The sequence below is a fragment of the Pungitius pungitius genome, chromosome 15 (assembly GCF_949316345.1).
Source record: "Pungitius pungitius chromosome 15, fPunPun2.1, whole genome shotgun sequence".
NCBI classification, from domain to species: Eukaryota; Metazoa; Chordata; class Actinopteri; order Perciformes; family Gasterosteidae; genus Pungitius; species Pungitius pungitius.
Genome location: NC_084914.1, coordinates 17,676,939 through 17,950,995, shown reverse-complemented (window position 1 = coordinate 17,950,995; position 274,057 = coordinate 17,676,939). Strand labels below are relative to the sequence as shown.

At 45.2% G+C, this 274,057-nt stretch overlaps 12 protein-coding genes and 1 non-coding gene across 20 annotated transcripts; 8 read left to right on the top strand and 5 right to left on the bottom strand.

Moving 5' to 3' along the window:
- Positions 1-1,963: 1,963 nt before the first annotated feature.
- Positions 1,964-22,707, bottom strand: rab2a (RAB2A, member RAS oncogene family). The gene is made up of 8 exons (XM_037458526.2): positions 22,483-22,707; positions 16,601-16,672; positions 16,232-16,299; positions 14,312-14,394; positions 13,209-13,301; positions 12,083-12,194; positions 6,357-6,425; positions 1,964-3,958 (listed from the first exon to the last, which is right to left on the bottom strand). The coding sequence occupies exons 1-8, from the start codon at positions 22,526-22,528 to the stop codon at positions 3,863-3,865; spliced, it is 639 nt and encodes a 212-aa protein (XP_037314423.1). The 5' UTR covers positions 22,529-22,707; the 3' UTR covers positions 1,964-3,862.
- A 3,884-nt stretch (positions 22,708-26,591) lies between these two features.
- Positions 26,592-53,557, top strand: ca8 (carbonic anhydrase VIII). 2 transcript variants are annotated; one of them, XM_037458509.2, is made up of 9 exons: positions 26,592-26,946; positions 35,050-35,235; positions 36,406-36,530; positions 37,938-38,033; positions 39,537-39,599; positions 39,723-39,771; positions 41,340-41,452; positions 44,463-44,657; positions 53,346-53,557. In XM_037458509.2, the coding sequence occupies exons 1-8, from the start codon at positions 26,874-26,876 to the stop codon at positions 44,595-44,597; spliced, it is 840 nt and encodes a 279-aa protein (XP_037314406.1). In that variant the 5' UTR covers positions 26,592-26,873; the 3' UTR covers positions 44,598-44,657; positions 53,346-53,557. The 2 variants fall into 2 exon arrangements, with proteins under 2 accessions (XP_037314406.1, XP_037314405.1); XM_037458508.2 differs by having other exon boundaries at positions 35,044-35,235.
- A 21,894-nt stretch (positions 53,558-75,451) lies between these two features.
- tox (thymocyte selection-associated high mobility group box) lies at positions 75,452-109,273 on the top strand. 2 transcript variants are annotated; one of them, XM_037458474.2, is made up of 10 exons: positions 75,452-76,022; positions 88,943-89,008; positions 91,590-91,700; positions 96,311-96,538; positions 103,382-103,627; positions 104,921-105,154; positions 105,282-105,362; positions 105,469-105,969; positions 107,951-108,111; positions 108,252-109,273. In XM_037458474.2, the coding sequence occupies exons 1-10, from the start codon at positions 75,918-75,920 to the stop codon at positions 108,289-108,291; spliced, it is 1,773 nt and encodes a 590-aa protein (XP_037314371.2). In that variant the 5' UTR covers positions 75,452-75,917; the 3' UTR covers positions 108,292-109,273. The 2 variants fall into 2 exon arrangements, with proteins under 2 accessions (XP_037314371.2, XP_037314372.2); XM_037458475.2 differs by having other exon boundaries at positions 108,255-109,272.
- A 6,431-nt stretch (positions 109,274-115,704) lies between these two features.
- Positions 115,705-118,618, bottom strand: cryz (crystallin, zeta (quinone reductase)). Of its 2 annotated transcripts, none has more exons than XM_037458495.2 (8): positions 118,451-118,618; positions 117,662-117,814; positions 117,388-117,551; positions 116,964-117,015; positions 116,720-116,869; positions 116,499-116,600; positions 116,034-116,129; positions 115,705-115,964 (listed from the first exon to the last, which is right to left on the bottom strand). In XM_037458495.2, exons 1-8 carry the CDS (start codon positions 118,559-118,561, stop codon positions 115,803-115,805), a joined length of 990 nt encoding a protein of 329 aa, XP_037314392.2. In that variant the 5' UTR covers positions 118,562-118,618; the 3' UTR covers positions 115,705-115,802. The 2 variants fall into 2 exon arrangements, with proteins under 2 accessions (XP_037314392.2, XP_037314393.2); XM_037458496.2 differs by lacking the exon at positions 118,451-118,618 and adding an exon at positions 118,199-118,313.
- On the top strand, positions 118,567-125,423 carry dars2 (aspartyl-tRNA synthetase 2, mitochondrial). 2 transcript variants are annotated; one of them, XM_062557683.1, is made up of 17 exons: positions 118,567-119,956; positions 120,155-120,254; positions 120,602-120,668; positions 120,752-120,853; positions 121,202-121,297; positions 121,391-121,514; positions 121,873-121,919; positions 122,020-122,126; positions 122,200-122,269; positions 122,613-122,792; positions 122,952-123,059; positions 123,182-123,244; positions 123,414-123,566; positions 123,647-123,865; positions 123,949-124,059; positions 124,136-124,296; positions 124,870-124,978. In XM_062557683.1, exons 1-16 carry the CDS (start codon positions 119,782-119,784, stop codon positions 124,256-124,258), a joined length of 1,845 nt encoding a protein of 614 aa, XP_062413667.1. In that variant the 5' UTR covers positions 118,567-119,781; the 3' UTR covers positions 124,259-124,296; positions 124,870-124,978. The 2 variants fall into 2 exon arrangements, with proteins under 2 accessions (XP_062413667.1, XP_037314370.2); XM_037458473.2 differs by having other exon boundaries at positions 118,571-119,956; positions 124,136-124,211; positions 124,870-125,423.
- Positions 125,424-128,548: 3,125 nt separating this feature from the next.
- Positions 128,549-131,861, top strand: bpnt2 (3'(2'), 5'-bisphosphate nucleotidase 2). Its single transcript, XM_037458492.2, has 8 exons — positions 128,549-129,111; positions 129,437-129,509; positions 129,757-129,903; positions 129,986-130,145; positions 130,288-130,383; positions 130,525-130,686; positions 130,899-131,033; positions 131,441-131,861. The coding sequence occupies exons 1-8, from the start codon at positions 128,993-128,995 to the stop codon at positions 131,581-131,583; spliced, it is 1,035 nt and encodes a 344-aa protein (XP_037314389.2). The 5' UTR covers positions 128,549-128,992; the 3' UTR covers positions 131,584-131,861.
- A 526-nt stretch (positions 131,862-132,387) lies between these two features.
- Positions 132,388-134,358, bottom strand: ankrd45 (ankyrin repeat domain 45). Its single transcript, XM_037458527.2, is given in 4 exon segments — positions 132,388-132,707; positions 133,316-133,701; positions 133,786-133,953; positions 134,040-134,358. Coding segments are annotated over 3 exon segments (636 nt in total). The 5' UTR covers positions 134,272-134,358; the 3' UTR covers positions 132,388-132,707; positions 133,316-133,465.
- A 236-nt stretch (positions 134,359-134,594) lies between these two features.
- On the top strand, positions 134,595-134,666 carry trnaq-cug (transfer RNA glutamine (anticodon CUG)). The gene has a single exon. It is a non-coding gene; the product is annotated as a tRNA-Gln (tRNA).
- A 6,756-nt stretch (positions 134,667-141,422) lies between these two features.
- trnau1apb (tRNA selenocysteine 1 associated protein 1b) lies at positions 141,423-146,278 on the top strand. Of its 2 annotated transcripts, none has more exons than XM_037458494.2 (9): positions 141,423-141,804; positions 142,378-142,475; positions 142,645-142,744; positions 143,533-143,585; positions 143,851-143,979; positions 144,381-144,497; positions 144,570-144,861; positions 145,232-145,274; positions 145,472-146,278. In XM_037458494.2, exons 1-9 carry the CDS (start codon positions 141,769-141,771, stop codon positions 145,606-145,608), a joined length of 1,005 nt encoding a protein of 334 aa, XP_037314391.1. In that variant the 5' UTR covers positions 141,423-141,768; the 3' UTR covers positions 145,609-146,278. The 2 variants fall into 2 exon arrangements, with proteins under 2 accessions (XP_037314391.1, XP_037314390.1); XM_037458493.2 differs by having other exon boundaries at positions 145,229-145,274.
- A 771-nt stretch (positions 146,279-147,049) lies between these two features.
- On the bottom strand, positions 147,050-151,388 carry fitm1l (fat storage inducing transmembrane protein 1, like). 2 transcript variants are annotated; one of them, XM_037458507.2, is made up of 3 exons: positions 151,124-151,388; positions 150,395-150,573; positions 147,050-148,309 (listed from the first exon to the last, which is right to left on the bottom strand). In XM_037458507.2, the coding sequence occupies exons 2-3, from the start codon at positions 150,571-150,573 to the stop codon at positions 147,631-147,633; spliced, it is 858 nt and encodes a 285-aa protein (XP_037314404.1). In that variant the 5' UTR covers positions 151,124-151,388; the 3' UTR covers positions 147,050-147,630. The 2 variants fall into 2 exon arrangements, with proteins under 2 accessions (XP_037314404.1, XP_062413531.1); XM_062557547.1 differs by having other exon boundaries at positions 151,189-151,388.
- Positions 151,389-158,448: 7,060 nt separating this feature from the next.
- Positions 158,449-171,049, top strand: LOC119209915 (myosin-7-like). The gene is made up of 37 exons (XM_062557954.1): positions 158,449-159,548; positions 159,832-159,975; positions 160,475-160,631; positions 160,723-160,750; positions 160,853-160,979; positions 161,501-161,593; positions 161,713-161,776; positions 161,882-161,980; positions 162,094-162,197; positions 162,404-162,542; positions 162,625-162,743; positions 162,890-163,039; positions 163,157-163,327; positions 163,416-163,730; positions 163,840-163,893; positions 164,006-164,211; positions 164,300-164,423; positions 164,523-164,659; positions 164,753-165,008; positions 165,094-165,336; positions 165,408-165,584; positions 165,666-165,811; positions 165,902-165,992; positions 166,077-166,466; positions 166,840-166,966; positions 167,050-167,168; positions 167,255-167,451; positions 167,797-167,980; positions 168,097-168,262; positions 168,346-168,470; positions 168,543-168,851; positions 168,930-169,133; positions 169,498-169,794; positions 169,880-169,984; positions 170,077-170,172; positions 170,250-170,384; positions 170,517-171,049. Exons 1-37 carry the CDS (start codon positions 159,348-159,350, stop codon positions 170,535-170,537), a joined length of 5,820 nt encoding a protein of 1,939 aa, XP_062413938.1. The 5' UTR covers positions 158,449-159,347; the 3' UTR covers positions 170,538-171,049.
- A 3,171-nt stretch (positions 171,050-174,220) lies between these two features.
- LOC119209914 (myosin-7) lies at positions 174,221-187,042 on the top strand. 2 transcript variants are annotated; one of them, XM_037459553.2, is made up of 39 exons: positions 174,221-174,235; positions 174,330-174,367; positions 174,527-174,743; positions 174,886-175,029; positions 175,116-175,272; positions 175,351-175,378; positions 175,923-176,028; positions 176,103-176,195; positions 176,403-176,466; positions 176,553-176,651; positions 176,733-176,836; positions 177,619-177,757; positions 177,839-177,957; positions 178,329-178,478; positions 178,630-178,800; positions 178,889-179,198; positions 179,309-179,388; positions 179,507-179,712; positions 179,964-180,087; positions 180,487-180,623; positions 180,733-180,988; positions 181,133-181,375; positions 181,459-181,635; positions 181,742-181,887; positions 182,004-182,094; positions 182,182-182,571; positions 182,668-182,794; positions 182,925-183,043; positions 183,125-183,321; positions 183,560-183,743; positions 183,870-184,035; positions 184,137-184,261; positions 184,346-184,654; positions 184,742-184,945; positions 185,036-185,332; positions 185,623-185,727; positions 185,818-185,913; positions 186,161-186,295; positions 186,913-187,041. In XM_037459553.2, exons 3-39 carry the CDS (start codon positions 174,543-174,545, stop codon positions 186,931-186,933), a joined length of 5,820 nt encoding a protein of 1,939 aa, XP_037315450.2. In that variant the 5' UTR covers positions 174,221-174,235; positions 174,330-174,367; positions 174,527-174,542; the 3' UTR covers positions 186,934-187,041. The 2 variants fall into 2 exon arrangements, with proteins under 2 accessions (XP_037315450.2, XP_062413937.1); XM_062557953.1 differs by having other exon boundaries at positions 185,623-185,913; positions 186,913-187,042.
- A 6,612-nt stretch (positions 187,043-193,654) lies between these two features.
- Positions 193,655-273,549, bottom strand: LOC119209932 (microtubule-associated protein 4-like). The gene is made up of 17 exons (XM_037459582.2): positions 273,407-273,549; positions 268,037-268,097; positions 257,457-257,656; positions 241,785-241,862; positions 240,558-240,797; positions 232,366-233,634; positions 209,280-209,587; positions 208,219-208,410; positions 206,750-206,855; positions 205,087-205,146; positions 204,461-204,702; positions 204,046-204,105; positions 196,356-196,448; positions 194,972-195,053; positions 194,774-194,883; positions 194,450-194,639; positions 193,655-193,701 (listed from the first exon to the last, which is right to left on the bottom strand). The coding sequence occupies exons 3-17, from the start codon at positions 257,644-257,646 to the stop codon at positions 193,697-193,699; spliced, it is 3,225 nt and encodes a 1,074-aa protein (XP_037315479.2). The 5' UTR covers positions 257,647-257,656; positions 268,037-268,097; positions 273,407-273,549; the 3' UTR covers positions 193,655-193,696.
- Positions 273,550-274,057: the final 508 nt, after the last annotated feature.

The following is a 274,057-nucleotide window of genomic DNA, read 5'->3' as shown; positions in this document are numbered from 1 at the left end:
GACCCCCAAACGCGTCTTCAATTCTAACTAACTGGAAGATCACCAAGCAGGGAACTTCTTTTGAACTCGTGTGAACTTATGTGCTGATCATGACCTTCAAGAGTTGGCATATGCCTCTTATATATATATCTCATATTTTTTTAAAGCATATTATTGAAAAATCTATATAATCTATACTTTTTTGTACCATAGAATTCATCTGGTATTCAAACTAAAGCTGAAGAATGCTAAATGTGAAGGCTGTTGGTCCTTTTGCAGCAGAGGATCCACTTGTTATGCCAACAAAAATGTCTGTCATAGTTGATTGTTTTGATTTTACACAAATTAGAGGACAGGCAAACTTTTTGTTGTACACATGAGTGTTTTCATCAAAGGGACTGTTCACCTGCCCCCCCTAAACATACAGTATCTTGTGGGGATTAGTTACATGTGGGAACTATCTTCTGTGTTAACAAAGTCCAAGTTGTCTCACAGCGACCAAATTTATATATAAAAACCCCCAAAGCTGTGTGGGTGTGGAGTCAGGGGGGGGGCGGGGGGGGGCCTGGCCTAGCCCACCCCCCCCTGATCTGTACTCTCACCATGTTGAGTCCAATTTCAGAATTAAAACACGTTGCTTGTGGAGAATCCGCCACAGTTGATTATAATATAGTCGACGACGTACCACTGTCTCTGCTAATGATACACGTTTTATTCCGATGGACTGGGATGAAGACTCAGGTGGCCTAAAATGTCTTCTACTAAATCCAGTGTGCAGTAGTACTTGAGAGCGGTCTTGGTCTCGGGGATACTTTGTGATGTCCCGTCTGCAGATCACTGAACTTTATATGAAACTTCGGATTGATCAATCCATATGATGAGCTGGGCCTAGATAGCCTCTGGTCTGGGTCAGGTCTCGGTCTAGATACCCTCAATCTACTTACAGGTTGACGAGTGAACAAATTTGACCTATTAGGTGTCACTTCATCTGCAAGGGTTCCCCCCGTGGACCATGGACGTGTGTACAAGCGCCATTCCACGAAGTGGCCGAGATACTTCAGTGGGTCGACCCTGCAGCGTTGGAATGGGATGTTCCACATGGGAGATGTGGAGCGGCACGTAACCATCGGGCCACATGCCTGGGGATCATTGGCTAGTCAATGGTGGAACATCTCCTTCCAATAGGATACTGCTTAAACATACTTACTGGAAGCGTGGTCTTTACATCCGGGCTGGAGGAGTTCTTTCGTAGTGCTCTTCAGTGTTTTACAGGAAATATCTTGGATGTAATCTATTGAGCTTTACCAGTTTACCAGAGCCATCTTTAATTTGATGAATTATGTGATGCGCTGGGAACCACAAGGTTGGTGGTTTGAATCCCGGCTGCCCCATGTGCCATGTCAAAGTGTCCCTGAGCAAGACACCTGACCCCCCCAACTGCTCCCCAGGCAAAATGTAGACTATGGGTTATAACGCAATACAAGTCACTTTGGATAAAAGCGTCAGCTAAATAACATTTAAAGTAATGAATTACACATTTCCTGCCACGACAAGTCAAAAAGTTCCAATTTGCTGCATATCAAGTTCCATCAGTCAATTGAGCTGTGATCAAACCTTCCACAAACATAGTCTCGAAGCAATAATATTAATGGTCATTAAAGAATTCATCCAGCATTGAGTGGATCAGTAGGAAACCAAAACGTGGGATCTTCAAGGAAAAAGGAATTTCATGTGTGCATTTATTTGCAGACTTTCCTGCACGTAAACCTTCCATGACTCCATACGTTCTGCTGACCTTCATTGGGGAATACAATGGGACTGCTGAAGGTCGAATGGCACCGATCCAAGAGCACACGACTCCCTCTGCTCATTTTAATGGATCAATCAGATAGTGGGATTGAAGTCAGGATGGACATGGCCAGGTGAGGGTTTTCTTTTTGTAAAACACTTTTTTGCATTGACACACAACCATCAGAATGGCACATTTAGAGTTTAGAATGTTTTATTATAGTTTATTGTGATAGCATTTTCATTTTTTCATTTTTTTATGTTTTGTTTTTTCCAAAGAACAAACAGCAAATAACATCAAAGAGAAGGAGGGAGGAGGGGGGGCGGGGCAGGAAGAGGGATAGAGGAGGGCCACATGGATAAAAGATAGCTAGTTCCATCCATAGACAGCTCCATGGATGCTTCAGGTTTGGCTTGATCCTTCCCCTCTGGGTGCACACACACACACACACACACACACACACTCTACATTTTGTCATCTGAATGAAATGGAATAAATGTCAAAATATATCCAAGCGCTAAAAGAACAGTAAGAGAGGGACATACTGCTCCCGACGGCTATGTTAGATCAACAGACATAAATGTGTGTGTGTGTGTGATGGTGGGGGGCATCGTCCTTCCACATGCCCCTATTCATACGCACAAACGTGTTCCTATGACCTCTCCTTCTCGTCAGCTAGCTAGCTAGCTACACAGCGCCAGGAGAAGGGCAGCTGTCCAAATCTCTCAGGGGCTGCAGTTAAGGCAGGCAGCTGATTTCAGGACACATTACAGGGGCCGACGAGATTCTTCTGATGACACACAGGTAAACAATCATTTGGCATTAAAAAATAGAATAGAGTTAATGTTACCACAGAGAGAGGGGAAGGGGGGAGGATGGACAAATAAGTAAGCGAAGTAGCAAAATAATGAGCCAAACACTGAAATGGTGCCGATTACAACCAAAAAAAGAACAAGAGCAAAGCACTGCATCGCTCCAAGTGGCGTTAGATATCTGACGGCAGAGTCTTCACTCGCTTGGAAAAGGGAGACGCAGCGTGCCCCCCCCCCCCCAGAGCACCCGCTAACAGCTCCGTCATCATCCAATACTCAACATTTAAAAAAAAAAATGCAACGGGGCGCCTTCGGGTTTAAATGAGTTGTTAAAATGGTAAAGAAATGATGAGTCGACAACAAGCCCCCCCCACTACGCCCCCCCCCCCCAAAAAGCTACAGAAATCTAAAGAGCCATATATACACAGAAACGTGCCCGATAAATATAGTTAAGAGTCTTGATTTCAATTCTACTTTCCTCTTTACTTCAACTTCATAATGGCAGCTCGCTGCTCTTCTTTCCTTTCATCCCCAGTTTGCTCTTTTATTCTCCCTCACTCCAAATGTTTTTAAGCCACAACCAGTTTGTAGTGTTCATTAAATACAAATCATATATGCAAGTCAACGAAAGAAGGACACAGAGAGAGAGAGAGAGAGAGAAAAGGGAAAGGAGGCCCCATGTAACGTCATGATGTGGCCAGACGATGCAGAGAGAGATGAGTGCTTCCTCAGCTACACACAGCATGAAGACACATGTGGAAACAGGCCCTGCTATCCACGTGCTGCGTCATCGTCTACAGAGCATGTACAGGTGTGTACAGGTGTGTGTGTGTGTGGGGGGCGGGGGGGGCCCACACACACTCAGCTTGTTCAGAGGGTGTTTCATCTCTACACAGAACCTGTTGGTGAAGGTACAGGAACATCCTCAACCCTTTAGAGGGGTGTGGCAACCAAACTGCTGGGATCAAATCCTTCCCAGTCGGCCATGTTTAAATAAGGAGATAAAAATCTAGTCATCTTGACCCGGTCCTAGTAAGACCGTGCAAAGTCAGGTTGTTTTGGGGGGCACACAGCCCTCCCCCCAACACCCTTAGATATGCCCAAGGGACCAAGCAAAGACATGGCTAAAAGACGAAGAGAGAAAAACCGTCAGAGGGAGGGATGGCTAAACAAATGGAGCAAAGAGAGAGAGAGAGATGAACAAACTGCCAGTGAGCCTGAACAGTTCTGTAGAAACACAAGAGTTGGGCAGGGAGAGGAGGAGGGGGTGTGTGTCGGGGCTTTAGCAGCAGCCGCCTCCAGCCTGTTGGCCTCCCTGGCTGCCGGGAAGCGTGGAGTTGGTGGTAGGGTGCTGGGGTCCAATCTTGATACCATTAGCCTGTTTGGAGACAGAGACAATGAGGTTCATGGAGGGTTAAGGAAAACAAACGAACAAACAAGCACATCATCAAGAAAACATCTCAAGAGTGATGAAATGTCTGCTGCAATACCCCACAGGCCGATCGCTGAGACAACAGATCACACATCAGCTCTCTGAAGCTATGGAGCCAACCTGTCCATGTGTGACCTCCTCTGACTGCAAGATGGGCCACGACTGTTGGTCAAGGCCAGTTTAATTCAATCAAAATAAGGGTTCACATGCAGAAAACCTTGGGGCGTGGTCACACACACACACACACACACACACACACACACACACACACACACACACACACACACACACACACACACACACACACACACACACACACACACACACACACACACACACACACACACACACACACACTTTGTCCACTGACCAACAGCACCGTGCTCACAGGGCTTACGTTAGAGGTCCAAAATAGATGACAGCTTTCATCTAGAACCAGCAGTCAAGCCACAGAACACCGATCTTCAACAGCACATGTAGATAACGTTTTTCAGGCCAAGTCTCCCAAACTGATGGCGAGATGGAGCAGGGACCCGCAGTCTACAGACTTTGGTTCGCCATCTTTGATTTTTGAGCTTCACGCAGTGGACGTGAACATTAACGTGATCTGATTGGCTAGTTCCTGTGCTGTCGTATTTGCATGAAAGGTGCTGTGAATGAACTGGTGCCCAGCTTGAGAGCTCCTGCAGCTCAATGTGTGTATTGCATACTGAAAGATAACGTCTTCTCCATCAATTTATCCGTTGTCTGCAATGTTGGATTCACGTTAACGTGTATTCAAAGACATTTCAATTGGTTGAAAAAGTTCCACGGACCCCCTGTTGAGGACCTGTGGTCTAGTCCATCTCAACGTAATGATCAACAAATGTCAGCGAGCAGGCGGAGGCCTTGCAACCTTCTTCGCTCGCTAGCGTGAATACCCTGTTTGATCACATGACTCAAGCTTGAAGGCCCTCTGCTAACTAGCATGATGACGACGATACATACGATCTGCCGAGGGCTCTTTATTTGACAGGAAGGGCAGGGTGTGTCCAGGCCGGGGTCCCGTGGACAGATTATGGGGGCGGGAGGACGTAGTGACTATCGCCTGTTTGGGCTTCTCTCCTCCACAGCGTCGTGTCACGGCTGCGTGGGAGAACGTGAAGCAGCGCACCACATCGACTCCTGTGAGATGAAATGGCGGCGCTCGTCTTTGAAGGAGCATCAATAACTATAGCTAAATATAGTGGGCCGATATTGATCCGCAGCAGCCGGCCTGTTCCTTCTACTGCAGGCCTCGGAGGAGCAGCTCGCACAGCGACAACACGGCTCGGTGCATGATGTGTGCTCCTATCAGATCACAGACGGAGCAACAGGTGCTGAAGCAGAGCACAATGGAAGGGGAAACACCAGCAGCACTCAAGGACACGAGGAGAGCAGGCAATGGAAATGAAAAGCCCTTCTAAAAGAAGAGGGAGCGACAGAGAAAGAGGCAGGTGGGTGGTAGAGACACGGCTCTTTCATCTCCGTGTATCCGTGTGTGGCTGCAGCACCCCCCCCAGCCCTCCTCCTCTGTATATATTTAACTCCCTCTCCTCCCCTCTTAAACTCAGTAGCAGTGGTGCCTCTGGGAAACTGTATGCCTTTAAATCACATTTATTGAGCTTAGGCCGTGTGTGTGTGTGTGTGTCTTCTCACAGTGACTGCCAACATTTCTAGTGGGGCTTCCCTCTCCCCCCCAGCCAGTCAGCTGATGTGGTTTGGCCAGCCTTCCTGTCTCACTGTTACTAATAACAAAAGCTCTGGCTGGCTGGCTCCAGTCCTGACCGACTACTGGCTGGCTAGAGGGCCTCAAGTTCACCGCTCTCCATGCAGAGGGAAGTCTGGAGATGTTCCGTGTGAAGAGAGTTTTCGGGACCGCTGGGATGTGAACGTCGTGTGACTAACACTTGCTGACAAGTGCATACTTGCTGCATGGATAACTGTTCCGCTGAGAGAAGATAACCATCTGGTTGACTGGATTGTGAGCTTGCTGACTGGCTGGATACGACGCTTGCAGGCTGGCTGACTGGCTGGGTGTTTGTTTTCTTGCTGAATGACTGAGACGTTGTGGGATGTGAAGAATTTATGACCTGGCAGGACGCCAAGAGGCAGACAGAGACACAGAGAGAGCGCGCTTGGCTGGAGTCAAAAGAAGAACAGAAGAAGTTTGGGGGTTTATTCCCCTCCCCTCTCTTTTTGATGAGTGAGTGAGCAGGGCAAACCCCACACACTGCTGGAAAACTACAGGAGGAGAACAAAGACAGGAGGGTGGAGAAGACTTAAACTTACAGGTTAAAGGAAGAGTGGAAAATGAGTGTCTTACCTCATTGTTGATATCAAACACTCCCTCCTGGATCTTCTCATAGATCTCCTTGGCTGTGTTGATGAAGGCCTGAGATAGAGACCAGAAGTGAGAGGATGCGATTCAATTGGATGTCCACTCCTAAAACACAACTTTGATTCTCTTGTTAAGCAGGAAGCTGTTGTTTTCTAGATGTTGGTTGAATGTTTGAACAGATTTGTCAAATATTCTGTTTGGTGTGGGTGTTAAATGCTGCTCACACATTTCATGTTTTAGAGTGGACCATAAATGGAAACTCACAATGACCCGACGCAGATATTACAATGCAAAATGTTGGGTGTCTGCGAGGCTCACGACTTGCACTCAGATGTGAGATATTTCTAAAGAGACAAATCACGTTGCCTCTTAAAAGAGTTAGTGTCACCATTCCAAAAGGACACATGTGCTCTATTATTCTGAGAGGGAAATGAGACGAGCGGTTTGAAAATCACGCCTGCATTTAGAATAGAACTGGAGACTGGCTGTAGTTAGCGTAGCATATATTTAATTACTATTGCAGCTTATCAGCCGCTATCCCAAATCAATCCACTAGGGGGGTCGCACCGTGTGAGTGAGCTTGCCACATAAATGGCGGTGCACCGTGGCGGCTCGCCCAAAGAGGGACACACAAGAGATGTTTTATTATATTAAAAATACATTTTACAAATAGTCTATATTTGTGTTTTTAAAACATGGAATATACCCGGTAATATTTGTAAGTTAAGATATCTGCACAAAATGTGCTTTTCCTGCACGTCCTTTACACCTGTCTGTCATGTCTGGGCTCGGCCCAAATGAGGCGGGTCATAGAAGCAGTTTAGCCAATCGATTAAAAGATAAAGGGACATATCATTTAGCCAATCAGAGTCCTAAAATAGGTTCAGCTTTGGGATTCACCCAGGCTGCGCTCTTAGGGCGAGTCACACGAAGCGCCGTTTCATCAACATAAGAGCCACCACGAGCAGTTTTCTTCCAAGAAGACCTGACCCGACCCGACCTCGGTACATTCTCCAACGAAGAACAACTTTGACAGGGAAATTGGAGGTAAAACAGCTGGTCCCAGATCAGCCTGACCTCACAACCGGACAACGGGCCGGCGTGATAGCGAAGGTAGCTAGCTAGTTAGCTACATGCTAACGTTTAGCGTCCGATGCTCACTTTTTAAATCAATGGGGACATGAAGCACTAGAAATAGAGATAACGATAAAGGAACACTGGACACACGCCGTATCAGGGAAAGTTAACATTGCATTTTATATCACACACACACTAAATGTATGGAAGTAAATCTGTCATTGGGGGTTGAAATAAAAAGGTGATTGAATTTCTAGCATTGAAATTATGTACCTGAATGTTTTTCAACATTAAAATCCTGCAAAAAATTCAACCTAAAAAAAAAAAAAAAGTTAAAATATTCAGCCGCAAAAAAAATCATGGTTACAATATTCAGCCCCAAAAATTTCAGCCGTGAGACCCCAACAAACGGGACACTAAGGAAGAGCAATCGATTCTAGATTCAAGATCAGGAGCGTGCGTCAAGCTCAAGGAGCGAGCACCCAAAACACCTTGGGCTTCGGATTGTAACCATGTCCAATAATAACGGGGCTTTAACTCTTCTTCATGCCATCAGTGAGGCAACGTATGAAGAAATACATAAGAACATATAATGTTCACCCTGAACCAAAACGTTTGCTCGCCACTGACGACATACAACTTTATTACAACTATACAAATCAGCAGAGCATCCTTTTGGCTACCAAAAACCACACAATCCGCTCGCACAATTCATTGTCAGTGTTATTCTTTCATACATTCCTTCAAAAAAAAAAAAAAAAAGGACGACACGCCTGGTTTTGATTAAAGTGGAAGTCAGGGTGTCCCCTGAGGAGCAGCTGTAGCAGCACGTTAAAAGTGCGGTCAAATTAAAGTGCTTGTGTTGTTTCTCTAAGAGGGCAGTTTTGTTGGAACTTAAAAAACCAAACACCATCTACAGGACTTTGAGAGCTTTAAGGAGCAGATTTGCCTCCTTGTGTGGACAGCTGCTGCCTGAGGAAGATCTGAGCAGTACACATAAAAAGACACCACGCAATTTGTTTCTTTCCATACACACACCTCACATACAGACAGGATCAGAGACGTTAAATAAAGTGGAAATAAACTTCCTTCAGCTGCTCGCCTGTGATTTCGCTGCATTTGTCTCCGGGGACAGGTCTAGGTGTCTCAGGGGGACAAACCGGGAAGTAGCTAGAATGAACTTGTTGGAACACAGCCACAGACTGCAGCTTTGTGAGGCTGAGCAAAAGTGTGCGTCTTCAGAAGAGCCATTAAAAGAATTGGAAATAAGTCCTGAAATAATCCGTCAGAGTCTGAAAATAGGCAGAGGAGCCCAAGAGGGCTCCCTGGTGCCCGCGGCCCTGTTCACGCCTGTCCTCCTTCCTCCAACAGATCTCATGTCCCTTGTTCCTCCACTTTTTTCACAGGGATGTGGATGTTAACAGGGAAGCAAAAGAAAGGAAGAAAACTGAGGAAGGACGTTGCAGTTGACGAAAACGGATCTTAAAAAAAAAAAAAAAAACTAACTAGAGTAAATCTATGCTAACTTTTGTTAACGAGACGAAAAAGTTGGTGGTGACGAAGTCACAATACTTTTTAAATTTTTTTTTATTTGTATGCACCTAACGTACGGATCCTGTATGGCGGTTATTAAAGTGTCATGATGACATCATCCACGAACCCACACCGCTCGGTCACTGTGGGGCAGCCGTGGTTCTTGTTACCGATACGGACCGCTACGACTATTTTACGCTTCGGTGCGTGTGCGCTTCCTTGGTTTAGCTCAGCTAGCTGTTAGCGGGCTAAAGCCGCGGATCTTCAGAGAGCGATGTGCGTGGAGATGAAGACCCGTTTAACAGCTCGGGGCTGGTCGGCCAGCACAGATGTTCATGCGGACCTGGCTGCTCCGTTTCTGGTGACTGTAGCCAGCGATTTGAGACACGCGCACTTCAACCAGTTCACACGCCACACCTTGAGAAGACGTGTTAAACCGCCTCGGCCACCGTACGTTTGTTACTAAGCAACAAAGAACGCGTGAGCACGTGTGACCGGTGGAGGACAGACACAAGGGAAAAAACCAAATGGAATGAAACCAAAAAATAAAGAGAAAAAGAGCGAAAAGACTGTTCAATAAAAAGTGGGGGTCCAGTTGAGAATGGCTGGTTCATGATCCAGCCCAAAAAAGAATGTATTGCACCGATTGTAGGACGTTAAGGGGTCTCTCTTGTTGGGACAAGCAATTTCACAGTGGAAACATTAAAGGACCATGAGGTTTCCGTTGGACATGTCAAAAGCCACACAAAGACAACAAAGAGTTGGGTTTAGGTCCCTGGTTCTCATGAAGTCGGCGGAGCTTTACACCCTTTGTTAAATTTGTTAAATATCCTTGCAAATAAATGCTTTGCTAACAAAATCCTATAATAATCTGCTATGCCAAATCCTTTCATGTAATGATTTTTCACATGTCATTCATATTGGCTCACACAAAAACTTCATCCACCTGTTTCTGGCCCCTCGGTCAAATTTTAGAACCCATTGTGGCCCGCGAGTCGAAAAGTTTGCCCCCCCCCCCACTGCAATAGACCATCCTATCTAATGAACAACCTAAGTACTGTAAGCCAGACTGTTATGCACTTATAGACACAACACAAGGGGTCCCTGGGCCTGAGAAGGGAAGCAAAGGAGTTTATTATTGCTATTAAATGTGACTAAAACTAACATGCATTTTCATCTAAAAGACCTACATCAAAATTAGCTGCAAAAATGAACACTGGAACATTTGGGACTACAGCAGGGAACATAACATGTATAGATCACTTTAGTTTACCAATACACAGATGTAGCGTGTGTTCTAACCAAATCATGTCTGTATCCGCTGCAATTTCATTGAAATAATTAAAACCTTTGAACTGTAACACAGTGCATGGCCTAAATGCTTAAAAATATGACGACATGTGAAAAACTCCACGTAGATGGTCAAAAGCCCCTTAAGAATTAGGATATGAATGTAAACCTAACATGTAAATGTTGAATATTAAAATGGCATGAACAAAAATACAGAGCTTCCAAGAACTTTAAGATCCTTAGTCGATGATTAGAATCTCAACTATTGGGTGAACTGTACATACAGGGGAATTTATTAAGAAAATGTTGAAATGTGCTAGATTTTGAAAATTCAATGCATTAAGTATACTTTGGCCATCCCAGTACAAGTGGGATAGTCACGGGTAAAAAGGAGCAAAACGAATGGAAATGATAAACAGGGGAAATAAATGAACGGTCTCAAGGAAAGGAGGAGAGATGACAGGATGCTTATAGGAAGCTGTGTAAGGCGCATCCCAGCGGCCTGCTGTCCACCCACAGACCCTGACGATAAGCCTGGCCCACCGATTGGCTGCTGGGTGTCGCTGAGGGGCAGGTTATGAATATGTATGAACTATAACTGGTTGATATACTGCTAGGAGAGAGAACAGTACACGAGGGGGGAGGAAGAAATGAATGGAAGAGGTGCATAAGGACGTAAAGGAGAAAAGGAGAGGAAGAAGGATGGGAGGGAGGTAAAGAGCAAATAATGGACGTGGAGGGATGGAGCCATGAGAGATGAAGGGAAGAGCAGTATCGGGAGGATTTAGAGGACACTAATGAGACATATTAATCACACACACACACACACACACACACACACACACCACCCCCCACCACCCCCAGCTGGCGTGCTGAGCGGCCTAGGATGGGATTATTTATGTGATTGGATAAGTGAGAAAAGCGTCCCTGAGGAACGACGCCACGCATTCATTACACAAAACAACACCTGTGGGCGGAGCTCAGGAAGAAGGGGCGGAGCCAGCTGCTAACCGCGCTTTGAGACGCTGACGTGACAAGGACTTTGGCCACTGGGGGGATTTGGCGTAAACAAAATGAAAGCATGGATCCATCCTGCCTCCCATCAAGGGTCCAGGCTGCTGGTGATGTGATGGTGGGGGGGGGGGGGGACATTTTCTTGGCACAATTAGTACCCATTGAGCATCGTTATGGTTTCTTGAATATGACAATGAGTTCACTGTACTCAAAGTCACCACATCTCACTCCAATAGAGCTCCTTTGGGATGTGGTGCAACGGGAGACTCACATCACAGACGTGCAGCCGACGGATCTGAATCAACTGATTGGTGCTATTGTGTCAACATGGACCAACATCTGTGAGGAATGTTTCCAACTGTTTTTCAAAGTACAACACCAAGAATTAAGGCAGTTCTGAAGGCAAAAGGGGGTCTGACCATTTACTGTCAAGATGCGCCTGATAAAGTAGCTGGTGAGTGTATATATACATACAAGTTTGACGACGTGCTTGTGACAAAACATTATCACAGCCCCATAAAGGTGATTTACACATCCCAACATATTCAGCAATACATCACCAGTGGAGGAAGTTGATGCTTAAAGTGTTCCCAACAGACGTGCAGCACTAATCACAGTGAAACAGCAGAAAATGGGTGTTAAATGTTTAGCTCCGTCCACTTGAGCGAGCGGAGTAGATGAAGCGAAGAGGCTTATTTAAAACCTTTTTAGTCAATGTTATAATAAAATAAATTCTCTCTCTCTCTATATATGTATATACAGTATATTAGTTGTAGTGTGTACGTGTGTATCATTACCTCCTCGACATTAGATGCAGTCTTGGCAGAGGTCTCCATGAAGATGAGGCCGTGTTCTCTGGCAAACGCCTCGCCCTCCTCTTTCTTCACCTCTCTCCTCGACTCCAGGTCACTGAAAACACACAGAAAGGCGCTAACATGAGGACATGACACACAAGAGGAAACCAATACTGACCTAGGACATTGGTACACCCTCTGAAGAACCTCTTAGAGCATGTGTTTGTGTCACCGGTTGCCACGGTGTGTTCCACTGAAATGTGGTGATATAAATGGGGACTTTTTCGGTCAGGAATTAAGCTACGATGTGTCCATGATGGCGGATCGTTGGTGACAGCAGCCAGCAATGACTCAGCGTTGTTGCTTTGCACTTGGTGGTACCAGGACCTTTGTGTGAGGTCTGATGTGGAGGGGAACTTCCTCATTGACATTCAACAAGGAATCTCTTTACCAGAGTAGAATTAGTTCCCGTAATTCTAACAAAAGCAGATTTTACACACAATACTAATGCAACCTCAGGTGCGTGCTTATGCATTGCTGGTTACCATGGTGATTGGGGCACCAGGGCAAATTGAGACTGGATTTTGTATAAAACTACCCTGCAGGCAAAGAGATATTTCTATCAGAGCCTCTGGCCAACGCCTTGATATCCTTCCTGATTGTGGTGCTGAAAATGTGACCGTGAGGCCGCATGAAAATGTGGCGCTGTTGCTCCTCTTACATATGTATTGGACATTTAGAAGTGGCGTGTGCAGGGGTGTGTCACCATGGTGATTGAGGCACCTGGGCGGAGAAGAGGACTAATTAAGAAAGGTCAGAAAATGGTACCGTCTGCTTTCTTAACAAATGTGTTGTCAGAGTTAACATCGATTGTGATTGAGCAGTTGGGTGGAGTTCAGTTGGTGTAAGCCCACTGGATTCCACAGACACAGGTGTGCAACCAAAATGTCCTACGTTTGTTTTGAAATGGTGGATGAGGAGCAAACAAGTTATGAAAATAGTGATTTGGATTCATCAATCTGTGCTGAGTGCAAAGGTAGGACCAGTAAAACAAACCACTGTACCACGGCACAGCGCTTTAAACCAGACACACAGCCAGCGGTCCAGCCTCGTGGAGCATGCCACTCACCTCTTGTTGCCAATGAGCATGATGACCATATTGGAGTTGGAATGTTGGCGAGCGTCCTCTAACCAGGTTGTCAAGTGGTTGAAGGTGTCCCTTCTGTTAAAGTGAGCACATAGCACACACTGAACAAAGACAAAACTCTAGCTTTACAGTAAACACTGATATCAGATCTTACTCTCCCTTTGTGGGGAATGTTGTCGCCAGTTGTTCTAGTTTACTGCCGTCAAGTCCAAGGCATCGTGGCCCTTGTCCCTCTAGTGGCCCTTAAAAGGTTGTAATATCCACTGTGCCCCACAAAAGGATACCTATAGCAAAATGAACCAAAGCAGCAGGTCCAATAACTCGGTCAGCCGTTAAAAAACCCTCAAGATTGCAATAGCCCTGCATTTTTAGTTTATTAAATTAGCCTTATCTGGTGGGGAGCTTTTGATCTGAACAAAAAGGTCACAGGGTCATGACTATCATTAAGAATCAACCCCTGAGGCCCATGACAATCTATAACAAATTTCATGTCAACCTGGCCAGTAGACCATGATGTGATATACTTTGCTGTGGACAGTTGCGTTGAATAGAAACTGGCTGCAGCTCTTGTGAAAGGAGAGCAGCTGAGACCCAAGTCGCCCTCTGCGGGATCAGACTGCTCTCCAATGGAGATGCTCCCAGCATGGATTACAATGTCCTTCTGGGATGGGAACACAGTTTGGACCAGACAAAGGGGATCCTCAGACTTCACTGTGCCTCAACTACGGGTTGGATTTCCATCAAGATATTCACACATTAGTGGAAAAAAACATTCAGAGCTTTTCCTCTCACTCCATCGTCAGGTCTTCCTTGTTGACCTGTTAAACTTTTGGGTTTATGATCAAATACCCACAGAATGGATGAAATTCATGCAAGTCTTAGCATGCTAACACACTAAAGCAAGATGTTGAACCTGCTCAGCACTAGATATTAGCACCAGTATTGCTAGCATGTCCTCTTATACTATTTGGAGACCTGCCATGGTGAGGAAAGGGCTGATAGAATGAGGCATCAAAATACTCGTTCAAACACCCAAGTTCACAATGATCCTGAATGCACCCCGGCTGCAGTGTGTATTGTGATACCTTGTGATGTCATAGACTAGCAGAGCCCCTGCCGCTCCTCTGTAGTAAGACCTGGTGATGGACCGGAACGACTCCTGACCAGCCTGCAGAAATACATACATATATTAATAAACAGAAATTGAAACGTGAATAATTGAAATGACCACAGATGACTGCTGATCCCTCGCTTTCTAAAAGAGCCCCTCCCCCCACCAGCCCTGCTTATGTAGTCTAGTCCCGGTCCTGTCCTGTGCCGGCCCGGATTCTGTAGCAGTGTCGGGCTCCAGTTTATCAGTCAGCTGGGGGAGGACAGGACAGAGCAGAGCCTGTAACTGGATACAATGGACGACTCTCTCTCCCTCTCATCGTCACAAACTCTCTTTCTCTCTGCTTGCGTGTCTGACCCTACTGGCTTCCATATTTACCAACAACATGGAAGGTCACACAGGCTGTGATGTCATGCGAAACAAACGTTTTGCTTTATAAACATATCATCAGTTGCCCCTCCCCCCCATGTCACCTTGTTGCCCCAATCACCCTTCCAGTTATTACCTCTCATAGTCTGGCCTCCACCCTCTCCCTTGCATCACTCATCTTCTCACCATGAATCGCTCCCCTTTCCATCGCCCCTTTCACCAGCTCTCGCTCCTCCTCCCCCCAACCCCCGCCCCACCTCTCTATTCATCCTCTTTCTCCATCCCGTGTACAGTAACAATGTTGTCTGTGTTTCGCCCCGACCGAGCAGAAAACAAAACACGACTATCACAGCAGCTGCAGCGCTGCCTTGCTCTGACCTCATCTGAAAAACCAGACAGCCAGTCAGCAACACGACCAGTCGGTCAACCACTTAGCAGGTAACTAGCTCGACCAGTCAGTGAACCGGCCAACCAGTCGGTAATGCTATTAGGGAATAAATGATGAATAAGGGTGAAGGAGAGGGAACGCTGTGTCTGGCTGCCATCTGTTCTACACACTACACACACACACACTACTGCCACACACACACACACACACAGAAATAGGAGACAGGCTATCATTACATTTTATAGGGCTCATGTGTTCACGCTGCTTTCTCCCTACTGTCCACTAGGGGCGACTCCTCTGGTTTATAGCAATCTATCTAGAAAATGTGTCTAGTTCTCTTTAATAATATTCCCTCATTAAAAACTTGTGTTGATAATCTGGCACTCAAGTCTTCAGTACAGCATGACGTTTATTTGGTAAATTATTGTTTATTTAGAGTCAAATAGGACCATAAATAAACAGGATGCTTAAGGGCGGGGCTACAGGCTGATTGTCAGGTCACTGCTGCTACCAGAGACGTGTACCATGTCTCTACGCCACTCCTCTGCAGTCTGCATAGGATGACGTCTGTTCAGCAGTTGCAGAACGAAACCATTATGACACAATCTAATCAGGGACAACGTGACACATGGCCACCAAGGTGTAGCCAAACTAGCTGAAGGACTGACAACCTGCAGCGGTCTGTTCTGTCAGCTCTGAGAAGCAGGACTGGTCACTGCTGTGGCCGTGCCGACTGTACTTGCACGAAGCGCCACCTCCATCTGCTGGTCCACTGGTTAACTGCATGGACAGGAAGCCAGAGTACATGGACTTGCTAATGCTACGCTGGTACCTCACAGATGGATGTCATATGTTATATGATATGGATATTGTTGCTTGGCATTAGTTTATTTGAAGCTGAACCTCTCATTGAAGCATGAACACAATATTGAAGAGCGTAGTTCATTAGAAGATTAATCAGAATTCTGTCTGGGTCAACTATAAATAACAAAAATAAGCATCACAACAGAATCACAGTTGAAGATAAAGCTGTGACTTCAGAGTAGACTGTTTAGTTACAGTTTAAGATGTGCACAAGTTTCTCTAACCTGCTGCCACAATGTGGCACGCTTCCTTTAAGAGTTAAACAAATATTACCGTATCCCAGATTTGCAGTTTGATCTGTTTGCCATCTATAGTGATCATCCTCGCTCCAAACTCCACACCTGGACGGACACACACACACACACACAGAAATTAGTACAATTGAGTACTGACAAATTAACCTTTAATTTATTCATTTAGTTCTATTAGCATTATTAGTTCAGAGAAAAAAAAGATATTGATGAACAGTGACAGGAGAAACTCTGTAAAGTAGCTGCACATTCCACCCGGTCACTCAGCTTTTATTGGACATTGACTACGCTATAATACCTTAATCAGTAAGGGCCTTTTTTAACCTTGATTCAATGCTGGTGATTAACAAGCACATTGCCAGTGATGAGTGTAGAGGACAGGCGCTCTTACCGATGGTGAGATCGTGGACTGGCTGAAACCTCTTGTCTGTGAACTGTAGTAGTAGACACGACTTCCCCACGCCTGAGAACAACAAACAAGTACAATTTTAAAAAAGGGCAGGACTACTGATTCTATGGTGTCACATACACACGCATGAACACACAAATCCCATTTCACACAGAAAGAAACACCACACAGGCACCCGACATCCTTATGAAGTGCAACGCGACGCTCTTGTGTTCATAGGTGACAGCGCTCTGCAAGAGACACACCCAGCGTACACAGCACGTCTCCAGCCTAGCGTCGGCCCACCTGTTAGCCAGCTAGCCCGCCGCCTGTGTGTGTGACAGATGCTTCACTGAAGATCTGTGCAGAGATGTTTTACAGACTGTACAGGCCTTCGGTGAGGAGCCGTTACTACCGTGACTCACGCTTGAAAAACAAACACTGGGAGCATTAGAAACACATGGAACAGGTTTGATGGAGCAGCAGATGCACCACAGCAACCAGATTAAGAACAGATCAATTATAAAATCAGAAAATGTCCTTTTGTACATGTCATAAAGCACGGCAACGCCTAGAATTTTGGGATATTATTCATGAGTCCACTGCATATTGTTACATGTATCACTCCAAACTAAACGTTTAGAGATGAATCAAATCTTACACCTGAAAAGGAGAGTCCATCTTAACATAATGCTTAAATGTCCATATTTAGATTTAAATTGGGTGTAATTTTTCCTGCTTGCATTTGCTGTGAAAAGATCATTCCAAATGTACTAAGAATGAATGAGAAGCAAACAGCTGTTGATCTGTACATTAAGTCTTTCTAGAAGTCACAAATAGTGGCTTTGGCCCATTGACAGAAAATGAATCAGCAACCATTCTGATAACACTGACTGGTTTGTGTTCTGATGCCAAAAGTTAGTGCTTTTCTCTGTTAGGAAATATCCATGGTTATAATTAAATAATTAAAAAACAAAACAATTGATGGTTGAAATTGATAATTAGTTGCAGGGCGAGCTGTGAGAGGTTTGGGTCAGGGAGCAGCAAAAAGTTGTCAACGGGGCACAGAGGGGGGAGAAGAGAAGGCCACAAGGGGGGTGGTTGAGACATTCAAGACGGTGACCGAGAGGGACTCTGTAGTCCTCCTCAGTGGTTTCCCAGGGTTACCATCGGCAGGCAGCAGAGTGTTGCTAGGCAGGCGGCCTTGGCTGATATTGATAGGAGACGGATGGGAAAGATCAGCAGGAGGACAGCCACACGCAGCGAAACAATTGTGTTGTTGTTGTTTGGACCGCCATCACACTGCTCCGTGTTTGTATGGAGAGACTTTAAGGCGTTTAGCTTTTATTTGATACATATTCAATACGCTCAAGTCAGAAGACAACTGACCGGTCCAGTGTAGCACATACTGCTGATCTATACATCGAGTTCATCACGCATGTCAACTGGTGATTATAGACAGTTAAACATTAACCAGCACAGCGTGGAATAATGATGGTTATTAATATTTATTAAAGTTTGCAGGTCTTTTACTTTTCTAGTCTCAGTCGCTGATAATGTTACATTGTAAATAACCAGTCTTTAAATAAACAAGAGACAGCATGTATTGGAATCATGTGACCTGGTTAAGTGGAAATCCAGATGAACACAAATCGATATTATGGTTTGAAACAGTGGGAAGGGCTCCCACCTTACAGTGAGTGGAGCTGTGGGGTCACAGCTTCTCCATGAGGTAAAATACCCTCATAGAGGAAACCTGTGAGAAAGCTTTGAGCATGAAAAAAGAAACCACAGCTCTGTCCTTCACACAACGATTCCTGATCATGCAGCTCCAGAGAGCTGGCTTTAGTGGTTGTCACAGCAACAAGCCTTTGTTAAATCAGCTAAAAAGCAGGCTCATACGTCTGGCATTTCCGTTGTAATTACTGTTTTTGGGGGACAACGTGTTCATAACCCAATTTCAAAATGCCTAAGTTAAAATGGCAAGGTTTAGTAGGTCCCCGACGGAGCTTTGCGTGAAATTCTTTGATCATGAGCCAAAGCATCGATGTTTAACAGCACGGTTAAGGCGGCGCCTTGGGGAACTTAAATGCCGATTGAGAATGTGTTGAGATGTTTCAGATGAATGAAAATGAATAACGCCTACAACTAACAGAGGGGATCAATGCCCACTATGGGGTGTGTGGTGGTGGCCATTTGGTGAAGCGCTGCACTTGTTACCAGAGAGCGATTATTCCACGTACTGTACTTTCAGGACGAGGCGGTCATGCTGGATAGTGTAAAAACACAATGTATTCTTTCGTATTAATAGAACGAGGCATCATGAAGCTAATTTGGGCTCCAGGTGGTTGTGCCTTGTGAAACCCCTCCCGAGTTCCCCCCGGACACTGATCTGTAGGACAGCTAGTTGAGGTTAGCAGTTAGCCGCCTGTGGGAGCACGGTTTGGTTTGGCTAAAAACATCAAGTTCAAGCTTTATTGAGTGAATGAAAAAAATATTTTGGACAATTTTATTGTGATATGTTCAAATGTAATCTTGTAAAATGTAGTTCTGGCAAGAATCTGGAATAAAGCATTTGTTTGATTGAGACATTTTCACAGCAATATGAAAGACTATAGAGGGAAATGATGAGCCGTCTTCTCCAGCTGCTTCCTGTTGGTTTATTAGCGTGGTATCACACAGTTTACACTGCTATTGAGTTCTGGTCTGCAAACGTGGCAGTCAATCAATCTCTGACCTGCCCGATGAGTCATCCATGTGTGACCTGACCTACCCAGTCTTAGAGATGGATTGATAGCGGGGTTAGGGGGTCTACGAGGTCGGCCGTGTAATAATAATGTTCTCTCACTCGTTCAAAAACAAGGGACACTACCAGGCTTTCAGACAAATCTAACTTCAATGTATTCACTGCTGAACATGCTCTTCTTCTCTGGTTTGTGTTGAATAAGGTCTAATAACGTGTACAGAGACTATAATTCTCTTTCGTTCATATTTCAGAAAAGGATCAATGACACATTGAGAGTCAGTGCCTCTATTTTTTTTTTTTTTTAAATCAAAGATGCACTTTAGGCTGCTTTTGTAACTCAAAAGATAAAGCGCTCTGAAAACTAGGAACAAGAATAACTAACGTGCAACAGAAAAGTCTGAGTGGCTTGCCAGACAAGCAGGGCCCAAAAAGATCGCTTAGTAATAAACTGCTGTGTCAGGCTGTTAGCCAAGAAGGTTGTCCCCCCCAAACAATGTGCGCCACCCGTGAGAACCTGAGTCCACTGTGGTCCTGCCTCTCAGAGCGCTGTGGTTGTCACAAGCCACCTGGATGGGTCAAATGGTGGCTCTTGATGGAGGAAAGCACTAATGCCATCCTCCCCCCCCCCCCCCCCCTGGTTACAACCGTGTATCAGAAGTTCACAAACAGACACACCCAACAGACCAAATAAAGCCTGGCTGTGCAAGGTAACGACCGGGCCTCCACCCCAACCCATACGATTTAAACACAATTGATGAACCTCAACATTGATCAACATTTCTGTAGTCGCAGCTCTAAAAAAGTAAGATGCTAACGAGTGACACCAGGTCATAAAATAAAATTGAGAAAAATCACGTTTTTAATGATAATGCTAAAACTATTTCTTGCAAGTAAATTAATACATAAACTATAAGACACATTTCTTCTAATGTTTCGTATTATTTTACTCAAGCAAACAATATTAGTAAAAGGTTCAACAATTGCTAAGAAAAAATACAAAGGCAGAACTTTATTTTCAACTGTTCTAGAGACTCAACGTAAAAAGAAATATTCATATTCAACATATTTTACCACCTGCTTATTTAGGTTGTTGTCAGCCCAGCAAAAAACTTCAGAAAAACTCCTTCCGAAGATCTTTCTCATTCTAACAGACTAAATTGTGCGGCTTGTATTTAAAATAACCAATTCTCTTCAAACCATCAGATCAATGTTCAACAGAATTTAACAAAGAAAAAATATTGCCATCTCTCTTTAAATTGCTTGTGCTTTTTCAACATCTGGATCTACTCCTTCATTCTACCCCAGTGTATGTTGACACACCTCTTGGTCCAATGCGAGTCATGGTACGGTCCGAATAAAGTAAGTAATAAAGTAATACCAAAGGCACGCAGGACAAAACATTACATTTAGAATATTCAAACTACATACACCAACCAACCCCATCTATATATAAATATACCATTATCAGATCCCCATCCCAAATCTGAACTACACCTTATAATTTACATTGGGAATAACAAGTGACTAAGCCAACTGTGTAGGTGCAAGGTTTGGAAGCCTTTGTGATCTCTGACGAGGTCCTGAAAGCACCATCGGCATCACACAGTAATAATGGAAACGCTATTATAAGTTAGTGGAAGACAAAAGCTGAAAGGGCAGGGAATATTCCATCTTCTCCAAGGGGACCTATGAACTCATAGCTATACTTGGACATACATAAGGTCTGTACTGTAAAGTATTTGTGTTGTTTAGTGGAACGGCTACAGGAGAGATTGTCTGGCAACCAATAGTGACAATAAGGTGCAGGTTGAACACTGCAGACAAAACAAAACTGTACAGACAGAGGCATCTATTGGAGATGCACAACATAACACACACAAGAGCAGGCAATTGAACACATCAGCTGTGCAGAAGAAACTGTTACCAAACATTAGTGGCCTGGCACTACCAAAACAGACATTTCCCCCGAGGTTACTTTATCAAACGATGTTTAGATACGATTAGATTTAGAAAATACCTGTGAGACGCAAACCTGTTGTCGCAATGATCATTTGTACCCTCTCATGTTGCATTTTGAAACCCCGACCAAATGGGTCCAACACGCAGGGTATGCATGGACTGTGCAGGGTACTCCTTGTGTGACGTGCATGTAATCGAGCTAAGCTGCATCTCTCTTCAGCACTCACTGACAACAGCAGGATAAAAAACAGGTTTCACAATAACTTCTGGCCCACCACCGGGATCTTCTACGACAAGTCAAGACGTTGAATGCATCGTTACTTTACTTTCACTATAACTGTCTTGGTTTGAACGTTGTCAGCAAGTGCAGGAAAAATAATATTCCATAATAACCAAATGGTCTTGACAGGAAACACCTGTTTGGACCGTGACTGTATAAGTCTTTTGTTTGGCTTCTTGTACTGAATAATCCGAATACATTTCTCCGTCTACCTGAGAGGTGCAGTTCTCTTTTATTTAAACACTCGGGCAGCATCACTACAATAGAGCACTATTACAAATGCACCTGCTGACATTCTGCACGCCATCGGAGCAGGACGCCCAGTTAACCTCAGCATTTGGTCAGAAATAACGAGAGTACTCTACGCCATTTTAGGGAATAGAATAGGCTTCAGCTGGACGTGTTGGCCTTCTGTCACAAGAAGCAAAGTTCATGTAAACGTGGCATTCAATGCTGCATCCACGGTGAAGATAAATTACTGTAATGATTAGCATGTTCAGCTGATTAAATGAACTGCTAAATGCCGTGCCGGTGTTTGCTAATATTTTAAGTGGAACCGCTAATACTAGCTAGGCTGGTAGCTAAGCTAGCAAGCAGTGGCTAACACCCCCACCCTCGAAGCAAACGGACAATAGGCCCAACTCTGTCAACAACTACTACGTGAAAGTAGTTTGGGGAAATATTGGGATGAAGTGTCAGTCTCTTCCTTCGCGTCATTGTCAGGGCGCAGACAATATTACATAAAATGTGTTTCCACGGAAGACGAGGGGCTGTCATCCCCTCCCTGGCGTCTCTGCTTTTACCACGTCATTGGACTATCCAACACTGCGGAAATACACCACCAGCTAGGCGTTAGCTGCCTGCTAACTACCAGCCTAGCTGGCACTTCCTGCGGCTTACCCGTGTCTCCAATGATGATGTATTTGAAGAGGTACGCATACGCCATGGCCCCTGGTTTATGCAGTCGGCTGTCTCGCGTGTTACACCCTCGTAAACCAACCGTGAACCGTGTGAAAAGGCAGCTGGCAGCTTGTTAGCCCGTGTTTCTCTGTCGGTGTTGAGGAGGGAACAATAAACAGCCCGAGCCTCGGCTCTACGTCACACGGTCCGCCCTCGCCACGCTACACTGTGATGTGTTCAGGCGCCCTCGGAAAACTCAATATATAGTTTTTAATGCTTGGGTGGGCACTTCGTTCTTTATTCAAGTATTTTAATTATTAGTATTTGAATAGAAGTCAGCAAGTCTGGGCTTTTCACACCTAAGTCAACAGGTGTAAGTATTTTCTTAGAAACTTCTCCCAAATTGTTATACATTTGTTAAAAACAACACTTGCCCCTTTGCTTACACAAAGGAATCCCGCAACTCGCATTTAATGGACAATGCTGATACAGCGGGTGAAATAAGTATTGAACACGTCACCATTTTCCTCAGTAAATATGTTTCCAAAGGAGCTATTGACCTGAAATTATCACCAGATGTTGGTAACAACCCAAGTAATACATACATACAACGAAACCAAAACAAAGAAGTTCAGAAATTAAGTTGTGTGTAATAATGTGAAATGACACAGGGAAAAAGTATTGAACACACTTACTGATATTTATTCAATACTTTGTACAAAAGCCTTTGATGGTAATGACAGCTTCAAGACGTCTCCTGTATAGAGAAACTAGTCACATGCATTGCTCTGTGGTTTTGGCCCATTCTTCCACACAAACAGTCTTCAGATCTTGAAGGTTCCGTGGGCCTCTTCCATGAATCTTGGTCTTCAGTTCTTTCCATCGATTTTCAATGGGATTTAAGTCCAGTGATTGGCTGGGCCATTCTAGCAGCTTTGTTTTCTTTCTTTGAAAGCAGTTGAGAGTTTCCTTGGCTGTGTGTTTGGGATCATTGTCTTTCTGAAATGTCCACCCTCGTTTCATCTTCATCATCCTGCTAGATGGCAGCAGATTTCTATCAAGAATGTCTCTGTAAATTTGCCCATTCATCCTTCCTTCAATTCACTGGCTTTTCCCAATGTTGATGATACCGTGCTTGTGCTGGTCGTCCTCATATGGGTATGGAGTCCCACAGCGGGCTCTGTCTGAGACTTACAGCTGATCCGTAATAGCTGATTAGTGCAGTCTGACAGGACCTGAAGGTATTCAGGTCTTACAGGGGACATTTCAGAACCTCTTTTCCTTGTCTCCACCCCCCCCCCCCCTCCTACCCAGGTGCTCCGTTGCCGTGGATATAACAGCTGATTAGTGGAGTCACATGGCGCAGCAATGCTTTCTGTCAACAGACATCTCTCCTTTCCTTACCCTCTTCCTCCATCCCTCATTCCAGTTTTCTCCCCCCCCCCATCCCATAATTTCAAAACAAACCCCCCCATGGAGGAAATTCTTACTGTAATGTTTGATGAGGCCCATCAATTAATAACTTCTTAGTTTGAATAACAGATATTCTGTCTCTCAACCCACCTCATTGATTATCTGAACCTTAACCATGAAGCACAGAATGAAGCTGTTTCTTAAAAATACGTATTGCTCTTTTAAATACTAGTACATTGCCATTTCACGCATTGATCCTGAATCTAAAGTGCTTCAATAATTCAGAAGTGGACACTTTCTTGAATGAGCAACCATTGCTTTACGTCAACTGGGATACGTCGCATAAATTATAAGTTATGCAAATTATTTTTTATCTTGTGAATGTGTTGAGACAACAACCATGATAAAAGGTATAAAAACGGAGAAAAAAATAATGGTACTAAGTATACAGTGTCAAGTTATTGCAACATAGGAAGCAAACAAACAAAAAGAGAAACAAATACACAAGCGGAGTGAGCTGCAGTGACTCACTACTTCCTGCAGGGGGAAGCAACGGGATGTATTTTAGAGATAACTTTCTTGTCTGTGTGTTCTTCATCTGTGTTTATTCTTAGTATTTAGCAGCTTGGGACAGTACATAGTAATAAACGTATACTACTTTCCTCCCAAGAAAAAACTCAAATAGAAACACTTTAGTATTGTGAGAAAATATCATCATACAGGAGACCATTACTCAACTCAGTGGGGTGGTGGTGGTGCATGGAGTAGTGTGATGCGCTGGGAGCTGCAAGGTTGGTGGTTCAAATTCCACCTGCCCCATGTGCCATGTCAAAGTGTTCCTGAACAAGACACCTAACTCCTAATTGCTCCCCAGGCTAAAATGTAACGCGTGTGTTATAATGCAATGGAAGTCAGCAAAATGACATGTAATGTAAAGTGTGTCAGTGTATCCATGAAAACAACAAACCACAAAAGCATATAATTAAGAACACGCAATTACAAAAAACAATTACTCTGGAAATATCAATATTTAGTTTTGCACTTCTTCCTCTTGTGGCTAAAATGATCCTCTCGTAAACAAATGACTGTTGCAAACCTTTTTTCCACCTGTTCTTTGCCATAAAAAGCAGACAAAGAGAGATTTAGGTAAGATCTGGAAAATGGATCAACACAAACATTCTTCTGTATTTATCTCACTATGCTTACCAAAGGAATACGGTTTGAAGAGTATTGCAACAGTTTTGTATATGCTGAAGACAATTTTATTTTATAATAGAGCTCAGATGAGGCTACACATTTAATACACCCCGACGGCAAGTCAAATCAGCTCGCTGCCATCTTACATGTGGAGTTGATGAGGTAACTGATTTAAAGATCAGGGACACATGCTGGTCATTACAGTAGAACAAATGTTGCACAATGTGTGAACAGCAAAAAAAACATCCTCTCCGTTTATAAAAATTGAAAAAAAATCTTTCAGGGACCTCTCTGGTTGGAGAAAATAAGGAATTGCCTTCTTGGATGCTTGTATGGTAGATTAGACATGATGAAGCGGCAAAACTGTTTCGCAATGTATCCGTGCAAAGTTTGCGGACATTTTGCATGCACACCAGTCTACTTTTTGATTCACCTCATTCGTATATTTAATAATTCATTCAACTTGGTGGCACAAATTAGGCAACGCGGAGCCACCCGTCAACTGTGGCCGACTGTGGCTGAGTAGTGGAGCCGGGATTCGGACCCTGGAGACTATGGCAACGACACTTGAGCACATGTTGCTGCATTGGACTGTGTATGAATGGTCCGATAGCCCTGATGGATCAGTGGCTGCAGGTCCATCCCTCATCCCCCGTCTCTGTAGAGATGAACTGCAGTGGAGCTCCTGCTGCGCTTCCACATTGAGGACACAGAGGAGCTCGGCTGCTTTTAGATGACTGCGAGGACAATTTCGTGATGAGGAATGTAGGGCAATTAACATCAGTAGCCCAGAGGACATGGATTAATGAGAGAGAAAGGAATGAAGCAAGGAGACAGAAAGGGGAACACAACCTATTTATCCTTTTTGACTTTTCACACATACTTCTGGACAAAGACAATTAGGTTTTGTCCAGACTTGTTCTTTTTAATGCACCCTGGTATGACCTCAAGTGTGATAGTGTCCAAATCCAACCCTCTTTGTACAGCATCAGGGGTTCTGACCACCGAGCGTCACAAGAACACCAACCAAAGCGGCAACGTGGTGGCTTTAATGCCTTCAGAGTGTCAGAGAGTTTCTGGGTCCATCTTGAAGTCATCAAGGTTGGAGAACAGTTTACTCGCCCCCACCTACTGTTTTTCTGCCAGTTTCCTCAACCCTTGCTGTTTCCTACACCCAAGGGTGGGTCTGTGCATGGCCTCCAACCCAAACACCAGCATGACCTTCCTGCCAGAGTGCCAGCACACACACATGGCAGGCTACCCAAAACAGCAGAAAGGTCAACAGAATTATCATACAAGTCGAGCTGCCGATCATAGAAGGGAGAATCAAAAAGGTGAATACTAGAGGGGGGAGATGGTGGTTATTTGGGCAAGCACACCTGCAGTCTGCAGGGTAAAAGAGAGAGAAAGGAGTTAAGACAGAGCGAGGGGTGGAGAGATGGCAGCAGAGCAAAGTGAGAGAGAGAGAGGGAGAGAGAGGGAGGGAGGGAGGAGGAGCAACAGAATAAAGAGAAACACAGAGAGGCAGACAGCTCCACACACATCAGTCAGTAGGTGTGAGAACACAAGAGCCAGAGACATAAAGGCACACAAATAGAAGAAAGAAAATAATCCAATGACAATAAGAAGAAAGTGAAAAGTCAAGGGAGTTGTTGCTCAGTTGGGAACCGACCCAGCCAGCTGCACAGTCTGCAGATTGTCTCGGACAAAACCACTGTGACAGGGCGTCTACTGGGAGGACGGACTGGTTTGAAGCCACAGGGAGCAGACTGCCCAGCGCCATGGCCGACAGCGTGAACGAGGAGTCGGATTATAACCCGGGGAAAGATGAGCTGGACTGGGGCTACGAGGAAGGTAGGCCACGCGGCTCCTCATCAGCATATGGAAGGAGGCTGGGATGTATGGAGCGTTGTGTCTCTACCAATGTAGTCTTTACTTACTGTTCTTTCTTTAAGCATCTTGCCCCTTTCTTAAAGATCAATCAAATACGTTTTTAGTCATGAAAACCTGCTGTGCTGTTTTTGTGCTTGCTGTGATGTTCAATTGACATAAAAACAACCGGATTAGTTTGGGATAACTATTGTAACGTCCGGGCGTGGTGGAATACTTAACACGCTGAGACGAATAGTTGCCGGGCAGAGATCCTTTTATTAGCGAAACACCACAGCGTCCGACACAGTAACTCCAGCTCACTCAGTCAACACTCCCAACAACACAACAACCGGAACTACGTCATGCTCCCCCGGACAGACCCTCCCATGTCCCGTCTGATTGGCCGGAGCGCCGAGAGTGACGCTACCTGACCGAGTCCCCAACAGGGTCGCTACATTACCCTCCCCTTACAAAGGTCCTTGCCCCCAAGGAACTGCTGAAGAATGGAACCATGCACCTACAATCGAACACAGGACAGAACAAAACAGAACACCGCTTTTTTTTTTTTTTTTTTTTTTTGCAGAAGAATACAGCCACCTCTAAGACCCAAGGTGTATGCTAGCCCTAATTTCCCCTCCCTAAATTCCGCTGTCTCCGAACCGGACCGGAGGCCTTCTCTGTCTTTGCGGCCTCGCCGCCGGGGGGGTCGTGCCCCCTGAACCCGTGGCGATGTCAGGCCCCACCTCACCCCCCAGGAGTCCGTGTCTATCTGTGGGTGGCGACAGGGCCAAGCCGGCTGGAAACTCGGGCCCAACAGCTTCTCCCGTTGTCCCCGAGGCACCTGGCGGGGGCTGCCCCAGGGGAACACCCCGTGAGGACGTCCCTCGGGCACTTGTTGGCAGCGGGGAGGCGACCCCTCTGTACGGGGCGAGCCGGTCCCTATGCAGCACTACTCTCCTGCCTTTGGGCGGTAGCTGCACCCGGTACACAACCTCACCCACCCGCTCCAACACTGTGCAGGGCCCCGCCCATTGACTGTCCAGCTTCGGGCACCGGCCCTTTTTTCGTTGGGGGTTGTAGACCCAGACCAGCTCTCCAGCGCGAAAATGCTTTCCTCTTGTTCTCATGTCATAGTTGCGTTTCTGTCTCACGCCAGCACTCTGCTGCTGCTTACGGGAAAAAACATGAGCTGAATCGAGCCGGTCTTGTAGCCTCCTGGCATATTCTGAGCCTGAGGGGGGCTCTGAGGATTCCGGGGGGCGCCCAAAAGCCATTTCTGCCGGTGTGCGGAGCTCTCTTCCCAGCATCAGCAGGGCGGGAGTACAGGAGGAGGTCTCTTGGACTGCAGAGCGACAAGCCATGAGCACCAGTGGCAAATGCCTGTCCCAGTCTCGCTGGTGTTGTGACGTGAGGATGGCTAGCTGTTGGCCCATAGTGCGATGGAACCTTTCCACAAGTCCATCACTCTGTGGCCGCAGGGGGGAGGTGCGTGTTTTGTGCATGCCCAGCCGTTCACACATGGTGGCAAACACCCGCGACTCGAAGTTCCTTCCCTGGTCGCTGTGTATGGTCTCCGGCACGCCAAACCGGCTGAACATGCCACCCACAAGGGCCTCAACAACCGTCTCTGCTTCTTGGTCTGGTAAAGCGTACGCCTCTGGCCACTTTGTGAAATAGTCTATTGCGGTGAGCACATACCGGTTTCCTCCGTCTGAGCGTGGCAGCGGACCAACCACATCCACAGCCACCCTCTCCATTGGGCCCCCCACGGGGAACTGCTGCAGCGGGGCGTGGGAGCGACTTGAGGGCCCCTTTCGTGCCGTACAGGGGTCACAGCGGCGACAGAAGTCTTCCACGTCCCTTCGGCACTGTCCCCAGTAGAATCCCTGCCGAAGACGCCGCAGTGTCTTTGAGACTCCAAAATGTCCCGCCCCTGCAGCTCCATGCATGGCTTCCAGCACCGAACCCCGCAGGACCTTGGGAACCACCATCTGCCACCTTTCCTCCCCCGTTGCTGGCTCCTTCCATGCCCGTTGGAGAACGCCCTGGCTCAGGCGTAGAGACTCAAACTGTGACCATAACCCTTTGGTTGCCCTGGAGAACACTGCCACCTCCTCCCAGGGGGGGCGCCGCTGTGCCTCCACCCACTGCACTGCCGGTTGTAGGTCCACGTCATGCCTCTGGTGTCGCCTCCATTCTGACAGTTCCACCGTCTGACGATCCTGGATCACAACCTCCTCCAACCGCCGCACGGACGGACCGACTCCCTCCTCCTCTTGCAGTTCCCGCTCGCGGGTCTCTCTCCGGTCGCAGTAGAGGCACCCTCCTGCGGCACAAGGCCGTCGTGAGAGTGCATCGGCATTAGTGTGACGTGTCCCAGCCCGGTGCACCACCTTGAAATTAAACGCTTGGAGCTCCTCCAACCACCTGGCCACCTGCCCCTCTGGCTCCTTGAATGACATGAGCCATTGTAGGGCAGAGTGGTCTGTCCTCACCGTAAAGTTCAGGCCACTTAGGTAGTACTTGAAATGCCGGATTGACAGCACCACCGCCAAGAGCTCCCTGCGGGTGACGCAGTATCTTCGCTCGGCTTTGTTGAACGCCCGGCTGAAGTAAGCCACCACTCGCTCGCCTTCGGGGAAAGGTTGAGAGAGTACTCCGCCGATGCCTGATCCGCTAGCATCCGTGTCCAGCGTGAAGGGCAAGCTGGGGTCGGCTGGGGCTAGCACCGGGGCCTCTACTAGGGCGTACCGCAGGTTGTTGAATGCCGCCTGGCATTTCTCCGTCCAGGAAAACTCTTGGTCCTTTTGCAGCAGATGGAACAGGGGTGCAGCAGTGCCAGCAAACCCCCGCACAAACCTCCTGTAGTATGAGGCCAGGCCAAGAAAGCTCTTCAACTGTTTCTGGTTGGTGGGGGTGGGCCAATCTGCGACGGCCTGCACCTTCTCTCGCATGGTGCCAATGCCTTCGCCACCTACACGGTGCCCCAAAAAAGACACCTCCCTCTGCATGAAATGGCACTTCTCCGGATGCAGTTTCAGGCCTGCCGCTCTTATTTTTTCCAGCACCAACCGCAGCGACGCCAGGGCTTGTTCAAATGTTTTACCATGGACCAGAATGTCATCCAGGTAGACCAGGCACTGCTGCCGGGGGATCCCCGCCAGTACTTTGTCCATCAGTCTTACAAAAGTGGCAGGGGCATTACAAAGTCCAAAACTGAGAACCTTAAACTGCCACAGCCCCCGCCCAGTGCAGAAAGCAGTCTTGGGACGGGCCTCCGGGGCCAGTGGCACCTGGTAATATCCGCTGCGGAGGTCCAAGGACGAAAACCACGACGACCCGGAGACCAGGTCTAGGGACTCGTCAATGCGGGGCAGCGGATAAGAATCCTTCTTGGTCACCCCATTTACTGGCCTGTAGTCCGCACAGAGTCGCCATCCTTTTGTCTTCTTGGGGACCATGACCACTGCTGCTGCCCAGGGACTGTCGGACGGCTCGATGACACCTGCCTGGAGCATGTTGGTGACCGCGTCATCACAAGCCTGTTGACGAGCCATCGGCAGGCGGCGGGGGCGGCACTTGATGGGACGCGCGTCCCCTGTGTCAATCTCATGCTGCACTAGGTGAGTTTGCCCTACTTCATCCTCGCTCTTGGCGAAACTGCCTTGGAAGTCCAGGAGAAGGTGCCACAGCTGCTCCTGCTGCTGCGGCTGCAGGCCGACACAGTTCTTTCTCCACACCTCCTTTATCGCTGCTGGCGCCTCCACTGCACGGCTCATGGTGTGGACGTCCGGGAGAAAGACCCTAGATGACTCGCGTGGGCAGGCGGGGGGGATAGCGTTGCAGGGGACCGTCACCACCGTACTCGCCGCTGGTGTTGGAGGCCCGGGGGGTAGGGACGGGTTGGGGGTGGAGAGCAAGGTGACGGAAGGCCCTCCCTGGAGACTCACTGTGCCTTGCTGTAGATCTAGATGGCAGCCCGTGGCCCTCAAGAAGTCCAAACCCAGAATGCATGGGTCCTGAACTGCAGCTATCCACACCGGGTGGCACACCGTCACCCCTCCCACCGATAAAGACAGCAGACCTCTGCCCTTCATGGGTGCCAGCTCTCCGGTAACAGTGCGAAGTCGCACTGAGGTGGGGTCAAGATGAGTCCAGTCTGTGATCATGTCTGGTCTTACCAGAGTTACTGTCGAACCGGTGTCCACCAGTGCCAAGCAGGGCAGTCCTTCCACGGTAACCGGCACATAGAACGAGTCACCTTCCCCAGTGCGCCCCACCGCCACGACGGGCTCCATGCTGGCGTTGTCATCTCCTGTTGCCGAGGCTCGTGGCGCTGTGGTCGGGGTTACGGCCGGGGTCCGCGTATCCCCTTCTATGCGGACCCCGGGCCGTTTCCCTGGTACTTGTTTGGTTTGGGGCACTCTCTGGCCAAATGCCCTGGTTGCCCGCACCCCCAGCAGACTCTGGGTCGCGGCCGGTGTGATTGTTGTAGTGACACAGCCCTGATCAGTTCAGTCACTTCCGTAACCCACGATGGTTTCTCTGCCTCTGGAGGGACCGCCATCGCCGCCCTGGCCATAGGTGCTCCCTCACTATGGTAGCCTCCAGGCGCTGCACCCCACACATTCTCTCTCTCCGCAGCCAACTCGAAAGCCGCTTGCAATGACTGTGGGTGCTGCAGCTGGACCTGGACACGCAGCTCTGTGGGAACAATTGCCCTGATGAACTGGTCCCGCGCCAGCTCGCTCTGCACTTCAGGGGGCATGTGGGCATAAGCCCTCCGTGACAAACTTTCCACATCGTTTGCCAACGCCCGCAGCGGCTCTCCCGGTCTTCTGCAGCGATTGTTTAGTTCATTCCGCAGGAGTTCGGGTTGCAAACATTGTCCAAAACGCCTCTGGAGCGACCCTACCAGCGCTGGGTAACGACGTCTGTCTTCTGGGCTCAGCAGCAGCAGGCATGACAGCGCATCCCCCGTGAGACACAACGCCAGCTGAAGTGCCTTAGTCTCATTGGACCATTCCCCTGCATGCGACAGCAATTCAAATTGAGCCAGGAAAGCCTCCCATGGCGTCCTACCGTCGTATTTCGGTGTTTTTACCGTAGGGACTGCCGAGCGATGGGCGCCGCCATTGTAGTTTGACGCTACATTCCCCGGAGAAACCGCGGGAAAATCCGCCGCGGGACTAATGCCAGCGTCCCTAGCCATCCTCACTGCAGACTCTCTCAAACAAGCCCTCGCGCCCCTAGTAGCTCCGTCGAAACTTCTGGCCATGTCTTTCGACCACCCGCTAGCTCCCTCCTCCGCTTCTTTCCTCTCTTCCTTTACCGTAACGTAGCCGCTCGTCCCGCCGACACGATCCATGCCCACAGCAGGCTAACCGCTAGCTTTCCACCGGGTTCAACGATATCGTCCGTACGAAGACACTTCTGACACCAATGTAACGTCCGGGCGTGGTGGAATACTTAACACGCTGAGACGAATAGTTGCCGGGCAGAGATCCTTTTATTAGCGAAACACCACAGCGTCCGACACAGTAACTCCAGCTCACTCAGTCAACACTCCCAACAACACAACAACCGGAACTACGTCATGCTCCCCCGGACAGACCCTCCCATGTCCCGTCTGATTGGCCGGAGCGCCGAGAGTGACGCTACCTGACCGAGTCCCCAACAGGGTCGCTACACTATTAAAAGGTTATTTGAGGAATAATCGATTATCCTAAGGATACCCTTTGCGCCCACAAAGGGTTTGAAACCACTTGATCTGTGATGGGACTTAGGTTTCCTTGGACCCAATTCCCACGATGGAAGTTCATCGCGTGTTTTATGGAGTTGTGAAGTGGGATTGGCGGTTCGAGGCGTACTTGTTTGGAATGAGGCACTGCTTTGTGTACTGCAATTCCCAACAGCCATGGCGATGGTTACTGATTTGGTCATTCGGTCATCCAAAATTGAATCCAAAACAGACAGATTGCCTCGTGCAGGCCCGTTGCTAAATGGTAAATCTGAACACCTCCTTGAGACCTAACATCGAGCAACGGAAAGCTAATGCCAGACCTTGACCTCCTTGCTAGAGTTCTGCAAATGGAGGGTTACCATCTCACAGGTTTCCAATACTGGGCGTCCGCCCACCATTGGTGTCAACCATGATGGAAAAAGCCAGTCACTGAAGTTGGACTTAAACTAAAGGCATATTTGCCTCCATCTCAGCACAGAGCCCCTGTTTCCTCGGGGACCTCAGCATGCAGCACCATAAAGCCCCCAGGGTATAACAGACTTCCTGTAGATACTGGTTAAGGAGAGAAAGCTTTGCTCACTCTACATTTACCCAAGCTTGTACTGACCAAGAGCCACATGTTCAAGCCGTGGAAATGCTCCCCATGTCAGTCACTGTACGTTGTGGGACCTTTCCCTGGTGGGCGGGGGGCTTCTGAAATGTGTAAAGTGGTGGGGCTCCCCTTAAACGAACTATCGGGTCAGTCATACAAGATCAAAGTGAAACGAGACACTTTGTCCAGTTGTGTAAAGCCTTGCTGGAGCTGATTTATGTTTTCCACACAAGTACATGTGAAAGTTCAAAACGATGAGTTCATTTAAATTGTGTTGGTTCACTCTGTCTTCTTTCTACCTTTGCACTCACTGAGCATCGAGGGATGCACTGTGATACTGAGCTGTGACATTCTCATTGTGAGTATACCGAATGATACGCACCGCTTTGTAGGCATGAGATAGAAAATGATGTATGTATGGCTTGCAAATATCACATGGGTGTTCCTGTGGACATGAATGGTTTGGCTTAAATTAAGTCATGCTTGTTATATTGTTTAATGTGTGGATTTTAAGGTTTATAAAACCTGAGCTCGAATGCAGTTGGCAAAGCGTGAATACATGAAGAACCTCCAAGTATCGCAGCTTGAGCTTGAGTTTATTTGCTTTTATTTGGCAACATTAAATTCGTTTTTTTTAGTTATGCAGATATCTTATAACAAGATGCTGGAAAGCACATTAACTGATTGACAACTAGGCAACCAGTAACCAATATTATGCGGTTTAACAATGATCCATCCCAAGCGGAACTCATTTCTGAAGCTCTAAACGCGCACACAGAAGGTTGCACAGCCCCTTAGTGTGTACCCTCACTGCTTCCAGTACATTGTTGCCATGGTGTAGTCGCTGAGGACAGAGGGAATGTGATGGGTCCCCTCGGCCCTCTGTGCTGTGGAGAGACCTTTCTGCTGTGTCCGATGCAGCAGAGAGGACTGCTGTGAGAAGCCGAGTGCATTCCTGGGTTTGCTGGTGCGCTGGGCTTCCTGCAACATGCTACGCACCGCCAAAAACATCTGCTGCTAAACACACATCAGGTTCCTCACACTTGTCAATGTTGTCACTGGGCCGTTAGAGTGTTTGCAGTCAGTGAAAGGCTGAAGGGGATCTAGGCCAGTGGGGACCTCATGGAGGACTTTCTCTACTCAGCTGTGCGTCTCTGTCAGCGCAACAGATCCGAAGCTGATGGCAATATTTCATGTCTCATAACCCAAGGCAGTTTTCACCCGCTATTTAAAAAGATATTGCAATAACTAAATATGTCGTATGATGGACCTATTGGGTGGGGCTGGGTGGCGGTAGATCGCCATGACTTGGCTCCCCTGCTTTAAAACGTTTCCTCAAAGTCCACTTAACTGTTTTTTGGTGGATATTCTGGGGTCATTTAACTGTATTTACTTTGTCATAAGCAGCCATGCATGCGAACATTTCTAATACAACTTTTAAAAGTTACATTTTTGACTTTTTTTGATATTTTGTGAGTAGAACTTTATTCTTTCATCGAACAACAAAAAAAAAGTCCGCCCCTTTGCAACACTATTCTCAACTATTCTAAACATAGTTATTTTTCCTCAGTGAAATCATACGAACAATTTCTGTGTGTACTTAAGGCTGCATTAAAGCTCTGTGATAAGTTTAACACAATAACTAATTAAATATATAAAAATACAAATCCCTGATATTTTTCTGATAATACTCTTATTGATGAGCCAGATGGATCTGATGCATGTAATGTGTTTTCATTCATAGGTGTAGAATGGGGGCTCCATTTCCCATCAGCTAATGGCGAGTACCAATCTCCCATTAACTTGAACTCCAGGGAGGCCGAGTATGACCCGTCCCTGCTGGACGTGGGTTTGTCCCCTAACTACGTGGTGTGTCGAGAATGTGAAGTCATCAACGACGGACACACCGTCCGCATCATCCTCAAGACCAAGTCAGGTAACTCCCACCGGCGCCATGACAACACAGCACTGCTTATTGTTTCAGAAGGGAGGAGAAAGATTGGCTTTTGCCGTCAGTTATTGTGGGACACTGTAATCATACATCATACATCCTGCCCGATCATCACTGTGTGATGACCCAGAAGTGAAAAAGTAATGGGTTTACATTTAAAGGTTTTTAAAAGGGGAGGCACACATGGTCATGCAGTTGTGTGAAAAAGAGTTGACCCCCTTCCTGTTTATTTATTTGCATATTTGTCACACCAACAGATTTTAAAATTAGACAAAAATAACACACGTAAATACCAAAGGATTTATGATTAAATAATTAAGACGGGTAAAAACCTACCTAAACCTTCTTAAGTAATTGCATCCATCCTCCATAGATAAATCATGAATAAACTGTGAGTAACCAATTGTTTTTGAAAGATGCGTTGGATTTCCCTAACAACAACCAGGCCTCATTACAAGAAACCACTTGAATAATACTAAGGATCAAATATCTCAGATTGCTAAGGCTTTGGGACTAAAGCAAACCACAGCAAACATGGCATGCATGGGAGAGGTCCAAGAAGAAATTCACTAATTCCCTAAGCAACATCTGGGGAAACACTATTTCCTAAAAATCATCATCATACATCAACAGTCACACTCAAATCTGTTGGGCAAAGTGGGTCAGAATTCCTCCACAGCGATGTGAAACTCTCCCTGACACTGACATTGCAGTTGTTATGAGGGTTATGTTGACAATTACATTTTTTAATAGGACCAGGTAGGATTGGATGGCTTATTTCCCTCAATAAATGTAATTATCATTTAAAATTGAATTAAAATGTATTTGACAATTTAAACATTTAAGAAACCGGGACAGGGTCAAGTGTGTGTCCATAGCACTGAACATAATATACCATTTACAACTGTGTCAAAGTTGGTTTCCTCTTGCAGTGTATCCTAATTGTCATGAATTCCACTCGTGGTTTTCTCCAGACCTGACAATGAAAGTTGCTCACGCGTGAGCCATCAGCTTCCTTCTCATCTCTTGCAAAGTTGCACATTAGCAGTAACGAGGAAGGTGTAAGGATCAAGAGGGACAACTTCTGATCGCTTTGATTTGACTTCTACTTCCTGTGTGTGCCACAATGCCCTGCGTTTCCTGTGCCGTTGTCAGTGGTTTCTGGCGGTCCGTTGCCTAGTGATCATGAATATGAGCTTCACGAGGTTCGTTTCCACTGGGGCAAGGAGAACCAGAGAGGATCAGAGCACACTGTCAACTTCAAGGCTTTCCCTATGGAGGTAGTGCAAAGACACACACACACACACACACACTAAAGTAAGAGCATGGCCCTTGAGTGGGCATGAGTGGACATTTTGAAAGCAGACCAAATGACGCTTAGAGACTAAAGATATATGATCTCATTGCATTTACATTTGTCCTTCAGATAACACCACGGCTCGTCCTTGAGCACAGAACCCATAAATCTTCTCTAAAAAGTCACACTTCTGACATCTCAAGGCTGCTAGATGCTACTGTTTTCCACAGAATGAAATATATGTCTTCATATTTGTCTAGGCCCGAGACAAATATTGAGACCTATATTTAAACCTGGAACCTTTAGCTTGGGGTTATTCTCATCCATGTGTGTGTGTAAACTTTAAACACGTAGCTATTTCTTGCGGAACCACAGCGGACAGCGTGAGGCTGCAGTTTAATGGCAGTTCATGACATCAAACCTGAGTTTTTAACTTAGCTGTACTCTGTCACACCACATGTCCTGGCACTGACCTCTGGCATTTAGTGAGAAAGGTCTGAAGGGAAAATACGGTAAAGCCAATAGTGCAACATCAGCACACTCATTTGCTGTGATGATGAAAATAAGTGAGTCCATTTGGTGACTTGTGACGTTATTTTGTGCTGTTGCTCCACTGCATGTTTACATGTTCCAAATAACCATTGATGTACATACAGTGTTGTAGTAGCCTAATAGCATACCATTAAAGGAAAAAGTCCTTATTGGTTGTTACTTTGAACACAGCCAGGACTTTATAATGACCCAACTCCAACCATTCTGCTAGTCCAAACAATCACACGAGCACCAGAATGCACCTTTAGCTAAAAATGCAATTATTCCCCCTGCATGACCTACTTTTGTTAAAAATGACCACTGCTTCCGAAAAAAATGTAAACTTTTTTCAAAGCAAAATGAAACAATATATTTGTGGGTCCAGTAGAATTTCTTATGGCGGGCCACAGACACTTTTAATCTTATAAAGTCACCAACCTTACCAGTAAAAAAGGTTAGGTTTGCTTCAAATGTAACTTTCATTGTTGGTCAATGATGACATTTTGTAGCATTTAAATGACTTTATTCTGTATTTAAAGAGCCAGACAGCTTGACCTGTTTTTGCAAAACACAAGTAGTGTTCACCGGGAAAGGTGTGTCAGCTTAGAGATATCTGAGCTTTCTAATATTATTTTTGTTGAGTTCAGAGGCAGCTTTCAGACTTATTAAGTATAGATCTGTGGTCTGTGTGTTTGAGGGTAAAATTTTGCAAATATTTCTCCACGATCATATTAACCTAAGAGCCCACATAAGAGCCCATGTAGGATGGTCTCTCACTTCCCACTGCTCCATACACCTGTTTACAATAATGGCCTCTCAAAAAACGGTTGTTTTCTGTTGTTATTGTGCCCATCTTTAGCTCCATCTGATTCACTGGAACAGCACTCTGTTCAATACTTTGGAGGATGCTCTTGGAAAGAAGAACGGAGTCCTCACCATTGCTCTTTTCGTGCAGGTAAATCATCCACAGCCAGAACCGGTAGGCTGGCATGTAGTGGCCAGGTAAGGGGTCGGTTTTAAAACAGTTCAACACTTTAACAGAGCCAATTTAATAGAGTTCAAAACCAATATTTGAAAAAATAAAAGCACTACATTTGTTTTCTAAAATTTATATATATATATATATATATACAGTATATGCATTTAGAGTAACAGTCAAAAATTTGGAAACACCTCCTCATTATATTGAATGAGGTGTGTCCACACTTTGACTGGTACTATCTATACATACATATATATAGTTTTTTGACCAAGATACAGGTAATGGTTACTAATACATAGTAAATGTTTCTAATAATGTGTGTGAGAATGTATGTGTTAGTGTCCCAGGAAGAGCTATTTACTTCTATCTATTGTTATTATAACATCACAGGCTTTAGCTTTCGCAGGCTGACTAGCATAAACCTGATGATGGCGTGAACCTGCTAGCATGGTGCTACCACTAGCAGCACGCTGAGCTACTTGACCTTAACACGCATCACGGCGCACGCCCCTGTCCACACCATAAGCTAACAACATGCTAGTCAACTAAAGAAACATCCGAGAACCCTTAAGCTGAGCCAACAATGAAGGTAGACACAGGTGGCAACCAACAATATCTTAAGCTACTTACTCATTTTCATTTGAGGATGTCGAGTTTGTATTGAAGTAGGCTAATAAAAGCAAAAGCATTTATTGGGTTTCAAAAAGGAGAGATTATATATTTTCTTGCTGGACTTTTGCACGGAATACGTAAGTTATAAGTCAGTGTATTGTTAACAGAACTTGTAGTATAACTAACTGTAACTGTTCAATTCAACAGTTGAAATCAAATGAATTGTTGAAATGAACAATTATGATAATTTCAATACATATATATATATATATATATGTATATATATATATGTATATGTATATGTATGTATGTATCATCTTATGTAAAAGTATATGTTCACACCAAAAGTTAAGCGAATTTTCGCTACGCTTTACTCTGATGAGTTTACTCGCCTGACTATTTGTAGTTAATTTGCATCATTCAGGCCATGGAAATAACCATTATTTCTGCTTTGTACTTTGTTCACGCCACCCGTTGAAAATCTGCGTTGTTCACGATTATGCACGTCCATATAATAAATAATCCGTACCTTCTCTGCTAGGAAAATCAACGTGGAACTTTTGCTCTATTAAACCCGGAAAGACCAAAGCCCCTTTGAGAGAGATCTGGGTCACACCAGCCCAGTAAAACGATTCCATCCAGAAATGTCCTTCTGCTTTCACTGCAGACACCCCTGACCTGGGGTTGGCATAGATCCTGTTTTTGACTCACCTGAAATGTTTACTTCCTGTTATTTCCTATGTAGATATGGCATATACAAACTATGATCCTATTCAAACTCGGTTGACGTCTTTGAGGCTGTTACTGATAATTAACATCCACCAACCACCCACTGAAACCTGTAATGCTTTGTGTTTTTATCAGATCGGTAAGGAGCATCTGGGTCTAAAGGCCATCACTGAAGTTTTGCAGGACCTGCAGTACAAGGTGGGATGCTATCCTAAAATGCAGATTTGGGGCCATCTATTACACCAGATGAACAACCCTACGGTTAAGCATGCATTATGCATTAATACAACACTTTCTGTTGTGTTGCTTTGACACCATCAGGGAAAAAGCAAGATAATCCCCTGCTTCAACCCCAACACTCTGTTACCTGGTGAGTAGAATACTATTGATTGTTTCAAAGCATTGTGAATATATGTACATACCTTTTATGTTATATCGCTACAGTTGACTTAAACTGGCCGCCTGCCGGGTCTTATCCCCTCATCATTTCATCCATTCATAATGACACTTTCTACAATGTTGGAAAATCAGTTGCACTTTTACAGGTCACAGATTCTGACTTGGAATAGAACAAGGAGAGAGAGAGGGGCAGAGCACTTGTCCTAGAGATGAAAATGCACCTCTGTCCAATCCTTAGGGATGGTACTTTAAAATGATGAAAGGTAGATAAGTGTTGGAGCAAGGACTCATTGTTCCTCCCTTTGCTGTGAGAACCCTCAGCAAATATTACATTTGGCAGTGTTTACACGTAGGTTTAAAAGGTGTTTGCCATGTTTGGCCTGTTTGAATACACCACCAGGCAAAAGAGACAATCCAAGGGAGATTGAAAATCCAACATGTAAAAGAGATTTATGATTTTCTAAGTGCTAATTCGACACATAAATGGTTTGATCATCCTAATGCCTCACTGGAGAACGTCTCCGGTTACGTATGTAACCGTAGTTCCCTGAAGGGAACGAGACGCTGCGTAAAAACGCTGTGGGAACGCCTCTGCGTGACCGCGTCATGAAGCACGTGTGAAATCTAACCAATGGCGAGCTGGTACGTCATAGGCAAGCCGGGAGTATGGCAAAGTTTACGCAGCGTCTCGTTCCCTTCAGGGAACTACGGTTACTTTCGTAACCGGAGACGTTCCCTCTCAGGGAACTCGAGCTGCGTATAAACCACCACCTCGGGGTGGAGTCCAGTCCCCGGGCCTCGGCCCCTGTCTCGACAGGGCGTCTGCCCCCACATGGCCAGAGCCCGCAGGCAACGCCGAGTGACCTTGATCAGACGGCGCTGATTTCCCCTCAGGGAGAACCCCTTCGCCCTGAGCCACCAAAAGCGAACCTCAGGAACTTCCTGTGTCGTGGGAGGATGGGAATATGAAAGTAAGCGTCCTGGAGATCTACCGTGATAAACCAGTCCTCGGACCTGATCTGTGCCGCGATCTGTTTGAGAGTGAGCATCTTGAAGCTCAACTCCGCAACAGCGCGGTTCAAACGGCGGAGATCTAGTATCGGACGCAAACCCCCATCCTCCTTTGGAACGGTGAAGTAGCGGCTGTAATATCTGTCTGGAGGAAGAACTCGTTCTGAGGCTCCCCCGCAGCAGGGTCTGTACTTCTCGCTCCGATATCCGAGCCTGCTGGGGGTCTACCAAAGTGGTAGTACCCTGCGACATCGAGGCAGCCGCCACCTGAACTGGGTGGGGTAGCCTTCGTCGATTGTGCGCAGGACCCATTGAGATACATTTGGGCGGGCTCGCCACTCTCCCAAAAAGTCTCTCAGGGGCACCGGCCCCTCCCCTCCCGTGCCTCCGTTAGATTTCACACGTGCTTCATGATGCGGTCACGCAAAGGCGTTCCCATAGCGTTTTTACGCTATGGGCACAAACCTGCTTTCACCAAGAGATTTTTGAAGCATTTTATTTGACATCAGCTGTTTTATCTGCCTCCAGATCCTTTACTAAGAGACTACTGGGTGTACGAAGGATCACTGACCACACCACCTTGTAGTGAAAGTGTGACCTGGATCCTCTACCGCTACCCTCTCACCATCTCACAATCACAGGTAAAAGATACACACAAAACATGGATACAAATCAAATCAAAGTCTGTTTCCAGGTCCTAAGGAATAGAGTTATATACATTTGTAAACTTGTATGCATTAAGCATTTTGTAGTTCCAGGTGGAGCTGTGTGGAATCTGACGACTGTTTTGAGTCAAAAAGAAGTGAGCTAATTAGCACTTACTCCTTACTTGTTTGAGGCAGCCGCTCATCCCTGCTGGAGCTGAGCCGCTTCCACCCGGCTGGGGTAATACACTCTAGTGCCGCTTCAATTAAATTCAAAAGTGGAGCACTCTTTTGGGATCTAATGTTGAGTGTTTTAATCAACCTGCTTTGTACTGTTCAAATGGTTACTCATGACTGCACCCTGTCTTCAATCCCTACTTAATACAAAAATTAAAAGGGACAAACCATCCGGCAGAACCAATAGATTCTGTTCAAATCAGACTTTTTGAGTATTGAGTCCTTTTTCCATTGAGTATATTTCAGCGTCCAGCCACTGTCCTCTGCTTGGAGGATCACTTTTCAGCCCGCTCCTTGTGATGGCTTTTTTACTTGCTAAATCAGAGGTAGTTCCTTCTTTTGATGTCGCCGGGTATCAGCCCTAGGTACACAATTCGTGTAGCGATGAGACTGCGTAACATTGTCCCCAAATGAGTTGGGTTATATGCATCAGTCAGCACCTCCATCACTTCATTTCCTGCTGCTGATAGTTCTTTTATTTTATGTCTCAGTTGTGATGATCTGTACAGGCCTTCCTTTTAAGTTCATCAAACCTTTCCCCCTCTAAGTGTACATTCAGTTGTTATTCCTCCAGTATAACCTTGGAGGACTGAGTGGGACAGATCAGAAGTTTGCTGCCTCCTTTCAATTAGTATTTTTTGACTTCCAAATGTTTTGGTCAGTATAATCTTTTCCACCTACACAGACACAGAAGCGGAAGCCTCTCCATCCACCACCAATCAATGAGCGTGTCACATTGGCTTAAATTCCTCCTTTGCCTGACTTCCATGGTTCTCTTCGGGGATGATGATAGTTACTCCTCTGACCTTTATTTCAGCATTTCATCCTGCCCTCTGGCATGCTGACCCTTTGAAATGCCAACAGGCAAATGACTTCCTGCTGTCCTCCAGCCTCAGGCTATGTCCATTCAAATGTTCCAATCAGGCAGCATTATCAGCATCATCAGTCTTTACCGAGATTTGAACCCTGTGACCTCTAAATATGAAGTAATTCATTCATTCAAGTTCATTGTCAGAGGTGAGAAGCTCAACTATTCTGATAATGATTTAAAGGACATCACTTTAGATTCTCAATAAGGCATAACTATTTCAGCAAGAAGGAACCAAGACATTTGTATGATGTCCCAAACGCCCTAAAACCCTAAAGCCTAGTTTATGGTTTAAGGACACGCACACGCGAGAGCCCCTTGCGTTGACCAATTTTTCTAGACTCAAAAGCTTCGCGAGCCTCACGCAGCCCGCAAGGCTGTGATTGGTCTGCGAACTACATCCTTTCCAGTCTCACATTTCGAAAGAAATGCATTGAAAAGCAGCAGTGTCGATGCACGGGGACAAAAAAGTCTCTGATAAATAAATAAACAAACCAACGACTTCCACACACAAAGACATCACTCTCTAGGTCGTCTTCAACAAAACACGTTACTCCACCTGGTGGTCTGGAGGTGAATTTGCTCTGCAACACGCTCAAGCCTTTTAGAACCACGAATTGAAACGAGTCCGTCGGCACTACATATCATTTCATATCATTCCATATTTAACCTATTTTCATGTTCAATCGGAGCACCTGCAGCTGAATGCACATGAACAACAGCTAAAGTATTTTACAATTGCGGGTCCTGTTTACCTACACTACACACCTCCAAATGTGCAGTTATCATTGACTGCATTCAAGTTGCTATGCCTACAAGGCTATAAATCTTGCTTTTGTCAGCCAACAGCCCGTCAGCACAGGAACTGGTGTTTGTCTTGGCCAGCCACTCTTCAGTACATGCGTGTAAAAGCGATAGTATCGGCGCCGGTTTCACGTAAACGGGAAGTCAGATTGTGGATCCATTCTGTCACAGTTCTTTGGTGTGTGTAAGAGAACAAGAGGAGATGCTGTTTTTTGTTGCTCAGCCGTCTGCCACGCTTTCTTTAGGCAAACATCAAGAGCAGAAATCACCCGAAATAATCGACCGACAACACTGTTTCACAGATCTCCTTCCCACACCGTGACAATATCATTAAAGGACATTTATCCAAATGGATTCCAGTCTTCTAATTTGACCCCAGGAGGTCCTTTTTAATAGCCTGAGTAAACCCATATATTTATGTCATACGGAGCACCCTACCGTACGCATCCTGATAGGCCTCATTATTGTTACAGAAGAAAGTGCCATCCAGCACCTGACATGCTGGACCACCAACGTATTTCTTCGGTTTTGTGATAGCCCCTTGGTCGAAGAGTGAGATAAATGCGGTTTTCCATTCAATGAATTGTACTGCTTAACCACTGAGGAAGTACTGCTCTGGAAGAGGGAGCCTGTTTCTAATCAAGTCTATGTTGTCTTGAAAGACCTGAGCAAGAGAGGAAATGTCTGTATGAGAGGGAGTTGGGCTTGTGGTTCCAGGCTCATTTCTTCTTGTTGTAAGGGCAGTCAGCAGCTTCCTGTTCCATTTCCTTATTGTACACCTTAAGTTTGTGTTGAGCCGTCTGCACTTCCTTCTCTGCATGCAAGGAGGGCCAAGGCAGACTCACACTTGGTCTCCCACTTGAACTGCAAAACCAGTCGTTTTTATTTGTATTGATTCATTACAGAAATTCTTAAAAAACGTTAAAAAGTTTGTTTTTTCCAGCATTTGGAGGTTTGTTGTCATGCCACATGTCATGACACAAACGACAACCTCTGGAAGACGAGTGCGGAAAGTCTTCCATCTTACTAAACCCTCCTAGTACAGGCCTAGGCCACGTAGAGTGTGACCTCTCAAAGCAAATCTTTCCTCATCTGCAGATCGAGGAGTTTCGGAGACTGCGATCCCATGTCAAAGGGGCGGAGCTACTTGAAGGAAACGATGGGATGTTGGGAGATAACTTCCGTCCCACCCAGCCGCTCAGTGACCGGACGGTTCGTGCAGCCTTCCAATGACTCTTGCTTCCCACTGCCAACTAGGAAGAAATGTGTCCCCCACAGATACAAGCCCAGAAGGTAACGGTGTCACAGCCAGTTCCACTCCGTCCTGTTTTCAACCTGCAGTTTGAATGTACCAATGAATGTCAGCTCAACAAACGCTCTGCTGCGTGGTTTACACTCATTTTTTAATACAAAACACTTGTTTGCAGCTGTAATTTAGCACCTAAATGATCACAATCTTAGTGTATAAAATAAATTGATAAATTAACCAATACACTGTTCTCGATCATTTTAGTTTGCTGCGCACATTTACTCTCAAGGGAAAGTCTTTTAATGGAACTAGGAATTCTGTCCCTGATGTAACTGGGTCCTCTGAAACCACAGTGGAGTGGGCCAAGCCCTGGAAGAACTAACCCGGTTTGATTACTAATCTGGGGCAAGTCTATATAGACTTTTTGGTGTCCCTGGATTCTTAATTTAGCTGCACTGCATCAGGAAGACTCAGAGGGTGTAAGGACAATAGAAAGAGAAAAAAGAGGACTTTCTGAGTTTCTTAACTTTACCGGATAGTACAGCTTATGGTTATTTATATACGTCAGCAGTAGGACCTGCAACAAAATGCTGTTGTTCTAATTGTGCGTTACAATCAGTCAGGTACACAAGGAACATAGTATATATACATATATATATATATATATATATATATATATATATATATATATATATATATATATATATATATATATATAAACATATACATTTATATTCAGTGTTGTGCCTGAACGCATTCATTGAATGATAGTATACACATATACATATATATAGTATATATACATACATATAAATACACATATATACACACATATATACAGGGGTGAAATTTGTTTTTATTTCTTGGTGGTACTATGATACAGGTTTAATGCGCGCGCAAAAATTTCACTTAGCCTAATTATTTATTATTTATTTGTTTGTTTATTTACTATATTATAGTCTACTTATCATGCATTCACTAGGACCTCTTATCACTCTAGTATCACTCTTTAACCCACCTGTATCTGTTTTGGATTATGAATAAATTGCAAACACTTAATTTCAACATTTATTTATTTATTTTTTAGCTGAATAGTTAGAACAGAACAGTGGAACAGAACAGAAAAGGTAAAACACTTAAAATAAATTCCAAAGAGGCTTGAAGTAGCTGTCCTCATCTGCTTGACCACAAGCCATGCCTTGGGTTGAATGAGCAGCTCTCCTTCCTTTGCCAAGCCAAGTCTTCACATAAGGAAGGGCATCCCACTCCTTACATGGAGGTCCCACTGTGTTTATGAAGAGGAGGTTTGCTGCATTTTTAGTTGCTAGTTTGTTTCTGTAATCTGTTATAATGGTTTTCATTGTGCTGAACCCCCTCTCACAGTCTGCATTACTTGCCGACAGTGTGTCCACAGCAATGACCATTTTCCTCAACCTGTTGGGAACGCTTCTTCCTCCACTTGCCTTGAATTCAATGAACCCAAGGTGTGCCTCCTTTTCGTTCAGGTGAAAAGCATTACACAGATCCCTTACCTCTTCTTCACCATACCGAGGGTTGTCATGGTCCCATTTGTCAGGATTAAGAACCTCCATTTTACCGATAAGGCTATTGTAGGCCTATTTTCTAGTGGCTTTGACACTGGCCTGTGCCCTGTTTGCTGTGGTGGTGAAGAGTGTCTTTCATACTCTCTGCTACTGCTTTGATTAGTTTTACGGAGTCAATGATGGGGGACTTGCCAACACCTAACTTTTCTCCCTTGAACTGTGAACTTAGTTCAAATATTTTGAAGTTTGAACTATGAACTGAACTAGTTCATTTTAACACATTGTGAAATTAAAAAAATGACAAAGGACAATTTCAGCTAAGCGATAGTGGCGACAACAGCGCAACTTGTGCGAGACGGCGATATTAGGAAAGTATGACGTGGTTACCTCTCCATGGCAACGCTTCTGATAGCGTAAGCGTGTCACCTGTCACATTACAGCTTTCATATTGAATTTAGCTTGTCTAGGCAGTCCACATAGTTTGGAGCTGAGGAAGGAACCACAGGTAGTTACAAACATCACATCATTTGTTTAGAAAAAGCTTTAAAAATGGCTTGGACTGAGAAAGGAAGGAATAAAGAGGAAGGGCTGATGGGCCAAATTAGGTCTCTCAAAAAAAAGGTTGTCAGTTTTGGTGTTGTTGAGAGTGACCTTAGTAAAGCCCAAAAACATGCCGCTGAACATGACCTGCGTATATCTCAGCTAACTCTAAGTAAGGACTTAGATTGGGCCAAAGAACAACGGCATATTGATCAACAAAAGGGGGAGTTTGAGAAAAATGTATCTCACGTGAATTGTTCGATCGACCTCGGAGAACATCACAAAGTTTAAGAATTAAATACAACGTGGAAAATTCGCTCCGGAAGCAGAGGGAAGAGGAATTGCAGACGCTCAAGGACACAGTCTCGAAGAATGCCAACAAGGACTTCGATGGATTGAAAGCACAGTTCGAAAAGTTGGCCGAATATAAATCTTTTGCTGTCAAAAAAATTGAAGAACAGAGCCTGAAGAATGTTGCAAAATGTTGCAGGCAGACACCATTAGATTGAATGATGTATTGAGCAGTGTGAAACAACAGCTTGCTAAAAAAAAAAACATGTGAAAAAATAACAAAGGAACTCTCAATAAAAAACACAAAAGGGAAAGCTGATGAGAGATGAATAAATGAACTGACATGAAAAGTCAAAATGCCAACTATTTAATGTTGAATAAGAAGCTTCACGTAGAAGTGAGTAGCCGGCAAGAAAATCTGGCAAAGCAGACAACGGAATTAGAAAAACATGAAAACGAGGCAATGAAGCAGACAGACCACATTAGGAAAATGAAGGAGGATCAGAATTGCTTCATTGACCAGATATTGACATTAAAAACTAAGCTGAAAATGCTCACCGAGGACATTAAATCCAGAGAACAGGAGATTGGGAATGTCAGGCGTTTGCTTGCTGATTTGGAGAAAAGGCATAAACTGGAAACGATCCATAATGAGGCCATAACAAAAGAGAGAAATCTTGGCCAGCAAAACTTATTCAAGGCTGAGGTGGAACTCCTTCAAAACCGCAAAGAAACTCAGTCTGCAGGAGAAGGTCAAAACCTTGAATTTTGAGGCTGACGGTAGGAATAAACAGCTTACCAAGGCTAACCTAGCTTGCAATGACTTGAAAGAAATGCTGGAAAAAAAATCTTGCAGCTTGCAGAAGCAAAGGACTTGAACGGATCCCAGGCCCACCTGCTGGCAGCCGCCAGACTGAACGAGGTCCCGGCTGAAATCGCAAAGTTAGAAAAAAAGATTTTGCACTTCGAAAATGAAAAAGAACAACTACAAATCAATCAACGTTCTGCAGTCTAGCTCCACCCTTTAGTACCAAACAACTGTGCCAGGTACCCCAACGGAAGGGTACCCAAAAAGTGGTACGGTACGGTCCGGATTTTTGGTACTTTTCTCAACTTTTGGCAGTGGAGACACAAATAAAAGGGTACCGACCCGACCCGTACCGTACCGCTCGGTGGAAACGCGCCATTACTTTCAGAAAAACATTCTTGGACAAAAGGATGCCGAGATCGAGTACCTGAAGTGCAGGTTGGCACGCAGGCCGGATGACGCCATACTGAAGTTCCAGCAGTGTCAGTGGGACAACAGACAACTAAAAAAACAGTTGCAGGGAACACAGGGAGAAATCCTGGCGTTCGAGTCTGACTACAAGACAGTGAGCAATGAGAACAAGGAGCTGACAATGTCCCTGAGGAAGCTCAAGTGTGAGTTTGGAGAAAAGCGTTTACCTTGCCCCCCATTTCCACAAGCAATCAGCACCGCACTGAAGACAAATCCAAGGATGAGCGCAGGAAGCAGTATGGCGCCAAACCCATCATGTGTTTGCCACCCATTTCCACAATAGCCCAGTCATCCACTCAGGACCAAGTGACTAGAACCCCCAAACTTGCACATTTGTCCCCCACTGAAGACCAATCCAAGGTTGCTTGCAGGCCTGTGTCAAGGTAAACTCGCTTCCTACTCAATGCAAAGTCTAAGCATGGATGTGAAAAGGATCTGAAGAACCTCCCCGTTCCAGTCCTCTCCAAAGCCACGCTATGCACACCCCGACCCAGGCCACCACCAGCCCCATCGTCACCCCGACCCAGGCCACCACCAGCCACATGCCAAGCCCCATCGTCACCCCGACCCAGGCTACCACCAACCCCATGCCAAGCCCCATCGTCACCCCGACCCAGGCTACCACCAACCCCATGCCAAGCCCCATCGTCACCCCGACCCAGGCCACCCGCACGGTCTTAAATTTGTCATTCCCAAGGAACAGCAAGGTGGCTCGGTTGGGTTCTGGGTTCACATTCATGAGCCTCATTGAGTGGCTTTGCATGTTCTCCGCATGGCATGTCCGTTAGGATTTTCTCCAGGTGTTTTATTGAAAAGCCTTAAGACACACAGTGTCAATAATAGGCAAACTGTGGCTCACAAGAACAAGCAGAGGCCTTCTTCCCTTCCATACTAATGCTTTCTAGTAATTTAAACCTTGGGATTGTGTTTTTCACAATCAGTGCATGCCAAAGAAAATGTTAATCTGTACTTCAATCCCCCTTGTTGAGCATATGTTAATTTAACATATGCTCATCATAAGACAGTTGATCAGGGGGTTTGTGGTTTCCTGCAGCAACGTTCACCACCAATTGTTGCTGTGTATTTTAACCTGTGTTTTACTTTGGTACTTACTACTAAATAAAGTAAACTACCTATCATCTGTGTTTTCTACAGATCTATTAGTTGATGTAAAATGTTCTCTATAATCTGCTTGTTTGTGTAACAAAACTGTTGTTGTAAATTTTACATTCTAGCAAAGTAAACCGAAGTGCATAATCCAATTATATCCCAGATAAATATTTGTACTCAGGATTCATTTAACCCTAACCCAAGTAATGTTTGAAACGGCCCGCATTATTATGTCCTTAAAGCAAATTGTTAACGACAGAGTGTTCTATAATTATGAAGTTTTAAGAAAAATATTAAATGTGTTGAAATCACGTCTTTGCGTAGACCAAATTTCGCCGACCAGTTCATTGATTAATTATGAAAATCTTAATAATATCGTCTCTTTCAACCGTAAGTTACAACATGACACAATATCAAGAAATGTACGTTTTTCTAGCACCTTGACGTTTCATGCACATTTTGGCCTGTTAAAAGACGTTGAAATGAGGTTCACACCGATTTCAACCAAATTTCAATGTTGAAATGACGTTTTGTGGTCACTAGCTAAGCTAGCTATAAGAGTTGCTGGCACAACATTCTCCACCCGGTGGAATTCTGACTTCAAGATGATCAAATGTGTGTAGTTTTGTGTTTAAAATAACATGAACAAATAAACAACAGTGTCTGAAATACACATTTTCTAAAGCTTAGTTTAGATTCAGTCTTTAGAAGAAAAACTAATTTTCTTTAAAAACATTTATTAATCGCCATTAATCAAGATGAATGAATTTCAAAATGTGCGATTAATCAGTTCAACTTTTTTCTATTGACGGTGTAAAGATCACATGTCTGCCTCTGTTCCACGGCAGCTGGAGGAGTGAAACATTTGGTTGTGTATGTTCTTGTACTGGAATGCTGTGTTTGGAACATTTATCGGCGGCCTAAAAAAGTAAAAGTAAGGACGGGTATGGGGTATTATTAGTATTATCACTATTATTATTATTCTTGCATCGGCCGGTGTATATAAATCAGCTGGGGGGAAGTGACGCTAGAGGGGTTTTTTTGTTCGGTTTTTGATCGGGACACGGACGACGTGGCAGTCAGCCCGGGAGGCTCCTGGCCGGCGTATCGCGGCGATTGCCTTGCGTGGCGGTCCACGGAGTATCGTGGCGACGTTCTGTCAACTTGGTCAATTCAATTTGCAGCATTTCAATGTGTGTCCTTGTTTGATCCCTTTCCATTTCCAGTTCTCTTTCCAATTGAATGGACACTTCTTCCTTTATCTGCAACCGTACAGGCTGCATCTTAATAATGGATGTTGGATTCTCAACATTACTCTGGGAATTTGGAGGCTTGGTTCTGGCCTTTTTCAGCTGTGCTTTCAGGCTACACATCTCTTTGTGTAAATCTCCATTCTTTGCCTTGCTGTCCTCCATCCGAGCTCTTACTTGTTCCTCCAGTGAACGTAGGTAAAAGTTCATTGGAAGATCAATCACCTTGGAATTGAATTCCATTTTCTCCGACATGATCTCCTTTTGTGACGCAGGTTGGATACCAGGTTCGATGTAATGATTTCTGATAATCCCTCAAATATGAAAGTGTAAAATTATCTTTTTTTGTGACCAAATGGACACTGAAATACTTTGAGTAAAACCAAGACGTGTCTACTGACATTTAGTTGTCCAAGTAAAACACGTAGTAATAAATGAGTTGTTGGCGCTGTATGCGTCCATCTTTTTATTATTATTTTCACACACCGCGCACGTCCGTGACGTCATCAACTCGCGACGGCCAATCCAAGATGATACACTCTCTTTGAGGGGAGAGATCCTGAATTCAATTACTTTACGCTTATGGCTAAAAATCCCATGCGAGTTAAACCATAGACGGACAGAGGCTTCTGCGTGTACAGTCCAATATCCCTTTTATTTAGACAATCCCCTTTTAAAAACACATCAAAAGAATTTATGCCAACAGTGATTGACCGGGGGCAACAATAATAACACTGCACATGGGTAAAAAAGGACTAAAATAACCCCCACTGCAAACTAGTAGCACCGCGAATTATGTTGTGCACACACAAATAATATCAAGGATCCTGGTTAATATACACAGCACACACACACTAGAAGTGGGGAAGGGGGAAGCAACGGTCATCAAAAGGCACAATATCAGTGGGTTACTTTTAGAAATAGAGGACAAGATGGAGACACTAGAGCATGATGCTAAAATAAAACTATTGCAGTTCAGCCTGCAATATACAAAACAGCAATTACACAGTACATAATGTGCTGGCAAGCCCAACTTGATACCTCCTAGGCCCAAGGCACCTGTGCAGCAAGTAGGCCTCTAGGCCCACCAGGTCAGATCTGACATTCTACCATAGGAAACAAAACATTATATTAATCCCACATGGCATACAGGATGTCGATTAAAATCACACAAAACACATTGTCAGGTGGGGGCATTGATAAGTGTAAGCGTCCTGTAACCTACCTCCTTAGTTGGTTAGCCCCCACACACACTGTGCAGACAGAGCAACCCAGACTTCAACACATGGACAAGGAGAACAAACTGATCGCCCTTATATGGAGAGGCTCTCCTTGATTAGGCTTCCTGCTCTGGGCTGAGGCTCCCAGGTCCCAAGGTCCTACCCCTCACACTTGATTTATTTCTTATATTATGACCCATTGACACAATGCTTTGGCATTATGTCTCAGTATTGCACTTCCAAAATGTTTAGAAACTTGCAAGAGACTGCCTGAGGGCTTACCCGTCACGGACCAGACGGACCAGAGAATAAAGGAGTTCTTAGCTGCCAGGGTGCATTAAATATATCCATTAAGAGCAGGTCAAGATTATAAAACCATCGAAAACACCTGAGCTGACGGCAACAGAGCCCATATTTAAGGAACAGAGCAATGAGAATAACAGGAAGCCTTTGGGAAAAGAGGGAAAACAGGTATTTTGAAGTAAGCAGTGTTTTACGAGGAGGGAGGAAGTGTGGCGCTGTGGTGAAGGGGATGCAAGAATGTCTTAGGGATAGAGAGGGGGAAGGAGAGACAACAGAGGAGTATTGTAGACAGTGTAAACGGATACTTACCTGGTCCAACCAGCACTAACCCACCTGTGACAAGTGAATAAGAGAGGACGGAGACGTGCAGAGGAGGGGGCGCCTGTGAATTGCCTCTCAGGCCCATTCATGTGAATGTAAAAATACAACCGACTAGCATGGGCTAGCATATGAGATATGAGCATATCTTGTTTTAGAAATAAAGGAACCTTTCCTGTAAGTGTCTTTGTCCATCTGGCCGGTTTGAGCTAAATGCTGATAGCAAAGTCAAAATGCTAAGTGGCTCACCATCTTCAACAGTGTGTTAGCATGCTTAGCAATACATACACATTTCAGTCTTTAGCTTAAGGATCTTAAAAATGTTGTTCTATGATGTGACTAAAGGTGTTTGCAAGTGGCTGAATGAGACAAATTACTGACTTGTTTGCCTTAAAGTCACGTGACCTTGGTGTACAAGGTTTAAAGCCTAACGTCAGCTTTCAACTTCTGCTGATTGTTTCCACACTAAAGAGTTAAAGTCAAGATAAACTTGCTGAACCAAAATCATTGACATTGTTTAGGCACACAAATTAATCCACAACTTTCCAAGGACCCATTGGCTTTTGTATAGGGAACCAATGCAATGCTAACTTCAAGAATAACGGGATTGACCTTTATTGACATCCTAACTCCCATTTACTTTAAATTAATTAATTTTCTGGCGAGTTATTTTATTTTTTCTGCCACAAAGAACGACACAGGTCTTTAACATTATTTCCAAGTCAGGGGACCCACTGTGCACGAGTGACTTGATGCTGCAGATGGAAATATCATCAATTGATAGACAGGTTAGGAACACGTTTCAGTCTGAAGTAAGAAAGTGTCAGTCAGCACATCTGGTTTCTTTTGATCTGATTCATATTTTTTGTCACTTCAGGGGAGCAGGAAGACCAGGAAGGCAAATAAATGGAGCCCGAAGGTGGACAAAGAAACTATTGATCTGCCTAGCATGTGCTTCTGCGAATGGTTGTCCTTTTTTCTTTAACATTCAAGAGTCAGTAGGGAAGAAGTATTTTCGTGTTAATCAGTTACCGTACAATAGTAAGAAGAAATACAAATAAAATTAAATTAACAGCAAAGTAAAGCAAACTGACAAAGCAAAGTAAAACTAAATTGAAAAGCACAGCAACAAAAATAAAATTGGATATGAAGCACACACTCAAACACACACACACACACACACACACATGCTCATCACACTTGTGAGATATTTGATTTAATAGATATAAGTTTCCACATGTACAGTTAGTGCAGTATAGTATTTCAGAACTGTAGTTTGGTTGAAAGGTTGAACTTATCTGCATCATTCTCACAGTGTGTGTGTGTGTGTGTGTGTCTCCTGTATCACTGCACCTGCGTGTGTCCTGTGAGGTGACGTGGTGTGGATAGATCACGTCCTTATCCCCGAATCTTCTACGTGTTGTTAGAGCCATTCTGTGACATCTGCCCTCAAGGAGACCACTTCCACATGAGAAGGACGCAGCAGAGCAGGCTAGTTGTGATCGTCAGCCAGGTGTGAATGAATGAATCCACCCAGTAGGACTTCTTTCTGGCACCTAACTGCACCTCCTCCTCCAGCAGGTACTCACACTACAAGGGATTCAGAAAGAAACAGGGACAAAGAACACACTTATCAGCCTCTGTTTGTCTCGTGCAGTATTTAAAGGCACATACTGAGCTTAAATAAACTGTGACACCTGATGACTGTTACTGTAAAGCAACAATAAACTATAACATTGACTTACTAAAAAACCTGAATGTTGTTGTTTTTTCCACTTGTGAAGGAATGGAAATAGAATCAAATTATTCCCTCCCTGATATACCCTGTAACTCTATTACTATAAAAAAGACTCATCAAAATGTGTCTTCGTAAATGAAATTCCTCAACGCATCCTGACAGGAGGGAACATGACGGGTCATAAACACATGACCTGCCCTCTGCAGCTCGGGCGAGATTCTAAAAGCATCATTGAATGTCACTTCTGACCCTCCCTCCTGTTTAACAATCATAGGAAAACTTTCTAGACTGAAACAGCTGCAGCTATTACAAGCAAAGCCTTCATGGGCCCTTATAGCCACTGGGTGTCCAGATGGCATCCAGTATGAAATACATCCAAAGAGAGAAGGAAGTAATGCTTCATTTATACAGGTACATGCATACACGTGCGTTTAGGTCAAACACGTTAACAGTTGCTACTTTAACCAGAGGCTTCAGTCATCCTTTGTATCAGTGTGATGGATGAGGGCAGCCTGCCTGATGATCCATGTGTAACCATGCTGCCCCCTGCTGTTACACAGAGGCACTGGCACAGCTGGATCATCACACATCAAACTGCACACATTTTATTTGTATTAAAAATAAAATAAGTCATTTGCAAGTGCCATTATAATAAAAATAAATTAATAATATATCATGAATGTGAAGGGTTTTGTGAATGTCTGATGTTGTGAGCAGTCACAGTGCAGCTCCTCTGGGCACCAGCAGGGGGCTCTGTGGGGGCGTGAATGTGCAAAGAGGAGGGACATGAATCCTTGAAGCCAGAAGCCTTTGATCAGGGACAATTATCAGCGCCACAAACGAGGCTTCAGCGCTCTTCCTTTCCCTGTGACAGCTCCACTAGAAGAACCAGCAGCAGCACGGAGTCCTCGCTGCACTGTTAAAGGAATTCTTCAGTGAAATACTAACACACAACCTTTTTATTAGTTCACATGGAGGTTCTTGTCCTTCTCACTGGTCTGAGGTCAAAGGGCATCGCCAGTCAAAAGTGATCAAACCAAGCACACACACACACACACACAGCCGAGTTTTACACTGTACAACTCTTTCATTTTCTATTGCTTATTTGATCTGGAATATGTCGTAGAGAAATATTGAAGATCAAACTAACGATTTAAGGGGAAATGTGTTATAATTGGTATTTCTATGATGACAATTAAATCAACAAAGTTCTGAACACACATGGGCCAAAGGAGGGGTTTTGGATCAGTACTGGCTGTTTAGGGCATCACGCATCTCAACTCATATGAACCCCAAATGAAGGTAGCTCACCCTTACGTGGACATTGACGTTCTAAACCTCTTCTGCACATTTGAGTATTAATACCATGTATCGCTGAAAGTGAGCTTTTTTAAGTGATTTTCCAAATAAAATCCTGTGCCAACATGAACATGACCTTCACAGACATGGATCATCTAAATATACCCACCAGCCCCTTTGTCAGGAGCATCAGGAGGCCATTGCATCACAGTGAACTCCTGTTCTAGAAAGCAGTGTGAGATGATATGAGCTCTGTGACGTCATCCTTCTAGAAGTAGCCATCAGAAGAAGGTAGTCAAGGTGGTCATAAAGGGATGGACATGGTCAGCAGCAGCACTCAGGTAGTGTTGGGTGTGTAAGCAGAAGAGCACACCTGGTGGTGGGAATTATTATACAAGTGATCATGTAGTGATAGAATTGTTGTTTGTGTGTTACTAGATATTCTTTTTTTAATATTTGTGAAAAACATTCTGCCTCGACACCGGTGTGAAATGATCAAACAGGACATTTCACGTTTGCAAAGAGGAGACAGATCGACACACAGACAAGTCATGTGACAGGCCTACTCAAAGGTTTTCATCTTCGGAGCAGGAATGGTAAACATGGGAAAGGGGGGGGTGGGGGGGGGGGGGCTCTGGGCAGTCGACCTTGGATGTAGACGATCATCCTTGCCACCACAACATTATAAACATGGGGATTATCAGATGACCCAGAACACCATGTGCCTCTAAGAGTGTCGTAGTAAGGTACAACATTAATGCAGGTTTTCAAACAATTAGCATGTTATATCTAATAGTTAAAATGTGATGAACTGTCATTATTCAAGTGTACTAGCTATTAGATGCATGCTATGTTATTACATGGAGAAGCTTTAGGCCAAGATGTGATCATTGAATGTACTGCAGTATTAACTGAATAGGGATTGGTCATCAGAGGGAGCCAGGAGAGAGTCATGTGATGCCTTCACGAGGGGGGAGGAGCTGGGCTTCACTGTGCAGCCAATCCCATTGGATTGCACACAAAGGACAGTGGGAGTGTTTGAGATGCTGTTGCCTTTCTATGGTCTCCAACACTCTGACCTCTGACATCAACAAGGCACGTTGGTCCACACAGACCAGGTGGACCCAATGGCCATGTATCCGACGCACCTAAATGAACGAGATGACAACTTAGCAGAATAAATGATTACAATACATGTCCAACAAGAATTACCCAAATTGATCAAATCAAACATGCAACACGCAACATGGTCTACAAATATTGCAGCAATGTGATGAGAAAAATAAGACTCATCATATGTGGCAGTACGTGAAAACCCAGTGATGCTTTGCTGGTTTCATGCTGGACTGAGACATTTGTTCATTTCCATAGTAACGGATGCATGAAGGAGGGAGACTGGAGAAGGGCAAGTGTACGGCTGGTGTGAAAAATGGAAACTTATATCTATTAAATCATATATCTCACAAGTGTGATGAGCATGTGTGTGTGTGTGTGTGTGTGTGTGTGTGGCGCACATATTGTGGTTTGAATTCCCCTGCTGTTTGTCTACTCGACCACCTGTCTGACCCTCTCCCACTATTGACCTCTTCCTGTGTGTGTGTGTGTGTGTGTGTCCAGTGTGCCCTTGGCCTGGATCACATTAGCACAGGCATCGTTAACTCTTAAATGACTACAGCACAGTCCCACTCGATAGTGAAGGATGAGGAAAAAAGAGGAAGGGGAGGTGGAGATGAAGCCTGGGTGGGAGAAGAAGTGACGCGTGGAGGACTTAACTGTTCCCACGAGATGCTGACACTCACAAGAGATCATTCCCCCTAATCAGGCCCATACAGAGATCTCACATTGTATTGAATTTACAGATAATAACTGATTATTTGATTAGAAATCACCTACAAGCACACAAGCGGAGCAGCTTAGTCATCATCTGCAGATACGTCATAAGCACTCTGCTTCCGCACTTATTTGAGTTTCATTTCATATTAAAAATGCTGTGGGCCCAGTGCGAGAGAACTGTTTTTTCTACATAAACGGGAATGTCCTGGCAGTGGCACAGCTTTGGTTTTATGTAATATTTCGTTGTATTAATGTTTAAGTGGAGATTCAGTCGGTCAGTCTTAAACTGCTTATCCAGGGTCGGGTCAAGTGGAGATTTACAAGAACTATTTTAACTGCTGCTGTAGAGAGAATGCTTAAATGTTTGCGTAAAGAAAAGTGGGAAATACACTACTATTTAATTATTGAATTAAAATTAAATTATTGAATTTCACCTTCGCAGAAAATCATGCAATTAGTTGTGATTAAAACATTTTAATCACACACCCAACGGCAAATTTATTAGGGACACCTAATAAAGTTGAACCCCCCCTTAGTGTTAAGGGACAGTCCTTGAGGGTGGTCACACCACGATGAATCAAAAGAGTCACCTGGCTAGAATTTAAAGATCAAAAAGTATTTAATAACTAAACAAAGTGAAAAGGAATACAATTACAAAGTGAAATACAATGTGAATAGTGAAACATTCTCTGACCAAGTCAAAGGTGACTCATCAAAGCGGCTGCAGGAGAACTCTAACAGTTGTTCCCCCAGTTTGGTCCTTTGAAAACTCCGGTGGGGGGGGGGGATCCAGATGTGAATATGCTGCAGTAAACATGAGTTTATGGTCTCAATATCTAGTTTAATCCTTCTTAAAAGCAGCATGTTGTTCATTTAGAAAATTATGATCCATTTAAAGTCAAATAGATCATAAGGCAGGGAATGCCCATGGGCTGGTCGATTGACAGGTCGCAGAGAGACGTATCCAGCATCCCCTCCTCCTCATTCCAAATTGAATAATTTCTGTTCATTGTCTGCAAAATAAAATAACGTGGCAACCGAGCTCAAGTCCTCAAAGGATGAATCCATCCGTTTCTGATGTACGATCTATGTTTTAATCACATTTTGAGATGCAAGTACTGAGTTGGCATATCCTCAGCTTTCAAGTTTCGATAATGAACTTGGCTTTATGCTGCTTTATTTCAACGTATCCCCATACAAAGGTTCTGTTGTGTATTGATATTAAGTTTGTTCTCTCCGAGCATCCTTACTGTAAACTGTTAACCTGCACTGAATGCTGGGTATTCTTTGTGCTTTGCAACATTCATTAAAATATACACGTTACCTTCCACATGGTCCGTGTTCCATCTTTACCTTGGTTATATTAGAGTGTGCTATACAACAGGTTCCCATGATCCTTTGGGTCTAGCAACACATGTCAATTTCATTTACTTGTGTACAATCTTTATAAAACAAACATTAAGGCATCTAAAACCTGGTTTGTAAAACATGGGAAAACATTGTAGTTTTCATTGAAACAAGTAGAGATTATTACGACGTCTGTTACAGATCAACATTGACTTGTTGTGTCACACGTTTGTTGCTACGTTTGACCCATCCATCAGTCCGGCTTCCCTGTGTAGCATTTTGCAGGCATTATACTTCCTCATTTAGGATTAGATTGGATTTCATAGGTATAAAAAAAGAGCAGGCCAATATTTACTCTCTTTCAGCTCCGTGTTTGGTCTCCACCTATTTTACTGAGAGGAATACTTGTCTGCAGCCACCTGCTGTCGTCCCATAATAAAAAAAAGAGGAATTCCAAATATAGCCACTTAAAGATTATTTTAATGTGACTTGACCTTTGACACAGGTCATTTTAGCCATCGACCGACCAAGCAAGGAACATCTGTCAGTCTGCCTTTTTGTCTGTGTGTCCTTATTTATCTGAACAAACGCGTATCCCATCTACTTCACACTTTGTGGACGTGTCCCCGGGGAGTTACACGATAAACATCAACACCCTTTGAATAAAAAGCAAGCACACCTCTGTGTACCACGGTGCTGAGCTTGGTCCGACGTGGGTTTGACCGGCTGCGCTGATTGACTGAAGTTCACTGATGCCGCCGGTTGCTGGATACATTAACGCTACGTCCAAAAGCAAGACCCGTGCAATCTGCCCCCCCCCCCCCCCCACTGGGGCAAACAGCACCTTCCCCCAAGCAGCCATACTGGGACATGTGGCATGTTAGGCATACTATGGACTTTGGAACCTGGTGGAGAATAATATGTATTTTAGATATGAATCTTCATCATGTCATTTCCAATGAACCTGCAAAATGTTATAAGTACAGTTTTCTTATTTCTCCAAAAGGAAATTACAACTTGCTTGAAAAATGAAATGAAAATGTAAGATATCAGTTCTTCCCTGGTGGGTCTAGCGAACAGAGAGGGAGTCTGTAGTGTGCGTGTGTGTCCATCCATTCCTGGGGTGCAGTGGAGCATCCTGGGAGCTGATAGGAGCTGAAGTGTAATTGTGTCAGAGCAGAGAGCCAGAAAATACAGAGAGACAGACAGATAGATAGAGACAGGGAGAGAGGGACAGAGAGAGAGAGAGAGAGGGGGGGGGGGACAGAGTTCCTCCCATCACCCTGAACTTAGCTAAATGTCATCCATCAAGGCATTTGACTATTTTCTAGTTCAGTCTGCTGCACACAGAATGCTGCACAGGATTTCTGCCTGACTCACCCACCGGCCGCCCCCCTGCTTCACATGTCCCATTATCAAGGCTGCACCTGCTGCCCAGAACAGGCTCATTCCGAGCTGTACCTTTGTTTGATGAAAAGATGAATGAAACAAAAAAAAAAGACATGACCGTAAAAGAAGCTTTGTGAAATTGCTCCAGCATCGAGGGAGTGCTGCCGTGTGATTGGCCTTTAGATCCCACTAACTAATAGGCATAGTTGAGGCTCAGATGTGCAACAGGGACACCTCTTACCCAGAAAGGATGGGTGGAGATACACGTTCTTAAGACACTAATCACATTAGTGTGAGCACTTCAGGACATTTCTCTGGCAGCTTCACAACTTCTCACATTGATGTTGATTCAATTGCACATTTTGAAGCTGCCATCAGCGTGGCCTCATTACTGGAACAATTAAAAAAGTGATGTTGGAGATGACTGGAGTAACACTTCACACAGACAAACTGCAGCTGCTGAAGTTCCATGAATCAGGGAGACGGAGAAGAATGCTAATGCTGCTTATGTGTCTGCTGTAAATAGGCATGTGAGCTATGTGTGTAGACCAAACAGATGACCGGGTGCCGCTGTCAAGAAATATCATGGTCTCACCCACAAGCATACGTTTTCGGGTTATCCTAAGTAAAGGGGACTCGAGTTGGATTTATACATTTTTAAATATCCCTTTTTTAAGCCCTTTTGGTAACCATTTCCACCACCCGAAAAAAAAACTGCATGAATACTGTGTTTAAATTGTAATTTGGACGCATGGGTCCTTCTGCATGATATGTAGCACAGTGAAGATCAGAGAAAAGAAGATTCATGTTCTCATAAATCTGATCCGGAGCCCTGAACCTTACTGGGGTTTTCTTTCAACTGCATGAGCATTTCCTGATTTTAAATAACACATGCAAGCTCACATTCGTGCTGTAGGGTCATTATATAATCCCATCAGCCTGCATCGATCTCCTCATGTCTGAGGAAATTGAAAACACTAGAATGAAAGAGGGAGGAGAGAGAGAGAGAATCACCATCTTTTCTCTGCATTTCTCTCTGCAGATGACAAGATTCTCAGCACACATATACTCTCTCGGTGTATTTCAACAAAAGAAAGAACAGTGTTTGATGTCAAATATCACACATAAGACATAAGACATAATGGTTGTGGTGATTAAGATATGCACGGAATGACTGACTATTTTTAAACATGTGAATTTGAAATGGATCAAATTAGTAAACCTCTGACCAAAGCATAAGTGACAGCTTGATGATGCTCATTTATCCACAGTGACGGTAATAATAGGAATTTTAATAGCTCAATATAAAAACCAGACACCAGAAAAAGGGATAATTGCTTTTAATTCAGACAAATTTAGCAAGGCGTGGTGGTTTAGGGCGGTGCCATGGGGAGACGCTGTGAGGCTAAATGACGCCTAGCATCCGTCCCACAGAGAGTCAACCTGCTGAGGGCAAGGTGGTGTTCCACACCACCCAGAGGTCAGACATTAAGGAATGCACACAGATATAAACACACACTGTTTGGGAAGTATGGTGAGAAGGATGAAAAGTAAACTCATTATCATTAAACGTTGTATTCCAAATAGGGGCTATGTTATTATTCATTGGTAGGTGCTACTCCACTAGCACCTGTTACCGAATCAACACAGTTCAGTCACAGAAAGCTGTATTTGAACTATTTAAATGGAGCTTAGCCAGGCCGCACATGCTAGCTAGCTGGCTGAATAAAGGAAACACTAGAACTAAACGCATTACTTAGTAAAAAGGGTGCAATAAGGATGATGGCCTCAAATGATACCAAACCACAACGTCATGGTGGAAACCATGTTGAGAGCCCCGTGGAGGCAATCCCTCAATCATATACCTGTCATTTCACAACAAGGTGTAATAGTTTATTTTATATTTAATAATGGTGACCACTATCTATAGTTGATTTATATTTATGTCTAATTTATTTCATAATCAGACGGATTGGGACGGAAATCGACTGCGGGGCGTCATGGCAGCTCGGCGCCCGTCAGGTTTGCAGCAGGGAAAATGTCCATTTGGTTTCTGTCAGTAAAGCCCTCGACCTACACAAAGGCTTCTGAGAATAAACACTCCCAGAGAGGACATTGGTACAGTTTGTTTTAGTGTGCTGTGGTTCAGTCAGGTGTGACTTGAGGCTAGCTGGCTGCAAATGTGTGAACAAGGAACCTCAAGCAGCAGCATGTGCATGAATGTGTCAGCCCGGTGAGGCGGGGGACTTAAAATCTAATAAAAAAATATAAGATAAATTTATAAAAAGGGTACCAGCAACGCCACCTAGTTGCGGAGTCTAGGTCTCCATAAAAAACGGTTCTTTGTTCATCGAAGGAAGAACAGCATGGGTTACAAGACTTAAAAACGTGGTTTAAAAGGAGGATTTTATTATAACTAAAAGTCCATAAATAACTACAATTGTAAAAAGTCCAGCTGGAACAAAGCGCTAAAAACAAGGTTTAAAATTCAACCAGCCGCTGATCCGTCCGGTCCTTTCTCTGAGTTTCCGGTTGCCAGTGAGGTGCCCAATCCGTCTCGTCCTTGTATGCACCCTGCCTGCTCGTCCGCTGCCTTGTCGTCCTCCACTGCTTCACTCCACTGTGGCTTCTCCTTCCTGTGGCTTCTCCTTCCCGTGGCCTCTCTGCTCGTGGTCTCTCTGCTCGTGGTCTCTCTGCTCGTGGTCTCTCTACCAGGTCTCATGCCGTGCTTGGTGTCCTTATAGCAGCTGGGGTGATTGGAGAGGGGAGGTCCTTTCTCCTAGTGAAATATGGTTGGCCAGGGCTCTGTAGTTGATTAGTCCCTCCAGGTGCATGTAGTTGACTAAACATTGGTTTTATAAGTAAAAATGTAATAAAACAAACCATGCTAAAATGTTATAAAAACAAAACATGCTAAAATGTTATAAAAACAAAACATGCTAAAATGTAATAAAACAAAACATGCTAAAATGTTATAAAAACAAAACATGCTAAAATGTTTATAAAAACATGCCATACATAAAACCAAAACCATGCTGAAATATAACCAATAATTAAACCACAATGTCCCCCTGGTGACAAATGCATGTGGCTATCAGTGAGTATTTTACTGCACAAAAAGTCTCACTCACCATACAAGGAAATGCAACCCGCACAGCTTCTGGTTTGTCATGTGGGCGTCATACCTGCACACAAACAGAGGCATAGAGATGCCTCTCTATGGCGACTGGGTGTGTCTTCTTTCCACATTTGAATAATTCAGATATGAAAGCTGTGATGGTTCACCTCAGGACTAAAAGGTTCAATTGGTTTTATTCAGAGAGCTTAAAATGCTGAATTTTCTTTATTTGCAAAAACATTGCGGATTTGCAAAGAAGCTTCCCAAACACTTATTATTTACTCATTTTAGCAAGTTGTTGGCTTAGTTTTTGATGTAACGTATTGTGGGACCAAGATAAGCCTATTGAGCTTGTTAAGAGGCACAGATGAGGGATTTTTCAAAAAAAACATTTTTTAACTATGATAATTGATTTAAAAAAATAATCTTTTTTTTAAACTAAAGTTTCACTTGATGAATCAATTATTTTTGTAAATTACATTCCATGTCCTTTAGCTGACGCTTTTATTGAAAGCAACTTTCAAACAAAAGGAAACAAACTCAAAAGAACAAGAAAGTGCAATTTCATCAAATGAGCCGATTTACAACTTGTTTTAGATAAGAGTCATTATAAGTACAGTTTAAGGTCTACAGTTTGTTAGTGTTGTAGTGGAGTCTTTAGTCTGAAGATGTAAAGACTCTCTGTGGTCCTGATGTCATCAGAGAGCTCTTTCCACCATTTAGGAGCAGAACAGCAAAGAGTCGTGATCTAGTCAAGTGTTTTGCTCTCAGTGATGGAGGAACAAGCAGCTTGGCAGATGCGGAGCGGAGTGTGCGGGTTGGGATGGAGGGTTTAACCATGTCCTGGATGGAGACTGGACCCCATCCATTCACAGCATGCTACGTTAGCACCAATGTTTTGAACTGGATGTGGGCAGCCACTGGTAACCAGTGAAGAGAGGGGGGAGTGGAGTAGTATGAGAGAATTAAGGAAGGTTAAAGACCAGTCGAGCTGCTGCATTCTGGATGAGCTGCATAGGTGGAATGGCCGCCTTCTGAGTGAGAAAGGGTCGTATTCTCCTGATGTTGTAGGGGGTGTAAATGATGGAATGGCGGGGCTAAAACTACAGAGATGAGACCCATGTTGTGAAAGCATGGTGGAATAAGTCAAATATTAACACCAGCATTGATGTTCTCAATCAAGCCATTGAGTTTAAACTCTTAAAGTGTGCAGCACCTCTTTAAGGACTTTGTGCCATCAGGGCGACCTTACAGGTCACAGCAGGGTTGGCGGTCCAAACCCTGGCTGCTCCATGTCCCATGTCGAGATGTCCCAACCCTCCCTGCCACGGCAGCACATGGCACCCACTGGGTGGAATGGGTTCAATGCACTGAACGTCGCTTTAGATAAAAGTGTGATGTGATGTAATGTAATAAATCACTTCTAGAGACACCCCCAATGCTCTCTTAATGCATAGTATGTTGTTAGTCAACTACCAGGACTTTTGAGTGCTAGATGCATACTATATCCCAGAAGCCTCAGTTGACATCACCAGAAACTGGATTTAGCTGCATTGTGTAGCAGAACCATCTCCCCTTTCCTACAGATTTCTATCTCGTACCCAATGAAACATAAAGTCTTAGTGGCCAGCAAAGAGCAAAGTGAGAATCATGATTAGAAATATGACTGCAACATATAGCACCCTAACAAACAATGAAATGGTTAAAAAACCCTGTTTTATTTACAATGTTATTCTTCTCTCAAGTTCTGCGTTTCTCACATTCATCTGCACACCATATCTTTACTTTGCCTACTATGGCATTTAAGTGCATTTGAATTGATTTGAGAGAGAAAGAGAGGGAGGGAGCCGAGAGGATAGGGGGATGGGAGAATGTTTCCATGACAACTGCCATAATAATCATCCTAATGATTGATGTGCTGCGCTCCATTTCTCCCCGTTTGGACTCCCTCTCTGTTTTTCTCTTTTTGTTTCAGTCTGCCTGTCTGTCGCTCTGTGTTTCCTGTGAGTTCCTTGTTTTATGTGTGTGCCATTACAGGAGCTGCTCCACAAAAACAGAACTCTTCATTTACATCTTGTTTTTTTGAAAAGGACTGTTTTTTCTCCGATTTTCTCTTAGAATGGGTAACTGAATATTGACGAGAGAAGAAGAATGGAGGGGAGGTTTTGGTTTTCAAAGTGACCATTGCAGGGAGACACGAGATCCCTGTCACATCATCACTTCAGCCTAAAAAATAAATAGTCATCCAATCCCTGAGACGTGTTTACTTAATTAACCATTCTTCATCCTCCTGGACCTTGCATAACCACCCAACCCTCTGAAAATATGCAGCTGTAGGCCCTCACAGTGTCTGATATTAGTGATATACCAGCCTCAGTCAGGCCTCCCAACCAGTACCAGTTTCACTCTGCTGGGGTCCTGTGTCCAACAAGACAAAAAGATGAGAACAATGCAGATGTAGTTCTCTTCAATGCACAGTATTTTTGGCCATAAATAAGCCTAGCAAACTGAAAAGGACCCTAAAAACAACTTTTGAAATCTTGAATAGTGCTGACAGCTTAAGACAAATAAATAAATGAAAGAGAAGAAATGTTGCCTTCCTCCTCATTAGATTTCCCAATTTGGAGTCAAAAGAAAGCCATTTTGGAGCGCTGCTGCCCTGACCCACAATGGCTCCATGGATCTCCTCAGTCAGGGATTCGGTGGTGTCAGAACAATAATTCTGTGCCAAAGAGGCAAGGCGACTAACTATACGACAACTTGGGTAGCAACCACTTCCCTTTAGACGGCCGAGCGCACACTCTGTCCTTCACTCGCTGCCAGTTCTTGGCTTACAAAGCCCCCGGTGCCCCTCTTTCCCCTCTCAAGTCCACCACGCAGACTCCACTGTCCCACCAACAGGGCCTCACTTTGCCCCAGGAATTTGACTTTGGTGCATTGGTGCAATAAGAATAAAATAAGTGGGCTGGTGGTCGATCGGATCAGCAAGTCTGAGACCACGAGGCTGAGGCTCGGAAAGCACAGGTAACTGCTGGGAATCAAAGCAGGCCGTGGCAGAAGTTTCATGTGTGAAGTGGCAATCGGGTGAGGAGTGGACGGAGAACTGGGGTGAATAAACTGTGGGGCTTGATGAATGAATAGGTTGCATTTGCGCAGGTTAATTGGCAGCAGGAGGGAAAGTAAAAGGCACCTGAGGCAGACACACACCGGCATACAATCGGGGAACCAATGGGAAACTCAATAAAGGGAAAACAGGCACGAAGATAGAGAGGCACAGCAGGGACCATGACACAAAGTGTCTCTCTTGAGGAAAATATTATCTATCATAGTCCTGTCTGGTACACAAAAAATGTGTTCAATTAGTAACAGGATGCCCTTCCGCCTGTTCAATAAGGTTGTGGAAAGCACCTGGAAAGTCCGCAGAGAGGAGCGCAGTTTGTGAGCAGCCCCAGGTCTCCTTCTTAGGCAGCAAAGAGAGCACTGCTTTCTGACAGCAAACATGAAGTTTGGCTCTGCTTATCCTCACCACAACCTGTCAACAGCGCGTCCGTGAAGCCAGCTATGCAGACACTAGGGCCGGGCGGTATACCTATTCAGACGGTATACCGGTATGAGTTTCACTTAGCGTCATACCGGTGTAAAGCCTTAACAAACTCTTTGGCAGGCAGCAGAATTTAAAACCTTACTGCCATGCTGGGTGGTGCTCCCCGCTGCCACAACAAGAAGTAACTCCATCGCTACGTAAAAACACGGAAAAGAGCGATGAAGGAGGAACAACAAGAAACCAGAGACAACACGCTAACAAGCTAACACGCTAATAAGCTAACCAAGAGAGCAGGCCGGCGAGTGATGAACAGCTGTTCAAGTTTACATCTGTGTAAAGGACCGCCAGGACCAGCAAACCATTTGTGCCCCACATCTCCACATTTTCGGGTGCTTGACTCTGAAGGACACCCCCTGAGTCTAAGTCCAGGAATGTGAACACCTGCTTCGGTCTGGATGCAAAGGAGCGCTTATCGTGTCCTACCTGCTCACCGACAGCAGGCAGAACCTCCTCCACGGTGACGCTACTATCCGGAGGGACGATCCTCACTCCCTGATGGAGGGGGCGTCTCGGAGGACGCCATTCCTCCCGAAAACACCTCGATCACTCAACAGCACTCAGTGAAACAGTTACCGAGACATACCTGATCATGCATATGGGACAGATGATGAAGAAAAACAGTCTGAACCCGAAGGTCAGGGACATAAACCAATTCAAACTCACAAATGCACTACCGCATGCTCACACTCACCGGAAACAGAAAGGAGTGGAGAAGGGAGAGGAGGATAAATGGAGAGGAGACTAACGTTTAGGAGGAGAGCAGAGGAGAGGATAGATGATTATTCAATATGAAGGGATGTGGCCTGTTTAGGAGCTTGGATCAATCTTTCTGTGTCATTGCATTAGACCACTCAGGCGTTGTGTGTTTGTGTGTGAGTGTGTGGTCCTGTTTCACTGGACTTGTGGGGACATCAGTTTGACTACACAGCCACATTGTGGGGACTAATATTTATTGGGGGGGACAAAATCAGGGCAATTATATGCCTCCAAAAACATTCAGGTTAGGGTCCGGTTAGGTTTAGTCTGGTAGTGGTTAGAGTAAGTCTCCAGGAAATGGATGCAAGTCAATGTAATGTCCCCAATAGCTCCGCTGCGTGTGTGTGTGTGTGTGTGTGTGTGTGTACAGTGTCATTATAGATAGCCTTGTACTCTACTACAAACTCTAAATGTTGAAAGGGATTACTTTAAAGGCCAGTCTAGGTCAGTATTAGTAGCTTTATGACTGGGAAATGGAATCAAATCAAGGGCATTAACGTCTTTTGTGTCAAAGTGAACAATAGCTTGGATTTTATTTGCTTTTTAAGGTTGAGCCCAACATTTTCAACATGAGAAGAGTTTTGAATTTTATTTGCTAATTAAATCATTTGACTTTTTAGGTGTTTAATTACTGAATCATCTCTTTAAACTGGAATGACAGTTAACAGGTAAACTATTACGAATGCATCCCTGAATGTTCACACATTGTGATGTACAAGATGGCAACATGTGGCAATGGGCGATGGTGGTGCACGGAGTAGTGCAGTGCGCTGGGGTCTGCAAGGTTGGTGGTTCAAATCCCAGCTGCCCCATGTGCCATGTCGAAGTGTCCCTGAGCAAGAAACCTGACCCCTAATTGCTCCCCGGGAAAAAATGTAATGCATGTGTTATAATGCAATGTAAGTCGCTTTGGATAAAAGCGTCAGCTAAATAACATGTAATGTAATGTAACATGAGGGCTAACTTCATTTAGCACGACGCCCCTCGCATGCTTCTTTGTCATGTGGGATTTACTAGGCCTGCTTCATGAAGCATGAAGGTTTGTGGCCAAAGTAAATCTGATTTGATGGTTCAATTGAAATCAAAGGGGTTTATTCTAGAAATATAAACCAAACTAAACTAAACCCAGTGCACACAGAGTGAATCACAATCAAAAATATTCACTGGAATTGTCTCCACGCGGTTAAATTATACAGTTCAGTCTCTCAAATTCTCCTTTGTTCTTTGTCCTTTGTTTGTATGTTTGCGTTATTCTGTCATTTAGTCCATACGTCATCAACATATTGAGTACAAGGATTGTGTGATACTCCATGACACATGAACACATTCAGTTCACCTGTCCAAACGGGGTAAAACTCATCTCTTCCTCTCCTTAGTTAACAAGTAGTGACCCTGCTAGTTTAACCCTCTCTTTTTTGGATTCAAATCCAAATAGGCTTTAGTGCCATGGAAGTCTAACATGTGAAACTACACAACCACAGTGCATGAATATTGTCTTATATTCATAAGTTATGTTTGTCTGTGTGCATTCCTCGGTCCCTGTATATATATATATATATGTATGTTAATGTTAACATATAATGTATGTTATATTTCATTTCTAATTTCTAACGGTACAAGCGTCATTCGTGCTCTGGTTGGGGTTTGATGTGTCTGAAATAAGGCAGTCGGTCTCAGCACCAAGTGACATAGGGGGCCTCCTTTCTCACCTCCATGCTCCTGTTTGGTGGCTCACGAATGGACCAAAGGAAAACTAAAGCCACAAAATGTATTTTGCATATCAATTAGTCATTATGAGGTAGCTTGAGTTTTCTTTCTAGCATGCTTCAGGTGAAAGGAGAATCCAAAAACAGCCCCAAACTGACTCACTCCTAGATGGATTAATAGTGAGTGAAGGCCAACAGGTACACAACAGGTACACTTTATGAAAACGTCTCTCACCGCTCACACAGTGTCATTCATCCCGTCGTAAACTCACTAACTAAACATACACATCTTTGCCAAAATCTTTTCTTCTTAAAACAATTCCGCAAACAAAGCAAATTCATTTGAGCATGAAGGCCAATCCCCCAAAATACTGTGAAGCCCTTTTTTACATGCATAACCATTTTAGAAAGGAGGAATATGAAGGCTCCATTTGGAGAATCACTCACATACTCACACACTCCCCGTTAGGAGTTATCTGCATATGTGGCATGACAAGATCTTCTGTCATCTTTTTGAGGATAAAACAGTCAACTCAACAGTGTGAAGGACAATATCCGATAAGTTATAGATTTCTTTGAACTAGAGTCTAATGGATCTTGATAAGAACAAAGGCCACAGAGACTTCACTCACGACCCAAACACTAATGCCTAAATAAACGCATTAAGGCGTAGTTGTTTGATCTTTTAAGCTCAATTAAATGTCCACATCTGCAATGGATGTACGATGCGTACTGCATGCAGTGGGTACCAGTGTGGTAGTTTCCGGGATATTCACGGAGCTTTACAGAACCTCTAAAGGAGCGCAGTTCAGTCACAGTCACGTCATTTTTCATTCGGATCACGTTCAAATGCTCCAGTTCAAGCTGCAACTCACTTCCTGTTGTACAAGTCTGTTACTAGAGGGGAACCTCTATCCCTGTCTGTTGAGATGAAAAGGCCAAATGACAACCTGTATGTCATATGATTTACAGTGAATACTCTGGGGAATTAAGCAACTGACTTATGAAGACTGCTCGAATCCTGACAGATGCAATTGTGTTATTAAAACCTTGACAAGTCTCCTTACGTCGGAGGTTTCACATTGGTCACCATCAGTCACAAGATGTTTAAAACATACTACCAAGATCCTGAGGGATTGGGACACCGTATCATCAGTATTACATCCCAGTTCTTAAGCACTCTACGCTGTCAAACATACTGTTCACATATTTGTATAGGTAGATGTTTAACTTAAACCAAGAATAGGAGCACTCAGGTACTGGTGCATGTGATACTTGGACTGTAAAAATAGTCAGAGGAGAAATGAACATCTTTTCCACTCGGTGAGAGAAATACACTTAACTTCAAAAATGTGGTGAATACTATCTGTACATTAATTTCTCTGCATATTATGTGTGTGGGTGTTGTACAGCAGCATAATAAATGAATAGCCCAGTATGAAATAATGATGAGATTGGGTGTAAAACAGTGACAGCATGGAAAAAAAGGCCTGAATGATGCATCAACCGTCCAGTAAAAATGTTCAAATGAAATCAGTGGACTCGGTATTCATCAAATATGAGACTGTCAGATCAGAGGATCTGTGTGTGTGTGTGTGTTAAATAAAAAGCAGAGTTGAGAGGGGACTCTATTTGTTTGTACAGGGGTCATAAAGGTTCCTACTGAATGTGCCTGTGTGTTTTTTAAGTAGGACGCTCCCTTCCTCTTCCTGTTCAGAACCTCCCACCTGTTGTCCTTTCTCCTACTTTCACAAACTGAATTGCTGACGTGTTAGTGGAGGAGAGGTGTGCAGGAACAGGGTTGAACTCACTAAAGGTGCAGTGCAAAGCATGTGGGGGATCTATTGGAAGTGTGTTGCTACAAGGACTCCATGTTTGTGTTCACACATTCAGCATGTAAAAGCTGTACATTTGAAACAAAGCTTATGTAAGGTGAGTGTTCACTTGCATCCTGTTTCCACTGGAGCCCAGCGGACGAGCTGATGGGAGCCTTGCAGCTCCTCGTCTCCTGTGGTCTCCACGGTGACGATGGAAACAGTAAGTCTCCTGTAAGGTATGGATAACCAAGTTCTCATTTGATTAGAATCCAGAGGTGGGGAGGAGGGTACAGTGTCAGTGACATTTGAGATGTAAGTACTGCACATCAGAGCTCATTAAAAAGGATCTTCAGCACCAATGTAACCAACCTGGAACATGAGCTCCCTGTTCAACTCTCTTCTCATTATTGACTGGGAGGGAAAGCAGTTGTGGGAGTAGTGATAACGGCCAACGTGAAAAGGAGTTTATTCATAGATCTTTCTGGTGTTGCTTCCTTACCACCACTGAGGCATCCGGCGCCAGAGCCGATGGCGCTGCGGTTGCGTTGGTCGGCTTACAGAAGAACAAAGAAATCACCCGTCAAATTGTGTGGATGTGCTATAGTGGCCTTGCTTCTGTGTAAGACAAAGACTTTAGGTTTGTAGCCCGGCTACATGAACATCAGGTACTTGAACAGAAGAAACGTCATGGTGTGCTGCATTCATTTGGTTCTTTCTTTACGATGGAGGACAGGATGGAGGTCAACATGGACCAAACCATGAAGGTGCCTGTGATCCATCGTCCTGCAGCCGAGGAGGATCCAGCAGACGGGTCTACAGAGTGCTGAACACATGGCATGTGCTGCTGATGGCCTCCACCTGGAGCGTCCCAACCATTCCAAAAGCTTTACGGATCAAAACTGTCGGTTCTACTCAAACGGAGTGCAAAGTGTTACTTCACATTCATTGAGTGGATTCTATAGGTTGTTTTTTATAGTACGCTTCTCTTCAGGCACATTTACAATCTGTGGATAAATGTTGCATCAGAGAAGTCTACATTGTGCTCCGCAATGACTGAACATTTAATAAAGGTAGAGAAACACTGGCAATGATGTCAGCTGTTGGCCATTTAACCACAGGACGACCTATGGACGATCCCATCTGGTACCCCACAGACGGGAGCAGCGATATGTCAATGACCCGTTGTGTTTGAAGGTGGAGTGCTGCTCATTAACATCGTCAGGTAGACAAAGAGGCTTCTCCACCTCCGATGCACACACACAGAACGGAAGAAGGTAGTAAACTCTGAGAAAGCATTTGGATTTTCGCTGGCAGTCGATGACCAGTGGAACGGTTATTTGGAACATTAGTGGATGGACGCGTAACACACATTTACAGAGTACGCCATCTTCTTTTTGCCATTCATTTGAGAAGGTGAGTAAACTGTTAAGTTGGTGGTTGTGGTCACCAAGCTAACTGAAAGCTCTTTGCACCAGAACTTTCTGCTCACCTCCAAACTTTGTTCAACTTTTTGCTCCCTTTAAAGATCCAAGAGATGAAATCAACGCATGTTTGGTGTCGTTTTGCCCTTCCTCCTCTGCCTCACTGGAGCGCTGTGGAAACTGAAGGCCTGCACCGGGTTGCTGTGCAGTGAATCCTTCATGAAATGCTCTTTCAAACCATCAGAGACGTTGGAAAGCAAATGAAAGGAAATCAGAGAAATGTGCGCGATAGAGAGAGAGAGAGAGAGAGAGAGAGAGAGAGAGAGTGTGTGTGTGTGTGTGTGTGGGGGTTTTTGTTCTTCACGTACATGCATATGGTGCAGCACGGGTATGGTGTGTTTATGGTGCAGTTGTGCGATTGCATCTGGTTTTATGTCTGTGTGTGTGTTACTGTGTGTGCATGTGTCACTGTCTACACAGAGTATTTAAGTGTATATGTGTTTAATGAGTTTAGTGCATACAAGCGTGTGGTTCGGAGGGCGTGTACTGTGTGTGTGCGTTTGTGTGTGTGTAGTTTTATTGAGAGGAACCGTGTGTGGGGGAGGAGAATGTGAAACTGAATTATGTCTTTTTCAGTGGGGAGGGGTGCATATATATGTGGGTATGTGGGGGATGGGCAGAACACCCACTGTATGTATGTTCACTAAGTATGTGTGGGCTGGCGTGTGTGTGTGTGTGTGTGTGTTAGGCAGATTGAAAAACAACACCTTTCTGTGTGCGTATAAAGTGTGTATGTGCATTTTGATGCATGTGTGTGTGTGTGTTCAGATCGTATATGTGAGTGTGTAATTGCTGGTACTTCATGTGTTTGAGTGGATTTCATACATGTAATATGCATGTGTGAGCATCTGCTGAAGTGTACTGATTGTGTGTGAGATGTGTGTGTGTGTGTGTTTGTGTGTCTGGAACCCCATCTCTTTGTTTATGTGCTTTTGTTTCTATGGATTTATTTGCGGGTAATGGAAATGTGTTGTTCTTGCAGATCTTTGCTTATCGAGTATTGAATAGTCTCTATTTGTCAAACACACACACAAGCACTGTTTCATCTGAAAAAACAACAGTTTTCACACGTTTTTTATTTTGTAGGGGAATGAAATTCCCCTAGTAAGCTAACATGGATCTATGCTGCATGTGTTGGTGTTTCCATGGGTGTGGCTATGCGCCACAGCCAGAACAGCAGAAATCGCCGTCAGGGTCATTATCACTGTCAGTGGATGATTTTTATTTCATCTTTGTATTCCTCATGCAGATCCATAACATGGAAGGGTCTCACCAACATGCGCTGTGGGTCGATAGATTTCCGTCCTTTGTCCAGCTGTGTGTCGGCGGTTTTCGAAGCGTGTTGAAGTGTGACTGCAGTGACCCTGGAGTAAACCGGCCTTCGTTACTGGACACGTAAATGGTCCACACGGGGTGGGGCCGAGGGGGGCTGATGACTCGTTTGCCACACAAGACACTCTGCATGTGACACGTCCCAAAACGACACCATAGGGAGGACCAAGTCATTCAAAGGGCACAGCCACTGACCACCGCCTGCTGCCCGTTAAATGGACGCGATCCATCCATTCCAAGAAGCCTTTTCCTCATCCAGGGAGAGAGAAGTGACTTTCTTTTTCCCATCAGGACCAGCCCCAGGGAGCCAGTAACACAGGTTACAAAATATCAAGCCTGCCTATAGTAGAAATAGCATTCCCTATGTTATTGTGTATCAACAGACCCAAAGTGAACTTTTTAAGTGGACTACTACAGTTACTATTGGTGGACTACAGTAACAATTGATCAAATGACCTGTGATCGCTATGTTCTTGTTACAGGTGTCATCAAATAATGCCGGATCTTTCCCCAGAGTACGTGGTCTGAGCCTATGATGTCACTGCGCATCACTATAGGAATCTGCATCCGGTGGGCATGGTGACTGGCCGAGACACAGACCAGTGTCGTATGGGGACAAATGGTGTGTTGTCACCCACTTTGTCACAAGTTGCTTTGAATGTATAAACTGTATATCTCAAATATACATACACTATATACACAGAAAGAGAGAGAGAGAGAGAGGGAGAAGAGGCTGGCCAATCACCTAGAGTGGCCACTGCAGGCCCAGCAGGACACCGCTTTAGCTGCAAATCTAAGAATCCGATGTGAATTTACAGGTGGATAAAAACGGAGCATCTCTAGCACTTTAGTGCTCTGGGCCGACTACAGCTCCCAAAATAAAGGATGGCCTCTCACGACCCTGGGCCCCGCACGAGGAGCTGTCAACAGGCATCAACACGTGGCTCAACAACGGGAATCCGACTGTATAGTGTGGTACCGTGTTAGTTCAACATTAGCTCAGAGGTACTTTAGGCTCACTATAGTCTTCTTTTACTCTACTTTTAGCGGCCATTTCGTTGAACCCATTAGAATTTTGGTTGATTTGCTGATGCTGTACTTATTTTTTTGAGCATTACTTTTCGGAGTGGGTTCTATGCAATGTTAGCACTACGGACAGCAGACACGTGAATAAATTACACAACTATTCTTTCTTTTCAATCCCTATCGTATAAAACACTCTCTTGGTCACTTCAGTGTGGCTGGATCTCTCCACTCTAGATGGTGCACCTTCTGCGGCTCAGCTCGTTTTGGATCTTATTTGTCAAGGTGGACCAATGCACAGTCGGTCGATTACTATCAAAATAAAATCGCTCAGGGCTCTGCAACAGTACTTGCTACACAATATACCACTAAAATTTATATTATAGGTAGTGTAATGATTCGTTGCCATTTTGAATACATGTTTTGAAGTATGCGTTATCCCTATAAGTGTTTTGTTTTATAGTTGTCTTCTCGGGGCTGTGCACTTTTATTTTGTAACAGAATGCGTTTCCGGCTCGTCACAGCGTACTCGTGCTAGCTTGGTGGTGGAGCGCCTCTTTGTACTACTGGGTTAGGGTTAGCAGCAGAGGCGGAGGAACATTCATCAGAGTCCCAGACAGGGACAGACAGGGTCCAACAGCGTCCCCCTGTCCGAACCAAACTCATAGCAGTCAAAAACCAACGAAGGGACGTTTCCCAAAGTGCACCATTCAACGCTGAAGAAGAAGTGTGTTCACCGGGAAGTTTGCTACTGGCGGCATCGGTCGGTGGCGGCGCGCGGAGGAGAGCATCGGTCCAAACTTCCCTCACTCCATGAGCTCCCTCACGCTTTATTCTGCCGACTCATCTCCCTGAAACCGGCGTTTCTTCTCCAGCAGAAGCTTCTGTTATTTTTACCCGCCTAAAAAGCATCCAACTTTGTAGAAGGGTCCAGGTTTTAGACATTCCCCGAGGAACTAGAAGAAAGGACCGACGGACGGAGCGGGACGTGGATGTATCTTCAGCCATGGATGTAACCGTTTACCCGCCTCCTCATCAGCCTCTGGCCGCGTCGGACCACACCAGGTTGGGACAACTCTCGTACCCGGACCCGTCCTACGGGACCAACAAGGTAAGGAAGGGCAGAAGATGCGCTCTGGTTGTCCATCCTTCTGGACCCGCCAGTCACGTGTTCATGACCTGCTGTTCTAGGAACATTTAGACTTACACACACGTCCCAGTGTGTCTTCTGAGCACATCGGCTCGCGGGCGGTTCGTCGCCAGTGATGTAATAATGACACCCTTAATTAACGCTGAATCAGCTGTCATTGAAAGGTAATTAAGTTTATAAATGCACTGAATCGCAAGCAGAACAATATAGCTGAATGATTATGGCGGGGAAACACGCACTGCTTTATTTGGTATGCATCAAATAGTTCAAACTAAGACGGCTACAATCATTGCAATTGAATGACGCTGATGTTTGGGGCAGCGCTGTGGTCTTTCTCCCTCCAGAGCAAGGTCAAAGGTCAGGGTCCGATTTGCGAGAGGAACGTGGAGCTAAGAGGGATCCAGTGTGTTTGAGACCCCTCTGAGGCAGAGTGGATGAAATGATATCCATCCACCAGTGTGTGTGTGTAAAGGAGTGAGGCACACTGGAGGCACTGGGACCTGCTCATTTGACTGTGATTAATTGCTTAATTGTGGAACTAGTTGCACTGATGAGCGCAGCTATTAGAGAAAAGGATTTAGTTATTATTTCTAACCACTCACAACAACAACACTTTGGAACACATTCATTTTGTTCTTTTTTTCCCCCAGAATTAAAATGAGTCACATGGAATTTCTATATATTTGTCTCTCTATTCAATTTTATGATATATTTTCTTAGCAACATCTGAAAAGGTGTGTTGCACACAGCAAGGCGGAGGTTTGTTCAAGCAGCAGGAATAAAAACCCAAGCAGCATCATGTAATATCACCATCACTATCGTATAAAACACTCCAGGAGCCAATCTGGACTCGTGCTTGTAACTTGTGATTCTGCTCTGTCATGGAGTATGTTGGACTGAGTAATGCTGTACAATTTAATGATTGATGGTTGTCTGATGCTTGTCAGACATGAATTAACCGCTGCCCCCCCTCCAATCCAAGGCGGCGTCCCGACGAGTGGCTCCGATCATTTAGAAGTGAAACGCTGCTAGTGGCACCGCTCGGCCCACTTTGGTTCCATGTGAAGCTCTTTAGGGGGGAAATGTGAACTAATCAACACCATGAAAGTCTCAAGTTGATGGCTCAAAACAAAGACAATATTTGCTTTGCATAGCAGGTTTTATGTCCCATTTAATGAGGCCAAGTTAGGAGTTATTGGTTGATCTTCAATGTCAAAGGTTATAAAGGTATATAAAGATATATCTATATCTTTACTTCATACATTTGAAAATATTGTTAGCAGCCTTAAAGCTATATACTTTCACCATGTTTTTATTAATAAAATTTTGTATAAATCAGCTTATGAATTATATATGAACAACCCCCCCCGTAAAACCTTTGTAATAAAAAGGAACGAAACTGGAGCTTTTGTTGTGTGTGAGTGAAGCTGCTGATTTGTGGCTCAGTCTGAGAACCATTTTAAAGAGATGTTTCTTCAAATCACACATATTTTGGATAAACAAACTAATAGTTATAAATTCCCCGTTTGGAAGTTCCATTAGAATAATCCTTTTATTCTATCAAAAGTTATCTTTTATGTTTTTCTTTTTTTGAATTATTTGCCAACTTCTACCCCCACCACCCCTGTGACCCAGGGCAAACACTGAATTAGACCCAATGGTGAAATAAACTCACAGACCTACACGTAGTCGGAGTGTAGACACCTAAAGATGTGGTGTCTCTCCATGAGTACTAACAGTCCACAATGTTATTAAGTGGAAGGTTATTTGTGCATACATCATGCCGCTCTGAATTTGAGCTCTACACGGGAGTATCTTCCAGTTTCAGAGCCTACTGTGACCTCTGACCTGTAGGTTGGGCATGAACGAAATATCGCGTGTATGTCTGTATGAGATTATAGTGATCTATACTATGCGTCTTTTCCCTACTACTCGCCGTGCCGTGTGCCAATCTGCTGATTGTAGAAGTGGTTTCTCCTCAGTGAGTATTTCTGTTTCATAGAGGGATGTGGAGAGAGCTGTGTGGTGGGGTTGGGGGTAGGGATTGAAAAGAGAGGGAGCGAGAACAGGGTGGTTGGGGGTAGGGATGTTGTAAATGAGAGAGAGAGAAAGAGAGAGAGAGAGAGAGAGTAGTGGGGGTGGGGCCCCAAAGGTTTGTACTATATTTCTCTGTTGATTCACGGCTGTGTTGGTCTGACTATAAAGATCATGTTACTGTGTGTGTGTGTGTGTGGGAGGGGGGGGGGGGGGGGGGGGCAGAATAGAGAATATAAAAGGAGAAGGAGAGAGAGAGAGAGACTTACAGCAGAGAAAAGAGGGAGAGAGACAGGAAGTCAGAGAGGAATAAAGCTAGCAAAGAAGAAACAAAATGAGAGAAGAGAATGGGGAGAGACTGGGTGTGTGTGTGTGTGAAACAGGAAGTAAAGCAGGTCCTCCAGATGTGTTAATGTGAAGGTGTCATATCAGGGGTGCACTCCCTTTTCCATTTTAATTAAATTCTGCTAAATGTCCAAAATTTCCACTCTGACGGCTACCGTGCGTGATGCATCAACACCTCAGTTTGCAATGATATATGATTTAGACCATCCCAGGACCATCCAGCGTGGTGGAGCAGTAGTAGACACTTTGCTCTTGCTTCCAGGAGCGCAGTCCATACGAAGCTAAGCCAAGGCCACATGAAACAACTAGGTCTTGAGGAGCTGCAGCATTCCTCCGTGCACGACTGAAAGCTGTACTGAACATTCACATGATACCCAACTCCAGCTCTCCTCTTCCCTGACGGCTGTGCAGCAATAAATACCATCATCATTTTTGAAATATTTAATTGAAGGTTTAAGAGAAACATTGTGTTTGTTGATCAAAAGCATTACAATAACATTCATAACCATAGATAACGTAATGGTCTGGAAAAAAACATTTAAAAGCATCCTTTATAGTGCGTGTGCGATTCTTATAGTAATTGCCATTTCAATCAGGAGAGACTCATTTAATATTAAAACAATAATTTATTACACAAGCATAAAATATGAATTGTGCAAAGTCTTTGGCGATTGGACTCCATCATGAAGTACTATCAGCAACAACGTGATTGGCTCCAGGAAACAGTGTGTAGAATCTGATTGGTTACTAAAATGTGCACGCCCCCCAATCAGAAGCAATTACAAGGGAGGCAAACAGAGTCAGACTGATTGTCTTCCTGACTGAACCTGCGCTTAAGCTACATTAAGTATAATTACCATTATATAATAATTAAGATCCCCTCACAAAAGTTGTTTATAAATGTCCCAAGCAGTGCTCCGCCTGCAGTCGCCGTGATGTGGTGAAAGATGTGTACATGGTGGTTGTCACGGTTACTAGTGAACTGCCCAGCATTTGAAGTAAAGTCTGTATGGAAAACTCTCCTAGAACATAATGAGGTTTAGTCTTTCAGTCTGAAGATGCTGGTGGACGCCGTGACTACATGCTATATAAACTACCAACTATGTCTACAGTTTATCCCCAAACTGTAGAAACTGTGTTTCTGTAAATCTTTTTCTTTTCTCTAGTGAATACCTTGCGTTCACCTACAGCATAATCAAAGTGTCACTGCAGAGATGCTTCCTATAGTCACAATGACGGGATGAACGGAAGAAGCGAGTGCGAGAGCGATAGTTCTCCTAGTGAGTTGCCGCAAATGCAAATAGGAGACATTTGTTTGCTGCAAGAGTTGTTCAACCATCAGAAAAGTTACAATGTCATGAAGTTAAAACATTGTGTAGAATCAACCAAGTGTTTTTGTGGTGGAAGACTTGTGAATATGTTACTACAGAATAAAAAACGAGTGAAATAAAGCAAGAAGAGGAGACACTGAATGTGTATTAGAGGAAAGGCAGGGTTAAAGAGAGGGAGGCAGAGAGAGAGAGAGAGAGAGAGAGAGAGAGACAGACTAATGTAAACATGATGATTGTGAAAGCTCGGTGAGGTATTTCTAAAGCAAATACAGAGGACGAGAGAACAGGGAGGAACAAAGAAGGCCTCAGTGTGGAACAGGAGACTGTAGACCGATGCAAAGCAGTATATAGAGGATAGAAATACACTCTCCGGGTCATGAATTAGAAGACAAAGGGACAAAGTAATACTTTGTCTTTCCTATGCGGTTACATATCCATCTTCTGTCATACATTGTCTTCAAATCGTGCAAATCATTGTATTAGTTAATCGGGTGCATTGGGGTTTACATCCACTTCTCTGCTTCACTGTATCATCCTCGTTTTAAACAATATTCTAAGGGAGCAGGTTTCAGCAATACAGCATGGCGCAATCATGTCAGGGGAGCGCTTTTGTGTCGCCTCTCGTATTGTACCGTACCACATCGCACTGCAACATATCGTTTCGCACTACATCATATTATTCCGCTGTACCGTACCTCATCGCTTCGCGTAGTACCGTACCTCATCACCGCGTCATATACTGTCGGCGAGGTTGGAGATGAACCAGCGCATATTGTGTTTTAGCGTGAGACGCAAAACCGTGTGAGTCACATGGGGAAACTGAGAGAGATTGCAGCTTGACAACAACTTTCCTAACAGTCAAACATCAGCAAATGCAACACAAGACAAAGCAGACGTCCTCTTTAACACGGACGTTTCCTCTTTTTGAGACCAAAAAATGCGTAAAATAATAAATACTTATCTAAAGTATTTTCAGATCTCACTCCTGGCATATTTTCTTTCAACAAGCTGGGGACGGTTGGCATCAGCTCCTGCACGAGATGACTCTGTGAGTGACGGCTGCCTGTTGCATGTGAGCTGGTAGCCCCGCCCACCCAGCCAATGCGTGCACAGGACAGGGAGCGGAACACTGAGTGCGCTCTGAGTGCGCTTTTTTTACAAAATACCGGTACAAAAAATAGAACCGTACTGTTTTAAAGGTACCTTTCTAGTACCGGTACACCGTCCAACCCTAATTGCGTCGTACCGTACCACATCGCATCCCTCCGTACAGTACCATATCGCATCGCGTCGTACCGTACCTCAACGCGTCGTACCGTACCTCAACGCGTCGTACCGTACCTCATCGCATCGCGTCGTACCGTACCTCAACGCGTCGTACCGTACCTCAACGCGTCGTACCGTACCTCATCGCATCGCGTCGTACCGTACCTCAACGCGTCGTACCGCACCTCACCGCATCGCGTAGTACCGTACCTCATCGCATCGCGTCGTACCGTACCTCAACGCGTCGTACCGTACCTCAACGCGTCGTACCGTACCTCATCGCATCGCGTCGTACCGTACCTCAACGCGTCGTACCGTACCTCAACGCGTCGTACCGTACCTCATCGCGTCGTACCGTACCTAAACGCGTCGTACCGTACCTCACCGCATCGCGTAGTACCGTACCTCATCGCATCGCGTCGTACCGTACCTCATGGCATCGTACCAGACCACATCGCATTGCGTACTATTGTATCGCACTGCGTCGCATCGTACCTCATCGCATCGTACCTCATCACACTGCGTCATCGCATTGCATCATATTGTATTGCACTGCGTTATTTGGGATTTCTGTATATGCAATTGTGTTCAAATGGCAGTAATAAGACTATTAGGCAGTAGTCTACAGATTCAAATTTACAAATATTTCTTTAACCAAAACATAAATCAGACTTTATTTATTTGTAGTTTCTTGTGTTTAGCAATATGTTCAGCAATGTCAAACAGCTTGACCATTTTGCAGAATGCTTTCCACAGCTTCCACAGTTGGCTCTCTGTTGTTGAGGGTGATTACTCCATGCTTCTGTGTAAACAAAGAACAAAACCCAGTTGTCACGGTTTGGCCTCTCTTCCTGTTTTAGTTTGAAGTTTCATGTCTCTTGTGTTCCTGGGTTAACTTCACTTCCTGCCTTGTCTTGTGATTGCGTGATTGTCTCCACCTGTGTCCAATCACCTGCACCTCCCTTGTGTATTTAAGCCCTGTGTGCCTGTTGTCCCGTGTCGCGTCATTGTCTAAATGTACCTCGTCGTTGGAGCACGTCTTTGGTTTGTTTAAAGAATAAAGAGCACTTTGACTAGAAAAACTCTGCGCTTGAGTCCTCCCTGCACCTGCTCCAGCTGCATTCGTGACACCAGTCAACTGCAGTCTCAATTAAGTGTATTTTACCCAAATAGAGGATTGACTGTTAAACACAAGATGGCAGTAACTTACGAGGAAAGGGGAAACATCTCTCACTAACTGCACTCTGTCCAACGTTAGTTAGCAAGCTTTCATAGCAAGTTAAATAGCTAATCAGAGCAAGCTGATTAACAATAGCTAACTGAATAAAATTAAAATAATAAATAAAAATAATTATTACTTAGTTACCGCTCACTGCAGGCAATTGTATGTTGTCGTCTGGGGACAAAAGGACGCGTACTTCTTAATGCTTTCGCTGTCCTTGATAAAGTCAGCAGAACAATTTGCGATGCTGGTTGACAACAACGTTGGCAGTTCGTTGTCGCCAAGTTTGAGTTCCTCGAGAGCCCTGCAAAAATTGCTGGTGGTTCATTGGTGGTTTTCCTCCACCCAAAGCTAATCTTTCTTCGATTTTTCGATGGTCGATGGGTGCATGGATTTGTCTTTTGAACCTGATATGGTGACAAACACTGGATTTGCTCTCCGCCCACTCACAGGTCTGATCAGGGAGCGCTACATTTCTTTTAAGAATGTTTGATTCTTCCTGCACACGCACTTGAGCGGGTTATAAAGGCTACGATGTTTTTTACAAGTTAACTAAATTTAAATTACTGTTGAATTATGGGGGCATTTTTGGCCCCCGTCCTCATGATATCGGGGCCAAAATTATATTTCATGGGGGCAATTTTGCCCTTTGCCCATGTCTATTTCCGACGTTGAGCGGATCGTATCATACGCATCGTATCATACCTCATTCTATTGTTCCGCATCGTATCGCACCCCACCGCATTGAATTGTATTGCATCTCATCTAACCGCATGGCACCGTTTTGTACTTCATCGTACTTCATTGTACCGTATGGCTATAGTTTTATTTTTGTATCACATATTCCCATTGCCCCTTCCACCAGCTTTCTAAGTAGCCACAGTGTCGGCATCTCCTCTAATTATCTATCAGAACATAACCAGTCGATCTGTCTGTCCGTCTGTCCCTGTTGGCCATCACTCCTGCTACTGAACCCCTCGCCAGACCCCTCCCTCCCACCGCTCTTACATCCCCTGGAGCCCGCTGATGCTTGGGTGACTTTCAGCACTGTTGCTTGTGTTTTCAGTGTGTCTGAAAGCATCTCAGTTGGTCGGATCATGGAGACGGAGTGATGGGGAACTTCTGGTTGGTGGAGGGTTGCCAAATGGAACAGATGGGCGGAGATAGAGCGCCGCCAGAAGAGACTAATTATCAGGATTTAGTTTCCAAAACAAACATATTGCAATCAAATCACATACTGCAATCATTGCTGCATTGTTCTCTGTGTGTTTGAGTGTGTGAATGTGAGTGCTGTGTAATAACTTGGATGAATTAAGTTGTGTTGGATCCATTCTTGAGGATTTTTCTTCATCTTTTGTTCACAATCGTACAACCATTACTATGGTGGTGTGCTAATTACTGTGGATAGATTAAAAAAAACAAAAAACATGTTGATGCGTAAACCCGTGTCCCTTCAGACCGTGAGTCCTTGCAGTTTGGTAAACTTGACCAGTAGTGTCATCTTCAACTGTTCTGCTGTATAATGCTCCTCTTTACTTGATGAATGCCACCTCTTCACAAGAACATGCATTTTTATGATATTTTAGCATTGGCATGAATCCTAAACGTTCTGTGGGAACTCCCAGTCAGAAAAGCGTTTCCAGAGGTAAAACTTCTCAATGCGGAGCTTCTAATCCTGCTGCCAGAAATCTGCAGTCAAAATGTCGTTTAGCAGCAGTCAACAGTTGTATTAGGCCCGATGACTGATTATTGGCATATTGATATAGGCAATCAATACACCAATAATCAGTCCTAATGCTATTGTGACAGATATGAAGACAAATGGTATAACATGAAGTTAAATATTGTTTAATAGCAGGGTATTGTAGTCCTTACAGTTGGTAAAATAGCTTTGAAACACCCGAACCCTCAGACGTCACAATTGGGTGTAACACCAAGAATGCTTTCTGAAAATGTGCCCAGTTCTCCCCATAGTTACCACATATCAGGCTTTCAATCTGGAGCCCAGGCATGAATATGACGCTTTATACTCTTTTGCTCATGTTTTTATCCCGTGGGGTGAATACATGCTGTTTTCCTGGTTGACACTAGAGGCATCGTTGCTATATGCAAAATGTGTTTGATTCAATGGATGAAAATCGACAGAGGGTTACAACGCTTACGTATGAGACTGGGGACTGGGATTTAGTAGACATAGAATAAATCAATGCCACTTAAATGCTTCATATTGTGAAAATAAACAAATATTTGCTAGTCATGGTTGCGTCGGATTTAAATAAAGAAATACTTAATATGATGATAATAATAAGAATATTCATCTGTAGGACTTTTTCTTTTAGGAAAGGGACATTTTTGAGTTCCTTTTTAAATCTGAGAAAAAGTCAAAGTAGTCTATGTTGAGGCTATTCATTGAGGTGTCCAAGACTGTCATTATTTAAAAGATACTTTTAGTTTTAAAGGCTTTAACCCCTGAACATATTGCAATATTGGGCAGATAGGTTACTTGTTGCTTCATAGTAAATGCAACTTTATGGCAGTGTTTTTTAGAGCAACAACTTTAAAGGGATGCAAAAGGGTTGGATTTCTGGAAGACTTATGCACACACCGTGTAGACTTTTATTCAGTTCAGCCAATAAAACCTGGTTTACATTGCTGTCATGGCGACAGAGATTAGACAGATAAATAATTGCCGAGCTGAACCACCACAGCTGTGTGAGCCAACGTCTTTCTCTCTCTCACACACAGTCACCCATTAGCTCCCCTCCTTCTCCATCCACCTCTCACTGGAGTCTCCTGATGGAGTTTAGAGTCAACTGAACCCCATTCAGTCCATCCAGATAGTTTCACATGGCGCAGTGACAAACCTTCACCCACAGATAGCCCTGCAGCCTCATTTGAAACTTTGAAACAACGCATCATATTATGTCTAAGTCACATTCATTATTTAAAGCCAGCGAGGTCATACAGGTTCTGGGTGTGCAAACAAGGCCTCATCTACCACTAGATGATCCTTTGGTGAATTTAGGAGAAATACGTGAATAAACAAAGTAGTAATAAGTAGCACACCTGAATGTGTACCTAAGAGGTTTTCTCTACACTAGAAGACGTCTAATCTCAACACTAACAAGTGATGGTCTTCCATAGATGTTCTGATCGAATACTGAGTAACTTTGCGTATACTTTTAAAATGACTTCTATCTGCTGCAACAGGACATTAGCAGAATATTTAAGATGTGGAATCATCTCTCTGCACTGCTTTCCCCATCTCTTATCAGCTACATTTCATTTCTTCCAACCTCTCCTTCTGCCTCTTCCTCACGCTGCTGCATTTTTTACCCCCATACACTGTAATTCTCCCTTTTCCTTTGTCCTTGTCTGTCATCCTAATAGTCTCTCTCCCCTCTTCCTCCCCCCTTCCTCCGACCCTGACCCACTTAGCTGGCTGCTTGTTATTCAAACCATTGCTTTAACCACACAAACACGAACGCACACACACACACACACACACTCTCACACACTCACATACAAGCAGCCGAGATGAGAGAGTAAGAGACAGAGGCATGGAGGGGGGAGGGGGTGGGAGAGAGGCTAATTTAGTTTGACTACAGACCATCTACCTAGAGGCTGCATTTCTCTGGATTTTATTTTTTTTGGAACTAACGCTCACTTCCATCACCGGCGAATCTGCTCTCCTTTTCCTTGAAAAAAATCAATTCATCCTTTAGTCAATAAAATGTTGAAAGCAAATATTCCACAATATGCTTTAGTGTTAAAGACTAAAGTGCACATGATGCGCCATCTGTCCCTTAGACGATCTTATAATTCTGTGACATAAGTTTACATGGTGGTAAAATACCTCTGTGGAACAAAAGCTGCTAGAAGAAGACAGGTACGCATCACACATGCTTTATATGGTGGAATATAGATCTGTTATTGTGTTTACAGTGACCTGCTATATTTGTTTTACTATTTAACCACATTACATCTGAATGTAAATCAGATTCAAAGAAATCTGCACTGCAGAGTGTAGGTGACAATGAGATTTTAATCACACACACAATGCTCAATATGCGTCATTTTTCTGCCCTCCACAGACCTATAGTCCTTTGATTAAAAACATCTTCATGACATGTCAAAAACAAAGGAGACCTGCTTATGTGGCAATCCAGGACGAGTCCAAAGTTTGGACACACCCTCCCATTGAATTGAAAGAGAAAATGTGTCCGTCCAGACCTTTTTACAACATCAGGCAGACTGAAGCATGGCATGCTGGTCAGATGAGGCCAGGGGCAGGTGGTCCCCTGGGCCCCGCCTCATGAGGTCCTGTAGGTAAAACAGCAGCTCAGGAGGGGCAGGTGTGACGTCCCCATCCACCAGCTGATCTCCAAACAGGAATCGACACTAACTTTGAGTATTGGCATCAAGGTTCATGTTGAAGTGGAGGCTGCCCTCAGTCACCTTATATTTTCAAGAACAAGGACACTGTTGTGAATCGTGTTGTTTGGCTGTCTGCAAAGAAATATCATCCATGCACTCAATACTTATTTTAGTACTTGTTTCCCTTCATGTTAAAAAGTGCAAACAGGGGCCAAGAACTAACCACTAATTACTCGTTGAATCACTATTTCCCCAAAACAGTTGCCACTGGTTAGAGTTAAACTGGTTACTCTGATGTTGATTCTAAAAGGCTTTGTGTTAGATTCAGCATATTGTGTGTGTCTCGTTTTCTGTTCCCGCATGTGTGTGTGTGTGTATGTGTGTGTGTGTGTGTGTGTGGGGGGGGGGGGGGGGGGGGGGGATAACAGGGATTATGAAAAGTTGAATGAATGAAGCCCCTTTGACCTTGAGGTCAGGTCACCATGTCTGCTCTTCTCGTCCTGTCCTCTGTTCAGTGCCTCTTGTCCTCTGCTCCTTATAGTTCTGTTACTGTTCTCACTGCTTCATATGTGTGTCTTGCATAAGCCACGCTGTGTGTGTGTGTCTGTGTGTGTGTGTGTGTGTGTGTGTGTGTGTGTGTGTGTGTGTTATGCCTGTCACAAGCTTTCTGTTGACTCTGTAAACCTACACCTCATTTGCATAATACCCAACAGCTGGCGAATTGATAGGGCAGTTACACCTGTCTGTCCACCTGTCCACCTGTGTTTGTGTGTGTGTGTGTGTGTGTGTGTGTGCTTTGCTTCCACCCACCTGTTCAAACGTTCTTCTGTTCTTCAACCGAGACACCGGTAATGAACCCATGACTTATTTGAGTATGTTGTTGTTTTGTTGGACGTAGGCTTTGACCAGTAAAAGTGCTGCAGGAACCCGGACGTGACTCCGCCCCTCACTCTGCACTTCCTGTTCCCCTGTCGATGGCTTTTTGGTTACATAAATAAGGAGGTTAAAACAAGTTCAAGAGATTTAAAAGATTTGTATTGTGTTGTAAAATACGTCAGGAAATATTCCTGTTGCCAATTTAGGACCTTTTAATTGTCCTAAAAAAGGAAGTTGCTGACTAGTGGCAAACTACAAAATGTAATTACTAAAACATTTTACTGCCTTTAGCTTAGTAAAGGGCCAGTCATGTGACCCATGTTTTCGTTGTCGGCAAGTTTGAATTATTTCACTAGTTTTCTGATTTCATGATCAACAATTTATGGAGGAATTCAGGAAATAATACTACTACTACTACTAATAATAATAATTATAATGCATGTCAGCATCTGTAACCTGAATTATTAGTTCTTATACATACCGACATATTTTGTGCCGTGGTGTATTTTCCATTTAGTTCATTAATCAACTGTCTCTGTAATGAGCCCAAGGAAGTGTCTCTAAAGGGCCCTCATAGACCTAACAATCACCCGTGTGTTTGTCCCCGTTGGGCCCGGTCCTCACCTAACAGATCCCTCCTTGAGTCACACAGGGAAGGGAAATGACAGTCCTTCCCTCCCTGGGAAATGAAGGGAGCTGCTGGTCACTGGTTTCTCTTTCATTTTTCCTCTCCCTGCGGACATTGAGTTTCTCTGAACCTCAGTGCTGATTTGCACCACAGAGCCATTGGCTCTTTGGATTGGAATCTTGGATTGTGAGTCGCTCAATCACAAGAATAGCTCCAGCATCACCTCTGCTTTGTGCATAGAGTAATGTAACAGGGGAAGGCCACCACGCTGACTGCTTTTAGCCACCGGTGGTATCAGCAGCTGTCTCCTGGGTCCTCTGACATGGACTGCTGTCTGTGGATGAGGGAAGAGATAAGGGAGCTCACAGGAGCAGGGCCGATAAGAGAGGGAAATGAGGATATAAAAGTCCATACTGCATGCTAATCGGATTCATTGTATGCATTGTATTATTCTGATGGTGCCCATCACACTGTAAGACTCTTTAGCTTTAACATACATGCTGACCCTTGTAGTAACCCTGATAGAAGCACCTGCTTACATCATTTAAGGCATACATGACTTGGTCACAATCCACCTATGTTTATCCTGGCAGCTGAGCTTCTGTACCATCACTGTATCTCAGGAGCAGGAGCTGGAGCTCCACCAGCCACTAGCAGGGCATTCTACGGCGTGCAGACAGTGGACTTATCTTGTCTGTCCCCTAATCACTCACCTACATCTCTTCTTATTGTCTCCTTTCTGGCTGGTTCTCTGTTCGTAGTTTATTGACATTGTTTCTATTGTGTTTTTTGTTTTCTCCAGCTGGACAGGGACACCATGTTCCTGGGTATGCCGGAGCAAGGCCTTGACTATGCCTCAACCAATCAGGTTAGTGTGTGTGTGTGTGTGTGTGTGTGTGTGTCCTATTAACTAAAAACATGTTTGAGTGCAACACTCATCTTCAAACTAAAACAAATATATGCCAGATGTGCACTAAGTGAATATTCATTTAATTATCAAGCAATCATCACATTCAATCACGCATGTCAAATCCATTTTCACTCTTGGTTGCTTTTACAGCTTAAGTAAAGGGCATCAATATTGTCCACCAGCTAATAGTCCATCGTGGCTTAATGCTTTCCCAATATCTGTTAGGATCCAGCTATTAATTATGCCAAGGCACTGGAGTAGAAGCAGTGATGCTCCATCTTCATCCTACCGTCACAGGCTCTATTCTACTTGACAATAGTACACGCCACTGAAAGCCAAATTCTGTCATTATTATAAGTAACTTACCCCAATAAGTAACCAGCCAATGTAAAAGCGTTTCTTGAACATTATATTTTAAACTGGTAAAAAACAAGCAAAATGGAGGCTTGACGTGCTAAACATATGGAACCATTTACAGTCTTACAACCTCTCTCCTCCCTACCCTCTGTTCAGCAGTTCAGACGAGTTTAAGACTTCTCACAGAACCCTGTTTTTAATTGAAATGAGACATGAAATACTATTTTCATCTTCAGATTTGTTTTTTTCTCTCACATGACTAGTTCAAGGACCATTGGATTTTTGAAAATCCAACAGTATTGTCTGTGACAGTGATGAATAATGTTTGGCAGTGAATATTAGTGGAGAGGAGAGAAAGAACCGCTGCCACTATGTGCAGATTCATTTACATTAATAGTATTCATCCGTGTGTCTTCGAGCTCACCATCAGCTATTTTAGTCATCACAGGTATTTCCAGTTGCACCTTTTCCACAAATCAATTTCACTCAGTGCATTCGATGTGTGCACAGGACGCATTTGGGTGGTGACTGTGTCCAGTGGGATGTAGATGTAGGAAGTGGCCATCGCTCTGGTTCCCTCGACAACAAACCAAAGAGGTGCTCACCTCGCTCACGTGGACCCAAACACCAAAGAGCTGCTGGAGAACGCTAACGTGGACCTTTTTACTTATTTCATAACATGCATCACTGAAAGTGTGTTTGTCTTCTATCCAGTCGTAGGACCAGAAGGTCCCTGCACAGAGAATCCCAGCTGTGTCCGTAGTGCTGGACCACTCCCCTCTAACAGGGACACGTGCTACGGAACAGACTGTCTGTTATCATGAGCACGATCATGGACCCTAACAAATCTAGATCAAATGTCAATGTGCTGGCAGAAGAAAAATCAAGTTGAGATTTAAAATAAATATTTTATCTGCTATTGTGTAAAGGGAATAGTGATGTTATATAAGTGATATGGTTTTTATAAATTAAAGTGTGCAATGCACTACCTACACACAATCACTTGAAAGTTCAGACACCAAATGAAGGGAGGGAGCTGCCACCAGGGGACATTGTGTCCATGTCAATGGGTGAGCCATCAAGCTTTATGGTGTATGCACAGCTGCTGCGCTACGTCACCCCAGCGCCATGACCGTGGCATTAAACATCAGCTGTCCTTAGATTCCTGAGCCCTGAACCAAACATACGGCTTCCTCTGGATGTGTGGGTCTGCGCAGAGTTACCTCAGCGGCGCCCAGCAAAGAACAGAGCCTCACTGATGCATTATTCATAGAGTACAGTGCAGAGAAGATTGTGTGGTGTTCTGATGTTTTATTCATATTGCTGTGCCGTGTGGAATGAAAATGTATGTGTGTAGTATTGAAGTCGCGTTGTTGTGATGAATGTGAGCAATTTGAGTCCAGTGTGACCCTTCTCTCCTGCTGAATTGGTGATGCTACTGAGCAGAGAGGCTCAATGAGCCATTCCCATATCCACAACTCGGTAGCACCCATTCACGTCTCGGATCCACTGGTGTTTCCTTATTTTTGCCCTTCTCTTGGGTAGCGATCGTGTTACATAATCATTCTAATATCCTTGATGATATTGGGATCCTTATGTTCTCATAGCGTATCACCAGCAGCGTTTCTCTGCCTGTTGCTGTTGCCGGGATACAACCTTGTTTCCAGGCTTTATGCTAACCTAAGCTAAGCTAACCAATGTAACGGACAGATCTTTTGATATGATTCACAACACGAAAGCCAATATCATATTCACTTTAATCACTTGTGTGAGGATTCCAGCTGCGTCTATGGATACTGATACGTGTGCAAGTGAACTACACAAAACTACACTGTTCCAATGTGAACTCGCTACGATGTGTGTGCCAGCGTTGTCATGTGTGTTTGTCTTTCTTCCTTACAGCTGTACAGTCTGTGGAGGGAATGAACAAGCAACTTATTTATCTCTGCTTCTCTAAATAGCCTCTGATTCTCCTTTCAGTCGAGTCCATTCAGCCAACAATAAAGGTAGAATATCATGTTGACCTGTGCGTGGGAGTCCTTCTGTGTGTGTGTGTGTGTGTGCACGCGAGGGCCAGAATCTCTCTCTCCCTCTGGCTTCGTCTTTGCTCCGCTCCGTGACCTTTTCATTTGACCTTTGACCCTCCCCTGACCGCTGTTGGTCTTTGTTGGTCTTCCCACAGTTTCGTGTGCCACAGCCCCCTCACCCTCTGAGCAAGGTGACGCCACCCCACCAGCCCTCCCATCACTGGAGGAGGGACACACACATGGCCGACTCACACCGCCTGCCCTGGGTAAGTGCACACACACACACACTGATCCTCCACAGGGTTTTATGACACAAACTGTAGCAAATACCCAATGTTGTTTATGCATCAAAAAGGGACTTGCTAAATCAGCCACAACTCGTAGTTGGACCTGCATCACCTGCTGCACAGGTGGGGAGCGTATGGGCAGCACCAGTCGTAGACAAGCGGATCTTTTACATCTCAAACTTCTATTGAGTGTTTTGTATGTGTGTTTCTTCATAACCCTTTAAAATGTTTTGTTATTAGGCTTCTATAATGTATCTATGTAATCCATAGATTGCTGCTATATGCCAATAACTGCAGGGCGTTGTCCAACAGTTTGACTTGAATGATTGAATCACATTTAAAATCCGTAGCGTGTTTTAATGTCATGTAATCCATCCTTTGGCTGCAGGCTTTTAAAAGAAATATGAGGCGACACTCTTGAACTCATGTTACATCCAAAAAACAGCAGTTATTAATCAGGTGACTAAATTACCCCCGTGGCCTTCATTTGAGTCCCTGGTTGTGCAGGCCCTGAATGCACCGCAGGCCACGCCCTCAGGCTGGTTTGAAACTGGTTCTGACAACGAGCATCAGGGGTCTCCTACCTTTTTGCCTCACGGACCAGTTTCATATTAGACAATATTTTGCGGACTTGAAAAGCTATTCTTTCTGCAGCCTGGTGCCAGATGGCCCAGGTATTTAGTGGTTCAGCGTAGTGCACGTCTGACCTGGTCCCAAGCTCCAATCACAGTGGCTTGCACAGTAAAGTGGCCCACGGCATATGCATGGATTAAAGATTAGGTGTAGCACTGGGTGACCTTCTCACCCACACCTTATATACACCCACACACATGTATCATGCACAACGCTTTCATGTTATTGAGCAAACAAATAGAAATAAAAATCTGTACCTTCTGTGTGAGTGTGTTTGTCGCTCTAAAGCAGCATTTAGAATTCAGATGGTTCAGGTTATCAAACAGTCTTAATGTCATTCTGATGCCTTTATTTGACCTAAACAATATTAGCAATTTAAATACTTGATACTTTTTGTTGGGTAGAATCCATGCACACATCAGACATACAGGCACAAGTCCAACAGATAAAGGCACTGTGGGGCTTGGATGCAGTACCACTTTGATCCACAGGGGCCGCCACAATCACCACAGAGAGAAAGCGCAGCGCTCAGAAGGCTGCTTCCCAAAGACGACCAACAAAGAAGGAAGGACAATTTAGGGTTACAGCTGTTTAAGTACACAGACTACACTACCACGGTGGTATTCATATGATCAGATTCACCAATACTGGATGTAACACAATGCATTTAAAACAATATATGAATTTGTGCAGAACATTTAAATCCACCAGCATAATATTAATATAAAAATGTTGTACCTAAATATCCCCTGAAAATGCATAAATTAAAATCAATGTACATGTTATTCATTTTCAATCCAACCTAATGCAATGACTGTTGGCTATATAGGCCCCTAAAGAGACATTAAATCACTGTGATGGTCACACGTCGCTCATGTCCAACAGATATAATGCGGTTTTGTATTGTATGAAACGGTCATGAACATGAAGTTGTGCGAGGTGTGTAATCTGAACACAACATGTGTGAAAGGCCCTTAATCCTGACTACATTAGTCACTGTAGAAGCTCCCAGCGCACGGGGAACAGACTATTGTACTGGCATGAATGAGAGAGAGAGAGAGAGTAATTTATTCAGAACCTTAAGAAATGGTAGAGAGAGTAGGCGAGGGGGAGAGAGAGGAAGACAGACAGCAAGCAGAGTGTCATTTATGCACAGCGCTGGTGAGCTGAGGACCTCATGAAGTAAGCATGAGGATACGTGCACACCAACAAACAGCTCCATTAACACCTGCAGGGAGATAGTCCCAGACAGCACCTCTTGAAAAGGAAAAGCACAATCTGAGCAAGTGTTTTTACCTTGACTCGAATGGTTTGATTCAAATTGAGCTCATTAGCTTAATCATTCATCACTTGGAATTGAGCAGACAGGAATGCAGACTGCATAAACTGCTTTTATTGGTGGGATTACTTCAGCAGTTCTTACATTTCAACATAGAGATTTTTGCAGTGATTAAGTATTCTGTCATATGTTTTGGGACTTGCGTGGGATAATCTTTGAGATGTGCTCAATGAAACGCACCCTGATGTACCAGTCTGGGTACTTGCAGCCCTGATGATGATGATGATGATGATGATGATGGGTGAGCAGTGGGCCCACAGCACGGGGATGAATTCTGTGTAACACTATAATATATTAGAGCCTACAGGAGGACAACAGAGACACTTAGAAGCTTAATGTCCTAAAGTCTGTTCCTTGTCCCTTTCAGAAGGCAGTTTAGTAGTCACAGAGAGTACAGAAGGTGCTATTGAATTGCATGTTCAGTGTTTTTAGACTTCCATATTAAAGATGTCTGTGATGTGTGAGCCTTTTGCGTCTTTTTGGAAGTGCGATACTAAATGGCTGAACTGCCCCTTTAGTAGTTTATTAAGTTCTTTATGGTGGGGATTTATTGTAGTGTAGTGTAAATATACTTAAAGAGCCAGTTGATGTTATTTCATATTAACAAACTCAGTTGCAATCCTGCTGCTAAAATGGCCTTTTGAATTTAAATGGAAAAAGGCTCAAACAGCTGAACATTGTGGGGGGCTTTTTCTCCTGTTTAAGCAACTCTGGTTCCATAGACGTCTATAAGGAAATGACTCTACTTCTGTGTAGTGACCAGCAGGGGGCGACTCCTCTGCTCCCATAGACGTCTATGAGGAAATGACTCTACTTCTGTGTAGTGACCAGCAGGGGGCGACACCTCTGCTCCCATAGACGTCTATGAGGAAATGACTCTACTTCTGTGCAGTGACCAGCAGGGGGCGACTCCTCTGCTCCCATAGACGTCTATGAGGAAATGACTCTACTTCTGTGTAGTGACCAGCAGGGGGCGACTCCTCTGCTCCCATAGACGTCTATGAGGAAATGACTACTTCTGTGTAGTGACCAGCAGGGGGCGACTCCTCTGCTCCCATAGACGTCTATGAGGAAATGACTCTACTTCTGTGTAGTGACCAGCAGGGGGCGACTCCTCTGCTCCCATAGACGTCTATGAGGAAATGACTCTACTTCTGTGTAGTGACCAGCAGGGGGCGACTCCTCTGCTCCCATAGGCGTCTATGAGGAAATGACTCTACTTCTGTGTAGTGACCAGCAGGGGGCGACACCTCTGCTCCCATAGACGTCTATGAGGAAATTACTCTACTTCTCTCTTGATTTATTCCCTCAGTAAACATTGTAAACATGAGTTTATGGTCTCAGTCTCTAGTTTCAAGTCTTCTTCAATACAACATGACGTTCATTTAGTGCAATGATGGTCCATGTAGAGTCAAACGAAAGAAAAGGATGCTTTAGGGCGGGGCTACACAATGATTGACAGGTACACTCCAAGAGCTGTATTCTCTGTCACACTCATCCGCAGTCTAATTATGGGAACCTTTGCTAACTGGCTGCAAAATGTTGAACGTGAGGCTCCACCTCTGGATGTAAAGAGGACATCGCCACACCTGTCCTTCAAATAAGGTGTTTGAATGCACATGTGACTCCTGGTTGTAGGCTTTGTGTTAAAGTGAGGAGATGTGTAGTGTGTACTGCGTTGAAAGTGTATCGTCACTCTCGGGCTCCTTCCTATTATGGAAGCACTAAAGGAGGGAAACGCTGCATCCTTGTCAATCCACAATGGAGAGGGAGATAATATGCACGCTTTCTGATGTGGTTCAGGGGCAGGCTGTGATCATATCTATCTTTTTTTGCTACCTACATTTTATGTTAAAGAGGCAAAAAGAAGAGAGTGAGCACATGCATCACATGCTGTGCACCTAACTCATCACTCAGCTCACAAGTCACGCAACTCATAACTCAACGCTGCATTCTGGGTCAGGGACTGAGAAGGAGAGAGAGATGAAAGAGAAATTGGGGATGAGGGGAGATGAGCGAGAGGCCTGAGGAAGGGTGGAAGGAGAAGGGATGGTGAGAGATGGAGAGCCAAAGAGAAGGAGAGGGAGAGACTGGTGTGGCCAGCAGAGCAGAAAAGGCTGTCAGTCTCCATAAAAGATCTCCTCCGTCAGATTAGTATGAGAGGACTCCTCTCTCTCTCTCTGCCTTTCACTCTTCTTCTTCTGCCGCACAATTCTCTCACTCCATTTCCTTCTTTATTTGTCTTCCCTCTCAGAATAATTTATATGCCAGCGCTGCTGGTTTTCTTGTTGCTAGTCAGATTAGCGTTGATATATATTTTTATATTTGGGGGGGGTATGTACACACAAAGGACTGTGACGTCCTGCTGCTGCTTAAGGCTGAGTGTCATTAGTGATAATCAGTTGTTGACAGCCGCTCTGGGCTGAGCAAGAATGACGTGACACAACACAGACGGGATATAGTATTCTGGGGGGGGGGGGGGCAGTTTGCATCTGTTCCATCTATTATCTCTGACTGTCCTGTATGTCCTTCTTGTCCATGTCACGGTGAGACCACATTCCAATGGTCTTCTTCCTCAGGTGTAATTTCATTGTCACTCCTTCCTGTGTCTCTTCAGTCCTACTCAATGGGCGGTTTGGGCGATGAGGACTTCAACATCCCGCCCATCACTCCCCCCACCCTGCCGGACCACATGCTGCCCCCCCACCTACCACACGATTCCCGCTCTGGACCGTACCACCCTCTGGACGGCCCCTACCAGCTGCAGGACGGGGCTGCGATGCTCAACCAAGATGGACGCACCTTCAGTCCGGATGGGGGCCCGATGGCCAGTACACTGTCGGTGGTGAGTGCTCATGAGTGCTCATGCCACGTATTAATGATGGTTTGCTCTACCTGGGAACCCTGGTTTTCATACATGACACGCTGAAGCTTTCCCACACACATGCGACCATTAGTACTGGGTGATGAGACCTGGTTTTACGGGGGGGAGGGAGCTATGGGCCACGACAAATAACCATCAAGAACGTATCAAACTGCTGGTTCCTGCCTTACTGGAAAGTCTGTTCTCCCACCAAGACCCTTTCCTTTCTGCGATTCGTTCTCCCTTTCACACAAACATTCACACAATTAAAATACACTCATTTTTCAGAACAAGGTTGGGCCCCATAAATAAATGGACCAATCACGTTGTTGAGAACCAGCTGGCTTGACGGTTCCAACATTGACAATAAAAGCCCCTAAGACCATTTCCAAGGTGTCCATTAGTCATAGAGGTGGTTAGTTTACAGCAGGGGTGCCCACACCTTTCCACTAACCAGGTCATGGCAATCATCTGGTGCTGAGCTCAAACTCCCCCACCACAGGAAATAAAATCACTTCACATTCATTTAAAACTATTCCCAGTGACCAAATGTTTGGTTACTCTCAAATTGCTATTGTTTTGCTCCATGTTTTGCTGAACTTGAGTCACCTTTCATATTCAAAAAAGCAGTTTGCACTATTATTACAAATAGGTACAGGATACAATGACATAGAAGCAGTTAGAGGCCAGTGATGGCTGGTCTCAAATTAAGGACAGGAGAGAGAGAGGACAGACAGGACACAGCAGGAGAGGCTGTTGTCTTTTCGTGGATTTCTCATTCATGTTGTTCATGTTTTATTTGTTTTTCTTTGACACCCACACTTAAAAGGCAGGCTTAGTAATCTTCTTGGAAATGTGTTTCAATATATTTGACTGCACTCAATGCGTGGAAGGCCTTGAAAGAGACAGAAAGACGCGTGTTACCTGTGACCTGCACCGAGCGGGACAAAGCTGTCCACCTGTCCACGCAGTGACCTGCTGGTTCTGTTTAGTCGAGTTGTGTCGGCTACTTTGGTTGGAAATGTTTTTCTTTTGTTCATTCTATTTTCTCAAGATGACCAACCGTTTCTTTAGGATCGTGCTCTGTGTACCATCCAGGGTTTGATGCTTTAAAGGACTCTCAGCTGATGTGTTTGATATGTTCTTTGGGGGGGGGGGGGGGTTATTGCCTGGAACAGGGGTATTTAAATCGCAGCAGCTGTGACATTTCACTCAAGTTAAAGTCCTGCTTTGAGCTGTGACTCACACCACAGAAATGAGAGCCTCGCCTTCACAGACTTGTTGTTACTTTAACTGGGTGGCAAAGGTGTGTGTGTGTGTGTGTGTGTGTGTGTGTGTGTGTGTGTGTGTGTGTGTGTGTGTGTGTGTGTGGAAAAACCATCTCCCATGTCATTAAGAATGAAACTTCTCACCTCCCACCCTTGATCCTTGAGTGTCTCTGTTGTCTTCATCTACATATTGAATCTGCTGCAATATGAAGTGTCTGAACCCTGATGATGAAGCTCAAATCAGGTGCAACCAGACGCGCCATAAAATAGCACAGACCGTTTGGAATAAGTTTGAACGAAAGGCCCTATTTTTGTCTTTAACTGTGACTAAGCTGTCGGTTAATGGTTAATGATGTGAATGGCCTGAAGGAAACATCTTATTCTACACCTCTACTTCTCTACCTCGCTTTTATATCCTCATTCTAAGATTCATTTATTGCCAGGCCATGAATGATGGTTGCCTAGCAACCGCGCCTGGCTCAGCCAAATGGAAGGTACGGTTAGAAAGATTCAACATTCAAGTGAATGTGTCTGATAGAGAGAGAGAGAGAGTGTTCTCCCAGAAAGAGGCCAGACTAGTTAATATGGAGACTGCTCTTTTCTCTACTTGTGTATTCCTCAGTCCACCTGAATGAAGGCTGAAGAGCTTCATTGGTGCTGCTCAGAGGGTGTTGTTACCTGCTTCATGGACTCTACCATGAAATGGATGTAACCCTTTAGTCTTTCTACAGGATCCAAACACTCACCACAGAAGAAGAGGATGAAGTGACAAGTTGCCCCTATACAGTGGGGCAAAAAAGTATTTAGTCAGCCACCAATTGTGCAAGTTCTCCCACTTAAAAAGATGACAGATGCCTGTCATTTTCATCATAAGTAAACCTCAACTATGAGAGACAAAATGAGGAGAAAAAATCCAGAAGATTAAATTGTCTGATTTTTTAAGAATTTATTTGCAAATTATGGTGGAAAATAAGTATTTGGTCAAAAACAAAAGTCCATATCAATACTTTGTTATACACTCACCGGCCACTTTATTAGGTACACCTGTCCAACTGCTCGTTAACACTTAATTTCTAAGCAGCCAATCACATGGCGGCAACTCAGTGCATTTAGGCATGTAGACATTGTCAAGACAATCTCCTGCAGTTCAAACCGAGCATCAGTATGGGGAAGAAAGGTGATTTGAGTGACTTTGAACGTGGCATGATTGTTGGTGCCAGAAGGGCTGGTCTGAGTATTTCAGAAACTGCTAATCTACTGGGATTTTCACGCACAACCATCTCTAGGGTTTACAGAATATGGTCCGAAAAAGAAAAAACATCCAGTGAGCGGCAGTTCTGTGGGCGGAAATGCCTTGTTGATGCCAGAGGTCAGAGGAGAATGGCCAGACTGGTTCGAGCTGATAGAAGGGCAACAGTGACTCAAATAACCACCCGTTACAACCAAGGTGGGCATTAGAGCATCTCTGAATGCACAGTACGTCCAACTTTGAGGCAGATGGGCTACAGCAGCAGAAGACCACACCGGGTGCCACTCCTTTCAGCTAAGAACAGGAAACTGAGGCTACAATTTGCACAAGCTCATCGAAATTGGACAATAGAAGATTGGAAAAACGTTGCCTGGTCTGATGAGTCTCGATTTCTGCTGCGACATTCGGATGGTAGGGTCAGAATTTGGCGTCTACAACATGAAAGCATGGATCCATCCTGCCTTGTATCAACGGTTCAGGCTGGTGGTGGTGGTGTCATGGTGTGGGGAATATTTTCTTGGCACTCTTTGGGCCCCTTGGTACCAATTGAGCATCGTTGCAACGCCACAGCCTACCTGAGTATTGTTGCTGACCATGTCCATCCCTTTATGACCACAATGTACCCAACTTCTGATGGCCACTTTCAGCAGGATAATGCGCCATGTCATAAAGCTGGAATCATCTCAGACTGGTTTCTTGAACATGACAATGAGTTCGCTGTACTCAAATGGCCTCCACAATCACCAGATCTCAATCCAATAGAGCATCTTTGGGATGTGGTGGAACGGGAGATTCGCATCATGGATGTGCAGCCGACAAATCTGCGGCAACTGTGTGATGCCATCATGTCAATATGGACCAAACTCCCTGAGGAATGCTTCCAGCACCTTGTTGAATCTATGCCACGAAGAATTGAGGCAGTTCTGAAGGCAAAAGGGGGTCCAACCCGTTACTAGCATGGGGTACCTAATAAAGTGGCCGGTGAGTGTATACCCTTTGTTGGCAATGACAGAGGTCAAACGTTTTCTATAAGTCTTCACCAGGTTCTCACACACAGTTGCTGGTATTTTGGCCCATTTCTCCATGCAGATCACTTCTAGAGCAGTGATGTTTTGGGGCTGTCGTTGGGAAACACGGACTTTCGACTCCCTCCAGAGATTTTCTATGGGGTTTAGATCTGGAGACTGGCTCTCCAGGACCTTGAAATGCTTTTTACGAAGCCACTCCTTTGTTGCCCGGGCAGTGTGTTTGGGATCATTGTCATGCTGAAAGACCCAGCCACGTTTCATCTTCAGTGCCCTTGCTGATGGAAGGAGGTTTTCACTCAAAATATAACGATACATGGCCCCATTCATTCTCTCCTTCACACGGATCAATCGTCCTGGTCCTTTTGCAGAAAAACAGCCCCAAAGCATGACGTTTCCACCCCCATGCTTCACAGTAGGTATGGTGTTCTTTGGATGCAACTCTGCATTCTTCTTCCTCCAAACACGACGAGTTGCGTTTTTACCAAAAACTTCTACTTTGGTTTCATCTGACCATAGGACATTCTCCCAATCCTCCTCTGGATCATCCAAATGTTCTCTAGCAAGCTTCAGACGGGCCTGGAGATGGACTGGTTTAAGCAGGGGGACACGTCTGGCACTGCAGGATTTGAGTCCCTGGTGGCGTCTTGTGTTACTGATGGTAGGCTTTGTTACCTTGGTCCCAGCTCTCAGCAGGTTATTCACTAGGTCCTCCCGTGTGGTTCTGGGATTCTTGCTCACCGTTCTTGTGATCATTTTGACCCCACGGGGTGAGATCTTGCGTGGAGCCCCAGATCGAGGGAGATTATCAGTGGTCTTGTAGATCTTCCATTTTCTAATAATTGCTCCCACTGTTGATTTCTTCACACCTAACTGCTTACTGATTAGAGATTCAGTCTTCCCAGCCCGGTGCAGGTCTACAACTTTGTTTCTGGTGTCCTTCGACAGCTCTTTGGTCTTGGCCATAGTTGAGTTTGGAGTGTGACTGTTTAAGGTTGTGGACAGGTGTCTTTTATACTGATAACGAGTTAAAACTGGTGCCATTAATACAGGTAACGAGTGGAGGACAGAGGAGCCTCTTAAAGAAGAAGTTACAGGTCTGTGAGAGCCAGAAATCTTGCTTGTTTGTAGGTGACCAAATACTTATTTTCCACCATAATATGCAAATAAATTCTTAAAAAATCAGACAATATGATCTTCTGGATTTTTTCTCCTCATTTTGTCTCTCATAGTTGAGGTTTACTTATGATGAAAATGACAGGCATCTGTCATCTTTTTAAGTGGGAGAACTTGCACAATTGGTGGCTGACTAAATACTTTTTTGCCCCACTGTATATGTATATATATACACATAGTCTTAGCTCTTCAATTATATTTCCAGAGATCGTACTATATGGGGCTTTTCAGGTTGTATTTTACAGCTGTGGACTATCTGTGTGATTCAATAATGAGAATGAAATAATCAAACTCATCTTTAGAGGTCCATTCCAAACCTCACAGTTGACCCTCTTGCTCTATTTGGAGTCGGTCAGCAGAAGGCTGTGTGTCACACACAAGAACAAAATAGCAACAGCCAAAGCTGTGTATATATATATATATATATATATATATATATATATATATATATATATATATATATATATATACACCAATATTTGGAGTCATGACAGGCTTCACAACAAGATGAACCTCTACTTTTCCATCCAGCCCCACCTACGTGGAGCTTTTTCCCTTCTTGTGTCATCACTCGGCCCGCCTGCATCGGGGGCTTTCCCTCTGTTCTCTTTGCCCCCCCCCCTCCCCCCAACCAAAGGAAAAGCTGATCATTATTTTGGTTTCCGCTGTACATTTTTTTGTATGTTTTTTTTAAACATACCCCAACTTCTTTTTGGTTTAAATAACCAATTGGACTTTCTGAACCATCCAGGTTTATCAGGAAACACATGCTAAAATAAAAATATAATAATTTCAAGCACTCAGCTTGTTCCTCTTTAGGCGGTGGTATGAGCAGATAGAAGCAGTAGAAGTACTCCTAACCGCAGCTACTACTGGTCATAGTTTCTGTCCGCAGTGAAGAAATGTCTGAGCGCTCCCCGAGAGGCCACAGTCCCTGCCAATAGATGTCAGAGTGCTGTTAGCTTTTGTTTTCCTGAGAAGTGGACTCACTGATGAGTCACTGTGTGAGATAACAGCTCCCTTTAATGTCTCCACCTATGGCCAAAGAGAAGGGCATCCTAAACATCACATCATGGCCAACGCTTCCAAAACTCTAGAAAGAGGTTCTTCATTCGAGGTTTGCCTTGGTCGTCTCTCGGGAGACGGAACCTTGTCTGGCCGCTTCATCTCCAGCAGCGCATCTCTGTGGGACTCATGATGGAGGCCGTGGATGCATGAGGACATGAAGCAGAGCTGTGGACGTCAGAATGTCCTCCAGATGGAAGGATGGAGCAACTGGAGCTCGGTGTGATGACTTCTGATCTCGACACATAATGGCTGTTGCCACGGTTACATTCAGATTTCATTAATAGTCAATCCCAGGCCGCTGAACATAAAAAAGTTGTGTAGCTCAGACAGTGTTTCACACACCTTCTGTTCGGTGAATGTGGGACAAATCAGGAGCCTGAAGCCATTGTCACCATCAAGTTCTGTTGTATGGACGTGTTGGCAAATGGAAATATCTCCAAATGACTCTATAAACTGTACTCACGTTATCACACATGTTTCCAATGCCTCATCCACCGGCTCCCATGATCCCATGCTAGCTCCTGATGTCACTAACAAACCCAGCACGCTGTTCCCCTGGTCCATGTCCGTCAAGTAGTTATGGTCGTGTATGCAATACTCAAGTCTATTACCTCGCTTAGAGCATGAACATGTGGGAAGGTTGAGGTCAGGGCCTTCAGAGAGACCTGATCGGGAATAGGAAAGGATGACAGATCAGATCCATACTCTGCTTTGTTGTGGCTCCCAAACAAGCGACGTCATGGCAACAGCAATAGTGGAGAACAGCAGAGATGGGAGAGCTGTCAGAATCAGGGGAGAACCGTGGTGCTGCCCTTCTGCTTTTCACGCTCGGCTCAGATGCTGTTTCAATTGGACACAACATGAAGATCAGAACCTCAGAGACTGGGTCGGACCAGCTACGTGTCGCCAAGAAGAAAAACCCTCGCTGTCATGTCAATCTGCAGTTGATTGGACTTCTGTTTGGAATAATTTGCATGGAAGGGCTGATTAAAGGGACCGACACCTGATCCTTTCTTTAATGCACTGATTCGTTGCACAGATGCAGCAGATGGTGAACTCAGACTCCCGGTTCACCAGCAGCCAGCAGCCAATCGAGGCGGCTCTCGGACCAAGGAGCCAATCGGGTTTAAGCCAGCAGAGCCAGTTGTCCACCATCAACCAGTCCCAGCTGGGTCTAAGTGGGAACTCTGTCCCCCACAACTCTCCCTCCCCCCCTGGAAGCAAGTCGGCCACGCCGTCTCCCTCCAGTTCAGCCCACGAGGATGACAACGAGGAGGGACTCAGGGTAAGAAGACACACACTCACACTCTCCTGTGGCTCTCAGTCACTGAGTCCTGTACTTCTTTTATTGACTTGTCAAATATAAGAGGACAACATGGCATTTAGATGCTTTAAAAGTAACAACAAAAAGTGAAACTGTATAAATCATCTGAAACCAAACTGTTGATACTGTGGAGAATGACTGACATGTGCAGCTTCTCATTGGCTACGTATGGAGCAATGACTGGTTGAGTATACCTTCACACATCGAAACGTCATACAGCATGTTGGGTTAGTGATCACTACAACATCCCCGTCTTTGAATAGCACCTTTCAAACATTCAAAACATCCTGATGAAGCCAAAGCTACAGTTACAGCTCATCCAGCATGAGACATGGACGGGCTCCGTGGGATCAATGTTACCAGACTTGAACCATTATTTCAATCAACACAGATTGATTACAGTCATGTGGTGTTACAATGCATGCTGGGTCATGTGGAGAATAAGGCAAAGCCGCTCGCCGACATCAGGAAATAAATCCAGTGAGAAGTGAGGGGAGCTGCTGTAGCCGCCACAGTGAACACGGTAAGGCCAGTCCACACCTTATCCACACCACGTCCTCTGGGGACACAGGAGCCTGGATCCACTCTGTATTCTTTCCATAGTTGTCCACAGCCAGCCTCCTGGACCCATACGCTGCATCACAACTTGGTCAGCTGGACTGCTCACTAAATATCTGTATTCATTGGGATTCGTCATTGGCTAAGGAAGCGATATTTGATGATGATTTGGTGATTCGCTCTTAATCTGTGTCACCAAAACACTTCATACATGTTAGCTGCACCATTTAGCATTTAACTGTGAGATTTCTACTGACACACACATGCAGACACACACACACACACGAGAGGCTTTCTGTTGACTGCTGATCAGTTTGTCTGAGCTCTGTGGTTGAGTGACAGCTGTCAATCATGTAAGAATGTGTCAACGTAACCAGCATGGAGGGCTGTGTGTGTGTGTGTGTGTGTGTGTGTGTGTGTGTGTGTGTGTGTGTGTGTGTGTGTGTGTGTGTGACCGTCCTCACAACTCTTCACCCGATGGACTTCACACTCAGAGCCAGAGAAGTGTGCACCGTGAGCTTCTAACATCTAACTCACTGCCATGTTAACTGTTACCAACTGAGTACAGTCATGTACCAACACACACACACACACACACACACTCTTACTCATTGAACTGAATGCTTTTGCTCCAGGACCGAGTCCCCATCCCTCTGCACATCAATGTCTTCATCCTTTAACTTCTCCTCCACACAGCTGGTCAGTGGAGACAAGAGGCCAGCGGCAGTGGACATCGCCAAGAAACCCAAAACACCAAAGAAGAAGAAGCGAAAGGACCCCAATGAGCCGGTGAAGCCGGTGTCCGCCTACGCCTTGTTCTTCAGGGACACCCAAGCCAACATCAAGGCCCAGAACCCCAACGCCACCTTCGGGGAGGTGTCAAAGATCGTGGCGTCCATGTGGGACGGGCTGGGAGAGGAGCAGAAACAGGTGCGTCCTCCCTCTCTGTCCGCATCACTCGCCCTGCCTTTGTGACTCCTCCCACCAAACTACCAAACACTGTTTCCCAGATGGCGTAGACGTTCTGTCTGCTGACTTCACTTGTCCTTTGTTTCAGCTGTACAAGAAGAGGACAGAGACGGCCAAGAAGGAGTATCTGAAACAGCTGGCTGCCTACAGAGCCAGTCTGGTGTCACAGGTACACACGCCGTGACATGTGACTTGTGCCTTCAAGGGGGCCTCATACATCCACATTAAGGCACTAAACCCACAGTGGGACTTTCTGTCCTTTTCTCGTTCTCCAGAGCTACAACGATCCATCTGAAATGAAGCCGCCCCACCCTTCCTCCACGCCTCCCTCCTCCTCTTCCTCAATGTTTACCTCCAAACCCTCGGTGTACCCTGGTCACCCGGGCCAGCACCATTCCTCCGGTTCAATGGGCCACCCTCACTCCCTCCCTCCCCATCCCCATCAGCACCCCAGCATGTACATGCCGTACCCTCACCCGTCACACCCCTCCCACGCCTCAAGCCCCGGGCTCAGCCCGCACCTGCCCCCACCTCACTCCCAGATCCACCCCCAGCTCCAGCCTCTGTCCTCAAGGGGCAGCGTGCCGCGGCCCAGCGTCCCCCACCAGGGAGTTCTGTCCCTCGGTGGCATGGCGGCGGCGTCCCCCCCTCCTCTCCAGGTCAGCCCTCCTCTCCACAGCCAGGCACACCTGGGGGGGCTGCACAGTCCCCACCAGCAGCATCAGCAGCTCAGTGGACATTCGCTTGGAATGGCCCACTCACCTGGCATCCCACAGGTCAGTCCCACGCGCCGGGTTTCCTCCCAACTCATGCATTGATTGCTATTTTCTGTGTGTGCTCACGTTAGGGACCAGATGATGAGCTCTGTGACACTATATGAAACATGCAGATCTTTAGATCTAGATCCACTGCGCCAGCTGAAGTGACCTGACATTTGATAGATGTGATGTCACGATGGACTTCCCATCATTCCATTTCCAGATATAAATAAAGGTGTCAGGGGCGTGTGTAGGCAGAGGCGGGACTCAAACCTTTTTAATGGACCCAGAATCCAAAGAAACCCAAACAAAGACGCTTCACATCAACGTTCAGGACACGGGACACGAGACCCACGGGGGGGGTGCAGGTGATTGGACACAGGTGGAAACAATCATGGACACTGCAGACAATCACAGGGAAGACAGGGGAAGGCAGGAAGTGAAGTTAACCAGGGACACAAGAGACATGAGACTACAAAATAAAACAGGACATGGACCCAAAAGGATTTTCAAGCATTAAAATAGATTCTACATTTTAATTGTGTGTTTTCAGCTTCTTTGTTGTCTGTAGTGACGTTTTTTCTCACCCTTTCCTTTCTGCATTAAGTTCCATCAACAGCTGACTTTAGTTTGGAATGGAGACACAAACCATTTCTCTCACACACACACACACACACACACACTCTGGCTGAGAGCTGAATAGAGATGGATGAATATATCATGCGAGGGGACACACACCGTGTACATCAGATGTGTGCGAGGAGGAGAGGACGCGTCAGCATTTCCTTGAACATAACTATTAATCCTCATCAGCAGCTATGCTGTTGGATTAGTGAACATGTTTAGAAATCCAATAGGTTCTGCTAGGACTTTCTTCTACTGGCTTTCTATCAGTCTACCTGTCTCTGGTGGAGTGGATGCAGACAGGAGACGAGGAGCATCTTGTGTTCAGTCTCCTCCGATGGATTGCTGCTCAGCCTCATATTATTCTCGGCTTTATGGGGCACTTTTAAATCCCACACTCCCATAATCCCCCCTCACTCTCCATCCTGTTTTTGCATATTTTTTGCAATAAAAAGAGAGAGAGACGACAGAGGACACAGTGACAGAGCCCGAAAGTTTTTTTTTCTTTTCGATGAGTGAAGAGTGAGAAATGATGGGGGAAGGGAGAGAGGGAGAGGGAGAGACAAAGGAGGCAGATGGGGTCTTTGTGAAGGAGTGAAGGAGAAGAATTTGCTCGACAATGGATGAATAGGTGAGGTAGCGGAGGAGAGGGGGGAGAACCCAACCACCTGCTGTCCTCCTCTTTCTCCTCTTTCACTCACAACACTCAGATTAACTTCCCTTTCAGCCTGTGTGTGTGTGTGTGTGTGTGTGTGTGTGTGTGATAGAGACACACACACACACACACTCTCCAGGTCTCTCTCCTCCCTCAAGTATCTTACAGTTAGACATGCTTGCCAACTTCCCCTGCTTCCTGCTCCTCTCTTACCTTCTCATCTCCTCTACATTGCCCCCACATTCTGTGTAATTACTGCTGATGAACCCATGACCGATGACTGACTCCTTTTTACTCCCCTGCCTCCCGAATGTGGCCTTTATGTAGCTCTGTGAGGGGGGTGTGGGGGGGGAGGATGTAAGCACACCGACTGTCACACTGAAACCTGCTCCAAGGCACAGAACGGAAGACATGTAGTCAGCAGAAGTCTCTTCCTGTGGGGGTGTACTGATGGATGTGCAGGCTTCTATCAGTGAGCAAAGTTCTAAACATCTAAAGTCTCTCTATTTATTAAAGAGGTAAAGAGTATGAATATATGTCCTCTGACCATCAGGCTGCTTATTGAAGCCAAATACTTTTCACTGCTGCTGGACCTGCTGGGGGGGGGGGGGGGCCCTGGTGCTCTGACACCACCACATGGGACCTGCATGTGTTCTTAGAAAGGCTCCCAGAGAAGTCTATGGGATTTAATGACCTAAGTGCTTGTCCTTGTAATTCCAGAGCTACCACCCATCCCTCCAGTCTGACTACCAGCAATTAGGGGGAGGAATGCTTAACAGTGGAGCGATGATGTCATCATCAGTGGACTACCATCAGCTTGGGCGACACACGCCGAGCCACCACCCCTGTCTGGACTGGAGCAACGATTACCATGGCAACGGGTAGGGTTTTAGGGGCTTTGAAGAGTCAAATCCCATTTTGCTACAGCTGTAGTGACATCACTGTTGGGGGCGGTTACATTTCTGACCACAGCCACTCTCCAGCCTCGTTGTAACCTCACTGAGTGTTTCCTCTCGTCCAGCAGCGGCCTGCAGAGGGACAAACCTCTGTATCTGAGCTAATCTCAGGACAGAATGACGGCAAATCCTCAAGCGAGACGCCTGACCAGCCACAGAGGACTCACCCACCGACCTCCAACCGGGGACTACCACGTCCCTTCTAAGGGACCAAAACAGGAAGTCCCTGCATGTCCCACAGCCGGTCGTACTGCTTGTTTACAGCATTAGACATGATAAATGTTGTATCCCAGCCAGGAGAGGCAGGGTGCTGTGAACCATGACCACGTTGATGTACATACTCCTCCCTTAACAAATGAAACCCCTTATCTAGTTCTTCATTTGGTAAAGACGGCGTTTATTGTCAGTTCCAAAAAGTGTAAATGACTGTAACATAAAGGTTTGAGCTGTCGATTTAAAGCCAACTGACCCCTTCTTTACTTTTCCTTTTGAGCTGCTGTCTCTGCGAACACAGCACGCAAACCATAAGTAACCAGACGGGGAGAGGATGGTCCCCCACACAGCGCTGTCATGGAGCACCATTTAAGAGCAGTGCTACAAATTCATTGCATTTTAGTCCTTATAACAAAATGTCAAACAATTCTTTGTTGGGGGGAGAAAAGAATCAAAAATAGTCCTTTGGCCGCTGACAGCTCCTCCTCCCGATGGGATTGATTCGGATCCAAACTGTGTGTGTGTGTGTGTTAATGAGGATGGTGGGGTTGCATTGTCTCTATGTCATCTCTTTTTCTCTGTGCACATAGGCTATTTAATAAGAAACTATAACTGTTGCTGGGTTGGCTGTGTTTTAATGTTGTTTTTTAATCAAATAAAGGTTTTGTTTTAGTGTTGATGATGATGATGATGAGGCACACATTTCTCTCTCTGCTCTGTATCTCTTTGTATTAATGTGTTTTTTTGGCAGATGAAAGGACTCTGAGCAACAACAACCATGAAGATTTTCTTATTTTTAGATTCTAATAATGTGTTTGAGAATAAAGTCAGCGCTGCATTGATGTGCAGCCATTACTCCAAACCTGCCTCTTCTCCTCCTTTGTTTCCCAGTGGTTTGTGACAGCAGCTCTAATGACGCCACCTGACAATGTAAACTTCCACCTCTGTAAGACCTTTGCTAAGCAGCAGGAAATATGTGTTTTTAATCTTCTGTTTACACCACAAGTCCCACTTTGTTGGCCGTGTAGGGAGACGTCGGCTGCTCGCTGCAGACGGAACCCACCGCTGGGTTTGGCTCAGGAACCAGCAGACACTGTTAGGGGACCAAGAGACCAGAAGGGAGCTAAAAGGAGAGGGAAAAGTATCCGTCCTATGGTCATACCATAGTGTTCACACTATGGGACGTGTTTCCGTCCCTAAGGAGGAGACTGTTCATTTCAACATGTTGACATAACAAACTGCCTGAAATGAAATAAATGTGTGAATAATGTGATTAAGTACCGCAGGCAGCCTTCAGTGAGGACACACTGCCCCCTGCAGGCAGCACAGGAGGGCTGCAGCTACTTCCTGCTAAGGCCATACATGTTCTTTTTTCTAATTTGACTTCTGGACTAAATAAAAACTGGTGTGTATAGAGGTTTTTTTTAACCATTTTAGTCATTTAGACTGGAGAGATTAAGTGAATCCTGAGAAATCATTTGATGACCTCACTGATGGTGACATATGTATAAGCCCTGGCCTCTAATGCCTGGATAGCTACCAACTAAAGGTGCACTAAGGCCAAAACCCCAGTGCCCACTGTGGCACTTTATTTACCGATTATGAAGTTGAGGAGCAAGCAGCTGGTCCCGATAAACCCGATGGCCACCTGCCTTCAAACAGCCGACAACGAGCTTGTGAACATAGTGGAGCATCCAGCAGCTACACATATTGTTCCCTCAGGAGCTGAACACACACTTACCTGGAAGAAGGTGTGTTTGCTTTAAAGCTACCTCTGCTTCCCCCAGTTGGACAAAGAAAATATACGAATGCAGGTTTAAGTTGCCTGTAGCATTTTAGCATCAATAAATTATTGATTGATTAATTGATGGCCAATAACTAGTGAGTGACCGCCTGGATAGCTTATGGCACAGAACAGGAAGTGCACGTTCTTCTTCATGTGTAAGCGCACGTTGCATTCAAAAGGCTTTTGTGAAATGTTGTCTCCTGTCGTGGCGAATCAGCAGCACTCCTTTGATCCAAAAAGTGTGCGTCAGCGGGAGAGATGATGGCGGCGTGGACCGATCCCCCTGTGGGCAGCGTTTAGAGGTCGGCAGTGTGAAACCAAACCTGCAGCGACACGCAGGAGGCCCTGCACGCTGCGTTAGTGTAGTGCCCAGGTTCACGAGGTCACTCAGTCTAACTGAAAGTGTATGTCACCGCTGATTTTTTCATTTTGTCTCACTTTTGTGTTCAGTAACAAAAAAATGAAAGTGCTATGATGTCATGTGACTGAATCGTACTACGTACTTAAAGGTGCTACATTTGAATGAGGGGTTGCCTCTACAAGGCTCTCAAAATGGCGACTGGTGAGCAGTCATAACATTAGTGACTTTGAGCTTTTGAGTTATCATGAAGCTGGAATCTTACTGGGCAAACATGCAAGCCCCACAAAAGCTACTTAACATACCTGGAGGCCACAATAGCTGTCTCTAAGAGCAAGAAGTACCTTTAAAACTCCAAAATAACTTGTGACACGGAAATCTTTGGATCTTGAACTTCTTGGAATCGATATCTGAGCAAACTGTGCGGCGGTTGAACGATGAGGAGAAAATGAAGGAGAGATTTTTTTTAAAAAGGTCAACAATAAAATCCGAAACCTAAAAATCACACCAACCTTTTTTACTTTAGAAAAATAAAACTCAACAGACGTCTCTGGGACACTCGTTTAGTTCAACAGATTAAGATTGTATGACAGCATCCAACTCCCGCTATCTTAAAGGACTTGAACAAATGTTTCTCCTGACCCTTCCCATCCATAAGACTTTTCCCATCCATGACACGAGCAGCTAGCGTATCTTCCTCTCCAGGGCGGTGGGTGGTCGGCTCGACGTCTTCTCAGGAAGCACCAGCCTCAGCTTCCTCCTTGGGGAGGACCCACCTTCCTCTGACAGGTACTCCTGCTGCAGCAGTGCTGCTGCTGCGTCCCCCGTGGAGGACACGCTCTGTGTGGACACACTGGGTACTGAGACACCTGATTCAGACACATCTGCTCCCTGCATGCTGCCTCCTGACAACTCTGCAGCAGGTCCTTCAGTAAGGGACGGGGCTGTGGGACCAGCATGCACTTCCTCAGTCTCGGTCTGACTGTTGATGTTTGACAGACTCTCCACTGTGGTCACTGGTCCAGGAGGGGTCTCTTCGGACAAACCATCCCCACTTAACGGGGCCTGAGTTGGGAGATTGTGACGTACTCCTACCCCAGTGGAAAAGCCTGATCCCGGGACTGGGTCAGGCTTCCATCCTGCTACAAGAGGAGAGTTGTCTGGAGGGGGCTTGCTCTGCGAGAGGGACTGCACAGGTGCAGGGTCAACAGGCGGCTTTACACTCAAGGCCAGTCCTGCAGCCTGGGAGGTAGGAAGAGGTGAGTTTAGGATTGCACTTGCCTGCAAAGTGTTCACAGTGTCAGCTAGATGAGAGGTAGCAGGAGCCACGAGGCTGAAGCCATGTTGCCCGATGACGCTGTCTGTGGCACCACTTGGAGCCATGTTTGGCCCACTGATTTCTAAAGGAGCAACGGATTGAGCGGGACCAGTGGGGACAAGAGAATTCCCTCCTTGAAGGGAGAGGCTGCTGCCAGTTGGTTGAGATCTTGACGAGCCGAGGAGGGAGAGGTTGTTGGTGTGATTTGGACCAGAGATGGATACGGGATGCTGCGCATTCCCTTGACCCTGCAACATCTGTCCTTGTCCAAAGGGAAGAGCACAGGCTGCTGGGTCGGCAGTGTTGGCTGTATCGTCACGATGGGAGTCCTCTATAGTTCCCTGCCCCCCTTTTTCCTGCTTAAAGGACGTTTTATTTTCCTGTCCTGCTTCGTTCTCTTCCTCACGATCTTCATTTGGTCTTTTGTTCAAGGTTTTCTCCTTGGTTTTCTTACCAGACTTTCCTATGGCTTCCCTGTCTCCTCTGTCTTCTGCTTCCTGCCTTTTGTCTTTACTCTTCTTTGAGCTAACTTTCTCTGAGTGTCCCAGCTCCGTTTTCATCTTAGGATGGACTTGGATCTTTCCTAGTGGCTTCAAGTTCAGTTTAACCTTCGGAGACCGGCTTGACTGGACTTCAGATTTATGTCTCTTTCCTCTCTCCTTTTCTTGGCAGCTCCTCACTTCCTCCTCCCTCTTGTACTTGCGTCTCAGGCTTCTTGAACTCTCCAGGTCAAACGTTACATTCCTCGTTTCTCTCCTCAAGTCTGTGTTCTTTACCACGTCATACTCGTTGTGGTTAACATTCCTTCCCCCGCCAATCTGTCTGTACTGAGGATGGACGCCTTCAAAATGAATCCTTCCTTGTCTCCTGTTCATCCTGTGGCAGCTCTCACAGGGTAACGCCTCATGTTGTCTGCTCCTACCTTCCATGTCGGCCCTGTTGCTCTCCTCAATTTCTATGTTTGTCTTCTGAGCCGGGGCCTCTGGTCTCTGAGCAAAGGTTTCTTTCCGTGGATGTGAGGAAGAGTTGGCAATAGATTGAGGAAGAACCTTGTCCTGAATGTCCCTGCCTATCATTCCCTGCCCAAGCCTCCTCTTTTCTTCCATCACCATCCTCCTCACTCCCCTCGTCTCTCTTTCCTCCTCCGTCTCCATCTTTCCGTGTGTCCTGACGTTCCATCTCATCGGTTTTGGGCCCATCCCTCTCTGTCCTGTGGAGCTGCAGTCTGGACACCTAAAATGCCCGTCGCCATCAGTTCTGGACTCTGACTGGCCACCGGGGCCCTCTGTCCACGCATCCATCGCCATGGCCTCACTGTCCCAAGGCTGGCTTCTTTGTGCTTGCCAGAAGAGTTCCCTCCTCTTATCCCCAACATCTCGGTGAGTCTCCACTGTGCTGCTTCTCTCTTCTTCTTCTTTCCGTCTTTGACTTTGTTTCAGTTTCTTGCTCCGAGACACTTGGTAGACGATGAGGACTACCAGCAGGGTCAAGCACACGCCACCTGAAGGACGGCAGGACGGGTACCATTTTTATATTCATCTGAACAAATAGACATGAAGGTAAAAGTAAACATGCAATCAGCTTGCTGACCAGTTAAATATAATATAATGCAGTTTGTTTGTTGCCCCTAAATAAGTTACATGCAAACTACTGTTTTACACGGACTCCCCGAGCAGTTAAAGATAATGCATTGAAAAACATTTTTATGTCTTCTTTTTCAATAAAATGTGTGTTTGCATTGTTTTCCAAGATTCCTGCTCACGGGTATCCAGTCAAATGATGGTTTGCCTCAGTATTTTTTGTAATACACTGATTAGTGACATCATGGCACAGCGTCATACCAGTGAAGCAGGTGACTGCGGTGACGGCCACATCTTGGGCGTAGCGCTGAAGGGTCACGCTGCCTCCTGCCTCGATCCGCACTGTGATGTTCTGATTGGACGGGACACAGTTGGCCTCAGTCAGCTCCAGCACCATGGTGACTGCCGGGTTATCGGCGCTCACACACACCATCCTCTGGCCATTATAGAGGGTCTGAGTACAGCAGGGGGGCAGAGGTGTGAAGTTTGAGTAAAGAAGTCCTGTCGTTATCATTTAAACCAGCAAACACTCTGCCCTCCAAAAATGTAAAGTTCTTATGGTCCGTCTCCCCACACGAACAACAGGTAGACTTCTAATGTCATCAGAATGCTTCCAGCTTCCGTCAGCCTGGTCCATGACATAAAATCGGCAAAAAGGATCGACTTGAGAGGACACACTTAGAGGGCAGGGGTGTACGGGGAGAGTTGGAAAGACTTGGATGTCACCGACCTGCAGGGCTTCATTGGTTTGCTCTTTTTGGCAGGAATGTACAAGTCAAAAGGTGAAGCAACAGCAAGCCTTTAGGCTGCTGACACTGGAAATATATATATATATATTTATATATTATAAAAATGATCTCTTTTAAATGGTATGTCAATAAGTGACATTTTGTTCTGATCTGCATATTTCTCTATAGTCACTTCATGGGTATTTCCGGATGTTTAAGGGGGTGGGTGTTGAATGCACTATTTATGTTGTCAACAGACTTGCACAAAGTTCTTAATACACAATAATCATTTTCTGGGTGTTTAAATCGCTGGGGTCAATTTGAAGGTAACACGAGGGTTAATTGTACTTCTAATGGATCTTTTCTGCAAGTTGTAAATCTGCTTATTTGATGAATTTGCACTTTGTTGTTTCTTGTTCTTCTGAGTCAGCTAAATGACATGTAATGTGTTTATACTCCATATTATGAACAGAAATGGATCAAAGTGAGCTCAGGCAGACAGGTTATGAACCTAAAATATCACTTTCTAAGTCGGTAACGTTACAGAATAAATACACAAAGAAACTGAACTTGCGTTGCTTCTTTTGTTCAGTTGTGTGATTATAAACTTTACATTTAGTTGTGTTTTATGGAGCAGGAGGAAGCATCAAGCTGCAGGAGAACCATGTGTGTGGTGACCTTCAGCTACTGTAGCGTGAACATATTCTGTAAGATCATAAGTTAAAGTTCAAATAGCTCGTTGTCTTTTTAATGACAACATTGAGGGAATCTCCTCTGTCTTAAGATTGCATTACTTTTAGCTGAAAGTAATCATAAATTAGTGAAATGTTATACATTAACTTATTTAATTTGAATTTAAAATAAGCAGGAAATATGTCATTCTGCAGAGAAGAGAATCTTCCTAAATAAAAATGAAATAAGATGATCTTCTTTATCCGTACTTTATATGTTATATTGTTAAGAGCAGCAGGTTGCTAGGCAACGGGAGCAGCAGAGGTAAAGCTGATGACGCAAGTAGGAAGTCCCCCCCGTAGGACAGACCGTCCCATGTCACAGACCACTGGGTGGTTGGAGGACCAGCCCGGGTCTACGAAGGCTGCAGGCAACAAGGATGCAGCCTAGCGACTAGGAGACACAGGGAGTCTCAGACATGTCCCACCATCTACAACCTCTATGTAGAGCATCTACTACATATACCCCTACAGGGAATGCTCATCAGACTCAGGATCATTCAAAAACCCTCCACACGGCTCACCTGTTGTATAGAACCCACAGGTCCTCCCCAGCGTCATTCCGGGATCCATAAGCCTTAAACTGGGAGGGCCATCGTGTACTGGTTGCTACAGCAGGTAGAGCGTGTGTCTGAAGTTACCTGGAGCTCTCCGGAGCATGCTCAGTAGAGCCGGCTGTCACCTGAGAAGCCCAGAGGCCCTGTTTGACTCCTCTTATATGAGCACCTCAACGACTGAACTCCTCACCTTCTTCCTTTCATCCCAAATGTCAACCGTGTTTATTGGGATCACAGAGAGGTTCTTATTATTATTAACATGATTTATTTTATTGATTTTATTTAACCATCTTCTGACGGCACGACTCTTTCCCCATCATTCCCAGCTGCGCGGTGATCACGTCATCACACGACCAGGACCGTCTTCCCAGCAGCCCCGGCACACTCGATGATGTCGTGGTGGGCCCGTGCGGCCTCGGCGAGCGGATACTGGGAGCCGACCACCGGACGCAGCCAGCCAGCTTCCATCCCGGCGCAGAGCAGCGCCGCACACTCCTCGTTCTCCTCCTGAAAGAGGTGGGAGTTAACGACCCGGCGTGCCATCAGGGCGCCCTGCGTGATGTTCCTGCTTCCTACCGGCGTGGCTAAGAAGAGGGCCACTCCCATGATGCTGCTCTCCTTAGCCATGGCGTCTCTGGGGTTGATCTCCACTGAGCCTCTGCAGCCGACGATCTGCTCCAAAGGGGAACGAGGGATGTGAGGAACGCCACCGACCACAGGAGCCGGACTTGATCACTGTGGACATAGTACTAATACAACATGATGTCATCTGCTGCTTCTCTTTGCTTCAGCGGCATCTCAGTTCCTTTCTAAAAGTATCTTCCTGCCTTTTTTGTGCTCACCTCACAAAGGTCAGCTGACCCGGAAATCAGAAATACTCATTTTCATTCATACTTGTGCTGCAATTTATCCATCTGGATTATTTTGGTGTCTCTACAGCCGCTGTCTCCAAGACTCAAAGACCATCTAGACTTACTAATACGTCATGGGGTGTCCAGGGTCTTTAAATGAAGAAGATCCTTTGGACTTTGTGCTACTGACCGCAACACGTCCTCCCAAAGCCAACATCTGGAGGTCTGCACTGAGGTTGATGTTTGACAGCATCTCTACGATCACATCGATGCCTCCACCCTGTGTGGCTTCCTGGAGGGAACACACACACACACACACACACACACACACACACCTTTAACCACCACGCATGGGGAGCTTCCCTTGTGTTGCTGTGGTGTGTGTGTGTGTGTGTGTATGTGTGTGTGTACCAGGATTTGGTCTGTGTAGCCCTCTTCTCTGTGATTAAAGGCCATGTGAGCTCCGTTGCTGAGGACCAGCTTCAGCCCCTCTGGCGTCCCCGCCGTCCCCAAAACCTTCAGACCCAAAGCACGGGACAGCTGGCACGCTGCCACACCCACCTGAACGGCACATGGAGACAATAAGGGTGTGTACATATATATATATTATATATATATAAAACATTAGAAAAGAAGAAGAAAGCTAAATCAGCACCCCTCCACTGGCCCCGTGGATGAGGACGGTCTCTCCAGCTTTGGCGTGAGCTCTGCAACACACATGCATAAATACACAGAGTCCAGTGGAAGTCTGGTGGTGTTGTACATTTTCTGCCCACTTGACCCCTAAACCCAAAAAGTTACCAACAACAAGCTGCAATCATTTACAGAGGGAACTGGGCACAAGGTGAAAGGCTGAATCGCTGTGCAACACGCTTTGCATGACCTCATTCACTTGAACTGTATTCCGTAAAGTTGGGTAACTTTTAGTGCACGTCTGCATTCGTAGGTGACGCCAGCACTTTTTTAAAAGCACATCAAATCTCTCAAACTGCATTCATTCATCTTTTTGCTGTTTGTGCGCCGAAGCGGCCTTCTCTCCAGTAACCACCAGGTGCAGCCTATGACCCAGTGTGTCTCACTTGTGGACCAGAGCCCTGTAGGCGGTGAAGTAGGGGACGCCGATGGCTGCTCCCTGGCTCAGGTGCAAGGCCTCGGGCAGCTTGTGGACACATCGGTCGGCTGCCACGGCGAACTCCGCGTAGCCCCCGGACTCCGTGGCTGTGGTGAACACGCGGTCTCCTGCCTGGACAACACACACGTGGAATAGATTCACTCTGGTGGTGTTCTGTGGATACGGTCCACTCTGATTGGCCACCGTTGGTTCTGTTAGTGTTTTTTTTTTTTTTATCTGACCTTTACTGCGGTCACTCCTTCTCCAACAGTTTCCACCACTCCGGCTACGTCTGTGCCCGGTGTGTACGGCAGGGGGGGCTTACGGGCGTACGTCCCTGCCCGGATGTACGTTTCCACAGGGTTGACTCCGCAGGCATGCACCCGAATCAGCACCTGCAGCGGAGAGAGACATTGTGGCTTAGAACAGCAGATGCACAGATGTTTGGAGACATGAGATGTCAAACACACCTTTCCCCACTCTCATTTATTTCAAAAATCTTAAATGTATTGTCTGTTTTTTATATCACTAGCAGCTTGAAACATGACGGACACCGGAGACAAGTGATCAGCAGCAAAGTCTAAGGACAGGGTCCACGTGGGTTGGATGTTGATCCACTGTAATACCAGCAGGGCTTCTAGGGACAAGGAGCTGATGCCCCTCTTACAGCGTCATGGAGGAACTAGATGGATGAGCTATTTAACTCATCTACAAAACAAGTGTACAAACAGTGGGACAATCAAATGAGTGAAAAGATTGAGTGATTGCAAAGGGCTTACATCCAGATGATCCACGTTCTGGGTTTCCATCGTAATGAGAGTTAATTAAAGGACTTTCCATAAAGGTAAGACAGTAATCAGTGGGGGGTGGGGCTTTACTTCCCTGTTTGAACCATGTATAATCAATCAGTGATCAAACATAATAACCCGTTATGACTCAAATCTACAAGCCATATCTGATGATGGGACACCGGGTTTCATGGTCCACTGTGTCCGCTGTGGACCCGCTCGGCCTCCGTCGCTGCGTCTCACCTGTCTGCTTCCGGGCCGCGGGACGGCCACGTCCGCGCGGAGTCTGAGCACCGACGGATCTCCGAACTCCGTCACCCTGACGGCTCTCATCAGCCTGCTGGCCCCCGACATGTCTGCCCAACCCCCAGCGGGCTCCACCACTCCTCCACACCTCGCTCCACCCTCCTGTGGGTTCACACAGAGCGCAGCAGCGCCGCCATCTGGACCGGAGGGTACTGACCGTTTGCAGCTTTCTTGTTACTTCTTCTGAGTTTGTATCTCTATGTGGAAATGCACTTATTGTAAGTCACTTTGGATAAAAGCGTCGGCTAAATATGATATAATGTAATGTAATGGAAGCAGGCTTGTCCGGAGAAGAAAAGGTGAAGCATCCTGAAACCAGTCATGTGTGGGGTTGCTTCTCAGACAAAAGGAGTGGGCTCACTCACAATTTTGCCTAAGAACACCGCCATGAATAAAGAACGTCCTCCGAAAGCAACTTCTCCCAACCATCCAAGAACAGTTTGATGACAAACATTGCCTTTTCATACATGATGGAGCACCTTGCCATAAGGCAAAAGTGATAACTAAGTGGCTCGGGGAACAAAAACATCAACATTTTGGGTCCATGGCCAGAAAACTCCCCAGACCTTAATCCCATTGAGAACTTGTGGCCATCCTCAACAGGCAGGTGGACAAACAAAAACTCCAAGCATTGATTATGCAGGAATGGGCTGCCATCAGTCAGGATGTGGCCCAGAAGTTAATTGACAGCATCCCAGGGCGAATTGCAGAGGTCTTGAAAAAGACACTGCAAATACTGACTTTTTGCATAAACTCTATGTCATTGTCAATTAAATCTTTTGACACGTATTACATGCTTGTAATTACACCTCCATAGTAACATCTTACAAAAAGATCTAAGAACACTGAAGCAACACACTTTGTGAAAACCAATACATGTGTCATTCTTTAAACTTAGGTTTAAGTATATAAATATAATACAGCACTGTCATTGCAGTCCACCCTCCGTTTCAGAAGGTGGCGGTAATGCGCACCAGAAAGGTGCTTGGCAACCGCCAAAAAAAAAGGAGGAAGAAGAAAGTGTCGATTACGACGTAACATCCGTTTGCACATCCTTGGCTTCTAAGCCAAAACGAGCAAAATGCTGCCGCACGCGGAATACTTCTTCTCATCCAACCCGGTCAGTGGAGTCCGGTTCTCGGTGTTGGTCCTACAAGCAGCTCTCTCTGACGTGTTCCTCGCTCCAAACGGCACGACACGCGCTGACGTAACATCCGGTTGACTCTGACAGCTTTAGTCAAACTCCTCCGCTTCGGTCCTCGGTCAACATGGCTGCAAAGAGCAGGTACGCGCTTCGGAGGGTGTTCAGCGGACTCCGAGCTCACAGTGTTTATTACCAGGACCCAGCCGCGTCCCCGCGTCAAGGACGCCTTCTGTGGACCCCCCAAATGAGACACCTGAGCGGCTGCCACCCGCTCCTCACGTCAAGGTCCCCGGCCACAGGTAGGGCACTGACCGGCTGTGCATGCAAAGAACGATACGTCTTTAATATATGTAGGGACTCTTTAAAGGGGCTAAAACTAGCGGATACGTGCCATCAACCTGAAGCACAGGTGTTGGAATCGAAAGCGAATAACGACACGTGACCACAACAATTCCAGGTATCGCCCCGTGACAGTCTCCACCTTCATCCTCCTCCAGGTCCCAGCAGTCTGTCTTTCAGGAGTCACACCTGTGGAGAACTGAGATCGGACCACGTGGGAGAGGAGGTCTCTCTGTGTGGCTGGGTCCAGTACCTCAGGTATTCTTCTGTTGCCGCTGACATGGCCTTCGAACGCTGTTTGACCTTTTTATTTAAGTCGTAACTTGCCGTATGGTGGACAATTTTCCAAATGAAATTTAATGGTTAAAGTGAAATGAGAAGAATATTGCTAATTTTCCATTTGTCACATTTTAAAGCTGTATACTACTCCGTTTGAGGTGCCTTCACCAATGTTTAGGTCACCATCACACACACGTTGTTCGCTTTCTGTGACCTCGCTGCTCAATGCTTTGTGGGGTAAAGAGAAACTTGACGGTGGCAGTATGGTGTTTTTCTCCTTTGATATCTTTAAAAAAGGTATTTAACAATCTTTCTGGCTCCAACAGGCAGGACCTGTTTGTCATCCTGAGAGATTTCAGCGGATCAGCCCAGGTTTTGATCCCTCAGGAGGAAGTAAGGACGAAGACGACTCCTTGTTTGTTTGAGTCCATTGTCATGTAGAGAATATGTCCTTAAGCTTCTGTTTTGGTTTCAAGTCTGCGGGCCGTTTGAAAGCAGCGCTGTGCGATCTCCCAGCCGAGTCCGTCGTCAAGGTTACGGGAACGGTCAGAAGACGACCCACGGGCCAGGAGAACAAGGTGTGTGTGTGTGTGTGTGTTCCCTCCAGGAAGCCACACAGGGTGGAGGCATCGATGTGACCGTAGAGATGAACAAATAATCTTAACTGGCAGATTGGCAATTCACAACATTAAAATGAAAAGTAATAAATTCAGTGAAATACAAATTGTAACATTTTTCTCCGTTTCATATATGCGTTTACTTGCTTTAGTGAAATATAATAACAAGATTTGATTAGTGCACTAGGCTTTGCACAAAGTCTTTTCCGGTTTACATCTTCTAATGTTCTTCTGTTTAATGTAATTGTAAATGAACCGAGACGTTGGTAGTAATGTCTTGTTGTCATTCTGCTGCTCCATCACCAACAGGAGATGCCAACAGGAGACGTAGAGATCCTGGCTGATAGTGTGGAGGTTTTCAATAAGAGCCAGAAGCTGCCTTTTGAGATCAAAGACTTTGTCAAAGTACGTCATTTTCTTCACACATTTCGATGCAGGTAATGTGAGTTTTGAGGTGGTTAAGCATATAACAAGGTTTCTGCTGTTTGATTGAAACAGAAATCGGAGTCGTTGCGGATGCAGTATCGCTACCTGGACCTGAGGTCCTCTCGGATGCAGAAGAACCTCAGGCTGAGGTCTCAGCTGGTGATGAAGATGAGAGAGTACCTCTGTAATGTGCACGGTGAGCAAGTGGATCCTGCCTCTGTAGTTCAGTGGTGGTGGTGGTGGTGGGGGGGTCCTTTGATCACAGGTTCAGGGCTTGGATTCATGTTTCTTACCTTTTTTAGTTTAGTTTGCAAAACGGGGCCAAAAGAAGATTCCAGGTGAGTTTTGATCTCTCCCTGCACAGTAAGCACGACGGTTAGAGAGGAATCAACCGCTGCTGTCATGTCCTTCTTTTCACTTGGCACAACTTTAGTTTCACATTATTCTTAAATGATCAAAGATGACATTAAGAACAAGGAGGATCAGTAGAATCCATTCAAACACTGCACATGACGTGATGGTGGAGCTTAAGCGTGTCGATTCATTTTCTGTAGGTTTTGTCGACGTGGAAACTCCTACCCTGTTTAAAAGGACACCGGGGGTAAGAGGGTCTTCTATATGTCAAGATGACTTCAACCCGACATTGAAAGAACGCTCTATTTGACAACTGAGATGGGTTTCTACCTCTCAATGTGTTTCAGGGAGCCAAAGAGTTTGTGGTTCCGTCCAGAGAAGCGGGCCGCTTTTACTCGCTGCCCCAGAGCCCCCAGCAATTCAAGCAGCTTCTGATGGTGGGGGGGGTGGACAGGTGGGTGCAGGCCGGGCCCAGGGAAGCATAGCGGTCGTCCAGTGCTGGTTAAGAAGTCTGTGTCTCGTGGCAGGTACTTCCAGATGGCTCGGTGCTACCGGGATGAAGGCTCCAAACCGGACCGGCAGCCAGAGTTCACCCAGGTAACCAACAGGGGGAACCTAACTCTCCCATTTCATTTACACAGGTAGAAGAACTCCAGGTTGACTTTGTTCTATGAAGGTAGTTTGAATACGCTGGGACTTTTTACTCAATATTACAAACTTCTCATTCGTTCATTTATTGGATTTCTATGCATTTTTGAGCAGGCCAGATGTATGTTTTGAATATCAGAAGAATGTCAACGGCAGCATGCCTTCACGAGGGCCCATAAAGTAAAATAATGAAGACCATTTGGGACAGACGTTGGCCTCATGCTGGCGCCGCGGCGCTGCTGTTGACTCGGACTTGTGTTCTCTGACCAGCATCTCGTTGTCGCCCCCCCAGGTAGACATAGAAATGTCTTTTGTGGACCAGGCTGGCATCCTGTCCCTGGTGGAGGGTCTCGTGCAGTACTCCTGGCCCGCAGAGAAAGGTGCCGTTACGGCTCCTTTCCCGACTATGACGTATGAAGAGGCCATGAGGGACTACGGCGTGGACAAGCCCGACACCAGGTTCAGCATGAAGGTGGGGGCATCAAGCTTTTTCACCTTGATGATCTGATATCAGATCGCTTTGTGTAGTTCGGCTCATTACACCACTGACATGCTGTTAGCGTTCTAGCAGCAGCAGCGGTGGAGGTTTCTTCTGAGTACGAGTATGTCCTCCTTCTGTCTCTTCGTCCAGCTGATTGACCTCTGTCAGGTTTTCCTGTCCACGGAAATTGACGTCCTCAGATCAGCTCTCAGCCAACCGGGAGGCTCCGTCCAGGCCGTCTGTGTCCCCGGCGGAGCGGTGAGACCCAAGCCTGTTCTTCCTGTTAAAAGAGACCCATCAGAACTGTGTTTGATCTTCTGAGGACCTGCGTCCCGGTGGTCTGACTCAAAGGATCCTCTCGGTCTCGTGTCTGACCACAGAAGCTGTTTGCTGGGAAGGATTTGGAAGAACTGAAACAAACTGCCAAGACTCAGTTTGGCCAGGTGGGTTTGTTTTGTTTTCTACTAATCCGCCCTGTTGTAAATAAGACCTATTTGAGCCTTAGTACTCCTGCAATAACTATATTAGATGGAGAGTTTAAGGCTATATTCAGTGATGTCATCCAGTATCCTCACCTCTGACTATCCAATGCACCCGACACCAATCCCCAAGGAGCTCAGCGTGGTGCTGGTCAAGGCGGACGGGACGTTGAGGTCCCCCCTGAAGAAGCTGTTGTCTGTCTCTGCCACAGACGAGCTGCTGCAGAGGACCGGAGCCAAAGCAGGAGACCTGCTGCTGATGGCAGCCGGGTCCCTCCACGCTGTGGTACGACACACGAGCCATGTTCAAAGTTCTGCACACGGTTTGCATGTGTTGATACCATATTCTCCCGCCTGTCCCGTCAGCGCCCGTTGCTGGGTAACCTGCGTCTGCGCTGTGCGGAGCTCCTGGAGTCACGCGGCGCGTCGGTCCGCGACCCCTCGGCTTTCCACTTCCTGTGGGTTTTGGACTTCCCCCTCTTCTTGCCCAAAGCAGAGGCGCCGGATCAGCTGGAGTCGGCCCATCATCCCTTTACTGCCCCGGTGCCCGAGGACGCAGAGCTACTCTACACACAGCCTCAGAAGGTCTGCGCGTAGGGTCGCTCTTATCTCATGTGTTGCTGTGGCGTTTTGTAATAATCACACCCGTCCCGTGGGATGTTTTCCAGGTGCGTGGTCAGCACTACGACCTGGTGTTGAACGGCTGTGAGATAGGAGGAGGCTCCATCCGTATCCACAAGGCCTCAGAGCAGCTTCACGTTCTCAAGAGCGTCCTCAATGTCCGTATGCCTTCCGTTTGGGAATTGGGTTGAATCTTTAGTGAGCGCTGGTGTTTACAAACGGTGTCCCCTGCAGGAGGACCCCGGCCTCCTCTCTCACCTGCTGGAGGCTCTGGACTCCGGAGCCCCGCCACATGGGGGCATTGCTCTGGGTGAGGTCAACTCTGCACTGACCACAGCCGGCTTCGGCCCTCACTGAGCTGATGTTAGCAATGTACAGCCGTTTCTACACATCAGGTCTGGGAAGCTCACACCTGACGATGCCGATCATTTATGTGATTATGAAGAAAGGAGCAAGTAGACAGTAAAAAAGCCTTAAAACTCCCAAAACCATTAGTACTTGCATGTAAAAGCAAACTCTTCCCCGCTGTCGGCTCACCTGCCTCCATCCTGAATGAATGAAATGCTGGGCCGTAAAGGATAGATGAGATGTGTCCTCCACATGTGTCCTTAAGGATGCAGCCCACAAATTGAGCCTCACCCACTGGCTGTAGAAGCCTGAAGTCCAGTGTGGGACCCACGGCCATCTCCTCCTACTGCAGCTCCCACTTTAAAGATCAGCCTGTCATATTGTGTGACGCTGCTGTGAAGCTATGCATTTTAATAGATGAAAGCTACAATAGATTTAATGTTAAATATAAGAAATGTAATGCAATAAATTGAGCACTTTTATTATTAAAGTGCTTTCACGATCAAATCTCAACATGCTAGCTAGATCTCAGTGTTCATGGGTTACTAAGAAGAAGGCTTCTGTTGGTGAAGGTGAAACTATTCTATCCATACCTTTTACACTCCTGTGTGCTTTTCTAGGTTTGGACCGACTGGTCTCCATCCTGGTCGGCGCTCCCAGCATCCGCGACGTCATCGCCTTCCCCAAGTCGTTCCGGGGTCACGACCTCATGAGCTGTGCCCCGGACTTTGTGTCTGAGGAGGAGCTCAAGTCTTACCACATCGCTGTCAAATGGCCGGTGGACAAGGAGCAGGAGGAGAGGGGAATTGAAGATGCAAAGAAGTGACATCAGGGGAAGGGGTGATGCCTGCTTAGGGCTTTGCATCGGACACGAAGGAGACGAGAGAAGGAGACGAGAGAAGGAGATGACCAGCTGTTACGCCTCTGCCATCCGGCCAGGAGACGGGAGGAGAAGGATGATGTGACTGCATGTCACAGCATCAGTGACATGTCAGTACCGTCACTATCAAATGGAAGAGTAAAAAGGATGAGCAGACCATGTGGGACATTACGTAGTTGCTGGTCTCTTGAGGGCAGACTGACCTGTTGGTTTATGAATACTGCACCGTGTTGTGTTGCTCAGACCATCGCTAACTATAACCAGTCTTTATCAACAAAGTTTTCTATGAACTTCCTTGTTGTCCCAATGTTTTGTGTCAAAGATGTGGCTTCAGACCGTGTTTCACCTTGATAAGAAGAACCATCACCTGGTGCCTTCTGTGGAAAGCATTTTATGATTGTATCTACGCATTGCACCCAAAATATGAACCTCTGAAGTCACACCATTAGAACACAGCGCCTTCCTTCTACTGGTAGCACAGGTTTTACACTAAAATCAAACGGTTGCACATATCCACACCGTCCACTGATTAGCACCACTGTGGGCACAATGTCAGCCTCACACACACTTATGCATTACACACAGAAGTACAGTATATTAAGATGTCACTTCCTTGCATTTGCAAAGCACTGATAAAAAGCTACCAAACCCATGTTCCACCTGGTTAAACACCGCAGGCACGTGCACAAACACGAGCTTTCTTCATTGTAAACGCACCAATCGGGTTTAAGCACCATGAGATGCAGCAGGTGAGTTTACCTACGCCAGACGGTTCCCCCAAAAGAAAGCGTTTATTTAGTATCTCTTTGGCCAGGGCCATCCACGCATGGATCAGCATGTGATCAGCAGCAGCGCAGGTGGCAGGAAGGCGGGGCTTTAAAGAGAGCCGGGGCACTCTCCAGGCACCTGCCATTATTATTATCTTCAACCAGAATGGAAGGGGTGCGGCTCGAAGAAGAGGATCAAATTGAACTAATATGTTCTTGTATGCACCACATCAACCCTTTTGACATTTTACTTGCATGTATTTCGTTCTACATTGAGAACGACAAGGAGGAAGGGCGCAAGAGAGCGAGAGAGAGAGATAATAAACATGGTCTTATAATGGCATAAGAATAAAAAAAGGATAATTATATTGATGAGGAAGCCACAGGGCTGTAATCAGTATCCCGGGGCAACGTGGGGGTAACATCACCCTTTGCTCTGCCATTACCCAGAACACCAGTACAGTACACCTCACTTGTGCACATTTTTGGACAGAATGTAGTTAACACCAGGCACCATTGTTATCTGGGTCACTGTATCATTCCACTTTGCTCTCACCCAGAAGTGGTTTCAGCACCATCTGCATTTTACCTGTAACCATGCTCTCCATTTCTGAACCCAGTTGAGGAGTTTTTCTCAGCATGGTGGTGGAGGGCTTATGATCTCCAGGCTCAGGTACCACTCATTCAGGCCATGGAGGAGGCCTGTGACCAAATTGAGGCTGCAGTACAAGGATGTATTCAGCGTTCAGGAAGCTCCTTCCTTCGCTGTCTTGCGAATGAGGAAAAGCCTGTGATGTCTCTGGCCAGATCCAGCTGGACAAAGAAACAACGTCTAGCATTTTCTGTGTCCTATTTTCAGCTTTTAGATATTTTTGTACTGGATACAATGTTATGTTTGTCTGATGCATGAGACCTGGAACTTGTTCCGTGTTGTGGAGGAAAATAAACTATTTTCATCAGTCTGCTGCATTGTGCTTGTGTGGTGTCTAATGTATACCAGTGTGTTAAGTGTTTTAATGACTGTGTATTGTTTTGCATTGTGAGCAAAGTGCTTTGCACTTTCTCCGTGTACTTCACTCACACTAATCGCTGGGAAGTAGAATAGCTAAAAAGGGTTTTAGGTTTTCAACAGGAGTGTAACTGGTACACAGAATGGAGTCATATGCAATGAGTGTGTGTCATATGATAACAAAATATGGTTTTGATGAATTAGTGTATAGTTTTTACAGAAATTCGGAGGTGTTTTGCTAACTGAGTTTGTGTGCGTGCTGTCTGTTCTGTTTTGGAAAAAAAACTGTCAAAATCATGCTCAAGCAATCGAAAAACTATGGACACCTTTGTTGTGGTCATTGAGAATGAGAGAGGAACAATTAACAGCAAAACTATTTCAATGTAAAACGTTGACTTATCTATACATACCATGCAAGTGTATATGCCGGCTCACATTAGACTCTTTTAAAACATGGTTTGAGTATTCCTGCTTAATTAGTGTGTGGATGCATGTGCTTCACTGTTTTGCTGTGCACCAGAGGCTTTTCATTATCTCGATTTCACGCATTATAACTGTATGGTTATACACTATGGAGAACTAAAAGTGCCACAATTAAGTAAATAAATACACAATTAAATAATTACTTAAATGTGTCATTAATTAATTAAAATTAGAAAAAATACATAAATGTGTACTTAAATGTGTCATTAATTAATTAAAATACAGATTCGTTTTATAAAAAATACATATTTCACAATTTACATTTACATTTCATGATCCTGCGTTGCAGTGCTTCATGAATTACTTAAAACTGTCAAACTGACCCATCAAAGTCAGTGGGCGGGGCTAACGCGAATCCAGTCTGATCCATTGCTTTGGTAGAGTACCTGGCCACGGCAGTATTTTGTTCCTGGCCCAAACTCTTTGTGGCATATAGATGGCCACCATAAGCTCATCAGGTCAGTGATATTAGCAGATAAACATCTTTCTAGATGTTTCATTACAATTCATGTGTTTGCAACAGGTGGAGATTTGTTGTCCACGGTGGGGTGGATGGATTCAGTCGTTTAGTAGCTCTGCATCAATCCAGTATCCGGAATGGATTTGTCTTGACTTGATACACAGGGTAACCAATCAGGCGTTAGGTTCCGCCTACCAACTTTTGATGGGTCAGTTTGACAGTTTTAAGTAATTCATGAAGCACTGCAACGCAGGATCATGAAATGTAAATGTAAATAGTGAAATAAGTAGGATATGTATTTTACATAACATGAATCTGTATTTGAATTAATTAATGACACATGTATTAACACATTTATGTATTTAATTCTATTTTTAATTAATTAATCACACATTTAAGCAATTATTTAATGATGTGTTTATTTATTTAATTGTGGCACTTTTAGTCCTCCATAATACAGGCATCATTCAAGTTAAATGATAAATAGCTGGCTGGCGGGGTCTTTCTCTGCGGGCTGGTACCCAGTGGCCCGGTGGCCTGAAGGTTGGGGACCATTGATGTAGTGCTTTTAAAAAAAAAAACATGTACTATATAGTACTATAGAGTGTATATGTACATGTGTATGCATTATATGTGGATACAGTATGTCTTATTGTATTATGTATTTGAATTGCAAACCCAAGAGCGATGACGTCACCAGCGATGACCCGGAAGAGAAGCGAGCAGCGCGTGACCTCTCTCGTGTGTTGGTCGCGCGTTGAGCAATGAGCGAACAGAGGTGTGATTGTTCCGCCTCGCGCCCCACGCCAGCACGTTAACGGGCGGGACGAGCAGCGGACCGAGACCAACGGAATGCCGCTGCGGACCCAAACGACGCTCGGTTATTCGGGGAACCTCGTCAAACAGACGCCGGACGCCGCTAAACGCGCGAGCAGCCCATCGGAGTTAGCCCGCGTGCGGGTTCTCTGACAGCCCGCTTGTTTCCCCGCGTGACAGTCGACGTGTTCATCCGGCACGTTCGCGCCTGGTGCGAAGCGGCTCGCGGCCGTTAGCGCGCCTCAGCGGACAGCCACGTCAGCTAGCGTTAGCTTAGCACCGTACCGCTCCTTGTTGTGTTGGGAGTCCTCGTCCGTTGACTGACACGATGGCTCCGATGGGCATCCGGCTGTCCCCGCTCGGTGTGGCGGTGTTCTGCCTCCTGGGAGTCGGCGTCATCTACCACCTGTACGCGGGAGTCATTTCCAACCGCTGGGCTGCTTTCAGGTGAGACGTCCAGACACGGTGATGGCGAGGATCACTTGGCGTCCCGTTAACGACGTGAATGCGTGTTGGGACTTTAACGTCAGATGTGACTGATCGGATCAGCTGTCACCGCTGATGGACTGGAAACACGGATTAGTCTCTGCTATCTATGTGTGTGACGGTAAAATAGTGAAGGAGCACAAAATATCAGCATCATAGCAAATCCTCCCTGGGGGGGGGCAATGGCACCTCAATCGCTGAGGTTGTGGCTGTGGTGTGGGGAACGGTTCAGGTTGATTTGTTCTTTGCGGCTGACGTTGACTCTTCTGTCGCCTGGTCTCTGCAGGAAGGGGGACAAAGTGGATCTGAGGGACCTGCTAGCTGTCTCCGTGGAGGCCGCGGTGCTCGGTGGCTTGGAGGTAAAACCCAAGAAACATGTTTACACAGCTCAAATATTGAATAGGCTTTTCTAACGTACATGTTCCACTGAGTGTCATGTTGTTTTTCCTCTCTCTCTCTCTCTCTCTCACACTCACACAGAGCTCCCTGTAACACACACACACACACAGAGCTTCCTGTATCACACACACACACACACACTCAAGACTGAAGCAGCTTACATATACTACACAGTGTGGAATATAAGTTGTGCCCCCTCGCCCCCAGGTAAAGAAGACGCGTCGTGGTGATAACCTGGAGGAGAAGTCCAAGGGCAAGACGAGGGAGGGAGCCGTTGAGCTCCTGACCGCGGGCGACCTGCACTCTCATAGAAAGATGTTCAACCTCATAAGCAACACGTTCCCTGATGTCACGGTTAGTAAAGACTTTGACCTGAACGTTCATTCAAGGACAGGCCTAACGCACTTGACTCGTACCTCTGCCTGTATTCCTCCAGGTGATCAGCGAGGAGCACGACAACACGGTGGACAAGGCCGCGTCCTGGAGCCGCAACATTCCAGCCGACATACTTGAGAAGATAAATGGGGGCAAGGACGTCCCCGCTGAGAGAGTCACGGTGTGGATCGACCCCCTGGATGCCACACAGGAATACACAGGTGGGCGTTGTCACTGATCTTGCGTCATCCTCATCTCCGTAACCATTTGAGGTGACACATCTCTGTACCTGGTCTCGTCCGTACTGTCCCTGTCCCCTACATTGTCCTAATACCTCTCCTCCCCCTCTCTCTTTGGGAACAGAGAACCTGGTGAAGTTTGTGACCACAATGGTGTGCGTGGCCGTAGATGGTAAACCAGTCATTGGAGTCATACACCAGCCCTTCACTGAGTTCACTGGTAAGTGTGTGTGTGTGTGTGTGTGTGTGTGTGTGTGTGTGTGTGTGTGTGTGTGTGTGTTGCCATCAGGGGAGGAATCTGTGACATCTGCTGTCTAGAGCTTTACTAATGACATGTATGACCTTCTCTCCCGTGCCTCAGCCTGGGCGTTTGTAGGTCAGGGGTCAAATATGAGTCCCCGTCCGTCCTACAGTGTCAGCCCTCCGAAGACGATTGTATCACGTTCCCACTCCGGACAGGTTAGAAGCTTTGTTCAGGAGGCTTTTGGGAACAGCACAACAATCATCGAAGCAGGTGGAGCAGGTGAGAAGAGAATTGGTGTTTGTGTACAGAATCCCACACGGGGGAATAAAAAATTGAATTTTTTTAAACCTTTAACCTGAGCGCACTCACAGTGAATGGGATGGGGATGGGGGGGGGGAAGCTTCCTTTTCACTGTCCCCATCCAGCTTCATCATGCAAGCTTTTCCACTGTTTGTTACATAATGTGAATTCCTTGTTTCCTTCCCTCTCAGGGTATAAGGTCCTGTCTCTTGTGTCGATGCCTCTGAGTGAAGACGAGCCTGTGGACCAGGCGGACGTTTACATCCACGTCACCTTCATTAAGAAATGGGACATCTGCGCTGGTGCAGCGCTACTGACTGCACTGGGTAACTTCTGTTCAACCGTTGGGTTGTCTTCTCACTTCCCAATTTCATTCAGGAGAAAAACACGTCCCGCTGAATCCTTTGTTTGTTAGGGAGGACGCCATCAGTCTGAATAGTCTCTGTTCACTCTGCAGCATTTTAGTTGCCTAGCAACAGGAGATATCTTCAGTGCACATGAAGAGACGTGCTAAAATGCATCAATTTAACCTCAAAAGACATTGCATAATGAACTACCGTTTCAAAATGATGCTGTGGGCATTATTCTGCTGGTATATCGGTGGCATAAAGTGGTCTAAAAAAATGACTATTATATTTTATATGTGGGAGTATATACCTCAAGGTAATTCTAGCACAAACTAAGCTTGTACTGTTGTGTCTTTTCATGGGGAACCAATGACTTGTGCCTGTAGGTGGCCACATGACGACACTGAAGGGGGAGGACATCGACTACAGCGGCACGCCACTCAACAAAGGAGGGCTGGTAGCCAGTGTTGGTGTGGACCACAAGGCCCTGCTGGAGAAGCTCCCGAAGGGGGAGCCCGAAAAGCACTGAGTCCCACTGAGAGACCGAGCCGCTCAGCGTGGAAGGGATCACTGACAGCGGCCACTTCATGGTGACTCATTGGGGGGGGGGGCAGGAAACAAAGATGGCTGCCCCCGGACACCACAATGGCTCTGAACTGCTGGACACATGTACGTTAAGCGAGGAGAAGCGGGAGGGACGCAACCACATCACATGACTCATTTCACACGCCGCCAGCTCGCTGCCATTTGTGGAACCTTGACCTTTATAACTTTGGGGGGGGAATAGTGGGGTAAACGGCCGGGGGGGGGGGGGGGGGCACTGAGATATGGAGACGGGTTACATTTGTTTACAGCAGCGTCTTACAGCTGGAACGCAGCGCTTCAACTTGGGGTCGACGGTGAATGCTGACTTTCATTACAAGACGGGACGATGTGTCCGTACCTCCGTCTCAAAAGTCTTAGAGCAGCAATAGTTTGATCAGTGCTCTCAGCATCGGGTTTTATTGCAAAATATTTCTGTAGTAACCACCACGAGTTTGGATATTTGTCAGTTCACTCAAATTGTCTCCAAACAATAGTAAATGAATTTACTAAGTTACCAATTCCTTGACTAAAAGGAAATTAGATCTATTATCTTTTTGTCTGAGACGTATTTTGGCTGATTAAACCTTTTCTCAGGTATGTTGTTTTATTTGATTATAAATTCTACGAGTAAAGAGATACAGCCCCTTATGCTCTTATTTATATAGATTTCCTATATGCTTATGAAGTGGACTACGCTACCGCATGTGTGCCCCTGGGAGCTTTTTAAGCCTTCCTGCTGTGTGCTGCTCTGTCTGAACACGACACAAGAAATACGCTGCACACCTGCAAAGCTATTTTATTAAGTGTTTATTAATGCTCAGGCATTTAGCGGCACAACAAATGAGCTGGATTCATTTCAAATACAATCAACAGCCCCCTACAACAATAAAACGACACATTCCTTTCACTACGTTGAGTTTCTGAAAGGAAAAATGTACCATTCAAGAGTTATTAGATTCCTGTACACAAGAGGTGGTGATAGAGACAGGTGGGGGCTGAGGGCGTGTCATGTGCACAGAAGTGCATGATGGGAATGTGTCACGGAGGCCGGAGTGACGTCATCAGGTCCTGTGGGAAGGGAACAATGGAAGGTCGCGAAGTCTGACCAATTATACACAGAAGGAATTTACTAACACAAAACCCCTGAGAGGTACTCCATTACCTGCACATGTTGCTTAGACGCATTCCTCCCACTATGGGAACCAACTCTGGAGCACTTAATACACGCTTTAGATTAACTAATACTATCTAACAATCTACGTACTGAACATAAGCTGCTCAGGAGGGTTACCATGGCGTTACCCCCGCTGGGTAATTAACCACAGTCGTATCCCTAACCCTCAGGTGAGCTTTAATGCGCCCAAAACACAAGGTACATAACTTGTGCTTTTACAAATCATGGGACATGGTTATCGATTGGCCTTGAAATGTATTTTAATCTGTGATCATTTGACAATGAGGGAAAGGACAATGTCTTTTGTCTTATGTAGGACATGGGGTGGTGGAGCACTTCAGCCTCTTGTGGCCAAAATAAAGATTACAACAACAAACGCTTCTTCATATAAAAGATTTGTTTTGCATCCGTAAAAAATCAAAGCGGAAACTGCAGTTTTCAAGAGTGGCATGTGCACATCCACAACAGAACCTAAAACGTGTTTCATACTATACGCACATACCTGTTACACATCATCCATTTTCATTCCAAAGGACACATTGACATGTGTACAGGAAGAGCCAGAGTAGTTTAAATGGATACAAAGATGCATGCAGGGAGTAGGGGTCTGAAGGTTGCTCAATGGAGCTGAGAAGACATCAAATGTGGACATTTATAAAATATCAGCCGTAAGGACCTGATCCCCCTCATCAGTGCTAATAGAACACACGCAGTATATCACATACAATAGACAGCTAATAGTAATCCATGCCAAATCCATACACATGAATATTTGTTTATATCCTGATGGAAAATGTGTCACCTTTTCCTCCATTGTGAGGCTCCTCTCTGGGTCAGAGACAAGGCCCTGAACAAAGCCTACCTATGACATCAGGTCCTGTTTAGCCTCTGCACAGAAATATAGATATTAGTCAGGAATAATGCTCATAGCTACCCTCCAAACATCAGCTGCACACACACACACACACACACCGGCCGCGAGGAGACAGTCAGCGCACTGTGTCCTGCCGTGGGTCTGGGCCAGGTCCACCGGCCGCTGACCTCTGAAGGTCTTGGCCTGGAGGTCAGCTCCCAGCTCCAGTAGGGTCCTCACGGTCTCCAGGTGGCCCCAGCAGGCAGCCAGGTGCAGCGAGGAGTGACCTAAGGAGAGGAAGACATAGCGAATGGAAATGTTGATAGAGTAGAACCGATATCAGTTGTTCTTAACAACCCCGTGGGCTGCTCGCCTCGGGCCGTTTGCTCGTTGACCCGGGCCCCGTGTCCGACCAGCTCTCGGGCGATGGCGCTCCTCCCCAGCATGCAGGCGATTAACAGCGCGTTTCTCCCCATTTCGTCCTTCGTGCCGAACAGATCCAGCTCCCGCGACTCGGCGGCTGCTTCGCGCTCCAAACACCGCTGGACAGCCTCCAGGTCGCCGGACAACACGCATTCAAAGACCTCACGCTGTAACGAAGACATTTTCTGCCCCACACAGACGGCAATGCGCTGTTGCCATGGTTACAGCGTCACGTGGTAGCCGTTAAACATTACCGTTGACATTTAACGGTATGCGAACTTTTGTAGGCTATATTTATTCAACTGTGCCAAAGCCATCACAAGCTGTAAATGCCCGTCATTTGCAGACGTGTTTACGTGGGTGTTTCAGTAAAATACGGTTCTTCTGTGACAAAATATAACAACATGCTCATTCAAAATATAAGTAGCCCAACCAAGTAATTGTATACAATGCTTTACATCCTTTTAGATATATTATATATCATCACGTCTCCGTAAGGCACCACGGTTCCATGGTGTAATGGTTAGCACTCTGGACTCTGAATCCAGCGATCCGAGTTCAAATCTCGGTGGAACCTTCATTTAGGTCCGGGGAAATGACGTCATCATAGAGGCACGTCGATTACGTATCGGGGCTCGTTTTGAGTAAAGTTAGGTTGAATTTAACTAAACTTGGAATCAAATTGAGCTGGAATTGGAATTAGTGACTGCTCTAGTTTCCGAACTGGGGGTTTCAGACGCCTTTTGTATTAACGTTCGCTAGTTTGTATGTAATATAGTGACTCAGGAATCCATGAGGCTACATACCGTTAGATGGCATGATCATTAGTGATTAGATTAGTGAAGTATTTAATATCTATGATGCAGTGATCATGGAGGCTACAGTTAGATAGAGGACATCATTAGTAATTAACCTAGTATTTAATATCTATGATGCAGGGATCAATGGTGCTACAGTTACATTTACATTTTCAAACAATGAAATAAATAGAAACATTTTCAAGCATTTTCAAGCATATGCAAGCAGCTGACCAGACATTAAATATCATATAGAGAAAGATACAATAATTAATATGTGGATTTGTAAAAATGTATTATTATTACAATTCGGAGCTTCAGTGGCCCTGTTATAGTATAGTTATGTAGCCGAGGGTTATGGTACGCCTATACTTGGGTTAATAAAAAAACAACAACACGGCTCCGGTTCTGCGCCACGCCGGCCGCAACTTTATTTCTCGTCACCTTTTCCTCACAACACTGCACCCTTCCTCTACTTCCTCTCCTCCTTCACAATAAAAATAACTTACACCGGAACAGGAGTGCAATAATAGCTTACATACCTCCCCACCCCCATAAAGAAACGTCCCCGTTTCTAAACCAAATTTGAACTGCTGCATACAACAAACAAACATGTCTTTATAACCCAACATCTAACAGTAACTAATATAACACATTATTCATCACCCACTGCAGAGCCTCCTGAAAACATGCAAAACTAATCTCAATGGATACCAGAAATTGCTGATACCCCATAGTGTTTGGACTGCATGTGCAGCTACCGCAATGAACACATGTCAATAAACATTTCCACTTGTATCACATTAACATCAGCTAGCGATACGTAACAAAGTCCCTTAAATATGCTGGCGGCTTCACAGCTCTATTTGAACGAGTCACAGTCCGTTGTGGGTTACCGTTGCCCGTAACCCATGTAGTCTCCATGCCAATAGTAACCCGAGGCTCCTCCCCTCCACCGCCCTCCTGGGACGCGTCGTCCTGCAGCGGAGGTGCTTGGTGAGGGAGAGCTGAGAAGCTACTGGAAGCACCAGCAGGCCGTGGCAAGGTATACGGTTTCAATCTGTCATAATGGACCACTTGCTCCGGTCCATGGAGATCCAGCAGACTGCCAATACGATAGATGAGTCCATGTTCTTCTTGAGAGTCCAACACAGTCAGGACTCTGTAGGGTCCCTTCCAGTGTGGAGCAAGTTTCAGACGGTCCTCGGTAGGATTATGCAGCCACACGAGATCCCCTTCCCGATATGGCTGGTAACGTGTACTTCTATCATAGTACAGTTTTTGGTTTTCATGGGCTTCCGCACCATACTGTCTGGCACCACAAAAAGCCATCTCCAGCCTTTCTGCCAGAGATGTCGCAAAGTCGGCATGAGACATAGGCAAATCCATGCATCCCCTCTGTGGCGGCACCAACACCTCCACCGGGACACGAGCTTCCCGTCCGTGGGTTAAAAAGAAAGGGGTGTAGTTTGTGGAAGCATGAACAGATGTATTATAGGCAAAAGCTACCTGTTTCAAATAGTCATCCCAATCACCTCCGCAGGAAAGCAATGCCTTAGCCAGTTGGTCGATAAGAGTCCGATTAAATCTTTCGACCATTCCGTCTGATTTGGGATTATACGGCGTGGTGCGTGTTTTCTTAATCCCTAAAAGTTGACACAGTTTTTGAATAACCCCCGCTTCAAACTGCCGGCCCTGGTCACTGTGAACCATCTCAGGAATGCCGTGAATCAGCACGTAATCCTCAAACAGACACTGTGCAACCGATAGGGCTGTCTGATTAGGTAGAGCATACAGGTTCACAAACTTGGAGAAGTAGTCTTCTACTACCAGCACATACCTGTTGCCCTTAACTGTCCCTGGTAACTCTAGGATATCCATTGCCACTCTTTGGAATGGCCGAGTTGCTTGGGACCCGCCCATTGGGGCCCGGTGCCTAGGCACAGGAGCTCTGCGGGTCTGACATGGCCGACACTGTTCGCACCACTGTTGAATGTCTTTGAACATAGAGGGCCAGTAACACGTTAGCCTGGCTCGTTCCCATACTCGTTCCGCAGAGAAATGCGCCGACACAGGACCACCATGAAGGTGCTTTAGCACATCCGGTACAAGCGATGATGGCACGACCACCTGATACTGAGCCCCCCCTGTGAGGGAGGAATTCACTCTCCGGCAGAGAAGGCCATCCACCATAGAGAGCCGAGGAAATTCAGTCCACAACTTCCGCAGCCACCTAGAGCTCCCTCTCATCTGCCCCCGAGGCGGTCGCGAATCCCCCCAACTCAACACTGTAGCAATATCAAGATCGGCTTTTTGCAGCTCTTTCAGTCCAGTTCCATCATGTGACAGGGAATGGATGAAAGACAGATCATTCGTCTCCTTCTCTGCTTCCAACGGCTGCCCCCCTATGGTGAGCTCAGAGGTCGGGAGGTCCAGCGCAGATGGCTGTGTCAACTGACTGTCGGTTTGAGGAGTCCCTGTCCCCCTGTCTGAGCCAACAGCATTCACGAGTGTGATGACCTCTGGTGAGTCGCCATTCCCCGTATCGAACTCCGGATGCTGTGGCCGCCGTGAGAGGGCATCAGCATTGGTATGTTTTTTACCATCCTTGTGTTGAATGACCCAGTTGAAAGGATCCAGCTCCAATATCCACCTTGCTCTTCTCCCAGTGGGATCTTTGTCAATGGACATGCCGCGGAGGCCCAACAGAGGTTTATGATCGGTTATCACTGTGAAGGCAGCTGCTCCGATGTAATGTCTGAATTGGCGTACAGCCCACACAATAGCCCACAGTTCTCTGTCGAATGTGGACCAACGCCTTTCGGTGGGGGTGAGTGACTGACTAGCATACACCACCACTCTCTCCAGTCCTTCTCTGTCTTGCGCCAACACGGCCCCCACTGCTTCCATGGACGCATCTGTATAGACCTTAAAGGGAGTGTTGAAGTCTGGCATAGTGACAATCGGGGCCCCTGAGAGCACCCCTTTAAGATACTCAAAAGCCTTCTCACAGTCCGCGGTCCATTGGAATGGCGTGCCTTTGCACGTCAGGTGGTGCAGAGGGGCTGCACACCTAGAAAAGTCCTTCACAAAACGTCTATAGTACGAACATAAACCCACAAATGCTCTCACTTCTGTGGGATTCCGTGGGGTGGGCCACGTTCGTACTTTATCAGTGTTTCGAGGGTCTGGCTGGAGGCCGTGGCGAGAAACCACATGCCCCAGAAACACCACATGATCTTGGGCTAGATGACACTTTTTAGGGTTTAGTTTAAGACCTGCTGCTTGGATCCTGGAGAAAACTTCACGCAGACTGGAGAGATGGTCCTCAAAGGTGGGGCTGTATATCAGCACATCATCAAGATACACCATACACACCTGCCACGGCAGTCCTCTCAGCACCAGCTCCATCATCCGTTGAAACGTTGCAGGTGAGTTGGTGAGGCCCATAGGCATTGACCGCCATTGGTAGAGGCCCCTGCCTGTGGTGAAGGCTGTTTTCTCTCTGTCGTCCTCAGCAACTTCAACCTGCCAGTAGCCATTAGAGAAATCTAATGTGCTGAACCACCGGGAGCCTGCTAACGCATCCAACGTGTCATCCACTCTGGGAAGAGGATGACAATCTTTTACTGTCACACCGTTCAAGCGACGGTAGTCAATACAAAATCTCCAGTCACCATTCTTTTTTTTTTACGAGTACCACAGGCGAAGCCCAAGGGCTGCAGCTCTCTTCAATCACCCCATCAGCCAACAAGGCTGCCACCTGCCGGTCTATCTCCCTTCTCTTTTCTGGCGACGTCCGGTTGGCGCGCTGTCGTAAGGGAGGATGATTCTCAGTTTTGATGCGATGTTGAAGAAGAGTACATTTGCCGGGCACTCCTCTGGATGTGCTAAATATCTCCTGGTGTTCGGCCAACACTGCAACCAGTTGTGCCTTCTGCTGCTGACTAGCCGGAGACTCTTCAAGAGACACAAAAGATCTGTCTGTGACTGAATTTATGGACACAGGCTCCGCCGGAATTCGAGGGAGTGACACCAGCTCTGACTCGTTCACAGAAAAAAACTCCCCTAAGTGCATGCCCTTTCTTAGGATCATGTCCTCATCTGTAGGATTCAACACCCGAGCAGTAGTGATCCCCTCCTTCACCGAAGTCACTGTGTGAGCAACGACACATCCACTTTTACTCCGGAGGTTTGGCACTAAGTAGCCCACGAAGTCAGGCAGCTGTTCAGTGGACCCGGCTGGGGACACACACACTGGCACCAGCATCTCGCTGAGGGGTGGCAATGTCATGGCAGTTGCGATTGAGACATTACAACACTCCGGAATCAAGTCTATGCAGCTCAAAAGAGGAATTTCAATGTCCCATAACTGCAATCTGCCACGAGAAAAGTCCAAAAGGGCATGATTAGCAACAAGAAAGTCCAAGCCCAGCAGCGCGGTTTGTGTAGATCCACGAAGTACGTAGAATACATGCTGCCAGGATTCATTACCCAGGTGTAGGGTGGTGGTTATGCTTCCCAAGGTGTCGAGCATCTGGCCATTCACAGCACGTGCGGCAATAAAGTCAGCATTTATGGGCCGCTCACGCAGCGCTGGAACTGACATGCGAAAATCAGCACTGATAAACGACTCGGTGGCCCCTGAATCCACCAATATGTTGATTTCAGTACCTTCAATGCTCCCCCTCACATACGAGGTACTTTGTCGCTTTCTCTCATTTTGTACTGTTGCATTACTGGCTGAGCCACTTAGTGAGATAGCTGGTGTCGGGCCCGCGACATCAGCTAGCATCCGTTTCCCGACCGATCAGTTGGGTCCTCTCTTCTGGGCGAGAGAAAACGCACTCCTCTCTTCCTCTGTGTTTCCTCATTAAAGGGGCCCCTGGGGGATCTAGGGCCCCTCCAGGTTGGAGAGATGGCTCTATTCTCGTGAGGCGCCCGATAATCCTGGTTTTCCCTGGGACCTCTTTCCGCTTCACGTCCCCGCCAAGCATGGTCAGGGGAACGTCCTCTCTGTTCACCCCGCAGGCGACGTGACTGGCAGCCCTGCTCACCGCACATACACCCACACTGACCTCCACGCACTGAGGGATTGGTCCGCCACTCGTCCTTTCTGGATCTCAGTCGATCGTTTTCCTCTGCCATCTTCCTCATTTCCATCCTCATTTCACTCAGTTCTTCAGTAACTCTGTTTATCGTCCTGTACAAGCCACCTCCATCAGAGACGGACTGTACCACTGTTGCAGTAACGTTCCCGGAAAGGGGCTGGCTTACTTGGGTGTTGACATAGTCCATCTTAAGAGTCTCTCTGGCCATTTCACAACGGCCAGCTATGACCAGAGCATCAGACACCTCTGTAGCTCCCTGTTCGTGACATTTAGCTCTCAGAACCGGATCAAGACCCGCCAGAAATCTGCGGAATTTTTCTTCTCTGTGAGCTATTTCACCATAGCCTGGGAATGCCTCTTGAACTAGTTTGCTTATATCCGCTGCATACACTTCCAAACTCTCCCCTGGAGCACGAACACGTGCAGAAAGGTTCGCTCTGAAGCGATCCAAGAAATGTCTTTGTCCAAAAGCCTCCTGCAATTTCTCCTTTACTGCAGAATATTCGTTCTGTACGGCCGCTGGCAGGCTATCCCACAGAAGGAAGGCAGCCTTGGTCAGCCGCGTCGGCAAGATCCTAGCCAGTTCATAATCATAGTCACCTGCATTGCCTCCTACCAGCGCCTTCACAGCCACCTCATACTGTCTGGCCCAGCAGGGAAAACTTTGATTTTCCTCCCCAGCAAAGGGGGCCGGCAGCTCGATCTTGACGTTGCTGGTGAACGGCCGGTCTCAGCGCCGCACGTTGTAACCCAGCGGGTCCTCCTCACATTTCCACATTTTGTCTGCTTCTTCTTTTATTTTTCTACTCTCTGTGCTTACGATGTACCACGAGATGTCCCCGCTCCTACGCCGTGCTGAGTCTTCACCTCGCGCTGGCGTCACTGTACCGTCTTTGAACAAACTGCGTGTTAGCAGTGGCTAACATTAGCTAGCTGGCGCTCACGTCGATGAACGGGTTTTCACACTTATCTGACGATGGGTTTTATTTTCTCTACTAGCAGGAAGGTAATCCCACCGCTGCCACCAATGTAGCCGAGGGTTATGGTACGCCTATACTTGGGTTAATAAAAAAACAACAACACGGCTCCGGTTCTGCGCCACGCCGGCCGCAACTTTATTTCTCGTCACCTTTTCCTCACAACACTGCACCCTTCCTCTACTTCCTCTCCTCCTTCACAATAAAAATAACTTACACCGGAACAGGAGTGCAATAATAGCTTACAGTTATATCTCATGTATAACCGCTACGGAGACGTGCTGGAGGGTCGGACGGTCCGTTAACTACACCTCACATCTCCCACATCCACGGAGCTAATTGTTAAAAAGGCTAAATGTTACATTCCGTTACTTAAATATAGTAGTATTTATAAACGTCGACATACAGATATTTGGCTCTCACAAGAACAGACGAGCCTGCTCCGATGCATGCCCGGTAAAGTGGGCGGGGCGAGTCACATCCGGGTATTATGACCGTTCTCGGCCAGATGCGGACTTTAGAATTGGATCAGAACTCGGGCTGCGACTGATGACGTTTCACGAGTCCACGAGAACAAAAGTCCACACAAGAACGCATATTGAGAAAGGGCCACGGCATCGATTTTAACACCGGAAGTGTGACGACGTACGCTTGAACCGGAAGCGGAACCACGTATCGATTTGTTTAGCGTGAACGTGCGGGGAACTTGTAACATTGTACGATTCTGGCCCTTTTTTTGCTGCCCCAAACACACCAACGGAAACCTCCACACTTTCCTCCCGTTCTGATTCAACATGTTTAACCGACAGACGAGCCTGTGGATGGGTGATGTACGTGTCTTTCACTGTGGGCCGCTAACGTTAGCTTAGCTACCGGGATGGATGCTAGCGCGGTTGGGTTACGTTAGCCCCTTAGCCAAAAGGTTGGGGTAAACTCCGCTGCATACGTAATGTAGCACGTATCATAATGCGTTCATGCTAAAGAAACGTCAGCTATCAACGTCAATGGGGCTCAAACGATTCCGTGAATCGCCTTGAAGTTGGCTTGTTTTCAAGCTCAGTCAAAGTTCACTTAAAGCAAAAAGCACAGCTAGCATTACCGTAAAGTAAGAGCGTGCAGCAGCTACTCAAACAGGTCTACTCGGTATCGGCACATGTTTGACTTCATTGTTGTATTGTATTATGTATGTGTACTCTCGTGAGGTCTTTTTTTTTGGACACCAGTGTGCAACAGATCCACCATTAAATGTTTAAGCAGAACAATGAATACAGTAATGGAGGTTCATCAACATATTTTAAAGTTATACTTAATTCACAAAGTAGTTAATAATAACATACTAATTGATCTGTTGTCGGCTCCACATGTATGTGATGATGCATGAACCATTTCTCTTGTGTGTCTAGTTGGACCCGTACATGGACGAGACCTTCATCAAGCAGGCCTTCAGTGCCATGGGAGAATCCCCTTTTGGAGTCAAGATCATAACTCACCGAATAACGGGGTAGGATATACTGAGCTGCTCGTGCCACACACCCGGTCTGGTATACGGTGGCTGGTAGGTCCAGTGAGTGATCACAGGACGTCCTGTTAACCGTAAGCGACACGTTGCCGGAGGGGTGGAGGCGTAGCGGCGCTGGTGTCAACGCTTGTCTCCCTGTCCTTGTGCGCAGAGGTTCGGCAGGATACTGCTTTGTGGAGCTGGCAGACGAAGCCAGCGTCGACCGCTGTGTCCAAAGGCTCAACGGGAAACTGGTGCCTGGATCGAACCCGGTCAGTTCTATGCTGTCATTTCAAAATACTTCCTCATACATGTCATTCAATCCTTACTGCAATATATACAATGATTGTTTCTCAGCAAGTATACATATACTATTGACAATATAATACTGCCTTCCTTTCTTTCCCAGTATTGGACTGTTATGTTGTCGAGCAGTATTTAATTGTTGATTGGACTGTGGATAGTGGAGCTCCACTAGACTTGGTCCTCTTTTTGTTACATCAGTAACTCAATAGTATGTGTAGTGTGAGGTTTGCTCTGTTATTACACCAACATCCTCTTGATGCAACACATCGCTACAACCCTTGTGCTTCCCCCATAAAGTTAAACTCCCTGTTACAGATATTATACTTTGAGGAACTAGATTCCCCATCTGCTGCTGGAATAGCATGTCTTCTTAAAGGTCCGCTGATGTAAAACAAAAAAGTCCCGCCAGCTTGAAATTGTCCCCTCGTCTCAAGTGCCGTCGAGTTGTGCGCTTTAGCCGCTTGCTACTGTGAGCGGGCCAAGCTACTGGGCTCCGCCGTCCACCGGCCCGTACCTGCTGCTGAGAGGCTGCTTGTACAAAATGTACTTTGTTTGAAGCTGGTGAATAGAGTCTCTGGTAGCAACTAACTGAGGAATGGGCTAAAGGCTGGTCTGGGTGGTGGAGGTATGTAAACCCAAATAACAACAACCATAATAACGCCACTCTCCATCTGCAGCAATATCAGTGCTATACTACACGTTGTTGGTGTTTGAGGTTTGGCTCAGTGTGTGTCTTTTGTCTCTCCCTGTGCAGCCCCGGAAGTTTAAGCTAAACTATGCCACCTACGGCAAACGGCCCGAGGCGGGGTGAGTGGTTCGCACTGCACCTTTATGTGACAGCTTGATTTAGATAAAGGAATGCTGCAGATTGAAATCAGCTGATCTGTCATGACCAAAGAGCCATCAGTCTCTAACTAGAAAAAATAGTTTTGCCATTCTGTCACACACAGCTTCACAGGCGCTAACGTCACACACACACACGCACACACACACACTCTCTCTCTGTCTGTGGGATCAAGTAGCATCTTGTGTCATGAAAGCAGCACGCTTCCAATGTTTGTTGTTCCGTCAGGCCGGAGTTCTCTGTGTTTGTGGGCGACTTGGCCTCCGAGGTGGACGACTTCCAACTGCACCAAGTTTTCAAGAAGTACCTTTCCTGCAAGGGAGCCAAAGTAGTAACAGACCAGTATGGATACTCCAGGTACGTCCGCTTATAGAGGTGCACAGCGGCGTGGCTCCAGAAATGTTAAATGTATATTATTGTCAGAAATACCCAATGATAAGTAATGTTTCTGTGGTGTAATGATTACTTACATGGACGTTGACCACCAGTTCATCTTGCATTAATATTCAAAACTAAATGGCTTAAGAAATGTTCACCTGCCGTCTTTTATGCTAAAACCATTGTTTTCCCCATATAGGCTAAGCAAGAGCAACTCACAATTCAAGTGATGCTACCTCATGTTAAAAGTAAAACAACAAGTTTCAGTTCTACCATAATAATACCCATTATATACTGTTTGTCATTATAAGTGGCTTGTGAATACCAAAGCATGCAGTGTGTCTGTGCGAAGGGACGCCTAACTGTCCTCTGACCTGCAGAGGCTACGGCTTCGTCAAGTTCGGGGACGAGGGCGAGCAGAAGAAGGCCATCGAGGAGTGCCAGGGCACCATGCTGGGGGGGAAGCCGCTCCGACTCAGCATCGCTGTGGCAAAGAGGTGCAGACTGCTCTGCTCCGTACTTCTCCTCCGTCCACAGAACACTGCTGATTTGTGTTTCTTGTGTTGCAGCCAGAAGATGAGCAACTACCACGGGGGCCAGGGCCAGAATTACCATGGCAACTACAACCAGTCCCAGTCCAGTTACTATGGCAACCAGGGCAACGGGAGTCAGGGGGCTTACTACCCCCAGTGGGGAGGCTACGACCAGTACGGCGGCTACGGCAGCGCATACGGCAGCGGCTACGGTAGCGCATACGGCAGTGGCTACAACTACGGCCCCTATGGGTACCCCCCCCCAGGCAACGCGGCGCCTCCACCACCCATGGGAATGCCCCCCACTGACATGTCGGGTGCTACGGAGGTGAGGGAACACTTTGAGACCGTAGAGACATATTCTCTTAGACTCTCCGTCCCCAGTGGTGCTCAATGAGAGTTTAAGAGTCATTTCTACCTTCTATAAAGGCCATATTTCTCCCCACACGGTGTAACAACAGTCACAGACAAAAGCAGGTTATAAACCTCTCATTGCCTGCGTGTTTTATATTACACTAAATGTCATTTAGCTGATGCTTTTATCCAAAGTGACTTACATTGCATTATAACCCATGCGTTACATTTTGCCTGGGGAGCAATTAGGGGGCTCCCAGCGCATCACACTACTCCACCCGCCACCATCGCCACACATCCCAGTTTCAGAATGAAGGCTCAGTGTTTTATGTCTTTTCCAGCAGAATCCAGAGGAGGGCACTGAGGTAGACGAGGATAATTCTGAAGGTGAGATCCTTTCTTATAACCACGAACATCCCCAAGACTTGTTGCTCTGTTGTCATACTGGATATTCTGTAGTAAACAGCTCAGTGCGCTTCAGTGCTCCGGGGCCTGTCACTATATCATGAACTACTAATGCGTAGAGCTATTGCTTCTGACTTGTGACAGCTTGCATGAAGTTGTCGCTTGGTGGTATTTTCCAGAACCCATCCCGGAGTGTGACGTGCAGCAGTGGAACTTGGACTTCATGCAGCGGAGCGAGGAGCTCTACGACGCCATGATGAGCTGTCACTGGGAACCCCTGGACTCTGTGAACTCCCCCATCCCCTCCCTCTCCTGATGCTGCTTCTTCTGGATACCTTGTAGAAGAGCCCGTTTAGCAGACACACACCTATGCTCCTCTTCATATATCCAAAAGTACAAATAACTATTGACGTGATTTTAATGTTTACCATGTTGGTAATATTCAAAAGGTTTCCCAATAATCAGTGTAGTGCACATTGTAACTGAATGAGCCACAGTTCAAGCTTTGCTATGAGGCGCTGAAGTAGACTCCTCCAACAATTCGCCATTTAAAGACATCACTGTAACGCGACAGCAAAGGCTAAAAGAGTACAAACATTGCCTTAATTAACATTTGCCCTGCAGTTCCTGCTCCTCTGTAATGGTTGTTGCGTTGACCTAGTTTATAGGGGATGTCTTTTTTTTTTAATGAAGGATTTATTTTCTTCTTTCTGTTACATGAAGTGAAAGATGTAGAGTATGGAAAGATGAGCACACTGAGCTAAACGGTAATAATCCTTCCCAAATGTGATTTATCAACATTTCCGGATAACAACCTCAATGTCTTGAATAGGTGCAACACCCCCCACCCCCCACCAGTGCTTTTAAGCACTGAAACAGCTGATCAGATGTCCAGGCAGCTTTTATTTCCTGCTCTTTGATGGCTGATGCTTTGTATATATTTTCTTTGTGGAGACATTTTATCAATAAAATGTAGGTAGATGGTTGTGTTGGGTGCCCTGTGGGTAACATGAAGTCTATAAATATAGATCTATATACAATCTTTGGGGAGGAGCAACACACACGCAGTGATCGAGAAGTTGATGTGATGGAGCCAACATGACGCTGCGTCAGAAGGCACATCTAACAGAACCATGTGGTACACATTCCACGGCACAGGCCAGCAGCGTGTCACCTGATGTGCGACCCTAGAGAACACGCATCAGGTCCAAAGCCGGCCCATTAAACTGCCTGTAGCTGTCTGTCTCCTGTGTTAGCATGATGTGCAAATGATGACTCCACTTAAAGCAGGGGTGTCAAACTCATTTCAGGTCCGGATACTGCCCACTTCGACTGAATGCGTGCCACTGACGACCGCTACGGGGGAGGGGGGGGGGCTCTGACGGTCCGACCGGCGAACTGTACCGCCTCAACAATGGGATGTTATAGTATTTCTTTTTACAGCAATAAGGCATTCCTTGCATATGTACAGGACCTCCAATGAAAGAGGACGATGCCTGAACCTGTCAACTTGTGTCATTTGTTTTTTTTATGAAACATCTGGATGAAGAGACCTGTATCAAGCTCCAGTGAAAGTGAACAACGGAGAAAAAGTGGAACCAAACTCAACAAACCTCACTTTTTGTCACAGAGTATATTGCACATGTACTCATGTAAACTACAACACTGATAGAGAAACGCCATGTTTGCGTTTCTCTATCTAAACAAATCTGTCGGCCATACTACTGATCCATCTTTCAGACGCTTCACACAACAAGAGTGGTTCATCAGTTTTAATTAGAATGACTATCAAGCATTATAATCAAGGGGTTGTTTTAGTGAAGTAGGTTTATTAAGTCTTTCCAGCTTGTATGATAACCGTCTCTTCTGCAGAATGAAAATAATGTTTTTACTTAATGTACCTTTGTGCCCGGCCCTCAGGCCCCTTTGTCATTCACCTACCAAATGATGCTCAAAGGTTCATTTGCCAACCAGGAAGAGACCAAACCACAACATTGAAACATCAAGTAACTAAAAAGAGACCGCAAAGGGTACACAAGTATTTTAGAAAGGGGCAAACCAACCAACTCGAGATGACTACAAAGAGGCAAAAAACAACAAAAGGAGCCCAAACCAATACAGAGACACAAAAGGACAACAAAAAGAGGCTAAACAGCTGGAGTCTGGGGGGTGGGCTCTGTGCCCTGGCCCACTGGCTCATGCAGAGCTTTTTGATGTATGTGCTGCACTCACGAACATCAGGAAGAGGGTTGATACACATAGAGGTATGAAGAGACTTTTCTGAAACAACTACATACAGCTCATTGCTTTATACATCTGTGACATCGTTAAGTTTCACTTAATTGCAGTGATCATGGTTCCGTTGGGCCTCGTGCGCTTCACTGCTGCTGGTCTTGGTGTTGAGCAGTCCCAGTCCAGGCCTCCCGGGGCAGCACCAGCTGGGCCCTTGGCGGTACCAGCCTTGGTAGAGTCCCCTCCAGCTCAGACACCCCAGAGCGCCTCCTATTAGCTGAGTGGGGAACTGAGGGAAGTACGCTAAGAGACAGAGAAGCAGAAAGAGCCAGAGCCAGAGCAGCAGGACACAGAACAGGAAGAGGATCCTCAGAGGGGCACCCGAGCTCCCCCCCAGGCTCAGATAAGGGCCAAACACGGCTATCTCCTCAGCCAGCAGCAGGCAGCAGAGGCAGAGAAGGAAGATGTCTTCTGAAACTTCATAACCCCTCCACAGCATCCCAGCTCTGAGGCACCCAGACTTACTCTCCCCTTCTCGCAGCACCAACAGAGGCTGCCCGTTGGCGGCCTCAGAGCCGGCGGTTAAAGGCTCATAGCAGCTTCCGGTGGTGTTCTCCAGTAGGTCCAGCAGGTAACAGAATCCAAACCACAACCCGCCAGCCACCGCCAGCCGCGAGAGGTGACGGACGGAGACAGAGAGGGAGCGGCGGACAGAGAAGGAGAGGAGGAAGACGAATGAGCCAACAAAGATGCAGGTCCAGCCCCAACCGGAGCGCAGGAACACCCTGGAAGAAAGGAGAGGTGCTTAGGACTGTAGGACGCCAGATGTGATGGGATTATTGAGATACTATTTGATAATGACAATAATAAAAAAAAATCAGGACATAACTGGGAAATTGGAGTTCCGTCACATGCAGACCACCCATGACCAGAAGAACGAGTCCTTCATGAGCAGACCACCCCTGATCAGAAGAACGAGTCCTTCATGAGCAGACCACCCCTGATCAGAAGAACGAGTCCTTCATGAGCAGACCACCCCTGATCAGAAGAACGAGTCCTTCACGAGCAGACCACCCCTGACCAGAAGAACGAGTCCTTCTTGAGCAGACCACCCCTGACCAGAAGAACGAGTCCTTCATGAGCAGACCACCCCTGACCAGAAGAACGAGTCCTTCATGAGCAGACCACCCCTGATCAGAAGAACGAGTCCTTCATGAGCAGACCACCCCTGACCAGAAGAACGAGTCCTTCATGAGCAGAGCACCCCTGACCAGAAGAACGAGTCCTTCACATGCAGACCACCCCTGACCAGAAGAACGAGTCCTTCATGAGCACACCACCCCTGATCAGAAGAACAAGTCCTTCATGAGCAGACCACCCCTGACCAGAAGAACGAGTCCTTCATGAGCAGACCACCCCTGACCAGAAGAACGAGTCCTTCATGAGCAGACCACCCCTGACCAGAAGAACGAGTCCTTCATGAGTAGACCACCCCTGATCAGAAGAACGAGTCCTTCATGAGCAGACCACCCCTGACCAGAAGAACGAGTCCTTCACGTGCAGACCACTCCTGACCAGAAGAACGAGTCCTTCATGAGCAGACCACCCCTGACCAGAAGAACGAGTCCTTCATGAGTAGACCACTCCTGACCAGAAGAACGAGTCCTTCATGAGCAGACCACCCCTGACCAGAAGAACGAGTCCTTCATGAGTAGACCACCCCTGATCAGAAGAACGAGTCCTTCATGAGCAGACCACCCCTGACCAGAAGAACGAGTCCTTCATGAGCAGACCACCCCTGATCAGAAGAACGAGTCCTTCATGAGCAGACCACCCCTGACCAGTAGAACGAGTCCTTCATGAGCAGACCACCCCTGACCAGAAGAACGAGTCCTTCATGAGTAGACCACCCCTGATCAGAAGAACGAGTCCTTCATGAGCAGACCACCCCTGACCAGAAGAACGAGTCCTTCATGAGCAGACCACCCCTGACCAGAAGAACAAGTCCTTCATGAGTAGACCACCCCTGATCAGAAGAACGAGTCCTTCATGAGCAGACCACCCCTGATCAGAAGAACGAGTCCTTCATGAGGCTTCATGGGCTTTTCACTTTACCAACGCTCTGTCAAAATCGTTTAGTAAAAATTCATACTGCAAACATGTCATTTGAAGAATTCAGCACATTTACCACATATGTGTACACCACATACTGTAGTGTAGAGATCCTCAACCACTGAGTACTGGGCTGCGCTTGTCCCTCTTGACACATTTCCCAAGCTACTGGACTACTACCCCATGGTGGAGGGGTCCTTGGCGTCTTCAAATTACAAAAAGTCCATTGATATATGATAGTACCAGTCAAAAGACACACTTCATTATTCATTTGAATGAGATCCATTACAGGGGTCAAATGTCTTGTCTGATTATTTTTCTTTCCTCTATTCATTTGCAGCCAATTAGGCACAGGAAGGGCCTCCGCTTCAAGTTAACAGCACATGTAATATGTTTATTTCCATATACATCATTACATTACATGACGCTTTTATCCAAAGCAACTTACATTGCATGATAACCCGTGCATTACATTTTAGCCTGGGGAGCAATTAGGGGTCAGGTGTCTTGCTCAGGGACACTTCGACATGGCACATGGGGCAGCTGGGATTTGAACCACAGACCTTGCAGCCCCCAGCGCACTGCACTACTCCATGCGCCACCATCGCACCATCAAAAGTGAGACCTGTAACAAGTGGCCACTCGAGACTGGCGTTGAAAAGCGCTCTAATATCAGGTGTGCACGAGGCTTCAGAGGGAGAATAGCACCGCTGGTTCAAAGGAGACAAGAGGACGCACAGAGAGTAAGTCGGGCTCACCTGTACAGGAAGTGGCTTCTCTTGGCAAAGATGCTGTGTTGGGAGACCCAGAGGCTCAGCGCCGGGCCGATCATCACCACCGCTGACAGAAACAGGTGGAAGTGCTTCCGGAAGGCAGTGTTACCCAGAAGCCGAGCCGCCAGGTCCGTCAGGACCACCAGCATTGTGTTAAAGAACATCTGGACCCAGAACCAAACTTTAACAAGATCTCAATGTAACTAGATATTACTGTATGAAAGTGGAAAGCTGCTGGCTCTGTATGCAATGGCCTGTTTGTGTTGATTTTTCACTTTAGTCTAGCATGCAGTGTTTCAGGTGATTAGTCTGCACTGTATAACAGAACGATTCTAATAAGTCAAAAAGGGTGGTGGGAAGCAATTCATGTAAGCAGAAACTAAGATCAATTAGTCAAAGCTTGAAGGTGGATCCATCAACAAATCCAAATCCTTAAATCCCCAAATGCTGGCTGTGCAGTAAAGACTTCTTGACGGCCACTGGTATTAGCTGCTAGGGTTCGCCATCCAAAGTTTATTGTATAACACGAATGACAGCCGGGCCCTAGCATTCCACCAACCCAACATGAAATTCTTCAATCCGGCAGACACGCCTCCTGACTCGGTACTGCCTGTATCAGCTAGTAGCTTCAGTGCGCAGGAGTTAAGCTAAACAATGCAAACCAACTTTTCTTGCTGCTACAGAAAGGAGAGTTGAGCTTTCATGTTCTCTGACCTTGTGGAGCTGCGTTCCCCACGGGTCTCTTTCCCTGTTTTCTGGCTTTGATTGTAACTTGTCACCTTCTGCAAAAATGCAACACCTCTGTGTTACTCCAAGAGATGTCCAATGGTTGCAGGAGATAGACCTCCACCGACCGAACAATCTCTGCAGTAACTGTGTCTTCTCTACTCTTCTCCGTCCCTCATGCACCACCCTCTGTCAACACACAGAGCACGTTGTCGCCTTATTGAATGACTCCTGGGCTGAGAAGGTGTCACATTGCTCCTACCGAGATGACCACCGAGTTTGGACCAATGGCATTGGTATCGTTGCATTAATATGGATATGGCAATGTTTCTGTATCTTTTAGAGTCAGAGGTTGACTAAACTGATCAGCACCAACAGAAGCAGTGACACAAAATGCTTTGAGTCAAACTTTGTGTTTGTGAAGGTGAGTTTTCACATGTATTAATAGCAATAACCTTTGTACTGTTTCTGGGCTGAGACTCAGCTGCTGTAGCAGTCTGTCCCTGTCACTCAGTGTATGGTAACATGCAAACACACACACACACACACACACACACACACACACAAACACACACACACACACACACACACACACACACACACACACACACACACACACACACACACACACACACACACTAACACACACACACAAACTCTGTTACTGTCCTTCCTTTACTCTTGCTCAGATATCATCATACTGTCAACACAATGTATCTACATCACTTTATGCTAATACAACATGTAAGGTTATACTGCATCGGTTTTTGACTTGTTCCCCTCTTAAGGTCTAAAGGTTGAGGAGATTAACAATGTAAAAATAACCAGGAAGAAACCGAGTGGGCAACAGATGCGTTTAGAACAAGATATTTACAACAACCAGAAACATTGCAACAACAAATAATACAACCTGTCTCTGTCCAAAGCCTCTTTAATCAGAACAAAGAGGAGTTGTCCATCACCAGAGTCTTCCACAAGACTTGGCTGATCCTAGTTCGTAGATTTACAATACTAACATAGTGTTAGGTGTTTTCTTGCATGTGAATGAGAGGTGTGGTAGTTGGGTACAGTTGACAGTGACAAACTGCTAGAAGGGGCGAACTGGGGGAAAGATTGGGAGTTACTGTCAGACTGGCCCACTCAATCCAGAGCACGTAAAAATACCTATACAATCACCATTATTTTGGATGATCATTATTTTTTGAAGAAATTACATCATATTTGTTTGTTTTTTTATAACATTCGCATCCACCAATTTATTGTAACACACTATATTTTGTTGGATGAATATGCTTAACTCTGGGTGAGTATCAGATGGTTATGGACGTATATCTACAGAGCCTTAAGGAATGAATGTCAGCAGAGGGAGACCACACAAAGACACCGGAATCAGAGGCTAGAATTAGTATGAACTATATTGTTGAAATTAACAGAGCATACGGACATCAGTGGTATCAGTTGTGTTGCATGTTGGGTGTGCTCTTGTGTGAGTGTGTGTATGTAGAATAGTAGAGTTGAATGTACATAACAAATTGGTTGCGTAGTTGGTTTCCCAAATATATTCTGATGCACGTTCCTCCAGACATCTCTTCTTTTTCTCCCTGAGCTTTTTAGTTCCATCTTTAAAGGATTTACATCTTGGTGCCCGGCTGCGTGCTCCTAAGTGTTGAGAAGACGTGAGCAGGGGTGTCAAACTCCACTGTGACTCCAGGGCGATGGTGGCACATGGAGTAGTGTGGTGGGAACCGCAAGGTTGGTGGTTCTAATCCTGGCTGCTCCATGTGCCATGTCCTGAGCAAGACACCTCACCTCTAATTGCTCCACAGGCTAAATGTAAACCATGGGTGAAAATGCAATGTAAGTCGCTTTGGATAAAAGCGTCAACTAAATGACATTTAATGAAATGTAAAAAATCACAGAGAGAGGCTAAGTGCCTACCTTGCCAAAATTCAAACATAAAAATGTTCATTAAATAATGTTATTTAATATTTATTTATGCCGTATGTGTGTTATTCAAATTGTGTAGACCAGGGTTGCCCACACTTTTCAGGCTCGCAAGCTACTTTTAAACTAACCAAGTCATGGCGATCTACCCCTTCCCCTCCGAGGACCAAGTCCCGGAGTGACGGCAGATTGCAGCCAATCACCCTCTCCGCAGAGTGGATGACACGCTGCAGCCTGCCCTTGTCCTTGGCTGTGGCTGCAGCGTACCACACGGTGATGGAGGAGCAGAGGATGGACTCCATGATGGCCGTGTAGAAGTGCACCATCATCGTCTTTGGTAGGTTGAATTTCTTCAGCTGCTGATGTTCAGCTCCCACTTGAGGTCCTGGGTGATGATGGAGCCCAGGAAACGGAAGGAGTCCACAGTGGTGACGGGGGGAGTCACACAAGGTGAGGGGGGAAGGTTGGGCTGTGTTCTTCCTGAAGTCCACGACCATCTCTACTGTCTTTAGCGCGTTGAGCTCCAGGTTGTTCTGGCTGCACCACGTCACCAGGTGGTCGGACTCCCACCTGTAGGCGGACTCATCAGACCCACCAAAGATCAGTCCAATGAGGGTGGTGTCATCCGCAAACTTCAGGAGCTTAACAGACTGGTGACTGGAGGTAGCTGTTCGAAGAAGAGCAGAGGGGAAAGAACGCAGCCTTGGGGGGGAACCGGTGCTGATGGACCGAGAGGCAGAGACGTGTTTCCCCAGCTTCACTCTGCTGCTTCCTGTCAGACAGGAAGTCAGTGATCCACTTGCAGGTGGAGTCGGGCACGTGCAGCTGAGAGAGTTTGTCCTGCAGCAGAGACGGGATGATGGTGTTGAAGGCAGAGCTGAAGTCCACAAACAGGATCCTGGCGTAGGTTCCTGGGGAGTCCAGATGCTGGAGGATGAAGTAGAGGGCCATGTTGACAGCATAGTCTACAGACCTGTTGGCTCTGTAGGCAAACTGCAGGGGGTCCAGGAGGGGGTCGGTGAGGAACTTAAGGTGGGACAGGACTAGCCGTTCCAAGGACTTCATGACTACAGAGGTCAGGGGCTGTAGTCATTCAGTCCTGTGATCCTGGGCTTCTTGGGAACAGGGATGGAGGCTTGGAAGCAGGCTGGGACAAGGCATGTCTCCAAGGAGGTGTTGACGATGGCGGTGAACACAGGAGACTGCTGGTCAGCACAATGCTTCAGGGTGCGGAGACTTGACATCAATTTTTTTAAGTCGATGCAATGTGATCGACTAGTACTGAGTTCAAGATCGACTGGTGTAGACGTTACGATGACAAATCTAGTACTTAGGCATTATCAAATCCAATAATAAACAGTAAACAACTACGTTACGTTAACATGGACCAGATTAAATGGAAATATTACTGGACATTTGCACAGCATGCTTAATTAACTCGAATCTTCCAAAAGTTTAGAAATATTTCTTCTCGCAAATATACACTCACTTACTCACATATGTATATATATTGTGACACACGGTCCTGAGCCCTTGTCAGCGTCGCCCTGGAAACAGAGCAGGCACACCTGCACCTGCTCATCACGGGCTGAGCGGCCACACCTGCGTGCCATCAGGCGCTGGCTTGATAAGCCTCAGGGGCACACACCGTGGGGGAGGAAGATGTCCCGCAGGACCCGAGTAACGAGGCTTGTGTTATCTCCCCCCCAGAGAGCAGTGGGTGACCGCCATCCCTCCGTCCCCTTGGACTCCACGGACGCCCGAGGCACCGCGCACCGGGAAGAAGACCGAGAGAGAGAGGAGCGGGCACCAGGGAAAAACCCTCACGCAACCTGATAAAATCCGCCCTTCGGGGCACTCACCGTGACCCTCGTGCCGTGTGTTTCTTCGCCCCGTCACAATATACACACACACAAAGACAACAACACACACACAAATATGTAAATATTAGGGCTGTCAAAAGATTAAAACAATTAACAAATCAATTTTACATTGTGAAATTCATTAATCACGATTAAAAATTAGTTTTCTAACACCCACTAACTAATACATAATAAATAATAATTGAAGCACTAAACACCTACACAGTAAGTTCTCTATATATAGAAAGTTGCATTGTCCCTGATGTTTTCTCATTTTGGTAAAAGGCATTTGTGCAGTTTATTAATACACTAGGTGCGATGATATAAATAAACCTTTAGTTTGTTTTAGTGCCTGACCCCTCGGCAAGGCGGACCACACAAACAGCGTCCGAGCCAGTTTACTGGCCAAAGCATTCGGGCCACTTTCGGCCTGATAGCAGCACAGAAGATAAGGACTGACTTTTACTAAAATTGGTCATAGGTAGAAAATAACCACCAGGGCTGTTCATTCTCTGTCCCAATTAGGCTTCTACACACAACCCCAGTGTCGATTTTAGTACATCATTGTATTGCATGAGTTTTAATGCAATGTAAGTCGCTTTGGATAAAAGCGTCAGCTAAATTTAATGTAATGTAACATATTGTTAGAAATATATATTTATTGAGCCTCAATAAAAATGTAATATTGTGATTTGTATTGTTTCTAGTCATGAAATGACATATTTTTCCCTTCTCTACCTGACTATCTGACTTCTTCAAGTCACTCAATTGGAGATATGCACGATCATCCTGATGATGACAATTCTCCCCAACTTCTGAACACTTCTTATAGCCATAATAATAGAAATCCTTTATTGTCTAATCTCTACTATTTAGTGTTCATTCAGTGCAGTAATTAATCACTCGCTGAAATCTGTCATTACAACTGAACTATGATTTGTCGAACATAAGGTCTCCCTCATGTCCACCAGTGTCTTTCCTTTTTGTCTCTCTGCTTTGGAACATCTGCAGTAGGCTTTTAGTCAGGAGGGGATTCCAGGTGGCACACTAAAGCTGACAGTCCCTCTGGATTCCACCAGGTCCTTTAACGGAGCGCCTCTGGAAGCCTTCATTCAGCCCAAATCTCCAATACAAATAAGATGAGTGCCAAAGCAGCAACAGTTGGGAGGTACACTGATGGGAATCCTAAAGGGGGTCGAAACAAAGATTTCATTGAATAAACAAGAATATGATTTGACGGTCAGGGTTTAGACTAGATAAGCTCACATAAAGCAGTTTGTTTGAACTTTATCAAACAGAAATATGTTTCACACCGGTAGAAAGATTATGACACCAGCTCGCCACAATAATCTTGCATTTGTAAAAGTTGTATTGAGGACATTTGTATTGAGGAAAAATGATCATTATCATCAATGAACATGAAATGTGGCACCTTTTTTTCGGGTGTATAATAAATTGACTGTTCCAGATGTTATGTCGCAAAGGTAAGTATACAACATAGGATTAGTTAGTGCTCTCCGTCCAGCAACACGTGTCACCTGAGAGAAGGTTCCTACCGACACAGAACGTTACACAAAACACAAGAGTGACACCTAGTGGACCAATTTGATCCTACATACAGGCATCTAAAGAACAATCATTACATTACATGGCATTTGGCTACATTGCGTTTTTAAGTGTCTTTGGGCAAGACACTTGACCCCAGCATTGTTCCTCTAGCTGTGACTACAGTGTGTGAATGTTAGTTACTGGTTGGGCAGGTGCCACTGTGTATGGTAGGTCCTGTCATTGGTGTGTGAATGGGTGAATGATGTTATGTAGTGTTAAGGCGCTTTGAGTGGTCAGAAGACTAGAAGAGCGCTGTACAAATCTATTTTACCAAGTCCATTTGGTTTGAATGACAAACATTCTGTCTCCCAACCCCCCTTCACCCAATTCCATTATTTCAAATTAAAGCCTCAATGATTATCTGTACCTCAACCATAAAGCACAGAATGAAGTTGTTTGGTTAAAATACAAACTGCTCTTTCAAATACTAGTACAAGTAGTACTTACTTCTTCTACTGCTACTACCACTAGTACCACCATTACAACTATAACTAGTAATACTACTTATATTACTACAAAAATACATTTTTTAATTCACAGCTTTTATTATTTCTGTATTCTTTTCAAATTCATATCAGCTTTTCTCATTTCTGTATTTTCAGCAATTTTTAAATTAATTTCAGCTTTTTTTCATTTCTGAAGAACATGTTAGCTGAAGATCCGCTGGTCTCTGCAATCAACAGGGCATCCCATTGACTATCCCATAGTGACTGTCTTCTACCAATGAACTCCTAGAACAATAGGTGCCTACAGGTATTTATACAGATCAGTAAAGGTGTAAAAAGCATTGTCCACGCCTGTGGGAGTGGTCTCCTGGTGGATTTAGTTTAACTCGGATTTCGAATGTCTCTCAGTCAATATCAGTTGTGGTGATATCAAGTATTAAAAAACGGGCAACATTTTACAAACGGTGCCCCATAGTCAAGTGTCCGCTGTGCCTCGTGCACGTTGCCCGGCGGCGGCATGTAAACACCGACCAGGATGAATGAAGCAAACTCATAGGGAGTAAAAGTGTTTGCAGTTAATGATGAAAGATTCCAGAGCAGGAGAACACAGTTACGTTGTTGCACCAGTTGTTGTTGGAGTAGAAGCAGATTCCTCCACCCTTCGTCTTCCCTGAGAGCTCCGTGTCGCAGTCCGCTCTGAGCAGCTAGAAGCCCGCCAGCTGGAGCACGGAGTCCGGTATTGATCCACAGAGCCACGTCTCCGTGAAGCACAAAAAGTGTCTGTCTCTTCTCAGCAGCAGCTGAAATTTGTCCAGTTAGTTGCACAGTGGGCGCACGTTGAAGAGAAAGATGCCTGGCAGCGGTGTACGAGAACCACACTGTGGAGTCACACTAATGAGCCGCCCCGCTTTCCTCTCCTCCAGCACCTTTGACTAGAAAGTCCAGTAATTCCACAGAGAAGAAAAGTGGGAAATAACTCCGCTGGAGTTGTTCCATGGATGTTCAAGAGCTCGTCTCTGGTGAAAGAGCTCCGGGAATCGCAACAGGAAACATAATTAACAACAAAAAACAAAGAGCACCAAAGCACCGTGGCAGCCATCGTCGGCGCCATCTTGTAAAGCAGAAAGAATAGATACAATTTGAATTATACACTAACAGTTGATGACTGAAATTGACTGACTGACTGCATTACTATTTAGGAAGTGTAATTTGCATGAAAAAGTGGATTAAGGTGTATAATCAGGTAATTCAACTGTAAATATTTCATTGGCTGAGCTGCTTGAAAAAGAAAATAAATATATTTAAAGTTTGAGGGGTCCATGGCTGGTTTGTGTTAATGAGCGAGTAAATAACTTCCTGGCTTACAGCCTCGCCCTCACAGATAATGAATTGAAAGTGCTTTGGCCAGACCTCACTTGGACAAAGAATTTAGTACACTAGATGCCAGAAAGAAACAATGGAGGAGTTAGAGATAGAGAGGCTATGTTTGGGTGAGTGACGGACAAGTTATGCAGGAAAAGTTCCAGCCACTGATCCAAAAATATCATATTATTTGGACGTGAGCGTGAAGGGCAGCCAGACATATTGATAGCCGTGAAGAGGCCCTTCATAGGTGATGAAAGGGATGGTGATTAGCACAATGTGTGTTTAAAGGGTTGTGTGTGGTAGTAGTGTAACTGTTGAGATGTGTGTGTGTGTGTGTTTGTGTTAGTCAGTAGTTCAGGGTGTTGCCCTTTGCCTTGTAAGGAGGGTTAACTGGATTATATATTTGATCCCTGTCTGCCCTGTTGCAGACTAGAGGCTGCCTTCTTTTCACCTGGCCACCGTAAGTCTGCACAACTGGCTAGCGTTTCTTATTCCTGCTGTATTTTTATGTTTTCTGAACCACAGGTAAATCGATACGGGATGGAAGGTAGTTTTCTTTTGACGGTACAGTATATCTAACACAAGAGCGCCAACCTCCCTGTAGATGCTAAACAGGGTGTATGCCATGAATTGTTTTTGTCAGATACACTATTAAACCATCTCACTAAGTAGGTTCAATGAATGATGCAAAATACTAAATAATGATGTTAATGAATAGACAAATTCACATTAATTTATGTTGCAATCTCCCACTCATAGTTTTCTCTGCCTTCTTCAGGTCTACTCTAAAGTCTCACCTGACATCTGTGCTGAATCGACCGGTACATATCCATTTCTTAGTGCTTTTAATGCTTCTATAATGTGACTATATGCTTCTATCCAAATTCCTTGAATCCAATGTCTGAGAAGTAAAGTAAAATATATGAGAGTAAAGTATGGGATACAGACTTTCTCATCTCCAATACCTGTGGGTATGTTAGTGCAGCCATGGGGGATGCAGAGATGTCTGTGTATGGGCCAGCTTCTTCATACCTGAGGAAGTCGGACAAGGAGCGCATGGAGGCCTCCACGCGGGCTTTTGACATAAAGAAGGAATGCTTCATCCCGGATCCAGTGGAAGAGTTTGTGAAGGCAACTGTCACCAGCCGAGACGGAGACAAGGTCACCGTGGACACTCAGCACGGGAAGGTCTGGGCTTACTCTTTTTACTGGTCATTTTTTGTCTGACATCAAACATTAATTAAATACTTGACCTAGAATATTTGATCTGCTCTCCAGTAATGTGTGGCAGGCCTTTTGTTAAACAAGCAAATGGGATAGCAATTTAAATAGTGAAATCAGCAACAAAACTTAATGAAGACCAAAAAAATTGGATTTGACAAACAGATTAACACACAGGCACGCACACACACACACACACAAAAAAACTAGGTTTTTAAATTAATCGAAGCACTGCCTTCATGTTCCGTAGACTGTGGTGGTCAAAGAGTCCCAGGTTCTGCAACAGAATCCTCCAAAGTTTGACAAGATCGAAGACATGGCCATGTTGACCTTCCTCCATGAACCAGCTGTACTATTTAACCTCAAAGAGCGTTATGCGGCATGGATGATCTATGTAAGTAACCCTCAATCTTACATTTCTTGTATGGATACTTACAGATATAGTGGAGATATGTCTATCTCTGCAATTATGAAGTTTCTCTCCCTCTTTGTGTTGTTATTCCAGCTTCGCCCTACATTTCCAACGGCCGTGTGTTTTGTTATGTTTGTGTAAATTTTGCCCAACTGGCTCATTCAACACTAGAAATCTGAGATATCGCTCTTTTTACTGATTCAAGTTTGTATGAGTCACTTTTGTATGAAAGTAGGGTTTTCAAGTCCCTTGAGTCACGGAGCAAAGCTGCGAACCACTTGGCCCCACTCTGAGATAAAGGAGCTCAGGGCAGGGGGCGGAGGGACAGAGTTAAAACCCTCACCAAGGTCGATACTTGACATTGTATTCACCGTTAGCATTGTTAGCTGCTAAGCTAAGCCTGCCCAGGTGTGGCCATGTTGAGAGCGGCGGTGAGAGGCAGCGAAATGCACATTTAAACAGTAGTCTTGTTTTCTCACAGACCTACTCTGGGCTCTTCTGTGTGACAGTCAACCCCTACAAGTGGCTGCCGGTCTACAACCAAGAGGTGGTTTCTGCCTATAGAGGAAAGAAGAGGGCAGAAGCTCCTCCACATATCTTCTCCATCTCAGACAATGCTTACCAGTACATGCTGGCTGGTAAAAACTATCAAAAAAATACATTGGACTTCCGTTACAATGTAATGACGCGGTGTCTTTATAATGGAAATATAACATGTTTGTTTTCTAGACCGTGAAAACCAGTCAATTTTGATCACGTATGTAATATATTTTACTTGATAAGCATAATTGACACATGAACAAGAACCCCATTCTTCTTAAGTCGCTTTAGGTTTTCATCATTGACTTTGCACTTACAGTGGAGAATCTGGTGCAGGAAAGACTGTCAACACAAAGCGAGTCATCCAGTATTTTGCAAGTATTGCAGCTGGAGGCGCAAAGAAAGATCCCAATGCCAAAGACAAGGTAAATAATAAGCTCAAAGGTGTCGAGTATAAAAGCTGACAAGCTAAGTATCAAGGGTGTAGTGGCCACAAATCAAACTTTAAAATGACAAATTCTTAAACCCTCATTAGGATTTCCACTTCAATCAGCTTCTGTTTTGTATATGTTGGATAAGTTTTCCAAACTTTCATAAAGTGCCGCCAGAGGCTGGAGAAGTATTTGTGTGTAGTGCAGAATATTAATAACAGACCAATGCGGCCCCCATTCGGTGCAAGTGTCCAATCGGAAAGAGACTTTCTAAAGGTTTTGTCTAGAACCGTTATATGGTTGAGGTCGAATAAACGGTTGTGAAATGCAAAAGACAGTGATACAAACTACCATAGACAGAGATTCTTTACTTACCACAATTGCACTGGCCTCTCTTGGCTCTTAGGCAATACAACCGCCTACAGTTAAGTTGTTTGGGTGAATTGTTCCATGCAACTATTGGAAGTAAAAAAACAGACGGACTGATTTCTCTCTTTATGGTTTAATTGAACCTACCCAATGTTTCGCTTCGACAGGGTACCCTGGAGGATCAAATCATTCAGGCCAACCCTGCTTTGGAGGCCTTTGGCAATGCCAAGACTATCCGGAATGACAACTCATCAAGATTTGTGAGTGTCTAACCTTTGCATGATTAAATTGAGAATATTAGGTATTTAATCTCCATGAAAACACAATCAGCGGAAGCAGCAGATATTAATGTCTCTTAACAAAAACTGTACTATTTCAGGGTAAATTCATCCGGATTCATTTTGATGCAAGGGGAAAGTTAGCCTCTGCTGATATTGAAACATGTAAGAACAAAGACCTTTCCCATGCCTTCATCTTGTGTTTAATAGATTACAGTAGTAGTATATGATTTTACACATGGCAATCTTTGTCTTTTGTGTTTGTCACAGACCTTCTGGAGAAGTCCCGTGTGACCTTTCAGCTCAAGGCAGAGAGAGATTACCACATTTTCTACCAAATTCTATCCAACAAGAAGCCTGAACTCCTGGGTTAGTTGCCCAGCGGTGGTTGGCCACCTCTCTTAGAAAAAGTAGAAAGAAAATGAAAAACTGTGGCTGTCAAATTCGTTTTAATGTCCTCTCTCTATCCCTCTGTTCTCCAGAGATGCTGTTGATCACAAATAATCCCTATGACTACGCCTTCATCTCTCAGGGGGAAACCCAAGTGACCTCCATTGATGATTCAGAGGAACTGATAGCAACAGATGTCAGGCTCTCATTCCTTTTCTCCTTACAATTAAACATTAAATTCTGATCGTAATGACGTAATGATGTGTCCAGGGGACTAATACTGAACCCTGTGTAGAAAAAACCCCAAATTAGGTATTTTTGGGTTTAGTAACCATGTCAATGATGAGTAATAGATTAATGTGTTTGAAGAAGTTTGAGAAGTTATCACGTGCTCCTTGGCAGGATGCCTTTGACGTTTTGGGATTTACTCAAGAGGAAAAGAACTCTATTTACAAGCTGACCGGTGCCATCATGCATCACGGCAACATGAAGTTCAAGCAGAAGCAGCGAGAGGAGCAGGCCGAAGCTGATGGCACTGAAGGTGAGACGAGCCCTGTTTGTCAGTTGGGCCCAGAACCAACTAAGCAGGCCACTGTTGAAAGCATTCACTTCCCCTTTTTCAGATGCTGACAAAGTTGCATACCTGATGGGCCTGAACTCCGCCGACCTCATTAAGGGTCTGTGTCACCCAAGAGTCAAAGTAGGCAATGAGTGGGTCACCAAGGGACAGAGTGTTGCTCAAGTAAGAATCAAAGAAGTCAAATGAAATCTTTGTTATACACAAGGTTCTCTATCCAATGTTGGAAAGCTGCAGAGAGGGAAATAACCTGTAAAAATATATTCTATTCCTTTGTATGCTTTGTATTAAGCATGTTGCCTGTGATCCAGGTGACCTATGGTGTTGGAGCTCTATCCAAGGCCATTTATGAGAAAATGTTCCTGTGGATGGTCATCCGAATCAACCAGTCACTGGAGACTAAGCAGCCTCGTCAATACTTCATTGGTGTACTAGACATCGCTGGATTCGAAATCTTTGATGTAAGATAACTTCTTACAACACAATTAAGCCCACTGTTTCAACAGCTAACATACACTGCCAACATGTTACCTTTTCATGTCGAAGTTAATATCTGCCTACTATCAATGTCATTTCAGTACAACACCTTTGAGCAGCTGTGCATCAACTTCACCAATGAGAAGCTGCAACAGTTTTTCAACCACCACATGTTTGTGCTGGAGCAGGAAGAGTACAAGAAAGAGGGCATTGAATGGACTTTCATAGATTTTGGAATGGACTTGCAGGCCTGTATTGACCTGATAGAAAAGGTGAGAGACTTGACTATTCGATGTTTGGACCCATATGACGATTGGTTGATGTATTTCCTTCAAACCACTGGTGTCTCTGTCCCTTCAGCCCATGGGTATCATGTCCATCCTTGAAGAGGAGTGCATGTTCCCCAAAGCCTCTGATGCCACCTTTAAAGCAAAGCTCTATGACAACCATCTGGGCAAGTCTGGCAACTTCCAGAAGCCCAGAATTGTCAAAGGAAAACCAGAGGCTCATTTTGCCCTGATGCACTACGCTGGAACTGTTGACTATAATATCTTCAACTGGCTGGTGAAGAACAAAGACCCTCTGAATGAGACCGTTGTAGGACTCTACCAGAAGTCCAGTCTCAAGGTGTTGTCTGCCCTCTTTGTAAATTATGCTTCAGTGGAATCAGGTACAGTGGCATGAATATTATGTTTGGAAATTGCAAGTTTTTTGTTTTCTTGCAACTTACTTACCCTTTCAGATAATCTTTCTAAAATCAACAGGTGATGGCACGGAAGCCAAGAAAGAGAAGAAGAAGAAGGGTTCATCGTTTCAGACTGTGTCTGCTCTTCATAGGGTATGGCGATTTACTTTTTTTAAATCCTTGAGTATTTTATTTTGTATGATGCTACATACTTAAACAGACGGTATTTTTCATAATATATATTTTATCATATGAACATCTTTAGGAGAACCTGAACAAGCTGATGACCAACTTGAGGTCCACTCACCCTCACTTTGTCCGCTGCATCATCCCCAATGAGACCAAGACTCCTGGGGCCATGGAGAACCCACTGGTGATGCATCAGCTGCGCTGTAATGGTGTGCTGGAAGGCATCAGGATCTGCAGAAAGGGCTTCCCCAACAGGATCCTCTATGGAGATTTCAAACAGAGGTATGATTTGATTTAAGTCAGTTAACCTTTCCAAACAAATAAATAATAAATAAATATCCTTCAAGATTTTTTCTCTTCTCTTTTTCAGATATCGCATCTTGAATCCTGCTGCCATTCCTGATGGTCAGTTCATTGACAGCAGAAAGGGAGCTGAGAAACTTCTGGGGTCTCTGGATATTGATCACAATCAGTACAAGTTTGGGCATACCAAGGTATCATATGAATTAGTTCTGATATTGGGGACAAGTAAAACATTCCAGTCAGAGACGAAGCGGCGGGCAAAATAGGTAAATATTCCCTGGTTTTGCTAGGTGTTCTTCAAGGCTGGTTTGTTGGGTCTGCTTGAGGAGTTAAGAGATGAGCGTCTCTCCAAAATCATCTCTGGTATTCAAGCAAGATCCCGTGGTTTGTTGTCTCGTATCGAATATCAGAAGATGGTGGAACGAAGGTATCTTTTGTTTCCAGCTGATGTATAACAATTCAAAGAATAATATGTTGAACAGTTATTAATAAAAGCATTATATTTAAATCTATATTTTAGAGAAGCATTACTGGTCATCCAATGGAATGTTCGTTCATTCATGGCGGTCAAGAATTGGCCCTGGATGAAGCTCTTCTTCAAGATCAAACCTCTGTTGAGATCTGCTGAATCAGAAAAGGAGATGGCCAACATGAAAGAGGAATTCCTGAAGCTGAAGGAGGCATATGCTAAATCTGAGGCTCGTAAAAAGGAATTAGAGGAGAAAATGGTTTCTCTTCTCCAAGAGAAGAACGACCTGCAACTCCAAGTCCAAGCCGTGAGAATCCCTCTCCTCAGAATACCACAATTTCCCCTTTAAACTGTCATAAAGGTCTGTACTAAAGAGATCAAATGTTTGACAGGAGCAAGATAATCTTTGTGATGCTGAAGAAAGGTGTGAGGGGCTGATCAAGAACAAAATTCAGCTGGAGGCCAAAGCCAAAGAGCTGTCGGAGAGACTGGAGGATGAGGAGGAGATGAATGCAGAACTGACTGCTAAGAAGAGGAAGTTGGAGGATGAGTGCTCTGAGTTGAAGAAAGACATTGATGACTTGGAGTTAACACTGGCTAAAGTGGAGAAAGAGAAACATGCCACTGAGAACAAGGTAGGACACCATTTGTGTAATATCACCAACCTAATACAGCATTAAGTAACTAATATTTTCTTGGTTTATAGGTGAAGAACTTGGTCGAAGAGATGGCTGCACAGGATGAAATCATTGCCAAGTTGACCAAGGAAAAGAAGGCCTTACAGGAGGCTCATCAGCAAACACTGGATGATCTGCAGAGTGAAGAAGACAAAGTCAACACTCTGACCAAGGCCAAGACTAAGCTGGAGCAGCAAGTGGATGATGTAAGAATCCATATCACAAGTGTACCACTTAGATGATTTTTTGAGTATATTGATAAAACAATACATTGTGTTTGTATTAAGCTTGAAGGATCTCTTGAGCAAGAGAAGAAGGTTCGGATGGACCTTGAGAGAGCTAAGAGAAAGCTGGAGGGGGACTTAAAGTTGACCCAAGAGACTGTGATGGATTTAGAAAATGACAAGCAACAACTGGAGGAGCGCCTGAAAAAGTACTAATTAATCATAACGGTGCTCTTCTGTCATTTAATGCTATGTTCACGGTTTCCATTGGCTAACACTGATTCAATTTAATGCTGCAGGAAAGACTTTGAGATCAGCCAGCTGAACGGAAAAATCGAAGATGACCAAGCCCTAATCATTCAACTCCAGAAGAAGCTGAAAGAGCTTCAGGTACAAACGTGCATCGGTTGGACATGGGTCAATGTAAAGTTAAACTATTGCTACTATTTTACATATATTGACACGTTCTGACAGGCTCGTGTAGAGGAGCTGGAGGAAGAGCTGGAGGCAGAGCGAGCTGCCCGGGCCAAGGTGGAGAAGCAGAGAGCAGACTTGGCCAGAGAGCTGGAGGAGATCAGTGAGAGGCTGGAGGAGGCTGGTGGAGCAACATCCGCCCAGATTGAGATGAACAAGAAGAGGGAGGCCGAGTTCCAGAAACTGCGCAGAGACCTGGAAGAGGCCACTCTGCAGCATGAAGCCACTGCTGCCACACTCAGGAAGAAACAAGCCGACAGTGTGGCGGAACTGGGAGAGCAGATTGACAACCTGCAGAGAGTTAAGCAGAAACTGGAGAAGGAGAAGAGTGAGCTCAGACTGGAGCTGGACGACGTGATCTCCACTATGGAACACATTGTGAAGACAAAGGTATGTGCTAATTATGTTAAGGTTAAATCGCCATGCTGGTGAAACTGGTCAGTTCTGTGAATGAGAACACTTAAAATATGACAGTGGCCTCTCATCAGCATGCCCAATTACACTCTCCTAAGCCGGTAATTGGCTAGTTGATTGCATATTGGGTGGATGGAATGAAATCACAAACCCATGGGAACATTTTGATATTTAATAAGAATGTTGATCTTAACCAGATGATTTACAAATAGCATTTCATAGGAAAAGGGTTCTACCTCTTGGTTAGTTGCCCATAAAGTCATCTATCTCTGTAGGCTGGAACTGGGGATTCGGTAGTAAAAAAGTATTTTAAAAAATGCTTGTGAACTACGTTTCATTTCTTTTGCAGACTAACTTAGAGAAGACCAGCAGAACTTTGGAGGATCAAATGAATGAATACAGGAACAGGTTTGATGAAAGTCAAAGATCCCTCAATGATTTCAGCACCCAGAAAGCCAAGCTTCAATCTGAGAATGGTCCGTGTTACTCTTTTCACTTGAAATAATACGCTTGCTCAACTACTGAACAAAGTAGACCTAATAAAATGTTGCCTTTCTAGACGAGTTTTCGAGGCTGCTGGAGGAGAAAGAATCTCTGGTTTCTCAGCTTACCAGAGGGAAAAATTCCTACAATCAACAACTTGAAGATTTAAAAAGACAACTCGAGGAGGAAATAAAGGTACCAAAGTGACAAAAAGATATAAGGATTATTTACTTAAAAGTGAACGTTCAAGAGGAATACACACATTATCAATATTCATCCAGGCAAAGACCGCCCTGGCCCATGCAGTGCAGTCGGCCCGCCACGACTGTGACCTGCTCAGGGAGCAGTATGAGGAGGAGCAGGAGGCCAAGGCTGAACTGCAGCGGTCCATGTCCAAGGCCAACTCTGAGGTGGCTCAGTGGAGAACTAAGTACGAAACAGATGCCATCCAGAGAACAGAGGAACTGGAGGAGGCCAAGTGAGTCCAATACATTCAAGAACATTCATCTAAAAATGGTGTAAGATAAAGACTATGCTAAATCAGCAATTTCCATCCTCCATTCTGTAGAATTCGGGCCAAGTTGCGCAAGCCTCTTACAGCTGTTCAATTAAACAGGATTTTTACATGAACCAAACCCTTGTCTCTGTTTTCAACTGCATTGGAATCTATGGAGGCTCAGACAGCTTGACCCAATATATGTTGTTTTAAGATCTCCTTTTCAAATAAAGCACTATTTACCTTTAGTTTTTCCAATAAAAGCATACAATACTCTCACAAATACAAAGGGAGCATCAGGGGATAAGACTTGTCTTTTTTCTAAAGGAAGAAGCTGGCTCAGCGTCTGCAGGATGCTGAGGAGGCTGTTGAAGCAGTGAATGCTAAGTGTTCGTCCCTGGAGAAGACCAAACACAGGCTGCAGAATGAGATTGAAGATCTCATGGTGGATGTGGAGAGGTCTAATGCTGCTGCTGCTGCTCTGGACAAGAAGCAAAGAAACTTTGACAAGGTATATTGCTGTTGTCATTACAAACCACGGTTCCAGTATTGCTGTAGTACACATAATCCCATGAAATAATACATTTGCCAAACTTGAGCGTGATGTGGTGATAATATCTTGTCCAGGTTTTGTCTGAGTGGAAACAGAAATACGAGGAGTGTCAGTGTGAGTTGGAGAGCTCTCAGAAGGAAGCCAGGTCTCTAGGCACTGAGCTCTTCAAACTGAAGAACGCCTTTGAAGAATCTCTTGAACATCTGGAGACCATGAAGAGGGAGAATAAGAATCTGCAGGGTAATCCGTCGCTAAATGTGTCTATACAGGTAATACACATTTATTGCAGGCACATAACTAAACACAACTGCTTTCATACACAGAGGAGATTTCTGACCTCACCGAGCAACTTGGGGAGGGAGGAAAAACGGTTCACGAGTTGGAAAAAGTCCGCAAGCAGCTTGAGCAGGAAAAGAGCGAGATTCAATCTGCCCTCGAGGAAGCTGAGGTAAGACTAATAACTCCTCTGTTCCTCCAAGGTTAGGTTGGACAATATGTAACGTCCTGATGTCTATCTCAGGGTTCTCTGGAGCATGAAGAGGGAAAGATTCTCAGAGCACAGCTTGAGTTCAACCAGATAAAGGCTGACATTGATCGTAAGCTAGCTGAGAAAGACGAGGAGATGGAGCAGAACAAGAGGAACCTGCAAAGGACCATCGACACCCTGCAGAGCTCTCTTGAGGCAGAATGTCGCAGTAGGAATGAGGCTCTCCGTTTGAAGAAGAAGATGGAGGGAGACCTCAATGAGATGGAGATCCAGCTGAGCCAATCCAACAGGCAGGCAGCAGAAGCCCAGAAACAACTCAAGGCCGTTCACGCACATCTGAAGGTAAAATAAGGATAGACATTATTAGTGAGCATCAATACTAGGATATCTTTGTAACCGGGGGCGCTGAACTTCTCTCAGGACGCTCAGCTCCAGCTTGATGACTCTCTTCGATGCAACGATGATCTGAAGGAAAACAACGGCATGGTTGAAAGACGCAACAACTTGCTTCAGGCCGAGCTGGAGGAGCTCAGAGCTGCTCTGGAGCAAACGGAAAGAGGGCGCAAACTGGCTGAGCAAGAGCTGCTGGACGTTAGTGAAAGGGTGCAGCTACTGCACTCACAGGTATGTCTTTGAATTATTATTATTAAATGTACCATATTCTATATTATAACACGGGTAGATGAAATCCAGCGTTCTGATTGGTTGAGAGTGAGTCACGGGGCGCATTATTGACCCATAATGTACAGTTACTGTTCACATTGACCCCTTGTTCCATATCACTGCGCACTCACTGTAACCGTTAGTTGACATTTTAGCTTTTAGCTCGGTGGCGATCGTCAGAAAAACCCATAAATCCCTCAAATGGTCGTTTTGAGGCAATGCGAGCTTTCACAACCGGACATTAAGGTGGACGTCATTGGACGATAAAGTACAGCCTCTCGTACCTTATTGCTTTAATAAAATGTTCTTACTTGTACAATAAAAGAACACCAGCCTGATAAATCACAAGAAGAAGCTTGAAGCCGATACATGCCAGCTTCAAAGTGAAGTGGAGGAAGCTGTGCAGGAGTGCAGAAATGCTGAAGAGAAGGCCAAGAAGGCCATTACGGATGCTGCCATGATGGCAGAGGAGCTGAAGAAGGAGCAGGACACCAGCGCTCACCTGGAGCGCATGAAGAAGAACATGGAGCAGACCATCAAAGACCTGCAGCACCGTCTGGATGAAGCAGAACAGGTCGCCTTGAAGGGAGGCAAGAAGCAGGTGCAGAAGCTTGAGGCCAGGGTGAGTGTTTCTCCTGATGTGTGATTTTTGGCGATCATGTCGTAGGTATTAGCTGGGTTTTGCCAAACGTGTTTTCCCCAACCAGGTGAGGGAGCTGGAAAATGAGGTGGAAATGGAGCAGAAGAAAAGCAGTGAAGCTGTGAAGGGCATCCGGAAATACGAGCGCCGCATCAAGGAACTGACCTATCAGGTTCGTCACCTGACCATTATCATCTGTCTGTGTGTGATTCAAGTTCTTCAAAAAGAAATATAACGTTATAACCATGTGTCTTAATCACAAAGACTGAGGAGGACCACAAGAATGTTGCCAGACTCCAAGATCTGGTAGATAAGCTGCAGCTGAAAGTGAAAGCCTACAAGAGAGCTGCTGAAGAAGCTGTAAGTGTGGAGATGTTCTAATCCGTCTTCCTCCACTGTCAGTGTGTGTCTCTACATACCTATTTCATTCAAAACAGGAGGAGCAGGCTAATATTCACCTTGGCAAGTTCCGCAAGCAGCAGCACGAGCTGGACGAGGCCGAGGAGCGAGCCGACATCGCTGAGTCTCAGGTCAACAAGCTGCGTGCCAAGACCCGAGATGCCGGCTCCAAGGTCTGAATCTTCGCTCCGCTCGGCCTGCCCTTCACACTTTTCAGAGTCTGCTAATGAAAGCGTTGTCCTGTGGCACTCAGAGCCTAACAGCTGTTTTCTTGTTCTTTCATTCCCGTTTCCTGGCCGTGACAGAAAGGGTTCGATGAGGAGTGAAGCTTTGATGCTGCAGAAAACACTTTGCCTGCTGTAGGAGCTCGATGTACAACTGAGTACTCGGCTTTACATCAGTCAGTCATCTGAAATGTTGAAACGATGGTGGTAATATTTTCAGGAAAAAAATACATAACTTGAAGAATTCATTGTTATTAAAATCAGTCACAATCCAAGCAAAAAGTTGGAATATTACAAAAATGAACATTTAAGTTGGGATGTGAATACTCATGATAGCAAACAAATAAAGAGAATTGTCATCCAGCAAATATTGTTAGGAGGGTAAAACGAGGGCAGTTACAGGGTGGATGAGTCAGTAACCAGGATGGAGTTTGCTGGAGCACTGCTCCGTCATGATGAGAAAGCTCCTCCATGTGAAGCACCCTGTACTAGAGAGATACATGCAATCAACTATTACCACAACACATGGGCGTGTTTGTCTTCAAAAGAATTTTGAATGTTCCAACTTTCTTGTAATATGATGACTTTATTCAAATTTCAGATTCTAATATTGTTTTACCGCCATCCCCTCAACTACCACTACAACCTGTAGTGCTTAATAAAATCTCATTAAGCTGTTGCTAAAAATTGTTTTTATTTTATTTTATGTAAAAAAAACAAAAGAAGAATCTGGTAATGGAGCTTTGGAGGGGAAATACTGCATTTAAGTGACTTTAAGCTTCAGTTGGTAGTTCTTATTTCCTATATGAGACATGTGTGCTATTTGAGATAAAAACTGAGTTGCTCTGCTAAAAGTCTGAGAATAGATGAGCCCACAGCGTTGCCTGCGTCTGTCATTGTTCCAGACTGAATAACGATTAGGGCCAGAAGGAGGGAGGCCCCACACACCCCGTGTGAAATGCGTCTCTTATTACGCGTCATGTCTTTAACTCCCTGAGCGACCACCCAGGTCTCTGTTAGCTAATGAAAGCACATTCGCAGTATGTGTTGAGGATTATCAGCAGCACTAACAGGACATCTGAGCTCATGTATGAATGACTTTGAGGAGCGGCTGAAGATGGAACAGTTCGCCACCTCTATGTAGAGAGCATCTTTAACATGCTAATCCATGCTTGTGGAGTCATTTAGCTTCCATGCTACCAATGACCTAATCACCGTTTATTTATAATCAGTTTGTGAAAGATTTCACACACAAGCAGTGACATCAGTGGCTGTTCAGGAAAAATCAAATTAATTAATTAGCAGGGAGGATGATATCACCCCCTAAGGTCATATTTCATACAAAGCACCAGAGTGATTTCCAGAAGGGTCAGTAAGGACAAAGATGATGACAATGATTCATTAGGTAACGGACCAGTGTGTCGGAAATCAGCAGAAATGGAGTAAAATATCTATGAATGAACAAATGAATTTAAGAGTTGGCCTGTTTTTGTTATCTTCCAATGAGGGAGGTGGTCTTCTTCATCCAGAACAAACAAACCAACCAGTGACTCTAAAGAGAGCCTTTGACCTTTCTATCTCATCATAGTATAGCCTTGAAAAAGAAGTGGCGAGGTATCCATCCCCCCCACAGTTTCTATCTCATTAACCATATGTGGCTTAATGACTAGATTAATGACAACATGTTTGAACTGTGAGGTTAGCGTTGTCTTCACTTGGTCTCTCACTTCCATTTGGCACCCTGATGCCAGCTGTCAGTAACGGGGCCAGGGGCCGAGCTATCGGTATGGAAATAATCTCAGCACTTGTCACCAGCTGTTGACCCTCCTTTTATCTCTTGACCTCTGAAGGGGCCGTGATTACTGGGGGTAGTGGGTAGTGGCTGCCATTATACTCTCTAACAGGGAAGTTTCAGAATACCAGCCGATAAACAGACCATCTATTCCTGGCTAAACGGCCAGTGGTCGCTAAGGTTTTATCTTTCAGGTCCGTAGTGCTGTGTGGTCCTCCTGTGAAACCTGGACAATCCAGTACTACGAGCGGCCCCTAGCGTAGCTACGGCAGGACAAACTCAGGTGTTGATGAAGCTGACTTCATGGAACCGATGCATTGCCAGAGGAGAGACTTCCCTCTGTGCTCATTACTCCTCCATGTCTGTACATAGACAATGCTACTACCTAATATTGTAGGTATGGTAAGGTTGATAACATATTCAAAAATGGATTAAAACTCAGATAATTAGAGTGAGCAGTTGGTACTTTAGGAGAAAGCTTCGATAAAACTGACGCATCTCAAAGACCACTCCGATGTGGCTTTAAAACAGGGCCGGGTCTAGGCAGGGGCAAGAGGGGGCCTGGCCCCCTCAAATAAATGTTGTGCCCCCTCAAACTAAATCTACTAAGCACATAAACTAAGCACAATGCCCCCTCAAGATTTGTGGCTGCCCCTTCATACATGCCTGTCTAGACCCGGCCCTGCTTTAAAATGGATGTACTGTGGAACAAACATGCCACTCACAATGGATTTATGTGAGGCACAAGCCGGCTCGAGGCCACGGTCTGCTACAAGTGATCCCAGACGCAGGGGAAAGGCAGGATCCCCAAAGCCCCCGAGGCTGTTCTCCTCAATCAGTGCCGTGTGCGAAACAGGAATTTCACACAGTTATCTTTGTCCCCCGGAGACACCATGCCATGTCAACGGCGCTGTAGCTGCAGCAGATGATAATGGGAGAAGGCTTCCACCGTGACCTTTGCATCTAATCGGAGCATGTCGCGTTGACACAGCCTTCCATTGTGTGTCAGCGTTGCCGCCTCTCAGTGACTCTCAAGCCCGTCACCTGTGGCAGACCTCCGTCTGTGGGGCCTTGCACTGGTCGCCTGGTTAATCTCCCACTGGGCTGTTCTTTATTTAGACCCACCCATTTGGTATGTGGTTGCTGTTTATATTCCCCCCAAAGTCCCTTCTATGATAACTAAACACAATATGCTACCAATGCCTCACTGCGACTCTACCTAAGCCTTCTGGGTAATTGATAGCCATACATGACATACTTCTCTAGAATATCTCGCCAAATATTTTCTTTGTTTAGAAAACAATACCAGTACTTTGCATTTACGGAATTCTCAGGGTTATTTTTAATGTCATTTCTTTGTCCGTCTCCAACCCGGCGAACTATTGCTTTACTCAAAATTCTGGAATAACTTCAAATTTACTGTCAACGTTTCTATCCCATCAATTCAGTGATCAACAAGAACTTATAACTACTGAAAGAAAAAATAAGTTAGAAAGAATATAACATCCTAAAGTTGAGCATGTCAACATCTGTTAAGATATGAGCACATTTATTTGAATCCCACGCCATTAAAATCCATTTCAACAGTTTTTGATCAACGTCCATCCTGCGGGTCCCAAGTGAAGATGCTTCTGCACAGGGCTGCATTTATTGCTCCTCTGACAGAAGCTCACTTAAGGGACGATGAGCAAAGAATTCCTGCCTGTATCTATTTAAAGAGCGAGTTGTGGTCTCCTGGCTGCTTGAGGATACATATGATTAATCACTGCACCACATGGAGCTCCTAATATGGCCTCGTCAGAAGACCCGCCGCTGATTACACTCTGACCTGCCGATTTCTATATTGCTCTCAGCCTCTCATTAACCCCAATCCCCTCACGCCCCCCGAAAACATGCAGACACAATAACATTCCTGGGGCCTGAATGCTCCTCCATATTTGGCGGAGAGGGTTTGTTTATAAGGGGACCTCATGGTGACACCCCCAACAGGTCACCATTCTATCTCAAGGTAAGGTGCAGGCACAATGGCTCGCAATTCACCTCAAGCTCTTCTGGTGTCAGCTGCAGATGGTCTCATCATTTTCGATGATTTACTTCCACAGGACCAGCACACCTCATCTCCTTGGTCAGGATTAGTAAGGTAAGCATGTCTCAAAACCCCTAAAGTGCGTGATTGAAAAACGACATTTTACATTGTGAGGAGAGAAATGGAAAAAACACCAATAAATAAACAATGCAAAACGGACTGTATCTGCATATGCTGCGCTTCTACGCTGAAATTGAATCTTTTTTTCTGTAGACGGTGAAGGTGAAAAATGGGTGACGCGGTCATGAGAGAGTTCGGGCCTGCGGCCCCGTACCTGAGGAAGTCCGACAGGGAGCGCCTGGAGGCCCAGACCCGTACCTTCGACATGAAGAAGGAGTGCTTCGTACCTGACGTGGACGAAGAGTACGTGAAAGCTTCTATAACCAGCCGGGAGGGCGACAACGTCACTGCACAGACGGCAAAGGGAAAGGTCAGTGCGCCGCCCCGGGGGCAACTGGTCCCCCAGCTGATGCTCTGTTTTCACAGGAACATTTGTCCTGTGGCTGTGCAGAGGAACGATCTTTGAAGTCAGTTGGAAGCAGTACATTAACATCCACTCTCTCCATGTTCAGACTGTGACAGTGAAGGAGTGCGATGTACACCCTCAGAACCCGCCAAAGTTTGATAAAATTGAAGACATGGCGATGTTCACCTTCCTCCACGAGCCCGCCGTGCTGTTTAACCTCAAAGAGCGTTATGCAGCGTGGATGATCTACGTAAGTCTATATCCTTCAGCTGTCGTGCAATTAAAGCCCTATTGTAGCTCTCAAAACCATTCACTTCCTCAATTTGATTCTGACAGACCTACTCTGGGCTCTTCTGTGTGACCATCAACCCCTACAAGTGGCTGCCGGTCTACAACCAAGAGGTGGTTGTGGCCTATAGAGGAAAGAAGAGGACTGAAGCTCCTCCTCACATCTTCTCCATCTCAGACAATGCCTACCAGTACATGCTGACTGGTAATTCATCACAGCTACCGCGATGTCAGCAGGTGTTGAATCCTCACATCCTCAGTAATTCTTCCTTCTCTTTTCCAGACAGAGAAAATCAGTCAATTCTCATCACGTAAGTTGTGATTCCGTGTTACACAAGGATTGAGAATTACGCGTCGCTGTGGGAAACATTGTTTGTTTTAGCTTCTGTGCTGCAGTTTCTGCGGGGAACGTCTGTTGTGGTGTGTTTCTAAGTGAACAGTTGCGAATGCTGATGCCACCGTAGACTCGAGCAACTGAATATATTTATTACATTACATTGTAGTTTTATGAAATAGTCAACCAATAATCAGGGGTTATTCTGAGCCCGGCGCTCTGTGACATCCTTGACAACGACACACAAAGCACCCTAACCCTCTGAATGAGACACACCCAAGTGATCTCATCCATGCTATTATTAGATGGTCAGAGCAGGCACATGGATTTACTTAGTTATGTCCCTGACTTTAGTTTACTTACTTATATTTGTTTGAATAACGTTGAATGTCTGTTTCCTGATGACCGTGCATGGAAACGCGTCAGTGCGCGAAAAATTTGAATGACAACGAGTTGACGAGAGATATTCGGAGATGATGCGCTGTGTGTTGTGAACTTATCAAAGACATCTGTGCTTTCAGTGGAGAATCCGGTGCTGGGAAAACTGTCAACACCAAGAGAGTCATCCAGTACTTTGCCAGCATTGCAGCTGCAGGCGGCAAGAAGGACGCAGGCTCTGATAAGAAGGTTTTAATGCTGAGACATAGAACGTCACATTGAATCCTTTTCTTTTGATTAAACTAGATCGTCATTTCTTTTAGGGTACCCTGGAGGATCAAATCATTCAGGCTAACCCTGCTCTGGAGGCCTTCGGCAATGCCAAAACCATCCGGAATGACAACTCTTCTAGATTTGTAAGTTTCTGTCTGTTATAAAGATAAAAATGATACAACCAAATTTCATTTAGTAGCCCTCAGCCCACCAGCAAACAACAACAACAGTGCAGTGTGAACATTTGTTTCAAAAGTGCCAACAGACTGTAAAGTGTGATTGGAATTCATCAGCAGGGACCGCCTCAGGTCACAGTCCCATTAAATACCCCCCTTCTTTCATCATTTTAGGGGAAATTCATCCGAATCCATTTTGCAGCCAGTGGAAAGCTGGCCTCAGCTGATATTGAGACATGTAAATATGTCTTTTTATCTACTCTTTTCATATGGACCATTGAGGATGTTCATTGTCTTACATTATTTTACATTATGTCTTTACAGATCTGCTGGAAAAGTCTCGTGTCACCTTCCAGCTAAAGAATGAGAGAGATTACCACATCTTCTATCAGATTCTGTCTCAGAAGAAACCTGAGCTGCTTGGTATATGGAAACAAACTGGTTGGTGACGAGAAACATCCCAACGGGCACAGAGAGTCTCAACACTTGTTTGTTGATCCTCAGAGATGCTGCTCATCACCAACAACCCCTATGACTACGCCTTCATCTCCCAAGGAGAGACCACAGTAGCCTCCATCAACGACTCCGAGGAGCTGATCGCCACTGATGTGAGTGGTGATGATGATGATGCTTAAATGACTCATTAGTTAGAAAGCTGATAACAAAACAGCATGATAATGAATTGTGTTTACTTCTTATTAGTTGGGCCATAATTCATGTTATTGTATTTTTAGTTTGTTTTATCTTTGTGTTTATGAAACAATATATTTCAACATAGTTAATATATATATGTATATATATATATAAACTATGTAATAGACAATAAGAGTATATGTTAACGACTACAAAATGTTTTGTGAACATTTAAGTCATCTTTTGTATATCCTCTATAAACACAAAATAGACGGAGTGACCAAAAAATAATTTTTAACCATTATATATACCATTATACTATCAATTATAGTATTGATAGAGACATATTATTAGTAGTATTACACATAGTATTACACTGTCAATTTCAATAATGTTTCAATAGATAGCAATCAATTGAATACAAGTAAGAGACGGTTAAAATGCATTATAATCATCAGCTTTAGAACAATCATCTTTCTCTCAATGGCTCTGAACATGTTGAAGGCTTATAAATCATTATTATTATTGTTTTTGTTATGGTATTGTTTTAAATCATTACTATTAATTGAAGTTAAATGTACCATTGAACAAGTATTACTGTTTCTGGCTGATTCACATATATCGGATTGGATTCTGACTAATGTTATAATGGGGGATCATGGAGGCTCAGGGAGAAAAAAAAAACCTCGCCTGCCACTCATAGTGCAAAAAGGTAATGACATGAGTTATTATGAAGTTATCCTATGCTCCTCAACAGGATGCCTTTGACGTGCTGGGCTTCACTCAAGAAGAGAAGAACGGCATTTACAAGCTGACCGGTGCCATCATGCATCACGGCAACATGAAGTTCAAGAACAAGCAGCGCGAGGAGCAGGCGGAGGCTGATGGCACTGAAGGTGAGAGACGCTGTGTGATTGGGGACATGAAACATGCGGCAAGTTTTTAGTTTATTAATAAGGGATCATGCATTTTTTCAGGTGTTGACAAAGTTGCATACCTGATGGGCCTAAACTCTGCCGACCTCATCAAGGGTCTGTGTCACCCAAGAGTCAAAGTAGGCAATGAGTGGGTCACCAAAGGACAAAATGTCCAGCAGGTAACAATGAAACTTATTGTAAGGTGTTTGTCAAAGCAGAGGTCCCCAACCACCGCTCCGCGGACCAGTATCACTATTGGGCCACACCACATAAAGAATACAATTTTTTCTTTTGTCATTTGACTTTTTTTTCAGAAAAATGTCTTGTTTAGAAAATTGTCCGGATTCCCCCCTATATACGTGTCTCTTGACATATTTCCCAAGCGTCAACAAACGTTTTATTTCACATTTACAATTGTCCACTCCTCGCTGCGCACAGCGAAGGCAGTAGAGGTTGGGGACCCCTACCTTCAAGTACAATAGATACAGGAGGAAACACTGATTGTAAAGGTCTATTTACTCTAACGTTCTAAGGTTGGATTTTTCTTTAGGTGTACTATGCTGTTGGCGCACTCTCTAAATCAGTGTATGAGAAGATGTTTCTGTGGATGGTGGTGAGGATCAACCAATCGCTGGACACAAGGCAGCCCCGCCAGTACTTCATTGGCGTACTGGACATTGCAGGATTTGAAATCTTTGATGTGAGAAAGCAACTAATGTGATAAAATATATTATGCAGTCAAATGTATTTAATCATCTCCATCTTTTTCAATTTTATGCCGGTAAAACAAATGATGTATATAGAGTATGGATATGATAACTTATCAAAATGTTTGTCACATTTAATTTCAGTTCAACACCTTTGAGCAGCTGTGCATCAACTTCACCAATGAGAAGCTGCAACAGTTTTTCAACCACCACATGTTTGTGCTGGAGCAGGAAGAGTACAAGAAAGAGGGCATTGAATGGACTTTCATAGATTTTGGAATGGACTTGCAGGCCTGTATTGACCTGATAGAAAAGGTGAGAGACTTGACTATTCGATGTTTGGACCCATATGACGATTGGTTGATGTATTTCCTTCAAACCACTGGTGTCTCTGTCCCTTCAGCCCATGGGTATCATGTCCATCCTTGAAGAGGAGTGCATGTTCCCCAAAGCCTCTGATGCCACCTTTAAAGCAAAGCTCTATGACAACCATCTGGGCAAGTCTGGCAACTTCCAGAAGCCCAGAATTGTCAAAGGAAAACCAGAGGCTCATTTTGCCCTGATGCACTACGCTGGAACTGTTGACTATAATATCTTCAACTGGCTGGTGAAGAACAAAGACCCTCTGAATGAGACCGTTGTAGGACTCTACCAGAAGTCTAATCTTAAGTTGTTATCTTTCCTCTTTGTAAATTATTCTGCATCTGAAACAGGTAGGAATGAACTGTACATACTCCATTTGTCACAGTAAAATCTGCAAAATTGAACAGTTGATGGCTGAATCTGTTGATGAAATCGAATGCACTGTACACTGGTTCATTAGGTGAAGGGGGGAAGGGTGGCAAAGGAGGGGGCAGCAAGAAGAAGGGTTCGTCCTTCCAAACTGTGTCTGCCTTACACAGGGTAAGTGAAAACATAATACTACGGCCACTTCTTACGTAAAGCAATAAGACTTAATTCTAGATTGATAAGATATGGATCACAATATGTTGTTAAGCACAGGGTTTAATGACCTCCACAGGAGAACCTGCACAAGCTGATGACCAACTTGAGGTCCACTCACCCTCACTTTGTCCGCTGCATCATCCCCAATGAGACCAAGACTCCTGGGGCCATGGAGAACCCACTGGTGATGCATCAGCTGCGCTGTAATGGTGTGCTGGAAGGCATCAGGATCTGCAGAAAGGGCTTCCCCAACAGGATCCTCTATGGAGATTTCAAACAGAGGTATGATTGGATTTAAGTCAGTTAACCTTTCAAACAGGTATTTTTTTCCTACGCCCGTTTTCTTATTCATATTTTCACAATTTTCCGCTGTACTTTCTTGTTTTTTTCTTATTTCCTCCTTATATGTATATTGTACTCCCCGATCTAACCACCTTGTCGATTCTAACTTATCTGAAATGGTTGGTTATATACTTTAAATTCCCCAAAAAACTGTGAATGTAATTTACAGATTTTTACCTTCTATTTATCAGATATCGCATCTTGAATCCTGCTGCCATTCCTGATGGCCAGTTCATTGACAGCAAGAAGGGAGCTGAGAAACTTCTGGGGTCTCTGGATATTGATCACAATCAGTACAAGTTTGGGCACACAAAGGTAATTAATAAACGAGAAACATATAGCATTAAAGCATGACGGTCTTAGCGGCTAATTCCACACTGGTAAAACATAATGAGCCAAACAAAGTTGTCATACATCTAGAAATAACCTTTCCTATGCTGTGACATGAGCGTTTAGATGAAGCATTAAGTTGCATTTTACCCATTTACTCCACGCTGACCATTTCTGCTCCACTGTTCTTTTTAGTTGTTACTGCAAAACCTCAACTCAGTGAGTCCTCGACCTACCATCAGTGGGTTTAATTAACCGCAAGTTAGATGTAACCACCAGTAACATTGTTTTACGATGGCAGTAACAGTGTGTGTTGCATTGAACAAGGAACAACTTAAGTCGGACTTTACATTTCTAAGAGGAGCATATTTATTGCTACTCAAGGTATTCTTCAAGGCTGGTCTTCTCGGGACACTGGAGGAAATGAGGGATGACCGTTTGTCACTCATCATAACTGGAATCCAGGCGAGAGCGAGAGGCCTGCTTGCAAGAATGGAATTCAACAAGATTGTTGAGAGGAGGTCAGAGCAAACAGGAATTGAGCCTTAAAAAGACGGGGATACATAGTAATCCGTCAAGATTTTGTTTTGTGTAAGTGAGAGTAATTACTCTGATCTGATCTTCCGACAGAGATGCACTATTGGTGATTCAGTGGAACATCCGTGCTTTCATGGGGGTTAAGAATTGGCCCTGGATGAAGCTCTTCTTCAAGATCAAACCTCTGTTGCGATCTGCTGAGGCAGAAAAGGAGATGGCCAACATGAAAGAGGAATTCCTGAAGCTGAAGGAGGCATATGCCAAATCGGAGGCTCGTAGAAAGGAATTAGAGGAAAAAATGGTTTCTCTTCTCCAAGAGAAGAACGACCTGCAGCTCCATGTCCAGGCTGTGAGTCCAATGATATTATTATATTCTAATATCAAATATATAGTAAATAGCCTTACAGTATATGCAACACAATCTCATTTTTTCAATTTTCAATTCACTGGGTACCCCCTTTGACTTACCATATGAAGCATAATTTCAATCCAGGAGCAAGATAATCTTTGTGATGCTGAAGAAAGGTGTGAGGGGCTGATCAAGAACAAAATTCAGCTGGAGGCCAAAGCCAAAGAGCTGTCTGAGAGACTGGAGGATGAGGAGGAGATGAATGCAGAACTGACTGCTAAGAAGAGGAAGTTGGAGGACGAGTGCTGTGAGTTGAAGAAAGACATTGATGACCTGGAGTTAACACTGGCTAAAGTGGAGAAAGAGAAACATGCCACTGAGAACAAGGTAGAACACACACCAATCACTATAAAGTCTCCCAAATACCTTTTGTGTGGAAATCATCCCCTCCTCTCCTCCTCTGGACATAGGTGAAGAACCTGGTTGAAGAAATGGCTGCTTTGGATGAAATCATTGCCAAGTTGACCAAGGAAAAGAAGGCCTTACAGGAGGCTCATCAGCAAACGCTGGATGATCTGCAGAGTGAAGAAGACAAAGTCAACACTCTGACCAAGGCCAAAGCTAAGCTGGAGCAGCAAGTGGATGATGTAAGAATTCTCCTACGTATTATCGCAACCCTTTGTCTTGTCTTAATACCTTCTGCTCTTTGCGTATTGGTTACACAGTTGTACTTTCTTCAATAATATTGTCCAGCTTGAAGGCTCACTGGAACAAGAGAAGAAGATTCGCATGGATCTTGAGAGAGCTAAGAGAAAGCTGGAGGGGGACTTGAAGATGACCCAGGAGAGCTTAATGGACCTTGAGAATGACAAGCAGCAACTTGAAGAGCATCTAAAAAAGTAAGCAAAATATATCATCTGTAGGTACAGCCTGGATCTCATACAAGACACTATGCTGTACAGGTAAAAGCAGAACCGATGGCCAGTTGTTCTAACCCTACTGTATTTCATCACAGGAAAGATTTTGAAGTTAGCCAGCTTAACAACAGAATAGAAGATGAGCAAGCTATAACAATTCAGCTCCAAAAGAAACTGAAGGAGCTCCAGGTAATGGCTGATTATAATAATGGATGATGGTTCAATATTGGTAAAGCCATTGATGGTAACAGTGACCAAATAGTTTGACATTTACAGGCCCGCATTGAGGAGCTGGAGGAAGAGCTGGAGGCAGAGCGAGCTGCCCGGGCCAAGGTGGAGAAGCAGAGAGCAGACTTGGCCAGAGAGCTGGAGGAGATCAGTGAGAGGCTGGAGGAGGCTGGTGGAGCAACATCCGCCCAGATTGAGATGAACAAGAAGAGGGAGGCCGAGTTCCAGAAACTGCGCAGAGACCTGGAAGAGGCCACTCTGCAGCATGAAGCCACTGCTGCCACACTCAGGAAGAAACAAGCCGACAGTGTGGCGGAACTGGGAGAGCAGATTGACAACCTGCAGAGAGTTAAGCAGAAACTGGAGAAGGAGAAGAGTGAGCTCAGACTGGAGCTGGACGACGTGATCTCCACTATGGAACACATTGTGAAGACAAAGGTTGGCTCAACTCATTCCTTGCTAAAGTTAAAATTGTACAGATATTGGCTATAACTTGTGGTACAAAGGTATTTAAACGTTTTTTGTGAAATATAGACAAATCTAGAGAAGTCATGCCGGACTCTGGAAGATCAGATGAATGAATACAAGACTAAATTTGAAGAGGCCCAACGCTGGATCAATGACTTCAATATGCAGAAAGCGAAACTTCAAACGGAAAATGGTATCTTTTTTATATGCTCCCTGTATAGCTTTATACCATTTTCATGAAATACAATTTTTTTCACGGTTCCGCAAAGAAAAAATGGTTGGTTGGGACACTGACAATATGATTTTGCCTTTGTTGTGACAAGGTGAGCTCACGAGGCAGCTGGAAGAAAAGGAATCCCTGGTGTCTCAACTGACCAGAGGGAAAATGTCCTACACTCAACAGGTTGAAGACCTAAAGCGACAACTGGAGGAGGAAACCAAGGTGTGATAAAGTTTCAGTACGCAGCAACCAGAGGAAATGTACTTGTACAGTGTTACTACTCATATGGTTTGGTTCTGACAGGCAAAGACCGCCCTGGCCCATGCAGTGCAGTCGGCCCGCCACGACTGTGACCTGCTCAGGGAGCAGTATGAGGAGGAGCAGGAGGCCAAGGCTGAACTGCAGCGGTCCATGTCCAAGGCCAACTCTGAGGTGGCTCAGTGGAGAACTAAGTACGAAACAGATGCCATCCAGAGAACAGAGGAACTGGAGGAGGCCAAGTAAGACAGTTTAACATACAAATTTCATCATTCGAATTACAATTCCTAAAGAGACATTTTACCTTGTCTAGCAGATCAGCTTTTTGTTTGTGTTATGTTCATACTCAAATGTAAGACGAACAAAAAGTTTGTCTGTTGGATGACTGAGCAACGAGTCATATTAGTTGATGTCATAACAAAGGATCCAGGCAATCACAAGTGAAGGGCGTTGAACGATTCGAATGGTTGATTTCTAAAGGAAGAAGCTGGCTCAGCGTCTGCAGGATGCTGAGGAGGCTGTTGAAGCAGTGAATGCTAAGTGTTCGTCCCTGGAGAAGACCAAACACAGGCTGCAGAATGAGATTGAAGATCTCATGGTGGATGTGGAGAGGTCTAATGCTGCTGCTGCTGTTCTTGACAAGAAGCAAAGAAATTTCGACAAGGTGAAATACTGCTTAGTGTTTTCTGTAAATGCTGCCATCTTTAACTCTTTTTAAAATAAGAGCCAACTCTGCAACTCTTCCATCTGGTGCACACACACTTATTGCTGCCCTTACTACCCACTGTAGGTTCTGTCTGAGTGGAAGCAGAAGAATGAAGAGTCACAGTGTGAGCTAGAGAGCTCCCAAAAGGAGGCGCGGGCTCTGAGCACTGAGCTCTTCAAGCTGAAGAACTCCTACGAGGAGTCTTTGGATCACCTGGAGACCATGAAGAGAGAGAACAAGAACTTACAGGGTAAGCTCTGCTGCTAGGGTTTATCTCTGAGTTTCTACTGTCATACTTAAGGATGACCTTTGATGTAAAGCCACCTTAAATGGCTGCATTGCATTCCACAGAGGAGATTTCCGACATCACTGAGCAACTTGGTGAAAGTGGAAAGAGCATCCATGAACTGGAGAAATTACGAAAACAGCTGGAGCAGGAGAAAAGTGAGATCCAGTCTGCTCTTGAGGAAGCGGAGGTACAGGTCCTCTGAATGAACAGTTCTCAAGGTCAAACTGTCATCTATCAACTGCAATGTATAACTCTGCCCCCTGTCAACCAGGCCTCCTTGGAGCATGAAGAAGGTAAGATTTTAAGAGCCCAGTTGGAGTTCAATCAAATCAAAGCTGAGATTGAACGCAAGCTAGCTGAGAAAGACGAGGAGATGGAGCAGAACAAGAGGAACCTGCAGAGGACCATCGACACCCTGCAGAGCTCTCTTGAGGCAGAATGTCGCAGTAGGAATGAGGCTCTCCGTTTGAAGAAGAAGATGGAGGGAGACCTCAATGAGATGGAGATCCAGCTGAGCCAATCCAACAGGCAGGCAGCAGAAGCCCAGAAACAACTCAAGGCCGTTCACGCACATCTGAAGGTAAACCAGCGAAGGAAAGGTGCACTGCCTTAGTTTTAAATTCAAACGTATTCTTAATATTCATGTTGTTGATGTCACCCTGTAAAGGACTGCCAGATCCAGCTGGATGAGGCTGTTCGAGCCAACGATGATCTCAAAGAGAATAATGCCATGGTTGAAAGACGCAACAACTTGCTTCAGGCCGAGCTGGAGGAGCTCAGAGCTGCTCTGGAGCAAACGGAGAGAGGGCGCAAACTGGCTGAGCAAGAGCTGCTGGACGTTAGTGAAAGGGTGCAGCTACTGCACTCACAGGTACCGTGCAATGGAAAATTGAAGAAACCACAGAATAAATTAATGGCATTATTATTTCTAACTGCAGTAACCATCTTTCAATTATCACAGAACACTGGCCTTATAAACCAGAAGAAGAAACTTGAGGTTGATGCTTCTCAGCTTCAAAGTGAAGTGGAGGAAGCTGTGCAGGAGTGCAGAAATGCTGAAGAGAAGGCCAAGAAGGCCATCACGGATGCTGCCATGATGGCCGAGGAGCTGAAGAAGGAGCAGGACACCAGCGCTCACCTGGAGCGCATGAAGAAGAACATGGAGCAGACCATCAAAGACCTGCAGCACCGTCTGGATGAAGCAGAACAGATCGCCTTGAAGGGAGGCAAGAAGCAGGTGCAGAAGCTCGAGGCCAGGGTAAGAGAAACTTGCTAAGCATACACATTATACACACTTTGGAAAGAAGAGTTGTGGAACGAATACATCCGGTTTGGAAATCTGTGTCGCTGTGCACGAAACGCTTCGGTGACTCTTGGAAAATGTGTCAAGAGCGCATGTATTTGGGAGAGAATCTGGTTATTATTTCAAAATAAAATATTCTTCCCAAAAATATTCAAATGAAATGAATTTGAAGGAAATTACAGCCTGACAATTTTTACTGAGGATAATTGTGAATTTCCAATGTGTGGTTTACTGATGTTTTTCAGGTGAGGGATCTGGAGGGTGAGGTGGAATCCGAGCAGAAGAAGAGCGGTGAAGCTGTGAAGGGAATCCGTAAATATGAGAGACGCATCAAAGAGCTCACATACCAGGTGATTTCATTACAACACCTTATTCTGAACATGCTCTATATTCTCCTTTTCAAACTAAGAGTCTTTTACCTATACCTCCCATTCATACAGACGGATGAGGACCGAAAGAACATGGTGCGTCTGCAGGATCTGGTCGACAAACTGCAGCTGAAAGTCAAAGCCTATAAGAGGGCTGCTGAGGAGGCTGTAAGTGCGAGCGGTGTGCTCACGGTCTAGACACAGTTTCTTTGTTCATACAGAACCACTCCCCCGGATTTCATACATGCTAAGATATTGTTAAAACGCCTGTTGTCGTTGTAGTAACCTCTCAGACCCTGTAATGTTGTGTATAGCTGAAATTCTAACTCTAATCCAACTGGGGAGCATGCAGCCCCAGGTTCATTGCATTCTGGGTAGTTTATTGTGGCCTTTGTTTTTTCGTTAATTCCTGCAGGAAGAGCAGGCCAATACTAATCTGGGCAAGTTCCGCAAACTGCAGCACGAGCTGGACGAGGCTGAAGAGCGAGCTGATATCGCAGAGTCTCAGGTCAACAAGCTGCGTGCCAAGACCCGAGATGTGGGCTCGAAGGTGAGAAACCAACGCACTTCATGTACTCTCCTACTGCCTTCAACCTACTGCACTCAACTCTTCAATCATCCATTGAAGTTTAGAATCCATTAACGCTTTGTTTTAACCACTTTGTATTAGTTATTACAAAACGTTCAAAATATAGTAGGAGTAAATCAACCAAACCAATATTCATAGAGATCTATTTCATTTAACAAAGATGGATGTAAACTAAATACTATATATATACTGTACACAGTATTTTTATCCCTACAGTAGTATATACAGTCACCATTCAGTTATAATCAACCCTCAACCACTATTGGACTTGTGTTCACAGCCCTTTTCATGATTTTGAATCGGCAGGATATAAAGCTTTATATAAAGATTGTCTCTTTTTAAAAAGTGTAGCTCTCCTCCACATTCATTCAGTGTTACAACGTTTAGATCCTTCCGATCCCACAAATTATACATTTATACTTGAGCATTTCAAATGATTTTTTCCAAGTCAACATAGAGTAAAGGACTGAGAATAAAATAAACCTTGTAAGATCTTAAAGTTACCTTTGGTAGCACTTGTTGGGTCTTGTTGCTCCACTGTCACTGATCCGGTTGTCTTTTAAAATCCTCCCTCACAGAAAGGTCTAGATGAGGAGTGAAGCGCTCAGAAGACCGTACGGCTCTCCTGTGATCCCCTTTTGTCTTCAAAGTAATTCTGTAGAATAAAACACGTGCAATCAAATGAACTTGTACAGTGCTCATTCACTTCAGAATTCTTCACGTTAGCGTGTCACATCTGGTGTATGTTAAATTCCCCGGCTTTCACTATCAAAAATGTTCACTTCCTGTGGCACGAGGGTCACAAATGGGTTAGATTTACTAAAGGTCACTCCTGCCACCTTGTGCTGACGCTCTGAACTGACTTTCTTTAGTTGTAGAGAGGTTGGGAAGGTTTTTTTTTATCTTTATAGGTTCATAAACTCATGAATACATTATACTTAAGGTTGACATTGTAGCTGTTCAATTAATATTACGGTTGAGTTCGAGAATTAGAGATTTGGAGAATTTCCTCATGCTCATGTAACATCACTCTCTCTCTGATGACATCACTGTGTGTGTGTTGGGGTTCTGATCATACTGGGCTCAAATGTTCACTGGATACAGTTTGATTTGTTGATTTGTTTGCTTCGTGTCGTAGTGGCATCACAATCATCAGACGTATTTCTTTTGAACTTCCCATGAGGAGAATACACACTCCAGAGTGTTTCCATCCCTGAGCATGAAACAAACCATGTGACTCGTGTACTGATCCGATTGTTCCTTTGTCACATCTTTTCTTTGAATCCAAATGTTAGAGGTCCAGGGCCCGGATGCACCGCTCACTGGGTTTGGTTTGCCGACTCGTCTGAGACTCGGGATGAATGACGCCCCAGGATCGGTTTGAATATATTCTTCGTGTCACAAAAACACACTTCTTTCACTTACAAAATCAAGCCAGGTTTAGATCACATGGTTTGGTGATGAATGTACGCCCAGAAAAGAGAACAGGTGAAAACCATAACAAATGCCAAATAACATAATATATGATATGATCTTAGAATATATGATATATAATATTTTATATTATTTAAATACGACACACTAGAATATTACAGTGAATTACATACAATTATAATAATTAAAACTCCTACTGGGTAGCAACCTGTTATTGTGGTTGTGGTTAAAACAATGAGTTGGTTCATTTTCATTCTGACAGAAACCAATTGAATCCAGAAATGAGAGAAATGGCTGTCGACATCCACATAAGACAAAATATATCCACATGGTGGTCAGATATTAGTTAATTTACTAAAACAGCTTTAGAGCTCAGAGATCTAATATTCAAAAGTCCCCCTTTAATTCTCCTAGTTTGTTGCACAGTTGTATTATTACTTTTAACTTTGACTAAGTTATTGAATATAACTCCTCGGTTGTTTACCTTTGATTTAAATAACGGTGTCCGTGGGGCAGAAACAGTTTCTATAGAGTTAATTACGCTGAGTGAAGCGCAGAGAAGTGTGTAAGACTCTGCTTCCTGGTCTGAACTCTGGGTCATGGAATAAGTCCACTAAGAAACTTTAGTGACTTCCGAGTGACGTGACGTAACCGGGACTCATTACCATTGCCACGATGAGTTACTGTACATAATCCTACCTACTTTACCACAATGTGTGTCCGTGAGCACGCATGTGATTTGTCATTCCAGAAGCTAAATATAATAATTCTAGATAAACTGAGTTTTGTCTCAGTATTCTTTCATGTGTTGTTTATGTCCACAATGCATTCTTTCAAAAAATGATTCACCATTTAAGATACTTAACCTAAAAATAGTGTTATAGTTTGTCACACAAAACTTGCATTTATATAAAATGCCATAATGTCAGTAGTATCGTTTGTTCCTCAGATCTAGGTGCATTAAACCAATATTTGTAGTATGTAGATTTAGTCCGTTGACCCGTTACCCATTTTGACCTTTATTTTTTGATTTGAATGACACACCTTATAGAGCAGAGATGAAATAACACAAATGCAACACTGAAGGATATTTTGCTCATATTTTTAATTTCATGATTAATATTCACATCACTGGTTAACAATGAATCACAAGAAACATCTCTTTCATACCAAATATTCAGAATTGAAAGGGGTGGGGTAGGGTGGGGGGGGGGGGGGGGGATTTCTATCTAACAGGACAGATGCCCCTGACAAGATTGTTTGTTGTCTCCTGCATGCTCTTGCTACCATGTTGTGTCCTACAGAATGCACAAACCACAGTGGTTCCACTCAACGGCACTGAAAAGCACGCGTTTTGCTTCTTTTCCTTCGTAATGAGATTACAAATCTGCTCATGTTGCTAATGCTGCTGACAAAGTACAGCAGGTCATTATCAGATGTTGCCTCATCGATAAAACGAACGTATACGTAATGTAACCATTTCACAGTTACGTTTCAGGCAACTGGCAGCTATTTAAAGGTATGGTTCAGGCTCAAATTGATTTATTCTATGCTTTTGTATTTTAATTTCCCATAATCCCATAATTCATCCCACGTTGGTAGGTACGCAGGAGCTGTCTAATACACAACGTTACATTCTACCACATGCCAAAAGACTAAGTCTGGTTAGTGTAAGGGGGGGTGTGCGTCAGGTGTTACATGTACAGCCGCTGCTTTGTTCTCCTTTTCCAATGAAGCCACTCGGTTTCCTTGGTGACTCTTGCTGTTTGTTCTGAAGCCCGACACACGCACACTGCCTCCCTTCCTGCCCGCCCATTTGGATCCGGGCAAATAGTGTATTCTGTTTGTGATCCACCACCTTCCAAAAACACAACAGAGACAAACCTCATACCCGAACATCTTGCACCTTTGATACATTTTTTTAAACATTCTTGAGACTTCGGCAGCCCTTGAGACTGTGAAACCTCTTGGGCTTTTCACTCTTATAATACCATTATTAGGTTCAAAGCTCACCTGTCAGCATTTACAACATCCTGCTAAGAAGTACGATTAAAAAAAGAATAATTAGAGTTCATCGTGAAGTGATTAAAACATGGGGGGGACTATTTACAGGGGGCAGTGTGACATACTAGTGGTGCTCAAGCGCTACAATTGGGGGGTTGAGCAGTTGTGAACAGAGTTTCGAAGGAATCTGGTTATTTCCTTTTGTCCGAGCTGCAAAGTTAACTGTATTTCACAAATCGAATCACATCATGTCCTCTATGATTATATCAAATATGAACTTTCATTAAGGGATGAGGGGGCAGCCGCTTGTCGTCTCTTCACAATACACTGATAGCGTTCTGCTTTGGGATCGATGAAAGGTCAGGTGAGAATAAATGTTCTCACACTGAAGATTCTCTGTCAAGTGCTTAAAGACATTGACCATTTCCTGTCCTGGTAACTTATAAAGGCACAGAGGCCCCTTCAAAAGGAGCAACCTGCTTTTTTCAAAATTACACATATTTGGGAAATCTAAACTCTCTGTTGAATCTGCAATGCCTTCTTAAATCCCATTGAACAAAATGTGACCCTTGATTAAAAAAAACTATAAAATGGAGATTCATAAAATCATTCTCATCTATCAATAGTAGCTGTCTATTCAGAATTCTATGAGCAGCATTACGACATCACCTGTTCTGCTGGTCAAGTACGAATGTTGGATGGTTTTCTTTAAAAGCGCTGCATTGATTGATAACTTTATTTTTGTGCTGTGCACATAATGTGCTGAACACTCATGGGTTTATAAGAGCCAAGAAATACCGAAACACCAAGTGAGGCTGCTGCAAGGCTGAGTCTGGCTCCTTAAACTGGCGATAAACTGAAACGTCTGCAGCTCGGTCAGAAAGTAATAACCAGTGAATGTTGAGAGGAACCGGAGGGCTGATCGCTAAAAGTTAAGGCCAAAAGCACAACATCCATGACCAGTGTTCCGCGAAAATCCACTAAGCCGACCAGTGCAAAGTCAACGTGCACATCGCTCATCGCGTCACATGGCAACAAACGTTAAGCTTCCAACACACATTAAGACTACCACGTGTTCCTCTGTTACACACTGACCAAAGTTCTCTCATTCCTTCTGTTCTTCCATTCCTGGCTTCCACAGGGAACAGGACAATACGATACGTGCTTTTAGTTTATCCACTCTTTGATCACCTGCTCTTTGATTATCATGACTTACTATAACTACCCAAACTGCTCTGCTCCCTAAAGCACACAGTACAGTATACCGCTGACCATGTTGTACCACTTTTACATCACTTCAGTGCATCAAGAACTGAACAAGACAGTGTTCAAAGTGCGCAAGACGTTTGTAGTTTTAAGGGCAACTGTACATAATTAAATAAAGTGATTCCAGAGAACGTGATATGGAGTGGCCGTCAATGGCCTGAAGCTTTTCCTAATGGGAATGAAGGGTTTTCTCAGTCGACCTTTACTAAGTCTCAGAGCCAGACTATCAGTGTTCTAGAGGCCGAGCAGCGCTCTCTACAGGATAGATGCAGTAGTAACACGTCACACATCTGACAACTACGGCTGCAACCCACCAACACGTCACAATTCCACAGCACAATGCATAGAATAAAGCCAGCAGGGGGGCCCTTCCCTGTGAACATTAGCTGCTATAGTTATGAATCTGCCGTGACTCAATGACGCAATGCTTTTGGTCTGTAAATCAGTCACATCAGAGTGACCCTTTTAATGATACATTGCTGCTATAGTCTGCTTTAAAAGTATGAATTTGTTGGCTGGATTGACCTCTGCGAACCGGCGGATGGCCCCTGCTGCAGTATTCACAGTCCCTTGGTTTGTCCTTTTCTGGGATACTGCTGCGTTCATGGCAATTTGGGGCTGTGCAGTCCTTCCGGTTCAGTTAAATGTATAATTCAAATTCTTTTTAAATGTCCAGTTTTATTCCGCACTAAACAAAGAAATGGATGGAAAAAAATGTTTATGTTTAAAAAATGCATCTAAAAAGCTTTTCACTTCTATGTATTCACGCTACAAGTGGGTAAACTATGCGATATGGACCTTAAACATGATCATCCGTCCCTGTGGAGTGATCGATCACCTGTCAGTCACTAAAAAGTAGCAATGAAAGTGCCAACTTCAGACTTGCCATGAATGTAACATGATTCCCTTGTAAATGACACTCTGTCTCCGTCCTGTGTGTGCCGTGCGTAACGGGGGAATGAACCACGAGGCGAGGAAGAGCACGAGAAGGAGGCTGAGCCCATGATCGCAACGTCAGACAAGGACCACGTGGGAATCCTCGTCGTTTTCTATGTACGGAGCAGCAAAAACACGATGTAGAGTGGCGCTTCCACTAGGAAAATGCTGCTATCTTTAGGATGCTTTTTGTGTGTATACAATAACATGTGTGTACATGTGCAGATTTCAGTTGTGTGTGGGGGCACACACACTAATAAGCAAGTGTGGGCTTTCCCATAAGTACTGTATCTGTGCTTGTGGGTCTCACACAGAGGATTCTAAGACGCACCAGCTGGTGGAAGGACTCAAGAGAACCCTGACCCTCTCCACTGGGGTTGAACCATATGACCAGGAAGTAACACAAGCTCTAGAGAAAGACAGCCGCACATCAACTGTGAGCGCTTGACTCACCTGGAGGGAACTCTGCCGTGGGACAGAAGGATGCGTGAGAGGTTTGGGCTCAAGACATCAGAAATAGTCTTTCTAGAAGAAGACTAAACGTGAGAGCATGACCTTAGTAGATTGTGGACTTGTGCTTCGACCACGTGACCAGGACTGATCTAAATCAACGTGCTACACGTTGAGCATTGTGCCGTCACACTCAATATCCCCCGAGGTGGTAGGTAATCTACTGTGGGAACCCTGATGTGTTACTAAATATCCACGACATGTGGAGCTTATTGGGGTTTAAAAATATGCTGCAGTTATAAATGAGACCGCAGATAGGAATACGCAGGCCTCGTAAGTCACGAAAGCATGCTTCTATTAACTTGGTATTGTGTGGTTTACTCCTCAACAGCAAGCTAGTGTGGCACAGTTTGCTGAGCACTAACCCGCAGGCCAGATCTCTGCTCAGATCGCATCCATTGCCACAACATCAGATCTTGCCATGTCTTGTTGCCTGACGTGAACGATGCCTTTGCCCAGCAGTGATGGCGATGCGGTCCGCAGCCACATTCAGTATTAGTGTGCCTTGACTTTCTGGGTTGACCTAAAGGTATAGCAGCTAGCAGTTGAACTCCAAAACACCTGTTACTGGTGAAGGTTAAGAAGCATTGAGACAAGCTGATGAAATGATCCCAAGAAATACAACGGTAGATAATGTTTGATGCTTGAGGCTGTAGAATTCCCTAAAATGTGACAACGTACATTGCTGTAGATATAGATTTGGAAATAACTGGTGTCTGGCTTAGAGGCTAAAATCTGTTGATTTAAACATGGACTAAGAATGGAGAATTGAGGATCAAAGACATTTTGAAGTGTGAAGGCCTGTAGGACAATAGATCTGCTTTTGACTCATAGGTGAAAATATTCTAAGACTAGCTATTTCCAATATACTTCCATTAGACTAGAATAGTGGTTTATTGTGTTGGTGTTGTCTTCTAAATCAGTGTTTATTAGGAGATTTTGATCAGCTGACAAGCTGGCAGAGCCCCACACACAGAAACACAGACAAACAGGAAGGGTAGGTGGGGCCAAAGGTCAACCATTGACAGGTGTTGATAGCAGGAAGTCAGCAGGTGGGACCCCGTTACAAACACAGAGAGGGGATCGGTTGGTTCGGTGCCGTGGTGGGTGAGATGAGGGGCGGAGCCAAGGGGAGGTGTCTGTGCCGCGGTAGGTTGGTTGGTCTGTCGATGTGCCATGCGTGTCCTGCCAAAATCTACCGGTCACTTCGACTCAATCTGTTGGAAAGAAGGAAGTGGATTTAGAAACTATGAAAGGCCACTAAAAAGGAAAAGCAACTTCAGCTGACACTGACTTATGGAATACATTATTAACCATTCCTGTTTTAGTTGAATTTAGCAGTACAGCCAATCATCCAAACCAACCGTGACCTTTCCCAACTTCATCAATAAGCTTGACCTCACAACGTTAACCATGCTTTTGGGTCAGACTACCCTGCATGTTGCAGCAAAGGGGGCACTCAGAGGGTTAATAAACGTCTCTGTATATGTAAGAATGTGTAATTGACCCAGCTTCCCCCCCCCAAAAAAGGATAACGCTGCTTTTATTGACTTCAGAAGGACCGAGGGTGGAGTGGTACACCTGCTAAACAGGGCATGCTCACCGCACTCATCTTTTTGTTGAATCTAGCGTTTTTCCCTTATTGGAGACTTTGAAAGCACGTTTCATTCCCACCTGCAGTCAGAGCAGCGTCCAGACTGAAAAGGAATGTGCAAAGCCGCCACTGATCCTACAGGGCTGTCCATTACACTTACGCAGATTAGGCAATGACATCATTTAGCGGCGCAACCACCCACCGTCACCTTTTTCACCCCTCAGTCTACAGCTCTAGCAAAAGTAAGTAAAAGGGGCGTGGCTTAGAAAGAGATCAGTTAGCTGTAATCACAGATATGCGCTTCAATGCTTTTACAACTGATGTGTGGTGTGTGTGTGTGTGTGTGTGTGTGAGTGTATGTTGACACCCACTTGTCTCAGTGATGCGTTTGTCAATGCTATGCTCCCTCAGTCCATCCCCCCCAAAGGGAGTGGGTGTAGGTTCCTTCACCCCATTCTCCTTGGCAACACCTCCTACTACTGTTGCCTTAGCAACGCCCGCCGGTCCTGTTGTCGGAGCGCCACTCGGGGGTGAAGATGTCTTCGCCTCTGTTTTCTCGTCCTGTGGCCAAAAATAGACCCACAAGGGCAGGGACACACACACAACACACACTACGGTTTTATTGTTGGTAAAGTACCTCACAGTGAGTCAGCAGAGCCAGAGAAGGTAAATGAGTGAGTGTGTCAAAGTTTGACCTTGTGTCCGTTGGTCTGCTCGTTGCCTGGCCCCATGTTGTCCATGGAGCCGATCTTAGACTTGGCCTTAATGTTTTGCTTATGGGTCTCAATCTTCACATCACCTCCACCTGGGTAATAAAAACAGAGAAAAAGGCTAGTGTGGGAGTTCAAATAGAATCATGAAATATAGGCAAATTGAAGCAATTTAACCCAAACCTGGCTTGTGTTTGATGTTGTCCTTTGAGCCACATTTGGACGTCACCTTGCTCAAATCAACCTTCTTGTTCAGGATCTGCACCTGGGAGGGGTGAGGGTGGGGGGGGGATCAAGACGTAGCTGCTTAATACAAACTCACATATCCAGGTCATATCCAGTGGAATGCAGCTAGGCTCTCGCGTGCACTCTGTCTACTTCAGGAAATCACCATCACTAACATGCACCTGGTGCAGTAAGAGAGGATGCAGTCTGTACAATACGGTGGGGTATGTGGGGGAATGGACACAACAGAGCAAATGCTGGACTACCTACCCATGCTTCATACTTTGACATATGCTTGTACGCCTTGCTGCGCTCCATGTCCACTTATGAGACCGTCGCCCCATCATTGGAGTGTGTGTTCAGTATCACAGCCAGCGACCTACCAGCTGGAGCTGACGGATTTTAAGGCAATGGCCTGTCGGATCGTGCGTGATCAAATCAATCAAATATACATGTGTGATGAAGGACAGGAGGATACGAGTGGGCAGACAGTGTCCCTGCTGTTGAAAACCTGATTTCATAATTCAAACAAACTCTACAAAATAAGGTTTTAACCGAATACATCTATGAAGCAAAAATACAAAGTAGAGATTAAAATACACATCTGCATAAGAAAATTAGTGCAAATAGTTGAGAGGCAAAAGGTGGGACTGATAATAAGGAAAGGGATTCATTACATTTTAGCAGGACCAAACAGCTGCGTTACACACTCCTCGTAGTGGGCGACCAGAGACAGTAAAACGAAGCAGATGACCTTTCATCACGTCTCACGTGCTACTGTCGGCATATAGTTACAATTCAAGCTTAATTATGACCAAAGGTTATTTCCGTCAGCGCTACACGTGGCAGGTTTAAGATGAATCCACAGTTATGGTTATGGTATGGTATCCGTCGAGCCTGTATTTGATGTCCAGTTTGTGGACACTATGAGTGGCTATTGCGTTTGGTTTAACTCATACAGCAAAGTGGTTGATGAGGGCAGCCCAGAGATGGACAATGATAGTGCAGCAGGTGTTTGGAGCAGATAGGAGCAACATCTGGAAGGGTGGGCAGAAGGACCTGTGGTCAGGTCACATTGAGTGAAATCATTCCAAAATGCAACCAAAGACGAGTCATAAATGTGCTGACTATAGTGCAATCTTTCTTTGTTGCTTTAAAAATAATGCTTCTGGGTAAATACAACTGGGAGTAAGAAACAAATTCCAAATAGTGCATGATGTTTTAGTGGCTGGGATGAAAAAGTAGATCCTCATTTAATCACAACTTTTGAGCAATTGAGGGTCTCTGACTATGACACGCATCCACCCTCACAGAGTCTCCCTCCAGCTCCAGCAGTACTTACTTTGCCACCTCCAGGGACATGTTTGATATTGTCCTTGGAGCCACAGCGAGACGTGATATGGCTGAAGTCCAGCTTTTTGTGCACTATCTGAACCTAAAGACAGGCAGGCACACACACACACAAGCAGGAGAGTGAGGAGGTAGAAGGGAAAAGAAAGAAAGAAAAGAAAGAAAAGAAGGAAGGGCATGAAAGGCAGACAGACAAGAGCAGCAGAGAAGAGCAGATCAGCTGGCAGCTTAAGGTAACAGGAAACAAAGTGGCCTTGCTGTGTAAGTATGGAAGAGGTTCTGTCATTCAAATCAAATGATTCCTCCCACACACAAGTTGGGAAATGATCTGCATTATGGGAAAACTGTATCAACACAAGCCACTGTAGAAATGGTGTTGGCATCTAATGCAAGCAAATCATTGTGGCAGAAAAACCTGGTGCAGCTGAAGGATTCTTACAGGAAAGGCTTGGGAATTCCTAACAAAAAGGAACAGTGAGGTTGACTGACTGAATGACAGCAGATGCTTCCATAGTCAGTAACAGAAACAGCACTGGGAACAGTGGAAGGGGAGACAGAGCACATGCAAAAAGAATACTGCACGGGACAGTCAGTGATTGTGTGTTAATGCATGCCGTTCTATGCGAGAAGAGCCAGCAAGTGATTAATACACCAATGTGGAAGAGGGGGATCATTCTACGTATTACCCATGAGCCTCTTGTTCTGCCCTGAAGAGTGACTTAAGCACTAACTACCTGATGAGTCACAGATTGAAACGCCGGTGTTTAATCTGATCATAAAAGTCTTAAGTGATGACCCAAATGACTCATGTTGGATGTGTCAAATGCCATTTTGTTTAATTTAGTGCAATGCATGAAAGCATTTTGCAGCAATGACACCAAAAAAAGAGCGAGAACATAAAGCAATGGCACAATGACACATTGTTACAATGTTAACAATATTTACAACACATTACACAGTTAGCCAGGATCAGGTTTACCAACGTGACGCAACGTGCTACGTGCTAACTATCCACGCTAAGGATAGCGCACAGTTTCACAACGTTAACTGCAGAGGTGTCAAGTAACAAGGTACAAATACTTCGTTACTGTACTTAAGTAGAAATATTGGGTATCTATATCTATACTTGAGTATTTATGTTTCAGACTTTTTACTTACTTTACCTACTTACTACTTCTTACATTTTCGCGCAAATATCTGTACTTTCTACTTCTTACATTTAATAAATCGCCTCGTTACTCCTATTTAATTTCGGATTGTTTTTTTTCCGGCTTGTCAGCGTTCAAAAACACACAAAAAAACTATCCGGATAAATCGCGCCGTCGAGATTGTGTGAATTTGATTGTGGTTGGATGAGAAGTGTAAACATTTACCATCCAGATACCTTATTGGTTTATCACATGACGCAAATCAGAGTGACGCTGGGTGCGTAAAGTGGGGAAGGATCTTTTTCAGGAGGCAGATCGGTGGTCGCGGTACAAGTTGATCTCAGTCGGTATTTAGCGACATGAACCCGCCTCCTCCTCCTCATGCAGAGTCCATGTAACGTTAAATGAGTCTTCATGACCATGGGTCGGCCCTACATGTTTTTCTGTAAAGTATTTGTACTTCGTTAATTGACACCTCTGTAACGGACTGACGGACTGTTTGTTCTTAATGGACATTTTTTTTCCCTTTCAATACTTTTACTTTTTTACTTTAAATAGTTGAAAAACCAGTACTTTTATACTTATACTCATGTAAAAAGCTTGAGTTGATACTTCCACTTCTACAAAAGTATTTTCAAAACCTAGTATCTGTACTTCTCCTTGAGTAATGAATAAGAATACTTTTGACACCTCTGGTTAGCTGCGATCATTTTCAAATGTTAGCAATGTGTCAAAACCTTAACCTTTAAACCACATATGTCAAACTCGTGACCCGCGGGCCAAAACCGTCCAGCCAGGCTTTCCAGTGCAGCCTGCCATCATATCATACGCCAGATGACCGGTGCACCCCTCCCTATGATTTTAATGGTCTGGCCCTCTTTCGATCAAAGTGGTCAGTATCTGGCCCAAACCTGAAATGAGATTGCCACCCCTGCTCTAGAGTCAGAATGTTAAGACTGCAGTTTAACAAGTTGCCAACCCAATAGTTTTTCATTAATGATAGGTCATTTTAGCAATGGTATCGAAATGTAACAATGTTAACTGTGAACGTTTAACAAGTTTTACCATGTGTTAGAACGTCAATAAGAACCATTTTACAACGTTAACCAGAACCATTTCACAACGCTAAGCAGAACAACAATTTCGCAACAATTATCCACATATTTTCTCCCCTGATGATTAGTAGTTCATTTCCTCAGGAACTTAACGTAACACAAGCTCACATTTTTGCAGTGGTCAGTGGTTTTTCTCTTGTCCTTCTCCTGAGGGATAAGAGGGACCCACCCCTCTCCCACACTAACATAAGTTCTCCCCACGATATGTCGTGACAGTTGTTTCATTGTCTAGGTTGTTATATCGTAAAGAACCCTGCAGCAAACTGCAGACACCTTCCTCCATTGTCTCCGTCTCTGTCTGCAGGAGGAAAAAGGCATGATGACGCAGGTGGCAGCAGCAAAGGATGACTCACTGAGCAGTTAGAACATGTACGCTTAGCGCATGATGATGCCCACACAGACACACAGACACACACATGTACACCTGTCGTTCTTTGGCTTTATCTATATATTTTGTCTCCTCATTTTTCAGCGAGGAATGTTGCAAATATAGAAAAAAGGAACACAGCAGGATGCTGAACTTGTTTCCCAATATTATTATTGTGAAAGTGAACAAGCTGTCTGATGACATCAGGACTGCAGAGAGCCTTTACGTCTTCAAACTAAAGACACACCTCGACAAAAAACACTAACAAATTGCAGCACTTAAACTGTACTGTATAATGTCTCTTATCCATAGCAAGTTGTAAATCGGCTAATTTGATGAAATTGCACTTTTTTTGTTTCTTGTTCTTCTGAGTTTGTAACCTTATGGTTGAAATGCACTTATTATAAGTTGCTTTGGTTAAAAGCATCAGCTAAATGGCATGTAATGTAATGTAAAGTCTGAGGACCACAGACGGACATTTCACTAATGATTACTATTCTCTGGATACCTTTTGTGCCAGTGTGCTTTTTCATGCTGCTGTTCTGCTTATCTGGATTCAGGAATCAGGAAACATTTATTGCTGTCATATGACAGACATTCAATAAATTTGACTTGGCGGTTGGTGCATGACACCAGACAGTTTGACAATGGACAACAAAACAACATAGTGGAAGAAGTATAAAATAAAATATAATGCTATGGGTTATAGTTTAAATAATAATAAATAATATAGTTTAAAAATGTGTGCACCAGAAAACAGCAGGTGACATGTGAAAGTGTTTGTGCACGTAGAGTTTAAAGAAAGTGAACGGTGGGATGATAGAGTCCACCAGTGGGTGAGACCCGGAATCCACCAGATTGATAAGCCTGACTGTTTGTGTGGCATGACATCTTAGTTATGATGGACTTCAGCCTCCTGCCAGGGGCAGAAACTGTTTTTGTCCGGGGGAGAGGGGTCAGCTACAATCTTTTTGGCCCGCTTCAGGGTCCTGGAAGCAAACAAGTCCTGATGAGACGGCAGGTTGTAGCCGATCACCCTCTCTGCAGAGCGGATCCCCGCTGCAGCCTGCCCTTGTCCTTGGCTGTGGCTGCAGCGTACCACACGGTGATGGAGGAGCAGATGATGGACTTGATGATGGGCGTGTAGAAGTGCACCATCATCGTCTTTGGCAGGTTGTATTTCTGCAGCTGCCTCAGGAAGAACAACCTCTGCTGAGCATTCTTGGTGATGGAACTGATGTTCAGCTCCCTCTTGAGGTCCTGGGTGATGATCGAGCCCAGGAAACGGAAGGAATCCACAGAGAGAGTCACACAGTGTGATGGGGCAAGGTGGTGCTGCGTAGTTCCTGAAGTCCACAACCATCTCCACAGTCTTCAGAGCGTTGAGCTCCAGGTTGTTCTGGCTGCACCATGTCACCAGGTGGCCGGACTCCCACCTGTAGGTGGACTCATCCCCAACAGAGATCAGTCCAATGAGGGTGGTGTCATCCGCAAACTTCAGGAGCTTAACAGACTGGTGACTGGAGGTAGCTGTTCGAAGAAGAGCAGAGGGGAAAGAACGCAGCCTTGGGGGGGAACCGGTGCTGATGGTCCGAGAGGCTGAGACATGTTTCCCCAGCTTCACTCTGCTGCTTCCTGTCAGACATGAAGTCAGTAATTCACTTGCAGGTGGAGTCGGGTACGTGCAGCTGAGAGAGTTTGTCCTGCAGCAGAGACGGGATGATGGTGTTGAAGGCAGAGCTGAAGTCCACAAACAGGATCCTGCTGTAGGTTCCTGGGGAGTCCAGATGCTGGAGGATGAAGTAGAGGGCCATGTTGACAGCATAGTCTACAGACCTGTTGGCTCTTTAGGCGAACTGCAGGGGGTCCAGTAGGGGGTCGGTGAGGGTCTTCAGGTGGGACAGGACTATCCATTCAAAAGACAAAAGGATTTGAACCACAAACCTTGCGGCTCCCAGCCCAACACACTACTCCATGCACCACCATCACCCATCAGCTTGTAGTTTTTGAGGTGTTTAAAGCCTCTCAAAACTGAAACAGAGTCGCTTGCTCAGAACTGTTGTTGAAGTATCTCAGAGTACAGTTGTTTAGCTTCTCTCACCCCAAGGACAATAACTAAAGAGTCTGCGTTGGTCCGCTTCACACACTTCATCTGGTCGGCGAGTCTCTGCTGTGCCTCCTGCACCTTGCCTGGCGGCGGCAACACCGACCAGGATTAATGAAGCAAACTCAAGGGGGGAGTAGAAGGGTTTACAGTTAATGATAAAAGATTCCAGATCAGAAGAACAGTGTTGTAGGATCACTGTCACTTGGTTGCACCAGCTGTTGTTGATGTTGAAGCAGATTCCTCCACCCTTTGTGAGAGCTCCGTGTCGCAGTCCGCTCTGAGGAGCTGGAAGCCCGCCAGCTGGAGCATGGAGTCCGGTATTGATCCACAGGTCTCCGTGAAGCACAAAACGGAGGATGTAGAAAAGTCCATGTCTTTCCTCAGCAGCAGCTGAAATTCGTCCAGTTAGTTAATCAGTGGGCGCACGTTGGAGAGAAAGATGCCCGGCAGCGGTGTGCGAGAACCACACTTCTGCTAATGAGCCTCCCCGCTTTCCTCTCCTCCGGCATTTCACCGTGTGGCTAAAGGTGAGCACACCTTTGACTAGAATGTCCAGTAATTCCTTAGAGGAAACAAAAAAAGTTGGAAAAGTTGTTCCTCGGATGTTCAAGAGCTTATTTCTGGTGAAAGAGCTCCGGGAATCGCAACAGGAAACATATATAACAAAAAAAAGAAAACGAGGAGCACCGAAGCACCGTGACAGCCATCGTCGACGCCATCTTCACCTCCACATCTTCACCAGACTTTTGAGCTAATCATTCTTGCAGCCTCATCAGCCAACACCACCAGGTCCGGAATATGCCAAGTTATTTAGCTGCTAGCTTAATAGTGTGAGTAATGATATTTACATTCATGATTATCTTTTTGGGAGTTTCAGATGTGACAGGTTGGCAATGTTAGAGCTATTGACTTTTGGAGCTAGTTAGCTGCTAGCTACTTTCACTAGAAATAAGTTGGCAAAGTTGAGTCAGATCATTTTTTTTTTAGAATTTAGCAAATTTCTCAAACAACCAACTGTAGCTTTCCGGGGTTTGCAATAGCACGTATCAAGGCTGGTATCAAAGGCATGTACAAGCCATTTGTGTGTTTGACAGAGACGTCCCCAGCCGGAGCGGGCACCCTTGCAACGGGCCTGATTTGACTGGCCAGGCAACAGGGGGGATGTGCATCGACGGTAAACCAGCTGGCCATTCCGAGAGCGCCATTGCACCCGCTACCGTTAATGGAGGTGCCATTTGAATATTTAGACATGGACCTCATCGGCCCATTTCACCAGAGTGCACGTTATGGCTTTGTGGTAGTTCTGATGGATTACGCAACGCGATATCCTGAGGCAGTGCTGTTGCGCAACAGCACTGCCTCGGGATATCATGTTGCTTGAAAGAGATTCTGACGGGCCAGGGCACCTCGTTCATGTCACGTACACTTAAATACACAAACTTTACGAATTACTGTGGGTCTATTCAGACTAGTGTTTATCACCCCCAGACTGATGGGCTGGTGGAACGGATGAACTTTAAAATCCATGATTCGTAAATTCAATCACAACGATAAACGTAATGGCTTGATCCTCTGTTGTTTGCAGTACGGGAGGTTCCCCAGGCCTCCACAGGAGGTTCTCTCTTCGAGCTGCTGTTTGGCAGGTAACCACGGTGGTGCTCATGCTTTATCTAGCTCAAAACGCCTCGCCAAGTGGCAAGGGCCCTTTGTGGTCACACGGCGAATCTGGACTGATGGTCTCCCCGTGATAAGCAGTGAGCAGGACTAACAACATTTATTAGTCTGATTTAGTCTGTGTGATAATAAGAACTACTGCAAGCACAAGAGGACAGGTTGAGTCCAGCTACATTTTTAAGTGCTGGATCCCATCCAATCAAACTGCTTTGAGTGTGTGACAGGACTCTGTTTCTGTTTAGGTGAGTGTCTCTGGAAGCCCCAAGATGCAGTAAAAGCAGAATGGTATTAGGAGCTGCCAGAACCCATTAGCTATGCCTCGTGACTGCTGCAATCAAGTTTTAGCTGAGCTGTTTTCAAACTCATTTGATTTTATATGTATTTAATGTTCAAGATAGACATTGACTGATTAACCTCGTAAAGCAATTGGAATTTAAGGGGATTTAAAAAACAGGAACATGCCGTCTAATATTGGTAACCGTGTACCAGTACCAGTACCACATAGTATTACCCGCACGGCTACTTTGAATCTTTATTTTCTATGAACATTTAACAGGTATTCAGAACTTAATTCTAAGATTGCATTCAGGGCTTGACATTAACATTTTTGGGCTTGACATTAACATTTTTATCCCCGGCCACTGTGGATAGTGGTTTTCCAAAGTTACTAGCCATTCAGAAATTTCATAAGCTACATTTTTTGTTGTTGGGAAATATTATTTAAGAGCAGTGTTTGCTACAATTTACCTGAAGAACTAGATTTAAAATTCTTTCAAATGTAAATGACCATTGTAAACACTCAAATCAAGACCACATCAAATGTTCAGGTTAAGCCACGTGTACATATATAAAAGGAGCTGTGTAAAGCTGTTGGTTGGTTGTATTAGGAGGAACAAGGACAGTGCTTGTTCGCTTGTTTGAAAACAGGTTGTTTTATACAGTGTTTCAGATCAGAAAGACCAAACACCGGCTTTAGAAAGATTGACTGCCCCTTTAAACTGAGGTTACACAGAATACCACAACTACCTCTGTGGACAAAATAGCTATATTTGTTCATGTGATACGAGCAGTGATGCTGGAAATGTTGCTTTCAGTCTGCTTTTTTCCAAGCTGTTGTTTGGAATTGATCCTCATAGTGAAACAACTAGTCTGCTCTTCATGTGGAGTTAACACACATAGCCAGCAAGGGTGTGGATGTTGTATGTGGTGTATGCCGAGTTAGGACGAGCGTGAGTGTGTCTGTGTGAGAGTTGCAGGTGGTAAGGACTCACTTTGGCCTTGGCGACGGGAGTGGAGGGGTCGGTGGACTTGTTGTTTGAGCCGGAGGAGACCTGGAGAGGACAACAACACCCCACCAGGTCAATACAACCTGACGTGACATGGAGTCTGGTGACTTTAAAGAAAACATAATGAATAAAATAAGTCCTGCTCAGTACATTGCTTTGCTCCTGTTTTCACTGTTCATCTGCTCAGACTTGGGTTTGTGTGCTCTCATTTCAATGTGATTGTAGCAGCACAGTTGCTTGTCATTAAGTGCTATTTATGAATGAATGAAATCATGTGTCCTGTTATTATGAGGTAGCGCTCAGAGCAACAGTTTGACTTACTAAGCCTTCACTGAATCATTTGCTAACTCATACCCGAGATGATCATTAAGAGTTTATTATGTCACCACTCTTTTCCTACCTTTCCCCCGCCGGGCTGGTACTTGATGTTGTCGATGGACCCGATCTTGGAGCGGACGTTCTTCAGGTCGGGTGTGGGGGCGTTGATGGGCCGGGGGGTTCGAGGCGCACGGGGCACCGCCGGCTTCTTCTCCATTGGGGTCTGCTTGGGCACGGGGGGCTTGGTGATGACACGGCGACGGTGAGAGGCTTCGCCGTTGGTGGAGGCCACAGGAGTGGTGGTGGAGGCCGGGCGAGGGCGGGCTACAGGTGAGTGGGACAGAGGAGTATTCATCAATATCACCTTGGATGAAGCTACACTCCACTGTCTCTTAGTATATTTTAGAATAGAATAGGCCTGATAGGCCAACAACGAATCGATGAAATTGATAAAAATCAATTATTAAAAGTGTTGGCAACGAATTTCATTATCGTTTCGTTGTGTAGGCGATTATTGCGTTGTGGAGATACCTGTAAACTAAGAAGCCTCTTATGCATCTATTTACAAATGCCATTTTAAATTCATCTCATAGAACTTATTATTTACTTTTGCTGTATTTAGATGTGAGATACATTACATCTGTATTTCTATCCATAATGTTTATTTGATTCTGGTGACATTCAGGAATGGTGTGTCTGAACTCTTACCTGTCGTCTTGGGTTTCTTGGCCTCTGCTGTCTTGCTGTCAGTTTTGTCGTTCTTGTTTGCTGGAAGCAGGAAACACAGTGCACAGCGTTAAGCCCACCACAGTGAGTCTAGCATGGTGCACCGCTGGTTGTTTGACCACCATCAGCCTAAGTAACAGGGTTAACCAAAAATATACATAACCTATGTATAACAAGGAGCATCACCTTCACAATTGAGCCACTTACCAGCAGACAGACAAAGGTGGACATTAGCGAAAGCACCGGGTGTTTTTTATGAGGGGCCGTTTAGGACTTAACTACTGAGACACTCTCACACACACTACTGAGACACTCTCACACACACTACTGAGACACTCTCACACACACTATTGAGACACTCTCACACACACTATTGAGACACTCTCATACACACTATTGAGACACTCTCATACACACTATTGAGACACTCTCACACACACTACTGAGACACTCTCATACACACTATTGAGACACTCAGACAGCATCTCACTATACAACATGAGAGCATCTCACTATACAATGTGAGAGAATCTCAGTTACACCGGAAGGCATCTCAGTTACACAGGAAGGCGGAAGCAAAGAGCGCTGATTTTGAACAGCGCAATGCGCCAATCATACGCCCTTCCTTCATATGCCTTGAAGTCCGAGCCCGCCCGTCCAGGTTTATAAATACTACCATAATCAAGGGACGGAATGTCATTCTAGGACGTTTTCAGGCGAGAAATTATGTGTTTAAGCAACATTTCTGCGGTCGGTTTGTTAACATTCAGCCATCGTAAAAAATTCCATGGAGGATGTCGGAGACGTGAGGCGTAGTTAACGGGACCACCTGATGCCCCCAGCACCGGGCGGTCAGCCTCATCTCCCGCCGCAGACAGCAGCCTGTTCTCGGCCAGACTTCTGTGAAATTGACTACTTGTATTAGGGGGATGTTGGACCGTCCTGATTTGCAATGCCCTGACCCGTATTTGTTTTCTGAGTTCACAAAGACCCATTATGACATCACTTCCTGTACAAGCGCCATCGATGCTGAAGGCAGGAAAAATTTACCGTAAATTCCAGATTATAAGCCGCTACTTTTTCTTCCAGGATTTGAACCCTGCGGCTTATAAAAAGGAGTGGCTAATGTATCATTTTCTACGTGCTAACGCACAAGAGTGAGACAGAGGAGGGAGTAACGGGCAAACAATGTGGCTGTCGGAGAAGGAAACAGTAAACGTAAACTTGCCCTGAATGAATCAATGGCGGAGATGCCAACTCTCATGGTTTCCCTTTGTGACACACGCTTTTCGCTGATTTCACACGCACTCACACCACACATCCCGCCCATCGGCCGTAGCGTACCCAGACATGCCAACCCTCCCGATTTTTTCGCGAGACTCACGAATTTTAAAGCCCCTCCCGAAAATCTCCCGGACCGACCTTTATTGCTACACCATACGCCACTGGGCGCGCCGTTTCAGACCGAACAATAATAAAGGTTACACCTTGAAGTCAAGCGCGGCGATTAGAACGGAAAAAGATGAGACTGGCGCTGCAAAGAAAACCAGTTGTTTATGTTCATTTACGGTGTGTGTCAACAGCGGTAACATGACGCAGTCGGACACATAGGACACTGTGGGGTATCACGGAGCTCTGCACCTACCAGCAGTTCTACTCCCAGCCGGCGCAGCGGAGCCGTTCTTGCCGCCAGCCGCGCGGGGCGTGGGCGCGACCTTTGACACGGCTGGCCGTTTCTCCGTTTCCGGAGTCTGGAAATCACAAGAGACCACAACAACAGTCAGTGAGAGCGAGAGTCCGTCTGCACGTGTACCGCGTGCACAAAGGCAAACGCTCTCCAGACGAGGGTTGGTGATTGATTTAACGGCAGATTGTTGCTTCCTGATATCAAGGAGATTGTATCTTATTATCAGAACATAATTCGAGGTACACTGTAATATAAGGAGCTGTGATTCTGCTGCTTGATTTATTTATTTTACCTGAAAATGTTTCTTTTGAAGGAATCGACAACAGTATGTTATTGGATAAAAGATATTGATTTGCAACACAGACTATATAACACAGACAATTCTGCATCTTATTCTCTTAATAAAATGAATCTAAATGACAACATAATGAATTAACTACAGTTTTGGATCTTTCACAGTAGCAGATATCCGAGATCATGTGATAATGTTAAACGGAAAGCACAAACACAGGCTTATGAAAGAAATATCCAAAAAAATCAATATTCACTCTGCATTGCCAAAAGCGTAGAAGTTTAAACATTTTTGTTTAATTGAAGAGATTTTTTCTAATTTACCAGTATGTAGTCTTGTTTTATTTAGACAATAGATGTTGTTTCTCCAGACACAGAGGCAGAATACCTCCAGCTTACATTATAGACTGCTGGTAGAACAGGTCAAAATATGCTGAGGCATTAAGTGCTACACAACTTCTTAAATAACATCTACAACATTAGGTTGTGAAGTATCCGATTGATCACTAGACGATAGTCTTTGCCTATTACGTGAAAAGAATTGTGCAACTTGGGCGTTATGAAGATAACGGATAGCTAAATAAGTATTTTGATATCCCACCTTGTCTTAGAGAAGAACATAATTAAGCTAAATAAAGTGGGAAACGTGTTTGTCTAGATGGCACCTTATATGAATAAAATGCCAACATATTTGAAAGTTCTTTAACTTTTAGGCACAGTAGATGGGATGAGGTTAAACACAGTCATGAACTCAATCTGGTGGCATTTCCTTTGGATGATTTGAAACTACAGATGCATGCTGGGATGCACCAAGTTCGTAAAAGTTATCCCCATTATCCTCAACTTTAAGGCATTTGGACTCAGCTAAATGATGGTTGTGAATGGAGTGTTGCACTGGGAGCGGCAAGGTTGGTGGTTTGAATCCCGGCCACCCTATGTGCCATGTCGAAAGTGTCCCTGAGCAAGACACCCAACCCCTAATTGCTCCCCAGGCAAAATGTACCAAATGAGTTATAATGCAATGTGCTTCGGATAAAAGCGTCAGCTAAATGACACGTAATGTTTCACAGGAACACGCGTACAGACAAGGGAGGAGCCTGAGGACACATGTCCACCCATCTGCGTGTGGTACTCACCTTGGCAGCCTTGGCGGAGCCAGTTGCTGTTGGTGACCGCTTGGCAGCGGTGGGTGTGGTCGCCTTGGTTACGGGGCTTTTTTTATTAGTGGTGGTGGGGGACGGGCGATTGGCCGAGTTAGCCTCGCCATTGGTGGGGAGGGTGGATGGGCGGGATTTGGCAGAGTTTGGTTTAGTTGAACCGGCGTCAGGCTGGTGATAATGGAATTAAAAGCCACAATACGGTAAAAGAAGAGAGGCAGGGAAAGGAAGACAGAGGTGAAGGAGGAGACCAGCAGAGATGAAATCACTGATTGCAATGACAGCGTGATATGGTAGCAGAGCAAGCCACCACATGACAGTCATGAAATAAAACATAACGGTAGCACTGTATAACCCCTTTGGAGCATTAATGAGCAATAAATTACTAAATGACAAGCCTCAAATCTGATGAAAAAAATTGCTATGGAAAGATATTGGAGAATCAGCAAACATGCATTGCACACGCATTGCACACCCACAGGGCCATGTATGTTTCCTGTGTCCTGCACTCATAACTCATTGAGTTATCAGTGGCCTCATCTGTTCAGAGGGCTGGACATCGTTTTATCCAATTCAGACTTATTGATGGGGGGGAAAGGCTCTTCCATATATCTGGGTGTTTATCTAGCAAGAGTCTTAGCTTGGTCAGTCACCAGACATGCCAACAAGCATGCCACTTTGTGATGGGATGTACTCCAAGAGTCAATGAATCATCGATGAACCATCAACATGCCAGAAAGGCAGAAGTAGCTTATTTAAGCTCGGGTTAATAATGCTGAGAGACTACAAAGAGTAAACTAGATTTGAAAAAGTATCCTTTTTGATAATCATATTGACTGAGGAGGAGACTGGTAGAAGCAGCCTAATCAGTGCATCCATATGTGAAGAAGGGAGTGTTGCTCAAGGACACTTGTCGTTGGACACACCGTATTGGGCAGTTCAACGCTGTGACTTCTGTGTGACGGGGCTGTTGTTTCTGTTTCAGTGGGTTGACAGCAGTGCTGTGTGTGTGTGTGTGTGTGTGTGTGTGAGAGACTCACCTTGGTCTTGCCGTCAGGACTCAGCAGGGTCTTGCCGCCATTGCCAGCTGGAGACTTGGCCGGCCCTTTCCCACCCTGGTCCTCCTCCTTCTTGTCGTCTTTGTTGGTCTTCTCAGGCTTGTCCACCTTCTCTGCCCTCTCGTTGGCCTTGTTGTTCTTCTCTGCGTTCATCTTCTCCACCTCGTCTTTGAGGAGCTTCTCGGACTTTTGGTTCTTGTCTGGAGGGGTGTCCTTTTTCTGCTGCTCGTCCTTCTCTTTCTTGTCAAAGTTGTCGAACTTGTCCGTCTTCACCGGTTTGTCCGATTTCACTGTGACACAAAACATTTCCATCTCAGCACCAAAGATTATTTTAACTTAGATGTGCAGAAAAAAATATTCAACTTGATTCAAATAAATGTCTGCAAAGTCTTCATTTCTACTCATGACAAGGGCTTTCTGTCTTCCTTCTATAAGTTGAAATAACTCATTCAAGGTTGAGTTGCACTACTCTAGGGCAGCGTTGGAACATTCATTTTCTGCACTTTCTTTCTTATTTGCGCCTCCACAGAAACACTTTTGGTTTCATGCCCCCACCATATAATGCACTGCATAAGTAGGAAGTGGACATAATCATCGTCTTCTGCAAATTTTGAAGCTTTGAGGTTTGCTAATTTGGGAACACACAGTTGTTGCCTTGAAACTAATGAACAGAAGTGACCATATTTGGAATAGCAAGGAGTGACATAGAGGTGTTGGTTATGGCTGAACAACTCAGAGCTTAGAGCTCCACTTGCCCTAAGGCAGCTGAAGACAATGATGCTAAACGTCTTCGTCCATCCTCTGTTTCTCCATCACCGTCTTGTGTGCTGCAGCCACAGCCAAGTACAAGGGCAGCGCATCCTTCGCTCTGCTGAGAGGCTCATCCGCGATCCCAAGAAGACTTGGATCTTGGACCCTAAAGCCAGCAAGAACGATTGTCCCCCTGTACACAAACTGTTTGACCCCCTTCCCTCTGGCAAGAGGCAGAGGTCCATCAGGACCTCCCACCACAAAAACAGATTCTGCCTCATCCTGCACTCCAAGGACAACTTTTACACATCCTCTCTGCCTTTTATTTAATATATCAAAAACACTGGACACTTTATTTTATAGTTCGGAACATTTTTCTTGTTTATTTGCACTTGTGTACATGTTTTTGTCTATTTTATGTTCTTTGTATTCACTGAATCATCAATAGCAATCAATGTAGAGTTGAATAATCCATGATGCAAATTAGGCTGGGTGCATTTTGACTTCATATCACGGCAAACCATGTCCACATCCACCTTGTGTGATGAGACCTCAAGCTTTCTAACCACCGTCTTCTGATTGCTCGAACCAAACTACAGAACTGATGCAATTAATATCATTGAACTAGGATGCATGTAGATGACATATTAAATGGTACATTTTGCCAAAAAGTGACAAGATTGCAGTCAGAAGCCAGATCATGTACAGTGACAACCAACAGAATGCAATAGCTTGGTATAACATTATTCCAAGGTTCATATGGAATGGCCAAAGGCCAAGAAGCAAACATGAAACATTACAGATTGGAAAATATGAAGGGGGCATGTCATATGGAATAACAGTAATTTGCAGCTATTAAAGATGGAATTGTGGTAAGCTTCCCCGAGCTGAAAGATAAATAAACACTAAATAACCAGCACCACTTCAGATATCTACAATGAAGGGATTATTTTTAAAGAAATATCCGGCGCAAAAATGGAATAATTACAACACCTGACGGAAATACAACATGTTATGTAAAACTCAAATAGGAACCAGAACTTGGAGCGAACATCACAAAGGATGAATGGTTAAATATTTGGAGTCCTCGCAAACGTGGAGGGGTTAAATGTAATCAGATTATTTATTACTCCCCAAATCCCCAAAGAAGTGTCTGTCTATTGCTCAACCATGTTGGAGGAATTGTGGGGCAGTAAATAAGAACCACTCCCATGTATTTTGGCTTTGTCAGGAAATTGTAGTATTGTCCATACATCCATTGTTTGAATAAAAGACCAACCACAAAGCACAAGCTACATACCTGACGGATAGCATCTTCTTTTTATAGGTGTGTGTTCACTGACAGTCCATCACATCAAATACACACTGCGACTGCAATTCAGCTATTTATAGCTCTGAACATCCATGGTGGTGATTTTTTGTGGGTCGCACCAGCAGATCATTCTGGGTCTGATCGATTGACAAGTTATTTCATTGCTTGGTTGTGGTGACACGTCAGTGAGTGAGGTCACAGCCAACAATGGGTAGAGGAGGTGAATGTTTCATAAGACGTCTCGCATATCTTGCATATCTTATGTTGTGTGTCATTTTCTGTTTAAAGACTTTTTTTGACCTATCAAAAAGTGGTACAAGTTGAGGAGACTTTTTCAGCAACAGAAAGAGGTAGGTGAGGAGAGAGATGAGGTGGTGAGAAATGTCAGTAGAATGGGAGTACATAAAAGGGGCATATGTCTGTTTTGGCCTTTGTGTGAATTTGTTTTTGTCATCCTGAGGGAAGGTGGATCCTTCGATGACATGCCGTCCCGCATTTAAATCTATTTATTTTAGAAACCGAAAAAATTTGTACATCTCGACTGCAATCAATACAAAATAAAAGAGAAGGGACTATAATATGCCTGACTGAGCGATGACATCATATGGACTCATCCAGTTCCTTGGAGGAGAGATACAGCAGATCCTTCCAGCCTACACTATAAATCCCTCACACTACTGTAGCACCTTTACACTGATTGGTGTATGTTTAGTTACATCTTTGTTCAGTTAGATACTTTTTATAGTTTTTCAGATTTCTGTCCAAACTCCAGGTCTATGTAAGGCTGACATCTAGTCCCCATAATGTTGGGGGAAAGAAGTTGTGACACTCTTCTACCATAGCTCTCTCATGATGTTTGTATAGTAGGTTTCAGTTAAAGGCATATGGACAGGTGGAGTTTGAGAGGTTGATGGGGTTCAGCAGGGACGAGGGACGGATGGGACAGAGAGGGACAAGGGGCTCTTTGTCGCCACCCGACACCTCTTGCAGAACAGTGGCAACGCTGTGCCCTCATGTCCCCTCATGTCCCCTCCGAGTGGAAGTCTGCTGCGTGACAGCAGCTCCGTCCCCACCATGTCTTAGCCAATTTTGCTGCCGGCGTGTTTTTTAAATTTCTCGCTACAACAATCGAGGCGGCAACATGGAGCGTGTCCCTGTGGACAAAGGGGCGCCTTGTTAGTGTGGAAGTGGGACTGGGACAAAGCCAGCTCAAGTGCGTCCAGAATTCCTCTACCCGCTGCCGGTGCTTTATCAAGCTGGAAGGACACTGATGAGGACCCATCACCTGCTGCTGCTGCACAAATCCTACTTCTCCTCATGAATTTCAATGTCCTCCTGCCAGAGAAAACATGCTATAATACTATTATCCATTGCATTTGCAGGAAGCAACTAGAAATACTTCCATTATATAAGTTCATTATAACTGCATTCCAAAGAAAACAATGGTGTTTTGTCCTTAATCTGCTCTGGGAGGTATGGGAGTTATCTTCTGATCCTTTTTGACGTTCATGGTTGGATTCATGATTGACAGTTTTATAAATATCCAATTTAATGCAAAAGCAATTGTGATGATTTTCTTTCTTCCGCTTTCAGCCACATCTGATTTGGTGCGTTTGCATGATTTCTAATACTCCACTAATGACCTCTGTAATAGAACCCACCCCAATGGGAAGGGGCTGTCCCAGTCAAATGGACTCTTTTATTGCAGTTGATTGGTGTAAACCTGTAATGATCAAATCAATAGGAAAATAATATTGTCTAATAACCATGTCAAAAATCAATCCGATAGTCTCTCTGTTTGTGTTAGCTTCGCCTTTGATTGGACACATAATGAAAATTGTTAGCCGCTGGTGTAGTTCCCATAACAGCCCACCTATAGCAACTGCCTCGGGTTCTGATCTGAATGTGTAACACAATTTCCTGCTGGCCTGTTGATGGCCATTTTATTTATTTATTGTATGATAGTGCTACCACATAGCTCCGTGATCAAAGAGCACTGCACATACCAGAGATGGGGACTCGAGTTTGAGACTCGGGCTCGAGTGCGACTTAAGTCGCACACACAGTGACTTCAGACTCGTCCTCGACAGACTTCAGACTTGACTCGGACTCGAGCTTTGGGACTCGTGAAAAATGTTTAATTTTGTAAAAACATCTGATGAGCTCGCTATACCCCTCCGTTACCTGCCTACGTAACACGTACATTGACAGATATTGCTGGCTGCGCATGCGCGGCCACACACGAGGACAACAATTTGTTGTCAAAGATGTCGAATGCACCGGCCGCTGTTGTGCCATTCGTCATGAGCTTTGGGTTCAAAACTTTCCAACAAGACGGCAACAAAAGAACCGCGCAATGCAAAATATGCGCCATTACAATAAACCATGTCAAATTTGATCAGGCATCTGAAAACCCACCCTGATGTGTGAGTAAACATGTTTAGCTAAGCAAGCATTGACCATCTACCACAGGGGTGTCAAACTCATTTCAGGTTCGGGCCAGATACTGCCGACTTCGACCGAACGCGGGCCACTGATGAACGGCTGACGGGTGGGTGGCGCTGGCGGTTCGGTCGACGGTTCGGCCGACGGTTCGCTGACGTCGGGACGTATGCACTCCAGTGGTGGACCGTTTACTCTGCGATCTCCTTAAACTGTCTCTGCTCTCTGAAGCAAAACAATACGTGGAAAATAAATATCAGAGCCAAGAGCAGCGAGTGTAGTCACCTACTGCTGCTAACACATCCCGTCTGACCAGGATTATTTATTTATATATCCGTTAATGAACTTTTCTCCTCATGTTACCCTGGTAACCGCTGTTGCGTCGATTCTTACTGTGAAAATCGACGTACTTCCAGTTTAGCGGCTACGCTTTGTATTTTCATTTTATGGGAAGAACCACCAAAAAAAATTAACTGAGTAAAAAGTAGTTGGTATGTTTTTTTAAGGTAAAAGGGACGATGATAAGAGATGGGGACTCGAGTTTGAGACTCGGACTCGAGTGCGACTTAAGTCGCACACACAGTGACTTCAGACTTGACTTGGGCCTCGTCCTCGAAAGACTTCAGGCTCGACTCGAGCTCAGAGACTTGTGAGCATCTCTGGCACATACAGTAGTGAGCCACAGGACGTACATCCATCCATCCATCTTCAACCGCTTATCCGGGGTCGGATCGCAACAGCTCCAGCAGGGGACCCCAAAATTCCCTTTCCCGGGCCACATCTACGAGCTCTGACTGGGGGATCCCAAGGCGTTCCCAGGCCAGTGCAGAGATATAATCTCTCCATCTAGTCCTAGGTCTTCCCCGGTGCCTCTTCCCAGCTAAACGTGCCTGGAACACCTCCCAAGGGAGGCGTCAAGGCAGCATCCTTACCAGATGCCCAAACCACCTAAACTGGCTCCTTTCAATGCAAAGGAGCAGCGGCTCCTAAACCTTGGAACTCCGAGCTCCTGGCAAATGGCTGAGCTTCTCACTCTATTTCTAAGGGAGACGCCAGCCACTCTCCTGAGGAAACCCATTTCGGCCGCTTGTACCGTGACCTAGTTCTTTTGGTCATGACTTATCCTTCATGGCCATAGGTGAGGGTAGGAATGAAGATTGACCAGTAGAACTGATCTGTCGTTCCCCGTTTCCCCCTTCTTAGGTGCCGGATGGTCTACGAGAAGCACTTTGGTGCCGACCGAGTGTGAGTGTAAAATCTTTTGGACCGGGGCCTCCTCCAGACGTTCCCAGTCAACCAGCACTACACGCTTGGGTTGGCCGGGTCTGTTCTGAGTCTTCCCCCATTTTCTGACACAGCTCACTACCAGATGGTGATCAGTTGACAGCTCTGCCCCTCTCTTTACTTGAGTGTCCAGAAACATGCAGCCTCAGATCAGGCGATACGATTACAAAATTGATCATTGATCTTTCACCTAGGGTGCGCTGGTACCATGTTCACTTATGAACATCCTTATTTTAGAACATGGTGTTCATTATGGACAATCCGTGACTGGCACAGAAGTCCAATAACAAACGACACTCAGGTTCAGATCAGGGAGGCCATTACTCCCAATCACGCCTCTCCAGTTATTTCCATCGTCGCCAACGTGTGCATTTAAGTCTCCCAGTATGACTATGGAGTCCCCTACTGGAGCACCATGCAGGACTCCATTCATAGTCTCCAAAAAGGCAGAATACTCTGAGCTTCTGTTTGGTGCAAATGCACAGACAACAGTCAGAGTTTTCCCATCCTCCACCCGAAGGCGTAGGGAGGCGACCCTTTTATCCACCGGGGTAGCAGCACTCAGCCGGGGACTTGTGAGTATACCCACACCTGCCTGGCGCCTCACACCATGGGCCACTCCAGAGTAGAATAGAGTCCATCCCCTTCCAGGAGTGTGGTTCCAGAGCGGACACTGTGCGTAGAGGTAAGCACACCAGATCCAACTGATAACGCTCCACCTCTCGCACAAGCTCCAGCTCCTTCCCCCCCAGAGAGGTTACGCTCCACGTCCCCAGAGCCAACATCTGCAGCCCAAGGTCTGTTCCGTCTAGACCCCCCACTGTCACTGCCACCCTTGTAGCAGCGCACCCAACCCCATCGGTTTCCTCGACAGGTGGTGAGCCCATGGGGGTTAGAATCTTGGATCTTTTGGGAATGTTTTTATAATAAAGGTTTGAAAGACAGCCACCAGGGACAGTGTGGCAGTCTGTCTGATTTGAACCCTCTAATTAAGTAGCTTTGTTGTGCAAGCAGACGGGAATTGGAATTTTATTTTGAAAAGCAAATGCTAGATATATAATAACTAATATAGGAGGAACGCAGTTACCTGAGTTCCCCGTTAGCTCAAGCCTCCCTCCCCCGTGTGTGTTGTTGTACAGCTGTGATCTATTTCTATCTGTGAAAAAAAAGATTGCGCTTCCTGCTGTCTGTGTGTGTGTGCGGGGGCGCATGACAGAAAATCTGTAAAATTTGCGTCAGTGGAAGCTGTTCACCCACATACAAACGTGCGTGCATGCTTGGAATAGCTGCTCTAAATCTGGATGAGTAGAGTCGATGTCTAATCAATGCCCCATCGCTCCTCTGTCGGCTGCAGGCTGAAAAACAGAACACGTGGCCGGATGGATGGATATCATTCCACAGGCAGAGAAACAAACTGTGAGTACGGAGCAGGAATGTGCAGGGGAGATCTTGTTTACCACTGAACAAAGTTGTAAACCACTGGATCACAACGACGGTAAAAAGGGAAGGATGGCGCTCCGCTCCTTTCTCATTAACGCTGTTATTAAGATGTTGACCAGCCAAAGCATTATTACCATTGTAAGTTTGAAGCCCTGCAGCTGCCTTAACACACAAAAATTACCCCTAATGTTTGTTCTACAGTTAATCTGTAAGTCAAATCAAAGAACACAATGAGACCCGAGGACGTGATGATATCTGTGACATTCATGAGATGAAACCTGGAGAAACGGGTTTTCTCCTATTGATTAAGATCATTACGACCCGGATCAGAGAAGACGCTCAACAACATAGAATTAATCTTTGACCTAGAGGAAATAGAGACGCACAGTCTGGTGGCTTGGCAACAAGAGAGGGACTGGTTCAAGTACGCTTGCGGACAAAGTAGTGTCAGGATTGGCTGCTGGCGCAGGCGGAAGGCAGGACCCAAACGCAGAGTTTTCCAAACCAAGTGCTCTTTATTCCATACAAAATCGAGACGTGCTCCAACAACGAGTGACAGTAGACAATGACGCGACAAAGGACAACTGGCACACAGGGCTTAAATACACAAGGGAGGTGCAGGTGATTGGACACAGGTGGAATCAATCAGGCAATCACAGGACAAGGCAGGAAGTGAAGTTACCCAGGAACACGAGAGACATGAAAACTACAAAATAAGACGCAAAGCAGACCCAAACCGTGACAAGTAGAGAATGTGGACATTGCTGCCAATTATATGGCAACTACCTTGCTCTGGCATCTCTCCAATAGTGCACGTCCAAACCTTGCTGTGTAATAGGTGTGATTCTGATCACTCTGGCCTCATGATTTTACATACTAAAGATTTAAAATGGAAGCCCCCTATATTTGGCACACGTATGTACACTATCTTAAAAAAAAGAAGCGGTATTACAAGGTCAAGCACAATCACATCAGAGCTGTAGCCAGTTGTCTTTGTAGAGTTCATGAACTTTCATGATCGCAGTCACAGAGGCCACACCTTACACAGATCACTAAGACAGACTTATTCTTGCTAATTGGATACTTTGCTTCTAGCAATCAAAATATACTTTTAGGCAGTTTCTTTAATAAAAATTTGCTACTGCACTGACTATAAGACTGCACAGTGCGTAGAAAACCTAGAAATAACATAACTATGAAAATACGTTTTTTTGGTAGCAGAACTCTGTGTTTTCCGTAACGAAAATTTAAAGATAGTAAAAGTGAAGAGAGAATCCATGCATGTGTGCCAAAGATGAACACAGGTGGATAATGGTGGTGGGCACCAGTAGAAACGGCCTAAAGACAGTCACATCGTCTGGCACGCATAGTGCATGTGCTGGACCTAGCCAGCTGCAACCCCCGCTCAGTGCAGCGGCAGCAAGCACAAAGTAAGAACTTCAGGCAGTCAGGAGGTGGCTGTATAATCATGACATTCTCATGCTCCACAAACCCTGTAAGCAAGCGTTTAAAGTAAGCATCTAAAGCTGTGGCTTATGTGCACCTCAAAGGCATGCTTGCTACCAGCACTGGTGGAGATTGTTGATAGTGTAAACAACATCAAGTAAGCTTGCGTCATTTCTCACATCGCACCCATTTCCGCTGCAAACCCTCTGCTTCTGACGAATGGTCTGTACCACACTAAATGGAAGAACAAAACAAGTCTTGGCGGTGTTTTTCTTTAGTTTTACTCAAACCGATCAGGTGCAAGAGACAAATTCTAACCCAATGCACGTGCACAAGGGGAAACTTACCCCTTGTGTTCAGTTTTCTACCTTGGATGATGTTCATGGACGTTTCAGAAGGGACTGGAACAGGAAGTAAAACATTGGTCTCGCAGCTCCCATGATGCCTCCTTGGAGGTGGAGAAGATGGCAATACCGCTGACGTCATCGACGGGGATGACATCATCGTGGCCATAGCGGCAGCAGTATCTGTGGCGTCAGTGACTGTGAGTGAGCGCCGCACAGCCACGTGTGGGTATGGCGCCCGGGGCGGACATGCTGTTCCCAACAGGGCGAAATTCGGTAGGTTAGGCATCATTGCTGGCGATCCCCCCATTCCCGTGGGGTACGTTCCGGCCATCACCATGGGAACAGACAGGTGTGAACAGTCAGACATCGCGCGTCTCACTGCGGTCCGCTGTGGCAGTTCACTGCTGTGGCTAGTTTTGGTCTCTCCGCTTAAGGCAGCACACGATCCCATTCTCCGGTCTTCAACACAGGTTAGATCGTGTGACTGGCCATCAACCGCACCTGTCACAACTCTGCTAGTACATGACGCTGACTTTCCTGTTTCCGTATGGCTTAAGTTATCTCTTTCCACCCTTTTCTCCAAAACGCCACCCAGAGGTAGGCCTGTTCTATCTTGACTTTCTGTTTGCTTAGCAGTAGAAGGAGTATTATTAGTAGGCAGGATATCAACACTTTCCTTGGCTAAAGATGGCTTTAACGTTTGATTAGTTAGATCTACAACTGAATTTTCCTTCAGACTTCCAAATAGGCCTGGAGACGTAAAGGACCTTGATTTCTCTTTATCCTCTGTATTTCCAGGACTTGACCTGGTACTTGCAGTGAAGCAGGGGTCTAATATGTTTCTCTCCCCCTGCCCTGGTGCCTGCATTGAAGAAGGAAGCTTGCCCTGGTCTTGGGCGGACACTTGAGATCCCTGGATGCACGATCCATCTTTGACGCCTGAATCGTTTTGGTGTAGATGATCTTGTCCAAACTTTGATGTGGGTTCACGTTCCGGTACAGAATTAGGGAAGACTCTCCCAGGTGAGATAAAAGGGGATGGCAATGTAGAGGAAGTTGAGGAGTGAGAGGAAAGGGGACTGCTGGGGCTTTGTCCTGCACTACCTAATGAACCCCCAGTGCCTCCCATCATATATCCTTTCTCCCTTGGTCTCCCCCCTCTGGACCCCTCATCCTCTATCTTCAGCTCCACCACCGTCCCAGACAACGGCTCCTTGGTCCTGCCTCGCCCCGATTTTGCCTCGTCTACCGTCAAAGATATTTCGGACCCACAATGTGTTGCGGCAGCGACCTGCCCTCCCATTACTGTCTGGCCTTGGCGGTGCCGGTCGCTCTGTCTGTCAGATGCCGGGCTTGAGGGTGACAGCGGCGAGGAGGCCATGGCTGCAGGGATGCTGCCCCCAGGGAGGGCAGTAGGAGGTTGGTGCTGCTGTTGATGACCACTGGAAGCTTGTCCGTACCCGCTGCTTCCGCTAATAATGCCAGGCTGCTGCCAGGGCGAGCCAGACAGGAAGGACATTCTACCGCACTGTTAGGTCTCGTTTTCTCGTTTTTTCCTTCCTCGTCTATTGTCTTCTCTTCTTTACTCTTCCTTTGACTTTCTTTGATAACCTTTCTTTGTCTTCAGTTTTCCTGCTGTCTCCTGCTCAATTCTGTCTTCCGCAAGTGTCCATTTACTCTTGTCCTGCAGGCAGAAATATCCTCAGTATCCAAAGTGCTATGAGTTTGAAAAGTAGAGGACGCAATACATCTTTTTTTCAAGGTGATGCCTCAGAGTGGTGCGTAACTGTGCCGATGTGTGTGGAGTACATTTGTGTATGTGTGTTTCCAGGCAAGGCAAAAAAGAATGCGAGTGAGAGAGTGTGTGTGTGTGTGTGTCTGGTGGTCTCCGCTTCTCTCTGAGCACTGCACGGATCAGCTGTGGGGCTAAATTGCATCTCTCTCTCTCTCTCTCGCTCTCTCTCTCTCTCGCTCTGACATCATATGGTCACATGACAGCCCAGAATATTCCCTCATTCGCTTGGGGTGCAAAATTCAGTGCCATTTGTTCCTAGCGACAAATGTGAACCATGATCGCGCACACACATGTAAAAAAAAACAAAAGCACATAAATAGATCAATGGTTGTCACAGTTACTCATTCGCTATTTCACATGTTGATTCAGAGTGAGAGACAAGTGAGGCATCTCTAAATACTGTAATTATCCTGAATAGACTCTGATTGGGCATTTTTATGAAATAGCCACAACGAAAGAAAGAAATTTAGGTTTTAAGGCTATAATTTAGCACGTTAATGTCATGAGAACAATTTAATAACTCTTTTGTTGATTTATGCTTGATTCATTTGTGCTTTCAAAGTTTTTAATTGGCAAAGCTTCTACTTTCATCAGCTTACTACAATTCTATTGACCTGATTAGTGTCTAAATGTTTGATTGTGCCAGTGGCTTGGTTGTAATTTTAGAACATTCTAAAAGCTTGGCATTTTGCTTTCAAAGATAGAAGTTACAAAAAGGGATTGGGGCAAGTTGTCAACAAAGCTTAATGCTGTCGAATTCTAGCCTCCAAGTAGTAATATGTCACCGACAAAAGCTCTCCTTTGATATGAGGCATTAAAAACCGACTCAAAGCACTTACAAAAATCATCAAACAGCCTCATTGTGCATCTGTTTTAATACGGTTCTGAACTACGGTGAGCTGGCTGTATAACCTCAATATAATCAATATATTCAGTTTTCAAATCTCCTGTGATTGAACACCTATCAGCATGAATATGCCTGTTCACGTGTAGATCAATTTAGCTCATACAAGATTGCTTTACAGTCCTTCTGTGGATTAAAGGAATCAAAGTTTGTGTAATGAAGTTCGACGGTTCTTATCAATCACATCAACTCTTTTTGTTAACCCAGGATTTCATCATCAAAGTCTGTGAAGGAGGCCTTTTAAATGTGTCGTATAACTCTTCTGCTGCACTAAAATGGGACAATCTCCCCCGGTCCCAATTGGCTTCTGTGGTTCCGGCTTGGTTGGGTTTACTAAGCGGGTTGATGCAGGGTATGAACAGAACTCTGGCCTTGTGTCCCTTGCCAAATGTTCCACATCGCGTGTGATGAAAGAGTCATCTGTTGGGTTTCATTGCATGTGATTGCTCTGCGTGGCTGTTTAATAGATCATTTTTATCGTCCTATGGTAATGAGGCCTCTACAACACACCACTAACTACTTAGTCCACTTCATTCCATACATAGAAAGTGACTTTGGTGAGTGTGGTGTAGAATTGTGCCCCCTCTGTGCTGAAAACAACCCGTGCCTTCAAGAAAGGTGCAATAATATTTGTACCGAGCTCTGCATGGGGGATTTAGATGATTTTGAAGAGCACTGACTTTCTAGACACCAGTGTTACATTCCGTCTATTTACATTGAATGTACTCAATGTGCTTTGCAGAGTGACGCTCCCTGAAGCAAAGGTCGGTCAAATACAAGACACTACATTTCTCATGTCTCACTCTCTATCTCAAAAATATCTTTTCAATCAAATGACAGATCTCTATTTGCAATAAAAGGGGATAAATAACTGTGAGAGAGAAGATGAAAATTGGCATTTTGTGGTCACTAACTGATCCCACCTGGAATCATTTGACCCGATATCTACAAACATTACCAGTAAAATAATAGCTTGCAACTCTATGCTAAATATGGTAGTTTCATCCATCAAAAGCTAATGAGTGCTATTCTTAACAGAGGCATAGGACACTATTACCATTTCAATTCTCCCCGCTAAGCAGTTTTTGATTTATTATAATTACACTTAAAACATGCAGGGGACACCTCACTTTTTACTTTTTTTAAATATAAATATAAATATTTAATTATATACAACATAGATAAGACGGATATTCATTTAAATGAAAAACAAACAATCTCACTTATGAGTCGTAAGGTCCGCTTATATTTTTTGGAGATCTAGAATGTAAACTTGTTTTTCATGGATGGACACCTGCAACAAAGTCAGACTGACGGAAGAGATTAAATGGAAAGTATAAAATAAATATCAGCCAGTGATTATTGGCTTCAGGTATTTCAGTAAATTTGACTGATGTCAAAGGGAGGGCCGATATTGGACCAGCCCAACCCTCCGTGGCCCAGCAGGGAAATCGCCTATGGGCCAGCCCGCCCCTGCTTCCTATCAATCTCAAGCCAAGATTGGGGTCTCGGGTCTCGGAGCCTTCGCAATGTTCAAAGTGAAGCCAGGAAAGAAGGAGGAGAAATAATCCTCCATGAGTAGACAGCAGTGAGAACAGTCAGCCCTGCCTTAATGAACAATTTCCCCACTGTAAACCACAGGGAGAGGAAGAGGTAGATAAGATGTTTGACCTCAATAGAATGTGCATGATGTACAAAAGTCCTTCTGGTTGTTGGGTCAGGCTCCTGCTGACACTCAAACGGGTTTCCCTAGTGAAAGCAGAGCAATTTGTAGATTTGACAATTGTCAAATCTGAGGTCTAGCCATTACTGTGTGTGATAGCATTGATAATTAAGACGCAAGTGGCCAGGAGAGACCAAACTGCTATCTTCTTTAGTTTCATCATTGAGTGCTGTTGGTTGGAATATGTGGATTCCCTCTGGTAGATTTCCACGCATCAGGGGCGGTTGCTTTGGTTTCAGAGAGTTAGCTGTGGCCAACAACTTGAACTCCATATTTGACTTGTCTTAAGAGTTTGAAAACTGATGACTGTGACAAACTTGAATAGACAGTGAATGATATTTGAAATGACTCTTTGAACCTTTGATGCGGTAAAAAGCAACTCTCCAGTGGATAGCAGGTTCTAGGGTTTCACTGTAAAGACTTCTGCCATGACTCAACTACTGCAGGCCGCCACGTACTATGCCTTCATTTCTTCCTCTTTTTCACCTCATGTCTGGCTTTGTTTATCTATAGCACAATACTGTTGCTATGGTTGCTAATTTGTTGAACGCATTACCTGAAGTGAACCTGAACTTGATCCCATGAAGATTACCCGCTTCAAAAGCCCTTGAGTTGGCCGTTATGAAAATCAATACAATTATTCAGCAGTACTTTTACAATACTTAGTACTTAGGTACTTAAGTTAAGCCTGTGTTGAGTTCCCACAGCGTGTGGAGGCTCTCTGGGTGAGAGTTATTCTGTAGATGGAAAGTGCAGTCCCTTTGCACTACTTTGTCCCGTTTAACGCAAGTGGCGGATATCATCGTGTTCTAAAACACAAGTTGTTGAGAGATGGACTATCACATTGTGGTTTTTTATGGCAATTGTTAATGATGCAAATGACAGAATGGCACCAAGATAATTCTTTATATGTACTCATGTGTTTCCTGGCTCATCCTCTACCTGCACACACTACTGGAATGTTTCATACTCATTAATTCACTTGTGTGTCAGTAATTTATTCCTTGAAACTAATGTGTCTTTTGCATGTACAGTATGTTCCTATGAAATGGCCACAGGTGCAGATTCTGTCTGAAATAATGATTATATATGTGAGGATTGTAAATAGAGCTTCCCAAAGTGAAACTGAAAAAATATCTCAAACTCGATCTGGCAATCTGGGAACTAACACGCAGGACCACGGAGGAACTCTGAGAGGTACAAATGGAGGAGGACAAACGCTCTCTTATGGCTCACAGAGGTCGCTGTTAGTTCTCCCTCTGAAGGTCACCGATTGTTAGGCATCCGCTGGAGATGAAGAGAACAGAGGGAAAGGGGATGCTACAGCTGGTTGCCCACAGTGCCTGGGAGAGAAACAGGAAGGGGCGGGGGGTTGTGGGGACATGTGGGGGTGGAGGGGTGTGGTGGGAGGAGGAGGAGGGTGGGGGATCTTGTCAGATTGTTTCTATTTTTACTCTTCGACCTCACTGACTGTCACACCCGGTCCACCCCTTCTCTATCCCTCCATTGGCCGATCGTCGAGTCTCTTTGTTTCCATAGCAACCACTTCTCCACGTCTCCCTGACGACTCCCCATCCTCACCCTCCATCTGCAGCGATCGTTCCGCTGCCGCAGCGACACGGGGAGTCTGGGCTGGAGAGGGGGAAGACGTGATGCCGATGGAGGAGACAGAAAGGGCAAGGAGACGAGGGGGGAGGGAGGGGAGGACGAGGGGAACATAGGGTGCGGTTGGACGGAGGGACAGACATATATAGAGGAGCCCGGGATGGATACAGGGGAGGGTATGAGGAGGTGGGGGGTGTGGGTCAAGATCCTCTACTCCCTTCCATCACACTCTGCCTCTGCAGAAGTAAGTTAGGATCAGACCTGAAATCAACAAAACACACACTCTAAAACCACATTGACAGTTAGGTGCCAATGAGTCACATTTGGCAACAGAGCATGAGGAAAGAAAAATAACTTTCATGCTTTCTGGATTTCATTAAGCAGCATCACGCATGGGAGGATGCTGTGTTATGGATCAATGACACGCAGGGAAATGAAATGAGCCCCGGTGACGAATGGCTGTTCTCATATCTAGGGAGAGACTAATTCAATGAGAGGCCCAGCTGATATTGTGCAGATCCCAGATGTCGAGCACCTTCAAGGGACACATCACCCAAACTGGAAAGTCTGGCATTCATTATTTAACGTGTTGGTCAAAGATGAAAAAAACAACAACCTTTCAACAATTCTATTTCTACAGTTGGCTTAACGTACCTCAATTTACCCAAACTCGACATTTCTGTACTGCAATCAGACCAAATATCTGCACCTTAGCAGCTGACCTCATTGGTCGAGGTCTACTGCCGGAAATATTGTTAGGTCCAACTCATGTTAGGTCTGGGCCACCGGGCGCTGCTGCCTGGAGTAATCGGAAAGGCGCCCCCCACTGTCATGGACATCTACCCACACCGCAGTTTGCCCGAATAATAATAATAACGGGCGGTAGCCGTAACAGCGGTGCATCCTGGGAGCACAAAACGAATCGATATGAATCGATGTCTGTCAGAAGCAATCACGCTGACCTGATGTGACTTATTTAGTCCAATGGACTGGATGTACCAGCACTGCGTTGCCGAACCACCTGGCCCTGCCTCGTCTAACACTTTCGCTCATGCACAGTGTGCGCCCCCTGTGGACTTTTTAGGAATAGCATATACTTCTATAGAAATGCAATTTATGTCTTTCTGTAATTCTCACAATAGCAAAGGCATTTATGATTATTATGCAGCATGTTGCTTCACTCAGGAAATGTTACATATGCACTGCCGTGTGCACATGTCTGCACTCATCTGCATATGAAATTGTAGAACCTGTTGGGAGTTTGTAGTATTTTCAAACAAATTTGTGCAGATTGTATTCATATTATTTGTTTTTGATGAGCACACAATATTCCTGTTGGAAGTTGGTTCTGCTAGTTCAGGCAGAACATGTTTTTAAATAACCTTTTCAGCCATATTCAACAGTAAGTTTAAGTAACAAATAATCAACAATATCAAAAAGGGTATTGACCTTTTATTCACATGAGCAAGCTCCAACACAAAGACACACAAAACAAATACAATACTAGATACCAAATACTGGCTTCACATGTGGAAGCATTCCTTATCCAGACCATTCTGCATAATACTCCTCAATTACTTGTCTTCAATAAAGGTTCATTTAAATCTGTCTCTCTGGCTGCATGCCAGTCAAACAGCTCCGAGCTGCAGTTCTCCCAGCAAGCCACCGGATGGAGCCAACGGGCCGCGCGCTCCACTCACAGCATGGCGATGATCTATCTGCAGTGAGAGGCAGCCGGGACCAACAACAGGCGTTTTCCATCCGCGAGATGATCTCAAACCATCCGCTTCCATTCAACTGGCTCGGCCCTCAAGGGCAAATCCAGGTCTTTTCTCTGTGAGCTCTCACACTGGCAAAAAGACGGTGACTCCTTTTGCTGTGCTCTACACGAAGGCTTTCTCTACCCGCCGCGCACACACACACAGACACACACTTACACACACACGAAGGTTTCTGAAGATGCACACAGGGATGTGAAGGCAGAACGCACGTTTATGAATAGAGACAATAGTGAAATAAAGTGAACAAACATAAAACCGAACGTCAACAATTATCCATTCCATTCAATGAATCCCAGGCTCAGTGGACAACAAAAGCTCTGTGTTGCACTGTTTGCAATGTTTGAGCCAAGTCACATGACACGTGTGCTAAGAAGCTACTAGTGACCAGCTGAGAACCACCACGTTACAACATTAACTAGGTGTTAAAAATGTTAACCACATGTCACAAGGTTAACCGCGTGTAACAGCGGTAACGTTTTATCAGGCGTTTCACAAAAAAGGGTTATTATTAATATTATCTCCCTTCACATCACTAAGTCACAAGAATAAAGAATCCTGAATCTTGGGAAGTTCATTGCAAACAAGTTTAAAAAGTCATGGTAATTATTTCATTAACCAACTTGCAAAACAAGTAATTACCACTTTATGAGTTCATGAATATTAAAGGCTCTATTTGTATCAGACGAGCATCGGTTTGAAAAATCACACACACACACACACACACACACACACACACACACACACACACACACACACACACAGACTGTGTTCATTGTGGCGCAGCGTCTGTGTTCTGGGACCCCAGGTTGGGAACCACTACCATAAGGCGTAATCCCCTGATGCTCAGGTTCCTCAACTGCAGTGTTGTACTACATCAATATCTAATGCTACTGACACGGAGCTGCAGTGTGTACCAGAACTAACAAGCCTCTCTTCAATCTTTCTCAACAAACGCCTCGCCTGTGCATGGTGTGAGTTCATTTAACTTATTATTACTACTTTTATTACTACTATTTTATATGCAAATCACTATTAGGTGTAAAGAAAATGAAAAAACTATACGCAACACAATTGCATTATTATTATATCACGTCAGGGTCAGGGCCGTCTCACAGTTCCCATTGAAAATCCAACAGCTAAACTGAAAAAAAATAAAAGAAACTTGTCTTACCTGTTGATCAAAGCCGCATGATTGGTGTCATTGTGAAACATAAAAAAGGAAGGGGGAGAAAATGACAATGGTTAGCCAGCTTAGCTTCAATGCATTAAAATACACACTAACATCCAACATCAACAACTTGGTTAATGGATCAAGTTCCCACACATTTTACACTCCGTGGTTGGGTCACTTAGAGTAGTGAGTGACGTCGGAGGAGAAGCATGGACGTAGAACAACTGTAAAAAAAGAAGCTTCGTGCAGCAGACTGTGGAGAAGGAGCTTAGATTCGAAAGCCAGCATCATCAGGAGGAAAAGGCATCAGACTGAGGTCATCTCACGGTTCAGTGTTTGCCCATGCTTTACAACTTTGTGGGGGCAGACCCGCACTGGCCTGACAGGAGAGGGGGCGGTGCCCCATGTCCGCTGGTTGGAGCGTGCTCACCCGTTGGGGTAGAACTGCCGTGCGCAGCCAGGAGAGGACGATTGTTAACGTGAAAAAGCATTTGAGGACTTTCTTGGACGGCGACGGTGGCGCCTGGGGAGCCCCCCTGTAGTAAAGGTTGGGAAAGCAGTGTGATTGGTACAGCCACATCGGCCACACTTCAGCCTTCACTTGTTAATTGGCCTCTGCTCAAAACTTGTGTGCACCTCCTAAAGAGGCTGTATCTCTGCACCTATTTGAATACATTTATTGGCATTAGGAAACCCTTTGGAGTTCATAAAATACTAACTTAAAATAGTAAGTACTGTTTTATTTGACTGTTTTATTACTTACATACATAAATACCCTACAACATGAGGATATCAGGCAAGTCCCAATGTGTGTACTAGATGTCTTACGGTGGAGTATAGAATGTCCGCAGCAGTCTCTGCAGTAGGACAGTAAGGCTTTTGGATTGAAATTCTGCAAAAGTAACAAGATTTTGATAAAACAAAAAGGTCATATGTATGTTAAAGACATCTGTAGAATCATTGTGTTCCTGGCTACAATCTGTTAGCAGGTTGCTCCATCGGTGGGTTCACAAAGGGCTCACGTGGGGGTTCAAAATTTGATGAATTTTTATAAATTTTTAACTCTTCTAGAAATGTTTGGTGTTCTTTTTGGAGCATTTACAAACAGTTTGCCTCATATTGTAGCCCAGCCTCTGATGTTTCTTTGGGTGTGCAATATTATTATATTTATTTGTGATGAGCGCCTTTATATTTGACCTATGTGGTTAAGTTATAAGGATCACAGGAGGGGCTCCCTTCAGGGTGGAGATAGCATTCAACAACACTGTTATTTGAGGGTGGGTTTTTGTTCGTAACCTCGAGCATACATTAAAAGTGTGACAGAAATATTTTAAGTCTTTGATAGCGACATCTTGTGACATTCATTGTGTAGTATTCCATTTTTATATTGGTGGTTTAGTTGTTTTCATCAGAAAATCAGGAACTTCCTGTCTTAAAGTGATGCAGAAAATGAGTTCATGCGTCTGTTACTTCTTGACTGGATTACTGTGATTCTTTGTTATTAGGCCGCTCTTGATGAATGCTGTTCCCAGAGTTTGTTGTGCTTTCTTGCCTTGCAGGTCTCCATAGATTGTGGTTTTGTGTGGACCCTGGTCCTGACTCCTGTCTGGCTTGCGGACACGTACCACTTTTAACACCATTTCTATAACTGTAAACATTAATGCACATCACTTATTCAGCTTTGTCCCCAGAGTTTGTTGTGCTTTCTGGCCTCACAGGTTTCCATGGATCATGGTTCTATCTGGACCCTGGTCCTGCTGATACCTGCTACTGCCATCATCATCATTATTATTATTATTTAAATATTAATCATATTACTATAACTGTCATCATAAACCAACATGACCCTTTACTAAAGTCTTTGTGCTTTCCCTCCTCACAGAAGCTTCTGTGGATGGAGGTTCTATCTGATGGTCGTTCTACCTGATGGTGGTTCTATCTGATGGAGGTTCTGATGGTTGTTCTACCTGATGGTGGTTCTACCTGATGGAGGTTCTACCTGATGGTGGTTCTACCTGATGGAGGTTCTATCTGATGGTGGTTCTATCTGATGGAGGTTCTGATGGTGGTTCTATCTCACGGTGGTTCTATCTATTTTAGGCAAAATAATATACAATATACAAAATAAAATAAAATCAACTGAATTAAGCATGGTACTATTGTCACTATGGTTGTATACTGGAAGATATATCAAGGGAATATTCAGCTATTATATATTTTTGTCAAATTGCAGCTGTTGTTTGATGGGATCAAATACTTTATATTTGAAAGAATTGCCCTCTTCATATCAGCCCAATGAAACAGCATATTGTCTGTTCACATGGTTGATTACCGTTAGCTGAAACAGTTTAAGTGTGATTAAAGTTTGTCCAGGGCACGTCAAACAAACACAGGACTATCAACAATTGTACATGCATACAAACTACAATGCTATTGTCAATCTAATCATGTGCTTTTTTTGACTAAACCTAAGAGTTATTGGTTTCAATTCGCATCTCTCTAGGAGGTTAGCTAGCGATGACCACTAAGGAGGCCCATTCAATCAAATGACAACTTTCAAAATGGGTGTACAACTGGAGTGTGAGGGAAATATTATCCTGTTCTATTCCCGTTTTGAGGTTGGTAGATATGTGTGAGAATGTTCTCCAATACCTACAAATACCAGTTGTGCTTCTACAGAATAAATGTGATTATATAGACATATAGTAGATGGTGGAAGGTTACGATCACAAGAAGCAGTACACAGTAGCGAGCCAAAACACAGCTATCAGAAGCAGTAGAAACTAGAAAATGCATTTCCTACTGAAAATGCGTTGGAATGCAGAAAGCTGAAATACATTTCAAAAAGTTGCTTAATGTACAGAAATGAAACAAACTGAAATTATTCTTAACATTGCTGAATGAATAGAAAAAGCTGAAATACATTTAAAAATTGCTGAGAATACAGAAATGAGAAAAGCTGAAATGAACTTGAAAGGATTGCAAAAAAACAGAAATGGGAGAATTTTTGATGAATTTGAAAACACAGAAATAATAAAAGCTGAAATTAATTTTAACGTTGCTGAAAGAATAGAAATAGGAAAAGCTGAGAATTAACAAAGTACATTTTTTGTAGCAATATAAGGTTTAGTACTAGTTATAGTTGTAATTGTGTTACTAGTGGTACTAGCAGCAGTAGAAGAAATAAGTACTAGTTTCACTAGTATTTGAAAGCAATTGTGGTGTAATCATTGAGGCTTTTATTTGAAATAATGGAATTATGTGGGGGGGGGTTGGGAGACACAATGTTTGTTATTCAAACCAAATGGACTTGGTAAAATAGATTGTACAGCGCTTTTCTAGTCTTCTGACCACTCAAAGCGCTTTAACACTACATGACATCATTCACCCATTCACACACTAATGACAGGACCTACCATACACAGTGGCGCCTGCCCATCAGTAACTAACATTCACACACTGTAGTCACAGCTAGAGGAACAATGCTGGGATTAAGTGTCTTGCCCAAGGACACATTGACTTGCAGGTTAGCCGGGGATGGGATCAGACCAACAACCCTCTGATTGAAGGACGGCCGCCCGCGCTCCCCACTCACCCACAGTCGCCCTAAGCTAAGAAAACTAAAGTTATTAATTGATGGGCCTCATCAAAAATTACAGTAAGAATTCCCTCCATGGGGGTTGAAATACTAGTAGTACTAGTAATATTAGTAGTAGTAAAAGTCATTTTAGTAATAGTACCAGTTGAAATACTAGAAGTACTAGAAATATTAGTAGGGGCTATAGTACTATTTGAAAGAGCAAGAGCAAAGTATTCAACGAAACATCTTTATCCTAAGCTTCATGGCTAAATTACAGATAATCATTGCAGCTTTTATTTTGAAATGATGGTATTGGGTGAGTGGGTGGGGGGGTTGAGTGACAGAATATTTGTTATTCAAACTAAGAAGCTATTAGTTGATAGGCCTCATCAAACATTACAGTAAGAACTCCCTCCATGGGGGTTGTTTTGAAATGATGAGAGAAGGTGGAGAGAAGGAGGTCATGTCAGGCTGCACTAATCAGCTTATAAGGATCAGCTGTGAGTCACAGAAAGAGCCCCAGCTAGTTGCCGTGACAACGGAGCGGCCACTAACGAGCTCACAGGGGCAGACAGTGAGTTACTGAGAATCCACACCTCAAACAAATGCCCTCTGGAGCAAAACTAAATAATGTGATTTTGAGAGACCCAAGACTCTACCGAACGCATGAGTGTAGTTTTCATGTCTCTATGTGTTTGAAAACTGCTCACATAGCAGTTTACAAAACATGTACCTTCTTTGTTTGTTTTTTAAATGTCGGCAGATTTGTATTGTATTGTATTTTACTGAACCCTGACACGGCTCCCACTCTGCCTCACTCTAAGAAAACCCAATACACACTCATGTAAAACTTAGAAACGGACCTAGAAACCAATGAAACATAATTAATAATTATGAAAAAAGTATAATAGATATCAACAAGCTGTTTTTTTATGAAATTGTTAAGACTTGTGTCAACATTTTTAAGTTTAAATGGTGTCTCTAGCAGAAAGATTGGAAAAGCTGAAAAAGTTAAAAGTTTAAGAAGTTTAGAGAGGATTTGAATTAGCGTCACTGCATTCTAACTAAATAGTAACATTGCTATTGTGGTAACAGGAACAGAGGCAGGCAGAGGGGAGGCAGATCTGACATATCAGTTCAAAACTACATTTGTGTACCATTCTCTTGCAAACAACTGTAAGGAGTGATGTAACTGGACACAAATGTGTCTCTAGTAGAAACCAAAAAAAATTGTATGGATTTATTACAGGTGATTTGAAGAAGGTATTTGAATCAGTTTAAGATTTGAGCTGCTCTGCATCTATGTCGCTGGCTTGGCTATTACAAAAACATACAGGAAAGGATAAAGCACCAAGCAGGCCTGGTGCTTAATCCACAAACAAAGAGTCATGCACAGAAGAATGCAAAAGCAATTCCTGCTAGCCTAGCCTACAGTATTTAATCAAATTTTCGCAATATTAATCATAATCTTCCCTGTAGTTCACCAACCTTCCAGTGGGGGGAGCTGTGGCGGCGAGGACTCCTGGTGCTCTGAGTGTGCAGGGAGAGTAGGAGGTGCTGCGGGGGTGACGGACGGGAGCGGAGTGGCTGTAATGGGCGTGACTACACTTTTGGGCGGAGTGTCTGACAATGCCGTGAGGGTGGCTTCATTCTTACAGGAAGAAGCTGAGGGGTTAAAGGGCATGGCTGAAGTGGTACAAAGTGGTACAGACTGGATAGCTACAGTCAAACCAAGTGTGGCCATGGGGACAAACGGCTTGGCATCGACGTTGAGGGCTGATCGCACTGCAGTCGCTGGAGGGTATGTTCCTACAGAAAATAGTGATGGGCTGGTGGAGGGGTTTGGAACAGAAGTGGCTAGTGAAGCAGGAACACCAACCTCTGCTGGGGTGGACTTAGTCAGAGGAGCTGTGGAAAGGGAAAGTGTGCAGGTGACAGGGGTTGGGGTTTGTGAATCGGGAGTGCAGCCTGGAGGAGTCTGTAGGACTGAATCCAGGAAAGAGAAAGTCTGGGAAACGGGGCTCAGATTGTCCCCGCTAATCAATGCTAGACTAGCACTATCATCTCCATCTTGACTACCCTTAAATGCAACATTAGGCGTTGCGCTGTTGCATTCAGGCTTGCCCGCAAAAACATTCTCTGGATTTGTTTTCGGACCATCTTTATTAGACAAGGCAAAATCGTTTACACACATTGGCTCGTAGGAGCGGGGAGATGCATCTGTCAAGAGGCTAGCATGGGAACGGATGCCGAAAGTGGCGGGTATTTGTGCAGCGGGCGAGGTTAAAACAGGGCCCGGGTTGGAATCGGAAGTTCTGGAGTCAAAGACCAGACCAGAGTTGGCTGTTGTTACCATGGTTGGAGCAACAGTAGCTGGGGGTGGGGAACTGGGCTGCTGGGTCACCCCCCATTCTTCTGGAAGTCTTGCCCGACTCTTAGTCTTCCTGCCTTTCACTCTACCCCCTCCTCCACTCTCTCTGATCTCCCACTCCCAGTTCCCCTCGTCGTCCTCGTCATCCTCCACCTTCAGGCCGCCCTTATCCTGCCTCCCTTGCTTGTCTGACTGGCCGACGTTATGCTCCTGGCTTGCCAAGAAGTCGTAGACGTGGTCACGGTCCTTCCTCTTCTTCTTCCGCCGCCTCTGCTGTTCCTTGCCAGCCTCGCCCCCCAGCCCAACTCTCTCGGGGCTGAGGGGTTCGGAGGTAGAGGAGGTGGGACTGCTGTCGTCCATTGAGCCGCTGGGAGGTAGGACGGGAGCTGCCGAGGGGTGTGGGGGTTGGGGGGTGGGGGGTGGGGGGTTTATAAGAGGAGGAACCGATCACATACTGTGTCAGAGAATCAACTGCCGCAAAGCCATCAGATTGTGGTCACTGTAGGTGGAGTATTGTCTCATCGCAGTAGAGGAATGTAACTACTGGTCTCATCAAGAGTGAAGGTCTACGTGAGGTAATATTTCAAAGTAAACTACCTCAGAATGAGCAATAACTGAAGGCGGAATGTTATTTTTTGTCTTCCACAAAATAGACATTCCTTTTTAGAAAGATTGAGACAAACTCATGGATACCATTATACATGTTTTGGGGTGTAGTTCAAAGGAATGTTGAATAGGTTAGAGCTGTATTTGGCTTAAGGGTTGTGTGATAGTCTCCATACAGTCCCATGGTTCCTTTGCACATGTAGGGTAGTTTCTTAAAAGATTTGTGTAAAAATTTTGAATTCCGAGTACAACAATGCAAAGGCAAACTCTGAGCTCAATAATGCCAGACTACCTCAAACCCTGCATATTGCGTATCCTTACTAGTGTGAGATCTGCTAGTGTTTCCAGGGATTTGTAACCACAGTATGATTGCTTTTAGGCTCCTTGGGGCACAACATTTTGAATATTTGATTAAACACGATGTATGTGATGGTGCCTACTTTTATAAACATATTCAAAGCTCAGATAGCGTGTCATTTACTCACCTGTTCCAGACTTTCTATATTTCAGCAAAGGCACTGCAGCGCAATGTGCATACCGTAATTTTGCGACTATAAGGCACACTTAAAATCCTTTTTTTTTCTCATAAAACGACAGTGCGCCTTATAATCCGGAGCGCCATATATATGGATGAATTGGTTGATCCATACTGGTTAACGAGGATCCATTGGAGGGAAAGTCTGGTGCCAGCAGCCGCGGTATTTCCAGCTCCAACAGCGTATATTAAAGCTCGTAGTTGGATCTCTGGATCGAGCTGACGGTCCGAGGCGCCACCGTCTGTTCCAGCGCTGCCTCTCGGTGCAAGATGCACGAAAGCATTTGCCAAGAATGTTTTCATTAATCAAGAACAAAAGTTGGAGGTTCAGAGACGTGGTAAACAACGGTAGATGTTTGAACAACGTTACCATGGGAGTAAACGCTTAATAACGTTTGATTTAGCACAGCCCGATCTAGTGGATGCATAACGCAACCCCAGTCCAACATTTTACTGCAGTATCTTCTATTCTATGCGCCTTATAATCCGCCTTATATATCCAATATATAGGAAAATAGTTCTAAAATTGGCGATTCATTGAAGGTGCGTCTTATAATCCAGTGCGCCTTATAGTCGCAAAAATACGGTAATCAAGATGTATATTTTTCAGTGCTGCTTTACAAAAATATCACCTAGCGAGAAGAGGTTCTTTTATTTATCTGCTTGATTGTGTGCCCTCTCTGTCAGCTGTATGTAATTTAACTGTTCATTCACATTTCATATAAAATACTGTTTTATGCTTCAATTTGCCAAATGTGGATGGCAGCTTTGAAGGACAAAAGCTCAATGTGACTGGAGATGCTTATCTACTTATCTCAAGAGACGTAATAGGATACAACATTGTTGCTTTTGGACATTGAAGGATTAATTTTAAGAATGATTCTCTCAATGTGGAAAATTTGTTTGATTGACCATCATCATCATGATGCATAGGTTATGTTTTGTGTAGAGTGCAGGCACAAACAGCAGACCAAAACAGACACACCTCCACCAACGGAAGCGACTAAAGCAAGCACCTTAGCATGCATGTTTCAAAAGAAAATGCATGCATGTTTGTAGGATCCTGGCAATAAATGGTTCATTGTCCCTCGTACAGGATCACATATGGAAGATGTAAGTGATTCACCACTCCATGACAAACTATGCACATGCAGCCTTTCAAAACACAAGGCGAAAGAAATCTTCTTGCACTGAAATTATCTCTTCAATGCCTGCCTCCACTTCTCTTGTTTAGGGAATGAAGTCATCAGAGTTTGGGCTATTGTTTTCCCTCTGAGGACAATATTTCTAAATGATTTCTGACAAGCATGTCGTCGGCTCAGAGCGGATGAGAGAGAGAGAAATAGAGATGAACAGACTGGTTGACATGGACAGACAGAGGCCTATACAGCCACCTGTCAGATCGCACTCCATATTACGCCTCCCGCCTAAATTCCTATTCCTCTATCTCACCTTTTATCCTCCCATCTCCTCTAGCTGTCTTACATAACCGGATGTTAATGGGAATCCAGATAAAGGTGCAACCTTCCGTCTAAATTGGCAACCTTTTCTCAGTTCTTCTATATTGATTGAACTAGCTGTCTTCCTCCTTTTGGCCTTCAATGCTTGCCCAGCTATAAGCAGCAGGAGGAGGAGACATGCCTGGGACATTATGTTCTATATTTAATGCAATAAGGTATTAGTGGAGAGTATGTCTTAATCTGGGCTCTGGCTAACTGGCCAGGGAAGAAAGTGCAAAAAGAACTTGGGGAAATGGAGGGGGGCCCGGGATGGGAGCAGGTGTAGTACACACTTTAAGGTGGGTGGGAAAAAACAGCTTATTAATTCCACCATTGTGATTCATAAACAAGGTACTTGTGTTTCTCGTATTTTTTTAAGACTCACAGGAAACTAAACACAATCCCATCCGGCAGAAAACCTTGGCCGAACAGAGCACAGACTTATCCATAACTTCCTTTACGAGGAGTTTTATGAGCCTTCTCTTCAATAGGTACCCTCTGGTGTGAGTCTGGAAGATGTAGAAACACATGAGCTGTCATTACTCTTTCTTCCTGGCAACAGGATTGGACTACTTTTACTCAACTAGTCGTATTAAAGCTTTAAGAAAGGGTTATTAGGAGAAAGTGAATGCAATAAAATATTTTAATCATTTGTTTACTTCTGGTGTGCATTGACCTCTCAAACTGCCGCTAGCTGCAGTCAGTTAGTTCAGAGAGACTAAGACGGTAGTTGAAGATGGAGAGAACCTTTTGCATTGGAGGGGCGAACTGGGCAGAGGGATTCCTCTACGTGTCAAACTGAATGGGGGGGGGGGGAAGTGGCAAACTTTGGGCACTGCTAGGCTAAGCTAGCTGCTAGGCTACTTCCATCTCAACATCTACCCTGCAGAGGACCGTGTCTCTAGAGGAAAGTGGTTTGAAAACGTCCTGCTCAATGTGGGACATCGTTGGCACTTCAAACATAGCCGTCAAATGATGGAGAGTTGAGAGCAACGTGCACGAGGACAACAGGAAGAGTCGTAGTTCAACATGTTCCACTCCGTGACATTCCACCTTGGAGACGATCACATGTGTGTAGTTTTGAAAAGTAATTACTCGTTGATTTATATATAATATTTAGTCTTTATAGGAAAAAAAAACTATTAATCAGGTTTCAACTAGATAAATGTGAGATTAACTAGTTGTTATTGTTTAATCTATTGTGAGCCCTACTATTTTCAAATTGCTTGTTGAGTAATAGTTTTCTGATCGAGCCAGACCGAAAACATTTTAAAATTTGTATTATTTCACAGTTTGGGTTTGAAAGAACTCTGAATGTGCATAAGCATTGAAAAGGATGTCCAACAAGTGAAAATACTACAAAGTATGTGACAAGTAAAAGAGCTGCATTAGAAAGTTCACTTGAAATATACGAACAAAATATAAACAACACTTCTCTAAAGTCACTTTTCATATAGATAACTACGAATAATCTTTTTTTTTTATATTATGTATACGAGCAGTGATAGGAAGTAACCTAAAATGGAAATACTTGAGTAAAATTCCAAATTGTACGTAACTTTTTGTAGGCTCAGATATTGGGGTTAGTTATCTAAAGCTTGCATCTTCCTCTTCACTGCAGGATGTAACAGGATTGGCACATTTACAGAATGTCTGCAGGTATTTTGTGTGGTGGAGCGGTTCGCTGCATTTTAAAATAGCAGCATGTGGTTACATCACTGCCTTGTCCTTCCTGGACATTTAATGGGTGCGTTAGCACTTCCCATGTGTATGATGCTCTGAAACATGACATGACATTCCTAACCTGCAGTGTAACTATAGTTACAGGCACTCATCAACAATAATCATCACACACGAGAAAGCCTTTAAGGTCCAGTTTCATGATACTGCATTATAGTCCCCTCCAAAGTATTGGTAAGGCAAATTCCTTTATTTTTGTTGTTCACTGAAGACATTTGGGTTTAAGATCAAAAGATGAGTATGAGACAGCAGTTCAGAATTTCAGCTTTTATTTCCTGGTATTCACATCTAGATGTGTTAAACAACTCACGACATACCACCCTTTGTTGGAACACACCCATTTTCAAATAATCTTAAAGTAAATAACATTTAATATTTGGTGGCATAACCCTTGCTTGCAATAAATACCCCAAGCCTGCGACTCATCAACATCACCAAACTGTTGCATCATTCATTTGTGATGCTATTCCAGGCTTTTACTGCAGCCTCTTTTACTTCTTGTTTGTTTCGGGGTGTTTCTCCCTTCAGTCTCCTCCCAAGGAGGGGAAATGCATGCTCTATTGGGTTAAGGCCAGGTGATTGACTTGGCCAGTGTAAAACCCTCCACTTTTCCCCCCTGATGAAGTCCTTTGTTTTGTTGGCAGTGTGCTTTTGGTCATTGTCCTGCTGCATGATGAATTTCCTCCCGATTAGTTTCAATGCATTTCTCCGTAAATTCGCAGACACAATGTTTCTGTACACTTCTGAATTAATTCTGCTGCTACCATCATTAGTTACACCATCAATGAATATCAACGAGCCTGTTCCAGAAGCAGCCATGCACACCCAAGCCATGACACTACCTCCACCATGCTTCACAGATGAGCTTGTATGCTTCGGATCATAAGCAGTTCCTTTCTTTCTCCACACTTTGGCCCTTCCATCATTTTGGTGGAGATTAATCTTGGTCTCGTCAGTCCATCAGATTGTGTTTCAGAACTTTTGCATCTCATCTCTGTACTTCTGTGCTTCTGCTCTCTGAGTCTTCTTCAAACAGTAGTTTGTGACACCTCAACGCCTGCACTGTGGCGGTCGTTGGTGATGTTACTTACTGATGTTTTGGGGGTTTTCTTCACAGCCCTCACGATACTTCTGTCATCAACTACTGTCGTTTTCCTTGGCCGACCTGTTTGACATCTGTTACTCAGTACACCAGTGGTTTTTCTTTTTCAGGACATTCCAAATTGTTGTGCTTGCTATGCCCAAAGTTTGTCAAATGACTCTGATCGACTTTCCTTCTTCTCTCAGCTTGACAATGGCTTGCTTTTCTCCCATAGACAGCTCTCTGGTCTTCATGTTGGTTTATCTTCTTTAACAGAAAATGCAGTCTTGATAGGTTTGAACCAAGGGTGAAAACTTAGACTAGTCATGCAGAGCTATTTAATTCAATTCATTTTATTTTGTATAGCCCAAAATCGTATATTACAAATTTGCCTCAGAGGGCTTCACAGTCTGTACACATGCAACAGTGTTTGGACAATCAACCTAAAAGGCAAGACCTGGGCAACAAGAAACACCTGTTAGTCATATGTTCCAATACTTTTTCTCACTTGAAAAATGGGTGGGTTCGAACAAAGGGTGGTATGTCGTGAGTTGTTTAACACATCTAGATGTGAATATCAGGAAATAAAAGCTGAAATTCTGAACTATTGTCTCATACTCATCTTTTGATTTTAAACCCAAATGTCTTCAGTGAACAACAAAATAAAGGAATTTGCCTTACCGTTCCAATACTTTTGGAGGGGACTGTATATTCACTGATATTATCAAGCAGTCGGGGGTCACTAAAGACAAAAAGCAGGTGAGGTAACTGGTTTTCAGCTTGGTCTCATCTTGGTATTCATTGAATCTACATTTCAATCCACATCGATGCAGCGTTGCCCCCCCTCGTTACAATGCATTACACTGTTTGTATGAGTGAAGCTCATAACCACATTATAATGCATTTTAACAATAATAATGTTTTATAGAAACAATATTACAACTAGGTATGTTTATGATGCATTGCAGACATAATAGGAAGTACAACCTCATATCTTCAGCTACCCAACAGCAGTGTGTAACAAACAATCTCCTTTAAATCCTCCCTGGTTTGTAAAAGTCAGTTTAGTGATACACTGGGAGAGTAACTGTTATGTAACAAGCAGCCTGTACTGGGCTATCTTTAGCACTGCTTGACAACAGAGGGAGAGGAGATCAAAATAAAACCCTGAATTAGAACTTGATAAATGTTTGATGAGTTCTGCACTATCCAAACTCAGATGCCGAGTCATTTTAAAAGTTGAGTCGAGGTCCCTGCGTATGCTTCTATTACAGAATCTGATATATGGCTTTTTGTCAAATTATACAGGAAGACTACAAACAGCACGAACAATCCTTTTTGTTGGTTCAGCTGTTCTTCACCTGAGCTGCTGCTGCTGTTATGAACATGAAATCAGGATGTAAGGCGGTCACACATATGAAAAGGGAGCAGGTCTTTTTGTCCCCATCAGACTGCAGTGACTACGTAAGACATACAACTATGGATTGACCTGTGTTTATCTGTCTGATCTGTCTGTTGATCCAGTTGGCCAGTAGAAGAAGAAGGGGGGGGGGGGGGTAACCGCTGACGTCAAGGCAGAGCTGGGGCTGTTTCCACCTAAAGTGAGAAAGGCTGCCCTCTGCTGCTCAAAGAGAGTCCTGTGATGATCTTCACCTGTCTGAACCCTCCTCTGATGTCCTTGTTGGCAACTTTCTTGAATAATGAGAATAACATTGAAACGGTACTAATTCGAACTGTGGACAGGGTTTAGTTTTCTTCTCAAAACCTGACAACTCCTCATCTCTCTTCCTTCTCTTAACCCCCCCTGCTGCCAATAGCCACATGCAACCCCCCTCCTGCCTGTGATACCTGCAGAGTGATCCATGGAGTGGACTCCCGAGCCGCCAGTCGAAAACGGATCGCTGCTTTTAAACGGACTGCTTCCACTGGTGTTGCTGCTGGTTTTGTTGTCCACTCCAAATAGGCCTGGACTCTTCTGGGTGTCCATGGCTGAACCCGTCCCAATCTGGCTGAGAGGGCTGCTCATACTGCTTTGGAACGGTGGCAGGCCGGATGCCATGGTGCCTCCCGTCCCAGACTGCGCAAAGCCTGATGGAGAGTTTCAATGTTACATCACATTGCATTGATACCTGTTGAATTTTAAGATTCCCTCAAACATTTTAGACTGAAAAGTAAATGTTCAGTGCAGTATTTGACTAAAAGGGGGCAGCTTGTGCTGAGATTAAAGTGCCCGTACTATTGAATGGACTTTCAGGAAGGAATGGCTTGGTTTGTTTGTTTTTCTGAAATTTAAAGTCCAAACTTTTTTCATGGGATTTAACTTTTTATCATTGGTGAAACCAGGTGATGGCATAATGTAACATGGTGGACTTGTGAAGAGGAGCTTTCAGGTTTATTATACACTGAGTATGTATTATAATTTTTCATACTAGAATTATAATTCAATGTTACTTAGCCATTAGCAAACAATTTAAAGCTACTTCATGTAACGTTTGAAGATTATTGAATAGCATAGTTATGTCTGGGAGCTTAATTGACCCTTCTCTAAGCTCCACCCCTTAACCCGCGACTGGTTGTTGCGTAGAATCTTCCAGCTTTGACTAGGGCTTTCTTTTCAAAAAAGGCTGGCTAAACGGACTCTCTGGTCTTACATTTTGGTTCTTCAAAAAGATGAGATAATATCTTTGCAGTAAGTGCAGTTAGTGGCAGTGTGGATTAGGGTTGGTCCATGGTAGCTTCTGCAGTTTCACAGGTTAGCAGCTCTAAGCAAAGAGACATAAAACGGATGCAAAGCTGATTCAGAATCCTGTAGAATGCTAAATATATATGCAGCGGATGTACAGTGTTCTCACCAAACAGTGCTGACCAGCTACAACGCATCAGCTTGCGTCAAAGGTTTGTTTTTATAGATTGCCCCCAGGATGATTTCTCATCAATTACAATAATTCTTTAGCAGCTTAATTTTTTCCCACCAGATTGGACTTTCATGAGCATAGATATGACATTCATCCAAGCCTTACGTCAATAAGCTTTAGAGTCAATAAAAGACACAGGAGGTGAAAAAGTAAAGTTGACCTAGAAATGAGTCAGGCATGCTGTTGTCCTTTGTCTTGTTCATGCTCCATTGATCTGTCCTCCCACCCATCATAGGACCTGAAAGGGAAAGACAGAAAGGCACACAGACAGAAGGAGAGAGAGAAATGGAGAGTCAGAGAGGTCAGTGCGGCGACAGACGGATGGTCAAGATGGGTGGAAGGATGGAAAAAAAAGATGATGGATAATATATAGAAACAAATGCTAATGTAATAATACAGTATTTGAAGTTAAATGGAACCACAAAAACACCTGACAATGTATCAGACATTTTGGCATGTCACAGAAAGAAGCGAGTCATCATTTGAATGATGGCTGAATCATATAAGCTGCTTCAGTTACAGTGTCCTAGTACACTGTCATGGCTGACCGGGACACCGGGACACCTAAATCGAAAAATGACTGGTTTCCTCACTGTGACAAAGTACAAAAAAACAAAGCCTATGAACCAGATATGCTGACCACTTGTCTCCTGTAAGCCCGTCTCAAGTCTTTCAGGTAGAGTCAAGTACCAGCATTTGGTCACAAGTTCAAGTCAAGCCTTTTAGATGCATGGAAGATCCCTTTCCCCTGTAGTCCGAGTCATACCTTCACCCCTTTTTGTCTACAGTCCCATTCACGCCTTAGCCCTTTTCCCTTCAGTAGTCAAACCTCAGCGCTTCACCTCTAGTCCCTTAAACCATCCTGCAGTTGAATTGTCCGTCCAGTCATGTCGACCATGTCAAATGCAATGCTGTGCCATTGTCTGTGTTTAAGTGGATCTTGTTGAAGACTTTAACATGAGCAAGGCTTTTGAAAAACCTATAAGCAGCTGTGTTCTCTTCTGTACTAAAGCTGCTGATTCACATTGTATAGCGCAGTGTCAAACATTTCATAGTAAGTTTTTGTGAAAATGAAAACTGTGCTGAAGGAGGTCAACTCACTTTTAGCCCTCACTTTTAGTGCAATCAGGAATCGTTTATTGCCATAATATGTCAGACATACATGGTGTACTGCTCTCCTTGTGTGTGTAGCTTCTTACACAATTCAGCAGTTAGCCAAACTCCATTTGAAGGAATACAGGAGTCAGGAATCAGCGTCCAAGCTCCAAATGCTTTATTTTGCGGCACTGACATAAACAATTCAAATTGGAGTAAAACTAAAACAGACAGAAAAACTCAATGAGCAAGATGTTACACACGACAACATGCAGCACGTACAAAATTAACCTTTCCAATGGACAAAATAATATTATAATATTACTTATGGTCTATGCCAAACAAATACTCACAGACTACTCTTTCGAAGGCGTTTAAACATGAAGGATGGCAGCGGATGATTTCTCTGAAACGATCTATCAAAAACATTAACACAGACGGCGAACTTCCGGTTCCGGGTGAAAGTGCGTGCCAATAAAAAGCAAATTAATTAAACAACCAATCCGAGGGCAGAACACATGGAATTTGACTTGGCGGTTGGTGAATGACAGCAGACAGTACAGTAATGGACAACAGACAACGTAGTGCACGAAAGAAAAAAATTATAAAATATATGCTATGGGATAGTAAGCTAAAGCTATGGGTTAGTAAGTAAAAAAAAAAGATAAAATAGAAAATAAAAATAAAGTGCACCAGCTAACAGAAGCTGACGAGTGAGAGTGACAAAGTGTATGTACATGGAGTCAGAGTCAGTCAGAGGGGAACCCCGGCTCTGTTGATGAGCCCGACTGCCAAAGGGAAGAAACTTTTAGTGTCGCGGGAGGTTTTAGTCCTGATGGACCTCAGCCTCCTGTTGGATGGAAGGGGCACAAACAGGTTTGTCCTCGCATCGCAGTCCTGGAGAGACGGCAGATTGCAGCCAATCAACCTCTCTGCAGAGCGGATGACACGTTCCTCCATCACCGTTTGGTACGCTGCAGCCACAGCCAAGGACAAGGGCAGGCTGCAGTGTACCACACGGTGATGGAGGAGCAGAAGATGGACTCGATGATGGGCGTGTAGAAGTGCACCATCATCGTCTTCGGCAGGTTGAATTTCTTCAGCTGCCTCATGAAGAACAACTTCTGCTGGGCCTTTTTGGTGATGGAGCTGATGTTCAGCTCCCACTTGAGGTCCTGGGTGATGATGGAGCCCAGGAAACGGAAGGAATCCACAGTGGTGACGGGGGAGTCACACAAGGTGAGGGGGGAAGGTGGGGTGTGTACTCTCTGAAGTCCACGACCATCTCCACTGTCTTTAGCGCATTGAGCTCCAGGTTCTTCTGGCTGCACCACGTCACCAGGTGGTCGGACTCCCACCTGTAGGCGGACTCATCAGACCCACCAAAGATCAGTCCAATAAGGGTGGTGTCATCCGCAAAGCTGATGGTCCGAGAGACAGAGACGTGTTTCCCCAGCTTCACGTGCTGCTTCCTGTCGGACAGGAAGTCAGTGATCCACTTGCAGGTGGAGTCGGGCACGTGCAGCTGGGAGAGTTTGTCCTGCAGCAGAGACGGGATGATGGTGTTGAAGGCAGAGCTGAAGTCAGCAAACAGGATCCTGGCATAGGTTCCTGGGGAGTCCAGATGCTGGAGGACGAAGTAGAGGGCCATGTTGACAGCATCGTCTACAGACCTGTTGGCCCTGTAGGCAAACTGCAGGGGGTCCAGGAGGGGGTCGGTGAGGGTCTTCAGGTGGGACAGGACTATCCGTTCAAAAGACTTCATGACTACAGAGGTCAGGGGCTGTAGTCATTCAGTCCTGTGATCCTGGGCTTCTTGGGAACAGGGATGATGGTGGAGGCCTTGAAGCAGACTGGAACCTGGCATGTCACCAAGGAGGTGTTGAAGATGGCGGTGAACACAGGAGACAGCTGGTCAGCACAATGCTTCAGAATGTGTTCCGCTGTGAACCAGGGTTTGTCGTTGTTATAACTCACCCTGGTGCATGATGGTACACAGCTGTCCTCACAGAAGCTTATGTAGGAAGTAGGAATACCCTTAAAATGTCCGACAGGGCAAATTTGTCCTTTAAATCCTTATCCCATTGTAAGTCAATTATCTCAGCTGTATGTCGACGGGCAGAACCGCAGCCTTAACTGTAAATGGCAAGTGGAAAACTGCAAACTCAAGCTCACCAAATACCTGAAACCTCTGCTCAAACTCCAACAGCAATTCCGTAATTTTGTCTTTATAGCGACTCGTGTCAGCACTAATTCTGGTCATTGGCACATTTCTTAGATGAGGGAAACAGCACCACTTGACAGCTGTGTCAGCTTCAACTTAAATGTGCGTATGCTGTCATAATATTGTCTGACAACTTATGGCCTTGCAGCATCTTGTTCAGGTTATTCAAGTGTTCTGTAATGTCCACCATTGATGTAAGGCAATGCAACCATTCTGGGTTTTCTAATTCGTGCACTGCTTTGCCCTTTTTTCCATGAACTGTCCAATTTCCTCTTGTAGATCAAAAAAACGCTTCAGCACGGCACCTCGGCTCAGCCCCCTTACTTCGGTGTGGTATGGTAGGCCACAGGTGATGTCCTTATCACTGAGGAAGCCGTCAAACCGACGATGATTCAGCCCTCTGGCTTGGACGAAGTTAACAGTTTGGACCACAACAACTTTGTGACGTGATCATTTTTAATGACTTGCACACAATGCCTTCTGGTGCAAATTGACTTGACTTTATGCCTCTGTAGGCTATCCAAATCTGCTGAAAGATCAGCTATCCGTCAGTCTTCCTTATTAGGCTCATGTTGGCAAAAGCCTGTCGCTTCTCGGGGGAACATAATTTCTGGCAACTTCAGCGTGCATGTTTTCACAAACTCACCCTCACAGTTTGGCTTTGAGGCTGATGCTATTTCGTTAGCAACAAGGTAGCTAGCTTTCACTGCTGCATCACTTATTTCTCGGCTCTGTGTAATTTATTTAGACCACCCCTTTGTTATCGTTCCACTATCCACCATGGAAATAAATAACCACTATCTCTGCTCTTTAATTGTTGTGTGAATTACAAAAACGTCAGCACCGCTGTGTCGTATTTGGGTTCATGACATCATCCGTCGCCGCACGCAGCTTGAATTTCACCGACTCCTCCAGGAAGTGCATCTGGATGGATGCCGCTTCCAGCGCTGCTTCAGGCGGACCAGCAGTCGGTCTGATGACCTGTTGTGTCGACACTAACTAACTAACAGGCTGGCTGGCTGTGTGTCTCCGGTGAGCGGCTGGTTTATAAAGTGTGTTCACGCTGTGGCAGCAGTGAGGACGAGCGAAGCGTCTCAACACTGATTGGCTTTCACGCGTCAAGTGAATGTTTTGCTTTTTTTTTTTGCTTCGCTCCTTTTCGCTTTTGCCTCATTCGCAACCAGACACGTCTGTGCATTGACTTTGCATGGAATCTACTTGCGGGAATAATTCGCTTCGCTTTTGGTGTGAACACAGCAGTAGTAAGTTCTGGATCCCTGTCGACGTTTATTAAAGTACTTTTTGTTTGCAAGTCTGCATTTGAGTCCTGCTTTCAGTCACCCGTACCACTTTGCGAGTGCCAGAAGGTTGTTGTCTACCAAGTCCATAGCCTTACGGAAAAGCTCACGATTAAGCTCTCCATTGCCCAAATTATTTATGAAACACTTTTCAGGTATGACCTGTCTAAAGATTGAATCCCAGACCTACAGAATAAGACACATCCTGCAGACTCCACATAGTAACACCAACAAAGATCTTTCCCTATTTGTCAGTCGGCTCTGTCAACTGTTTATCCATCAAACAGGTCCTGCATCCCAAAACTAGCCTGTTCAGCCAGTGAGTGTGTATTTCTGTGTGTGTGAGTGTTATACATTTTGACAGTGAGGCAAGCAGATACAACACATCGCTGAACGGCCTGTCCCCATGGTTACACAAGGACAGGACGACAGCATCTGCAGCTCCGAGGGCTATGCTTGCTATTGGTGGGAGTGGATGTCTCTTAAAGCGTTGCTACAAATGTGCTACCCGCTGAAGCCCAAAATAACACACGCACACACTATATACTGACACTGCACAGTGTAGGCCACCATGCTCATCCGGATCAAAACGTATGGGAGGAAATACTTCCTATGCAGATGCTGTTCTAAAAAAGTATGCTTACAGGGCTCTTTTCATATGGCATATGGCATTTTTGATTGCATCTCAACATTTGTAATGACTCAGCTGGCGGCTCGCCGCTAACAGTGCTCAGTGCTAACAGTAGCGTCATTGACAGAGTGGTTTGCAGGGTTTATTCGACACTGAACTTGGTCATCTATTGACGATCATATGTCAACAAAGATTAGACATTACTTCAAAACATCTTTACAGAGATAATGTCACGGTTTGGGTCTGCTTGTCTTATTTTGTAGCTTTCTTGTCTCGTGTCTCTGGGTAACTTCACTTCCTGTCCTGTGATTGCCTGATTGCTTCCACCTGTGTCCATGTCAGTCCTCGTTGGTGCACGTTCTGTTAGATTTGTTGGTGAATAAAGAGCACCTTCTGGAAATCCTGCTTTTGAGTCCTGCCTTCCGCCTGCACCAGCTTCCACACCTGACAGAATGACGCGACCACCTAAGGACTCAGCAGACTCCTGGTGCAACTTGGGCCCGGAATACCTGGATGTAAGAAGCCCGTTTTTCCAGCGGAAAACAGATTTCATCTTTGGTCCCAGGGGCTATCGGAAGGCGTGCCTTGAGCTAAGGGACATCCTCAATCCGAGGAGGAAGGGCCCGGGGAGGAGGAGGATACGAACCCCTCCAGCCCCGGCTCCTGACCCGGCCCAAAGATGCCCGTCCCAGCCCGTTCCGGCCCCCAGAGTCTCGTCCCAGCCCGTTCCGGCCCCCAGAGTCTCGTCAGCGCCCGTTCCGGCCCCCAGACGCCCGTCAGCGCCCATTCCGGCCCCCAGACGCCCGTCAGCGCCCGTTCCGGCCCCCAGACGCCCGTCAGCGCCCGTTCCGGCCCCCAGACGCCCGTCAGCGACCGTTCCGGCCCCCAGACGCCCGTCAGCGCCCGTTCCGGCCCCCAGACGCCCGTCAGCGCCCGTTCCTGCGCCGAGACGCCCGTCAGCGCCCGTTCCTGCGCCGAGACGCCCGTCAGTGCCCGTTCCTGCGCCGAGACGCCCTGCAGCGCCCGTTCCTGCGCCGAGACGCCCGTCAGCGCCCGTTCCGGCCCCGAGACGCCCGTCAGCGCCCGTTCCGGCCCCGAGACGCCCGTCAGCGCCCGTTCCTGCGCCGAGACGCCCGTCAGCACAGCTCGGCGCCCCCCGCCACGACGACGCCGCAGCCGCACAGCTCGGCGCCCCCCGCCACGACGACGCCGCAGCCGCACTGCTCTGCGCCCCCCGCCACAACGACGCCGCAGCCGCACTGCTCGGCGCCCCCCGCCACGACGACGCCGCAGCCGCACAGCTCGGCGCCCCCCGCCACGACGACGCCGCAGCCGCACAGCTCGGCGCCCCCCGCCACGACGACGCCGCAGCCGCACAGCTCGGCGCCCCCCGCCACGACGACGCCGCAGCCGCACAGCTCGGCGCCCCCCGCCACGACGACGCCGCACAGCTCGGCGCCCCCCGCCACGACGACGCCGCAGCCGCACTGCTCTGCGCCCCCCGCCACGACGACGCCGCAGCCGCACTGCTCGGCGCCCCCCGCCACGACGACGCCGCAGCCGCACAGCTCGGCGCCCCCCGCCACGACGACGCCGCAGCCGCACAGCTCGGCGCCCCCCGCCACGACGACGCCGCAGCCGCACAGCTCGGCGCCCCCCGCCACGACGCCGGAGCCGCATCGCCCGGCACCCCCCCAGACCCTGAGGCCCGGTCGCCGACCCGGCAGGCCCCCCGAGACCCTGAGGCCCGGTCGCCGACCCGGCAGGCCCCCCGAGACCCTGAGGCCCGGCCGCCGTAGCGGTCGGCCCCCCGAGACCCTGATGTCCGGCGGTCATCCCGGCCGGAGGGACCCGACCCCGTGCCGCCAACCCTTGGAGTCCCCTGGGCGGCCGGGGGTTGTCGGGTTCCCCGCCCTCCCTCCCTTGTCTGTTTTTCTGGGTTCCACCCTCCTTTAGGACCGTCTGGAATTCGGTCCTTGAGGGGGGGGTTCTGTCACGGTTTGGGTCTGCTTGTCTTATTTTGTAGCTTTCTTGTGTCTCGTGTCTCTGGGTAACTTCACTTCCTGTCCTGTGATTGCCTGATTGCTTCCACCTGTGTCCATGTCAGTCCTCGTTGTGTTAGATTTGTTGGTGAATAAAGAGCACCTTCTGGAAATCCTGCTTTTGAGTCCTGCCTTCCGCCTGCACCAGCTTCCACACCTGACAGATAATAGTTTGCTTCTTTATCAAAGCCCCCCAATATTTATTGTACATAACTGTCAGCTATTTCCTGTTGCAATACTTGTGGAATATCTCTTATCTATTTCTTTCACCATGAAAATGTCTGCTGCTGCACAGCAAAAATGTATCTGTCTGTGGTCCTGAGACACCAAAGAAAATCACAGACTCTAAGGAGGTATCAAGATATTACAAACATAAATAAAAAGTATATTCTCACTGCAGTTTTTAAAGGCCCATGTCTCAAGATCACACTGGCCAAATTTGAAAACAATCAGCTTTCATCTCTGGGAGGAGTTCGGTCTTTTACAACTCTAAAAAATCAGAAAAATGGGCTAAAAAAAGGCTAAGAATTTTCAACGATTAGCTGCAGCACCCCCTACTCTTCAAAGATTATTGTGTTCAGGGGTTCAATGTTTACATGTTACAATTTGAATATGAAAAATCCTCCAAAAAGGAAATACAAAAAAAACAAAAAACTTATCTTGCTAAGAACATTGTAGACAACCAATAAAGTAGCTCCTTAAAAAAACCCTGCCATGAGAAACCCACCGCAGTAATGGCAACGTTGGCAGATCCACGACAGTGCTCAGCCTCATATCTGAGGAGGTGGTTTTCCCTGTGCCAAAGGCACGACAGTAACCTGAGGTGCCAGATTGGTACAAATAACCATATGAGAAGTTCCAAAAGAAGGAAACTGTTGTTTCTTTCTACAATTAACACCATAAATGAAATTTAAACCAGACAGCGTTTCAACTTTTTCTGTCTTGTTACAATATAGACCAAAACATTGGCAACGAGGAAGATCTTGGGTGGATAGAAATATATAAAAATCATACCCTCTGAACTAAAAAGGCAATCCAGTAGAAAATGCATTTCCTGCTGAAAATGCGGTGGAATGCAGAAAGCTGAAATTAATTTTAAAAAAGTGCCTAAAGTACAGAAATGAAACAGGCTGAAATTATTCTAAACATTGCTGAAAGAAAAGAAAAGCTGAAATACATTGAAAAATTGCTGAGAATACAGAAATGAGAAAAGCTGAAATGAACTTAAAAGAATTGCAAAAAACAGAAATGGGAGAAGCTTCTATGAATTTGAAAAAATACAGAACTGCTGAAAGAATAGAAATACGAAAAGCTGAGAATGAAAAAAAAATTTTTTTGTAGTTATAAGGTTTAGTACTAGAAGAAATAAGTACTAGTTTCACTAGTATTTGAAAGCAATTGTGGTGTACCTATGGTTGAGGTACAGATAATCATTGAGGCTTTTATTTTGAAATAATGGAATTGGCTGAGGGGGGGGTTGGGAGAGAGAATGTTTTTCATTCAAACTAAATGAACTTGGTAAATGGACCTATAATTAGAATAAAGACTCGAAGAACAATACTTGGAATGCATCACTGCATTCCAAGTATTGTTCTTCGAGTCCTCGAATGCATCACTGCATTCCAACAATAAAGATTAGAAGAACAATACTGGAATGCATCAATCAATGCATTCCAACAAAAATACCGTTTTCCTATTTCTTTGACAGTGGAATATCTCTGTAATCAAAACAGACAATAGAACAACACACTGTTGTGCCACTCCAGGGTGACAGATATGGGAAGGATGTGTGCTGACGCTGCCCCGTACTCCTTGCAGAGCGTGCTGTGCAGTGCTATCGAAGTGGTTGGGGGCTTGTTGCAGTGCTCTTTGCATTGATGGGCCAGCTCCAGCTCACAGCAATAAAACAGCTTTTCTAGATGTTGTCCCTTAGCCTGTGGGTCCCCTGGGTACCTCTATATTTAGAGGAACATGTGACGGGTCACTTTACAAGGGGCCACAATGTTGTTGAGAAAGTGTTATTTACTTTAAAAGGTGTATGATTCATGGCAGTCTACCCTAGGCGGAAAGCGGTGGGGAAATTCTGTGTCCCGATCTTGTGTGTATGCATCTATCTAAGAATATTATAAACAAACTCATGACCCAGTTCATACATTTTTTCCAAATAATGAAATACATTCAGTGTAATACAAGTGTACAGCTATGATTGATTAATAAAGAAATGCATGCAGTGTCATACTTCCACGTGACGACCATTGGCGGAGAGACATTCCGAAAACCAAAGTCACATCACAGCCAAATGTACTACGTCATTGTACAATTGAATTCAGTGAAAGAGTCCAAATAACTAGTTACATTGAACGCACCAGGAGACGTGCCCAGGGCAGTGACACTGCCTTCCACAACTTTTTCTGATCTGTATATAGAGACCCACTGTCAACAAGTCAACGGGAATTGTTTTTTTCTGCTCTCAATTGTTTTTCTGTCTGTTCCTGCCAGTTGTCACCTGGCATCATGAACTCATACATTTTTGGGAATGATGCAGCTATTTTGAGCTTCATAACTAATCATCATTTGGCTAATGAGTATGTGTCTGCTGAAAATGCTTGGTACGTGATGTTTTCCTCCTAATGTAAGGAGTGACTAGTGTCTAGTACAAATATATAAATACTTGAAGCAACTGTAACAGATGTGATGAGAGTAATCCATAGTGCTACATTTTAAAAAGAATTCTTGCTCATTCAGTTTCTGGTGCTATTTAACACTTGAAAAACAAAGAGCTGTTTACTTTTTAACATTTGCCTTGCTTTTGTTTACCCATACGTCCCCACATTGTGTAACAAAGTACAGGGACTTGCCATAGCTCTTCGTCCACGCACGTGTGTAACTATAGTAAATACGAAAGGACATGGCTCCCACATCCTGTCCTTAATCAGCTGTCACTACATCTGCAAAGAGACAGGCACTTAGAGTGGGGGGAGAGGGGAGGAATGTAATGAGATGTTTCTAAACCATGCTGGAGGAGAAACATTCATCTATTTCTGTCACATTTATTGATTGATGCTGGTTTGACTGCGATCAATAAAGGTCATCATTTCAATTTTAAAGGATAAGGCTGAGTGCAACGGTTGTCACCCACTTTGGACTGACTGTCTGTCTCACTGTCTGTCTGACAATAAGTCCGTGCTGTAAAAGCATCTCATCCCCTTCAACATATCTGTTGAGCTCAGCACAATCACACACGTCAAAACTATTGGCAGTGACAGCCAAGGTGTGTGTGTGTGTGTGTGACGACATCAGCAGAATTGTTCATCACACACAGATGAATGCACACCACTCAGTAAAGCAAAAAACATGAGATAAACAAACCGTCCCATTCTACTGCAGTGACTGTGTCTTACACACACACACAGACACACACACACTGCAGGGATGTGTGCTCCTGCCTCAGCGGACATGACTCCTTCTATATTACTGTGAAAGTAGTTATTATCTTAATATACTACATATACCTATATATCTATAAGATGATTTGTTCTTGATGTAATTACAGTATATATTCGGGGCGCTCAATAGATGGGTTAGGGTAACGTTGGATGTTGAGATGCAAGTAGCCATTTACTTCCCGTGTAAAAAGCTTTCTCCATCTTCAGCTACTGTCTTGCTCTCTTGTGTCTAACTGACTGCAGCTAGCGGCCGTTTGGCTTCTGCAGGTCAACCCTGCGTCAACCTCCAGGCACGAAGTTACGCTGACTACATTAAACTACCGTAAATCCTCAAATAAATACTGGGATTCAATTAGAGGCCGGGATTCAGATAGTACCCGGGGGGCGCGGTCGATGCGGACAAATAAAGGCCGGGCCCCAAATACAGGCGGGGGGGATAAAAGTAAAGAATATAGTGCTGGAGGTAACATGAGAGCCCGCCACCTGCTCGTGAACTGGGTTGTCGCCGCCTGGGAGAAGCTGGACATAATCCGAAAGTCCTTCAAAGTTTGTGGACTGACACTGAAAGATGTCGGGAGTGAAGATGATCTCATCCATGGCTTCAAAGCGGGACAGCCGTGCGCCGCTGGTAGGGGGGGGGGGGGAGGAGAACCGCACGCATGTAGCCCAGGATGAGGAGAACGACGAGGAGGACACTGCAAATAAAGCGCTATACGCGATAAACCTTTTTTTTTGGCCGAGTGAAATTTTTGACTTGCTTGATTGGAAAATATCTGCAATTAAGGATGTATCTTAAGACTGACATGCACTATGGTTTATAACTGATTCCTTTCTAAATGGTTGGTCTCCAGAAAGTTGATTAGCTGTAGGTCTACCGGTTTCATTCTACCGGCAGCCTATCGGTAAATGGTTGCAGGAAGTGCTGAACCCATATGCAATTAATGATTAGCCTACTGTAATTATGACCATTATTTGATTTAAATAATACAATTCTATAACAGAAGACACCGGTAAGTAAGAAATAAAGGCCTGCCCCTAATACAAGCCGGTGCGCTGTGCAGCCTGTGTAAATAAAAGCCCCGGCCACTATTTGAGGATTTACGGTATGTCGCATTGACCCCGGCCACATTAATCCCATAGATTATATAATATTTAATATTATTTATATATAATTATATTATATAATTATATATAAATGAAATAAATATAGACAAACACATATTCCAAGTCCAAGTTTATATTTACATATTTCCAAGGCAATCAGATCGAATACATCTTTAAAACACTTTTCATTGATCTTGGTTCTGTTGCCTCGACTTCTTGTGCGTTTGGAATTGGGGGATCAACCAAAAGACCTTTTTCACAACTTCCGTATTTGTTACCGGAAATACGCAATCGTTGTGGTAATTTTTGGGTGGGTTCATCTGAACATGAATAGAATATTGAAGAACATGAACGGTTAGGTAGGTTAGGGGGGGGGGGGGGGGGGGGTAATGCGTTCCCATCAGACACCCCAGTCACAGGCAGACACAGCTGTAGCAGCTGTTTCTCTGTTCAAAGCACTGGGATCTGAGTCGGGATGAGCTTGCGCTCTGACGCGCTCCGGTGCACGAGGGAGGGGGAGGACTATATGAGGCAGCGTCATTGTGTGACTACGGGGTTCAAATGCTGCTGGCCACTATCATTTTTCTATACATGGTTGTGCTTACTTTGTACTGGCGTGTTGTAGCTCAATGACTTGTTATAAACTGCTGCGGTTTAGAATAATCCGCCTGCGTAAAGAAGCTCCAAAACCTCACAGTGCGGCGTGTGCGTAAAGGAGCTGTGGTTTCCCTTCAAATTAACAAATTGTGTGTGTGTGTGTGTGTGTGTTCCGTTGGTTTTCTCCGCTGGACACAGAGGTCGCCTTTGCTCAAGCACTTTATTAATCACTGACACAAAGACTGAAACCGTTACTGCAGCGTAGCCTAAATAAGTCCCACTGCATTGTAAGTGCACGTGTGTGCTGTTTTTAGCGTTGTTTTATGTGCCTTCCGGGACCTGTGCTTGTCGTACCTGCGCTGTCATATTGTGATTTACAAATGAAGCACTGGATCAATAATGACCAGCTCTCTCTCAATCACTCACTCTCACACGCACACAAACACACGACCCCGCCCCCCCCCCCCATGTCACTCACATGCATGCCGCATTAACTGGACAGGCACACAGTAGGAAACCAGAACATCATACATTGTCCCACACAGCAGCTGACTGCGGGGTCGCTACAATATGAAACTCTCGGGCCGCACCAACATTAAACTTTAGCATTAAAAGGGGAGCACTCATATCTCTGGGAGCCCTTGTGTCTGCAGCAGATCACTACGTTTTAGGGGTCACTGTTTGTTGCTTGAAACCAGAGGCTGTCCCTAGCCTTTTTCCTTGGAACCATTTCACCCACCAAAAGGAAAAAGGGAGCCTGTGTTTGAGCGGTGCCAAATACGCCAGCTGTTGACGTCTGCATTTGGCTATTATTATTGTCACTACACACAAGACGTTCACTTGGACAACCATACAGAACAAATTGATACCATAATGCTTCAATAAAAGCAGACTATAATGCTTTAGTAAGTTATTCTATATCCTCTATACTCTACGTACATTATGTCTAAGTGGACACGCTAATGATTTGTCAAAACTGTGTCCCATTCATTTATTTTCTTACTTTTTGTGACCAGTTTTCCTCCACCAGTCTTGCAACGTCAGCAAATGTAATTGTAAATCTGTGAGCGAAGTTGTGAAGACTGAATTATCTCCTGATGTGTTGACGCTCGACAGGAAGTCCACTTCCACATGGATTACGCATTTCCGTTTTTTGTGAAAAAGGTCTACTGGACTCCATTCACCAGGGAAACATTTGATCATGAACATCATTATTTTACTGGTGGGTTAAACAAGGTGCCAGCTCAGTGCATTTGAACAACAATGCTTGAGATCATCACGCGGCATCACTCTGCTGATGGGACACGAGTGTGGGGAACATCAAACTTTGACCTGCTCAGCATTTGTTGACATTGCTGCTCTTGGTTGCGGCCTGTCTCTGTGGGGGGTGTCACAGTCGGGTCCCATTAAGGGCGTTCTCATGTGTTCTTGTGTTCTCACTTTTCTAACATGTCCCCATGTCACAGACAATAAAGGTGTCCACCTGCGGGCCATTGTGGGCTACATTACTTTTATTTTCTTTATTTAGGTTAAAATAGATGATATGAAATTCTTTATATGTAGCTTATAAACTAAACAAAATAAGCCAGCCTGCACAGTGAAAAAAGAAAGTGGGTTAATATCTTATCACATGGGAGTCTGTGGTGCAATGTGCATTTAATGTGAAAACACCAGAAACCATCTGCTGTCAGATCACACTCTCCTCGGTGTAGAGCAACTCCCATATGATGGTGTCCAACGTGCTGTCTCTGCTTAGCATCAGGTGAATAACTGATTATCATGTGAGATTATCATCTTTCTCCAAAGACTCTAATGAGTGTTACACATCAAGAAAGTTTCTAGATAGATGCCTTAACTTCTCATATCAACTATTTACATCCAAATGGAGCTCCATATAGTTCTACAGTATGGCTGTTAGCCGGATACATCCCAAAATGTTGAGCCAGCTGGATTAGTTTGCCACTCCCCTGGAAAAAAAGGCAGCTTTGTTCCTCATTGATGAAGTAGCGATATCAGTTAGATTCACGTGGTGAACACCACACGCTGCAGTCTCTCACACTATACTGTACATGTTTGTACCGTGTTGCCATGCAGAGAACATCTGAAAGGCCGCTGCATGTCGTGCTCTTCGTAAAGTTCTGTTTGGATATTTGGTGCTTAATAAACTTGGATGTTCCATGTTTCACTGCTTCAATTATTTTGGATTTCTGATATATGAGTATCACATACATACTGATGTACTGGTATGTGATTAATCAATTCAATTCATTTAATTTTCTGTAGGCCATAATGACAATTAGCCTCAGAGGGCTTTACAGTCTGTACACATGGGGACATCCTCTGTCCCCAAACCCTCACACACAAAAACTCCCTTTGATGGGCAGAAAACAAGGGAAGAAACCTTGAGAGAGATAGAGGAAGATCCCTCTCCTGGGATGGACAGACTACAATTTATGTCATGTCAACAGAATGAACAACGTAACAGATGTACAATATGATCAATTCCAAGAATAGAAATTATTCAAATATACAGAATATGATCTTGAACTCCTCATATGCGTTAATAATTTATCTCCGGCTTGTCTTCCTTTACGTTTATTTGCCACTGTAGTGTTAGAGAATCCTGTTTTCAGGGATTGACTCTTCCGCCTTTTAAAGTAAACTCACTTGTTTCGACCTTTTCTCAGTGTTTCCCCCTACCGTTAAATTGGGGGGGGGGGGGGGGACTGAGATTGATAACCCTATTCCATGATGCTGTATTAAAAAAAACTTGAAACTAGAGATTGAGGTCATAAACTCATGTCACAATGTTTACTGAGGGAATAAATCAGAAGAAGCGGCGGCATGGTGGTGTGGTCGTTATCACTGTTGCCTCACAGCAAGAAGGTCCTGGGTTTGACTCCGCCCAGTGGCCTTTCTGTGCTCTGGGGATCAATTCAATTGTAGGTGTGTGGATGTGAGTGTGATTTGTTGTTTGTTTCTGTGTTACCCTGCAGGGTGTACCCTGTATCTTGCCTGAAGTTGGCTGGGATTGACAGTGTGCAGAATAAGTGTTTGGAAGAAGATGGTTTGATCTTGACCCATAAAAGGGATGGATGGAAGTGTGGATATCACAGCCTCTTGCCTTGAGCCCTCTGGGGAGTTCTTTAACCCCCAAACAGCCCCAAAGTTTCATTTATTAGAATTTGTTTCCAAACTCTTCGTACCCTACAGTTGTTGTGTGACACTGACGGACGAGACTGTGCCTGAATGTATGTGTGCACTGGCTGATGGCTGAATCATACTGACACAGTGCTGTCTCCAGGCTGACACGGCGGAACAATGGCAGGAAAGCACAAGGGCCAAGAGGACGGGTGCAACAGAGGGAGCAGCGCTGGGGGACAGAAGCCACTTACCGCTCTTGGAGTCCTTTCCGTCCAGTAAGGGCCGGTAGTCGCTCTTGGAGACCGTCTCCCCCACCTTGTCGTCGTAGCTCTCCTTCTCCAGCGAAGCTACGAAGTCTCTTTTCAGCAGTGCCTCGCCGGGGGCCCCGCCCGGAGCCACTCCTCCGCCCCCACCCAGAGCGTCTCGTAGACTCAGGTCCATAGTCCAGTTGCTGAAGACAAAAGAGGAGGCACGATTGCATGTACTAGTTGTTGTCTTCTCAGATGAAAAGGTTGTCTTCACTGTCATAAGACAAACGTTGACTTCCTTTGTGCAGTAATCATGTAATTAATTACACGTATGGGAATGAGCACTTTGAGCACGTTCAGCTGAGCTTGTTCTCAACTACATGCCAGTGGAGGATTGAGCCAAAAGCAATCCGAGGCATCAAAATGTGTTGCTCTGAAGTTTAAATACCCATCTCTTAAAATACCTGTCACACTCTATTGTTCACAAAGTTCTTCTGTTAATGTCAGAATTCTGATCTCTCTTGATGTATTCCGTTAGAAAATATTGTGACGTGAGACTCAATCTCTAGTTTGAAGTAATCTTCAATGAGTGACGCCGAGTGCGAAAAGTTGTCGGTGGAAGGTTCTGCAGTCAGATCGGCAGGTGGCGATGTCAGCCAGTGGACAGACAGCACCAGCGGATCGACTACTACCCCCACACCCCTGTTCGCCCGACCGCTAGCCGTCACTGGAAAACGGGTTATCGATCTTGGGACCTGCCGATCGGATGATGGGAACATGCCGAAGTTCAGAGGCCACGCTAAAACAATAGAGGAACATATGTTTCGACAGTGCATGCTACATAATTTAAACAAATAAAACGATAACCCGTTTCCAAGGACGACTAGCGGTCAGGCGAACGGTGGTGTGGGAGTAGTAGTCGGTCCGCTTGTGCTCTGTCCGCTGGCTGCGGTCGGTTATCAAAACATTGGCCAAATGACCCGCTTCAGACTTTATGAACACATGCAGAATCCCTTTGTGTTGATTTCTAAAGCCTCGCATTAAAACATACTTCACTTTATCCAAGACGCCGTGCTACTTGCAAGTCGCTGTGTTGTGCTACAGTAAAGTTTGAAAAAATCACTGACGGCAAACTCATGGTCGTGAAGATGATCATTTACATGTCACTGGCATGAGGGAGAGGAGGCGGGGCCATGTCGCTACTGAAAAAGGATCCTTCCGCCGACCACCGAAGGTGTCACGGTTTGGTCTCTCTTCCTGTTTTATTTGGTAGTTTTCATGTCTCTTGTGTTCCTGGGTAACTTCACTTCCTGCCTTGTCTTGTGATTGCGTGATTGATTCCACCTGTGTCCAATCACCTGCACCTCCCTTGTGTATTTAAGCCCTGTGTGCCAGTTGTCCTTTGTCGCGTCATTGTCCGTGTTACTTTCCGTCGGTGCACGTTGTCCTGTTTTTTCGAATAAAGAGCACACTTCGTCTGGGAATCCTGCATTTGAGTCCTGCTTCCGCCTGCACCGGCAATCCCCCATGTGACAGAATGACGCGACCATGGAAGGACTCAGCGGGATTCAGTTTTGTGAACCCGTTTTTGGGAACCCGTCTGGCCCTCGGCGGTCCCCGCAGCGTGCAGCAGGCTGCCAGGCGTAACGCCGACCCCGGCTCGCCAGCAGGCTCCGGGCGGCGTCCCGGTCGACGCCCTCGCCGCTGTCCAGACACCGCTTGGGACTCTCAGTGGGAGGCCAGCGCCCAGCCTCCAGTCCTCAGCGAACGCGGGAAGCAGGTGCTGGAGCTGGCCGCCCTCCTCCAGGCCAGGTACGATCCCCACGTCCTGGACCTCCGAGGTCGGCGGCAGCAACACCGTCCACGACGCCCGTCAGCGCCCGTTCCGGCGCCGAGACGCCCGTCAGCGCCCGTTCCGGCGCCGAGACGCCCGTCAGCGCCCGTTACGGCGCCGAGACGCCCGTCAGCGCCCGTTCCTGCCCCGAGAACCCGGTCAGCGCCCGTTCCTGCCCCGAGAACCCGGTCAGCGCCCGTTCCTGCCCCGAGAACCCGGTCAGCGCCCGTTCCTGCCCCGAGAACCCGGTCAGCGCCCGTTCCTGCCCCGAGAACCCGGTCAGCGCCCGTTCTTGCTCCGAGAACCCGGTCAGCGCCCGTTCCTGCCCCGAGAACCACGCCCCCGGTTCCGGCCCCGCGGCGCCTGACCATGACCCCTCCCTCCCACCCTCTTGGGACCGCCTGGAAGTCGGTCCTTGAAGGGGGGGTGGGGTCAGGGGTTGGGCCGGAGCCCCACGCCACGACGACGCCGCAGCCGCACTGCTCGGCGCCCCCCGCCACGACGACGCCGGAACCGCACAGCTCGGCGCCCCCCGCCACGACGACGCCGGAGCCGCACAGCTCGGCGCCCCCCGCCACGACGACGCCGGAGCCGCACAGCTCGGCGCCCCCCGCCACGACGACGCCGGAGCCGCACAGCTCGGCGCCCCCCGCCACGACGACGCCGGAGCCGCACTGCTCGGCGCCCCCCGCCACGACGACGCCGCACTGCTCGCCGCCCCCCGCCACGACGACGCCGCACTGCTCGCCGCCCCCCGCCACGACGACGCCGGAGCCGCAGAGCTCGGCGCCCCCCGCCACGACGACGCCGGAGCCGCAGAGCTCGGCGACCCCCGCCACGACGACGCCGGAGCCGCAGAGCTCGGCGCCCCCCGCCACGACGACGCCGGAGCCGCAGAGCTCGGCGCCCCCCGCCACGACGACGCCGGAGCCGCAGAGCTCGGCGCCCCCCGCCACGACGACGCCGGAGCCGCAGAGCTCGGCGCCCCCCGCCGCGACGACGCCGGAGCCGCAGAGCTCGGCGCCCCCCGCCGCGACGACGCCGGAGCCGCAGAGCTCGGCGCCCCCCGCCGCGACGACGCCGGAGCCGCAGAGCTCGGCGCCCCCCGCCGCGACGACGCCGGAGCCGCAGAGCTCGGCGCCCCCCGCCGCGACGACGCCGGAGCCGCAGAGCTCGGCGCCCCCCGCCGCGACGACGCCGCAGCCGCACAGCTCGGCGCTCACCGCCACTCCGAGGCCCGGTCGCCGACCCGGCAGGGCCCCCGAGACCCTGAGGCCCGGCCGCCGACCCGGCAGACCCCCCGAGATCCTGAGGCCCGGCCGCCGTAGCGGTCGGCCCCCCGAGACCCGGAAGCCCGGCCGCCGTAGCGGTCGGCCCCCCGAGACCCGGAAGCCCGGCCGCCGTAGCGGTCGGCCCCCCGAGACCCTGAAGCCCGGCCGCCGTAGCGGTCGGCCCCCCGAGACCCTGAAGCCCGGTCGCCGTAGCGGTAGACCCCCCGAAGGACCCGACGAGTGGCCGCCATCACCCTGAGTTCCTTGCGCGGCCCAAGATCGTTGGGTTCCCACCCTCCCTCCCCTTGTCTGTGTTTCTCTGGTTCTGTTCCCCTTGAGGACCGTCTGGAATTCGGTCCTTGAGGGGGGGGTTCTGTCACGGTTTGGTCTCTCTTCCTGTTTTATTTGGTAGTTTTCATGTCTCTTGTGTTCCTGGGTAACTTCACTTCCTGCCTTGTCTTGTGATTGCGTGATTGATTCCACCTGTGTCCAATCACCTGCACCTCCCTTGTGTATTTAAGCCCTGTGTGCCAGTTGTCCTTTGTCGCGTCATTGTCCGTGTTACTTTCCGTCGGTGCACGTTGTCCTGTTTTTTCGAATAAAGAGCACACTTCGTCTGGGAATCCTGCATTTGAGTCCTGCTTCCGCCTGCACCGGCAATCCCCCATGTGACAGAAGGAACCTACCACCGACCATCGCCACCGACCACCGACCATCGCCACCGACCATCGGCACCTACCACCGGCCATTGCCACCTGCCACCGACCATCGCCACCTGCCACCGGCCATCGCCACCTGCCGATCTGACTGCGGAACCTTCCACCGACCACTTTTGGCACCCGGCGCTACTGTCTTCAATACAACATGATGTTCATTTAGTCAAGTATGATACATTTAGTCAGACGATAAGCAGAGTATTTTATAGCAGCAGGCTTCTTATGATTGACAGGTGACATCAGAACGACAACGTCCGCTACTAAAATGAAGAGTATGTCTGGTACTCGTAACTGACCTGTACATGAGCTGTACATTACAGGTGGTTACCATAGTTTAAAGTAAATCATGGTCTTGAATCCAGGAAAGCCAAAGTTGTTTAAGCGCAAAGATCTGTGGGTTAACAAACAGATGTGGAAAGGTGTAACGTTCAATGTTTCCAACGTAAAAAAAACACAACCATAACAGCATCAACAGAGGTCCTACACAAATACATAAATACAAACTCACATCAACTTCAACCTCAGAGACAGATTGTGGCTGGGACATCTGCTGAATGTCACACAAATAAACCCTCTTTCTCCCTGTCCTCTGTTCATCCCTCCAACCAACAAGCTGTCTTTGTCTTTGTGCCACACACACACACATTCCCTGTATTTCTATCTTTTTGGGAACGCGCATTTAAATCATTCTTTCCCTTCCCATAACTGTAATTGCCATAACTAAATGCCCAACCTTTGACCCTAATTTACGCCCTGAACCTTCAAACCAACCTCATACAGGTCTTTGATGGAAGCAAGAACCTGCAAAAATGTCCACACTTCAATAAAGTCTATTTTATCTGGTGAAGCTGCAAAGAAGAATACATTCATTGAGTAGTTTCCTACACTTAAATCGATTTATGTGTTACAGTAAGTTTAATTTTTTGTTTTTTATCAAGCAGCTTAAATGTGATTATGTTGTAGTTGACTTAGTCCTCTGTGAGAGAAAAATAAATATCTTTGTGTGGACAAGTCATTTGAGGACGACATCTTTGGCTTTGAGAAATGCTGAGGGACATTTATCACTATTATAAAATAGACATTCCAAACAACCAATCCATTTGAGGAATATACTAACTGATTAATTGTCAATGAAAATGACTATGAATTAAGAAAATGAAATTGATTAGTAGTTGCCGTTTTAATCTGATGGTCTAAAACTCAAATTGGTCGTCATGAAGGTAGAACTCATGCCCCTTGGTCAGCAGCCAGCATAAGGACGTACAGTAGAGAGCTAGCACGCCTCGAGTGGAACTGTAGGCCATTCAGGAGAAGGACACAGTACAGTGCACGAGCAACACACACACACACACACTCTCACGTCGTGTTTTCTCCCCTTTATCGTTCTCTGTTTTCACTCCTTTCTCTCTATGACTTAATTTTATTGTCTCAAATTGTGTTTTAATCACACAGCGCTGTCTTTTCCCAACACACACACACATACACACACACACCACACACACACACACACACACAATGCATCCATCGCTCCAATTCCCGAATGACCCAATCCTTTCAGAGTATTATTCTGTAATATTTATCGCTCCATTGGAGAGGTTTTTGGTGTCCTTTGTCTCATCCCAGCCATTCTGCTCTCATTAGTCCCAACATCACTGGCACCTCAGCGTTCCCCCATAGTTTACAGCTTTCTTTCTTACAACTCACTTTTATGACCTTGACTTAAGATTCAGGAGAGATTTTGGAGGATTCTTGTTGTGTATATATATATATATATATACAGTATATACTGTATATGCTTGTATGTAAATTCATAACACAGTTCATTAACATTTACACGTTATGTGCTTGACCAAAACATGACTTAACCTACTTGCTGGATGATTATCAGGAATCAGGAAACATTTATTGTCATAATATGTCAGACATACAAGGAATTTGACTTGGCGGTTGGTGCGTGACAGCAGACAGCACGACAATGGACAACAATTTATGAACTGGTTGTCAACAGTGGCAACTACTTGGGGAAATGGGAAAAAAGGTAAAGCGAAGAACTGAATGTTCACCCCAAAAAGTGCCTCTTTTCAAATTGGTCCGAAGTGATACTTCCTTATTGTCTTACAGTTGCTTTCAGAGTACCAGAGTCAATTTGTAGTGTCCCAGTTGTTTTAAACTGAAGGTCTGTGACCTCTTGAATTGATCAGTAAATCATCTAAGGTGTGGGCATCACACTAATCCCTGATTGATGAGGGTTGGCGGATAATCCCATGTGTCCTTGGGCAAAACACCCAACATAGCTCCAGTAGCTGTGACTACAGTGTGTGAATGTTACTTACTGATGGGCAGCTGGCACTGTGTGTGGTAGCTCCTGTGAATGGGTGAATGATGTCATGTAGTGTTAAAGCGCTTTGAATGGTCGGAAGACTAGAAAAGCACTGTACAAGTACAGTCCATTTATCATTACATTAGATAAATCCATTTTACATCACCACATGGCAGCACCACGTTGATGATTCAGCACCTAAAACAAAAGCTCTTGATGAGGAGGAAGGGGGGTCATCATAGGGTCACTACAGAATCCTACCTATGGTCTCTTCTGCTGCTGGTGTTTAATGTCCCTCCAGTGTGACAAGCTAGTGTTAGCTTGTTAGTGGGGAGTATAGTTAGCAAGACTAAAGACATGCTTCATTCATCTGTCATGTATATATTCTGTGCTTGTGTTTAAATGGGGTTAAAAATTACCTTAACCTGCAATTGCTACAAATATAGTAATAATTTAATGAATAAGTTTCAAATGAACTTGGGGGATTGTCTGTGTGTGCGTGCCTTGTCTGTATCTGCTCTTTGGGTTACTTACTTTTACACAAATAGTAACTATGTATGTAAGTTAAATAGGTATCGAGTTGATGTAAATTGTGCTATAAGTACTCATACTATCGTTTGGATTGCAGAGAAACGCAAACCATAACAGGCTTCTCAATGAGAAATGCATTGATGTCAAGTAGACTTTCTGAAGACTTTTTGAGCTCTGAATTTGTTCTGAATCAGTTCTGTTTTTGAATGAAGGATTTGTCATGACCCGGCTCAAATGAGATGACAAAAAACGGGAGAGACCAATATAAAAATATATTTATATAAATAAAGTAACAAAACCTAAGGTACAAGAAAATATGAGGTATGTATGTCCGTAGTTTCAGTCATGTCAGTGTGGGTGCGTTGATCATGTAGGGTGGAGTGTTGCGAAGTGAACATAAAGGAACCGCCAAAAGAACCCAACAAAAATGCGAATGCTGGCCAGGGAAACCAGTGACCTCTGGCAGCCAGCCACCATGCTCTCTTATACTGCTAGCATACCCCAGCTGCGCCCAATCGGGTTGAATCACCTCGGAGAAACAGACCCTGACGTCAGACATGCAACAGTAAGCGTATAGGCGGGGCCCTCACAGATTGGAAATTGTTTTTTGTTTGGCTTTTTGATCCAATTCCTCGATTAATCTGAAAAATAATCAACAAATGAATCCCATATTCAAATAATTGTAAATGATGATAATGAATGTGTGTTTGTGTGAGAGAAATGATGATGAGGGTTGTTGGGTGCACACAGTTGTGCACTCTGAGGGATTAAAAACCATATCTGTGCCCACAATCCCCTGCTCCAGCATCCTCCACCTCTCCCTCACACAGCCTTCTGCTACATAATCATCTCATCCTCCCAAATACCGACCACTCTCGCTCTCACACACACACACACACACAAACACACACACGCCACGAATTGGCACAACATCAAATGCATCATGTTCTGTGAAACTACAAGAGAGATTTAGTCAATAATGTTTGTGTGCTCATCCCCAAATTAAGCTCTATTAGACGCCCCCTCGTCCTGCCATGTCGTACAGATAGCAGGAACCTTTTGGGACAATTGTGTTCAAAACGGACTAAAGTTGAACTTTGTTTTACAAGGAAGATAATGTTACAGATATGGAGCGAGTTACAGTAACATCAATAAGTATTAATACATTCTCATATCTTATATGACTTTTATTCATGCCATAAATTCTCCTCAAGTTTCGGAGGCCTCGACTCATTTCAAAACGGTACTGACTGAGCAGCTGAGGATATCATTTTTGTGCTTTTTAAAAAACTAATTTATCATGATAAATATTTTCAGTATTTCTTGTGGTTTTTGTAGGGTACATTGTTTGTAAAGCACTCAGAATTCCATTCTTCTATATTTGAAAGGTCCTGTAAGAATGTATAGTTCTAGATCCAAACCTACTGAATTGTTTAAAGCAGCTGTGTCTCAATTGCCTAGGCTGCATCCTTTATAGGACTCAGAATTCTGGTCCAACTGGGCTGGTCCTCATACAACCAAATGGTCTCTGAAACGACGGTCTGTCCTACAGGGGGACTTCCTACTTGCAACATAAGCTTTACCTCCACTGCTCCTGTTGCATAGCAACCTGCTGCACTTCACAGTAAAAACCTTAAAACCTGAAAAATTTAAAAAGTACAGAGAGATGATAATCTTTTACATGTCATTTTTACATTAATCTAATTTTTACATTTTACATTAATCTTCTTCATTTAATTTGGGAAGATATGCTTCATCTCCAGAGCATGAAATTGATGCTAGAAGAACATTTTCCAGTTGAATTGAATCAATTATTTGTACTTATAGCTAAATTAATAATGCAATCTAAATGCAGAGGGAATCCATCAATAATGTCAAAAAACATAACAGAAAACACATTTATTGACTTGTATGGACACTCTTTATTTTTTCCTTGCATAGGACACAAGCTATTTTAAGATATTACAGAATATGTCCACGCTACAGTAGCTGAAAGTCACCACACACATAGTTCTCCTTCAGCTTGATGCTTCCTCCTGCTCCTAGTTTATAATCACTAAGCTAAATGTATAGTTAGTTTATAATCAAATCAATAAACAAAAGGCGCAAAGCAACCAAGAAACTGCAAACCCCACTGTAACTCCACTTCATGTCTCTGATCACTTCTTCATCTCCTACTCTCTTCCCCTTTTTCTAACTAATGACCCCATCAACTGACTCTGTACCTGTTTGTCGCAACATTAACTCCCTCTCTCCCTCCTTTCTAGCCTAATATTTTCTCTCAGCTATCCCCTCAACTGACTCTCTCACTCTTACATCCAAACGTTGCCACAGAGACTCTCCTGACAACTCTGTCCTTCTGTCTCCAATCTTACTGTCCTCTTGCGATGACCCGCTGCAGCCTGCCCTTGTCCTTGGCTGTGGCTGCAGCGTACCACACGGTGATGGAGGAGCAGAGGATGGACTCGATGATGGCAGTGTAGAAGTGCACCATTATCGTCTTTGGCAGGTTTAATTTCTTTAGCTGCCTCAGGAAGAACAACCTCTGCTGAGCTTTCTTGGTGATGGAGCTGATGTTCAGGTGATGATGGAGCCCAGGAAACAGAAGGAATCCACAGCGGTGACGAGAGAGTCACACAGTGCGATAGGGCAAGGTGCTGCTGTGTAGTTCCTGAAGTGAAGAGTGTTGAGCTCGAGGTTGTTCTGGCTGCACACCAAGGTGGTCGGACTCCCACCTGTAGGTGGACTCATCCCCAACAGAGATCAGTCCAATGAGGGTGGTGTCATCCGCAAACTTCAGGAGCTTGACAGACTGGTGACTGGATGTGCAGGAAACGGAAGGAATCCACAGTGGTGACGGGGGAGTCACACAGGGTGGTGAGGGAAGGTGAGGCTGCGTACTTCCTGAAGTCCACAACCATCTCCACTGTCTTAACCCCGACGTTGACTGCTTGGAACCTCGGTGTGAGACTTGACAGCCAACTCTCCCCGAACATTACAGCGACAGCACGATCCTGTACGTACACGCTTTAGTTGTAAGACTACATTACATCATTACGTCATTTAGCTGACGCTTTTATCCAAAACGACTTACAATGAGCGCATTTCAAACCAAGGAAAATTAAGGATGCAAACTCAGAAGAACAAAAAACAAGAAAGTGCAATATCATCAAATGAGCAGATTTACAACTTGTTATAGATAAGAGCCATTACAAGTAAAATTTAAGTGCTACAGTTTGTTAGTGTTTTAGTGGAGGTATAGTATGAAGAGGTATGTCTTTAGTCTGAGTCGTGATCTAGTCGAGTGTTTTGCTCTCAGTGAGGGAGGAACAAGCAGCAAAACGAAAATTACTTTCTAATAAATCCAAAATCCCAAAACTCAAAATTCCAAAAATCCCAAACCATCAGGGGAAAAAAACGAGGACACGATGAAACTGACGACATGCAGACGAGCACAACATGCCATGATGCGACAAGGGACAAGAGACTGACATGGCTTAAATACACATGGGAGGTGCAGGTGATTGGACACAGGTGGAAACAATCATGGCAGACAATAAGAGAGTTGGGTGTCAAGTGTCACACCGAGGTTCCTAGCAGTCAATGTCGCCGTTAGTTGCCAAAGTTAACTGTCAGGGTCTAGGTGGGAGAATCTTTCCCCGGAAAGAGAAGAAATTCAGTCTTGTCGGGGTTGATTTTCAGATGGCGGGTGGACATCCACTGAGAGATGTCAGTCAGACAGGCAGAGATCCGTTAGAGCATTAGTGTCTGTGGTATGAGAAACCATGCAAGCGAATGACTGCGAGAGTTGGAGAGTTGGAGAGAGAGAAAAGGAGGGGACCCAGAACGGAACCCTGAGGAACTCCACTAGTAAGAGGACTAGGTTCCGACGCAGATCCTCTCCCACTTACCCGTTAAGTGCGGCCGTCAAGGTCCAATGAGAGAAGGGAGAAAGCAGAACCTGAGAAGTTCCTGAAGGGAGGAGATAAAGATCTGGTGGTTTACTGTGTCAAATGCTGCAGAAAGGTCCAGAAGGATGAGGACAGAGGAGAGAGAGGCAGCTCTAGCAGGATGGAGTTGCTCTGAGACAGAAAGAAGAGCAGTCCCTGTGGAATGGCCTGCCTTGAAGCCTGACTGGTAGGGGTCGTTGTTATGGTGGAGATAGGAGGAGAGTTGGTTAAAGATAGCACGTTCAAAAGTTTTTGACAAATAGGGAAGAAGTTGTTTTCTTCAAATGGGTTGAACGTGGGTTTCTTCAGGAGTGGTTTAACTCTTGCCTCCTTTAAAAAGCTGGGAAAACGGGCAGATAGAAGCATTTACTTTGGCCTGTTGTGTCGTAAGAGGACAGATTCAACAGAAGACAGAGTTGAAATGAGAGTTGAGAGGGGAGTTGAGGAGTGTCTCTGCGGCAGCGTTCGGATGTAAGAGTGAGAAAGATTTAGTTAAGGAGAGAGCTGAGAGAACAGAGGAGGCCAGAGAGGAGGGAGAGAGAGAGCGAATGTTGCGACGAACAGGTACAGAGTTAGTTGATGATGTGTGCTAGTTAGAGCGGAAGAAAGTAGGAGATGAAGAAGTGGCAGAGACGTGAAGTGGAGTTACAGTGAGGTTAGAGGTGGAGCAGTTTCTGGTGAAGATGTAGTGAAGGTGATTGCCAGATTTGTGAGTACAAGGAGAGGGTCTGAGTGACAGTGCAAATGAAGAAAGTAGGTGTAAGAGGTCCGATGACTTCTCTCTCCGGATGTTAAAGTTGCCCAGGAGGATGAGCGCAGGGCCATTTTCAGGGGAAGTTGGACAGGACAATCGAAGAAATGACCCAAAGAGCCTGGTGCACAGTATAGAAAAGAACAGCAATGTCCAGTCATTCACCTCTAAACCCACAGCAATGCTGAGCTGTAAGTAAATGTGCTGACACTGGACGGGTATCAGATGAAGCATAACGCGTGTGCCCTAGAACAAGGTCATGTGTGGTGACCAGCTGGATGAAAGACACAAGGACAACTCCCAAGAGGTGTGATTTTTTAAGCACATTTGATTTGATATCTGATTTGTTTTTATGCTGGGGTTTTAATATGTATGCATTACTTATTTGTTATTTCATTAAACTCTAAATTATTTTGAGCTCACTCATTAGCATCTTGTTCACTGTCACCACTCTCACCACCTTGAGCTCTGTCCTCCAGCAGGCTTTTTGGAACACTTCCACATGTAGGAACAAAAAAAACAAGCTATGAGGCTCTAGCATGTTGCGTTAAAGGAAGATATCCCTTTTCAGGATGTTCCCTGGCCGCCGGAGTTCCCCCGGCTGCCCGACCCTCGTCCCCTGGTCCTCTCACCTGGTTGTCTCACCTGGCGCGAAAGTGCGCCTCACAGTCTGGATTACAAACCACTTGTGTCAACTTTCAACTATCCCTAGACCAACTGACAACTTTTTACTCCGTTAATTCTTTTTGTGGTTTTTCCCATAAAATGAAAATACGAAGCGTAGCCGCTAAACTGGAAGTACGTAGATTTTCACAGTAAAAATCGACACAACCGTCAGTAATGACAGCGGTTACCAGGGTAACATGAGGAGAAAAGTTCATTAATGGATATAAATAAATGATCCGGGTCCGACGGGATGTGTTAGCAGCAGTAGTTGACTACACTGCTGCTCTTGGCTCTGATATTTATTGTCCACAGATTGTGTTGCTTCCGTGAGCAGAGACAGTTTAAGGAGATCGCAGAGTAAACGTGTTCACATCTCCACCAGCATGTGGCAGAATATGTGTATTTAAACCATAGATTTGATTATATTGAACTGTCCATGTTATTTGTCTAGGTCACATATGTCGAACTCGGAAATTAAAGATCTTCACTAAGGCTGTAATTCAGACACGTCCCATCTAACGTGATAACAGAAACCCTTTCATGGCTACCTGGATGGTCACTAGTGTGACTCAGCAGCTTCTTGCTGTCTAGTCCTTGACAGTCACAAACTCAACGCACACACGCCCATGACGTCCTTCTGATGAGCGGCAGAATTATGTCCACACACATGCACACTGCGGGCATTGTTACGTGAGCAAAAGGCGCAGACAGACGGCTAACGCTACAGACCGAGCCGTCGTGTGTCGCTCTGTGGTTTTTGAAAGGGAGAGGTGATGAAGGAAAGGAGACGAGATGAGAGAACACTTAGTCATCGTTTTTTGTCGATTGGTGGTTGCAGCCCTACAATATAGACAATATTATTGTCCATCATACTATCTTAATGCATAATTTCATTAGAATATGATTTCATAAAAAATTATCATATTGAATAATCACCCTGCCCTAACTTCTGGTTCGCTCGTCTTTGGTGGGATGCCGTCTGTTCACTGTTTGTCTCATAACCTATGTAATATACTCACAAAAACAAAAAGGTATACTTCTTAGTGGTGTTACAGATCAATGATCCAGCTGTCATCTGTCTGGATAATGATATGCTATCACATTGTGAAATAAATTGTTAACAACACTGATTACAGCCCTGTGGCCTCTCTTACTTTAAAAAGTTGAACGCTTCCTCATCAATATAATTATAATTTTTTTATTCTTATGCCATTATAAGACCATGTTTATTATCTCTCTCTCTCTCTCTCTCTTGCGCCCTTCCGCCTTGTCGTTTTCAATGTAGAACAGGATACATGCAAGTAAAATGTCACAGAGAGGGGTATCAAAAGGGTTGATGCCAAAAAAAGCTGAAAACAGATTATTTTTTACTATGGCTGGGCGGTACACCGGTATAACATTTCTGTACAGAATGGAATTCTCACATACAGTTCATACCGGTGTCACGCCATAACAACTGTAGTTGCTCTTCGGCAGGCGGCAGAATTTATTTTTACACGTCATCACAGAGCACTCGGCAGTCGGAGCTAGTCTTTAACAGGGTAAACACAAAAGCTTGTGACACATAAACAATTTGTAAAACTAACAAGTGTACATTCATAAAAATGACCCCGCCGAACTGCATGTTGGGTACAGCTGAAGAAATAACTCTGTTGCTACATAAAAACACGGAAAAGAGCGATACAGGAAGAACAACGAGAGACCAGAGATGCACCAACACAACTTGCGACCAAGAGAGGAGCTGTGTCTGTTTGGAGGGTTTTGGAAAATACGACGTAAGTTACGTTAGATCAGAAAACTATTTATTCCAAAGTCCGTTGAGCCTCTGATGGCAACGCTAGCAGCCAAAACAAGCTAACACGCTAACGAGCGTGTTGGCCAGCGAGCAGCGAACAGCTGTTTGGGTAGCCGGCGGTGGTCTTTTTTGGGGTCAATAGATGAATGTCGTGAAAAAGCCATACCGTCACATACTGGGACACCGTCAGAATCTTGCTAAATACCGTGATATGGATTTTTGGCCATACCGCACAGCCCTACCGTCCCCTTTCAGAGACCACTGAATTCAGTCTATAGCAGAAGGCTGGGTCATCGTGCACCTACCAAATGAGACACAGCCAGGGTCCCAGTGACAGTGAGCCAACATGCACTTTACTATGGAGCCTGAACGGAATGCATCCAGCATTCATTTAATTATTTACACCTGTGCTTTCACTACTGTGACGACTCAAAAGTACCTTCCGTGAAAAGTGCCCATCACGGTGAGTCCAGCTGGAGATTAGCCTGGAGATACGAAACGACAACCCCACAGTTAGTAGCCAACCTGTTCCACCAGCTGCTATAATCTCCCCAAAAGTAAGAATGTATTCATGTAAATTACGAAAAAATATGAAGAATATTTCCTCCCGAATGCTGTTCATGTCACAAGCAGTACTTTCATTTTTTTTTTTTCTATTTCAATTTTATTTAAAGCCAAACCAAGATTTTTACCAAACTTTGTTGCATTCACCTAACTCTATAGTAGTGTTTTTTTCTTTGTTCTGTTCTAATTTAATTTAAGTTTGACTGACTGTTGGAGCTCTTGAACCACAAAAGCATAAGATGATAAGATTTGGTGCAGAAGTCACAAATAAGTGCATTATATGCGTAGCCATGTTTCTTGGGTACTAACTTCAAATAGCCTTATAGATTTTTTCAGTTTAAATACCTAAACCAGTGTTGGATAATAAGCTGTATGCCTCACTGTGTAGCAGTGACTCGGCTAAATATTGTAGGGCAGCATCAGGACTGGCGTTGCTTTTTCTAACTCAGTTAAACAAAATCTAAAAGACCAAAATTGTATTCTTTGTATCCACCATATAAACCGTAATTAAATAAAAACTAGTTTAAAACTGAACTAAATTGAATAGACCAGCATATTGTCTACTCTTCCAGATCCAGCTAGTCAGTATCGGTGCATCCTTGTTTGTCACAGAGCAGACACCGCAATGTCTACTCAAACTCTAGGGCCCCGTTTAAAACGAGAAAGATGTCCCCCACCAACATTATTCCCAGGGAAGCCTTTGTCCCCTGCTAGCCTATCGATTAACGAGTTGGTGGTGCATTCGTCATCCAAAACATGCACTGATTTTCATGTCAGAAACTGACAAAAAAGAGCAAAAGCAGACGCAACCGGAGAGAGAAACAGACATGAGCATTGATCAGGTCAATGTGTACTAAAATCCACATAGAGGCACTGTAGATGTGTACAGTGTATCATTGTATAATGCAGGCTAACTCCCTATCGAACATCACAGCCCATAAACTGGTGCAAGGCTGTGCAGCATCAGGGAAGACAAAAAAATGCCCTTTATATAACAAGGAGGCCCTGGCTGCTCTGGAGCCGCACCTGCTGCCTCTGCGAACGATGCACTCCCCTAGTAGATGTTACTGACTCTAGAGCACCAAAAAGCGTAGGAGTTAGGGCCCTGTCGTCCCATTTAAGACTATACGGGTTAAAGAGGCGAACTCTAAAATGGCATCAGATGCAATGAGGCTCGCGAAGGGATATCACAGGATTACTACAGCCTAGTGGGTTTTCAGCAGGTCGGGGTGTACCGTCCCGACTGCGGCACCACCGCAACAAAGAGACCCGAACCCGCGGGCAGACGAAGCCCCCGCCGCCCCCTCTCACACGCCCACCGTCCATCCACCATTGCAATGGGAAACACCGCACACCATGATGATAAAATGCCCCCGTACGCCACGAATGAGATGCATATAGGCCCGCATCCACGCCGCAGCGGAGCGAGAGCTAAATAAAGCAACGACTACGACATGAATTCCATCGTTTACTCGGCGCGATGACACAGCGGGCTCAACGACACGTCGAATATTCCATGTCAAATGTCAAACAAGCCACAAGCCACTTTACTCACCGCTTCGATGAGTTGCGTTTTTGTCACAGTTTGTATCTTTGTGCGCGTTTGACAACCGGTGCGCGTGAAGATGAGAATCTCTCCACCTTTTGCTGCTTGCAGAGCAGACTGATGCCAGCACTCGGATGAAAGCCCCGCCCCCTTCCCAGCCGGTTCAGCCAATCAGGAGCACGGAGGAAAGGCAAAAAGGGATCCTTCTGATGTGATTGTGAACGCAGCGGGGATGCTGCTTTGAGGACTTTATTAACAAAACAAAGAAAAACATTTTACAGCAAATTTCTCGAATTGCAATCACAAATCATTTTTTGTTAATAGAAACATTTAAACCTTTGGTCGCAAATCACAAACCTTAGCTGTCAAATCCAAAAAACATTTGCTCAAAACGTAAAAAGGTTTTCAAACCCTACTTCTCTGGACACCGCTGAGCTGTAAAGAAGGCGGCAATGCAGTCGTACACTATTTCATACAATATTTTCTAACAGTTGTCAAAACGGTAGAAGTATCTGATACTATCTGATTGCCAAGAAGTGAAACAGGGTCGGCATTGCTCTGTTATGGCAAGCCTGCCCCGATTAATATCACATTATATTATTCACCAATGGGTTTTTTTTTCACATAGCTACTGCCTTTCTTAATTTTGGCAACCTTGCA

Excerpts from the sequence above, each read along its gene's own strand:
- dars2 (XM_037458473.2), top strand. The coding sequence starts at position 119,782 with ATGGCTGCAAAGAGCAGGTACGCGCTTCGGAGGGTGTTCAGCGGACTC. Across the intron at positions 121,920-122,019 it reads TGTTTAAAAGGACACCGGGG|GGAGCCAAAGAGTTTGTGGT; the intron begins GTAAGAGGGTCT and ends AATGTGTTTCAG. Across the intron at positions 124,060-124,135 it reads TTCTCAAGAGCGTCCTCAAT|GAGGACCCCGGCCTCCTCTC; the intron begins GTCCGTATGCCT and ends TGTCCCCTGCAG.
- cryz (XM_037458495.2), bottom strand. The coding sequence starts at position 118,561 with ATGTCGGGGGCCAGCAGGCTGATGAGAGCCGTCAGGGTGACGGAGTTC. Across the intron at positions 117,552-117,661 it reads AAGGAGTGACCGCAGTAAAG|GCAGGAGACCGCGTGTTCAC; the intron begins GTCAGATAAAAA and ends TGTGTTGTCCAG. Across the intron at positions 116,870-116,963 it reads TCCACGGGGCCAGTGGAGGG|GTGGGTGTGGCAGCGTGCCA; the intron begins GTGCTGATTTAG and ends TGTGCCGTTCAG.
- LOC119209915 (XM_062557954.1), top strand. The coding sequence starts at position 159,348 with ATGGGGGATGCAGAGATGTCTGTGTATGGGCCAGCTTCTTCATACCTG. Across the intron at positions 163,731-163,839 it reads CTTCAGTGGAATCAGGTACA|AAAGAGAAGAAGAAGAAGGG; the intron begins GTGGCATGAATA and ends ACGGAAGCCAAG. Across the intron at positions 165,337-165,407 it reads AACATGCCACTGAGAACAAG|GTGAAGAACTTGGTCGAAGA; the intron begins GTAGGACACCAT and ends CTTGGTTTATAG.
- LOC119209914 (XM_062557953.1), top strand. The coding sequence starts at position 174,543 with ATGGGTGACGCGGTCATGAGAGAGTTCGGGCCTGCGGCCCCGTACCTG. Across the intron at positions 181,636-181,741 it reads TGGAGCAGCAAGTGGATGAT|CTTGAAGGCTCACTGGAACA; the intron begins GTAAGAATTCTC and ends AATATTGTCCAG. Across the intron at positions 184,946-185,035 it reads TGCAGCTACTGCACTCACAG|AACACTGGCCTTATAAACCA; the intron begins GTACCGTGCAAT and ends CAATTATCACAG.
- ca8 (XM_037458508.2), top strand. The coding sequence starts at position 26,874 with ATGGCCGACAGCGTGAACGAGGAGTCGGATTATAACCCGGGGAAAGAT. Across the intron at positions 38,034-39,536 it reads CCATTGCTCTTTTCGTGCAG|ATCGGTAAGGAGCATCTGGG; the intron begins GTAAATCATCCA and ends TGTTTTTATCAG. Across the intron at positions 41,453-44,462 it reads TCACCATCTCACAATCACAG|ATCGAGGAGTTTCGGAGACT; the intron begins GTAAAAGATACA and ends CCTCATCTGCAG.
- rab2a (XM_037458526.2), bottom strand. The coding sequence starts at position 22,528 with ATGGCGTATGCGTACCTCTTCAAATACATCATCATTGGAGACACGG. Across the intron at positions 12,195-13,208 it reads ATGCTCATTGGCAACAAGAG|TGACCTGGAGTCGAGGAGAG; the intron begins GTGAGTGGCATG and ends GTGTGTTTTCAG. Across the intron at positions 6,426-12,082 it reads CTGCATCTAATGTCGAGGAG|GCCTTCATCAACACAGCCAA; the intron begins GTAATGATACAC and ends TCTCTATCTCAG.
- LOC119209932 (XM_037459582.2), bottom strand. The coding sequence starts at position 257,646 with ATGGACCTGAGTCTACGAGACGCTCTGGGTGGGGGCGGAGGAGTGGCT. Across the intron at positions 209,588-232,365 it reads ACAGCTCCCCCCACTGGAAG|TGAAATCGGACAAACCGGTG; the intron begins GTTGGTGAACTA and ends TTTGTGTCACAG. Across the intron at positions 206,856-208,218 it reads GCTCCGCCAAGGCTGCCAAG|ACTCCGGAAACGGAGAAACG; the intron begins GTGAGTACCACA and ends TGTGATTTCCAG.
- trnau1apb (XM_037458493.2), top strand. The coding sequence starts at position 141,769 with ATGTTTAACCGACAGACGAGCCTGTGGATGGGTGAT. Across the intron at positions 143,980-144,380 it reads GACCAGTATGGATACTCCAG|AGGCTACGGCTTCGTCAAGT; the intron begins GTACGTCCGCTT and ends TCTGACCTGCAG. Across the intron at positions 144,498-144,569 it reads AGCATCGCTGTGGCAAAGAG|CCAGAAGATGAGCAACTACC; the intron begins GTGCAGACTGCT and ends CTTGTGTTGCAG.
- tox (XM_037458474.2), top strand. The coding sequence starts at position 75,918 with ATGGATGTAACCGTTTACCCGCCTCCTCATCAGCCTCTGGCCGCGTCG. Across the intron at positions 96,539-103,381 it reads TGGCCAGTACACTGTCGGTG|ATGCAGCAGATGGTGAACTC; the intron begins GTGAGTGCTCAT and ends TTCGTTGCACAG. Across the intron at positions 108,112-108,251 it reads AACGATTACCATGGCAACGG|CAGCGGCCTGCAGAGGGACA; the intron begins GTAGGGTTTTAG and ends CCTCTCGTCCAG.
- fitm1l (XM_037458507.2), bottom strand. The coding sequence starts at position 150,573 with ATGTTCTTTAACACAATGCTGGTGGTCCTGACGGACCTGGCGGCTCGG. Across the intron at positions 148,310-150,394 it reads AGAAGCCACTTCCTGTACAG|GGTGTTCCTGCGCTCCGGTT; the intron begins GTGAGCCCGACT and ends CCTTTCTTCCAG.
- bpnt2 (XM_037458492.2), top strand. The coding sequence starts at position 128,993 with ATGGCTCCGATGGGCATCCGGCTGTCCCCGCTCGGTGTGGCGGTGTTC. Across the intron at positions 129,112-129,436 it reads AACCGCTGGGCTGCTTTCAG|GAAGGGGGACAAAGTGGATC; the intron begins GTGAGACGTCCA and ends TGGTCTCTGCAG. Across the intron at positions 131,034-131,440 it reads AGCGCTACTGACTGCACTGG|GTGGCCACATGACGACACTG; the intron begins GTAACTTCTGTT and ends TTGTGCCTGTAG.